This window comes from Ornithodoros turicata, chromosome 4 (assembly GCF_037126465.1).
Source record: "Ornithodoros turicata isolate Travis chromosome 4, ASM3712646v1, whole genome shotgun sequence".
NCBI classification, from domain to species: Eukaryota; Metazoa; Arthropoda; class Arachnida; order Ixodida; family Argasidae; genus Ornithodoros; species Ornithodoros turicata.
The window spans coordinates 19,604,578-19,809,101 of NC_088204.1; the positions used below are offsets into that span (position 1 = coordinate 19,604,578).

Below are 204,524 nucleotides of genomic sequence, written 5' to 3' on the forward strand. Positions count from 1 at the left end.
ACAGAAGGTTAAAGAAGTAATCAATTACTCAGTAATTGATTACCAAAAATTGTAATCGGATTACTTGGAAAATTACTTGCTCACAAAATTAATTGATTACGTTAAAAAATTACTGAAAAAAGTAATTGATTACTAGTAACGCGTTACGTACAACTCTGCGCGTAAGTACAAAAGCTGAACGTCATATCTTTTTTTTCGCGCACTGCTAACCGCGGGGAGTATCCTAGGACACAGCCGCAAGATACGCGGCAAAACTTTTGGCCCGGTGAGCAGTTTCTTTTTTTTTTTTTGTCTTTTCTTGTACTAGAATGTTCGGAGGAGATGACAGGAAATGTGCACTGTATCGCAATTTAGGACACCATGGATGGGCAGGCGGATCCAGCCCTATACGGCGACCTGGAGGATATAGCTGCGAACAAATCCCGATCCTGTTCCGGGATCCACAGCTAGGAATTCCGAAACCCCGGGATTGCAAAGACGGCTCGGGATTCTAGACCCTAGTCGTAGCCACTAGGCCATGGGAGCTGGTGTGGAGTATGGATCCGCGGATATAACCGCACCCGCGCACCCCTCGACCAACAAACGCGAAGAGCTGCAGACGCGCGTTTGCAGTGGTGCCATCTATCGGCCACCTACGGAGACTTCGTGTGAAAATATGCGGGGTTTCCGGCGAGGAAGTGTTTTTCTATTTTATTTAAGTGCGGACTAAATCTCTTGTTTTCGGAACCGAATTTATGTCATTCCTGTCTCACACTGTATTCTCCCAAACTTGTTTCTTGCTTCCTAGCCATTTTTTTTTCATTGTTTCTCTATGTGATGCGGAAGTATCATAAAATTAATTTCTAATTTGGTGACATCAAGGGGTGTCCAATCTACCAACATTGCTCCTCGAAGGTGGATTTCCATCCCTTCACTACAGCTGCTGGCAGTCTTCCGACGTGGAGCGGAGAGCGGAGACCGCGCGTGGTTGCTCGTCGCACAGCAGCACTTTCACTATAGTTTTTCGACTATTTCTATTGTTATACTGCGCATAGTTTTTGTTGGGTCTGCGGTTATCCGTGGAGGACTTCATATTTCTGTAAAAAGACAAAAAAAAAAAAAAACGTGAGGTTTACTTGGCAATTTTCAAAGTTCGACTGAAAAAAATAAATTTCCCTAAATTACAAATTGTCCAAAGCGTTCCTAAATGGCGGCAAAAGTTCCCAGAAAGTAATTGCCGAAAGTCCAACAGTCCTCCGGCAAGTACGTCGCCAGTTAGAATTTTTTATCACTTTAGGTGAAACACCCTGTGTAATATGTTTATAACATATTTATAATATGTGAATATATTTCTAAAAAAATGGCTAGGAAGCAAGCGAGCTGGTGAAGATGATGCATGATGTAAAAACCCCGAGACTAGGGAACACGAAGGGACAGACACAACACAAAGTCTCAATTTTACATTATGCATCATCTTCACCGGCTCGCTTGCTTCCTAGCCATTTTTTCATTGTCATATCCTCATGCAAGCTTCGTCCCTCATACTCAACATTGAGACTTCGTGTTGTGTCTGTCCCTTCGTGTTCCCTAGTCTCGGGGTTTTTACATTATGCATATTTCTAAAGTACATATAATATTTTTTTTTCTGCAATGGCACATTAAATCACGAACATCAGTGATGAATCCCGTTTATTTTGCATTGCTGCCAATGTAGCGACATATTTCATTCCATGAAGAAAAAAATGTTGCACTTTAGTGCCCCTTCAATCATCCATTCCATTCCCGGGGAAAAACGCCCCCACTATTATGAAGAAAACGATATTTCATTCTGATGTGATGGAAGCTGTTAGCTGCTCAATTATAGTCCACACTCTTAAAACGGAACCTTACCGCATAACGTGCTTCCAGCGAGGCCATAATCCCGAAAGACAACGTTATCTCCCCCGATTTCTTGAAAATCCGGAGACATACACACTCTTAAAAATGAGCTTCACCGCACAGCACGCTCCTAGTCAACCATCATCTCGGACGATATCGTTATCTGCCCTGATTTGTTGAAAACAGGAGGCGTACGCCTTTTTTGTGACACTTATGCTGTTCACAACTGTCACAAAAAAGGCATACGCCTCCCGTTTTCAACAAATCAGGGCAGATAACGACATCGTCCGAGATGATGGTTGACTAGGAGCGTGCTATGCGGTAAGTTCATTTTTAAGAGTGCACCTTTTTGTGAACTCTTATGCAGTTATGTTAATTGTCACAAACAGGCGTACGCCCCGCACTTTCCAAAAATCGGGAGTGACAACGGTACCATTCTGTGAAGTGATCGGCCTTCACCGTGTTCTGTGGTGAAGTTCTCGTGTACACGCTTAAAAATGAACTTCACCTCATAGCATGCTCCTAGCCAACCATAATCTCGAATGATATTGTTATCTGACCTGATTTGTTGAAAACGGGAGGCGTACACCTTTTTTGTGACAATTATGAACAGCATAAGTGTCACAAAAAGGCGTACGCCTCCCGTTTTCAACAAATCAGAGCAGATAATGATATCATTCGAGATGATGGTTGGCTAACAGCGTGCTATGCGGTGAAGTTCATTTTTAAGAGTGTACGGTTGTATACCTCTCCTTTTTGCCGTGACGCCAGCAACTATGACGTCTGCGCTGAAATGACCTATTCCGTCTGTGCAAACATCCATAGGCTAACGATACAGGTCGTCCCCGTTATAGCAAGCGATCAAAATAGATGGACTTCGCTTGTACTGACTTTTTTTCTTTTTGTCCGTACATGTAGACAAACACATAATATTGGAGTAAGTGTATCGAACGATCACAGCAGATCTGGCGAGAGCTGTGCAAGTTACTCAGATGAGGTAGCTAATTAATGTGGTAGTCACAAGAAAACTTACCAAAACCAAAATGCAATTCAGCTAGAATTACTCACCAAATGTAATTGAGTTACACACGAACTACTTCAGGTGGTGTCAGTTTAAACTAACCAGATATGCAACAAGTTCGTATAATCACACACACAATCAACCAGATTATACAAATATTTACTTGAACAACGAAACTTATATGCAGAAAACAGAACATCAGAAGCAAAAAAAAAAAAAAAAACAATCTTACATTGCTCGTCTATCCATCATTGGATATCTATCTACACGGCACCAAGCGTGGTACTCACAGGGGCGTAGTGAGCTCACCCCCCCCCCCCCCATACGAAATGTTGGCAAGTGAGCTCAACCCCCACCCCAGGAAATGTTGGCAACTGTGTATGGCGTCATTTCTTCCTGAGGCCATGCTTCTGAAGCCATGGGCGTCGGCAGGATTTTGTCTTGGGGGGTGTGGGGGGCAATGCAAGAAATGAGTGAAGAGGGAGAGGGTTTCGGAGAGGGAGCTTTGAGCGAGAAAATCCGGAAACAACAACTGAACGATTGCAGTTTCATGTACATGTTTAACAGCACCCCTAACTGTTACACAGCATCCCACACGGTACCGGCGATATTTACTTTAAAATAAGCTCTGACCTGTCTTTCAAACAAGACTGCATTTTACGGATCTCCATCTTTCCACTTGTAGCTTTGCATCAGCACTGCATGGACTTTGATGCTTACTGTTCATCAGACGATCGAAGGAGCATTAGTCGAGGTGTCTGCATCAAGCATGCAAGAAAACGAATTCTGCGAAATTGACGAGCGCTATTAAAAGTCGACAAATCGAATTATGCGCACAGTGGCTGGATGCTATTTATGAAAATGCCAGAGTTTCGTGCAAGCGGGCCAAGAACAAGAAGTAATACAGCAATATTTACCTTCAACAGTTGCAAACGGATACGCACGCTTGGACACCGTAACAAAGAAAATGCTTATTCTTTTCTGAGGCCCGCACTATAAGTGACAGAGACAGTAGGATACCAATGACAATTAACAACATTGACAAACGAGGATAACGGCTCCGCTGCTTTTCCAATGCCTCCTCGACAACTGCACCCATTGGCCAACTCTTCCCAAATGCACTACCAAAGATACAAGCTCGTGTGGACCCCCCCCCCCCCTCCCTGTTACGACTGCAGTACACGAATGTTCGAAGGCCACCAGTGCGGTATCATTTCTGGTCGTGCTTTCTCCCTCTTCTCTTCCTACTGTGAGAGTCCAAAAGGCAGCACAGATGTTTTATGGCCCTATTTTCTTTGTTCACCGAGTTCTTTCGCAGATCTCCTTCTTCTTTTTTAAGTGTTGAGAGAGGTCAGCCAATATATGTCTTGTTACTCTTAAAAAAATCACACACACACACACAAAAAAAAAAGAGTCACAGACACAGGGAAACGAAGATGCGCGGAAGCACACAGGTCCCGCACGGGTGTCAGGTCCCACAGGTCCCGTAGGTTTGCGACCTTGAGGAATTGTAGCAGGTAGCCTGGCCCCTGCGGCATTTGTAGTCTGTAGACCATGCACCCAGAATCTTTACAATGGTAAGTGGCCGGCTGTCCAGTGTGGAGAGATGCTTTTCGAGGATCTTTCTCTCGTCCTCATATTTCGTGCAGTGCAGTAGTCGATGAATGTCGTCTTCGCTTGTGTGGCATTGTCTACATGTAGGGTCGTCGGTCATGTTTAGCTTATACCTGCAAGCTCTTGTGAAAGCAGTACCAAGTCGGAGTCGATGAATGAGTGCTGCGAGTTCGGCTCATGTATCTACAGCCTGTGTACTTATATGGCCCATGTGGGGCGACAAGCCTGGGGTGTCGCCAGTGAAGATTGTCCAGGAGATTCTTCATCTCCACATCTGCTGTTCGCTTTGCTGCCCTTTTGATGTCGTCTTTGGTCTGATGTCAGGGAGATGGGCTTCTTTTGCAGCCTCGTTCCCCGGGATCTTGCAGTGGCTGTGGATCCACGGGTGTAGGAAAGAATGTCCCCGGAAAAAATGTCCCCGAAAGAAATGTCCCCGGAAAAAACGTCCCCGGAAAATATGTCCCCGGAAAAAATGTTCGCGAAAAAAATGTCAACGTTCCCAGCCCCTCAGGCAAGATTATAGCGCAAAACAATGCACCGACTTTTTGATCATACCAAAGAAAGTATTTAAAATTCAACTACATATACCTACAACTGCGGGTGCAATAGAGTAAGTTATGAGAGTGAATAAAGGATATTACAGTACTCTCAATATGCACGAAACAACGGTGAGGCGAGTAGAAGGAAATGCCGCACATTATGTTTCTTTATTTTTGTTCTGCAATTCTATATTTATTCATGTACTTCCTGATCCACATGTGTTCGGCTGACGTTAAAACCGTATCATCCGTCCAATGCCGCGAAGTAATTGCTAGAGGGGCCTTCTCTCCCGGTGTCTACTGCATACAAAGATTCGGGTGGCAGTCATAAGGCCGAAACTCACATGGCCGAATTATCAAAAGACCGAAACTCAAAAGGTCGAAAAATCAAAACATCGAACAATCATAAGGCCGAAAACCAGAAGGCCGAAAAATCAAAACACCGAAAAATCACAAGGCCGAAAAGTCACAAAACCGAATTATCGAAACGCCGACAAATGAGGAACCCAGGATACGAGAACTGGTATTCCAACTGCGATAAAAAAATTAGCTCTACAGATTATATAGAATAAACTCGTTGGGAATTAATACAGAAAAAAAAAATCGTTTCACCGAACATCGCATTAATAAAGTATTTTCGATAACTTAGGGGAAAACAAAAAGGAAAAGTAGAGATATGAACCACTGTGTCATTGTGTGTTTATTGTAGATCGTGGCAATCAGGTTCGGGTTACCAAATGTAGAGAAACACCATACCATACCAAGTCATTCACTGGCATTCACCTACCACACACTTTCTTTTTGTAGTAAACGTTATAGATTATTGCTAGATTAGGTTGGCAATACGAGGTTATAGTTTATTGCATTTTTTAAATGAAAAGAGCAATTCCCTTTCAGTGGTCATTCATAGGGATGCTTACATTAGGTCTTATGTTTCTTTGGCCGTTTTATTTCGATGTTCGGTTCGGTTTTCTGATCTTCTGCCTTTTGACTTTCGGCCTTCTCATTGCTCGGCATTATTATTTTTCGGCCTTTTGGCTTTCGGCTTTATGATAGTTCGGCGTCGGTATTCCTATTGCTTCTATAGATAAATTAAAGCAGACTTGTGTGAGCATCACCATGTAAATGCAACAGCAAATGAATCCTTAGACGGTAATTGTGAACAGGCTTACCTTCAACTTACTCCTTGGAACACGTTGGCCCTTACTTGTCAGCACAGAATAAGCATCAGCAATGACAGGACAATCAATAAATGTACGGCAACAAAATGCGGCCTAAATACCATGCGATCGTATCCTCAACACCCCGTTCTGTTCTGACGCCTGTTCTGTCTGTACCTTATGTCCACAAATATTGCAGTATGCTATCCCATCAACGAGCCCAACTTTCTGTACTTGTTAAACACCCCGATTTTGTTTTTTTGGGAAACTCCGAGTAACCTCTCAACAGGGGACAATCCTTCCGGTATGGGGCCATTACATCCAACGAGCTGTTACATCCATCGCGTCGTTCCATCCATCGATGGACGTAATGGCACGATGGATGTAACAGTTCGTTGGATGTAATAGCACGGTATGGATGTAGCGACGCGTTGGACGTAACAGCATGATGGATGTAATGACACGATGGATGTAACGACACGATGGACGTAACGGCCAAAAGATATGGGTCGCCATGGGGGCGATGGGAGGGCTCAAAAGGCGCAATTTATTTTCGGGTCTTATGAACATTTGGGCGTTCTGGTCACTTGGGCCTTATGCACACTCGGGCCAGAAGGTTATATCTCATATGGCCCGAGTGTGCATAAGGCCCAAGTGACCAGAACGCCCAAATGTTCATAAGACCCGAAAATAAATTGGGCCTTTTGAGCATTTGGGTCAAATGAGCAGGGCAGGATAAGGTGTCCAGAAGGCCCTAATGCCCAGAAGACCCAAATGATCATATGGCCCGAAAACCAGGAAGGCATCAGATGGACCTCTGAGGTCATGGAACCGCAAACAACAGAAGCGTATTTCCCCACGTTGGATGTAGTGGCACGGAATCACTTCTTCCGGGGACCTTCAGCTTATTGCTTGGAAATACGTTGACCTTCATTTCAAAGCACAACGTGCTGCAACAAACTGCCGTCTAATACCATGCGACCTTAACCTCAACACCCTTATTTTGTTTCTTTCGGGAGCTCCAGGTAGCCTTTCCGTAGGGGACATTTTTTCCGGGGACATTTTTTCCGGCTCCCGTGGATCCACTGGTCACTGGATGGATACCTGGTGTCCGTCTCGTCTGAGTTTACCGTATATGTATTCTAGTAATTGTATTTCGCATGGTGTCATTGGTGGTCTCCTTGTTTGAGGCTATAGTGTTTTTCATTTCATTTATTCTTTACATTGCATGTACAATGTGCGACATCCGGAACAAAAGCTGTCTTTCTTGTATCCAGTTGGGATGTGTTGCTGGAGGTTTCTGACCGCTGTGCCAAAGCCCGAGTTAGGTCGGGTGGTGAGCCCTGTGACGCGCTTGGTGGCGCAGGTGTACTTTGATGACCTCCTTCGTTTGGAGCACATGCAGCGTAGGTTGGCTTCCTCTAGTGCAGCAGCTTGCGGAGTACTCCTCAGGACGCCAAGTAAACTGCGCGGGCGTGAAGGCATTCCAGCTTGTTTATGTTAGTGTTGCAGATGTTGTGCAACAACAATTGTTGTTTTACAACAATCTGACACCTTCAGCAACCACCAAATGACAATCAAGCATTTTTCCAGTTCGACCCATAGTGTTGATAACGCTCGAGTTATCGTTCTTCGGACCGGCTTCAACAATTCCAAACGGGAACGTAAACGGGAAGAAAGCCACCTTATCTATCACGTCAACTCGATTATTCTTGTTTGTCGGCGCGTGCTGTAACACGCCGCCCACATTCCCCTCATTCCGTTCCTCTAGTCTGAATTCGCTCGAAACGTTACTCTTTTTTTTTTCATTGCTCCCCTCCTCGGTACACCAGTCCCCCCTTTTTTTCTGTCTTTCGTGAACGTAGTAACAATGATAGATAGTTTTTTTTTTCACCTTCTCCCCCCTCCCCCCAAGTAGAGGTCCCACGCGGCCAGTCCCGCCAGAAAAAGATTTCTGGCTGCACCCCTGTGCAGCATACCCAGGCAAAAATCTGGACTGGTTCCAGAATAATGGTTCCATTTGAATCTGGACTGGTTCCATTTGAATGTGGATGGTCCCGGAATGGTTCCAGTTGAATCTTGATGGTCCCAGCTGGATTCGCAAGTGGGGTGGCTGGGTCCACATTGGTGAAATCAGTGGTACCACTCTGGCATCAAATGGTTCCAGAACTTACAGTGGGAGCCTCACAGGTACCATTTTGTTCCCACAATGCTCAATTGAACCACTTGAGATTCCAATAAGCTGGGCAGCTTCCCCCTTTGAGATCCGTTAGGGGAAGAAGAGTCCACTCTTGCCATATACCCTTCTGTTTTTTTGTGTGTTTTTTTGTTTTTGGCTTTTTTTAGTCATTATTTTGATGTATTTTAGCACACGTATGATCTATATTTCTTGTTTTTTATCCGTTTACGTCTTCGAATTCGTGCTCGCATATTCTCATCTAAAGGCAAATGTCATAAAATGTACCAGCAAAATGTCAAAAGGCACAATCAAAAGATGACACACTCCGCCAAATAATTAGAAGAACTAACAACAAAGAGGTAATTGCACGGGTTGACCCAAAGCAGAAGCAATAATTATGTGGGCGCTCCGGTGCGGCGGGAGGCTTTCAATTCAAATTCTAACGGCGGGCCGCGAGAGGCGAGAGGGAGCAGAGAGAGCGCAGGGCGCAGGCGTCAGTTTGAACTTTGACGCGTCGTTGCGAGGTGTGGATAAATTCCATTGGTTCCACTTCAAGTGGCACCACCGTGAAACTGGTTCCACTTTTAACTGGTCCCAGCCAGAGAATGGTTCCACATTCCACAATCCACTTCGAAGTGGTCCCACTCTAGATTTTTGCCTGGGTAGACACCACCATAAAATACATTTTTGAAAGGAGAGGCTCAAAATCTACATAACTGACTGGGTCTGGGTCTTCAAGAACACAAAGGTGATCGTTTGTGACAACGGCCCTGCGTTCACAAGCAAACGCCTCGCCGCATGGGCTCAAGAGAAGGGCATCCAGCTGAAGTTCACAGCCCCGTACCACCCCGCGGCAAACGGCATGGCTGAACGCGCGATTCGGGACGTGAAGCAGTTCGTTCAGCTATATCCAGACTTCCCCGGAGGATGGAAGACCTGCCTGGAAGCGGCTACGCACCACCACAACCGCTCATACAACCAAGCAATCGGTTGCTCCCCACATTTTGCCATGTACGGTGTTTCACCTGTCCTACAGGCCGACCGACTGCTGGGCATCGCCGACAACGTCTCTCTGAACGAGAAACGCAGGACACCCTCACAGATTCATCGATACAGACAGGCTATGAAGGAGCACTTCGATCGCCGTCACAGTCACCGCGTTCCAGACATAGTCGTGGGCGACCTCGTCCTCATTCGTAAAGGCACACTGGACAGGGCGCCGCCACAGGGACCATTCGTGGTGGTCCAAACCGCCTCGAAGCAGGGGGTACTAAAGACTATTGGATACAGACTTCCGGAAGACGACCGATTGCACATTGCCTCTATCAGCAATATTCTGAAATACAATCCCAGGAGGGATTACTCCAGACCCCCGGGGCCTATGTAAGGTGCCAACGAGGAGGACGAGAGGGTGGGGTCACGAGGAGGAAAGAAGAGGACACAGTTTTGGACCATTGGGTTCATTCGAGAAGGAACGTTACAATATGCACCTTTGGGGGGAGGTAAGATCCACATTTGTGGGTATTTGCATCTGTAGCCGAGATGTATTGGGGACAATGTCGGAAATTTCAGGGGGTTGTTGCAAAGAGGGGTGTAGGCAGGGATTTTCCCAGTACCATTAATGCCCCCCCCCCCCAAATGCTTGCAGACGTCACAATCCCTCTACGGGAACCCTCCCCCCGAGATAAAAATCATGGTAATATCCCTGGGTGCAGGGAAATCCCTTGTCCACACGAACGGAACCTTGCGAATCGTGAGGACTTGACCCCCTTTTCCTTTGTTTTGTCTCCTCCATCCCTGATTGTGTTTACCGATCATTTGTTTGCTACGTAAATTAGTATTCAACGCTTCAAACATCAAGCTTCCATGAAAGATAATTAACGAACATCAGAACATCAGTTCTCTCTTTTTCAAGCTTTCCACGCTAGGGACATAGCCATAGCACCAGGCACATATATTATTTCACTATTTCATTCTTCGCTTGCGTGGCGTGGTGCACGTTCCTACCCAAGCAACTATGGGCACCCCGTGACCCCGTCTGCTTCTGTCAGCTGGTCAGCTGTTTCCTATTGTTTGATGACACCAATCTCGTTTCTTGATACCTATGTTTGATTACGTTCAAAATGGACTTTTTCACAAATCCCAATGTATTTTCCAAACAAAGCATGACGTTGTCAAGCATGATGAATCCATCGGATTAATGAATTACCTTCCTGACAGTATAATCCTCGAAATCTTTAATCATCTGAACGTACAGGACCTTGGCATCGCCGCTGGGTATTTACTCCATTCTTCGTAGTTTGAATAAAAACAATGTTCCTGTCGATTATGCAACCAAACTTCTGAAGCAGGCATTAGAGGTGTCCTGTCATTGAGCGCAAGATGGGATGCAAAGTGTCAGACTCCGCTAACCTTGACAATCCTTATCGGACTACAATGTCCTAGAATCAGATCAGGGCAATGCTTCCCTAATAGTTCACTGTGCAATAGCATTCTGTTTGTACTTTTATACAGTATACAGCCATACGTGTCCATCTCTCTTTCCCCAATATAGGGTTTGCCAGCGTTGGTACATCTTGGCTCATGACCCTATCCTCAGGCACGTACTGAATGTCACATTTGTTAGACTAACGGGACTCCAAATTTGGCGATTATTCCACTTACAGGTAAGGAACTGCAATATATAATTCCTTCTTTCATCGTTAAAATGTATTTATTTTACCCCTTTAACGAGGTGCAATATATTTATCTGCAACGTCTCCAATTTTTAATTTAAATTTGCATGTTTCCGAACCAGTCGGGTTGGGTCATCCTATTCTGACAAGTGAACAGAGCAGTTTTGAATTGAGTGTCTACTGGCGTAAAAGCAACTGCGCTGTGATTTGCCAAACAGGGGTTCGGAATTCTTGCAAAAAGATAAATGAACAAATGTGAGGAAAGTACAATGAGAGAATACCTCTGAAGAAAAAGGGCTCAATATGCAGCAAAGATTTCTGACAGGTGACCTACCTGCCATTTATTATAATTGAAAGAAAAAAAAAAAGAAAAGAGAAAAAGCATATCTCTGTTTTATAAAATTCTACCCATATATAGTCACAGTAGACACCCTGTCCATATACATGTCTGTCAAATCTTTACATGTTCATTCACACAACTGTTTTAGGCTGCTTCATGTGTACGGGAGGTCCATCTGCTGGGGCAATTTACATGCAGTGGCTACCACCATGGAAACTGCGTCACAGCGGGCCACAGCATTTCTCCGTCCTTGACCTCCTTCACATTACCTGAGCTCAGTGTACGGTGTCCCAATCTCCATTCCCTCTTCTTGTCTGACATGTGTCTCGCCTTCAACACCAACGGCTCAGTCGTCACCCTCAATGATTTTCCTCCCTCGTTGCGTCGTCTGGGGATCCGGAGCTCTCTCCTTCACATACAGAAATTCTTCACAGATGATCCTGAACAGGTGTGGTGGTTGGGATTTTCTACCCTACATGCTTTGAGGACAAAAAGTAATTACGTACATCTTACAAAATACCTGCCAAGTTGCTTGTTTCTTTGTCTTACATTTTATTTTACATATTTTTGCATTAAGCCAATTGGCTGAAGATTCTCCTAGTACCTAATTCGAAAACCGATGCATTTCTGCTGAAATCTACTTGCACATCTATTGAAAGAGTCTGTTACCTTTTGGGAACTAATCTTATGTGGAAGCAATTGAATCTTATGGCGAATTCGCTCGGTCGAAATGTGGCAAAACGGCTGAGCGCTCCAAAATTGCTAGCTGTTTGCCCGTGCTGGGTCACGTGACAGTTCCCACCCGAACATGAATGCCAGGAATCTAGCGGTTTTAGTCGCTTGGATCACGCTAGGGGCATCGCGGTCGCTAACCTTCAGGTTCCGTCGTCTGCTAACTCACGTGAACTTCGACGTGTGGGCCAATGCAGGCCCTCGCCACCTTCACAGTGCAGATGTGACGCCACTGGATATGCTTGGGCAATCCGCTGCCCGGTCGTATCGAGACTGGGCGAAAAAAGTGCTAGCTGGCAGATTCCGGCAGGTAAGATTGCTGCGCTTTGACCAAGCGAACATGACTGCTTGGGATCTGGCAAAAAAAAGTTGCCACGAAATGACTACCCGAATTCGCCATTAAAGAGGGCGTGACGCTTCACCCCAAGTTATGACGGATAAAAGTAAAAGACTGTGATTTACGTAAATGTAAACAACCTGCATTTCAAATGGTGTAGAAAAGTAATAATATTTTTCGATGCTCTGGTGTGCAGTACAGTGTGTCAATAATGTAAAGAAGCACACATATGAAAGCGTCACACCCCGGTTAGTAGCTTATGGTGCTGTCAGTCATGTAGTGCTACTCTTGCAGGTTCTTCCAGACCTAGTGTACCTCGACGTGGGTCTCTGCAATTTGATGAACACCAATGCTCTGGAACGTCTTTCGTCATGGGGCTCCTCTCTCCATGCTCTGGGGCTGGAACGGTGCACGCGGATCGGGGACGATTCTCTGGAACGTGTCCCAGAGCTCCTCCAGTCCCTCGTGGTCCTCGACCTAGAAGGAACGGGAGTATCGGAAGAAGGTTTCGGAAGGCTGCTTCGAACGGCTACTAACCTACAACAGCTGTATGTAGGACAGTCAAAGTTTGCCGGCCAATCGCTGCATCTCATGAAACTGGGAAGCTTGCCGAAATTGCGCAGAATTTGTTTGCGCGACACTGAGGTGAATGCAGACACCATTCTTCGTTTGGTCAAAGTTGCCCAGAATTTGGAAGTGATATACCTTTCAACAGGCGCACTTGTAGAGGGTTGTGCTCCTAATGCATGTTTCTCGTCGTGCAAGATTGTCGTGTCAGGAGTATTGGAGACAAAGACTTGTGGGCATTTTCTGAGCAGCGGCGTCAGGCAGGTCGGACTGTCGTCAGAACGGAGGAAGAGATCTGAAGGCCGACTAGAATCTAAAGATGAGCAAGCTGTCGTGCAGCTTGTTAGCAGTTATTAGGTTAGCACCACTATGACTTGCATGTTTTTTTTTTTGTGGACCTCAGTGAAGACAGCTGATAGCCTTCCCGCAAATAGTAATAGTACAATAATGGATACAGTAAATTATTTCCTCGTGCGAGTAGCCACACCTACATTGGATTCAATGTATTGCATGTATTAAACGCTGTGCCACCCACGTAAAATGGTCACAGTGAGCAATGAAAACAAGCCTCCCGCTGTGTCAAATGTGCTTTACCTGTTTTTCGAGTGTGACTGAGGTATTGTACCCAATTACGTTCACAGTTGTGAGCTACAAAGAGGCTGCAAAGGCCAACCTTCACTTGCACTCCTCAGAATTTGAAGTGCTGTCCTGTTGAATATGTGGGAGCGATTAATATACCGGAGCATCATTTTTATGTTATTTTTGAACTTGTGCGCAAAAGCATTCACGGATATCGCTATCATCATCATCCATGAAAGACAGCAGTTAACTGCACGTCTTACACCTGCACGTTGGAAGTGACGGTTAAACAAATGCCATTCAGCTAACTGTCACTTTCTTAACAGACATTTAGTGCGCTGTCTGACAGTGGTATAAGCGATGAGTCTTCGCTTGTTCAGAACCTTCGAAGCAAGGGCATTCCCAGAATATTTTTCAGGGCGGGGGGCAAAGAGGTTCCAACGGGGGCAAAAGTGTGCAGCCCCCTCACATCTTCTCCTCAAGAGGGACTCTGACGACTGTGCTGGTGTTCACAGGTTCGTATTATGATGAGTACAAATCCTAACAACCTGTGAGAAAAGAGCATGCAATTTCCACAGGTGACCTCGAAGCTCTGGGGGGGGAGGGGAGGCCGCAGCTCCCCTTGGTCCATCTCGTAATGCCTATGCTTGTACTGGTCATGTTGCCGGAGAAGGCCAACAGGAAGGCTTTGCACACAGCACTTCAGGGGCTCTTTCTGAGATGCGGCGGGCACATCTGTCCAGGTGTTCTGAAACTACCCTTCAAACCGCTATGCAGGACCGTAAAAACAAAAGCTTAAAAGTACTGTAATTTCATGCGTGTAAGCCACACTGCAGATAAGCCGCAGGACCTGTTTTTAGGAACAGTTTGAAAATTTTCCGGCAGATAAGCCACAGGCAATACGACGCAACTGATTTGTGCGGTAAACCAGTGATGCAGATACAAAATTAGTAGTGACTTTAATACAGTGAAAATAGAACACTTATTCGGTAGAAGACTGCGGGTCTTCCGATAAAGCAGACCCTAGAGAAGGCCATAAACCTGTGGTTCACATTCCGGGGTCGGCATGGTGTATAACAAATGAGGTCAGTTCTAGTGAGCATTGTGCCCTTGTTGCCTGTCTTTTGTGGATCGAGGGGTCAGTGGCCTTCCAGAAGACATGAATCACTGTCACCACTTTCGTTAAAGCTGTACCAGGTACCAGGAAAGTCAGTGTACTCAAATGTGGACGTGTCCCTGTTACGCGTATTGTTCGTGCATTGGCAGGGCGGTGCTGTTCAGGAAAACATGAGACACTGTTGGCCCTTTCGTTAGAACCGGGGTATGGGGAAAATTGATTGATTGATTTTATTTAAAGTGCCCACAAACAGCTGTGGATTTTAGCATAAAGCATTAGCATAAAATACTAGAGAAAAATAGCCATCAGGTAAGCCGCAGAGCGCCCGTGAAAAAAATAATCGCATATAAGCCGCGGCTAAATGATATTGCGTTGTGCTGTGCATAGCTTAGCACGTAGCAGCTCATTTTGTTGCATTGATGTTCTGCACTGCTGAAGATTTCCAAGTGATAAGAAGTGCAAGAGAGAAATTGTATTCTAGGTGCCTATCTTTCTGCACCTCCTCAGGGAAGGAAGATCCTGTGCCACCTGCCTCCCCATGTGTTTGTGTGTCCATGTCTTCAAAACTGTTTCACAGATCAATTTTTCACCTGGTATCACCACCAATATGGTGAAGCTGAACAACATGCACAAAACCCGACTGTAGTCCGTCTGTTAAGTCTAGATAAACTCCATTGGCTCTCAGGTACGTGTGCAAATGCCACTGGTGTTTATCTGTACACACCCTGTACATGTAAATATACATGCGTGCACATTTGTTTGTGAGAAAAATATAAATAGGGTTTGTGCCCACTTCTCAGAAGTTTGTTTGCTCCCCGCTCACATGTAGAAAAATGGGAAATGAAAAGAAAAACAAGGTTGGGGGAACTTTTGGAATTAATACAGAAAAGCAACACAGCAAAATATGTAATCACGAGGATTAGCGTCTTCTGCTACCTTTTAGTCTGTGTTCTGGGACGTTCCTGATCGTGCTTTTGCCTTTTGAAGCTTTTCAAAAAGTTCCGCGTCTAGGTCGTGACGTCATCAATTTCGTCACACTTGAAGTATGCGTTCTTATTTTCTATGTATTCCAATAATAATTCAATTTATCCCATATATATTGATCCCGGATAATTTTCTAAATAATCTTCATACACGTATGTGGTGGTTGTCTGTTTGTTGTATTGACGTCATACAATGGAAGCAGAATTTTTCTCAGGACGCTGACCGGACCGCTAGAAGCCTCGGGCGGGCGGCTTGTTGTTGTTCGTTCTCATTTTGTTTTCTTCAAAAGTATGTAGCATACTTGAGGAACATAGCGCTATGCTGCTAAGTACGTAACACATCGCGTTTTTTTTCCTGCTTAACTGCAAGAATACATTATTCGTCGTTGCTAAATACTTTAGACGGTAAGCATGCCACTTACATTGATGCTCTCTTTTTTGAGATGTCGAAGTGATAGGTGATCACATATAGTTAAACTTAACGTTGACAATATCCTTCGCTTCAAAAGAGGAAAGAGCACGAGGGGAGAGGTGCCCTTATTAGTTGTCTTAGTTATTTAGACACAAATAGAAAGTCGATAAAGCATGGCGCATTTCACTTGTCGAAGAACGCGCAATTAACAGGTGGCATACCTGGGTACAGTGTGTCGCCTCAGATCTTCTACAGTTGATTACTCATAATTGTTGTGAAGTCAGCCTAATTGTTCGCACCTATATTATTACAGGCCGTAACTAAAGCCAAGCATGATCACAAGAGAAGCGACTGGTGAGTGTCTGCTATAATTACTGACTTTACTATGTTCGTACTTTGTTTGTTTGTTTTGTAACTTTGAGGTAGTTTTGTCGAGTAGCGTAACCCGAGCAATATTGAAGGCAGCAGAAGATTGCCACATTGCTACTCAGTCTTTATGTTACACGCCAATGTAGGTCATCGCGTGTTGCAAAGACGATAAAGATGTTGTCCACCAGTCTAGAGTTTGAAGACAAGCCCCCTGAGCATTCGTTTACATATATGGCCATCCTACAGTTGGCAATACATAAGACAACACAATTGCCAAATTGATTTCTAACAAATCTTACCCAGAATTCGTATTCCCGATGAACACGTTGCCTGCATTTAGCTTGAACACTCCCTTCTCTTCATGGGTGTACACTGGGACCTATTTGCATAAGGGTTGTGTAGGAGCCTCAAGCATATTCTCAGTAGCTTTCGCAGCGCTTTTTGCGCAAACTGTGAGTGCAGTGCACTGTCAAGGCTATTGAGCATACTTCACTTTCATGCAAATAGGCCCAGGCCACTTAGTTGGTCTACTGCTGACGCTGGTGTCACCTTCCGTCTTCTCTACAGAACAGCCATAAACAGATCCGAGCTCCTTACCAACACTAAGGGGACCACATTGCATGTGGTTCATATCCCGAAATTAATCTTTGTGTTTGCAAATCATTTGCTACGTACACTCATGTTGTGGACACATCATATGAGATGACAGCAATGTACTCATGCCATAGTCAATCTTTTGGGTTTGCCTGCGCATGCTGCACCCATTCAAGCCGTGCAGCACTTTTGTAGTCATTTTTCCAGTGCCGCACACGTCGTGCACTTTCCTATTCTTATTGTAAACGTACACGCCTAGTTCTGGACGAGTTTACGCCTGGCCTGCTCTTGCTAGATAGGAAATGAACTACGTTGAGCAGACTATTATGTGGCTCCGCGTTGTCGACCCAGGAGAGGGCATCCTGTTCGCAGAACTTTTTGGGACAGTACATTAAATGACAGATGAGCATCTAAAAACGAAAGCCGCCGAAAACGAGCAGCAGAACTGTGCCGCCACCTCTGTACTTGCTCACTCATTGTGGAAGTGACCGCGGAGTGCCAGTGTCAAAGCTGCACATTCACGGATCCGTCACAGAGCTTTCCTGAACTTGTGCAGCAAGTGCAGACATGTTGAAGGTACCCGTTGTCCATTTGATTCTCTACAAACCATAAGTTGTTCTGCGAAGAGGACGATACCCGTCCTCTCAGGTATTGTCCTCTTCGCAGTCATGCACCAGCTAGTCAGCGCCCTTCTACTTCTGTCCTACTTCTGCTGGCACATCCTTCTCATTCTCGGCATCCCATTCCCATCAGTGATGCAAGCAGAGGCCGTCATGGCCCTGGAGCGGGTGCAGGCTCTCCTGACCTCCCCTGAAGCACGAGAAGAGGCCAGCATTCTCCTCAGCGTCCTCGGCGGAGACCCCGTGCTGGCGAGGGTGCTGGCGCTGCGCGACTCCCTCACCCAGCTGAGCCGGCACGTGCAACATCATCCGTCGCTGTTGCCCGGGGATTTTGATATTTGCCCAGAAACGGGAGCCCTTCATTTAGGGAGTGGCGCCCTTCCTCCCAAGGAGGATGACTGGGGAGCAAAAGACGAAGAAGAAGAGGAAAAGACAGATTCCTGCGAGCCTAGCTCGGACGCTGACGGCGTGGTGCACTACTCACCGGAGGTAGGTTGTCAGTTTTTATTATTTAATTGGATATACTATGAGCCCTCGTTGGAGTTTGATTGGGAGTGAGCTGCATCAATACGTAACGAAATTACTGCATAGGGACAATGTGTGTCTTACATCAAGTGGATGAACATCCTTGTGTCCTCACAAGGTACTGTTCAACATTTGGTATGATTTATGGGATAGCTTTCAGTTCAGTGTACAACATGAAATTGTGAGGGCACAAAATTATAACGAAGAAAGATTTATTAAAATTACGTTAATTATTTTCAAAACCACATTGGACGTACATAGGTTATTATTTTCTGCAGAGGCTGTGTTAGTCCAATATCCGTCTCCCTCGAGCCAATTTTGGTCCAAGTGAACCTGATTACCACTGAAATTACATACTGGCTGTAGCCACAATGCCTTCTGCAACATAGTGTGTCTAGCTGGTAGGTTTGCAGCAAATCCTACAGTCGCTGACGACGCAAAGGTTGTGAGACCCAACGTGTACACAAAAAGCATGTGTGTATAGCACAGGGAGGATAACTACACATTCTTTCTCCATCTGAATTTATTTGAAAGTGCCCACCAATAGAATGAAAGGCTGTCAGCGTGGGAGGCCCTAGACATACACTAAATTTAGTATTTCGAAAGGTGAGCCATAGCTTCAAGCTCCGATTTGTTGTATTAAATCTAGGAGACCACAAGTGAGCGTGCTTATTTTGACACCCAAATTAATAGTTATTTAATTTATTAATAAGTATGATGTCGCATCTATGGCATCTACATTGTACAGTCAAGCTCCTTTATAACGAACTTCAGGAGACCGCGGAAAATCTTCGTTGTAAAGGTAACTTCGTTGAAACGGATGTTTCAAATGAAAAACGCCTTAGTCTTCTTTCAACTTGTTTCTGATCAAAACGCACCTGAGGCATAATACCTAGAGTACACATGGAACCTTATCTCTGTTTTGACCTTTTTACCCCCTCGTTATTGCGGTATATTCGTTATAAACGAATTCGTTATAAATGTCCGAAGTATTCATTGAATCCTATGGGCGCCTGACTGGACCGCGAAAAACGTTCGTTATAACAGTCTTTTCGTTATAAAGGCGTTCGTTGTAAAGGAGTTTGACTGTAGTACAGAGGCCTATGCGAGCCTTTTGCTAGTGTGTAGCTGGAGATTATTTAAAAAGTTAAGTTTGAAACTTATTATTTAGAAGAGAGAACTTGATCATTTAGGCAATTATCCAGCCTGTGTTGCTTTCAAGCATGAAATCTTTGTTTCTGTAGATGTTTGCTGCCTTGTCAAGCTGCAGCGTAGTGTGGGTTCCCAGCGCCTGGGGTGAAATGAGCATCGCACCCCCAAACACGTGGCCCACGGTTCATTTCTGTAGTTTGCGCTCGAGCGGGCAGGGTAGTGCACGTCATTATAATACTTAAGCCAGCTACTTGAAGGCCCACACAATGCTCTTGCTCTTACTGTTGAAGTAAGAGGACAATAGCTCACACCGGACGTGCCGGGTCAATCATGACAGCATGGAAATATTGTTTGTGTTCGTTTTCAGACAGCCGAACAAGAATGCATCGGGTACTATAGCTCCCCCATCCAGTAGAAAGCGCTTCATGGACTTTGCGCTTCGGTTGCTTCACTTTGCGAATATGCACTGCTGTCTCAACGCACACAGTCTACTGCCGAAGCACACAGGATGTAATTTTACACCGGCGTGGTATATCGAACCTCGCTTTAATCGCCTCCGTCTTTGAGGTGCACAGGAGATCATTCCAACAGCGCCCAACGTTAAAAATTGAGATCTTTTGGAGCGATTAACAGTTTCACTGTTTTTATTTCGAACTTTTCTTTCTCTCTGTCAATACCGTGCGCCCAAAAAAACCTTGCACACTGCGCCACTGCTGTCAAGTCACGGTGCTGTGCAAGTTTGACTTTTACATGGAATTGTGGCTAGAAGTGCAGTGTCTTGTTTTCCGCAGCTGAGTGGCTCTTCGCTGCTGCACTGTGGAGGCTCGGTACAAACAGCCAGCTACCAGGAGGAGTTCGAGCGAGCAGTGGAAAGGAGTGCCGCGGGGAGACAAGTTTTGAGAGTCGATCTGGCACGGCCACCGGGAACGAGCCTGGGGTTTAGCGTGGTTGGACTGCGGTCACCTACACGAGGAGAGCTTGGCATTTTTGTTCAGGAGATACAACCCACGGGCATTGCACACAGGTACCTCTCCTTGCATGTTCTCTTTCGTTTAAACGTGACAAAATGTACTTACGAATAATATAGCCGTGCAAAGCAAAATTCATGAGTGGCACATTTTAAGTATCACGTAGAAAAATGTTTGTGCACCATGGTTGTGAAAAATGTGTAGAAATGTGAAGACCTGGCAAAACTGTTTGTGGACAGAAGCCAAGAGTGCTTTTCAGCAGTTGTGCTGATCTGCACACACAACGTGCGTGCGTGACACACTTCTGACAGCTGACCTTGTGTTTGGGTGGAAGGGCTATGTGAGGTTCCTCTTCTGAGGCCACTTGAAAATGACCCAGTTGACATGAAATACAGATTTTTACATGGAAGCATGGTGTGTTATTGCTGTCACCTTTTTAATCAATCATCTCGGGTATCCAACAACACCAGTAAACAACACAGCAACAGCTTCTGTTGCTGTGTTGTTTAATCCCTTCGGTGCCACATTATTGTTCAGAAAAATGACCTGAAAACGCCAAATTTTTTAATTGCATAGTTCGGTTCCCAGTACATTATAAAGCACTGTTTGCAAAGGTTTCTGCATGATATAACCAAAATTTAAAAAAAAATATATATATATACTGTAAAAGTGGATAATTTTGCGATCTTAATAATTCGTGAATTCGTGTAGAAGCGTAAGGAAGCGGAAATCGCGGGATCAGGGAGATCGGGGGTTCATGACACTGCTGACAGTAAACAACGAGAGTTAGCCGGCTTCTACACGCCAGCTGCTATATGCCGGCTAGCTTACATAGAAGCTTACCGTGAACTGCAGTCCCGTAACAATGACATACATGCTGGTTTTGTGAAAGCAGGTACAGTCAAACTCCTTTATAGCGAACACCTTTTTAACGAAAATACCACTACAGCGAAATTTTTTTGCGGTCCCGCTGGAGCCTATAGGTCCAATAATGGACATCCTTTTTAACGAAAATACCTTTACTGCGAACTTTTTTTGCTGTCCCCTGAGCTTCGTTGTAAAGGAGTTTGACTGTATCTGCAATGCCACGTGATACAGTACCCAAATAACTTACTGATGTTAAAGTGCCGTTTCAGTTATAGAAATGTTTGACAAGAACAAATTTGTGAGAATAAAGGTCGTCAAGTAAGTCGATTTGTCTTTGTGGAGCACATATCACTGCGAATTCCAGTGCCCATACTTTTTCGTCCCCGTTACCTATATTTCGCGAAACCTTAATTTCGCGAAAAAAGTTTGATGGCCGAAATTTCTACTTTTACAATGTATAACCAAACCAATAAAACCAAATTTGTGCATATATATGACCAAAACAATATATATAACCAAAAATGGCATACCAAAAATGATATAACCAAGAAAAATCGGTGCTAGCTAAAAACGGTCAGCGAGGCGGATGTGGCGGTGGATTATTTGTGGCAGACTATGGCATGTCGTTCCATCACCACCACAAGCACCACCACCAGAGCCAGCCCCCTCTTTTCTTCTTCACTTGTAGAGCTATGTTCCACCAGAAAGTCGTCATCTTCACTTGGCGAGCAAAATTCTGTTTCTTCAGAATCGCTAGAACTCGCGTGAGCCGCAGCCGCAGCAACAACGCCATTTTTAAATGTATGCCGCACAACCGAAATGCTTGGAGCAAACGCAGACCAGTGCTGCCATCTGTCCTCAAAGCGCAGAAGCAGTCAGACAAGCTGTACTCATCTGTGGCAGTGTAGTATACGACAAATACTCGTGGACGAGCTACGCTCGTCCTGAGCATTTTTAACCAGGAATCCGCCAACGAGCTGAGTTAGTCCATGGCACTTAAGGGGTTAATGGTGTTGTAGAAATATGGTGCAACCCCGTTAATTCAAACTCAAAGGGGACCGAAGGTTTGCCAGAATAAAGCGGATTTCGAGTGGAAGTTGCTCTGACTGAGCGCTTGATGCAGCTGCAGCGGATACTAGCTGCATCGGAGGCACATCGTGGCTCACTAGGCCTTGTTTGGGCAATTCCAGAAATATGAGGCTCATTCATGTTCCAAAATATTTATTTATAGGCAGGCATCAGTACATCTCTGGGCAGAAAATAATGTATGGTATTATAAGTGCTCGCATTCGTTTCTTCAGCCACAGCTCTGTCAACATCATTTGCGATGTTGAAGCCAATCCTATAGCAAAACCCACAAACGTGAATATTTCCAAACCCATTCGAAAAGATCCCGGCGTCATCCACTCCTTTTTGTTCGCTGAGTAGCTGACAGGAAGGGTCTTCCTGCACTTAAAGGGGCACTGAAGTGCAAAAATTTCACTTTGCCGTATGAAAGATCCCGTCACAATTACATTGGAAAAGGAGTGGGGTAGACCTGTTGCACCGTTTGTAAGTGAAATATGAAGAAATGTGCCACTTCTTTCCTTCCTCCTAATCTGTGAAAAACACCAAGAGTACGTCACCTCCAACGTGACCAATTGTTGAAGGAAGTATATTGCGGGAATGTCCACTTCCTGCATTTCTATGTCCCATCGGCGCCGTACGAGAGGAGCTCCCATTTGGCTGTGACGCGTAGATACAACTGGCCGAGACGCATACTCTGCAATAATGGCAGCCAGAGCTCCTAAACATTGCAAGCGGAGCAGTACAGGTCAGATTGATGATGCATGTGTATCAGGATCTAGAGCAGTGCTGTGATTGTTATAACAGTGCTGCTGTGTGGTTGTGAGGTCCATCTCTTGTATTGTATGTTTTACAATGCTCTTCCTGTCAAAAATACGATTTTAAGTGTAACAATTCTTGTTACAAATTCATACATCATCTTCATTGGCAGATGGGATATTTCGTCATCCTGATGTATTCATTCGCAATTTTGATATGAAGCTCCTCGTCCACGCTGCTCACGTAGGTGCACATTGCTAAAACGCGCATAACTGCGCTTCTTCCTGCATTGCAGTACGAGTGTATTCCAACTGATGAGCATTGAGTAAAGAATATACCTTGGGCCCCCCCCAATTCACATCATCGTCACTTAGGGAAAAAACCCGAAAGCTAACTTGGCTAAGTGCAGATTCAGCGGCCAATACTGGCACTAGAGGACGGTATTTTCTGCATCTGATGTTCATGTAAAATGTGAGGAGCTCTCCTTTTATTTTCCACCCAAAAATCTGTTTTTGCCTGATATTGGCCGATTTTATCCAGTTTTATGGCCCCTGAAAGAACACCCAATTTAAAAAAAAAAAAAATAAGACCTGAAAACACAGTGCCCTAAAGCTCTCAGTAGCCTAAGAGACCCACAGATACCGACCCCTTCAGAGCCCCTTTAAAACAGTGAGGCTTGCTTACTATTGCTGATCACGAGCAAGTAGCATTGTTTCGTGCAATATCTCATTCCTTTCGCATTTTACGCGTTTTACGTTGATCTGTTCCTTGCATCCCTGTCTTCTGGCACATGTATCACATTTATAAATCTTGTTATACCATTGTTTACCAATGTTTACCATCTTGTTTGTAATCAAAACATTTACGTAGTCGTGTGCTACCACAGTGTAGACGGTTCACGGTAATCCTGTGTACAGTAAAGTAGGCTGTATAGCACAGTTTATTTCTTGGGAGTGGCCATGTTCTTCTGAATACTCTGCATCTCTGTACGTGATGTAGTGAGTACCACTGAATACAGTTGAATTAAGTCAGTTTTGAGGGGAAGACCAGAGAGTCATTTGAAATATCCGATTTGATGCAACTTGACAACCCTGTACCACGTCACTATAGCATCGATCGAAAGGCAGAGCAAATTATAAACTAGAGATGGGACGAATCCAAAATTTTTCGTATCCGAATCGAAGGAACGTTCTAAGCATCCACGAATCTTTCGAATCCTTTCTTTAAAAAGAGTTTAAAAAGCCAGGGAAAAGAACACTTCTAGTGAAAAATGTTTTGAAGCGGAATATGAGACCTTCGTTTAACGAAAAACAAATTAAATAATGCTTCAGTTTCAGGAGAAAACATACCATGGTTCTTCTTAATTGTAATTTGCTTAACACGTTGTTCGTCGACTACAAGAAATGCATGAATTCTCGAGTCTGAATTATCTCCATAAAACTAAGCAACAATCCATAGCAAAACCAGGTTACTTTTAAACTTGTAATGTAACAGTTCCTGCCTGAACTCTTTCAGTCCAGAGCAATGTAAACAAACAAACAAGAGAACACCCGTCGGCCAATGAGACTTTCAGCGGACTCCGGAGTCGCCAATTTGAAAAAGAAACGAACAAACGTGTTTGGTGGATTCGAAAGATTCGATTTACCATTTTGGGCACAGGTATTCGGATTCGCGAATCATGAATCCCTTCCTAGGATTCGCGGATTCAGTTGGCACATCCCGATAAATACAAACCACAGTGTACTCCGTCCCTCGTACTCTGGTGCCTCTACTAAACAGCCTTTCAGAGCGCGATGCGCGCCATGGCAAAGTTTCGAGGCGGCTCATTGGTTTTCCGGCCTCCCCTTCCTCCATGTGTCACGGAGCAGGGGCAGCACTTATGCGCTCCGACCTGCAAGCTGGAGTGTGAGAGTTTTCATGAAGAGCGCCACGCTCCGGAGAAGGAGTGACACCGTTTACTAAAAAAAAGGAGCGCGCTCCCGGCTCTCTGGAGCTGCTGCTTAAAGGAGTATGGAAGTGACATTTAACGTGACTCGAAACCCTGCTTCATCTGTGAAGCTGTCCACAGGGAGTCACCATGCAAAATATTTTCGCTCCGCGACGTATTGTCACTGCCCAATAAAATACACAAAAGACATTCGGTAGAAGCAGTCGCGGACGAGAGACACAAGCCCTGCGTTGTTGTTAGAAGCTAAATACTGTATAAGTAGTAATTTTCGCGAGGACCTATTTTTCGCGAAATTCGCGAACGCCCTTTTTTTCGCGAATTTAAAGTCCCGCGAAATATTCTAACCAATGACAGAAAAGTATGTGAACGAAATATGTAGGAAATTTGACCCAGGACGCTGAGGCAAGTTATGTACACGGGGTTTCTTACGCTATTACACTACATTGCCTCGCAAAATGTTCAGTTCGCCGCTGCAGCTGGAGACAGTAGTTGGGCCTTCACGTACGAATCGGGTGCGGATGTAGACGTCCCGTGATTCCAGTTCCTTGTAAGTTGTAGGCCTGGATCATCCAGCAAGCGTGTATGCGCTCTGCCACGCGTATAGGCCTTTGTAAAAGTTGTCGCATCACTACCGAGTGCCAATCGCAACTGCTTGATGCGATGACAAGAATGACGGGAGACAGGGCAATTCGGCAATGGCACAGATACAAGCCGAGTAGGACCCCTTAATTGCTGCCCTTTCAGTCAGAAGTGCTCAATAGGAAGACTTATTGAACGAGTTACCCAGTTGTGATACCTGTTATTAACTTCTTCCAAGAAGTTCAAGGTGGATGGCCCCTAAGACGCAGGGTGGACGCAGCGCAGTACCGCGAATTTAAGGTTCCGCGAATAATTGCCTGGTCCTCGCTTTTCACAAATACGTGAATTATTGAGCCCGCGAATTTAACCACTTATACAGTAACCAGTTTCCTCTTTGTCACTGGAGGGATAAATAACAAAAAATAGCTACTGCACTAACTGCTTTGCTCAAGGTGTATTACCTTGCGACTAAAGTATGCCGCCTATGACATACCCTGAAGTCCCTCTGGCAAGAGGAATAATGGTGACTCCCTCGCCTGGGGATGCCTAGAGTCCCTTCATTGGGTAGAGTGGCTCGGGTGAGCTCCTCACCCGGGAACCGTCTGAAATTCCTCTTAGGACAGAGGATTACAGGCAATCGGGGACAAGTCCCGAAGCTCCAGGAACCTCTGAACTGACAGCAAATGTCTGAAAAGTGTGGCCGAACGATGCCATAGCATCAGCTGCATTGGGTTCTCCCAAATATCATCTCGTGCCTCGCTTTCAATGTAAAATACCTAACTCCCCAAATCCCTTACTGACCATGGGATGTAAAACGATGATCAAGCACACGGTGACATCCTATGCAGTGGTACTAAAATGGACAACGAAAATAACTGGACATGGGTGATGTCACTCTTTGGCCAATAGGTGCCCTTGTGCCATAGAAACAAACTAAAGTATATGTTACATTTACCACGCTACTCTGACTATGTCCAGCAGGAATGATAGTCTTTTGTGCATAAATTGTGACTGGGAGATTCTATTTTGAAACATATCCTGGTAGGCATTTATTTTAGTGTAATTACTGCACTGAAATCTTTTCTGGAGCATTGAACCAATATAGTTCTAATTAGGGTGTCGTACTTTATGGATGAAATTTAACAACATTTATCCAGCCATTACATGGATTATATTTGTCGACCTTCATAGTAAATTTGATGCTGGCAAGGTGTGTAACTAACGGGAGAATTCTAATAGCATTTGGGTTATACATTTTTAGCTTGTTTTCACGGTATACGTTTGTACATATCAGGCTGCCAAACAGCACACAGCTGTGTCCCACATATCTGCACCTGCATTGCTGTCCCTGTGGTGCTCTAAAATGAGGGCCTTGGAATTTCATTTCCTTTTACTCATAACTGCTTCCTGGTTGGAAACTAAAGTACTTCAGTAAATTGCCCATGCCAAAAAAGAAAAAGAGAGAGAAATGCTGCGCCACACTAGGAGCAGCGTGATATACCGAGATAATAAAAGTCGTTCGAAAGCTGCGAGTCCTGTACGCGTTAAAAAAGGAAAAAGAATTTACGCGCAGTATTTTGAGCAGCTTTTTTCTGTTCCTTGTTCTCCCTTTCTTTCGTTAGTTTCATTACTTTATTGGACCCCCATTTTTCTTTTCCCATTTCTAAATTGTGGGCGTCGGCTGCGAACGCGATGAGAAGATGATGGTCGCCCATAAAAATTACTCAACGAAAGCATCGAAAGGTATTTGCTGGCAGACGACGCACTGGGTCGCAATCGATCGTCTGCTAGCGCGCCTGTATTGCGCTCACCGAGCGCCGTTCGATACGGAGAGTAGCGACATTTCATTTTTTATTTTTATGTTTACTCATTCGGCCCTAATGATAAACCGCGCGATGTGCTTTCATACGAGCGAACCCATCTATTGTATGTGGTTTTCCTAAATATAGGTTTATCGCATCGGGAGCGTCCTTTGCGGTGCCAATTTTTCATGCAATTTTTCTAGTGAGGATCGTGTGACACGGTACGAACATGGCGGCTGTCAGCGGATTGACGTTGCTCTTCGTTGTTGGTGGAGCTTGTGGGGGCGGTGCAATCGCAGCGGCTCCTCTTGCGCGCGTCGGGCTCGCCGGAGGTCAGACCGAAAATTGTTTGTGAAACATCGCGTGCGTTATATATATATCTATACACATATCAAGAAAACAGAAAACGAATGAAGGACCGCGGCAACGTACAAAACGCCTCAGATGTGGAGGAGGGCCCGAGGAGACGTAAATAGCAACGCCGAATGCTGCCAAGAACGCCGTGCCGCCTTCGAGCCCTGCTGGTTTACGGGACCGGTGGCATTGAAAACCTCCGTTCGAATGAGTGTGTGTGATCTGGTATGCGACTTACGGCGGATACGGCAAGAACGACTCGGAATTCGGACCAAGGCTCGGAACTGACCAAGCGCGACTCGGGATGAAGCCCGCCACGACCGCGAGTCATCCGGCTGGTGGTACCTAGTCAGGCCCCGACGTCTGAAAACTTCGCTCATCGGGCGAAGTTGAGTTCGCAACGACGGCACAACTGAGCGTTCCGGGGGAACTTTTCAAAGTGTATCCGAAACAGGTAAACAGACGACAACGACGTGACCAATGAGCGTCGCTCTTTGAACGCGTCTGCTTGCAGAATTGTCGCACCTTTTGCGGGGATGCGACTGGCTCAGTGACGTGATACGAAATTACTGGTAGCGGCGATTTTGCGCTGAATGTCTTCGATTGTTCGTGTCTCCTTTGTTGTTCCGTTTTAGCTCGCGCTACAGGTAGCGGTTGGTGTGGCGTTCGCCACCAAAGATTTTTCTCGACTTGGTTATTTTTCGCGTGTGTTCTTGCATGCGAACACTGTGTTAGGTGCCCTGAAAGGAGCAGTTACTTTTCCCCTCCCCTCATCTCATCTCTCGCTTAAGAGGCCTGGCCTTGGCCAACAGCTGCTGCTTTGCATTAGATCTTTTGGCTGGCATTTAATCAGGAGTAGTTTCTTTTCTTTTTTTGGCTGCTATTTGTTTTGGTCGTATGCCAGGTAGCACTGGAAGCTCAGTAAATTAGCTGAGGGGCTACGGAGTATATCGGTTGTCATTGTTTTCTGGCCAAGGAGTGATGGCCGTGGAGATAGAGGCACTTTACAACGGTTTGCCATCACCGAGATTGTACCTCATCTGTTTGATGAGAGGGAATGCTGCAGTTGCAGATCATTGCATTTGTCTTGTGCATTCGTAGCTTAGAAGTTGTTTGTGGGATATGCAAAGGCAGGTTATGTTTTGTTTAGGGTAAACATGTAGTACAAGATACTTGAGCTACTGATGTATACAGAGTTAAATGGATACTGTTTTTCTCATTGCTAGTCATTGCTGAAGGAAACATAAATAGTAGGGTTTTCAGTTTCGATGAGATTCATGTTGATGTGGAACAGTACAAAGCTCTTGTTTGATGCATGCCTCCTGAAGGCTGCAACAGTATCAGCTTTCTGGTGGCTACCCCCTTCTAAAGTAACTTGATGGTGTTGCCACCTTATGTAAGGTCACGATGCACCGGGAATTTTACTGCTGTTTCTGCGTGTGGTGTTTTTTTTTGTTTTTTTTTTTGTGCTTCACAACTTGCCCTATAATATTCGTGGAAAATTCGTTTGGAGATATATTGATGGTACACCATGTTTCCCTCTCGGTAATTTACAGACAGGAACGTGTTGTAGTACCAGTAGGCTTGAGGCTGGAATAGGGCATCTAAGTGCTTGGCTTGACAAGCAAAGCTTGTAGGAACACCCTGAAGCTGGCATGAAATAGTATGCATCAGCATCTGTGCAATGTATGCCTTGCACTTGAATTATGCAGTAAGATTATTTACGTGAGCTTACATTCATTATATTTGGCAACTTGTGGTGGTTTGTGCAACACACTGGATCTAACATTAGAGAATATGTAAGCTAAGCTGAAGCTCGTTGGCTGCACTGAAGCAGAAATATTTGTTACCGAAAGACATTTGAGTGACATTCATTGCTGAAGTTAAGTTTGCATATTGAACTTTTAAAGTATTTTTTTTTAAGTTTCCATTTGTAATTCTTTACGTACTTTATTCAGCATAATGCTTAGAGTAAGTAAATTCAATGTATGAAGAGTCTGTGCATTGCCAAGGTTACAAGAACAGGTATAATTGTTCCTCGGAACATTTTGCCCAAAAGGCTGTATTCTGTACACTGGAAAGTTGTGAATCGTTTGGGAGATCTATAAAAGTATTGACTCGAAAGAATGCACTAGGTAGACTAGTCTTGCAATCATAAATACTTTACATTCTTGGGTATGCATATTTGTTAGGCCATATAGACAATGCTTACATATTGTGTTATAGCCTATGAAACCCAGGAAGTTCCTCTTGATTTATTCTCTTCATCTATGCATAAGGCCCCCGGGTTTTCCGCGATTCCGCGAAATATTGTGGATCCTTCGTTTGGCACGGGTTCTCGAATTCGAATCAAATATCAATCACTCGAAGCATTTCATTCGCGAATCGAATAGCCAATATTCGGATTTCCGAATATCCGACTATTCGTGGAATATGAATCATACATCCCGAAAGTGGGCTTCGCCTGACACTTCCCTGCATGAGGTGAAGCCTGCTGTACAAAATTGCCCATGCTGCAGGACCAACACAGACAGATTGTAGTCTAGCTTAAGATAACGTTAGCCCAAGTTTATTGTGCATACTCTGCCTTAGGAAGGGGCGGCGTCCCTCTCGTGTGCAGTTTAGCGGTGGCAGTGGCGGATTTTGATTTGATGTTTGGGAGTTTGCCTTTAAAGACTCTTAAATAATGCCTGTAAACAAACAGGGTGTCCTAAAGATGTAACTTCCACAGGGCATGTATTGTAAGCTCCTTCCTATAATCTTCCTATAAACTCAGAGATGCCGAAAGATCTTTCAGCAGTTATAAAATGATTGCAGGCGACAGACGGCATTCTTTGTCAGAGGAGAGCACAAGATATCATGTATGTAATGCTGAGCCACAACAGTGCTTTGAATCTGTAATTTTATAAAATGTTTTTTTTTTTCACATTACCCAAGAAAATAAAGTGTTTCCCATTTCAAGCAGCCATTGACTGCTTGCCCGGAAATTCACGGAATTTACAAGTCGGTGCCGTAGAATTTTGAATTTGCCACAGCAGAAAACCAGGGGCCTTATCTATACATATTGTGGACGAAATCTCTTTTGAGAGGCTTTGGAATAAATGTAAAGAGGTAGCAAGCTAATGGAACAACAGTATAACGCAGTATGATAGGAACAACACAACTGCAGCAAGAGTACCCATGAAACAAGAGAGATTAAAATAATGCTCTAGTTCATGCACAGTGTTTCCAGATTCAAAAGGTCAGCTTAGACGAAGTTGGCGAGCACCCATAGATACCTAAATAAATATGAATTCTGTTTGTTGTCAAATTGAGGTATTGTCTTTCAAAATTATTTTCTGTTTTTATAATCAGATAGACTAAAGAAATGAAACAGTCTTCAGAATTCTCCTGTGCTGCTGTTGTATCTCAAGAAATGACTAATAGCTTTGGGTACTAGTCCCCATCACTGCATTGCTGTGATGCAAGACTCGCGTGGGGTACTCGACTTTTTAACAGGCCTGTGATATGTTCCTGATAAACTCTGCAAAAAAAATGTTGCTGACCTTGAGCTATATATTCAAACGTCTATTAAGATCTCGTACATCTAACACCTGTACAATATTTATGATATAGTCTGCCTTGCATGTGTGAATTCACCGGTTGACGAAGCGAAATAACTGATAAGGAATTTCACCATGCATCCTTCTGCCTGGACAGGCATTGTATAGGAAAAAGGTTCCACAACAGACAGTACTGGAATATAGGTAGAAAATGCTGTGCGCATTTATTTTATTTTTAGCAGACCCAAGGAAAAGCTAAGGAAATATCACATACTTTCTTATGGTCCACAGAGATATCGTGCAAGATGAAATTTGTAGCTAATTATGTATAATTTAATTAGCAGAATAATAAATAAAATTTAAAAAATAATAAATAAGCAAATAATTTAATTTAATTTAATTTAATTTAATATCCAATGCCTTTGCTGCCGTGATGTCACCATGACTGGTTTCTGCAATCAAGCCAATGATTCGAGACAAACTTAGCTGATTACGTTTTACCATATCTCAAAACAGTCCTCAACAGCATTGTTATAAATTACTCAGAAGAGGTAATTATGATACAGTTACTTGAATCAAAGTTACAGGAAAACCAAAATTCAGTTATAGTTAGTTGCTGATCAAACGTAATTGACTTACTCTTGCATTACCTCAGGCGGTGTTCATTTATAGTGACCAGATATTGGATTTTCCATAACATACCTAAAAATAACGTTCATGGCATAAGTTCATAATTTGTGCTATGAACTAGATTATACAAATATTTATGCAAACAAAAAAACTGGACACCTGGATAGAAGCAAGCACGTCTGACATCCATGCTAATAGTCAATACTACATGACAGTAGACATGGTACTCACCGTTAAAGTGGTGCATCCGTACCACCAAGGTTATTGAATCTACATAATTGATTGGGTGTGATGAGTGTCCACGCACACAGTTAAAACCTTGTTTGATTATTTTATGTTTTAAATGCATGCTAAAACTTGAGACAGTATTACAAACAGTAACTTCCGACAGAATCGTTAAAGCACAACAGGAAGAAACTGAGAGTGCAGGTTGCAGGCAAAATGTAATTGAATTATAGTTATACTCAGTTTCGAAAGTATTTATGCAATTCATTACTCTAAAAGAAAGTAATTAATTGCAGTAACTTAATAACTTGTAGGTAATTACTTCACAGCTCTGGTCGTCAATGACCTTTATCTCGCTTCTTCACCAAAGCGCTGTTGCTAATGCCTACGTGACTTTGAAACTGAAACCAAGCGTGAATGTGCTACTCATTTTTATTACAGTAGCATCTCGATGATACGGTCACGGATGATACGAATTTCGGAATGATACGAATTCTTTTCCGGTCCCGGCCGGAATGCCTATTCTTCCCATGTATTCGAGTTCGGATGATACGAACGCGTTATCTTGCATTTACGGATGATACGAACGAGCCGAGGATGCGACAGAGGTCGTTCCCCCGTGACGCGAGAGCACGCGAGTCATGCTGGTCCTTCTTTCGAAAAGGGAGGGCGATTCTCACCACGGGCTCTCTTACATCGTGTTGCGCAATGCAAGCAATGACTTTCCCTTTGGTGGTGGTGGTAGAGGAGATAAGATCAAAGGGATTGCACTTCCCGGAACCTTACCACCTTATCTCTGTTTTGACCTTTTTACCCCCCTCGCAGCAATAAACCGCGAAGCTGTGTGACATCGCTCTGGCGGAAAACAGCGACCCAAAACACGTGGAGGGAACAATTCAGGACAACTTCTGCCAACATTACGCGTCCCCTTTCCGCAAGTCGGCTTCACCTAACGCCTGCGTGCTTTAGGAGAAGCTCGCTTTAGAACAGTGTCGCGCGACTCGCGGGTGGATGGAAAGCACGTGCTGGGTCTTTTGAATCATCTCGCGAATTTGGTCAGCATTGACCAGAAACGGAGACACAAGAGCGTTACGACCGACCTCTTTCACTGACAGTAACGGAAAATGAACAGTCACTGTCTATTTTCTTGCCTCAATTTTTATTTTTGTTTAATTCGTTTGATACGAATTTCGGATGATACGAATTTTTTCCGCTACCCCGTGAGATTCGTATCATCGAGATTCTACTGCATTAATCTCAAAAGCTATGACACTCCGCTGGATGAAATTTTGCATTTTGCATCTACATGTACCTCACAGTTGAATACAGCTCCAGTCTCGAAATCGTTTGACATTTCTGGACCATTCCTTTAAAGGGGCACTGAAGTGCAAAAATTCCTCCTCGCGGAATGAAAGATGCTGTTACCTTGGCATGAACACATAGGAACTGAATTCATCCGTTGCGTCGTTTGTTATTTGTGCACGAATGAAACTGCGCTCTATACTTTCCCTCTCCCTCTCAAGAAGACTGACAATGAGGAGCGGGCTCTCATTGGTTTCCTCAAACGATTTGTCCAGTCCAGGAGATCGTTTGAGGAGGAAAGTCAAAAGGATGAGTTTTTGTCAAGCTAGCAGCAGCTTTCATTTTGCGAGGAGAAAATTGTATTTTCACTTTAGTGCCCCTTTAATTGAAATTCCATCTGAAGTGAAGCGAACAAAAACAAAAAAGAGGGGAAAAAAACAACCTGCACATCACTTCCTAAGTATATGCTTGGACAGGGCTTGCACTCTCGTGCCTGTTTTACAGAGAGAGAGAGAGGGGAGGGAGGGGAATGTCTCTGGACATAGTTCCCCAGCATTGCCTCATTTATATGAGAGAAATTCTTTACGGATAACAAAACATGCATTCCGACGCAGCCTACTTTGAGGCGTCACCATTGAATGGAATATGGAGAGGAGCCATTGTGCGGTGCTGCCTTTATATAAGTTATTAACTTGAGGACCCTGATATTGAGAGAAAGCTTCCAGCTCATGAGCATCTAGCACCATCCTCTAGCTTGACGCTGACCTCACTTCAGTTCTTGACGTTATTGGACTTCCATGTTGTGTATTTTTTGTTTGCCGGTTGTCTGTTAATTCGTCAGCTGGTCAGAACGAAATATTTTGCGCCTTATAAGTTTTCTGTGTGACGCTTAAGGCCCCTGATTTTTTGCTGCAGCAAATTCAAAATTCTGTGGCACTGACTTGTAAATTCGTGGCAAGGAGTCAATGGCTGCTTGGAAGGGGAACACATCATTTTCTTGGATAATGTGGGAACAAAAAAATATTTTATAAGATTAGATTCAAAGCACTGTCGTGGCTCAGCATTACATACCTGATATCTTGTGTTCTCCTCTGATGCGATCTCTCGCCTGTGATCATTTTATACCTACTGAATGATCTTTCAGCATCTGCAGAGTTTATACGAACTTTATAGGAAGGAGTTTGCAGTACATGCCTGGGGAAGTTACATATTTAGGACACCCTTTTTAGTTCCTGGGCTGTAGACATTATTTAAGAGTGAACTTTTTTAGAGGCAGCATCCCAGACATCAAATCAAAATTCCCCCGTGCCACCGCTAAACTGCACATGGGAGTGACATCGCCCCTTCCTTAGGTGAAGTATGCACAATAAACTTGGTCTAATGTTATCTTCAGTTAAACTACAATCTGTCTGTGCTGGTCCTGCAGCATAGGCAATTCCGTAAAGCAGGATTCAATTTCATAAAGCAGGCTTCACCTCATGCAGGGAAGTGTCAGGTGAAGCCAGATTTCGGGAGGTGTCGTTCATATTCGGCGAATAGTCTAATATTCTGAAGCCCGAATATTGGGTATTGGATTCGCGAATACTTCGAGTGATTGATATTCGATTTGAATTCGAGAATTCTAGTATCTGCACGTCCCTAGAAATAAGGGATTCCGTGAAATTCTGTCCCAGACTAAGGATTCCGCGATGAATTCCGGATTCTGTGAAATTTCGCGGAATCGCCGGAAACCCGGCGCGTTAGTGATGCTACATGATGCTGTAGTTTGTATAGCAGGTGTGAATCCTCTTTGCTGGTGTGTAAGTTTGAAAACATTCTTTCTGATTGGTTAAACATTGCTTGTCTCTGATAATTTTTCACATAAGTAAGATGAGAATTAAATTTGGAATTTGCCGTAAAAATGTCGTATTCATAGACAGAATATTTCGTTGTGACCCGTTGATAAGTCCTTCCTCCCTCCACCTGTTGCAGCTTCTCGGTTGGACAGGAACCTGCAGTCAAAATGCTTCAGCTCTAAAGTCATCCAACTCTTCCTTCATATGTAGTCCTCCAGAAAAAAAAAAATTTCTGATTGAGCGTGAGCTATACTATACTATGCTATACTATACCAGTATGGGTTTGTTGCGAAGATAAAATGAATAGAAAATGGGTTGGATGCCAAACTGTATGTTGAAGAACTTATTATGAGCTAAAATTTTATGCAAGAATTTCTACTATAGCGCCTGCGAGGCCTTGTCTGTGTAAGTTTGCATAGTTTCGTAGCCATCTATCGTATGATTATGGGGAGGGAAAACATACTTCGTGGCTGGTTTCGCTCATAAAACATAAACGACGCGACAGATAAATCTGAACACAATGAATGAACATCACCAAAGTATATTCCACCTTCAAAACCTCGCGGGTCTCTCCAACGGAGGGAGTGCCCCTAAATGTTTTTCACCTTGTGTTTCCCTTAGTGCCTTTACTCTACATCTACACCCATATTTATACGCATTTGTCGCGTGTGTGTTCCAGGGATGGGCGCCTGGAGGAAGGGGACCAGATCCTGGCCATCGATGGCCAGCCGCTGGACAGCAACATCTCTCACCAGCAGGCTATAAGCATCCTCCAACAGGCCAGAGGCACCGTAGAGCTGGTTGTGGCCCGCGGAGCAGCACCCCCTTCCTCCACTGCCCACCCTACTTCGTCTTCTTCAGTCACTGCAGTGGAAGACGCAACAGCAGCAACAGCAGCAGCAGCAACAGAGTCCACAGGCATGGTGCTCAACACAGAGTGGGCCGAAGTAGAATCTGTCGAATTGGTCAACGACGGGTCCGGACTGGGATTCGGGATCATCGGGGGACGCAGCACGGGTGTTGTCGTCAAGACCATCTTACCAGGTGGCGTTGCCGACCGCGTAAGTTCGTTGTGTTAGTTACGACTCAAGAGTGATTTATTTTTATATTTACCCTCAAGCCCCATGAGCGTTACGGAGGGGAGTGGGTGTTGGTATAAAATGCAAATTAATGACAGGAAGGCAGCATGACCAGACAAAATGTACTGTATTTACTCGCATAATTTGCGCACTTTTTCTCTCAAAAGAGTTGGAAAAGTTGGGGGTGCGCAAATTACGCGGGGACGTTCGTTACGATATTCAAACGACGCAAAGTTTCAAAACTTTACTATGCTGGTCATATACCCGTGAAATGCATCGAGACGCTGCTGGAAGACGCCGCTAGTTGCACTTGACAACCGAAAGCACGCTATGTTTGCCAACTTTGTCATGTTGTGCTGTAAGGTTTGTCATAGCGTGTTTGTCCAGCATTTCTTTCCATGTTTTGTAGTTTGAGTGACACATGCGCAGAAAGTGTGCGCAGATTAAACAAAAGCACTGCAATAACTTCGGTAGCACTGATGGCGTTGCGAAAAGCAATCGCCACGGTCGCTGAGACGCGCGTGCCAGATATCCGCGCGCGAAAACGCAGATGCGCAAATTACGTGATTTTTTTGTTGTTGTCATTTTTAGTGCTAAACTAGGGATGCGCAAATTGTGTGATGGCGCAAAATATGTGAGTAAATACGGTAGGTATACGGGTTAAGATGTAGTTAGATAGAATTTTATATAATATGAATTATTGTAACATAGAATTGGAATAGTGAAGCTAAAGCAGCGTTAAATCGAGGGTGATCTTGTACAGTGTAGACCGCTTATGACGTATGTCGCGGGACCGCTGAAAATCTGCACTATAAGCGGTACCATACTATAACCAAATATCACATTTTTAGGCCAATACTTGCCCGAGATTGAGCACCCACCTTTCTGTTATACCTTGTTGTGAACCGGACTATGCAGCGCGGAGATTCCTTTCAGAGAAAACAATTTATTGAACATTCTCGGGGAGCCCGTAAAAATGCCTCGAGTCGCCTGCAAGTCGCCTCGAGTCGCCTGCAAAACGCCTGCAAGTCTGGCGTAGTTTCCTGACCGTGTCTTTCACAATCGCGTCCTTAACAACGGCGAGGCAACCGAAATGCCTCATTGCTTAGTTCATTCTGGGTACAGAAGACCCTCAGTTTGCGTATGCACTGTATCGCCCCATTGCTGGACACTTCTGATGCTGTAAAGTCCCGATCGTCATCACAGTCATTTTCAGGCACACCTCACGGCCCCAGATGGTCTGCACTAGAGTCACTAAATAAGCTACGCTTCAGAGTATCGACACTGAGTTCCAAGAGCGAGCATGCACCATCTTGTTTCCGCTCCATGCTACCCACGTGCACTGTGCACGTTAACGCACGATGCCATCTGTCGTACACGGGTGAAATGTTCCTTTCGTTTGCAAGCAGCAGTTAACTGCCTCGGGCTCACCTCGACATCCTCGGGACGCTCTGGTTGACAATACATGGATTAGCGCACAACAATCATACACGCTTCTCTGTCCCACGGGGAGCGTTATGTTAGCCGTCTTTGATCCTCAAACGGGGATGATACTGGTGTGGTGCGGAAACAAGATGGCGCTCCTGCTCTCCCTTGGACCTCAGTGTCAATACTCTGTAGCGAAGCTTATTTGGTGACTCTAGTCTGCACGATTGCCTCATTGGTAGCTGTTCGCTCGCAGACATCTGTGTCCTCACCTCCCACGTTAACAAAGTTTCATCAAAAGTGTCCGTTGAAGAAACAGAGTTGTTTGCTACAAGATCGTTCCACACGTCTTGTGCGTTGATCGTATCGCAGAATGCACCACAGAGACGGGTGATTTAATGCAAGGAGAAGTCGGAAGCTTTCCCGGGTGGCCAACCTCCTCGCACGACACCCTTGTCCGCCTCGTCACGAGGAGATAACAGAAGCGTTCTTCGCGGCGGGTGATTCACGCTTCGGAATTTGTTGACAAATGCGCTCGGTCCTTCACCTACTTCGACGAGGATGCCGGTGACCGCACCGGTATCCAGTGTCGGGATGGACCATTATAAGCAGTATTTCTATACATTGTGCTTTGTGGGAAGAATATTAAGGGTTGGAAAAAGCAGCACTATAAGCGGTTACATAACAAGGGGCCTCCACTGTATGTTAGTGATGGAACCACGAAAGATTGCCGGGTTCACACGCGTGTTTCTTGAAGCAGTGCCACATTGTCTTGGCAACGAAGCATCTGTGACCACATTTTGATAACTGCTTTGTGCTGCAGCTTTCGAGTCCGATTGTTCACTCAGTAGGAACTGTGGAAGTGCTGCTCGCTTCCACGTGCCGTGAATTGCACTCTCAACGTCACAGGAAGGGCCAAGCAGGAACTTCCTGCTCTTTTGTGGTGCTTAATGAAACTTTCATGTGAACCACACAAATCACGCACAATTTTACGAACAATGTGGTGATTTATTCTGCAGAAAACAGTCATTGTCATCTCCCACGTGTACTGAGACCTCGTCTTGAAAACATTGCCCTCACAGAAATTGGTGCTGTGTCACAATGAAGCGTGTACTCACTAGAAGGGAGGAAAGGAGGTGAACAATGCTGGCACCTTGTTTACGGTGGTTACCAAAGGAAGTGACTGTGGCAGCATAAGGTACAAACACGAGGAAAACGTGTTTTATAGTGGCAGTAAGCTCTGCCACCTTACACAGGAAGCAAGCAGTAGCTCTTGTCGTTTGGGGCTGGTGTCTACAGTATACTCCAGCCATTTCTCTTTTAAAAGCATCGTTATGACCACACAAGATTTCAAGAAGCTCTTATAAACAAAATAAAATGTCTCTGTGTTGCCGTAAACTTACTGATCCATGTAACACTGTCACGTTATGTCTCACTGAGATGAACTTATGACCCGTAATAATGCAACCAAATGAGACATGATGCTAGAGAGCAGTACCTTTATCCAATTAATTGACAGCAGTTCCAGTGCCACAGGCGATGTTTTCAGCGGTTACTGAGTTGTGTGTAAAACAAGCACATTGCGAGCATTACTTTAGTATCATTCCTCTAACAGGTCTACTGCATTGCGAGAAATACATTGTGTGCACTGGTAGCCGATTGAAATGAGCTCTCCTTGCTCGTATGCAGGACGGGCGCTTGCAAAGTGGCGACCATATCCTGCAGATTGGGGATGTCAACCTGCGAGGATTGGGCTCGGAACAAGTTGCCTCCGTGCTTCGCCAAGCGGGGGCACGGGTGCGACTTCTGGTTGCACGCCCCGTGGACAGCCCCTCGATCCCCGGTGTCTTGGGGGCCCCCCTGCGCCTGCCCACACGCATTCTGGCAGACCCCCAGGAGTTGGACAGGCAGATGGCGTTACATGAAGCCTCAGGGTCTGTCGTGGGAGCCCCAGCTTCGCCCCTGCTGTCCGACGTGAGTGATGCCGTTGTGCTTTCAAGTTTTTGACTCGCTTCATCGCACGCGCCTTCACTGTGTGCTGGCAAACGTTGTGTAACAGGCTGAAGAGAAATTACTAGAGCTGTGCGAATAGCAAAATTTCTGTTGCGAATCGAATCCGAATAATTTCTTCAGAAGACGAATTGAAGTCGAATAATCAGAAAAGGCCCAATTCGAATAATTTCAAATACCGGACGGTGAAATATTTTGTGGTGCTGTGCTCATTCGATGATGTTCTGCTTCAAAGTTGTGAGCCTTTTCATGCGGCATAACATATCGTGAGAGAAGGGTCCCTCTGTGTTGTGTATGGTAGACTGCATTGATAGCATAAGCCATTGATAATATTGATAAGATAACATTGAGCCAATACGATCCATGCAGCCCGCTTTATGTGCGTCTCCTCATTTCTATGTTTACATCGTGAATTTCCTGTACTTTTTTTTAGAAACTGCACATATTTCCATCTGTTACTGAATGTAAGTCTGAAAGTTGGGAGTACATTTACTGGAACATGCAGTGCCCATAGTACAGTGTTGACCATGAGGTCATAGAAGTTGTAGACTTCAGTGACAGAATACTGAAAGCAGTGTAAAGCAGGCTTCACCTAACACTCGAGTGTAATGATGTGAAGCCGACTTGTAGAACAGAGAAAAAAAAAAAACAATGCTGGTAACGTGAAGTGGCCTTCACCTAACTCTTGGATGCAATGAGGCGAAACCCACTTGCAGAATGGCAACAGCGATACCTCGCTCCAGTGCTGTTAGAAAAATATTCGAAAATTTGGATACTGAAAATAGGTTGCGAATAGCATTCGAATAGCATCAGTGATTCGATTCATACTGGAAATTTCGAATATTCGGACAGCTCTAGAAATTACAGAAATCACTTGCGCAACAGAGCATTTTGTGTGAAACATAGCGTAGAGCAAACATAGAACATCTTTTTATTGACATAGAGCAGGCTTTCTGAATCATATAACAAAAGCACCTTGAAACATGTGTATGGAAGGTAAGGTTTACACATTACAGTGGTGTTAAAAAATGTTCTTTTTAAACTATGCAAAGTTGGAAGTTGGACTTAAATGAACTAGCAATTCATTCCAAATCTGGCTTCTGTAGCAGGAGGTAGAAAAAGCTGACAGTTAGACAGGCAGGTGGGGTACTGAAGAGTTTTTTGCACGTGCCTCGGAAAATAAGATACAGTCGAGCCCGTTTATAACAATATTGACGGGAACGCGAAATGCAATCGTTATATCAGAGTACCGTTAAAAACTAGCTTTCGAGAAATTGCGGTCGGAATCGCATCAGTGAAGGAGAATGCCGCTGAAGATGTGCATGTTTGTTGTGAGAACACAAAAGCTTTTTATTTAGCTCTAAATTGACACAGCTTTGTGTCGAAAGCCTCTCAAAGAGCAACATGCCCGCCGATACCATGTGAGGCTCCGCACCTTTTGAGATGGATGACTTCGTCCATTGCTTGTCATGCAGTGACGTAATTGTCATCATTCTCACTATCGGAACTCCATTGTCCATCAGAACGCGCCTTGCCCTTGATTTGTGTGTTTGGGTGGCAACACGCAACTGTCTGCCAACAAACTGGTGTTTAGTTGTATGGGATCTGTTGTTAGTGTAAGTGATTTAAAGTCAAGGCTAGGGTGGGAAGACTTAACAAACTGAAGAAGGAAACTTAGATTGGAATTTTTAGGAAATATCGTAAATGATAAGACGGGCATAAGGAAGGAAACATATCTGAAACCCCCTCTGTATATTTCTCCATTATCCGATCACTACAAGAAAATCCAGCTATATAGGTGCAGAATAGATGTTTTTCTTTACTCGTTTTTCCCGAAAACGATAGGCGAGTGGAATCGTCGTGAGTGCTGACCGGAGAGGTCGGTTTGCTGTGTTCGCATAGTGTTGTACAGGTGTTTGTGCTTACCGATGTCAATATTGTTACTTTCTTGATTTGTTGGTTATTGTACCCCGCTACTTTAATGCCGTAAGGCGGTGTAGTGTATACGCATAAATAAAAACATTTTGGATGCCACGGTACCTCCAGTGACATTTTGCACTAGTACAAAATCCGTCATGCACGTGCACCTTCGCGTCTAGCCACGTGCCTTTCTTTGTCAAAACGCGTCTCGGAACGCAATGGTCAGCATGCAGCAAACCAGGAAAAAACTTGGTGTGAGAGAACGATGTGGAGAGGGAAACTACTCTTCCTCTACTTCTCGCAGGCCTTTTTGAAGTTGTGCGCCTGGTATCACGCGCATCTAATCCCGAAGGTCATGTGCAGATAAAGGCACTATGTTCTCAGTTTAATGTTCACGGGGGCTAAGGCTCTTGAAAATGTGACTGCAATTTGTTTTCTATGAAAAGTTGGAATCTTGCTTTTCGATTTTCACGAGTTTTATCAGCCGCTGGGAGAATTCGATCGCTACAAGCGAGCTAATGCTTTCGCGGCGATCGTTATGTTGATGTCTTGTTTACATGTAGTACTTCAGTAGGTGAGCTGACGGGAACAAGCGTTGTGATCGTAATATCGGAGTTATCGTTATATTGAAGATAGTAATAAATTGGCTTGACTGTATGACAGTATCCTATAAGTGGATTTGATGTCTAGCAAAGGTGCGTAAAAAAATTTTGCACATTCTGAGAAACCTTGTATTTAAAAAAATTATAGACATTATGAATACAAGAGAGAGGGAATGGGAACCCTTACTTCAGGGATTCCTGGGCTGGTTGTGAAATGCGTAACGCTATTGCAGGCACTGTCTCCACTGGAAACCTGCGTGCTGGAAGAACTGCCTGAAACGGAAACCTTCGAAGTGGAGCTAGTGAAAGACCAGCAGGGGCTGGGTATAACCATCGCGGGCTACGTCTGTGAGAAGGGGACTGATGGTACGACATCTCTTTATTGCTTTATTATCCTCATCCTGCTCTCGCGTAGCATCCATTTAAACTATCATGTCTTGTTTTGCAGACGAGATATCTGGAATATTTGTGAAAAGCGTGGCGAAGGGAAGTGCTGCTGATATGAGTGGCCGTATCCGTGTGAACGATCAGATCATTGAGGTATGAAACTTCTTGTTTTCTTTTTTCAAATGTAGCGTAGCTGCTGGGCTGTGGTGCAGATTGGCATGTACAGAAACGCTGAAGACAAAGTATGCATTTTTTCTTCCCCGTAGACAATATCGCATTAACAGCAGATGCCGGAAGTTTTGTCGATGCTGTACGAGTAGGGTTCTCCGTTTTCGGTTTTTATGATTTTTCAAATTCGGGGGGGGGGGGGGGGGGGGGGAGAGGGAATCAGGTGCTATATACACACTAGAATTCGTAGAGAAACCGGGTGCTACGATCTCTGTTTGATATGTCATCGGGAAATTTTCGGGTAAAACGAAAGGCGTACGAAACAAGCCGCTACTGTGACACTAGGACGAGAAACAAGAATCTTTATAGTATTTCCGCTCGGAACTGGGGCAGTGAATGACCGCAGTATTCAAACACTTGCCCGAGCTCCACAAAAGCTCGCCTTCGACTCCTGCATGAGGGGATTATAAAACGAGGACAAATAGGTTGTCACAAATAGCTCCCTTTGCTGATATTACGATTCACTTTTCCGACGGTTTACCTAGAAGGACAAGTTGTAGGACCGCAAGGATTTGGGGTAGATATCGGGTTTTACCCGAATTCTTGAAAACTTGTTTCATGGCGGGGGAACTATCGTGAAAAATCGGGTTTAACCCGAAAACTAAGAACCCTATGTATCAGGGTGTATACCAACCTGTAAACCCGGGAATTGTAAGGGAATTCTTGATGGGACTGGAATAGTCGGGGGATTGTCAGGGAATTTGCCAAAAAGCAGCTGAAGTCAGGGAAGATCACAGACAAGCTCAGAGGCAGAAAAGCAGGCCAGCCCCACTAATACTCAATAAATGATCCATTTTATGAGGGATCTGTATCGAAACGTAGCAGCAGGCACCAAGTTCCCCTTTTTTTTTGGTAAGGGAATTTGCTGAAACTAGTAAGTGGAAACCTGGAAAAGTCGGGGAATTTGAAGGCTGCAGTTTGGTCGACACTCTGTGTATGGAGTGCCTAAAGTCCTAGTGCCTAGTGCGCCTAGTGCCTAAAGTGCCTAGTATCAAGAATATTTAGCTTCCGGATTTGTTTCGGAAAAACCGCTCTTTCCAGTACATTGCAGTAACCTACCCCACCATTTCCTCGAGCTGCTGGCCGTCGGCCATGTCATAGAAATCAATTTGAGAATGCACACTAGAAGTGTAGGAACAGAAGTGCACGTTATGCTTCAAAATTGTAAAAGTGCAGCAAAATACACTGTAGCAAAGTCTATACTGCTTTGTGACCATGCAAACCCACATATACAGAAGGCTTAGTAGACAACGTAGGCCGTTGGAAACGCTAGGAGGGACCAAGTGGCAACTTTTGGCATATTGCTTAAGTATTTCTTTGCGGTTCTTTATGGTTCAAATGGCTCATTTCTTTAGGGTTCGTGTGGGGTGTTATGACAGTGAGGCCACGTCACAAAATTTGAAGTAGGAATGTCAAATGCTCATAATTTCAAAATTTTTCAAGATAACGCAGGGGGTGAGGTGGCATTGTATAGAGAACAGATAAAAGTTTCATGTGATAATGCACGCTTCAGTGGCAGTAATGCGGGAGACGGTATCTTGCACAATCGAGGGCACAGGTGGCGTTAGTCGCCCAACAGTCACCGAACATGTGTGCACTGAAGTGAATTTTTTGACAGTGTTGGCGCATATAGGACAAAAATAAAATCGGCATCAAAGAAAATGTGTCCTACAGGAAAGAGCACGCTATAAGGAAAGTAGAAAAGAGGCCGCTCACACTAACGTCGACATTACATCACCAAGTTCATCAACGTCGGGCATTCCAGCGACAAAACTGGTTAAAAGGAGTTCAACCATAACGGATGTCGTGTCCGTAGTTCTACTTCAAACTCCACTGGTGTCACTCCGAGCACAGCCACAATTTTTATGTAAAATTTTAGCATGTAACATGTCCTCCAACACATAATTTAACCCCCAAATTCTTTTTATTCATTTCACCTATGTTTGAAATCCTGTGCTCTATCTTGATTGACCCTGTTGCTGCACTGATGACATATTTTGATGACTCGATGCCGCTGCCTTCACTCACTGTGAACGTCTGTGAACGCAGGTGGACGGCCGCCCACTGCAGGGCTACACAAACCACCAGGCAGTGGAAGTGCTACGAGGAACCGGAAAATGTGTGAAGCTGCGGCTTGCCCGCTACCTCCGCGGTGTCAAATACGACCAGCTACAAGCAGCCGTGGCCCTCTCCGCTGCCTCCTCCACCTCTGTGGCTGAGGGGGTCGCTGTTCCTCCCACTGTGCCTCCTCCACCCGTCACGCCTCCTCCCCCACCGCTGGAAATGATGATGACGTTGTCACCGTTGACTACCATGAGTGCGAAGCCGCACAACGATGTGGACGAGACTGTGGACAGCAGTGTGTTGGCTCTGGATGAGAAAGCAGCGAAGAACGCAACGCTGAACGCAGTGACTCCTGAGATTGGTCCGTCCTCCTCTGTGCCTGAGGGAGATGGTGGGGAAGAATACGGTAAGCATGACGCTGATCACCATCATTATTGGTGGTGAGAGGAAATTCTGGAACAGCCTTAAAGTCTCGCTTACTGTATTGTGTTACGTTATCCACCCACCGTGCTATGGTAATAGACACTGACAAAGTCACTGACTGATATTTCGGACTCCAAAAATTCGGATCTCCCAATTTTTGGGACAAGGCTAGTGGCTTCATGAAAAGCCTGATAGAGCCAATGTATTTCCACTTCCAATATTTGGGACCATTTCTTAAAAGAACAGCTCAATTTTTTTATGCATTTCGCCGCTTGCCGGCTTAGTTTTTAGAACCTTCAACCTCCCGAAAACCAGAACCACTGCGAGAAGTCTGGTTCGGAGCCTGATATTTCGGACTGCTTTGCCAAGTGATTTGCCAACACATGCGAAGGCATAACTTCTGTGCATGCTCTCAGCTGCTTTGCTTCAGTCACGCTCCGAGAGTTGATTTTCGAATTTGCGTCAAGATACCTGGCGACGAAATCGTTTGCTAGTCATTTGCCAACAGAAGGCTCGAACAACGATTGTGGCAACAAGGATGCTGATGCCCTTTCGTCAAACGCGGCGATCTCTGCTACGGCCGCCAAAAGCGCGGTTATGATCTGTAGACTCCTAATAACTGTTACATCATTTAAGCAATCAGGCTTTCTATATCTATATATCTAGGTGGCTTGGCACCTATTGAATGACAGAAAAAAAATCTGTAATGTCTGTATTGTAAGCGAGGCTTGGCATAGCAGCCCTAGCGAAGATATAACCGAGTATGAACTCTGATGATTTGATTGTAACATGGTGGCGTCTGATATATAACAGCTGGAGAGCTTCATCCAAAAGAGGAAGCTGCCATAATGGCTCTGTGGAGCAACATCGTGGGGCCTGAATTTGAGATTGTGGTAAGTTCTTCCTTCCCCCTCTTTGTTATATTGTTCACGTGCGTGAGCTTACTATTTTGATTACTACTCTCTGCTTTTGTGTGGCAGTATAATTATATATTATGCATAAGCATAATTACTGTAATGCCACTGTAAGGGCCTTTGATGTATTCTAAATAAATAAATTAGGCCCTTCTGTATTCAAGATTTGTGCTTTTTGCAAAGAGGGATTTGGGTGCGAGGTGGGGTTGGGAAAAAATTTTTTTTATTACAGGAGCTGTAAAGTAGGAAAAAACCGGGCGGTATCACGTGGAAAAAAAGAAAAAGAACGCTTCTAGAATTTGACATGAGCACATGGTGCTGACTGGTTTTTCTGAGTGCATGCTGCGTTGCATTCTCCAGTGCCGCGTTTTTACTTGGCTTAACCCTAAAACACAAGACCCTAATCATAGTGCATCTCAACAGGTGGCGCAGCTGCGGAAGTTTGAGCCCCGGGGCGGTCTGGGAATATCTCTGGAGGGAACCGTGGACGTGGAAGACGGCCGGGAGGTTCGCCCTCACCACTACATCCGTTCGGTGCTACCAGACGGGCCTGTCGGGCTCAATGGACGGCTACGGCCAGGAGACGAACTGCTGCAAGTGAACGGGCGTCAGTTACTGGGGCTGCATCATCGTGAGGTGGTGGGGGCCTTGAAGGAGCTGCCCCTGCACGTGCGGCTGGTGTGTGCCCGAGCCCCCCTATCCGAGCCCCCCAGTGTGCCCCCACTGCCTTCCACCTTGCCCCCACCGCTGCCCCCACCCTCCAGGGACGAGGATGACTACGAGGAGGACTACGATGAGTCTCCAGGTGCGTCATGCTTGTATTTAAAGGAGCATAGAGGGCACCTCGATCAGATATTTTTTTAACACGTGACACGAACCTTCAGGCACTGTCAGGCAAAATATTTCTTTTGGGAAGTGACCATTTCCTGAACAAATTAGTTTCCTACAAGAATGTGCACAGCGGCGGCAATATCTCCCAGATCCTGCTTGTGTGTGGGCTCATCCGAACAATTTTGTTGGCCACCGAGAGTCGTTTGCAACAGGGTGATAAGCAAGGTGACTGAATGACTGCTCTGTGTCAGACGTGGGACGGGCATAGCCAAGAGTGACCACAAAGAGAGAGAGAAAAAAAGGGCATACCTCAGTACTAGTAGAGCCTGAAGTTTTCGGGAAATATTTTTTTCTAAATTCGGGGTGTAAAAATCGGGTAAATAAACATGTGCACTAAATTCATGTGAATTCGGGTGAAAAAAACTTCTAGTATGCTAAATTTGGGGTGAAATCGGGCTCAGTTACTCAACTAACTGTAGTGGTTCGGTACAAATGGTGATGTAACTGAATTTTTCTGCCAAACAAGTAAATTAATGCATTCCTACAGACATCCCAGTGAGGGCAATTTGCCAGGTAAAAATTGGGTTTCACCCTAAAGAGGCAACCTTCAATTCGGGGTGCAAATTCGGGGAAGAATCGGGTGAAACCCTAAAACTTCAGGCTCTAATTATTAGGGCCCGGATTTTTAGGCACTAAAAAGGCCCAAAATGGGCAGGCATAATTTAAGCCCCCAAAAGCACCAAAGTAGGCAGTAAAAAGAGAAAACAGGCACGTTCTCATGAGGGCGTAAGTTGTCTTTCTTCTAAAGCTTTCCACGATATACGATGCTGGTGCTTGCACCTGTTTAAATAATATGATACTACACAAGCTGGCACAAGAATTCTTGATCAAAGGGAGGAAGAGAGGAATACTTCTATGCGTGGGGTCGATCCCAGGATGACACCACCTCTTTTACACTGATCTTTGAGACGCTGATTGTTATAAAAGTACACCATAACAAATCATGTTTTTGCTATCTCGGCTAGCCTTGAGGGTTTGGAAACACCGAGAAAGGCATTATGTGTTGATCCCATCTTCTATCTGAATATCTCCTAGATAACCAAAGTACCGAACAAAATGAAGTGCCACTAACAACCACCGTAATGAAAGCAGCCCACGGCTGTGAATAAAAACGGAAATATATCATTGTGCACGACGCTTCCACCGTGCTCTACCGTGGTCATCGTAGGTGAAAGTCAGGCCTTGCTGCACGAGTAGCGTAGATCATGTCAGTTAGCACCCTCGTTCTTAGTTTGTGTGTGTAATTATTAGACCCTGGATTCCTAGGCAAATGCCTATTTTGTTCGTGTACCGTAATTTCGCCCGTGGCTTATGCGCAATTTTTTTTTTTCTCGCGGGCACTCTGCGGCTTATCTGATGACTTTTTTTCCTGGTATTTTCCCCATACGCCGGTTTTAACGAAAGGGCCGACAGTGTCTCTGGAACAGCACTGCCCTGCCGAGGCACAAACAGTGCGTAACAGGGACGGGTCCACATTCGAGTAGATTGATCCTCCTGGTGCATTCCCCCAAGCAGCTTTAACGAATGTGGTGATACTGATTCGAGTCTTCTGGAAGACCACTGACCCATCAATCCACAAAAAACGTCCAACAAGGGCACAATCCGATCTTGGTAGAACTCTAGAACTAACCTCCTTTGTTGTATATGATGCCTTCACAATGGTCTCCTTTGTCGCACAAATCAGTCGTCTCGTATTGCCCGCAGCTAATCTGCGAGTGTGGCTTATCTGCCAGAAAATTTTCAAAATGTTCCTAAAAACGCGTCCTGTGGCTTATCTGCGATGCGGCTTATACGCGTGAAATTATGGTGCTTCTAATAGTGCCTTTTCAATACAGGAGCACGAGCTGGGTGCTGGGCAACCTCCTGTACCAATTTGATAGTGCCTATAAACAGGTTGTCTAGCCGCAAAAAATACGGGTTTGGTTCGGGTTCAGGTCCACGTTGCTTGGATTTCGTTCCGGTTTGGCGGCACCAAAAATAGAACTGGTTTGTAAACTGGTTCGCAGCCCCGAAACGGTTTGTAAACCAGTTCAACGCTTCCATTTAATATCTCCCATAAAACTGCTTTTATCAGGAAGTGCGTGGCTAATAGCTTACTGCTGTTGTCTGGATTGACGTTTTAATGGCCATGTACATCCTTGAGCGAGAGAAAGGAGAACTGGATGAACACTAGCAAATAGCGCCCCCGCTGATGAAGCAGTGTAGTCCTGCTACTGTCTGCTCCCAAAATCTTACTTTTTTTTTTACAACGGTAGCTGTTAACGCGAAGTTCCCAGGGTATCGCTGTGGTTGTAACACAAAACCGTCCGCTTCTTCTCTCTTCTTCTGTTCTGTCTCCTTCTGTCTGTTGACTGTTGGTTTCGGTGATGCAAAACAAAGTAATCTAAAGCTAATAAAAGCAGTTTTGACATACCCAGAGATGGGTACGTTGTCCCGGAAAGTGTCCCGATTTTAGTAATATTTTTGTCCCGCTAATCCCAGCTCTACACATCTCCACTCGCTTCACAGATCACAAGGCAATACTCGTCACCCTAAGCATTTGTGCATATATCGGTATCATATATAAAAGTGTCAGCATTCACACACACAAACAGCTCCCGCTGAAATTCGCGTTACACAATCTTAACTGTCCTGTATTTTTTTTTTCGCATGCACAGTGCCAGCAAGATTAGATAGACAGCATTTTACATAGACAATGGTACTGAGCTGGCACACTGCCGTAAACTGAAACCGTACTGAAGCGTGTTGAAAATAAGTCTGCCAGGCTTGCTCTGTCCGAGCTCACAGCAGTGTAAGAGTTAATCCACAACACAAAAGCAATGTGTCACAACGTAATTGCACTACCAGTAAGCAGTACGCAGCACTACATTTATTTTTCAAACCTCGACCAATCATACAGGCATCATACTGCGTATGCTCCTTCTCCGCTTCTCATGTTTCTGACTTGTTTAATTTTTACTGCTCACGTGTAAAGGGAAATGTTGGGCACTTGCTTACTCACGTATTCGTCCGATAGAGCTACACAACTGCCCTACTCCATTCCTGTTTCATTCGGTAGACGATGGTTAGGCCACCCACCTTTCAGAAAATACAGCATTTGCTAGCAGAGGACTGCTGCGTCGTTTGCTTGGATACTCATCATTTGACAAGTGTCCGCGTGGCGCCTCCTCTCCTAAGAGCAGACCTCCGCGCATGCGTGAGTGGCTAGCCGCAGCGCTCACAAGCGCAGCTGCGCTTCAACGTGTTGAAAAAGACGCTGAAAGCATACTTACTATATGTCCTCGTTGAACTACTAGGTGAAAATTTGCGAAATTCATGATATGGAGACCAGTGTAGCCTCGTTCGGGGATTGAGAGGCACTTGAACTCTTATGCCGACTTCTTCTATGTCCGAACCGTTTCGTTGTGAACTGGTTGCCACTATTATTTTTTCCGGTTCTGTGCCGGTTCACGTTCAACAGTGTCATTAAAATTTCGGTTCGCATTCGGTTGCAGCAGAAATACCGTATTTACTCGCATAATTTGCGCACTTTTTTTACCGAAAAATGACGCGAAGGTTGGGGGTGCGCAAATTACGCGAGGCATTAACAAGCTGACTTGAAAAATGTGCAAAATCTGTTAAAAGATGGTCCTTTAGGTGAATAATACAATACAATCTCGGTGATAGGAATCTCACGGGGTAGCGGAACACATTCGTATCGTCCGAAATTCGTATAAAAAAAATACACCAAAATAAAAATTTAGGCAAGAAAATAGACAGTGACTGTTCATTTTCTATAACGGTCAGTGAAAGAAGTCGATCGTAAGGATTTTCTCTCTTCGTTTTTGGCCAATGCTGTAAAAATTTGCGAGATGATTCAAAAAGGGCCAGCACGTGCTTTCCACGCTTTTTCTAAAGCGAGCTTCTCCTAAAGCACGCATGCGTTAGGTGAAGCCCGCTTGCGGAATGCTGACGCGTATGTTGTCGCCAGAAGTTTTCCTGATATGTTCCCTCCACGTATTCTGGTCGTTCTTTCCTAAGCCAGCGCGATGTCACACAGCTTCCCGGTTTATTGTAGTGAGGGGATAAAAGGTCAAAACAGAGATAAGATACCATACCGGGTAATCCCTTTGATCTTATCTCCTCCACCAAGGGTGAGTCATTGCTTGCATTATACGCAACATGATGTAGGGAATTCGTTGTGAGGATCTCCCTCCTTTTTCGAAAGAAGGAGCAGCATGCGCCCCGCGACGCGAGAGCGTCAGAGGGGAACGACCTCTGTTGCGCACGAAAGTAGGGGTGCGCAAATTATGCGAGTTTTTATTTTCACAACTTTTTTAGTGAAAAAGTGGGGGTGCGCAAATTATGCGATGGCGCAAATTACGCGAGTAAATACGGTAACTGTTCGGGTTCGGTTTGACACCGTGCCTATAAATGCCTACTCCGGCATTGGTGCCTATTTTGGGGTAGATGCCTAAAACTCCGATTACACATAGAAACACGCCTATGATGACCCTAAAGTGGTGGCGAAACTTAGTTGTGCAGGCGAAATTGACATGAGTCACGTAGCACGTCCTTTTGAACCATTGATCGCTTGAAAGAAGCGAGCATCTCAAAGGTGCTGGAATGTAAGCTGCAAACTGAAAATCGGTTACTCAGTACAGTCGCTTACCCGTTCTTTCTCTCCCTTCCAACAATGTGTTGTTTCGGGAGTCATTACAGTAAACTTCCGTTAATTCGACCCTGACGGGAACGCGAAATTTGATCGAATTATCCGAAGGTCGAATTAAAGAATAGGCAGAAAAATTGTAGAGGTCAATGTCACCTTTGTGCATTCCTCTGCTGTCGCTCACGCTTGAAACTAGCATCTCGACACATTGCACATAGAGCGCTCTCGCGCGCGCTACAACATCGGTGCCAGGCGTGTCCTGCCCGCGCAAGATGGCGGAACTGTAGACGATTTTGCGGAAAGCTCGCAGTGTGCGTGCGTGCACGCACCCACCCACTGAATGCGCTCGGCGATATCGTCTTCGTTTCGCTTCCGCCATCTTGCCCGGGCAGGACACGTTTGACGACGACGATGTCCACTTCCACGAAGTCATCGAAATTCGAAACTCGTCGAGCGCACGTTGTGTATCGGACTCTTGTTGCACGAACAGTTTCCGAACGAAAGCCCGGTGAAACGTAGAACAATAAACGGAAAGCAAAAACGAGAAAGAGACGTTTCCTCCTCGCCAGGCACGAACCACCACCCACCACCACCACCAAATGAATTGAGTTTTAGTGCATCGTACGCCATTGGCTTTGCGTACGGAAGAGATGCGTGGTGGTGCTGCACAATGCGCGAAGCTCTATGTTTTGCGCGTGCGCAGAACCACAAACGCTATCGCTTACGTACGCAAATACGATAGCGTTCGGTGCACAAAAACTCGCGGTTATCGGAACGGATCGGTACTGTTCAATCGTCGTCTGCCGATCTGCCACCTGAACTTTAGGGCGAACTTTATCTTGTATGTGCAGTGCGGGCGACGCGGATGCCTGGTTCGCGGACGCATCGATCGAATTACACGATGTGCACTGATTTCACGTTCGAAATAACGAACTTTCTTATCAATAGAGGCATACGGGCATTTGACGGGACCTTCGAATACGATCGAATTAAGCGGAAAATCGAATTATCGGAAGTCGTATTAACGGAAGTCTACTGTATTATAAAATATAGGCACGTTCCATAACGGTTTTGTCGTAGTCTAAAACTCTCAGTGCTATTACCTGTTTGCATCTAGAAGAGCCCTCGAAGCTTTTTTTTTTTTCTTTTTCTTCCCTTTTTCTTTCATGTTTACAACGGATTTGACGCACGGTAAATAACAAAGGTAGATACAGGTCCAGTATAACCTTGAGGACCTGAGAGGACTAATAAATTTGTGTGTAAAAGCCTCCAAAGCTCAAAGACCATCTGGCGTATCTCCACTATGCAGCCCGCGACAAGTCCTTCTGAGAAGTATCGCGGAACCGGCGGCAATGACTAGGAACCTTGTGACCGTAGCAGCATGGATAAGTTTTCCATTTCGTGCAGTAAAAAGATTAGATAAACAGTCACAAATCCCATTTACGGTATTGTTCTTGCGGATGGAACTCATTTACAGTAGAACTCCTGCACAACGATATACCCCGTAGACTGATCGTTTTTACTTTTACCGTCAAAATATATATTGTCTCTACGGAGAATGAACCCGTGCATAACGATAAAGTACACTGTTGTGAGTACTCTTACAGCTATATCTGGCACCCTCACGCTCACTGACCAACTTTGGCAGCTCACTTTCTGGCGTTGCACCCTTTCGCAAATTGTAGGACACTGCGGGAACGGAACGTCAGGAGGACGTTCGATGTACCCTCGCACTTTTTCGGTACAGAAGTCCCGCGTGGGAATGCAAGGTTTCCTTCGGAGACGGTCAGTTGTGACCTGCTGTTCACAACATTTCTGCTCCGGCTTCCGGCTTTGATGCATTATCGATCCCTGTGTCAACGATGGCATCCCGGCCAAAGAAACGGAAGCGATAGACTCGAATGTTAAGTTAGCGATCATCGAGGATCATCACCGCGGAACAAGGGTGGCGTCCATCGTGCGAAAGTGTGCCCCATCGCAGTAGACAGCGCAGGTACGAAGCGCAAAACGATCCGAAAACGTGCGTGTGAAAAGGTTAGACGTGTGCATAAGCGCGCTTCATGCTGTCGATGTTCCCAAGAATTTTATCGGGGAGCGCGTGCTGCCTGCTCCTACTCCTGGCCCTACTCATTACGTTACGTACACATCATATTGGGTGGATGAGATGATGTTGCAAACTGGCAGTGGAAGAAATGGGCTTTTCTGACACTATCGTTTGAGATTGAAAGTGCTCTTGTGCACCAGGATTGCGTGCTGCATTCGTACCTCTCATGCGAATGTGTAGCTCATGGCTTGTAATCCTAATTTCTACTTGTCCTCACGTTTTTAAAGCCCTTCCATGCTTCTTGATACCCTTAAAAGAAGTCTTACGCTAGATGTTTGTCCGTTTCAGAAGCCGAATCACCCAGTCCGCCGCCGCCGCCAGAGCGCCTTGTCAAGGCAAAGTCTGATGGATCTCTGGCGCAGCCTGACTGGGAAGAAGGCACACTGGTAAAGCTGCGGTCTCGCTCACTGGAACCTCTTACGGGTCTGGCCATGTGGAGCAGTGAGCCACAGGTCATAGAGCTCGTCAAGGGAGACCGGGGACTCGGTTTCAGCATCCTAGACTACCAGGTGAGTCGGCCAGATTTTTCGACTGATGACACAACACAACACGCCCTTTCTGGGGTCCTATTCAGTACAAAAAACAAAAAAGAAGTTTCAGTAGGAAGTTTTTTTGCTAAAGTGCACATCAGTGTCCTGTTCCTACAGTTGAAATCTGGTCACAAGTGTGGCTTTTGTCCCTCGCTGTAGTCTATAGTACCAGATTAGTTTTGGCAGGGTACTTTGCATTGACTTATTGATAAGAGGACAGTAATCATGTGATGGTGAAGCCCCAGGACATTTAGAGGCTCGCGTTTTAAGGTTCAACCCGGTAAGGCCTGTTTTTTTACCCCAAGATTTGCATCATTGTCGCTTTGTGGATGACCCAGAAAACCCTAAAAAAGAACTCTCTACAGTGCGAATTCAGCCACCAATATGACACTGCACATTCAGCACATCCAACTTGGCATCTCTTGTTTATTGAGATGCAAAAAGTGCTTTAGCTTCAATTTTTCACCCGATATCGTCCAATTTTACCCTGTTTTGCAGCTCCTGAAGTAGAACCAGAGGTTAGGCCCCCCAATTTCCAAAACGCATAAAACCTGAAAACACGAGGGTTTTATAATACAGTGAAACCTCGTTACAAGGAAATGCGATACAGTCGCCGTCCGATTTTTGGGACTTTGCAAGGATCGCACAAAAGTCCGAATAATCGAGCAGTCCGAAAAAACGAATTTCACTTCAAAAGTCAACTTTATTAAGTACTAGTAGGCCTGAAAAAGTTGTCGATGCTTTCTTATTGGGCAGCCTTCCATATCTGCCTGATAACATTGGCTTCTACTTCCATCTACATCTACATTCTACAGCTGCTACTTCCCGAAGCGACATTGTATACGGGTGAAAGCGCCGCAATCGCCTTCATTAGTTCCGAGGGTGATGGATGCGCTGGGACACGGCAAGTCGTCGACATCCCGAACACGTGGAGGGAACATATCAGGACAACGCTGGCAACATTAAGCGTCACCATTCCGCAAGTCTGCTTCACCTAACGCCTGAGTGCTTTAGGTGAAGCTCGCTTTACTTCGCGGGTGGACAGCACGTGCTCGTCTTCGCAAAGCGCCACGACAAGACTTCTTATTGGAAAATGAACAGTCACTGCCTATTTTCTTGCCTCAATTTTTATAATTGGTTCCCTTGACCTTCGCATTGCATCATGCGCATGTGGTGAGCTGGCGACCGCTCAGGACGGTCGTGGGCTGGGCGTCGAAATATCGAGCGACGGAGCTGTACGGCATCCGAAATTTTGGACGTTGTTATACAGTGAAACCCGCGTATAACGATATTGACGGTAATCGCGAATTCCATCGTTATACGGGGTACATCGTTAAACGAGGGCTGACCTAAATAGTGCGTCCCCGAAAAGTCGCGCGCCACCCCGCGTGTAGCAAAAGAAAAAGAAACAGACCCTAAAAAAAAAAAAAAAAAAACGCGAAGCTGTGTGACATCGCAGTGGCTTGGGAAAACTGCGATCAGAACTCGTGGAGGGAACAAGACAACATAGCAGGACAACTTTTGGCAACGCTACATGTCACCATTCCACAAGTCGGCTTCACCTAACGCCTGCGTGCTCTAGGAGAAGCTTGCTTTAGAACACTGTCGCGCGACTCGCGGGTGGAAAGCACGTGCTAGGCCTTTTGAATCATCTCGCGAATTTAAGCAGCATTGGCGAAATACGGAGACATAAAATCGTTACCACCTACCTCTTTCACTGACAGTATTGGAAAATCAACAGTCGCTGTCTATTTTCTTGCCTCAATTTTTATTTTCGTTTAATTCTTTTGATGTGAATTTTGGATGATACGAATTTTTTCCGCTACCCCGTGAGATTCGTAGCATTGAGACTCTACTGTATTTTATCGCGTCGAAAATCGCCGCGTGACGGGACAGCATCCAACATCGTTATACAAATACTGGGAACTGCGGTCTCCATCGCTATACGCCGGTCGTTTCCCCATAGAAGCAATGTATATTTTGACGGTAAAATCATGAACCATCGTTTTACTAGGGATATCGTTATACGCGATATTGCTATCCGCGGGTTTTACTGTACATTAACTTTATCGGGCCCGTGGCCGTTCCTCGAATGCGTCCCAATAATCGAGCATGTCCGAAAAATCGGTTGGTGACTGTATAACGAAATTCGCGATAGAGCGAAATAATTTGGATTCCCCGGCAGAGTGCCATAGAGATCAATGTATTTTAACTCCCACTACAACAAAATGCTTTTTAGCCGCCGCCTCGATACAGCAAAGGAACGAGATAAGGTTTGTGACCCCAAAGCAGACTTTAGGGTCACGAAAACAAAGGGCGCAAGCAGCGTCTCGTTCCCGCGGCGAAAGATGGCACGCACGATTTGGGTCTTGAGGAATCTGGTGCCTACACAAGGAAGTCTGAGTCATTGGAAGGTTAGAAGCCTCCTTCTGAGGCTGCTCGTTTTTGCGCTGGTTTTGCACTGTCCGATTGTAGCCAAGTACAGGACGAAGGTAACAGCAAAGAGCACAGGATGCAAGGTGCCATCGCGTGCGTGTGGGGAAATGCTTCGTTCGCGTGGCGGCGTACATGACGAAATCAGCCTGATGATTTTCTTGACGGCGACAAACATGTCGTAGCAATGGAGAGCCTTACGGAAGATGCATTGCCATAGACGTACTTAGAGGGTTTGTGGGATCGCAACATGATATGGAGATATGGAGCTGCGGAGGCTTTGGCGCTGTACGAACAATGCGTGACACCGCGTCTTCTAGGCACGACGCAGACGCGAATAGCCGGATATTTCACGCATGAATAAAATGCCATAGCCCTTTGGCGCTGTATTTGTAATTGTTGTCATTTTTCACGAAAAACTTTTCCGCTTCGTAGCGGGAGTTATCGGCGCTTATGTACATCGCGCTCCCTCGTGAAGGTCGCGATTCGTGACCTTCAATTCAATACAACAAAAGAAATTGCAGTCCCCGTGACTTTCGTTATGTCGAGGTTCGACTATGTAGTGTTTGCTCCTTCTGAACCTGCAAACCTCAGTGCACACCCACATGACTTGCAGTGGGGTGCCACCCATCCTTCTCTTTTGTTGTCAACATTATATGAATGCTCTTTTTAGTCTTTCATTGAGGCAGCGCCCCGTTTGACTGACGTAATACTTGCCACACGACAACGGTATCTTATAGACTACATTTGTTCTACACTGTACTGGTGGGTTTCTATGCTTAATAGTACACACACCGACAATAGCATCATCGACTAGCTTCATCCCGGACAATTTTCTCAACTCCTCTGGAGCTGAAAAAATCACATCCACATCCCATCTCTCACATATATGCTTCAACCTATGGGATATATTATGAATGAAGGGGATCACTGCCTTCCTTCTTGGTACCCTTTCATTACTACTATGAGGGGGTTTCTTACTGTACATTTTATTACACATGCCCTCGGCCACCGATACCAAGATACTACTCGGGTACCCTCTGCCTCAACCAATCTTTTCACTTGGGATCTAAAACTTCCTTCCAGACGATGGTGGCAAGACTTACTCAACGCATTTTTCATACATAGACTCACTATTCCTCTTTTTACAAGCTTAGAATGGGACGAGGCATAAGACAATAACGGTTTCTTAGGCAAACATGTGTATCCTGGAACTCTAAACTCAGGTCCAAGAACCGAATACCATTTTCCACAGGGATCTCATGATGTAGCACTAACGGACTGAAACAGTAGACAGGATCAGTGACTGTTTCAGTCCGTTAGTGCTCACTCATGAGATCCCTGTGGAAAACAGTATTCGGTTCTTGGACCTGAGTTTAGAGTTCCAGGATACACATGTTTGTTGGGCTTACAGCCCTGTAATTTGTCCAGGTACCGCAGCTGTCTGAACTTTCGTCGGTGAGATATGGTGTGGCATATTTACTAGAACTGTAACGACAGACATTTGCGTTATCTTTGTAAAAATGCAGAAAAATAAATGGTGTAGTAGAGATTTCCCTGCTACGAAACCACATAAACCCCTCCGTACAGGCGAGGCTTAGCAGACTGTATGGGCCATTGGAAATGCTAAAAGAGCAATGAGGTGACATTCAATGTGGCTCGAAACTCCATTTCATTCATCTGGCTGTCCAGTAAGAGCCACCATGCAATATGTGTTCACTTTGTGACATATTGTCCCAATTACAGAAGGGAAGAGACGACCTGCCTTCAAACGTTTTTACTGACAACAAACCATCAAAGGGAATCACAGGGCACGCTAACATGGCGCGCAGTTAGTCCCCTCGTGCGACGTCGGCAGCTCCCTGTGCATTTTCTTCTTTGTTTCTTCTCAACTCGTGCACTTATACCCACTTCTACCGTGCCGGTGTACGCCACGAGTCATGTGATCAGCCCTGCCAGGGGTATAGCTGATGTCACAGTGTGCCCCCCCCCCCCTTCTTCCCTCATTCTTTTACACACTCTCTCAAAGAGTGGAGAATTTTGAAAGGTGTGCGAATCAGAGGCCCTTCCCTTGCGCGCCGCAGGTAATCTGCATTCATTGCTGTTTTGCTGGACCTCGGTTTATTTTTTGCAGAACACACTTCAGAAAAAGAAAAAAAAAATCTAAGATTATTCAGTACTCCTTTAGGAGGGCAACATTGTTTTTAAGTGGGCAAAGTGACAATCTTTATATGAATTCTTAACGTATATTTATGTCCTGCAACATATAGCGCAGTACCCAAGAACCATTTTCATTCACATTTGTTCAATTTTGAACATCATATTTCAACTTGGGAAGACCTGTACAGTTTTTTAGGGCAAAGCTTTTCCGTTTGGCGTTTACCATCATATGTGTTGGTTCACACACACACATCAAGCATCTCCTTTCTCAACAGGATCCAATGAACCCGAGCGAGACGGTGATTGTAATTCGGAGCTTGGTTCCGGGAGGAGTGGCCCAGCAGGACGGAAGGCTCATCCCAGGCGATCGCCTTCTCTTTGTTAACGATGTCCCCCTCCACAATGCGGGGCTGGATGCGGCAGTGCAGGCCCTCAAGGGGGCCCCCAGGGGCCTCGTGCGAATCGGGGTTGCCAAGCCCCTACCCCTGCCCCCTGACACCTCACAGGTAGGTGAGGCAGTCAACTCAACGCAGTATTCGCGAGGCCGCCCACCCCTGCTCAAGGCAGAGAGTTTCTGAGACTCAGCCCCTGGGCTGTTGATCTGTGCCTATGGGAGTCACCATGGCCCTTCTCACTCTGTTTTTGTTCAGGGGTACGGGAGTCACCCCTTTACTTGTTTCACTGCCTTTCGTGTGTGCGAGACAGTGCTCTTAGCCTCTTCTAATCATTTAGCGCCTACGACTCTGCTTTATTTTATATTTTGTTACATAGTATGACCGACAGGGCAGTATAATTGCTTTTCATAGGGAGAAACCATATCCATCCTTGCCATAAGATACTGAATTAGCTGAAACAGGAAAATCCTCTTCTGACATGCACCATTTCCTCAGTAGGTAACATGTTTACGGAAAACGTTGATACCTTCTAAATCGTGGCACATTTACCTGTCTCTCGGCGTTTTCACACGCATAACTCATCCAACATTTTACTGAAATAGGGCGTAGTGCTTTCGATGTATCTTTGTAGACCCAGTGCCAGCAGCCACCGTGTGTAGCAAGCACTTTTGCAAATGTGAAAGAAGTGGGTAGAAAGAAAGCAAGCAGGCAGAGACAACACAGGTGAAAGCAAGAGCAACAAAACATATTCCTTTTCATGTCTTGAAAACCCGAGACAAGGTAGAGGATGATAAAAGACAAATACAAACACGGTCTCAACCTGGTCTCACCTGGTCTCAACCACAGTCTCAACGGTCTCAACCTTTTGAGACCGTGTTTGTCTGTTAGCATCCTCTACCTTGTCTTGGGTTTTCAAGTCATGCATCGTCACCACCAGCTCGCTTGCTACCTAACTTTCCTTTCGTTATATTCCTTTTAACATCAACGATTCTGTAATGAGATGTATCGCTGCATACCACTTCTACCACTTGCATGCTACATTCTGCTTCACTGCAGCAACCAGAACAAAACTTCATTCAAATGAAATTACTGTGACTATATACCGTCACATGCGTTACTTGGCACGAGGGTGACAACTTCTCTCCCCCCCACGTTTTTATTACTTCTGGTTTCTCCTTAGAATTCAGGTAAAAGGCATTGAGGCCACATATCTGGAAGGGGGTTCCAGGTCACCCGCATCAGTTACCCAGCTATCTGTTTTTATCATTGGCTCATTTTCGGATCATACTGTGTTGGCTCCAAGCAAGATCACCATACATAGAGCCTGAAGTTTTCGGGAAATATTTTTTTCTAAATTTGGGGGTAAAAATTGGGTTAATGAACATTTGCTCGAAGTTCATGTGAATACGGGTGGGAAAACTTCCGGTATGCTAAATTTGGGGATAAATCGGGCACAGTTATTCAAAGTAACTGTACTGGTTTGTTAAAAACGGTGATGTAACTGCATTTGCTGCTAAACAAGTTAATGTGCATTCCTACAGATGTCTCGGTGAAGGCAATTTGCCTGGTAAAAATCTGGTTTCACCCGACAGTACAGTACGAATGTCTTTTTTTTTTTTTTTTTTTTTCGTTTTTTGTGACGTTGCACGTAAAAGTCCAGCAGCACAATTGTCAAATTGTTGGCCAAAGCGTCACACAGCACGCAGACTGTGAACCGCATGGTGCATGCGGTTTAGCTTGAGGTCTAGGATATGGCGGTTCACCCATGGGCACTGTGGATCAGGCCGAGGTCTCAGGGGCTAAGTTTGCAACGCAGTGGTGGGTGGCAGTGGTCAGAATCATTCCTTCTCATGGCACAAATCTCCCTTCTAACAGAAGTAGTCTTTCGCAGTGGTGTTACTTTGTTTTCATGGTAGAGAGCTTCAGAAGAGTTGTGTGCCATTTGTACAGCACTTTGATATGTTGCTGTAGTTTCGAGTCTTCACTGTGTAACAATCCTTCAGAATCCAAGTGCACCCTCACTTTTCGAAGTCTGCCGTAACTACGTTGTTTGTGTGTGGTATACCCCCCATCTTATGTGTGGCTTTCTGTACACAAGTAATCACTGCACTTCTGTGCTTTTGTGCTGCTTGAAGCACTTACGGTTTCTTTTCTAAGGGCACTTGATGGGCAGATGCTGTCATTATGTTCGTATCAGATTCATGTCCAGATTCTGAGCTGCTGCTGGTAAAGAACGAAATCTTGAAAAGTTGAGTCAGCATGGCCACTACAACATTTTTATGTGATTACGGTGTGGACGCTACCTCAGTCTAATGTTTTCTCGATCTGTCGGCGTTACCGACTCTGTCCCTTAATTTCCGCTCATATGGACCCGATCTCGGCATTGCTAGAGAACTTGCAACTTATGGAGCAGCTCAGAAGATGCCCATTTTGCTGTTGTAGCTGAAACATGCTAAGCTAGCATTGTCGTGAAGGTAACAGTTTTATATTATTCCTTATAAAGTGTGTTGTAACACTGCACTCTCCAACATGTCAGCCAAATCTTACTATATTTGTAGCAGCAGAGCTTTGTAGCTTGAAAGACTTAGTCTAGCTCGTACTAAAATGAAGTTCTCAATTTGGGCGATCTCGTGCGAGAGGCGGCTAGTGCACTACAGAGCACTTGAGATGCTGACCAGCTTGCACTATACCATGCCACCAATACTCCACCCATTTCCAATCCATCACAGAGCAGACTTGCAGCCACGCTGTTACTCACCATTCCCTCTTTCACATAGCTCTGCTGTTTTTTGGAATTCTTTTTACAGTGTGCACATCAAGTAGAGGAACACCTATAACGTTTCTCACGTCGTGTGTGTCGGTGCTTGTGTGTTGTATACATGTACGATGACGTGTTTCCCTTTTTTAATATAATTTTGTGTTCGGAACTTTTTGATATAACTTCATTTCCTATTTGTGGCATGTACTCTCTTCCCAGCGAGACTAGCGCACGCACGAGTAACCACGGCAACGCCATGCTTGTTGTCTTCCACAATTCCCCGGGCAGATGAGCCTGCCTCTCTGCTCGTCAGTTCCTTCTGTCCCCTTGAAGGCTATTTCACCCCGTTTTCCTCCTCTTTCTTCTCCTCCTCCTCCTCCTCTTTGGATCCCTCCCTCGCTTCTTGCATCCTTACCCAGAAATAACAATTAACGAGACGAACACTGAGAGATGAGCAGTTTATGGTTTTCGTCCTATCCGCTTTTAACGTTGTGCTCGATTGCATGCGGTAGTTAGAACAGGAGAGCCGAGCGCTGTCGGATTTGACCAAAATCGTCGCCGGGAGCCGGTGTGCATGCTACAAATGGGGGGTGAAAAGATGTACATTGGAAAAAAAAAAAAAAAAGGAAAGCTTTCTGGGGAGAAAGATGACCTCTTACTGTAAACCTAGTCGATGACAATAAAGAGAGACCTTCTCGTACACCGCAACGACAGAGTGTTTTTTTGCTTCTGGATGGGTTGACTGTTTCTTATTTTGGGGGTTATCCTGGCTACTCACGCCGCATGCTCTCGGCACAATGTTATTAGAAATAAATGAATGGGCTACATTTGACAGGTATGTCCCCTGAATTGGCTAGGAGGAAAACACTAGTACTGTTGTGACACAATGTGGCTAGTGAGTTTTTTTTTTCTTACAATGACAAACAAACAAACAAGTGTTCAGGGCAAATCTGGCCTAAGGCACTGTGGTTACTGGTTGCGAATGAGCAAACGTCGAAATTCGGTCTTACTTCATAGCCCCTTTAGAACGGAAGCACTATTTTTATGTTGTTGTACCATCACGATTGTTTGCATCAAGTTGCTGGTCCTTCTTGATGCTAGACTAACGCTGCCCTGCAATGGGTATTTCTAACATTAGCATTATGGCACTTTTCCTGCTAATATTAGTTCGAAGTAGGACCATACAACATACTAACAGTGTCTGTTAACAGTAGCGAACCTTCTGAAGTTAAATGTTTAATCTACAGGTTATGAAACAGCTTCAACGGGACAGCACCATCTGCTTAGACGTGGAGCTTGCTCTTGTTCTTATAGTTGGCATACACATACTTGTTTCACAAATGCAGTTGAGGCTACTGTAAAGTACAAGACGAGACAAAACACGGACAGGCTAGCAACTTAAGGGACTTAACACACATAAGGGAACTTTCCTACATATCTTCTTTCTGCTCAATGCACTTTCACATGCTCAGTTCCTTCTCTGCACTGGCAATCTGTCTGCTTGACTCTGTGCCGTGTTTTGGCTGTTTTCACTCACCCGGTTATGGCACAGCATATGTCACACTTTCTCCTGCCACGTACTGACGGATGCCACCAGTCTTTCCGAGATCTGTAGGTATGGGTGTTTGGGATTGATGTGTTTATGCGTTGGAAGTTTGGCTGTCACTACCATTGGTGCTAAGGTCTCTCTCTGCATAGTTGCCGTGGCTGCGTTCCCAAACAAACCCTTGAGTAGGAGTCGGTCACGTGACAGAGCTGTACCACGTGACCATAGCCTACCAGGGTAGGCTACCCTCGAGTTGGTCGTGGAACGGGCGCGAGTACAATTCTTGACATGACGACAGCAGACGACAGTGACATTTGGGTGCCGGGACATCGGAACCACTGGTCGCTGCTTGGCTTTGCTGTGACGGCGTTGATGGCGATGTGGGGTCATCTGTGTGAGTTCGTAAGGCATTCACGTCATGAATTGGGGTATTTACCACGCACTCCGAGAAACGGTAGCGCTGTTCTGGTCTGCAGCTAGCTCTAAAACGCATAGAAACAGCTTTCGGCCTTCACATGCAACGAACTGATATGTGCTGCATGTATGGTTCTGTGCATGCTGCTCTGAAAACATCGGCACAAAATCCACACTGGAGCTTCCCTGCTTCCTTTACAATGCAGCTCAGACAAGCAGCAGCACAAGCAGACGACCATAGATTTTTATGCAGATGACAGCTCTGACGTCAGTACTCCCGCTTCATTTTTTTTTTTTTTCATTTTCATTGTTATTTTATTTTATTTCCAAAAAGAAAGGAGAGCCAGCTACAAAAGGGATTAAGATCCCTGACGAGGAACCTGGTCCTCTACCAGCAGTCACAGCGATTTACCCTCTTAGATAGGGAGTAGCGTAAGTCGATCAACGCAAAGAGTAGCTACCCTCAACTCTCGGGTCGACCTGGGTGAGTTCTGGAACGCAGCCATAACACCTTCGCTTAAACAACCTACTTAACACTCCTTACCTAAAAATGGGGGGGGGGTAATTATGTGAAGAAAAGCAGTGCTTGCTGTTGGTTACTGTGTCATAGAGCTGGCTATGCTGCTAAGGTCGGCATAAGAAACGTGCAGGAGCAAATACGGGCATAATTCAGGCATCTAAGTTGCCGGTGTGTCAAGTAGAGTAAATCTGGTAATCATTGCCTCCGAGGCATTTTGGGTAAGTCTGCTTGTTCCTGCAGGTTTTTAAGTGACTTGCAAGCTGAACTGGCCAGTAAGTAAAGACGTTGACAATAGTAAGTAAAAATGTTGGCAATAGTAATGACCATCTGGATGATCTGTGAGGAGTCTACTATAAAGTAACCATATGTCCTAATCGTGCTGAACCACTAGCCTGCTTGTGGGACAGCGTGCTTCAGCTGCAACAAACCCTGAACAAGAAAAAGATGTGGCTAAGCAGCGGAGAACTAGCAACTTCCGTATGACCCTGTGACGGCTGCCATCTTTCCGCAATCTAGCCAATGGGAGCCTGCTTAACATTTTTCGCTATTGAACCATTCCCATGTCCCAGAGTGGCAGATGTGCTGGGGGAGCTTCTCAACCCTTGGACTCTCCTTCAAATTCTTGTCGAAAGCAAAGCTCACTCACGCACGATTTCCCGTCAAGCTGCTTTGGTGGAAGCATGGTCTTGGTGTAGTGATAAATCATTGTGGCGCTGAAGTGCAAGTTCAGCGAAAAGTTTGGTGTAGGACATTCCCTTCGTGTCTGCAGGCATCGAGACACCGAAGAGAACGCATTCTAGTCACAGTATTTGATGTGTGTGCCAGGTAGTACATACGTAAAATGCAAAATACAAGGGGTGGTCAAAAAGTAATGCCTCCATGTCAGTAAATTCCTATGCAGTAGTGTCTGGAAGGGTTCATGTACTCACACTTTTGCTTTTCAAATTGCATGATTGCAACCATGGATCAGACACTGAGACAAAAAGCCACCAATGAGTTTTTGGCAAGAGGGTTGTGCTCTCCAGGAAATCCGTAGAAGGGGTTTCAACGAGGAGAAAACCGAAATTGCGAATAAGCCGAGGAGTGACCGCCTATCAACATCAGCGACAGATGACAACCGTGTGACATCCAGGACACACACAGTGTTATTTTCGGTGATTTTCTGATGCACCTTAAAAACAGTCAATAGCAAAATCTACGTCAGTGCACTTTAGAAGCTGAAAGAGGCCATTAGGGAGAAATGCCCGCATAAAGATATCCATTCCGTACGGATTCACCACGACAGTGCGCGACCACACACTTCACTATTCACGGCCGCGATTGTCAAAATGGGGTGGTTTGTTGTGCCTCGTCCACAATACAACCCAGATTTTGCACCCTCAGGCTTCTTGCTTGGTCCGATGGAGGACACAGCCTACGTGGTCCACTGTTTCAAGAGTTGGATTACGTTAAATCCAGTGTAAAGTTGTGTGTCAGAAAGCAACCTCCAGATTTTTTTCCCAAGCTGGATTTGACGCTTGGGTTCGATGATGGTGTAAATGCGTTGAAAGTAACGCTGACTATGTTGAGCAGTAGCTTCACGTATAGGAGACATGAGGCTATAATTAGGGTTCCGAGTTTTTGGCATTTGCCAAAAAATGCTGAAAAACACCTGCCGAATATTCTTTTGTAAATTCGCCATATTGGGAAAAACTGTGAATCATACGCTTGCATATGGTGCAACATGCCGAAAATGCCAGTGCCTGATTGCATTTTCTCTCTCTCTCTCTCTGTGGCATCACATTTTCGTTTTTCCTTCACCTCGTTTCCATGTGGAATGCGGGGAATACTGGCATGTAGAGCCACTAGCCTCTAGTTCAGGGAAACACCTTCCCCTGTAACACTTCTATCAGTAGGTCAAGGGGGTTCAAGTACACGTGGAACCCTCCAACAAACGAAAGGAAATTCTTCATGTTCCACTACTGAACCGCCCTCCTTGTATGAATAATTATAGCTGCAGATTTTTTGGAATCTTTCTCTTTTTCTTTTTTTTTTCTTTTTTTTTTTTTGTGCAGATGTCTTAAAATGTGGAAGCTCTCAGAATCTGACAAAACATATAAATGCTAAAAAGCGCCGGCGGAATCTCCCCAGGAATAAATGCCGAAAATGTGGATCCACTAAAATTTGACCGGTTTTTAAGTAAAGTTGTTGTAAATTAGGAGGCATTATTTTTTTACTCCTCCTCTAGTAATAGTAACAACAGTGCAGGAAAAACGCAAACTAAAAAGAATGTGGTTTGTTGACCGGCAGCACCTCCCCCCCCCCCCCCCCCCCCCCCCCCCCCCACACACACACACACACACACACACAACCCTTTTACCCAATATGGTCCCACCTTGTTGTCAGAGGAATACGGTCACTTTAGCCTACTGTCCAAATGTCTGTCTGCAATTCTAACATGGACGTTTTACATGCTCATGCAAATACATACCTAACCCTGTGATGAACTGCCATTTCTGGCCTGTTTCATGTGGCTCCATGGAAGCGTGAATGCGTATGACCCCTGCCTCTAGCATTTAGTTTCCATTGATAACATTATGTTTTCTTGAACGGCGCATAGCTAAAGAACCTCATCTTCTGGTCCTTTGGCGTCCAGAAGGCCATGACCACAGAACTAGCCTCATCTAATCATAATTTATTCCTCTATTAACTTTTATGTGGCACACATGTCCCACTTTAGAGGAAAGTCTGTGCTTTGTTTGGGCCTGTTCTTACATACAGTACTTTGCTTTAGAGCACTGGAAAACGCATCTGGAAACCAAGCATTGTTTTCTACCATTGTGTTCTCACTTGCAAAGCAGAGCACACAACGCTTGGCCGGCTCGGCAGCTCAAGCCCTGCAAGACCTCATTGGCGACGTGATGCAGCTCCGTTTAGTCCAGTGTTGATTCTTGATTTCCATACGCTATGCGGACGCACTGGCTCGATTAGCTTGGCAAATGGGAAATTGGACGCCCACCATTTTTCAGTTCATCATGACACCAACACTGCACCAAAACCAGGAAAGAAAGCAGTATCATTGGGTACAACAGATTCCTGATTGGCCATCACAAACATGCGCTACAAATGAGTGCTGAAAAAGTTGGCTGGAGCTCAACTGTGACGCTCCAGTGTCTGAAAGTCCTGTACTAGATCTGCAGTGGCGAGCACTTTTGACATGGAATAGGAAGCCTATCATCAATATAAGAAGTCAGAATCAGAACCAAAAGCTACCATTAACCAGTTGCACTCCCCCTTGGGGCTGATAAGAGATTTAATATAATGTTCCATTTCAAAGCCCAAAGACGTATTGTACGTATGACGATTTTGTCAGATGTGGGCAAAACGAATGGACAACCTTTGAATAGACAAAGTAATATTTATGGACACTGTGAGCCTTCCACTTTTTTTTCTTCATTTTTCCTATTTTCCTTATTTTTTAACGTTTTCCGATTGTTGGTGTTTTCCAGTGATGGGGAGGCACTTGAGTTCTGCAGAACTCAGATATTACTCTGAGTACATTTCTACCCTAGAAATTTATTTCAAGTATATTTTAGATTGTGTACTTTGTGCAGTATCTTAACTACTTTTCGCTAGTACTTTCCTGTCAAGTGCTCATAGCTACCGGGCTTAATTGAAATACTTGCAGAAATGCCTGCTAAAGGCCAATCAAAACAATTATGTTCACACACTAAATTTGCTGTGTTTGTTAAGCAAGTTTGCCTAGTATCAAGTACTTCACTAAGTTCATTTGCTGTACGATACTTTGCATTGTACCTTAAGTACTCGTGATGCCAGGTGCATGGTACTGTACTTGTAGTAGAGGAGGAGCTAGAGACAGACTGGTCACTAATATGGTTATGCTTAATGCGACGAGGTTTGCAGGTGACAAATGAATGTTTGCAGTTACAAGTGGTTTATGAAACTATTTCTACTTGAAACCACTTTGAACCACTTTGTACGTAAGTGGTTTAAAGTGGAAATTGCTTCATAAACCGCTTGGGATTGCAGACATTTGTCACCTGGGTTCGGAAGTAGAATGAATCGTACAGCATCCGTGCTCTTAAGCAAAGCATGTATAATAATCCTAGGACCTGTATCTGCCCATCACTAGTATCAGTGGTGCATTCAGAATCGCAAACACAAGGGGTTGGTGCAAAAAAAACGGGGGGGGGGGAGATGTCATTATTACAGTTTCATTGTAACAGCTTCATATGTCATTTCGCTATGTTAGACTAAGGCTGAAATAACAAAGCCCCTTCCCCTCCTGTAGGGGGTGTACAGGAAAGAAAGCGATTGGTATGTTGCCAAAAATATTTTGAGGTGGCTGTCTGAATAAGTCACTGTCAGGCGTTCATCGTGGCAGCCATGATGGTCTTGGGTTTCTCTCTTCTGAAATGAGTCTCCCCTCTAGCGAGGTGCGTTTTATGTGCAGGGCTGTGATTCACCCAAGTGCATGCCATTGATCTAATGCGATACGATCACACTTTAAGTTGCTCATGTGAATAAGTTATTGTAAGAAATGTAAAAACAAACATAACGGAGTTGTCATCTTACTCCTAATCAAGAACACTACAAATCAATGTGCACTTGGATGCAATGTTTAAAGGGGTCGTCACGTAGGTAGATGTGGTCCATTACATTCATTGAATTAGTGGAGCAGCATGCCAGCATGCAGTACAGCATGCCAGAGCATTGATGAAGAAATAATCATTTTTCAACACACAGTAAGCGAGATGCAAACCCTTGCACACACCTCCGTGTCGAGCTCTGATGTCTGAGAGCGAGCACCTCTGCCGTACCTATTGGTTCCCATGAGCACATGACCTTTCCTGCAGCCAGCCAAACAATGGTGTTGCCAGAAGGGGGTGTTCATTAAAACTGGGTGAAATTCTTTTCCCCGTGTACAGTTCATGCAGAAACCCTCCCAAAGTATTTTTCCTTTCCTTTCAACTGCAGCCAGAAAAGTTTACGTATTTCCAGTGCTGAATTTCTGCATATCTATTTCTCCCTTTGCTTTAAAACTTGGAAATCAAGTTAACATAAGCATCAATAGCAAGCTTTCATATTTACCCTGCATAACTTGGGGCCACAACCTCCTTTAAAAACCTTGCTCTGTTATGTTCTGTTGTAATGGCTGCGCTGTTCAAGAATTAGCTTTCAATCATGGGGTAGACGAAGCCATCCTTGTATGCTTGATGCAGGTGTATTCAAGCCACTGAAATGCACACGTAACTTAGTGGATATGTCAGGTGATGCCTTCCTTCTGTTGCATTGGTTTATTGTTGTGGCATTGAAAGGTAAAGCATCCTAACCCCTGCACCATAACTCCCAGTTCAAGACAATCAGGTGAGGCTATAATGGAACTGATTGTGGCCATGCAATAAAAAGTCCTTCAAAACATCCAAGGAGCAATGCTAACATCTATGAAAAACTTCATATGTGCAGCTGTTCATGCAGTTCTTATGGGAGTACACAGCTGTGAGCTGGTTGTTCTCCTTTAACTTAAATTTTGAGTGTGAGAGTAAGTCTTCATATGCGGGATATGTGACATGTCCCACGCAGTAAAAAAATAAAGCTGCAGGAGGGTTACTTGTGTCCAGGGGTTTTCCCAAGTAACCCCCCCACCCCCCCCCCATATTAACCCCTCCCTCAAAGATCTTACAGCCCCTCGCTAACCAAATATTCTAATGCAACCACATTTTACATAAACATGTACAATAATAGCCGGCTGACAAGGGTGTCGCACGCACCCTTCACCCATTTCCTACACCCCTTTAAAGGAATAATGAGGTGACATTTAACATGGCTTGAACCCCTGTCAAGCTGTCCATCTCGTGTCGCCGCACAAAATATTTTTGTTTGTGGTGTATCATCACGGCGCAATAAAATTCACAAAAACTGTCGGAGAAAGCAGCCGTGGACAGCGGACACAATCCTTGCGTGACATCGAAAAGTCCCCGTACCTTTCTTCTTTCATCTTACCTCACGTGCTGCTTATACAGGGTGTGTGCAGAAAAACATGACCCGCATTTGGGCACATAGCTTGTTGCCTACCTAACGAACGAACTTCCGGTGGCGCACGATGGCGCATTTATGCGTGCGAAATCTGCAGAAAAATTGTGGAAGCCATACTCAGCTTAAAAAATAAACGGAACAACGAAAACGTCGGCTTCCTTGCATCAGAATAGGGCAACATGGTGGACAACAGGGTGTATGTGAAAGGGCAACACGGTGGACGTAGGAGAGTTGTGTTCAAGTACCGCTAGGGGAGCTATCAGGGCATAAAGCGAAACGATGTCCCACATGGATGCTCATCGGCAGTACCCCTAGCGGTGCCTGCACATAACTCTCCTGAGACCGAAATGCACTACCATGCACTGTCATGACCGCCCTATTCTAATGCATGGAAGCCCATGTTTTCGCGCTCTGTTTACTTTTTTACACTGAGTATGGCTTCCAGGATTTTTTTGTAGCTTTCGCACGCATAAATATGCCGTCGTGCGCCACCGGAAGTTCCTCGGCTAAGTAGACAACGAGTTACATGTAAAAATGCGGGTCATGTTTTTCTGCACACACCCTGTACTTGCTGGAGCTGCGCCGGTCTACATCATGACTCACGTGCCAGGGGACCGGACTATATCATGACGTTCCCATGTTCTCCTATATGCACTTTCCAAGAGTGGATTATTTCTTAAAGGTGTGCGGAACATTGGCTGCGCACGGTGCATGTCACCTGTGCCTGTCATTCTTTCGCAGGAGCACGTGTTATGTGTTGCACAGAACATGCCACAGCCAAAGACAAAGCCAAAATATTGGGTGTCACTTCAGTGCTCCTTTAAGATGAGAAATCTTGGGCCAATTCCTGTCTGCATCTCAACATGCAGTTTCTAGAAGATGTCTTTGGTATTTCATGGGGCAAAATCATTCCATACTCTGTGTGTATGTGTTAGCACGTTGCTCAGATTCCTGTGATGTTCTTCTGTCTAGTTTGAACCGAAAGAAAACAGCACAGCAGTTCTGGATCACACTCTGCAGTCTAGCGAAGAGCTCTGGAATGCCTCATCTGGGACCATTATTCTTCAGAACTCTGGAAAACCACTAGGTAATTCGAGCAGAGCCGCTTTAAAGATAACGAAGCCCAGGAAAATATGGAGGTTGACTGATTCCAAGTTTGTGAATGTGTGGCTCCCCCCAGGGTTATCGCTTAGCTGCGAGCACGGCGTCTGGACCGTGTCGAAAGTAGAACCAGACTCTATCGCCATGGAACATGGAGAGCTTAAACCTGGGGACGTTGTACTTTCTGTAAACGACCAACTTCTTTTGGAGAAGAAAAACGAAGAAGTTGAAGAAATACTTGCTCAAGCGCAAAGTCGCAACACCATTTTGTGAGCAGCAGCATTTTCCTTCACACTTTCTTTTTACTGAGTGGCTTTTGTGTAAGTTTTCCTTTTTTCCCTTCTTTCTTTCTTTTTTTCTTTGCTGGCAGTATCAGCTACCTGAGAGAAGTGAACAGCAAAACCCCCGACCAAGATATACGTGATGTACCCAATATCCCGGAAGTAACGACTGTTCCCGATGTAAATGCAGCCGAAGAAGAACCTGTCAGCATGTAAGTAGCACACTGCTCGCGAGTCTTACAAATTGCTAGCACTGAAGATCAGTACGGGAACACTGTTGTGCAAGTTGAGTTTCAACTTGAACGTGGCAGGAAACGTAATTGGCTTAGAAGCCTTCGAAGCTCAGATTCGATTGAGGGGGGATTTAAGGTCCAGCATGCAGAACCTGTCGTCCGAAATCGAACATAACCTTTACGTCATGTTTCGTGATCTGGAGTACCAAATGTTCCTCGGAGATCTTTCCTTTTTTATTTACTTTCCTACTTGGAGAATATTCCTGCCACTTGCTCATAGGATAACTGAATGAAATTCTCCTGCCAGCATGTTGTGAGGCTTCCATAATCAGATTATGTAGGAGGGAAAACAGGATTCTCATATTGGGTCATTCACGTTGCAGCATACCTTGCCTTGCCCAACCGTGCAGCACGGAAATGGCTGCTGTCGAAACTGTTCCCAAAAGACGGCAGTCAACGCTAGAGCTTCCACTGCAACGTCGACCATCAGCTGCGGACCATGCCACCACAAAGCTATTGGACCAGAATATACAACCACAGGTGCCTTCACGCTCAGATTCTAAAGGTGGGTTTGTTTGTTCTGCTTTCTCTCTTCATGAAGAGCTTGTGCAGGGTATGCACAATTCCCAAGCGTAGCAGGTGTGACAGGCTGAAAAAAAAGTTTTGAAAAAAAAAAAGTGCTTGTACCTTCATTGGTGCAGTACGTCAAACTCAACATGCCTTTCTAAGTAAATGGACAAATTCCAAATAAGAGCGCACAATTTATAAAATGTTTTGTTACTAAATTCGAGGTAACGCTCTTATTCACACAGATCTGTGCCTACCGAACAGCAGTCCTGCTAGAAGTCGCAGCTCTAGCCTAACTCCTTCGCCCCAGCCTCCACTATCTCCAGGGGGTCGTACCCCATCCCCATTGCTGTCCCCGTCAAAGGGATATGTGCCACTGCAGTTTGGGTCCCCACTTCAGCAATGGGGACCCGAAAGGAAAGCTGTGGTGCATAGGGAGCCCCACGAACGTAGCCTGGGCATCAGCATCGTTGGGGGGCACGTAGACTTGTTCAAGCACAGCGACCAGGGACTCCGTGGAGTGTCCGGTATCTTTGTTAAAAATGTGCTTCCTGACAGTCCGGCTGGAAGGCAGGGGACCATTAATCGAGGCGACCGTATTTTGAAGGTGAGGAATACGTTTGATGTACTCTAGCCAGGAGTTGTGCACTAGTAGTCAAGATCCTTGTGTTTGTAAGGCCACGGGAGCAGTTGAATTCACTATCGAATGAGAGCAGACTAATAATGCGCAAATTATTTCTCATTAATTCAATGTTAAATGTGAACGTAGTCTAGGAACCAAATAACGATTAGTGCTTTTAGCATCGGGTATGTTTGCTGGCATTGAGTGGTTGTGTCATACTGTTGTGTCATAGTTCAGTACATAACGCTGTGCAGTTTTGTTAGTGATAATGATATTTCATGGCTTTCCGGGTCTCGAGACATCTATGATCATGAGCGATGCCACAGCAGTCGGTGTGTGGATGAAATTTGCACACTTAAGGGTTCTTTGATGTGCAATTGTACCATGTTCACCTTGCTAATTTGACCACTACTTTTTTCTGCAGACATATTAACAAACAGACATCATAACCAAAAAATAATAAAACAAACAGCATATGATATGCACTAAAGAAAGCCCTGTCCGTCCTAGAAACAACCTAGAAACGCCCAAGAAATGTCCAAGAAACGCCGCAGAAATGTCCTAGCCACCCCATAGAATAGCTAGTCTTCAATACCAGTGGCAGTGCACAAAAACATAACTTAATAATCACTGTCCTCTGGGCTTGTGGACTATCAAATTATGAATGTAACCTAGTACAATAAGTAGGATCTAATGAAGGATGCAATGAGACTGATTTTCACAACAGATCAGGCAAGGAGGTCCCATTGACCTCCTGGATTTTCATTATATTTTTATATTTAAAAGCTCATCATATATGGTGATAAATAGTGGCAAAACGAATAATTTCTACTGAATAGTTTTTGTGCAAAAAAGTTGAGAGAATCCGTTCCTGAATTGTTTCAGTTTTTCCATTTTTGCACGCAGATATCTCCCGAGTTTTCAGAGATATTCTTGCAAATTTGTTAAATGCTTTAATATGCACCCAGGCCACCAGGCCAGGCACAAATGTTAGTGCGCAGGTGCAATGCTGTGTGATATAAAAAATGCAAACATGCCCCAGTGCACAATCTTGTTCCAACTGCAGTGTGTGGTGAAAGGGTTCCAACTTGGTGGAAGGGTACAAGTTGGTCAGACATGCCGTCTTCCGCAGGGACGTTAAGTGTAGTGTGTTGAGATTTTGGACCGGCCTTGGTGGCTCAGTTGGTAGCGTGTTCGCCTTCTGATCCCGAGATCGCGGGTTCGAACTCGGTCGAGGATGCCAGCAACTTGGTGGCAGGGTACAAGTTGCTTAGACACACCGTCTTCCGCGAGGGACTTTAAATACATGGTGCCGTGTGGTGAGCTTTCATCGCACATTAAAGAACCCTCAGGTGGGCAAAAGCTATTCACAGACTGACCGCTGTGGCATCGGTCATGATCTCAGTTGTTGCGCGACGTAAACCCCCAATTATTATTAAGTATTATTATGGGATTTTGGTGCGCGTTAAAGAACCCTCAGGTGGCCAAAATTAATCCACATACCCGATCACCGTGGCATCGCTCATGATCACAGTTGTCTCACGATGTTAAGCCTCAAATTATTATTATCATTATGAACCAAGTAGATCTTCTTATCTATAAGGAAGGTTCCATCTAAGCCCACTTTACGAGTTCATGATGAGTAGGAGGACTCTCATTAAATCGGATGCATATGTATCTGCTTCTTGGTTCTGGTGGTCAGGTCCAGGCATGGCCTATCCTGTATGACTGCAGCAGGTCAGCTTGACCAAGTGCACTGCTATTTTAAGTATGTAGTATTGGCAAGTGCCACAAAGAGCATTATCAGTGAATGAGTCACCCTGGAACCAGGGGCCCTATTCCCGTCAAAGTAATCGACCTCGATTACTTTGTGTCTCGCCTGTCGTTTGTCATCACGTGAAGAAGGCATGAAGAACACAGATGAATGTCACGCGCCCTTAACCAATAGTCAAGCATTTGATCCTGCACCCTTCATGCTTTATCTACTTTATTTACTTTATCACAAAGATTGCAGCATCAGGAGCTCGACTATCGGTTGAGGGCACGTGACATTCATTTGTGTTCTTCACGCCTTCTTAACGTAATGACCAATGACAGGCAAGACACAAAGTAATCAAAGCCAATTACTTTGACGAGAACAGGGCCCCTGGCGTGCAGCTTGAACACGCGCCATCTGGAACCACTGGGCACTTGTAGGTCAGGAGTATCGCTCGTTCAACCATTGCTGTAATGTGAGAATGTTGGATTTACGAGTGTCGTATTAAAGAGATTTGACTGTATTAGTATCATGCATGCCTCCCGAGAACTAACATATTCTTCTGTGTCGCTCTGTCAGGTTGACGGTGTTGACCTGAGGGATGCCACGCATGACAGAGCCGTGGAAGTGATACGAAACTCTGGGAATGTAGTTGAGTTTCACCTTCAAAGTCTTTTACCAATGGTAAGTGTTTAAAGTTGGCATTACTGCTGTGGCACTTGCAATTTTTATTTTTTCTCACATATTTTTGTTATGTCACATCATCTGGTACTTAATTTTCAGCCGAAGGACAGTATCGACGAACCAAGCCCAGAACCGGTTAGGATGCTTACACCGCAGGTACGATGCTTGACGTGCGTGTGTGTTCTTGTGTGTGTCACATTTTTTACCTAAAATGGAAGTGGAATGGAAGACACTTAACAAATTTCATGTGACATTTTTATTATTGAGTAATTTATAATTAGAGAATTTGACTAATTATGTCGATAGAAGTCACCAAACTAAATTCTACACCCAAAACCTTGTGGACCTCTCGAACGCAGAGAGCCCTACTATTTATTTATTTTTTCCATCATGATAGCAGTTTTCACTGTTGCTCACGACCACGTCGAACCGAACATTTTGAATTATTGTGCATGTCCCTGTTTCACTGTATGACTACCTTTCGCCTGTTTGTGTTTTAAGTCCTGTATTTCCTTTCTTATAGCCCTCATTGGAGGCTCGTAGTCCAAGCCCAAGTTTGCAAAGAAGTCCGCTACAGAAAGCTGCATCTCGAGAGTCTCGACTGAGCGTATGTTCTATTTTGAGTCGAACCACCAGTCAAGGAAGCCGAGAGGAAGATGACATCGAGCCCAAGAAGATCCTCACTTCACAAGGTGTAGAGGTAGGTTTCTTTGTGTTGGTCTCGTCACCTTTGTTGAGTGTGTGCTTTTGCTTACTTCACACCCCAACCTTCTAGATCCACCATATCATGATCTAAATCATCATATCCTATCTGATAGGACTGTGGAAATTGGAACATTCAAGGATAGCAGTGTTGGACAGTTTAGTTGCGAAGGCTGTGTTGTTTTTCCACACATTTAGCCGAGTCATTAGAGGATGTTAGGCCTTGTATTATAATTATAGGTTTATGAAGTGTCCATCTTTGCAACAATGTAGAACGTTACAATGCTGCCCTGGAGCAGTGCGGCTGCATGACTTTGAAGGTCCTGCTTCAATCTCGTGCAAACATTATCAATGTCGTGAGATATATAACACGAGTGAGTACAAAGTGTTGACACTGCTTCAAAAGATGACGTTGCTGCAACTGGTGGACAGGAACGATGTGACGCGTAAGCAAATTGCCAACAAATTTGCCATTTCACAAGCGACAGTTTCTGTTGTGGTGAAGAATAGGATCAGGATCGAATAAACTCTCTTTACTCTCTCTGACTCTCTTTAAACTACACCTGATATAGTAAATCTCCTGATACAGTAAAATTATCCACAAGTCCCAGCCAGTTTACTATAAAGTGGTTCTACTGTATGTATATTTTCTTCCCTATCTCTCTTACCATTTACCAGCTTGCCATTGCTCTTTTGCCATTATCAGTGTTCCCTTCAACTCATGGTTGCTAAAATGCAATGCAGATTGATCAAGATAGTGCTGGAACATTACAAAGAGATGGCGACTCGGACGCAGAGGAGGAGGATTCTTTCGGCTACACAACAAGTGAGTCCTTCTTGGTCTTGTGCACTTTATTCGTCTTCCACACGTCACTTTATGTGGCAGCTCTTCACCCGACTGCCGCAGTTCAGTATAGAAGTGCCGCCCTTTGTTTATTTTATTTATTTCAAATACTGTCCCCTTCTGGGGCTTCCGGAGAAGCAGGAGCTTACTTACGCTATACAAAATTTAACGCAACATACTGAACGAACCTGGCAAAAAAATACAGCATTCGAAGCTGTCTCAGCCAGGCATCGGAGCCGAACCGGAACCAAAAAACTGCTGAAAACCATTATTTTTTACTAAGCCGGAACTGAACAGAACCAAAATTATTTATTTTACTGTTTGTTTCAGCAAGCCAGTCTCACAGTTTTTCTCTTACAAACCTTGTAACCAGTGGTTCCATTACATTTTGAAAGTCTTATTTTGAGAAAAATCAAGCACATTCATTCAATAAATTCACTAGCCGAAAGGTGCGTGAACGAGGGTTCGATGTGGTAATGATTTTCTGTCAGTGTGTCAAGTTTCCTGACGCGGCAGGGTAGAGATGACAGTTTATTGTGGTTTTTGCTTCTTGGGACACCTTGTGTGAAGATCTTGCACTTCACCACCCAAAATATGAATCTAGTACCGCGAAATCTGTGTATAACGATATCTGCGATTATTGCAAATTTAATCGTTATGCGAGGGATATCGCTACAGGAGGGCTGACCTAGGTCAGAGCCACCCCATGGAAGTCTCGCGTTATCCCGTGAGCGCCGCTAGTGATGGGCGCTACGAAAGAGGGTAGAAATACCAATATTTTATTGCAATAGCTTGTTTGCTTTGATTGCTTTTGGTTGCCGTTGCAGATACGCACAACGTCACATTCAACTGCGCCGAGGTACGCGACGTAATGAGCAGGCAGCACGCGCTCCACGATAATGTTCTTGAGAACGTCGACAGCATGAAGCGGGCTTACGCATTCGTCTTCAACTTTTTCGTACGCACACTTTCGGATCATTTTGCGCTTTGTACCTGCGCTGTTGACTACGATAGGCCATATTTTCGCATGATGGATGTCACCCTTGTTCCGCGGTGATGATCCCTGATGATCTCTAACTTAACATCCGAGTCTATCACTTTCCGTTTCTTTGGCTGGGACGCCATCGTTGACAGAGGTATCGATAATGCGTCGAAGCAGGAAGCGGGGGCAGAGATGTTGTAAACAGCATGTCACCAGAGTACGACTGACCGTCTCCGAAGGGAATCTTGAATTCCCGTGCGGGACTTCCGTACCGAAAAGGCGCGAGGGTACATCGTACATCCTCCTGCCGTTCCGTTCCCGCATTGTCCTACAATTCGTGGAAGGGTGTAACACCGGATAGCATGCTGCCAATGTTAGTCTGCGAGCGTGAGGGCATCAGATATCGCTGTACGGGTACTCAGAACAGCAAACTTTATCATTATGCATGGGTCCATTCTTCATAGAGACAATGTATAATTTGACGGTAAAAGTAAAAACGATCGTTGTACGGGGTACTATATCGCTGCGCAAGGGATCTTTGTGCGCGGGTTTTACTGTACAAAGTATTGTTTCGTTCGGGACCTGAGATCATTCGTAGCAGTCTGTAATTCCTCAGAAAGTTAACAAAGAAACAAATAGCAACTATCTTGATTAACAAATTGCTTGATTGACAAATAGCAACTTGCTTGAAATTCATTCTGAATTCATTCCGGTAGGAGGCCGAAGAAGGAATATGCATTAATGTATTGCCTTAGCATAGGGCATACAGTAAACCCTCGTTATATCGAAGTCGACGGGACCGCAAAAAAATTCGATATAAGCGGTATTTCGATAAAAGCGGAGACACTTCAAAAACAGTAAATCCAGACCCAGGAAAACGTGAAAATGCGATGTCATCGCGACAATGTTTTATTGACGTGCAAAAAACGCAGTCACCTGGGTTTGGCGCGTAGCCCCACTGCCGGCGAGGAGATGTTCTTCGAGTTTCCGCAGGCACATCATCAGTTCATTATCACCGCCGCTGCATTCTACCCTGCTGCGAATCAGACGCAAAATATTCCATGTTTCCGCCGCCGTAGGTATTTCACGGGGTTCTTCTGACTCGTCGTCCGAAGTTACATCGTCGACGTCCCGACGACTGATGATAATATCCACAATTTTGGCGTTCGTCACAGGTCTGACAACAGGAACATTTGCGTCCACCCGCGCGAAGGTATCAAAATTATCTTCCACTTCTTGTCCTACAAGATCATGCACTCTTCTGTACAGGCTCTCAGATTCCTCATCGTCTTGAAATTCAACTTCTTCAGCTGACTGAGCCACAACACGTGCACAACAAAAACCTTTTTAAACACTTCCGCAGAGCCATCGTGCGTAAAAGACCAACACGTAGCAAATGAACCACGCAAAACAAAACCATCCACGGAAGAACGGTGAATCATCTCACGTGCTAGGGCCACATGACCGGTCCCTCTCTCTCCCCTTTCTCCCACCCATATCAACGAACCGCCCTCGTGCGTCCTACTTTCCCACTGTTCGCTGTACGGAAGGAAAAGAGGTTGCATGAGTGATTGTGTTTGGAGAAAATAAAGAAAAAAGGGGAATGCGGCTTTCGGGAATGTTTTGGGTGGCGACCAGCAGTCTACCGTCGGGCGTGCGCTTCGTAATATGCGGAGTTAGCTCTCCTCACAGTTCGAATAATCTGGTTGTAAATACATGTAAATGCACGGGGATTTCACTGTACTTCGAATAAAGCGATAATTCGAATAAAGCGACTTCGATATAACGAGGGTTTACTGTACATGCTTATGTGCGCATGTACAGTAAAATTATTTTGACAGGGAAACAATGTGCTGTTCTCATGAGGCAAGCTGAAAACCGTTAAAAAAAAAGCTTTCACTTCAAAACTCTTTCATGAACAGTGAACACCTGTGTTGGCATCAGGGCCGGCGAGAGGGTGGGGCAGCCAGGGATGGCACCCCGAGGCCCGGGCCACTTCAGGGGCTTGCGGGACCAATGTCCTGTCATAATCATATAAAGAATAAATACCTGAACTGTATTATCGAGACGTGAGGAGGGGGCGAGGGCATTACCCATCCCCGGGGCCTGTAATTTCTCTGGCCGGCACTGGTTGGCATTGTAAGTGCTGGTGAAACAGACAGAGTGGAAGTAATAAGGGCAATGACATGTTCAGAATGCGGGATGGTTTAGTGATGAGCATATTTCAGAAGGAAAATAAAGATGGCAAGTGCTCTCTTAAATAAAGTTAAAATCCGGGCAGGTTGGTGATGCATATTAAAAGCCATAAAAAAACCCCAGTGCGAGGGGACAACAAAAAGGATGAAGGACAGACAAACACAGCACTGTGTGCTGTGTTTGTTGCTGTGCTGTGCTCTGTTTGTCTGTCCTTCGTCCTTTTTGTTGTCCCCTCGCACTGGGGTTTTTTTTATTGCTTTTAAAGTGTGTGCTTTGTGTGCAGCCGCCATTTTAAAGTCCGCCCAAGCCAAACGCGAAACCGCGGTACGCTAATTCATGCATCGTCTGCACAGTTACGGCTTTAGTGGATTGCCAATGAACTCTGAAAATTCGTGTTTGGCCTGCAGTTCGGTGAAATTCCGGTTACATATGGAAATGAGAGAACTGGACCAGTAACCTAGAAGATGTGGGTTCGAGTCCTACAGCTGGCTAACCTTTTCAGTGACTTCCATCTTTCAACGTATGGAAATGTTGTTGGGGTTGAGCTGAACACCGCTGTTCACAGTGCCACTGCATGCACAGCCGAAACCAGCGTCTCGAACACGTTTTTTCGGTTTCGATTTGTGGTAGTCAACGATATATAATAATCATGGTCGCGTGCGATGACGGCGATAATTGAGGAGTGAGATGTGATGATATTTCGACATAGGACGACAATAACGCTGCAAGGTCACTTAAACTGCATGATAGCAAAATGCATGTAACCTTAAGCCTGACCCACATGGAGCAATTTTGCTCGCGACTCGCGAGCTTTTTTTAGGTGCTCACGCCGATTTTTGCTGTGAAATGAGAGAAGGGCTAAACACAAACGTGTGCGGAAACAATCACGTGTGATGAGTACAACCATATAACATCGTCAAGCGTGTGAGAGCAGAGTGAAACCGTGCAGCTTCTCGCATACACGACAAATGCGGAAGGCATTGTCAGTGCAAGAAGAAAGCACTTGCCACCCTCATTTTCCTTCTGAGATGTGCTCATCGCTCAACATTCTGAACATGTGTCATTGCCCTTTATTTCCATTCTGTCTGTTTCACCAACACTTACAATGCCAACACAGGTGTTCACTGTTCGTGAAAGATTTTTGAAGTGCAAGCTGTTTTTACGGTTTTCAGCTTGCCTCATGAGAACAGAACATTGTTTCATTGTAAAATTTTGATTAAAATTTTAATTAAAAATTTAATTTTACTGTACATGTGCATATAGGCATGTATGCCCTATGCCAAGCCAATACATTAATACGTACGTATTCTTTATTAGCACTTGGGGCATTTTGCTAATGATCAGCAGAACACAAGTGACCATGCTTGTGCTTGTTTTCCGGGCTTTATTGTGACTCTTGGAAGCCTTTATCCTATGAAGTGATATTCGATATTCGAAGGACAATTTTGCAGATACATTGTATTCTATTCATAGTCGAAAATTTCAATATTCGCACACCTCTATAATGCATAGTTCGGAACACCCTCATTCATTAGCGCAGTAAAACTGCGAACCTCGACGATGTTGTATCGCTGTGCTTATCACGCGTGATTGTTTCCGCGACATTCGTCTAAGTCCTTCTTTCATTTCACGGCAAAAATCGGTGTGTGGGCCTCAAAAGTTTGTCACGTCGACGCACGTGAGTCGCGAGCAAAATCGCTCCATGCAGGTTGGGCTTAAGGCTATATGCGTCTTGCTATCATCTGTAACAATAGTTAACCACAGTCAGTGCAGTTTCAAATGACTTTGCAGCATTATTGTTGTCCATGTTGGCACTTTTTAAGGCCCAACCGCGTGAGGCATTTTGCGAGCGCCGCCCTTTTCTCAGCGGCAAGTGACGCTGGTGAAAAATGCCCAAAGCTAACTGCATGCATCGTTTCTACCACGGCGGATGGACAGCGTCCCATGCGAATGTTTCCGCAGTCTCTCAAGGAAAAAAACTCTATATAACTTGATAAACACTTTTACTCACAATTGAAACAATCTCAAACAGAGGTGCTTTTGAGTGATAACATGTTAGTATAACGAACAAGATGCTGCAGCAGTGCGCACTCTTGAAGCCATTTGTTGTGAAGGCCGGTCCTGCTATTCACAAGGAACCCAAATACACGGAGCGAACGCAGCATTCCGGTTGACATCTTCATCAAGCTTCTCTTTGTGTTTTGTATGTTGCACACTCACACAAGACTTCCGTTTTTAACACCAGCAACAATTTTCTGTTCTTCTGCCGAACTCGATCCACCCGAACAGTCTAAGCGATTCCGCATGCCGCCACCTATGGGTGCTCCCGAAAACTGGCGAGACCAGATGAACCGTACCCGAGGCAACGCTGAATATCTATTCGCTTCGGACTTTGAGGGGAGCGTCGCGTTTCAATTGTTCGCCAAATGCTGCGGCGGGACGCTGGATAAAACGCTGGAGAAATGCCTGATGCGGTTGGGCCTTTAACATACGCAGTCGCACAGTGCTGGAATTGGAGAAACTATGTCGAAATATCATCATGTAAAACCGAAAAAACGTTCGAGACGGTTCAGTACGATGGCATGTAATGCTACGGTGAAAAGCAGTGTTCAGCTCAACATCAACACAATTTCATTATATAACCAGAATTTCACTGAATTGTAGGCCTCATACGAATGTTCAGAGGTTATTGACAATCCCCTAAAGCCGCGACTGTGCTGACTATGCATAAACCACGGTTTCGCGTTTGGCTGGGGCGGACTTCAAAATGGCAGTTGCACGCAGCTGTGTACCAGTTTCAGTTTTGGCTACCAAACGTGTTGCGATGCATTCGCAGATGAGTGTCCCTCGGAGGCTCTGTGCGTCGTTTTGCAGCTGTTGCACTACACATGTTCGTCGCTATTACCGCAGCGTACAAATCTCGGCATGCAGTTCGCAACAGCTCTGTTTTGCCTGCTGTGGTCACAGCCGCCATTGATCTGTTCTTTCAGCACGAGTGCTTCGTGATTATCTTAGCCCTGCGATAACGAAAGTGATTTTGGTCTAAATTAAATTTCAATTTCAATTGTTTTATTTCCAAAAAACGGAAATGGAACTCAGAGTAAAAAGCCGGATTGCTTGACGAGACTCTGGTCCCAAATTCACCGTACATCACCAGTCAACTCAATACACTAATGAAACTTTCGACGTTTCAAACATAAATCAATATTCATGGTTAATACGAGCTACTACAAGCTATCAAACTCTAAAAAATTGACATAGTTTTTGTTTCGACAGTAACAGTGGGTCTGGTTGAATTTCTGCATACTGATTGAAAGGACAAGCCGACATAAACGTCAAGGATTGCTGACCGTAATTCGTCCTGCACCTAGGCACATGAAACTGCTGACTGCGAAGCTGATATGTCGACGTGCGTCCTCCGATATTGCAGAAATTCAAAAATAACTCCTGATTATTTCAAACACATATAGAGTACATCAATATCAATTCATAATTTAAAAACTTTGTTATAGGAATAATTCTGTACCGCTTAAACAAATCTGCAGTTTCTGCCCAACGGCAAGCACCAGCGACCACTTTTAAGGCCCGTTTTTGTAAAACGAATACTTGTTTTATGTTTCCAATAGTTTTCGTACCCCATACCAAGAAACAGTAGCTATATTTCGAAGCAAACAACGAATTGTAAATTTGCAATTTTACTTTTGTGGGCAACAAATAACGGTCGACAAATCACGGGAACGGTAATCAAAACAAATAACTGTAACAAATAAACAAATCTAAGGTGACTTAGTCTTCAAAATACAGTGCAAAATGACGATGGTTTCTTTTTTGCTGTCTTGTTCGATGAATTGCTCAAAGGGGCCAAAGGAATGCGTTAACGCACAATGCGCAATGGATGCTGTGCTTCAGTCATGTGCTGAACTGTCTGATGACAAGATCATTCGTCAAATGCTTGATTCACGAGGTAGCGGGACTGCCTTTGAGAATGACGTGCTGGATGTGATGCAGCCGTCAAGCTCTAAACTGATGGACGTTGTGGTGGTACTTTAGTGACTGTGGCAGTGGCAAAATGTCCGTTGGTGAATTATAAGGGGACATGATCGCATGGAATAGCGTTTATCAGTGAAACATTGACCAGTTTTTCTTACCACTGAGTTGAATAAAGTAGACTGTTTTACCATGTTAGTTTTCTGGACTGCTTGTCTATTGAGACTTTTGCATGATTCCTTGAGAGTCCGAAAAATTGGTCGTCAACTGTATAACCATTCTTCAGTTTGTCTGCGAATTATTAAGTGCACAAATTTTAAGTGTTCCTTTAAACTTAGAAGTAGAGCTGTGGGAATAGCAAAATTTTCATGTCAAATTGAATACGGATATCTCACATACTGCATACTGAATTTGAAATATTTCTTTCATTTTCTAATCGAATTTGAATACTAACAGGAAACCAAATTCGAATATCTCAAAATATTTCACATTGGAAAATCTCATTACTTTGTGCCCATAAGGAGAACTGCTGACCCTAATGGGCCTAATGTGAAAATATCATAAGAAAAGATATTGGAATGCACATAACATCACTGGGATAAACTGGACTGCATCCTCTAGTTTATTTGTTTGCGTGGTAAACTTTCCGTACTTTTCGTACGAATACTGCAAATAGTATCCTCTCTCTTACCTAATAGAACCCTGGAAGTTGTAAGCACAATTGTTGAGACTCATATTGACTGATAATGTTTGAACAGAAAACCTTCAATAACTTGTGTGAGTATGCTTCGTGTGGTCCAGTATAGGAATATAGTGTGAGCACAACTACAAGTTCTGGTGCAGAAAGGCAGGCTATGCATGTTTTGGGCTGAATGAAGTTCTCCACGACCTAACAGTATTTCCATACATAGAGAAGAGGCGCTCACTTGACACTGTAGGTAGTAAATGTCCGATGCGAAAGAGATGCTTCCCATGCCATATTCAAAAGCTTCGGTCTATAGCCTGAGGAAGAGCTGTTCTTGAAGGTAGAGTGTAATCCGGGAAAGCTTCATCCATTAGTTCATGAAATCTGCAATCTTCGACCACAGAGAACAGCTGGAGATCGACAGCAGTAATTTTTTGCAACTTTAGGGTCCAGCGGAACAACCTTTCTTCGTATCTCTGCGTATCTCTGCGCTTCACAGTTTCGGTGATTTTCAGCTGAGTTTGCTCTCCCCTGGTAATATTTAATTTTAAATCGTTTAATACATTGTAACGAATGTTCCCACGCAATTTGCACTGCCAACTTTTCTGACTTTTTTTGGGAGAAAAAATGCGCAAATTATGTGAGTAAATACGGTATGTTGCTTAAAAAGGTTAACGAGAGCCGTCGTTGTACCTGCTAGTGTCCGCAGCATTGTGCAACATGTCTTGCAGCTGCCTCGATATACAACATTTCTCCCATTCGATGACTACATATCCTTTACCGACACCACAATCTGTTGTTTCTGAATAGTGGTGATGACACCATTTCTTTCCAAATATATGTTCCTTCAAAACTGTGGACGGTTATATGTGAGCCAGAAATACCGGTTGTCAAAAGGTAGTGAGAAGAAATTTAAGTAGGTTCTGTAATTATAGAGAAAAACGTGCGATTTTTAAGCAAAGTAATTAGTTACTGAAGCAGGAGAATTGGTTGGGGAGTGTCACTACTTCAGCTACTAGTTACTTTCTGAGTAACTAGTTACTTGTAACCAAGTTACTTCCCAACAACTGTGTGCTTGCACAATTTACTTCTATGCAGCTGCCCCTCGAACGCGAACTACAGATGTAATGACATGCCACAGCTCTTTGCCACTCTTTTGCTTTCCAGCAGCGGCCTGTGCCACAAGTTCCTTGTGAGATATTTTGTGCCTGCTTTGAGCAATCCATGCCAATTCTGCACTTAGCTTTGGAAACAGAAAACTTTGATCAGGGGCCTCAAACTGATATCGAGTCGCAGGCCGCGTTGACCTTGAGCTACATCTTGGAGGGCTACACAGAAGAGAAATGGCCGTAATAACCATAAAATACTTATTAAAAAACATACGAGTGGTGGTGTTATTGTGGAGTTGGACGATGCGAATATAATTCACAAAATATAAAGGATCCAATGTACATAGCACGAGAAAATGAAATGTGCACGTATCTCAAATGGAGCACTGAAATGGCATGAAAAGTTATTTCAAGAAGAATATGTCCCGTAGTGCAATGTCAGTGCTCAAAAATACTGAAATCACCTCTTAATTAGCGGTCTTGCCTGGAAAAATAAAATAAAATAAAAGAGGCAATGGGGGGGGGGAAGAAGAAGAAGAAAGAAGCAAAGAAAGGGAGAGAGTAGAAAGAAGACCAGACTAATTTTGTTGATACCGGATGGTCTCAAGCTTGCTACGTTTATATCAGATATAAAAAAATTAAGCACAATGGCTCCTTTCTAAATTCATGCTAAATAACAGCTGGAAGGACTTCTCCAACCATGTCAGGCCCTGTTTCAGTTTGTTCACCTGGTCATTCATAGTTGTGTTCGAAGATGGACATCAGATGGCTGTGACAGGACTGTGACTGACGCAGCCAACAGTAGCCACAGAAAGTATATGTTTGGAATCATCTATGGCGGGCTAGAAGGACTGGTGTGCCAAGCGCCTAATCTAATGCATGGGGAGCGCGTGGTCACGGCCGTGGACAAGATGGCGGCGAATTGCACGAGCTTTTGCGCTGTCGCTCGCAGCGCGCCACGCGGAAAGGCACATTTTTGTGGGGCTCACAAACGCTCTTCTGTTGCGAGCCGACCACGTGCCGTTCCTGCAGCACAGATTCGCGCCGGCTGAAAAGTTGTACAGCCCATCTGCGCCAAAAGTCGCGAGCCCTCGCGCGAGGTCTTCTCTCTGGTTGTTTATTTAGTTTTCATGTGCAAATATAGCTCGTTCGGGACGTTGAACGATTGCTGCGTAAGGCATTCTGTGAGTTGGCAATACAAAAAGGCATTCTGTGAGATGAGACACACTAAAGCAAATATTCCCTTGCCGCAGTAACAACACTGTGAAACGTAAAATTTTTGGGAACGCCCAATATGGGTCGGCTACCTACCAATGCATACACCCATAGACATTGATTAATAAACATCCCCTGGCATGGGCACCGCTAGGATTTTCTCCAGGGGGGGGGGGGGGCAAACTAATGCCGACCGAGGTGGTGGTGGTGGTGGTGGTGGTGGGGGGGTCATTATGGGTGCCGCGAGTGCAGGGCGGGTGTGGTGGCGTTCGGGCTGGTGCTCAAGGTACGGGATATTCCTCTAGTTATGGGTGTCTATTCGCAACTATATTGCTTTGGCTCAGTAACCCTATGCTTCGGAATTTTTACGTTTTGCCATTTCTCGGCAACGCAATCCCTTGTCCGTGCAAAGGCTCGCTCCTGATTTTCTGTTTCATACTACGTTTGCCGTCGCCACTCCTGCTGCCCTTTCCGTCAGCGATTATCTCATTTCTGTTGATTTCGCAAAAACGAGAACACACGGTGAAACAGCCGTGTCTACTTGTGACAAGTTGACAATATCAAGTGGTGGCTTATTTTCAGCAGATATGGACATCAGTATCAGTATAGACGACAATTCTCTACCCTCACTCCCTATGTCCCTCACTCTTTAGACAGAAACTGTAGGCGCCTTTGCTTTTCTCGCGCAAAAGAGTTGATAGCTTTTTCCACAAATGTGTTATCGCCACCCACTTTTTCGCGATGAACAGTTCATCATACACAGCGCGTTTAGCCGGTCCTCAGTCATTGTGGAACGAAGCCAGGTTCTTACCCTCCGCAGGGTGCTGAAAAACTGAACGCCGAACTATCATAAGGCCGAAAGTCAAAAGGCCGAAAAATCAGAACGCCGAACTATCATAAGGCCGAAAGCCAAAAGGCCGAAAAATCATAACGCCAAAGGTGTCAGAAGGCCGAAAGCCAAAAGGCCGAAAAATAATAAAGCCGAGCAATGAGAAGGCTGAAAGTCAAAAGGCCGAAAATCAGAACACCGAACCGAACACCGAAATAAAACGGCCAGAGAAGCAGAAAACCTAGTGTAAGCATCCCTGTGAATGACCACTGAAAGAGAATTGCTCTTTTCACTTTAAAAAAAAAAGCAATAAACCATAACCTCGTTATCCAGTAACCAGTCACTTTTTTCGGTAACGAAGTAACGACCTAGTTACTTTTCTAAAAAATGTAACTAATAACGTGTTCAGTTATAAAAATCGGTAACTCGTTCCTTTCCTTCGTTCGCGCTCGGGTTTAACATGGACGGCATGGTCAGTTAGATAGTATGTGGAAATTCCCGAAATCTCGTACGCTTCTAACACAAGGTGACCTGACCTGGATGTTCAGCTCCTGGGAGCCTCTGGTCGGCAGTCATTCTTTTGTTGAGTCCTAAGGTAACCCGCATGACGAATGCCGCAACACTTCCCGGTCGTGTCATTGACCATGAAAGCATTCTTGGAAAAATACCCTAGATTTGTTTGTGGGTGTGGGTGTTATCTCCCAGCAGTTGCCAATGGATATACTAGAATAACTAAGCTCGCCGAAACTTGGATTCTGGGATGGCATTGTCATTCTCTGCTGATTCGCCGTGTTGTTGTAAAGTGGGTCCACCCAACGTGGGCCACGAAATCCCGGGTTCATTATATGCAGCTCGCCCGTGTCATTGGTCTAACCGCGTATTCCGGGAAGAAACCTTAGTCCCTGTATTTTCGCTCCCACCTCCACACTTGTGGGCTCCAGTGAGGATCACTCGAGGATCACTCGAGTCACTGAGGATCACTCGACATTGGATTATACGATGGTACAGATGATGATCACGTGAGTGTTGCCTGGGTTGGACGAGACGTTCAGGGTGAAGGCGGCAAAAGGTGACAGGAATGTAGTATTTTAGTGTCTTCTTTGCCTTCCCAAACTAAAATGACCGAGTGCATCCCACTCGTCGCATTCGAATTTGGAGAAGCGTGCTGAGGTAAGCGTCTTCAATATTTTAGTTAGCTGTAGCAGTTACCGTATCGAGGATTATACGTTAAAGGCACTGCTTTCCACGAATGAATCGAATACCTCGTGGAGCCAATGTCGTGTTGTGAGGAGGTAGCCCGAGAACCTTGGCTGCTTTGATGGTTTACAACGGGGGTTGGGGGGTGGGCGGTTATGTTTAGTAAAAGGAAGGAAAGGTTAGCCATGCAAAGAGCCAGTTTATACAACGGCTTGTAGACGTTGTTGTATAGCATTTATCAGTTTACGTAAACGCACAATATCGCGCTGACGTCGTGTAGCCTCCTAACAGTGGTGCCAAAACAAGGGAATAAAAGCAGCTGCTGATCTTGAATTCACAGAACAGAAAAAGAAAGAAAGTCAGCCTCGCTACTAATTAGGCGCATCCAACACATGCATCAAACAAAGGTGGCTGTATTTGATGCAACCATGCCTTTCCACAGCAATTTTTCAGTCTTGCCACAGGGGCTCTCTCGAGCAAATGCACCAAAAATGACCGATGCCCATTTCGAGCACCAACTATTCTTCAAAGCGAATTCCATGGAATAGTCGGACCAAATGAAGCACGTGCCAATTTAGACATGGTAGCGGCTCTGTAATAACGTGGTAACGTAAAAGTAACTGGTTACTATCGAGTAACGGGAACGCGTTCCTTTTGTTACTTTGGTAATGGGTAACGTATTTAGTTCATTTTTTTCATGGTAACGAGTACCGGTATTTAGTTCCTTTTTTTCGGTAACGTGTACAGGTCTGCTCCGAACCCCCCTCAGAGGTCGATTACTGGGAAAACTGCTACGGCGCGCGTAATGCACAGCGTTTGAGATGCAAACGTTATGCCCGCTAAGTTGTGCTTTTGCTCTTGCACAGCTCCGAAGTTCCTGTGGGAGCACATGAAAACTATGCTTTGCGACTGTGGGGCTCCTGCACTCAAAGCTATGCCGAGGGTCACGCTTGCGCATACACATCCGAGCCTGTGTGATAAAATGTGGGTGAACCTAGCCGTTCAGATCCGAAGCCACCTTAACGGCCTCACGCTGTACAAGCCTCGCATCCCCCGAAGCAAGAGTTCGTCAAGCTCATGCTCACCATTACCTGGAATCACCATCACCATGAAATGTGTCCTATGCAGTACATCTCAAAGCGTACGAAAGGAAACGGTTCGTTTCCTTTCGTACGCTTTGAGATGTACTGCATAGGACACATTTCATCATCCAGTAGTTTGACATCTCGCGTTGGTTTCGTCATCCACCAATATGCTCTACCAAAACTGTGTTCGAAACAGGCAACAATATGCCTCATGATGACTTTTTATTTGGGACACGCATCTTTGCCTCAGCTGCAAATGCAAGACCGCCCATCACAGTACACATCGATCGAATTAACTAACTCACTTAATTGATACGCCGCATAATTTTTATGTGTAAAAAGCCGTGCGGCAGTCTAAAGTTTCTATTTGTGTGCTTCACCAGTCGTGCAAATGATGTTCGCACATTACCGTTTCTGTTTATGTTTGCCATATACATGTTGAAGGAAACGCGATTTGTCTTTGAGAGTGCATTTGTTGCAGCTGCCGAGACCGGCAGCACGTGCGTATACGACAGCTATGAGCACGCGCACGCTTCGCTTTTATTTATTTTGTATTTTCGGTAGATTCCATCTATTTTTCTCATGCGCTGCACTCCGGAGCGCGCTCAGATGCTGTTCACATACCCTATCACGTGAGGTAGAGGGCGCCGGAAACGACAGCGCAAGCAGCCCGTGGTAGCCACCTGTCGGCAGGCCCGTCGTCCCGACCCAACTTCATCCTTCGCTCAGCACACCATTCATTCTAGCCCGCCATAAATCATCCGCCACAATTGGCTATGGTCCCGACCTTATGTATCCACGTGCGAATGAGTGAGAGGAAGTATTAAGTAGGCCTACTGGCATCTATGTGGCGTTGGATTGACTGACTGATTATGTCAGTTACACGATGAGACTTTACTTACTCAAGGCGGTGTTCCTCAAGCGCGCCAGTTGTTCCTTTGCCAATGCACGACTTCGTAATCCATAAGATTAAGCTATCCCATTGTAACACCACTTCCTTTCTGAAATCATTCTTTCCTAACACAATTAGCGATTGGAATCTCTTGCCTGAACATGTTGCTTGTACACACGACCCTGCTGGTTTTAAGGCTGCCCTCCTCCAATCGAGGGCTTCAGGTTCATCATGCTCTTCCCATGGTACACATGGTCTTCTTCCCTTATCAACTTGATATTTCATTTTTCACTTTTTGTAATACTTTTGTTATGCGTTTCTATTGTCCTTTTCCTATGTGCTTTTCTTATGTGCTTCTCTCTACTCCGTTATGTAATAACCCCTGGGGGTCTTTAACGTACTTAAATAAATAAATAAATAAATTACGAGGAGTCCTGAGGAATGCAGGAACTTTTTTTTATTGACCACATTCCATGAGCACCAGTATACATTGGACATTCCAGAAAGGTGGCGTGCACGTGACGTCACACCATAGCTTTACGTGTGCTTTTTTCCTCTTTCTGGAGAGCCGGCGCTCGACCGCGCACCCCACCGACGTCACGAGAAGACCGGTTCGAGGTTATATTTTGCTGTGGTGGGCAAGAAGCGGGAAAAACGCGTCGACTGATAGGCTGATACTGCCCACCAGTATGTTTTGCGCGGCATCGTTACGTAATCAGTGACGTAGGGGCTCAGGTCTTCTATATAATAGCATCCGCAACCTCAAGTCCGTCATGCGATTTAGGTGCCCGTGCGGATGCGTACACGGCATCCCCACCAGCCAATTTATCGGGCGTCTGAGCAGGCGCGGATCTGGGGGGGGGGGGGGGACCCTTCCCCCCCCTCAATTCCAGACTTGAACATAGGGTTCAGTGAACCAATCCCAGCATGCGCCTGGCACTTGTCCATAGCGGAACCCCCCTCGGAAAAATCCTAGATCCGCCCCTGCGTCTGAGACATGTCGGCGGACACGTGAGCGTGAAAAGAGCAACGCCAGAGTTAGGTGTGTCGTTGTGTGCACGTATTCCCAGCGCCTAGGGAATATTCTGTCCGCTCGCTGCCCGTCGTCTGCTAGGAGCATCGCTTTAGCGCCCTCGTCCGCGTTCCATCGTTTCTTCCTTACTCTTGGCATTTCTTCCGCGATCTTCTTCTCGTATGCTTTCCTCCGCGCTCTCCTCCGATATTTCACCTGGTAAATTCGCTCGTGTGGATAACTCGTTACTCCAGCCACGTCATTTGTGGAACTGAAGCGTGCCGCGTCATTTGTGGAACTAAATCTTGCCGCGTCATTTGTGGAACTAAATCGTGCTCGTTTTAATTGATATTGAAGTAAAATGCAGCTACTGGGAACGCGCCTGAATTGAGTATGATAAACAACAACGCTTATTTTGATCGTGATGGGTGGGACCACGCTAAAGACCTGGACTACTACTACTATGAAGTGTGCGCTGTACGAAAGTGAAACCCTTTGTTCTTAGTGCGTAGGCATAACCTCAGCATTCTTTCTCCATGCGGAGTGGAAGCTTGCCAGAGGTCTGGCAATATCAGTGCTGTTGAATATGCTGGCTGTGTGCCAACAGCGTTGTTGCGCGTTTGTGTGTGCCTGCGATCGGCATTTTTTCAGCACCACGAGATCCGGCGTCTGTACATCAACACTTCTTTGCGTCGAGACAGCGATGTGCAGTGGCGAATGTAGCTTGTGTGTTCATTTCGGAGGCCAAATTTAATGTTGGCTCCTTTAAAAAGGGGTGGTGAGACATTTATATACGTTTTGTAATTCGTGCGTGCATATTGTACTGTACACGAGAGTGTTAAAAACCAAAAAAGTTGGCGGGATAAATACCTTTGAACAAAATTATAGGGGCACTAAAATGCCAAAACAACTTGCTCTCAAATGAAAGTTCGTGTTTCAGTTCGTGTAATTCAAACAAAATTAGTTCACACAATGCTACCGTTCAGAAGAAAAACGCTATGAAAACAGCCGTCTTTCGTGGCAACAAATGGGATCTCTAGGAGGCAAAGATTTGCAGCATCCAATGAGACAGCAGGAGAAGCGCGCGCATACCAATTGTGGGCGTGTGGATTTGGAACGGGTCCGATCGTAGGGTTCCGTATATGTGTGGCATGATGCGCACTGCTGCTTTTTGGAATACCAATTCACTGAATTGTTGCCCACGACGGTTCTCGAGAATGTTCCACTGACAACATTTATCTTCACGTCCTTCGGACAGCGACGCCGGTCCGCTTCGCAACGCGGGCTGTTTTTCACCGGGTCTGCTGCATGGCGTGGCACGCGCGAGCACGTGCAGCATAGACTAAAAACACCGATGCACGAGCTGAAGCGTCGTTCACTGCTTGGCGCTGAAGCAAGTAAGAGTCCGGTATAATTTTGATTGTAGCTTCGTGCCGAAATCGGAGTTTTGAATCATGATAACAAGTACGAAATTAACATAACGTGTAGCGTAATTTAAAGTGAACTTGTTTTTGAATTTTGCATGAGAGCAGCACTTGGAGTATACCGTGTATTCACACGGCCAACATCCCCAAGGAATATTCTAGTGGGGGGGGAAATGCTGAAAATTGCGCACAGGGCGAAAGTTCCGCCGCGTCTTCTGTTGAGCATTCACGCGGCGCTTGATTACCGGGAGAGGCGTACGTAGCAGACGACACCGCAGGCACTGTCGTCTGCTACCGAATATCTTGTGGCTGAGCCGCAAGGTATTTCTTGGAAGAGCACGAAAAGACATTTCATTGCGTGGAGGAAGGAAAGGGAGGAGGAGCCCTATTGCTCTGAGAAGTGAAGCCGAGATTGGGGGCCACTCCAGTGACATCACAGCTCGCTTTCCGGTTTCGGTTAGATGCTTTTCTATGGGATCCCCCAACGCATAGTTTCGGAATACTTGGAGTGGTGTGGTGTTAGCGCGCCGAAGTGGCCCCCACAGTGGCGTGTGCAAAACGACCTCATTGGTCTATTCAGGTAGCGTAACCCCCGCGTGGCTCTAAAGAAGCTACCGCTCATCTCCTATCCTCATGTCACTTACCCCACGCTTCTCTCTTCTGAGGAAGAGTCGTTGGGGCGCCTCCTTTTCTTCTTTCCTCCATGTCGCATTGCATGACGCGGTAGCAGAAAGCTGCGACCTTTTGTGCATATTCTGCTGGAGTATTCTCGGGAATGTCACTCGCTCGTGTGAATACACGGATAGGTTCATATCGATGAAAAGTGTAGCGACCCCTTTAAACGTGAACACTCTTCGTTACTCAGAAAATAGCCAGAGCAGTTCGTGCAATGTGCTTCGCGCAACGTGATGAACGAAAGCAGTGGGTTTTTCACTGTCGTTGTCGGGTTTGTGCTGTTGGTGAACCGTGGTAGTAACTGTATTAACTCCATCGCTGATCGCACTGATCGGTCAACGCTCGCATATTGCAGAACAGTAATCCACGTCTGCTCAACTGGTCAGAGAATTACATTAGAGAACGTACCTCTGCAAGCGGCCTCTCAGCCGAGCAATTTAGACCGGTAACTTCCACTTCGAATAAGTGAAGGCAGTTCCGCGAAATCTTCTTCCGGATCCAGCAGCTGAAGGCAAATAGCAAGGACTGCGTGTAATCCGTTTTGTGGTTCTTATACGGATGACTGCTATCTAGGATCCTTGTTCAGTCGATAGGAGGTTACAGTCAACCCTGTATTTATGAACCCTCGATTTACGAATTCCCTCGCTCCATAAACGGTGGCCTCTGGGACAAGACACATCACGATTTATGAATATATAGGAGTTTTCTAGAACCGGCATAATGTAGCGTTTTATTACACAACAATAACGAAATGATGTTTCGTGTTTGGAAAAGCGAAAAAAGAAAGAGCGCTAAGCAATCTGATAACTTCGAAAGCAGTCGAAAATATGAGCGTCGAACACCAGGATATGTATTGGCCTATCATCCCATCAGCGTAACAGACGACAGCACAAAAATGTGGTTGCGCGACATTCTTTTTATAACCGGGGATTATTAGTCACTGTTAGATGTGTAGGTACTGTTGCAGGAAACTTCGAGTTCTTATTCTCGGCTAACAGTCCCAAATGCTGAAATGAGACTGCGTTCTAGTTAATCACTTGTTCGGGAACAACGTATTAGCAACGGCAAAGAGTCGAGTTGATGAGTATATGTCGGCACGATCGAAGTTTTTCGCCGTATATCTGAATCTATGTAAATTTTACCGCAGTTTTCGAATTCTTATTGGTGTTGGCGCTGCACCCTTCGAAGCGTGCTTTACCACACGGTGAGCTCAGTTGAGGTGAAGCTAACTTTACAGCTAAGCGTCTCCGCCGCGTATTGGTCCACATTGACTTTTTCTCACAGAGCGCGAAAAGCTTTCACGAGACGTGGCCTATAAGCCCCGCTTCATATTCATTCGATGTGATGGCATTCCTTTTTAGTTTACTACCACGGAATATACCGCGTACTATTGAGCATTCTAATTTTACCTTGCTGTGTACCTTTTTAATAATGACTTTTGCCAATTCGTACCTTTTACGTGCGATCCTTGTCTGAAACTTTCGTTTAACTGAACTAGAGAGGAGAAATTACGTAACTGATAGGTTGTTTAGGAGAGAAATTTATGAGAACGTCACTCCTAATAAAACGTGTACTCTGTTTGAAATGTAACTTTGCTGCCGCTGGAAGAGCTGCACTGTGTGAAGCTTTGTTCCCAGCCAACAGAACGGAATGTCGGCTCGTCCTTCGATTGTTTTCTTGTGACACTGACTGACGCCCATCAAATTGATCATGCGGAGCTAAGTGGCAACCTCGCGCCTCTGCCTGAACAGCCAGTCACGCGTAGTACGGAGCACAAAATATAAGCTTTCTTTTCTTCGCGGTCGAATATAAAACCGTTCGATTCGCGTCCACACGCAGCTTCGACGAGGTACAGAAGTAGAGTCTGAAATGGAAGCTTATATCAAGTCCAGTTTCACCAATAACCCGGCTTGGCGGGCGGGTGGCGCGGCGTCAACGCTCGTCTGCATTTGTAGTACAGTGGCGCCCCCTGCCGCGGCGGCCGCCTCTCTCTGTGAGGGCAGTGGGACACGGCAGTGGCCCTTCCGTTTTCATTTTTCCGTTTCGTTTTCATTTGTTTCTTTTTTCCGTCGCCGTACGATCTTGGTTCGCGGCACCATGTCGGCCACGACACGGCCCGTTAGACACGCAGTCGTAGCGTTTGTGATCGCTGCTCCTGTGGCCATCGAGAGATTGGGATGTCCATTGGTGCCGTGCTGAAACTCGCCCATGGAGACGGAGAAACCCGTTGATCCTACCCTAGGTGAGTCGCCTCACTCCCCATTAACTATTAAGAATGACCAACGGGTGTGCGTTGCATGACTGCAGGCTATCAGCTCTCGTTCGTTGGCGCCCGTTGCAAAAGAGGGAAGCGCCGCGTAGACAGAAAGGAAAAAAAGAACGGTTTGGGCGTCCCCCGTCAAAGCCCGCACCCCTCGACCATTTTGCGGGCTCGTTTTATTGAGTGCTTGCAGCATGTGTTCACGAGAAACTTTCGTGCCGTCTTGTAAATTACGCCCGGTTTCTGTCGTTCATTTTCCTCGGGAACCCCGCTACCCGCTCTACGCGCATCCTCGGAACAAAATGACGGGTGCGCGGTAGCGGAAATGCCCGTTTCATTTTGTTGGTTTTTGGCAGGTGGAAGGAAAAGGACAGGGGAAAAGAGAGAGGGGCACGGATCTTGGCGAGATTGTTCGTGTGTAGTGTTTTATGGGAAGCTGTAGAACTTCTCGGTTTTGGTTTCCTCCGGAATATTACTGTAATTGGGGCAATTCCCATCGCAGACGACAGTTGCTCTAGCTCCGTGTCGTCTGCGAGATGTTCGGATGGCCGGTGGTAAAAACGACATTTGCTTTTCCATGTTCCAGGTCACTTGAGGCACCCCACTTAGTGGCCGTCGCGTGAGTTCGGAATATTGATTACGGATTAAGGCAAAAGGTCAAGGAACACTCGCTGTCGCTGGTGTTTAGTAACACGTTGAAACTGCCGTAGCAAGAAATGGAAATTCTTCTTTTTGGCTTTCGACTGTCTTCAGAATTGCTTCGTCTTGCGCAAAGAATAGGCTGACACATTTTGTAGTACATAGCGTACTGCAATCATCGATAGCTTTTATTCCGGACACGCTTTAAAAAAAAGAAACAAAAAAATATCCGGTGTGGCGATGGAGCGTTCGTGTTGGAGCATGTGATTACACCATCAGGACTGCTGTTTTTATTATCTCACTACTTACTTTCTTTATGGAGTTATCGCTCGCCGTGGCGTCGGAACTTATTATCTACGTTCAAGGAATATTGATGCTGTCCCGCTCGGCGATTTATACGCAGGGAACGCTGCATTTGAGCAAGGTACGAGAACCGCTATTGATGTCTGCTCACTGATACAACAGCGAGACAGTAATCATTCATCCTGTCCGCCAGCACAAGTGACAATTCCATCTACTACAGAGAACGCTGTATTCCCGGAACAAAAGGCGTCATTTACTTCTAATAAGTCCCCGTTTTCGTGCACTCTTGTCCTCAGAACACCATCGCGACCTTATTCCTTTTTAGTAGCAGATCGATTTTTGGTTTCTCAGTGTCGTCTGCTTGTTGATTATGCTGCGCGGTGTGTACGACGTTTGTAATAATGCTCGTGCATATTGCCAGCGCGCGCTGTTCGCTGGTGCGAAAAAGCTGCGGACGTCGGATATCGAATTCGCGGAATATCGTATTACGCGTAGCGGGTGAAGCAGTTGGTTACATCGTTGGCGAAGGGAAGGTTTTTGTTTTCGCACTGTGTCGATGTACGGGGGAAATGGTTCTTGTTGTTCTTTTTGTCCTTGACATCGTTCTTACTGTTCCTTTCACTGCCTTTTGTTTTTCATACTTTTTCATACTTTTTTATTTAACATTTTGTTGGTTGACTGATATTTGTGTTCCGAGGAAGTACGAAGGTATTTTTCGGTCCTCTCCTGAACGATCTGTTGTGCGTGATTTAATAATCCTGATTTTTCAGGGTGGGTCGACATGCAGGGCATACATTAGAGGGACAAAGCAATGTCATGAAAGCGTGTTTGAGGAGGGCAGGGTAGGGGAACGAAGGATGATTAAGCCAAGCCCTTGTACTATAGTGGGGTATCGAAAGGGGTAAGCTAAGAAAAAGAAGTAAGAAAAAAGTAACCGGATAACACCCAGTTGTATCAATAGCACCCGATTTTTCCCTCCCGAATCCGGGAAATACGTCTAACACGAAAAACTCAGACCCTAATTATAAATGATTAATTTAACAAGCTAAGCATGGACACACTGTTCTCTCGTCATAGGTACCACTACTTCACTTTCCTATGTAGCAGAATTCACTCTGTGTTTGATCATCCTGGTCTTCTGAATCTATTTCCTTCAATATACTAAGATACTTCCCCATCATGATGTAGGAAAACGGAGAGGCATGGACAAAAAAAAGGGAACACATGCACACACACATCACTGAGGATATGTGTGTGTGTATGTGTGTTCCTTTTTTGTCTGTGCCTCTCAGTTTTCCTACATCATGATGAAGAACCAGCTTGCCTGTACCCTATCTCTACTCTCACTTGTATCTCCTTTTTATCTTATCTCACTTGTATCTCTTTTTTTTATGTGGGCACTCTTGGCAATCAAAGTCTGATAACGTACTTGTCTGACTCTAATGATGTTCGCAGGCAACATAATACTAATGCTCTTGCAAGTCATGGATTCTTCTCATTTGTCATTAAGGTCATATCACAGTCATGCCCTTGTCTGTTGCATGTGGATATTGTTTTTTTTTTTTTGTCATTTGGTGTTTTGCACCAGTACCCAGACCATCTCGATTGTTTCTGGGCGCCATAAAAATAAAAGTATAATCCAATCGAATTGCTCCACATGGCGTTGCCATAGTAGCCCATTCATTCACTTTAAACCTCCAACTCATCACCATGTTTTGAAGAGGGCACTGGGAAAGGGGCTTTGGTTTGTGCACGAGACCAGCCACCTGTGTGACAGATGCTCCCAGCTGCAGTACCTTTGTTTACGGTTCTTAATTCTGTGAACTCCGCTTCTGATGCCCCTTCCGACGCATGCGCTGTATGCTGCCAGTACAGGTATTCCTCTGATGTGTCATAACAGTATCATCAGCAGGAATCGTCAGTAACCTTTGTTCTCACTGCAGTAATAAGTTTAGACAATAGCATGATAACAGCAGGTACAGTAGGCAAATGTTGCACAGGCTTTGAATACGCAGAACGCACATGTACCATGCTTGTGTTTGCATTCCTGTAATCTGTGGAAGAATGGGTAGCCAAATAGAGGGGAAATTATCGAGGAATGTGGCCTCATTTTTATTCGTGCGAGTTTGTGGAAAGTACGTAGGAAATTGCATTTTCTGGTACTACGGATTTTGTTATTCACAGTGGAGTGCCGAAAAAAAAAATATTTTGCCTTTTCCTGCTGGCATGTGTGCAAATGAAGGACACAAGCAATTTTTAAAAAGCATGCTTTTATTTTCATTCTCATAGGTGTTCACCTTGATTATAGTCTCTAGTACAGGATCTACGGGCATTGTGCCATACGAAAAATGGACAAAGTGTGCTGTATATCCTGCCTCGGCAATAGTTTCCCATTTTTGGCTTGGCATTTTGAAATTCTGAGTTACTGTCAAAGTAGAAATTTTTGTGAGGACTTAATTTTCGCGAATTTCACTACCAAACTTTTTCCGCGAAGTATAGGTGTAGCAGGGAAGAAAAAGTATGAGAACTGGAATTCATGACGATATGAGCTCCACAAAAGATAAATCAACTTACTCACCTTTGTTTACCTTTATTCTCACACTTTGTTCTTGTCAAACATTTCTATAATTGAAACGCCACTTCAATAGTGTATCACTTGACATTGCACATACCTGCTTTCACAAAACCAGCACGTGATCTGGAGTTGCCGGCTCTCGTAATGAGTGCCTCTTTCTCCATTTTTTTCTTCTCTCTTTCAACTCTGCACGTATGTCATTGTTACGGGATTTGAGGTCACGGTAAGCCTCTATATGCCTGCCGGCATGTATAGAGGTCGGCTAATTCTCGTTGTTTACTGTTGGCATTGTCATGATCCCCCAATCTCCCTGATTCCGCGATTTCTGCTTCAACGTTACTTTGCAAAATTAAGGTTCCACAAAATATTCCCGAAACGCATCCCCCACACGAATGCGCAAACTATTAAGACCCCAGATTTAACCACCTTTACAGTTTCTTTGTTGTAAAACTTTGTTGTAAACTTTTTCTCTTCCAAATTTTACTCCTCTCCGTTCTCAACATGACTCCTTTCTGTTCCGAACTTTATTCCTCTTTGTTCTGAACTTTGCTCTGGCAACCTGTACTTACCTTTGCGCATGCTCTGAGATGTGGTTCTTTCATGTTTGCAGAAAAGATCCAGCGCAAGTACCAAGATGTGAAAGGGGGTGGGGAGCTGCTGGTGGTGGAGTTGAAGAAAGGGGGCTCAGGGGGCCTGGGCCTCTCTCTGGCCGGCAACAAGAACCGCACCCGCATGAGCGTCTTCGTTTGTGGCATCCACCCCCAGGGGCAGGCGGCCAAGGACGCCCGCATCCACATCGCGGACGAGGTCCTCGAAGTGAACGGGGTCGTCATGTATGGCCGCTGTCACTTAAACGCATCTGCCATCATCAAGAGCCTTCCTGGCCCAGCGTACAAGTTCATCCTACTCCGGTAGCAATCTTTAAAAAAACACAGTTTTGAAAGCATGCTAAAAGGCAAAAATTTGTCCTCGGAATGTGAGGTGCCATTACCTTGACAGGAGCACAAAAGGAACAGTGTTCATCCGTTGCATCATTCGTTATTTAAGTGCGAAGGAAGTTTCCCTCTTCTTTTCCTCTCAAGAGGCGCAGGTGCCTCCCGTTGGTATCCATGAACAATTTCCTGCAATAATCTAATCTATAGGACGACAAAGGATTTGGGTGATCAAAACTGCATGGATGTTCTTTTCAGATCCCTTCTTTTACCTGTTTTAGAATTCAGATCACTTACGTGGAATTGTATTGAGCAAACTAATGCTGTGCATTTGGATTCTGTTCTCAAGCGTTATTTGACGATCTGTGTGCGAAGGTTTCTATTTGAAAATGGGCAAAGGATGTCTATGTCCTTCTTGCGAAGATTGGGTCATGACTTCTTTCTATATATACATAAGTGTATTCAAAGCATCATAGACGCGAAAACTCTTACCATCGCACCATCTCTTACATCTAAATAACGTAGTTGTCCGTCAGTCTCCGTCCCGACGAATACAAGCGTCTTTTCACGTTTTTCCTAATCACACTGACTTGGTTTATCCACGTTTTCATTATTTTAGACGGGGATCTCCCAAACCTCAACTTATCATGATGGATGTGCACTACTGTGTAGGCACCTTTGAAATAAATTATTATTATAATCGGGCAAATGGGAAGCGCCTGTGCCTATCAAGTAGTTGAGAAGAGGGAAAGTGCAAATTTTGACTTCCTTGACACTTAAACCACAAAAATGCAGCGGATGAATCCCGTTGCTTTCGTGTCACTGTTAATGTAACAACACCTTTCATTCCGCGAGGAGAAATTTTTGGGATTTAGTGCCCCCTTTAAAGGAGCAAGAAAATAACATTTTGCATTTGCTCGCAATCCTGCTTCATTCGTAGAGCAGCCTATCAGGAGCCACCTCGCAGAGTACTTTTTCTGTACAGTGTCTTTTTCACTGTGCAATTAAATTTACAAACACGCTTCGGAAAAGTAGCAGAGACAGCGTTACCTCGAAGGCCTGGCACGTTATCCCGGCGTGGACTATCCTTGCGTTTGCTGACCAAGAGCGAGGAAGGCTCCGCCTCCTGGATGTGGGCCAATAGGAGGACGCAGGAGGGCAGGCACTTCCCCAGCCTTTGCTCTCACCTAAGAGATGACGCAGCATTACCGTTGTTTCACGTGTCGGAAGGCTTCTGCCATGGCGCACCAATCTAACCAACTGGTTTGCCGTCCGTTAACCAGTAACTGCCGCTGTTTTGCCTGCCGCAAGGCTTCTCACACGGCGCGCCATTCTAACCCGTGGCTTCTCCGTCCGTTAAGTGGCGTATGCGCGACTCCCGCTTGGCCTTGTTCCCATGATGATGGACGGAGAAGCTGTTGGTTAGATTGGTGCACCATGGCTGAAGCCTTGCGACACGATAAACAACGGTAACGCTGTGTCATCTCTTAGGCGAAAGCAGTGGCTTGGGAAGTGCCTGCCCTTCGCGTCCTCCTATTGGCCGGCATACAGGAGGTGGAGCCTCCCTCGGTCTTGGTCAGCAAACACAGGGATAGTCATGTGTCTGCTTCGGACAAGTGGACCGTGCGGCGTATTCTAGAAATCACGGCTTGATGCCTATGTCACTCATTCATTTAAGGGCTCCCTGTAGGAGGGGAGGGCAGATCAAAGAACCCTCTCACACTTACAGTTTAGTTTACAATTTAGTAAACTAATTTAGTGCATATTAACTAACTACAATTTAGTGCATATTACTTGTTACGCGATACGACGCGGCCAAAAACGAGACATTTATGGAGGGGGCTTTCACTGTGCCATTAACAGCACTGTGGAGTTCAACTGTGTTCTTAGAGTAATTCAGAGACTTGGCAACTGATGTGTGCTGTAACAGTTACAGAGCTAATGAGGTATAATGCATGCTATGTTTGACCAAACACTGAAACTTGAAAGCATGGTTCTTCTGTTGCTAAGTTTGTTCGGAATCGTGCATAAATTTGTGTGTTCCTAAGAAGTTTGTAACAATGCTCAAATGCAGGAGGGAAGATGCACTCGAAGAGATGGCAGTTAAGCCCCTAACGCAGTATCCGGTGCAGGTTGAAGAGGTGAGGATTATGGGAATTTTATACCCGCTACGTAAACATTGTTCCCCTCCACGTTGCAGCTATATTACAGTGTCGAATGTCTCTTTTTTAAAATGCATATGCTTGCTGTGTTGTTCAGGAACTATTCTGACTCTTTTTTTTTTAACTTTTCTGGTTCAGGTAACACCAGATGAGAGGTATTCCAACTTCCGGGGGGTAAAGACAGTGACTGTAAAAAAGGTAAGTGTCTTTATTGTCATCTTTGCTCTGTCTCATATGCTGTCAGATACGTGCTTTAAAAACACAAACGTTGCCACGATGCTATCACAAATTCCTTTGCTACTTGTAGGGACCTCATGGGCTGGGCATTATGATCATCGAAGGCCGTCATGCTGAGGCGGGCCAGGGTATTTTCATCTCTGACATCCAGGAATCTAGTGCTGCTTATCAGGTTATCGTCCTGCCTTTTTTAAAGCTTCCTTTATTGCGGAATCATAATTATCTTCAATTTCTTTGCATGAACTACCGGGTCACTCATGCACTCTTTGCAGCATAACAAACCTTCATTGTGTGCTAATGCAGTTTAATTTAGAGAACCTGATTGGTGATTCACAATTTGCATACGTGCCTCCTATGGCCTTGGTTTTACTTCTACAATAAAAGTCCTTTCTCCCTCCCTCTCTCTCTCTCTCTCAACAGGCTGGTCTTGAAGTTGGCGACATGATCCTCTCCGTGAACCAGACAGACTTGGTTGGGGCTGACTATGATTCGGTACAGTGTGACACCTACGCATTTCACGTGGAAGCTTGAATGTTGTGTAAAACCTTTACTGTTTTACGAATTTTGAGGGCACATGAAAATTTCGACCAAGAAAAATGTCCTTCGCTATTGCCATTCGAAAACGTACTTTTGTACTTCCATCTTCCAGGCTGCTCAGCTACTTAAACAGACAGAAGGCACCATCACCATGGTGGTGGCAAAGCCCGTAGGAGGTCTGGTGCCGCTCCTAAAAAAGAAATCTGCCTCCATAGAAACGCAAGAGCCGTCACGTACACTGGCGTCCAATCGTAAGAGTGAGTACGGCTCCCTTACTCTGCACCTTTCACTCATCTGAGGCTGGGAGGCGAAGGAACGGGCCTTGCATGTGCCGTCTTGTCGCCACCCAGCAGTGCGGGGTGGGAGGCGGGTTGTGCTTGCTGGGGCATGTGTTTGCATAATAGAGGTGCTTCTATCGGCTTCTTGAATCGTGTTTGTCCGAAAGTGTTTTACTCAAAGGTTGGAGTGGCGTCTAGTGTCATTGTGAGGCTCCTGTCGAGAGAAAGGTTAGAATGTTGGTTAGGGGACACAAAGGTGCCTTGAATGGTGTTGCAGGGATAAAAAGTGTCTGATGGTAATACTATAAGGTTTTGTTTGGTCAACAAAGTTCGAAAACGTTCGGTGGTCGAAAACGTGGAATGGACTCAAAGGGGAAATGAGAGTTGAACCTCCTTGCCTTATGGCCTTAACAGCTGCAACTGTGCATTTGCAATCTATTAATACTGGTGAAGTCTCATTGGTGAGGACGTATGTTGTTATGCGGCTCAGATAGTGTGTCGGAGAAACTCTATCTAGTCAACTCTGAATAATGAAAAATACACTCTTATAATTCAACCTAATTGCACAGCACTTTACTTAACAGATGCTCTTCCTTTTCTTGCTTATTTTTCTTCCTTCTCTTTTTTCCACAAAAATTGCGTTGTCCAATATTATGCATGAAATAAGGCTTTTCTGGGCATGCACTGTTCAAAAGTGAGAATTATCTGTCAGTCATTACACTGCAGCAGCAGTCAAGGTGTCCTGCTGCCACAAAGGTCACAGTGCCATATGTGAGCGCAGCCTTAGTAGTGTCGTCATTGTGGAGCGACACATGTGCCGTTGTCGTAGTTGCCATCCACATGCATCCGTAAATTGCTACTGAAAGCTGCAGTGGCTTGTAAATTCACGAGAACTACCACATTAATGATTTTCACATCAGTCCTTAGAATTACCTGCGTTCTAGGCATCGCAGTGTAGTCAGTGTAGCCTGGCACGTGCATACTTATGTCGAAGTGAACAGTTGCATTTTGATGTCTACTCTGCCATAAGCTCATACACTTCGGGACTGTACCGCAAAGCGATGCCAAACGGTATTTTCTCTCATGCTTATCCATCAGTGGTTATGGTTAGATAATGTCTGTGCTTGGTTAGTGAGTAGTACAGAGTGTACTCTAAGCCATTTAGATCACTTTGTCCAGTCTCTCGGTAACTAACTTTCACTTGGTAACTCAGCACCTCAAGGAGGAGAATCTAGAAGGGGGATATGTTTAATGATGATAAAAAAAAAAGAAGAAAAGGTTGTTCTACTTAGGTTATGTTTCAATACAAATCATGAGAACATGAAAGCACAAAATTTTTCTGCCGCTGTGACTTACGCCTTCCTAGTGCTTATCAAACAGATTTATCAGTAATTTTATAAGAAGATAACACAAGGCTACAAACATACAAGAAGTGGCAGTTTAACACCACAAGACCAAGTTAAATCCAGAAAGCACGTGGGCAAGCGCGTTGTCATTACACTACAAGTTTTTGTGAAGGTAGAGGATGTTGTCGACAGGCTCCTTCCAGTCCCTATGCTCCTCTCACCAAGCTTTGCGAACGTGATTGTGAAAGACGTGAGGAGTCAGGAGTAATGTGAAGTGTCTTTGAGAAGGTTCTAGAGAGTTGAACCATAAGCATAGTGCAGTGTCCTTTGCTTGTTTTGTAAATATGTGCACAGGAACTACGCAAGCACGTGATCATGTGAATGAAACAGTCCTGCATTCTGTGGAATTAGCTGCGTGACCTGGCCAAGTCAGGCTCTTGGAAACACGTTTGTGAGACCAGTAGAACATGTAAACTTTCTTGCAGAAAGATGTAGAATTTACACAAGTACGAAATTTGAATATTTTTGCCGTGGGAAGCTAGGATCCCTGATTGTAATGCTCCTTCTGAGAGTTGTCATCTGCTTCTTAGTCTCTAGAGCTCTTTCTCGTGTTTCTCCAAAGTGACGATTTGTATTGAAACATGTTGTAGCTTGTGGCATGTATGTAAAAATTGTCAGTAAGTGCTTTTCTTCACCTCCTGCAGAACAAAACACGTTGAAAGTAAGTTTGTGCACTGTGCATCGTTACGGTACATCCCAAACAAAATGCACATTAACCGCTGTCTTAGCCTCAAATCACTCTGGTTCATAGCATGTTATGGCCACAACAAGTCATTTGATTAGGTAGAAGTTTCACAATAACATTTCAAAATGCATTTTAGAGCAAAAATAGCATGTGCTAGCCATCAGTATATACATAAACGACAAATTTTTGTACAAAATAATGGACATCCTATAGTAAACACTATGTTCATGTCCGCTTCTCTTGGGGAACTCATAAATGCTTTTACTAGCTTCTGAACACTTTTGTTGTTAACTACATAGAAGTTTGAATAATTCCAATGCATAAGCTGTCTAAGCACATGTGGCTCCTCTGTAGAGCTTGGAACAATGCGCTGGCTTCACAACCTTCTTCACTGGAAGTCGTCCGATGATGGGCCAGCGTACTTTTAGCCACGAGACTGACACCGTTCACACTGCTCCTCTGCTCACATACAGCATTGTCATTCCCTATGAAATACACACACACACACAGAAGAGAGCTCTACACAGAGTGTTAATTTCTTGTGGCTGCAACAAAAGCAACCCATTTGAAAGTGAAGGCACCGTGGCACCGTTATGTGATACACTTAGTGCTGTTACTAGTATGAAGCATGTGCTACAAAGAATTTGATGAGGAAGATACGTTTAGGTTTTTGGGGGATTATTGTGGCTTTGGAGGAGAAATGGTTTCATATACATGCTGGCATAGGCATGGAGTGTGTCTGAATATCACTAAAGACAACGTTGTATGGTCATTAGTAGAGGTGAGCACGGATAAGTTCGACAATGTCCGCACATGCACATCCACGACTGCACCTGCAACAGTGCTATAGTCATGTTCAACTTGAGAAGGGAAAGAATTCTAGTCCGTCAACTACATACGCCATTGGAGATAAGGAGGCGCAATAGCGCAGCAGGAGAAATACTGCAGCGCCACCATGCGCCATCAGTAGGGGAGCACACTTTCTGCTGCAGCGTATAATTTCATGCGGCTAGTCTTAACAGCCAATACGGAAGCAGACTGAGTATGATGGATTACATTATCTCGCGCAAGGAGAGAGCGTGACCTCTCTGCATCCGGCTATCCTATCTGCGGCGCAATAATATTTTGAGAGCTGACTGACTAGATTTCTTTTCCTTCTTAAGTTGAACACGACTATAGTTGACATAGGTGTACCCGCATCCATGCGGATATTGAGTATGTCCACGCATCCGCGGTCATTGCATTTGTAGGAAAAGATTACACTACGAAAATGTTACGTTCCAAAAATTTTTACTTTTCAGTATACTTTCTCAGGAATGTTATGTCATTCACAGTTAGAGGTGCGACAATGCAACGGATGACTTCAACATCATTTTGGATTCACTGTGTGCTCTCGATTATGGCTCCACCTAGGGGACATCGGCAGAGATGCTATTTGCGGATAAAATGCTGATATCCACACGCACCACAGAGATGTGCGGTTTCATCCACATTTTATCTGCGCAGATTTCAAGATGTCTTATTTCTGGCCACAAGCCGAGACGTCGTGCAGATCCGCGGATAAAACCGTACCCGTGCGCACCTCTAGTCGTTAGCAAAGTATGACTATGCATACTTGGCTGTTGTTCCTAACACATTTGAACATATGGCAAGTATGATTGACAGTGAGATAGCTCCCCCTGTGCTGGTTGCACAACTTGTATAGTACTCTTAAGGTGAACAGCATGGCATAATGTTACCATCTGTACGCCTTCCTCCATCAACTTGACACCGCTGCCAGAGAGTGCACTGTCTTCCCTTTCAACATATTCAGACATGCCTCGTGTTATGAAGAAGCGAAAATGCACGTTGCCACAAAACTGTGCCTTGTCCTCAATGAGTATTCACGATGCATTCTTTCGTGTACATGTGCCTGAGGACACTCAGTACTGTGCGGGGCTATGTACGAACACAATTCTTGTTGTGATTGCATTGTGTGTCCGGGGGGCAGCTTCTATAAAGAGGAAGCTGTTGGCAGTCTCTAAAGTGGCGCTTCACTCATAATACCATAATTTCACGCGTATAACCCGCATCGCAGATAAGCCGCATGACCCGTTTTTAGGGACGTTTTGAAAATTTTCTGGCAGATAAGCCGCGGTCAGTACGCCGCGACTGATTTGTGTGACAAAGGAGAACATAGCGAAGGCCATAAACCCTGTGGTCCATACTCCGAGGTCGGCATGATGGTGTACAACAAAGGAGGTCAGTTGTGGTGTTCTACCAAGATCGGATTGTGCCCTTGTTGCGTGTTTTTCATGGATCGACGGGTCAGTGGTTTCCCAGAAGACCTGAATCACTGTCACCACTTTCGTTGAAGGATGAAGGCACCAGGAAGATGAATCTACTCGAATGTGGACGCGCCCCTGTTACGCACTGTTCGTGCATCGGCAGATCAGTGCTGTTCCAGGGACACTTTATGGCCCTTTCGTTAAAACTGGTGTATGGGGAAAATACCAGGGGAAAATAGTCATCAGATAAGCCGCACCAGTGGATAAGCCGCAGAGCACCCATGAGAAAAAAAAAATTGCGCATAAGCCGCGGCTAATACGCGTGAAATTACGGTAGTACTCATCATTTTTCCGTTGCAAAATTGTAATTCACTGTGGTACTTATCTCCAGAGTGTCAGACGAATTTGCCTAACAAAAGTGAAATTCGTGCCGTACGTGCCACATTAAAGACCTCGCACTCCTAGATAATCCACCAAGGAATTCTGAGAGGAAGGCTGTTTATGCCGTACGCTTTTCATATGAAATCTACTGCGCAGTCTCGTGACGTAAACCCCCAATTATTCTTAATTATTAAATCTACTGCACAGCGTGCGTGATGCTAAAAAAACAAATGGAACTCCACTTTAAACAACTTACTCGTTAAATTTGCCTGATTGTTCATCGCAGACACCACATAGAGTAAATAACACCTGATCACTTAAACGCAAGATAGTCATTAAAGTGGGACTCCGCAACAAACTCGCCACAAAGGTTGTGATATACCCGTAACGTTTGGGATGTCAGGAACATGTGTACAAAATATCTCGTTACAAAACTGTGCAGATTTTATTCAAACAAATTTATTACGAAGCGAGCGCTTTGCCTTTATGAAGCAAGAGTACACTGAAAGCAACACACTGCTGTCATCATCCGGCATCCGGCAAGGGAGAATGGAGGTTGCGAAGCAGACGACAGTGCTGGGTGACATCACGGTATAGCATGGAGCTCTGTTTTCTGCTCTTTGCATTTCGGTTTCGGTTTGCTATTGTCGTCATTTACGAATTAATTACTTGCGCATAATGAATGCTAATGTTGTATTTGGTATCGAGGGGTTGGTTCGTGTTCGGTATGATGCTCACCTAATTTTTTTCGAAACCTTGCGAAGTCTCCCTTTAAGGGTCCACCAATCATGCCGTGCTTTTGGTGGCCGTAGCTATGGAGACAAAAGCTGCCATCAGGCACATGGGTAGCCACTCGTGGCCATAAAAAGCCTCTGCTTTCAATCGTCTGCGGCGATTAGCTGTAGCAGATGACATCGTGACTCTCCATATCCATGTGTGAGTGCATTAAAGTAGCACAGAAGTCATTTTCAACACCCTGTTTTCTTCCTATAACACTGTTAAGTAGGCCAGTAAGATGCACCATGCGAAGTAATTCACACCACAGAGTCATAATTATCGCAGAAATTGAATTTAAAGTACGCCGCTAAAAGCGACCGTGCGTAATGGTGGTGGAGAGCAGTACCAGCCTGTGATCTGCCTGGAACCTCGCGCTGACGCTACAAGGAGAACGCTCGCTGATTGGTCCAGAGAAATGTTGTCTTCTACTACTCCGCTGTCGTCCGCTACTCCGCTGTTCGGGGTTCTGAAGAAACATTGCTATTGGCTCGGTCATGATTCGGCCGCTCCTTCTATCCCCAATAGACCGTATGCAAAACCTAGCGCCATCTCGTAGCACTCCCGGGAACCTACAGACATTCCGCCATGTATGAGGCGTCCCACCCGGCCGAAGCAATGCAAACGACTGTCATACAACAGTTCTCTCGCGTGTCATGCTTCTCACATATGCTGTTTCAATATCTTATTTATGTGATGAGACGCGGGTTTCAAAGGGGAATGTAAACCAGGTAAGAAAACCTCAAATGTGATGCTTATGTGAATTTTTTTCTGGGAAACAAATTGCACACATCAAAACCTTTCGCACTATACTCTAAAATGACACACACACACTTTCACCAGACGTCTTAACCTGAAATTTTTTTGGATGACCCTCTGTACTCCTTTAAAGGGAGACTTCACAAGCATTCGAAAAAAAATAGGTGAGCATCATACCGAACACGAACCGCTCTCTTGATATCGAAAACAACATTCGCATTCATTTTGTGCGAGTGATTAATTCGTAAATGATGAGAATACCAAACCGAAACCAAAATGCAAAGCGCACAGCAGTTCGCCCGGAGGAAGATACTGTGACTTGACCCAGCATTGTCGTCTGCTACGAAGCTTGCATTCCTCAATGCCGGATGACGTCAGCAGTGTTGCTTTCAGCGCCCTCTTGCTTCACAGAGGCGAAGCGCTGACTTCGTAATAATTTGTTCGAATAAAATCTGCGCACTTTGGGAACGCGATATTTCGTATGTATGTTCCTGACGCCCCTAACGCTCCTAACGCCAAGGGTTACTGCTATGTCACAATCTTTGTGGTGATTTTGTTGCGGAGTCCCACTTCAAGCAGACTTTCTGTATCTAGGTGGCATACCTGTATCTACCTTCCATTGTGCGCAGATTTACGTCACAAAAAATTGGGCACAAAACGAATCGTCATGAATGCATGGCGATGACTACGTATTGACAGTAAAAATGGTGACTAACAACTTCCTCTTTATACTACGCGTGCCTCGCACGACCCTCCACCCCGGTTAGTTGGCGTGGGGGCAGGCAGCATCTTTACACCTTTTGGAGGAGATTACGGAAGAGGTGTGTTCGAAGTTGCCTTGATACTGTCTGACGTGGAGACCACTGTTGTTTGTCTGTTTCTGCCGCTTTGGAACGGCTGCTGCATGGATGGCTTGCCCCGCATGTCCTGGCTGCTTCTTCCATCGCCATCGCATGCCTCTGTCTCTCTCTGTCTCTTCTCTGTCTCTCTATAATAATACTGTGAGTATCTATGAGAGCTCTTTGTAATTAATTATACGTACCTCTAGAGGCGTAATGTGTGGGAGCCTCGTTACCATAGAGTGCTTCGTGCGTACTTGGGAATCTGCAAGCTGATGACGTAGCAAGTATAGAAAAATTTCTGGTGGCTTTAATGAATAGATAATTTGCCTGCCTGATAGTTGCATTTTCACTTCACCTTTCTTTTAAGTGCTGCAATTAACGAGTGTGTGATAAAAATGCCTCTGTGAAGTACAGCGCATCAATGGGTACGAAATTTCAGACTTATCTGCTCTGGAAAGTTAACCTGCGTTGTAATATAAGCAATGTGCGAAAACAGTGTCGTTGGAGAGCATTGCAATGACGTGTGTTGGGAGCTTTGAAATTTATAGTGACAGTCTACTCAGGACCCAAACCAAAGCTATACAGATGCTGTTACATGCTTAGTCATGATTAGGGTTCCACATTTTTGGCATTTACTTCTGGGGAGATTCGGCGGGTGTTTTGTCAAATTAGGATATTTTTGGCATTTTAAAACGTTTGCGTCAAGAATAGATGCCGAAAAATCGGCAAATATAGTCACTAAGGAGAAGGGCTATATGGAGTGAGAGCAGCTTTGTAGAAAGACATTGAGAACGCAAAGAATTTCCTTTCCTTTGTTGGAGGGTTCCACGTGTACTTGAACTCCTTTGACCCACTGATCAAAGTGATACAGAGGAAGGTTTTCCCTGAATGTTATACAGGGCGGTATTCACTGCATTCCACCTGGAAATGAGTTGAAGGACAAACGAGAATGTGATGGCCTGAAGGAAGAATAGTGCAACGAAGTAGAGTGGAACCTCTCTATTACGGACACCCACGGGACCAGTGTTCTTGTCCGCTGAAGGGAGGTGTCCGTACACGCTTGAGGTGTTACAGGTGGTGTCCGCGAGGAATCCGGAATTCTAACGTCAACGTGATGTCCACTTGGAGATTCCTTCCAAGAAGAAAACACACAAAAAAAAAGTGTCGCAAAATTCGTTCGTGTTTCTTCATAAAACATAAAAAATATCGAATTCGAAACCACCTGCCACCTTCCGGTTGAAACGGCCCCTCCCTGCTTTGCCTCTTCCGGTGACGTAATTGGCGTTGCCGGCGAGATTCCCTATCGCTCAGCTGACGGCGTCGCCAGGCTGGTTGCAATCCGATGCCACCGAAAGCATGAACGGGGATGTTTCTAGCGGCAGCAGATTGTGAGTCGGAAGACTGCATTTTCTGACGGACGGCCTGCCTTCATAACCGACTCCAGTGGCGGCGGTCCGCACACAGTTGCCTTAATTCTGCTTGGAGCGCGCAGCCGGCTTCAAAATCCGAGTAAATTCATTTTCTAGTGTTTCCGAAAACGAACTGTTTCAAAACGAAATATTCCAGTTGCATGTACTTCAGGCACCCACTATTCCGATCGCACCTTCAGTTCAACCGCGTTTTTTGTCCGGACACTACCGTATAAGTAAGAGCTTTAATGTTTGGCAGAGGAATCCATGCTGTCCGCTGTAGGGGAGTGCCAACCTAGGAGATGTGTTTGTAAATGGATAGTACCAGTAGTTTCGGCATGTAGCACCATATGCAAAAGTGTAGTTCCGAATTTTTGGGAACACGCCCAATTTCCAAAATGATTCGGTGGGAATTTTTTTGCTAATGCCGCGAAAGTGGAACCCTAGTCATGAAACTCAGAGTGAGCACCAGATCAACATGTTTTCAATTGATTGATTACTGCAATTTTATTTATTTCAATTAAAATTGTGTCCAATTATTTATAGCTCAATTTTATAGCCAGCGCTTTTGCTGGTGTGACATCGCAGTGACATCGCTTTCAGCCTGTGTCCTGCCAAGCAATCAGGCCACCGATTCGATACAAAACTTGTGGATGAGGTTTTATCATATCCGAAAACGGTGCTCTATCATCCTTATCTCAGTCCCACACCCTTGTGACATCTGACAAGGTGTGGTACCCATTGCTTACGCCGTAGTGGAACTGAAACTGGATGTTAACATGCGGTTTGTTTTCCTTGTTCATTTCAAAAACTACAATGTTCTGGCCTATGAAATTTTGTATTGGTCATCTACACTTAACATACAGTGGAATCAAACTCGAATCTCAAAATCATTCAATGGCTCCAGACTGTCCTTTCAAAGTACAAAGCAATTCTGAGCAAGGAGTCACTTTAAACGTCCCCACATTCCAGAGGAAGCATTTGCATAATGTTCTCGCACAACTGAACGAGACAACCCTTGTTATGAGAACAAACAAGATAAATCGCTTTCGGAGACAATTGTATCACATGTCGCGGCTTATCTGAAACTCAACTCGTTGTGACAAGTAGGAATGCAGCTAACGCAGCAGAAATATATTGGACTTCATTTCTGTAGCATGGGCATCACAGTCACCTCAGTAGTACTCAGTAGTGTTTGACCAGTTGATTGTACAACTTGAACAATTAATGTTGATGACTGCCTTTTGGCACTGTTAAAAAGATGTCACGAATGTGAGCAACGTATCCTGCCGCGTTATCTGACCTGATAACCTTATCCTAGGCACTGGCACAACATTGTCGCACTGCTCCACAAAATCTGTCCCACTCCCTCGGCGCTCCTCCCCCAACGGCCGACCCCTGCCATCCCCTCCAGCACCTCGGGGTGACATGACACATCACCATCTAGACCAGCAGCAACATGGGGTGCATGACTCCACTGCGGGCTCTCCCGTGTCTGAGGTGATAAAGCCAGGCAAGGAGACTACCATAGAGATCACCAAAGAAAAGCTGGGACTGGGCCTCAGCATCGTCGGCGGTTCAGACACTCCACTGGTGAGTGGAACAAGGGGAAAAATGTTGATCATCATATTGATCAATGTTCGTGTGTTCTCGTGGTAGCGTGTGTATGGAGGAGCAAGTATATTTGGTTGCAGATTTTCAAACGTAGTTTCCTGTTCCATCCCCTTTTCCTTTTTTTTTGCTTGGTAATTGCAGACCTCTCAGTGATTGTGTGTGGTATAGAGCAGTGGTGCTCATCTGGGGTTCTGTAAACCTTGTCCTAACATTTCGTGAACTTCAGTACCTCCAGGTCCTACTCGTGAAACTTGCCACGTACCACTGCACCTACCATGTGGCAGGGATGGGCATCAATACACTTTTGCTGTGTTGAAATATAAATACAAAATGCTTTCAATATATATTTAAATACTTGGAATAAATACTTTGCAATCGTATTATGTAAATACAGAATATAAATACAGTATTTAAATACTTTCATGAGTACATTGAATGAGCAAATAATTAAGGTCAATACAGACTGAACAACTGTTTATATGAGCATTCAAGCAGACCATTACGAAGTAACAGCGTTCCTTCAACGTGGTGATTTTAATGATTAAATTATTTAATTAGACAACTTTATCACCCACGCAGCTCCTGTTTGATCAGACGATGTTGGTTCATGAAATAAATTAGCGTCACCACAGGAGTTAAAGAACAATATGCATATCCAGAAAGTCCTGTAGCATCTAGACATTGGTCCTGGAGTCCTTGTGAGGTTTCTGAGCCAAAGCCTCATATATGGTATTGAGTGCAGTGTTGGTAGAAATGAGTAACGTTGATGACATTCAATTGCTGACACAAGTACAGTGTCGACATATGCTCGAAAGAAACTCCTAAAAGTGTACTATTGCTTCAAGACTTCAGGCGAGGTGAATAACCTCTAGCCTCTAAACAAGGCCCCAGTCATGACAGTACATGCAGCTGCGAAATTTGGAAATATGCGCATTTGATGGATATACATGTATTTACAAAGTATTCATGCAAATGGATACTCAAACAGTATTTGTATTGAAATACAAATATAAATACATTTTCCAGACTGTATTTACGTACAAGATATAAATAGATGTATTTATATTTTAAATAGTATTTCAAATGCAATGTATTTAAATACTGCCCATCACTGCCACCACATATGTAACAAGACTTGCCTTCAGTATCCCGCCGTGTTCGACATCTAATCGTTGGCATCGGGACTGGCACCGAGATTGCCTGATATCGCATGTGGCTCTTGTCATAGAGAGTGTTGCCAGCAGCTGTTGTCATCGTTGGTTGGCCCAACCGACAATCCAATCTCAAAATAGAGAATCAAATAATATAATAATAAATAAATCAAAATCAATAGTTCTCTACTTGTACGAGATCTAGCTCGCATGACACATTTCTTAAAGTTGTGTCTACGATTGTGTAGTAGAAGGTTCCCTGAAGCCTTGCTGGTACGATCACTTACAAGCAATGAACAGGGCCTAAAAAAGGCACCTGGCCGGACACCCCACAGTAAAACTATACATTACAAAACTACATTCAAACATCACAAAACAAAACCACATTACAAAACTATCTGGTGTTAATTTACAACTTGAGAGGAACATCCTAATCACCAAAGGCTAATATTTGCTTGAGAGTGATGCAAGGACCATATTTGAGGACAAATGCATGGCACATGTGAGTGATTAGCATATTAATAACCTAGTGAGTGTGATTGTTTGCCTTTTTTCTGCAACCAAATTATTTCCTGTGCTTCAGGGTGCTGTAATCATCCACGAGGTCTATCCAGATGGAGCAGCTGCAATGGATGGACGCCTTCGACCTGGAGACCAGATCCTCGAGGTGACAGGAAGCTACCTTTCTACGTTTACTTCAATAACTTCCACACCAAAGCTGTACCTGTCCTTTTTAGTTCACCATTATATTCTCACCAAATCCGCTCCTGCACCGGTGTAGTGAATCAGTTGTCATTATGAAACGTCTGTTACATGATCACGAAAATAAAGTGTTGCTCATTGTTGATACCATTCTCAACACAAAGAGCCCCAAACCTTCTACCGGCAGGTAAACACAGAGGACCTGCGAGAAGCCTGTCACGAGGCAGCCATCGGGGCACTCAGACAAACATCTTCGGTTGTGCGCATGGTCGTATTCAGAGAAGAAGAGCCACATCAGGATGTCTTCACCGTGGACCTCCACAAAAAGGCCGGACGGGGCCTCGGACTGAGTATAGTAGGGCGACACAACGCTCCAGGGGTTTTCATCTCTGAGGTAGGCGGACAGCATATTCCCTCTAAACTTTTCTACCATGAAGTGAATGGTGCAATCGCAGGTAGTTCGTGGCGGGGTAGCACAACTAGACGGCCGCCTGTGTCAGGGGGACCAGATCCTGGAAGTAAACGGCCACGACTTAACGTCTGCCAGTCAGGAACATGCTGCAGCTCTCCTCAAAACAACGCTGGGAAGGATCAACCTCAAGGTGTCGAGGTTACGGAGAGCTGCCTCTCAACGATCCACTATTGCAGTGTCCAAGTCTGACTCGTGAGAACTCTTTGATTGCTCGATTACCCTGTCGAATCATAATTATTGTGCTACCTTGGGGAGCTAGCTCACATGTTTCTTCATTTTTCCTCATGCGTACGGCTCAGGAACCTCAAGGTGAGCTTTCCGTGAGGAGCCAAAATAATGTTGCATAACCCAGTTTTATTGCTGTTCACTACTGAGTATGCGGTAGTTATAGACCACAGCATCCTGTTCCTTACGCATCCTTTAGAACAAATGCCACATTAGAAGGTCCTGGTCTGATTTTGAAATATGGCTCTCATGGCATTGTGTCGTTATATATCTTTCAACCCCTAAGCATCTGATGCAAAAAGCCAATCTGATCCTTGTGTTTGCCCTAGAAAACACCTTTCAGTAAGTTTTGGATTTTCTCCCATTATGCTTAATGACTGGCCTTAGTCAACTAAATTCCCCTGAAAATCCCTAGCAAATGAATGGCATTTCAAGATTTCTTTTGCCTCTTGTGAAAAGCAGTACATGAATTGTGTTGCATTCCAGGGCTGATGGTAGAGATAAGGCACATACCTCTAGGTAGAGGTTAGAGAACTTAGCCTGTACCTCACTTTGAGCCCATATCGAATTATCTCTAACCTTTACTGCATGTGGTTCACAATTCATATGTTTTGCATTGTATACAGGGTGTATTATTATTCGACACAGTATTTTTTTCTATATCCGTGACAGCAGCGCTGGTGATATCTTGGCAGGCAGGTTATGCAGCCAGACAGACATCTTGTAGGACAGTGTATGCAACTACTGGGCAACTAATTAGCTAAAATTAATTCATTATCTAATTAATTGGATGTTTTCTTTGAAATACGAGAAGGAAGGAAGGAATGGAGCAAATTATTATTGAAATTCATCGTCCTTATTAAACACCCTGAGAACCGAATGTACCTTGAGATATAAATTGCCAGATTTCACTATGCAAATGAGCCAAAAGCAGAACTACGCTCTTTTCGAGCATGGGAACGACGCAACTTTTGCCTTATATTGGTCGGTGGGCGGTCTATCTGGCCAACAGATTAGCGCCTATTTCAATCAGCCCCATCGGTCCAAAGCACATGGCCCTGTAGCATATGGGTTGGTTATCTCTCGCTCTTTCTACACTCGAGTAGTGCATAGTTCTGGTTTCGGCTCATTAGCATTGCAGTTTATATCTCAAGGTTCGCTTCTCAGGGTGTTTAATAAGGATGATGGACTCGAACAATAACAGACTCCAATTCTGCTATCTCACATTTTCCAGAAAACATCTCATTAATAAGTTAAAATTACTTAATGTACACTAAATAGTCATCCAGTAGTTGCATACACTGTCCTACAGGACGTCCACCTGGCCACATAACCTGCCTGCCAAGATATCAGTGCTGATCTCGCAGCGTTTTTATTAAAAAATCTGTAGAATAAAAAAAAAAGGACACCCTGTATATTTGGTACGGTTTCAGGTCCTAAATGTCTTTTGTGCCCCCATTTATACATGAATATTACTAAACTGACACGTCTTCTTGTTCAACACAGCGCTGCTAACGGGACTATGCTGGTCACCCTGGAGCGTGGCGTAGAAGGCTTGGGCTTCAGCATCGTGGGTGGAGCAGGCTCTCCTCACGGTGACCTGCCTATTTACGTGAAGACAGTCTTCGACTCGGGTGCTGCGGCACGTGACGGTCGTCTCCGCCGTGGAGACACCCTCCTTGCTGTCAATGGACATTCTCTTGAGGGCCTTACCCACCAGGAAGCCGTCGAACTGCTCCGCGATGCTCGCGGCATGGTGGTGCTTACCGTGCTGCCCGCTTCCGACTCGGCATCCTGATACGTGGATCATGACAGTGTGGCAAGACAGTTTTTCCCATCGCCTGTCACGAGGTGTAGAGATTAAGGTACAAGGCATAATTATCCTAGTGCAAGTTGTAATCGTCGCTGTGGTCAGAATAATTTGAGGCGTTTGTGTGTGGGAGCTACCTTACTGTGGCTGAACTTTTAAGTCCCCATATTGTGATCATGCTTTATACATAGCTGTAGGAAAAAAAATTTCACAAGCCCACAATAATTGTCGATTACGGTCGAACCTTGAAATGACAAAATTTGGAGGGATCGTGATTTCCCTCATTTCGTCGAAATTTGAAAGGATTTTTATGCCACAAAGAGGCTAGCATCATAAATGTGCCCATACTTCTAGAATCTCAACGGTACGGTCATGGAAGTATTCTAAGTCCTGGTAGGAGCACCTTATGTGTAACATGTTATGTTCCGGGATAGCACAATCACTTTTCCTGGTCCCTGTGGATGATGCGAACAGGCGAGCCACCGTGTGTATCACTCGTACTTCCACCAGAAACGGTATTTTACGTCTCTCTGGGGGTAGCGTACACTGTCGCCAGCACGCGCTTGTGCCTTTTGCTGGTTTCCCTGACCTTGGGGGGCAGGTGCTAAGGACGGATTAAATGCTCTTCAGAATTTTTCTTTCACTGTATTGAGGTGCCTGCTTAACATTTTTTTTTTTTTGTTCTAGCAGGGGTTAAAATGTATTGTTTCTCATTGTCACCTTATGGGGAATATCAAGTATTTTGTTGTATCTCATTTCACTGTAATGAGGTTAGACCGCATTTGTAGTCTTGCTCTGTTGTGAGACTTGCAACTGGGAACGGTTGAGTTGGACAATAGAGTCAGGTAGTCTTTTTAAAAGAAGGTAGAGATAGTCATAATCTTATGACTCACGGTGAGGTAGTCTTGAGAGACCGTGACATTGCTACGTTGATTAACAACGTAATTACTTTCTTAGTCAGGAGGTACTACTTCAATCTGATGGTGCACACCTTGTAATATTTAAAAAAATACTTTTCCCCTACATTTCTACTTACAATATGAAGTGGAGTGCTTGAGAGACGTATATTTTATGACGGAGAACGAATTATACTTGTACAATATGCCTTTGTTTTACTGGGCACTTGAAACTTTCAGTTGCAGTGCGGTAGCCTCCCAACACAATTCCTAGGTGCATTCCAAAAACAGAAAAGGTGGCTGACGAAGTGGTGGCGATAAAACGGTGCTTTCATTCTGCACGTCCACGCAAAAGGGAACTTAATCAAAGGACTGGCTCAGCCTCAGAACTTTTTACATAGAGTGCCGGACGTTAGTTTTCAACTGGAGCTGCCATTTGAGCAGCCATTGTATATGCATACAAGACTTTTAACGCTCACAATGCCATATCCGAGGGTTTTAAAGGTATCTGTGTGCACTTGTGGAGCGCTTGCTCGAAAGGCGTGTTTGAAGACAAAACAGCCGGCACTGCGTCGTCCCCGCGGCATGGACGACCACGGACATCGATACTGTGTCCCTGTCTCGAGGTGGTCGTCTGCATTTGAGTCTCAAGGAAGTTGAACAGCACTACCAATGGCTTCAAAGAAGTTGACTGCCTGCCTGCCTTCCCACGGGTTGACCGACTGCATCGGTTGCAACAGCTAGAACAACAACAAGAAAATTTTATTCTGTCACAAATGTGGTGGTGGGAATGTTACTTGAGGTACTTCTAGAGGTTACACGAGAGTACTATATTATACTAACTTTGAGCTTTTTCTTGACGTAATTTTTTTAAAAGAGCGATTTGCTGTCAGCGTTGTTGAGCTGTTTTTTAGACCATTCGTTTTTCTTTCCTCATCTATACCCAAGAAACGTGTTGAAAAGACTGCGATCTGTGAAGTTGAACTTTTGTGCTTGAGCCTCGTTGTAGTAAGGCATTTGAAGTATCGAGGTAGTATTATATATAGTGGTTAGTGGAAAATGTCTCGCATCCAGGTAATAATTGCACGTGGAACGTCACCGGTCTGCAGCCTGCAGCTTTGAAGGGACAGAGATGCCTCTATTTCCTTGCATTTCAGTAAATTGATAGCCGCGGTTCTGACGTTTGACGTGACGGTTTCACGTTCTCCGTCAAGTGCGTGCGTTTCTGCATAATATCCGAGCTCTGTGCATAGATATAATGTCTGCTGCAACGAAGTTCAACCACAACATGAGAACGAGATGCCCCCCCACCCTGCCGCATACGGGACGGATGGCCCCGTGCCACCCTACCTCACGGGACCAAAAATGTGACGGTATCATCTCTCCCGAATTACCGAGCTGCTAACTGGCGACGACGCCACAGAAATATTTCTAATTTCACCGGGGTGGTGCGAGGCGTCCGGGCGGCTGAGACGAGGAGTGTGTGCATGTGTGTGCAGATGCAAATTGAGCAATATAGGTTACATTCAGCTGCCAGGAACGTAAAACGTGTCTCGTTATGCCAGAGGTCCGTAAACGCCTCTATTTTTTAAAGGATGTAGCGTCAGCTTTTTCCCCCCGATTTCTGAAAAAAAGAAAAGACGCAGAAAAAAAACCCAGACCACAAAGAAAGCTTTTTCATCAGTCAATTTTTTGGAAGCACAAGAGACGTGAGGAGGAAGCGGATTCGAATATAAAGATGGTCCACCATCAGATTTTTGACGTGCCATTGTTAAAATAGAACACCTGGTTAGTCGAGAGTCTTGTAGCTGGTATTCGCATTAAAGTCAGACTATTTTTATCTGCTGTAGTATAAACCCTGTAACGATGTGTCACTTTTGCCAACCTAGTTCTGAAATAAGAAGAGCAAATGATAATGGATGGGCTTGTTAGCAGTTTAGATATGACATCCTTTTGAGCTGAGCAATCCAAATTGTGTTAAAAAAAACTTGCTCTGGCATCTCAAAAATTTGAGTGTGGCCCATTTTGACACTATACTTAATAACTTCTAGCCCACGCACGGAATCTATGCCCTCTCTCCGCACCGAAACATTACTACTCTTGCAACGCGATCCCCCAACGCCGGACCAAGTCTACTGCGCATATCGTCGACTCCTTCGAAGGCGTATTCAAGGAAGTAGGTAGCATTAGAAGAGACAAACCGTATATCGCTCGTTTTTACTCTTTGATCGTTTCTTGCGCTGCATGTTAAAAAAAAAATGCTACAACCACATTGTAAACTATAACTACGCATTTCTCAACACTCAGTCTGGGTCTGGTGCCAGGGATTTACTAGATTTCAGCAACGGTTGCTCGTGGTCTCTTTTTTTTTTTCTGTGATACCCGTTTTCGCATTTTTCTCTTTCATACACATCAGGGCGCACTTGCGTTGAGGACATTCCTCAGTGCCGTCCCTGGTAGTTTTGCCAGTGCTCTACGCACGTGCAGCGTCGAGGACAGTAGTGCATGCCCGAATCTCTTCAACATTCATGCAAGTGGGCCCAGGTTCATCAAGATACTGCAGGACAACACAGAAATTGCACAACTGTTTCCTCCACTTTCAATTGAAGTTTTTTTAAGCAACATGCATGGGAGACACAATGTGTGACACAAAAGTGTGGCACATTCCATTCCAGGAAAGAATTAATGATTCATCAAATAGGAGCAAGATTCTGGAATGCACTTATGAACTGTTATATTGTATCTCTGGAGTTTTCAGGTTGCTTTTCCTTAGGACGTGGTGCTAGAAGGACCTAATTTACATGAGAAGCAGCATTGTTGAACAACTTCTACTCTTTGATTCATTAGTAGTTCTATTAACATTTTTTCCTTCAAAAAGTCAACCCCGAAGCTACAAATGAGTATCGTGAGCGAAGAGCCTGTTTGTACTTAGTCATGCTAGGTACCATTTTGAGAACTTGCAAGCATTGTACCATGTTCACTGTCATGTTCCTTGCGGGGAATTTTGTGTTCACCATGCAATCAACTACTTCCAGGCTATCATGTAAATTATGGCGGCTCGAAAGGGCTTGTTGATGACAATTCATGTCAGGCGACAGACTGAGCGTCGGGAACGTGTTGTGGCTGTGCAGTAGCAAAGACGATAATGCAGTTAGTGGTTGCACTGGCAACCTCTTCTCTTAGCAGGTGCATTACGCAAGCCATGTACATATGCAGTTCTATTTACATACAAGACCTTTCCCCTTTTTCACAAGTGAAGTTACGGAGTGGTTCTACTTAAAATCACCTCCTTCCCTGCGGTGTGTTGTTGAGGCGGAAGATACCCTGCTTTAGGAGGTTTTTGAGCAAGTCACATTGTTTATAAAAATTGTTGAAGAAAAATAAAGAAGGAAATATATGACACAAGGAGGCTGTGTGTGCACTTTGTGGTTCATTGCGTAAACAAGGACTTCCAGCTAGCTCCTTGTTCAGTTATTGTTTATTGTTTACTCCTGTCGCACATATAGTATGGATTTCTCTGCCTTGTGCTTAAAGTTCTTCAGGTCCAGGAATGACATAATGTATGTATGTATGATAATGGGAACTCCTATCCAGAATTCTTTTTTTACTTGTTTGTTATGATGGCTTACAGCGTGTTGCTTATAATATGTAGGTGTCATTTTTTGTGACAACCTGCTGTGCTGCTGCCAAACTCATTTCGAAGTGAAAACTGCCATATGGGTTGACATACAGAAGACACAGAGCTTTGTGGTAAGAGATTAAAAAGATGTTTGAAACCGCTAATCTTCCTGGAGCCCGATCTTCGACTTGTCGTTATCCTAAAACGGGTTAAATGCATCACTGTGGCCCGTGATTGGCCACGAGCTCTTGCGAGCTTTGGAGCGCGCGAACTTTAAATATTACAATAGCGATCGATATGTGAAAGTTCAAGATTGGGGCCCTGGTAACTTCAGCTCTGCTAAAATTATCAACAGGTAAAGCATATAATATAAACACCAGAAGCTATATATTAGCCAGAAAGTATAACTAACACCCAACAGCAATATCCACAAGTTCGTCCATTAGCTGTGGATGTTTTCTCGCTGTGCAACTGGAAACAACTTTCGTGGTCTGGCGTTTTGTGTGTAGAGTGCAAAGTTTTTTTTATTTCTCTACGAATTGCGGAATTTTTTGTGAATGACATGCTATGCAGTAAGCATTTCCAAAAGCTAGTCCAGTCTAGGCCGAGGGATAACGTAAATGTATGGCACGAGATGGCGCTGGCTTGCGTTTTGCCTTCTCGTCTTCCTTCACTACCTTCTCGCACAATTTTTTACCCTTGTGGACGCGAAAAAGTGTTGGCGGTTGACGCACACCTGTACAGGGATATTTCTTGGTGTAAGAATCGGATATCTTTTAATGTAAGTATTTTACGTGATTTTCTGGTAGTCATTAGGCTGCGGGAAGCTTTGCAGAAACCGCTGCTTGCGACGCAGGCATACTGTCGTCTGCTATTAAATGTGAAAATAGACGGAACGGAGAAGTAACAGGTAGTGCGATATACGCACTCCTTGTTGCAGTGGGCGACAGCTCTCAACACACGAACACGCGCGTAAATTATATGCATTGCAGACGACAACAGACTCTTTAGTATCTAAGGTCCAGACTGTGAAGAAAGACGTGAGTGCAGACAACTAAGACAGTGGAAATGAGCGAGATATATTCAACAATTATTGAGTGATTGGATAGGTTTTGCTACGCACAAATGAGAATCGTTGTAATGATGATCATTTCGAATGATGTAAGGTTCAGATCATGCCTGTATTCGTGGGCGACTCATTTCAGACATGTCTCTGCTCTGCTTTTTCCTCTGGTGTGTACAGAGCAATGACAATTGTAGTGTTGCTCACGTTGAAAAGCGCCGCAATCCAGCTTTGTCCACAAGTGATGAAGAGTGCGCGGGAGGTGCTCTTTGACGTGAAATTAGAGGACACTGTGCTTCACCAACCCCAGCGATACAAGCATGAGAAGAGAGGGTGACCTCCTCTCCCACTTCGAAATCATCAGATATATATTCCCAGTGTCCCAGTGTCATATACTAAAGTCACCTTCACTTTCAATAATTCGCCCCAGTAGAAAAAAATATTTAAGCAACTTAAGATTATTATAATGAACAATTAGATTTGCGAATAATGGCTTGTAATAAATAACTCAAAATCTCCTTTGCGTATTCTTCTGTACCCCCTTCTCTTTTTTCTTTTCTTTTTTATCGCTGCACATCAAGTAGCTGTGGTGACAGCGCGACTCTAAATATTTTGCTGAAGAGATCGATGATTTTACGTGATTCGTGATTGAATGGAGTGCTGGAGATGACGTCATTGGATTAGCGAGTAGACCCAGTTACAGCTCTGAATTACAGCAATTCTGCCACAATCCACTCCATTTCAATTGGTTGTCGGAGGTTTGTTTACGTTCGGACTCAAATTCATTTTCGTGTCGTATAAGATGTGCTGTAAAGCTTTTTGAAGTGATTTTCTTCGTGTGGGAACATTTACGTGGTACAGTTCCCGAGGAAGATAATGCATGCCGTTATCGAAAGTGCTTTCTTTCAACGCGAGTTTTATCATCAGTATCACACACCTTGTACACAGGATTGTGGCGCAAAATGGGGTGCGGTTATGCAAAGCAACCGCCTTAGGACCCGGTGTTTCAAACGCCTTAGACTTTTATTTTATTACGGCAGCACGCAAACATTCACCGTGTCGCGTAAGTTTGATAATCGGATATCCTCCAGAACGGGAATAATTATAGACAATTCTGCGCTCACTTTTTAAGATATAAATTGAAGAGAGAGAGAGAGAGAAACAAAGACGAGCATTACTGAGGGCCACGCTACCGGTGAAGTTGTCGAAAGGCCCCGCACCTCCCTACAATCTTAAAACAAAACTTCGCCGAATAACATGCTCCCAGGCAACCGCAATCCCTTCTCTCCTCTAATTTGCTGAAAACGGGAGCTGTACGCCTTATTGTGACGCTTGTGTGGAAAGGCGTAGGCTTCGTGTTTTCAACAAATTCTGAGAGGCGACGTCGTTTGTGATTATGGTTGGCTACACTGTTGAAACAGAACTTCACTGCATAGCACGCTCCTAGCCAACCATCATTCCAAATGATGTAGTAATTATGCGTCCTGTTGATTTGTTGAAAATGGGAGGAGGCTTCCTATACCGGGGACACATTATGCATGTCCCAGGTAGGCGCCTTCCCTTGTTTTGAACATACCATTATATGATAACATTCGGAATGGTGGTAGGCTAGGATAGTGTTATGTGGTGAAGTTCTGTTTTACCAGCACCACCACCACCTGTTTTAAAAGTGTAGGAGCCTATACGTCGTGGATGACTGAACTGTTCGTTGCTGTCCCCGGGTATCAAGAAAGAAGAAGAAGAGAGAGAGAGAAAAAAAGGAAACGATACTTACGCACATACCTGTTTGAGCTCAAATCGAAAGTAACAACAGTTGATGTTCATGAATTGGTCTCACGCACACAGGGCGCGCTGGGATCGGGTGACGGTCGACTGGAGGTCAAACCATATTCTTCATTTTGTTCGGAGTTTTGCTGCACGATCCCTTGCGAGGTGTGACAATTTCGGAACATCCGTCCGAAAGAAATAGCGATTCCCCGTTCAGCTGCGATTCGGTATCGTCGAATGATTCGGTATAGGGTTGCCGCACGAAGGCCAGTTTTACGTGGCAGGTCATTGAACAAAATGTGTCCTTATATATTTTCAGATCCAGAAAATTACTTAATAGCAAACCCCCTAATTACATCGCCTCATATCCAACCAGAATTATATTTCTTATTTGCTCGTGCAATCCTACGATCAATCCCAAACAAGTTGGGGGGGGGGGGGGGGTAGTTATATCTATCTTTATTATCCTAAGTCTACTTTTTAGAACCCTATCAAAATTTAAATCAATATCCATAAACCCAATTTAGCAAAAATCTCATTTTGAATTTTTATTAATACATTCATCCTATTAACTTTCATTCGTGCTTGCCCGGTAGAACCTCATTTATTAATATTAATAATTATTATAAATTTATCTTTTTTTTAATCATCCCATTCCTAAAATAGAAATTTTAGCTAAACCCAAGTATATACCTTGAAATTGTAAAATAGGATAAATCTTAAATATCTTCTACTTTTGACACAAATAAAGTTTATTAAAAAGATATATATAATAAAAATTCGAATTGGTAAAATCACGCTGTCATCGTCAATAAATCATAATGCAACCAAACCAAAGTCTCACGACCAATAAATATAAATATATCAACAAACCAATACATATAGTCGCGGAAGATCGTCTGAGGATACCTATACGAAAGGCCGCTAGCATTGCCGCACTGTTTCATTATGGCGTCAAACACCGAAAAGTTTGCAGTGTGAAGATGGGGCTGCCGAAGCGAAGCAACACTTGCTGTGCTCGCTGTTGCTCTCAACGGATGAGCAGCAATAGAGTTGCTTTTTCATCCCCCCCCCCCCCGCATTTTGCCGACCCTGTGTCTCTCCTTCACGGCAGACATATCGGTAGAGTGCACCTGTCAGCTATTGGCACAAATGTCCCATCGCGCGCCGTGCACGAAAAATCAATTATTTCATATTTTAGTCTTTTATAAAAACTCAGGGAGCATACCAAAACTGTGTTCACAACAAAAGAACCGAACGTGAACATATCTGCTTATGTCACGCTCTCGTCCGACAGATGCACAAAAGCATTGGACGAGTTGTTTGTTGACACATCACTCGACAGCGATGCCGCTACGTAATGCGCGATGTGATTTGTTTGCAAGATTCATGAACCGTCGAAAAATGCAGGTTCCGGTCCCTGCGGTTGAAGCCACGTTATATTCCTCCCTGCGTGTTTCTTTTACTAACTTTTACTTGGCGCCAGTTTTCTCGCTGCTTTGGGGCGAGCTTGGGCACCCACGCTATTTTCGAAAAATATTATTGGGTTTTGGGTCAACACAGAGTCGTCGTCACCGTGAGTGCGCATTGCGCAAAACACTGTTTCGATTCGGGGCGTGCGCAGCGACATCCCCTTACATCTTTGGGTCCCCGAAGCGCTTGGGTTAAGACTATACCTTTTCGCGTGCGCACCCAAAGCGGAAAGCGCAGTTTGTGTACAGTGCATGCGTAGGGTTGACTACGCTATTTCTCTGCGTACCCAAACTGCTTATCGGATCTCGTATGCTAAAACTCGCTATATAGTGTTCGACCAGTTTGAAAAGTCTGAAGTGGTTACACCTTCACCTCGAAATAATGTCCATCTTCGGACGGCCCTCGATTGGGATGAACCACTTTACATCCAGTCTGGATTTCGTGAAAATGGGTCCTCCTCTCACTTGGCAGGCAGCATCGCGTTGCATCATCAGAGAGCCGCAAATAATATCGATGTCGAACGGACGTAACACCGTTGCCGTTCTAGGTCTTCCGCATGAGCGCGTGATTGTCCTAAATCTTCTTTCGTTACAGCCCCCCTCTTTTTCAGCCCGAACTTGACCCGTCTATCTCACTCCAAGTGCGTCCCGAAAGGCAGATGGCTCTGAGCATATATTTGCATATCCTCGACAAGAGCCGTTCTTTTGTGCCTTTCAGCCCTTCACTCGGAAGAGTTATGACTGCTATAGAGGTAGACGACTGAGACGAAGTCAATGTGATATGTATAGGGGTTTTTTTTTCATGAAGTGGGAAGGCAGACATGTACGAGATACTAGGTCTAATATCTCGTATGTCTGCCTTCAGTACCTGTACTGAAGCCAGAAATAGTTGGAAAGGAAAGTTTTTTTGAAAAGTATTGAAGGTGCATTGAAGATGGCACTTGGGTATTGGTCATCAAAGATTTATTATTATTATTATTTGATCCTATAACGCATTATTGGCTCGTGTATGCGCTGCATTCCAAAATAGTCGTTAGTCAAAAATAAAAAGACAAACAAAAAGTAATTAAGGTATTGAGTAAAAAATGCTGAAAACGTCTTTGAAATAGGTTAAAAATACCTTTAGGAAAAAGTATGCGAGTCAGATACTAAAATGCAAACAAAAATTTAAAATCGAGGATTTTGAGTACGTTACTCAAGATATACGTACAGGTGTTTCTTTTCTTTCTTTCTTTTTTCTTTTTTTTTTTGGGGGGGGGGGGTACATTGTGGACCGCGGGTGTCCTGCAGGTTTTCCAAGCTATATTAATTAATCTATATTGAATGATTAAAAAATTATGTCGTATGCAAAACGTTGAGACGTTTGCAAGAGCGACGTTCACACGCGGGTTTTGTCATAGTTTTGTTTCGCAATTTTCGCTGAAAATGTTTCTTTTTTTTTTTCTGCTGAACCTTGAATATCTAAATGTAATGCCATCCTTGCAGGTAGTTTTTAGATTTGCTCGAAGTACGGAAGACGGGCAGTGTATTCTCTATATAATCATGTTCAGTGTAAAAACAGCATGGTGGGTTGTCTCCACCAGAAGATAACATGTTGTTTCAAATGTTCTATATATGTATAATTTATTATTGTCATACTAACGTAAAAACAAAAGGTGTAAAAACAACCTCAAGTTGCCGACAAGACCAGGCATCGGAATCGAAACTGAGCCCGAACAGAAAACCGCTAAAACCCATATTTTTCACTGAATCGGAGCTGAACCGAAACATTTTTTTCTCGGGTTGAACTGAACCGAAATAAATTTAAGCGGTTACCGGTTCGCGAAACGGTTCAGATGTAATGTGCCTTGTAAGAGATCGGAACTACGATGTACACAGCGGACTGAGCCGCGCTGCCAGCCAAATACGAAACCGAAACTGAAGAAAACTTGAGTAGCTAAACAAGCTGGGCTTCAGAGTATCGACACTGAGGCAAAAGGGCGAGTTGGTGACTCTAGTTACGTTTTCCTTCCGTCACCACCACCACCACCACCTTGTACGCGAATTTAGTCGACCAGCAACTTGGAAATAACGGCCAGTCCCCGAGCTGCATTGTTGTAACGGGGTACGTGTATACGATGAGTGAACATAGAGAGTACAGTGTGCCACCGTAACGTTGCACCTGAAATGCAGATCTGTAACATAGTGTTGAGGTGAACCACTGCTGTGTCGGCAGCAACAACAACAAAATCATATTTGTGTTATTTGAGAATCGTAAGGATGTGCTTGCTTTTAAGTTGCCCATCAATCAGCTCAAAATTAACTTTCCTGAACCGGACCAATATGCCTGAACCTGAACCCGAACCGAAGCGAAAAAAACTAACGGTTCCGATCCCTCACAAGACGGTGATTGAAAGGTGAAAAAAAAAAAAAAAAGACGCCCAGGAGGCATCTACCTATTTATTCGTGGCAAGTCTATTGTAATTAATAAATATAGGTATATGCTTCTGGCCGTCTTTCTTTTTTGCTGTTTTGGCTGTTTGAATTAAATATAACAAGAATAGAAAGTTCTCCTTCAGCAACCGAGATGCCGTACTTCGGTTAAACCCGACTGTAGTCTGATTTGCATACTGGTAACATGTGTCATGTATTTCTCTCTTTTTTCTTTTCTTCGTGTCTGGCAGACAAGCTGCATCCGCCTACTCGCCTAAGTGGCCTATATGTAAGGGTCTGACGAATTGTGGCCATATTTATTTTCTTCTCTCTCTCTCTCACTCTCTGTATCTCTTTTTTTTTTTTTTTTTTTTTGTAAGTATTCGAGTCCCTCTTTGTGGGCGGGGAGGGGGATAGTTGTCAGAGGTGTGCCGTGGGGTAACGCCTACGTTTTAGTGTGAGTGGCTGCAATGGATGTCGGGTAAATCCGGAGAGACTGGTTCGTCCAAGGAAACTCTTTGGGATCAACTTCTTTGTGTAGAACTAGTTTAATTGGGTTCGTTATGAGCGAGGAGGGGGGATTCTTTCGAAATAACTGCGATGAAAGAGAGGGCGATAGAGAAGAAGTGTGTCCTTTCGCGCGGATTGTGCTGGCAAATGGTTTTCGAATCAGTTCAGTTTCATTTTATTTAGTGTCCCTTTTACTTGTCTTTCATACATAAAATATATAATTTTTATTTTCGTATATGAGAGAGAATTACGACAGCTTGTCCCGTTGCATCCAATGTCGAGAACGACTGGTAAAAAAAAAAAAAAAAAAAAAGAAACAAAAAGAAAAGAAAGTATAAAAGAAACGGAGCTGATAATTTGTCGATAAATTTTCATCACGTGCCTGGCACCGAGCGTGTTGTCGACCTTTCCCACACCTTTTCTCTCAAGTTAGCCCCCTTCTCCTGACCGCTAAACCTATCCGTCATCCCCCCAGACAATAATCTATGCTGATCAAGTGCCTCATTCAAGTTGTTTCTGCATTTTACCCGCCCCCTATACTTTCGTGCTATATAATGCCACGTACGTCAACACCTGCTAGAGTTTTCATTCGAAACAACGCCGCCGCCGTACACTTAGGCCGGCCGGCGATATTTACATTGAGCGGCCTGACCTTAATGCCCTCTTGTGTTGATGGAGTCGCCCCTTGCGCAAAACCTGACGTCGAGGTCACGTGCCAGTCACGGACGTTTATAGGTTGCGGTATATACAGTTTTTTTTTATTGTTATTATTATTTATTCTTTGCAGATTTAAAACAAAGCTATGACAGCAGCACATAGAAGCCGTTTTCGCATGTGGGTAAAACAGCTAGTCAGACATTCTCTCGAAGAAAATATGTAACTACTGCATGAATAATTCAGGGATCGGAACCGGTATTTTTTTCGGTCCGGTTCGTGTTCGGGTTCAGGCATATTGGTTCGGTTCAGGATTAGCTCCGCTGAACCGAAATGATCAGCTCGAACCGATTAAGGTATATCGGTTCGGTTCGGGTTCGGCTCGGGCTCGGTTCGGACTCGGCTCAAAAAAAGAAAGAAAAGCGGTCCGCGGTCGGGACATTTGCAGGGATTGGAACCGTTACTTTTTTCGGTCCTGGTTTAACCGGTTCATCGGCAGCAATTTTGCTACATGCATGCGAGCTTACCCTCAATCGTACACGGTTGTAAGAAAGGCGTGAGATAACTGTTTCAGGTATTAAAAAAAAAAAACATTTCATGAGCGCAGGTGAAAACACAAGACAAGTAATAAACACATTTAATATGTACCTGATATTTTACCGTATTGCACTCGCGTGGCCGTCTGTTGAAAACGAAAAGCGAAGTGCTGGATCAGGGCTCTCTTTTGCTCCGGCAAAAAACTCGCGCTAGAGTCACAAACTTTTACTCGCATCTGGCATCGTACAAAAAATAAATGAATAAACAAAAAAGGTCGTTCGGTAGTACAATTGTTTCACCTCTGAACCGATTCCGGAACCGGTAACTGTATCAATTTTTTTCGTGTCAGTTCCGGTTCGGTTCAGGACAAGCAAAAAAATTGATCGGGTTCGGGTTCAGTTCCGGTTCCGATCCTTGGAATAATTACCGGGCAAAAGTGAGGTAGCGGAATGGGAGACAGTCCTTGTCGAAAGCATTTTTATTCTTAGAAAAAAATCTGGAACGAACACGTGCGTTGAAATATCGATCGCTGAAGTTTTGTTGTTGAAATGAGCAGAAACCGCGCCCATCACAAGCGCAGGTAGGACAGCGCTCATTCCACGTCAGAGGTCCACGTGTTTTGGAGCGATGAAGATGATTGAATTAGGTGCTGCTCTGCTGACGAAATCAACCTCTTTGCGGCCCAGATAAGCTGATGGCATTCCACGCCGCGACTGGGAAGTGACCCGGGCTCGAATCCGGGCGCCGTCTGTGCTGTCACAGTGTGTTTTCCCTGGGCTTTCCTCAGACGCTTTAAGATAAATGTCGGCACAGTTCCCTATGAAGTCGGCCCAGGACGCACGGTCTCCACTGCGACAGTCGTGACGTTGCCCAATGAGGCGCGCGGTTTTGGTTTCGGCTACACTCTTAGAAATGAACTTCACCGCATAGCACGCTCCTAGCCAATCATCATTTGGAATGATATCGTTATCTGCCCCGATTTGTTGAAAACTGGAGGCGTACGGCTTTTTTGTGACACTTATGCTCTTCATAATTGTCACAAAAAAAGGCGTACGCCCCCAGTTTTCAACAAATCAGGGCATATAACGATATAATTCGAGATGATGGTAGGGCTAAGAGCGTGCTATGCGGTGAAGTTCATTTTTAAGAGTGTAGGGATGGGCCAACCGAATCCTCGAATCCTAGGCGGGGATTCGAGATTCGGGAATCCGAATCCCAGTGCCAAAAAAACGGCGAATCGAATCTTTCGAATCCACCAACCAAGTTTATTTGTTTCTTTTTCAAACGAGATCAATGCCTACTTGTCAGAACCGCTGCTTCCGTCCTCTGCGGACATCTTCAAGTACTGGAAGAACAGTAAAAAATATCCGTATTCGAGGAAACTGTCGAAGACGTTCTTGATCACACCCCCATCGACAGTAATGTCAGAAAGACACTTCAGCACATCGGGTGTCATAGCTCATAAGAAACGCAGTGGGCTAGAGCCTGAGCGGATGAGAATGCTGAGGTTTTTGAACAAAAATCGGCATTAATTTAAAACGTTCAGTTGTGTTTTCTTGTTTGCTTGTTTACATTGCTATGGACTGAAAAGTGTTCAAGCAGGAACACCTACATTACAAGTTTAAAACTAACATGGTTTCGCATTTGATTGTTTCTTAGTTTTATGGAAAGAATTCAGACTCGAGAGTTTATGTATTTCCTGTAGCCGGTGAACAACATGTTTAATAATTTACATTTAAGAACTATGTTGGTATGTTTTCTCCTGAAAGTGAACTATTATTTAACTTCTTTTTGATCAAACAAAGACATTAAATTCTGCTTCAAAACTCTTTTCTAAAGAATTGTTTTCCTTGGCTTTCTAAACTCTTTTTTAAAGAAAGGATTCGAAAGATTCGGTGATTCGGAGAGCCTTCCTTGGATTCGGATTCGGAAAATTCTGGATTCGTCCCATCTCTAGTTTCGGCTCATTTGCATATAGCAATATTCGGCGCTGGATATTTCAAGGCACGAGCTCATTTCAAGATATTGAAAAAAAAAAAAAAAAAAGGAAATGGTTGCAACGAGGATTTTCTCCCCTTCTGCTGTCTCACTTTTGTCCAAAAGCCCCAGATTAAATAGTTATGTAATGTATTTTAGGTAATTAATCGTCTATGGTTACATACTGTCCTCGAGAAGATGTCCACCTGGACTCGTAACTGAACTGCAAAAACGGTATACCAACATTTGCAGTAGTGGTATATATATGCTCGGAAATTATTAGGCTGCGGACTAGGCCTCTGCAATTGGGGGTCTTGTCGATATTTTAAGTTAGGTAGCGTAAATGTTCAATTAAGCAGTTATTTCGAACCTCAGATATCCACGGGATCTGTTTCTGCGGGCCAGGTGGCAAGAATGAGCACCAGCGTCAGCGCCCCAAAATATGCAATGCGCGGTAATTTAGCAGACGACAGCGGCACTTTCAAATATATGGTCTCGAGTTCTTCGCACTTGGCACGATGCACCGCCTTTTCTGTGGACTTTCCTTGAGCCATACCGCTTGAAACACCATGCAGAACCCGCTGATGAAGCTATCTACATGTTGATCCGTGGCCGCTTGGGCCCGAAATGGCGCTGCGCTCGACTTTGCAAACTTCGCTGCAACAGCCGGCTGTTGCAGCGACGTTTGCCAAGTCTAGCGGCTACGATGACAATCTCAGCGAATAGCAATCTTTTGGTCTCTAGGGCACTCTTTATATACCCGATATGTGACAACCCAGTTATCCCACACGCGATACGTCGCAGTAATAGCCACCCTTGACCTGGGGCGGATCCAGGATTTTTCTGAGGGGGGTCCTGACTTGGCCATAATCGTACTACGCTACCTAAGGTCAATTGAAAATCTATGTAACGACGGAAATTGAGGGGGGATATCCCTCTAGAACCGACCCTGCCCTTGACACTGAATATCCACGTACTACTTGGAAGTCAATAGGCTTACAAAATAGATGATACATCATAATCGCCATACGTGTTTGAGCAAGTTTTGAAACGGTACAAAAACGCGTTTGATGGTTATATTTGGTGGGGTGTTCTAATTCGTAACTGTTGTAGCACGGTTGCCAGTGCCAACCACTGCAAAGAATGGTACTGCTATAACTCCTGATTTGTGGCAAGTGTGCGGGATGCACACCTTTTTGTGACAATTAACATAACTGCATAAGCGTTACAAAGAGGCGTACGCCTGGTATGCGGTGAAGTTCTGTTTTTACAGTCTATGGTACACTCTTAGAAAGGAATTTCACCGCATAGCATGCTCCTAGCCAACCATCATCTCGCATGATATCGTTATCTGCCCTGATTTGTTGAAAATGGGAGCCGTGCGCGTTTTTTGTGACAATTATGAACAACATAAGTGTCACAAAAAGGCGGACGCCTCCCGTTTTCAACAAATCAGGGCAGATAACGATATCATTCGAGATGATTGACTAGTTGGCTAGTCAATCATCTAGGTTGGCTAGTAGCGTGCTATGCGGTGAAGTTAATTTTTAAGAGTGTATGCAGTGAAATTCTATGTGTACAGGGTGTGCGCAGATAAGCTCAAGGGACATTTGCGCACGTAACTCGTTGTCTATTTGCCTGACGAAGTTCCGGTGGCGCACGATGGCGCATTTATGCGTGCGAAAGCAACATAAAAATCGTTTGAGCCATACTTAGCGTAAGAAAATAAACGGAGCGACGAAAACATCGACTTCCTTGCATCAAAATAGGGAAATATGGCGGTCTCAGGAGAATTGTATCCGGGTACCGCAAGGGGAGCTATCGGTGCAGAAACCGAAACGATGTCCCATATGGATGCTCATCGGCAGTGCCCCTAACGGTACCTGCACACAACTCCTGAGACCGCCATGCTGGCCTATTCTGATACGAGGAAGCTGATGTTTTCGTCGCCTTGTTTATTTTCTACGCTGAGTATGGCTTATATGATTTTCCTGTAACTTTTGAAATTGGCATACTCCAAAAACGCTTAGGAACTGAAGTTTCAGTTCCTATACTGAGCCACTTGCACTAAAAGTGGAGTTCAACTTCGGAAGAGCGTATGTCGTAGCAGACGACGATTTGGTCGGTTCCGCACCAACACTGTACTCGTGAAAATAATATTCGTATCACTGTTTTTGTATCTGCTGTATATCACCACATCACCAGCAAAGAGCTTCCCACAAAACGATGAAGAAGAAAGAAAAGTAGCGCTATCATAAATAGTGTTTTTAAGACTGATATCGCAAAGCAGAAGTCCAGCTGGCAGAAGAAGCAGACGGTGACGGCTATCGCGGTTGCCCATCTCGAACGCGATTCGATGAGAACTTAAGCCGTCTGGAATAAAAAGAAGGGCCAACTACGTGACGCTCGTGCAAGTGCCCACCGCCTTGTAGCGCCACATTATACGGCGAAACCGCTTATTGCATACCGCAAACGCGAGGAAAATGTTGTCCGTTCGTATAACCGCTATTTTAAATGGAGATAAACGGTAGGAAGCGTTATGCATGCACGAAGCATTTTTTGAAAGCGATTTTGACTCCGAAACGAGTGAACGCTCTGGCGGGTGACTTTTCGCAGATCACAAGGAAGTAGAAAGTTTCACGCTTTTATTTTGTTTTCTTTTTAAAGGTCAGCGTAAATATGCGGAACAGCTAGAGCGTTTTTGCTTTGCGTGAATAGAATGCGTGTAATCACGCGGCAAATATGTGACTTGTCAGTCGAGCTGTTGGATCGGTGCTACCTTTCCTGCCTATGCTGTAATTGAATCCATAGGGACCGAAGGCCTATTTTTGCGCCTGCAGGGTGCACAATACGCCTCCCTTCATTTGTTTTTTTTTTATCTTCTCTCCTGTTTCACCATTTTCTCTGTTTTCACAACGGTGTCTTGCTGTCGTGTTTTTCTAACTTTCGGCCGACTTCACAGGGAAATGTGCCGACGTTTCAGTACATAATTGTCACAAAAAAAGGCGTACGCCTCTCATTTTCAACAAATCAGGGGAGAGAAAGGTGTTATTCGAGATGATGGTTGGCTAGCATCGTGCTATACACTCTACAAACAGAGCTTCACGGCATAACGCGCTCCTAGCCGACCATCATCCCGAGTGACAACGTTCTCTTCCTTGATTTGATGAAAATCGTAGGCCTTTTTGTGACAATTATTAATTGCATATTGCCATAAAAATGGCTACCTCCCCCCTCCCCCGTTTTCAGCAAATCTGGAGAAGGAACAATGTCACTCGGGCTATCACGTTGTCACACGGGCTGTCGCGATGTCACCGTTGGCCAGAAGCGTGCTATGCGGCGAAGTTCATTTTTATGAGTGTATGTATGCTACATTCTAAAAACAGATTATGGTGGTGGTGGTGGTGGTGGTGGTGGTGGTGGTGGTAGTGCTGAAAGCTCGCCTTGTCGGCCTCACAGAATTGGGCAACGTCACGACTGACGTCCTGAGGGAATGTGCGTCCTGGGCCGACTTCTCAGGGAACTGTGCCGACATATGTCTGAAAGCGTCTAAAGACGGAACTTCACCACATAGCACGCACTGAACCAATCACCATATCCCGAATGACATCGTTCTGCCCCCTGATTGGTTATAAACGGGAGGCGTACGCTTTTTTGGACCCCATATGCAGTCCCCCCCCCCAAAAAAAAAAAACGTACGCACCGCGCTTTCCACAAATCGGGAGTGGTAAAAGTATCATCTTGTGCATGGGGTTGGCCTTCGCCGTGCTATGGGGTGAAGTCCTGTTTTTAGCCCTTTCACCAGCACCACCACCACCTGTTTTTAGAGTGTACTACAATAATGAGAATACGGTTAGGGGCAACTTTTATTAAAAAACGTCACTTCATCTGGTTACAGAGAGGTCATACACACAGGACGTAACAGTAGAAATGGAGGGAAAGAATATTTCCCTCTTTCTATTTTTACCTTTTCATCTTTTCAGTTTTCTCTCTCCTTTCATTCATTTCATTTCGTTTGTGGGAGTAGCAGAATTCGTCAGTGACGAATTCAATATCTTCCGGGGTTTTTTTTTTTTTTTTTTCTATAATCAAACTGAAACTCAACTCCCTCTTTCCCTTCCTTTCTACTTGCGTACGTCCTGTGTGTATGGCCACTGTGTAACCTGATGATCGAAGTGCAGGCTCTGCACGAAAGTCTTCGGTTTTAAGGTTTTTAATAAACGACCGTCTTCTCATTATTGCAATGGTTGCACAGCGTGCTATGCAGTGAAGTTCTGCTTAAGCATAAACAGTAGGGAAAATATGTGCAGTGGATCAGTTGTCAGTACCGGAAACAAATAAAAAAGCGCAACATTTTCTCCGCGCAAAAATACTTTGCACGCCCTGATGTCTCTAACAAACGACGTCGGTGCACACTGCCTAAGCAATAATAATAATAATAATAAAATCTTTATTAACGGCCCAAGAACAACCAAAGCCTTGGCTGGGAATAATAATAATAATTTATTTTTGATAAGGTGCCCATAAAGAACCCGAAGGTCTGGGCAATAAGGGCTTAATGAAAAAGGGAAAGAAAGAAAGATAGAGAAGAAAACCAGTACCGCGAGCTATGGCTGGAGGCGACTACCAACGAGACTGGTATCACACACACGATGTTCTATATGTCCTCGACTACGTTTGACGCTGCCGAGAAATTACCGGTGTTGAAACAAGCTAGCCAGTTTCACTTTATTGCGTGTTTATTTTTATTCTTACGATTTTAATACTCGTTAACGGCCTCATATGACGCTTCAGTACCGTTTGGTTTCATTTTACATTTAGTTCCCCTTCGTCTCCCTATACTCCGAGCAGTGCTGATTGTGCGAAAGACATTCTGCACCTCTTTTTGGGTTCTCTTAATTGGACATCACCGCTAGCCCGACGTGGAACATTGCACTAATTGGGAAGACCTTGTAATGCACGTTCTTAAAAATGAATGGTACGTAGTTAACTGAGCATGAAGGCCAAGGAGACCATTAGAATGAATGCCGTTGACTTTGAGCGAACTCGTGCGACGGGGCCACATTTCGCGAATGTGAGGTCAATGGGCAACGGCAACAATGCTTTTGTTAAGGTAACATAATATTCGCGAGGTAGCAAAGCAGCGTGCGTATATATAGACGCTGACGGCAAACCATTGCACAGAATGATACCTTTATCGCTGCCGATTTGTGGAAAAGCTGGGCGCGTACGCCCTTTTTGTGACAACGTTGCTTCGCGGCGCTGACACGAACTAAGAGCGTTACCGACAAACATTAAAAAATGTAATATTTGCGAGTCGAAAGGAAGACGAAGTCAGCGCGACTCCACAGATGAACGTATTTAAAAAAAGTAAGCAAATAAACAAATAGTGCGCGCAATTTGTCTTCCACCGACGTAACTGCATAAGTGTCCGAAAAAGACGTACGCCACCCGTTTTCAGCACATCATGCAACGATCGTGTTATACCCTAGTCAGACGGCAACCTAAAGCCGTTAGCGGAACGGCCGTTACTTCACCTGTAGTCCAATCATTATTTCGAATCACATCGTTCTCAGCCCTGATTTGTTGAAAATGGGAGGCGTAAACCGTTTTTGTGACAGTTGTGCAGTTCATAATTGCCGCAAAAGAGGCGTATGCCCCTGTTTTGAACAAATCAGGGCAGAGAACGTTGTCATTCGAAATGATGGTTGGACTACAGGTGAAGTAACGGCCGTTCCGCTAATTAGCGCCCTTGGGTTTTCCTTCTGACTAGTGTATTAATCGAACGATACCTAGAGTCAGAGTGTATGTGGGGTCTGCTTTTTTCGTGTTGAATGACTTTCCCGAATTCGGGAGAAAAAAAACCGGGTGCTATTTTGAAATCTGAAATTCGGGGTGAAATCGGGTGCTAATGATACAATTGGGTGTTATCGGGTTACGTTTTTCTGCCTGCCCAGCAAACAGCCCGTACACTCCTAGAAATGAACTTCACCGCATAGCACGCTCCTAGCCAACCATAATCTCGAATGCTATCGTTATCTGCCATGATTTGTTGAAAACAGGAGGCGTACGCCTTTTTGTGACACTTATGCTGTGATGATTATGCTGCTTATGTGAAGTTCATTTCTAAGAGATCAAGGCACAATGGGTATAGAATGAGATGTGTCCCGGTGATGAGGTGATGAACGATGCTAAATAGGGGTCGATAGTCAGTGAAGTCAGTGAGACATCATCAGGACGGTAGGCAAAAATGCAGCACACAGGTACGCAGGCACATCATAGGGCAGAGAGGAGACCAGTGTCCCGGAGAAAAATCTTGAAGTACTCAAGAGCTTGGCGATGGTCGATCTGGTTACACCAAGGGCCGAGGATGGTTGCCAATGTGAATGGTGCGGCCGCGATTGGTTGCAGGCGACACTGTAGAGCTGCTCTTTGGGAGGTGTAAAGATGGCAGTCCAGGAGCAGAGCAGAGTCGGAGCGGCCGATCAGGTGCTTGAAATGGGGGGTGAATGCAACCCCGAGACGAAGCCTGTGTATCAGCGATGCAAAATGGCAAGGCACACGAGAAGGCATGGTGAAGCCAAATCAGTGTCCACTTCACGCATCAGAACTCTTGATGGAACGTCATGGGACCATTGCGCATGTGCGAGAGGCCTCACCACATCATTGATGAAGGTTCGCCTGTCGCCTTTGGGGAGGGTAATCCGCACGCTTGATCGGGAATGATACGCAGCTGCTGCAGCCTCGTCAGCCTCTTCATTGCCGCGGATGCCGCAGTGTGCAGGAACCCACTGGAAGTGGATAGAGTGCCCGCTCATTTCAAGACGGCTTAGTTCCTCCAGTATTTCCACAGCTATACTGGCGCAAGTGATCCACGAATGCCCATGTTCGCTATACACTGGAGAGCTGCCTTGGAGTCGCAGTATATCACCCAGCTGCTGATAGTGGCGGATAGAATGTGTTTGTAGAAAAACAAAATGGCATGCAACTCTGCAGACATGGATGAGGTGCGGTGCGAGAGACGGTACGCGTGGCACGACGACATAGTCGGAATTGTAAAGGCACCAGTGGAGCCGTGTAAGTTGGACGGCCCATCTGTAACTACTGCAGTGTGCGAAGGGTAACGGCACTGCATCACGTCGAGCGCAAGTTGTTTCAACACGGGTGCTGCAACGTGATCCCTCTTGCTCTTGAGCCCAGGAATGGTAGTAGAGATTGATGAAGGTGTCGAAAACACCCACAGAGGGAACCTGGGGACGACTGATCTCCCAGCAAAAGCTGGTAGCAACTGTTTTACAGCGGCGATGCAGCGAGAAATGTTGCTCTGCCTCCGCCTTTTGAGCTTCGAAACCAAGGGGTGACGGCGGTGTTCCGCGACGAGGCGTAGATGATGGCGCACAGTTTCTCTGAGACGTCAGACCTCTATTGGCAGCTCTCGGGCCCCTGCCACCACCATGCGCGTTTCAGCGGCGCGGGGTACACCGAGGCAGATCCTCAAGCTTCTGGCCAACATGCTCCGAAGCCTCTCTTCAGGAGTTCTTGAGATGCCGTGTAAGACCGGGAGGCTCTAGAGGATGGTTCCCCGAACCAATGCCCCACGAATCAATAGGAGCGATTCCTGATCAATCCCCCATGCAGCGCCAGCCAATTGAGAAATGACATTGGTCCAGCGTTGAACTTTAGCTTCCAGGGACCTGATACGGGCTCTCCACGAGAGATTGGCATCCAAGATAACACCCACTCAAATAATATTTTCACTATAGACGTGCGCACAGATTACTACTAAATCGTGTACGTGATACGTGATGCAACGCACTACGTAATTAGAATTCGGGGAGAAATCGGGGGGGGGGGGAGAATATGTTTAATGCAAAGTAACAAATAAGGGAAGGGAAAGGTTAGCCACGGTGTAGGCTTGCTATTCCCAAAAGCTATCAAGCAAACAAAAGAAGATTCAAGCAGCTGAGACACAGAAGGGAGAAATCGGGTTTAACCCACATTGGTCAGAAACTGATTCGGGAGGGAAAACTCGGCGGAATCGGGTTTAACCCGAAAAAGTCAGACCCTATAAGTGTATGCATACCAGCGACACGGGTTATCTGAGAACTCCAGTTACCTTCTTCGCTGAAAACTTCTCTGCCGAAAACGGCGCAATCCATAACTCATTCAGAGTCTGGGTCAAAAGTGATGATAGCATCTTTCAGGACAGCCGCATAGAATCTGATAAGAAACCGCTACCATAATTCGCCTTTTAGCTCGTCCGCTACGAGCTACAATTTTATGACGGTTCCGTCAAATAGACGAATGGCCCCACGCGGCAGGAAACTTCTTGTTTATTGGGTACGCTCCGAACAACAGACGAACCTTTTTCTTCGATCCATATAAAAATTAGGTGACAGCGGAGCTGTGATCCTGCAGATCTAAAGGCGGAAAGAGCGTGCTCTCTCCATTTTAGGCCCACTATCGTTTCAGGACATCTTAAACTGCGAAACCAACTTTGGGGACGCATCTGTTTGTGTATCGTGCGCGACATACGTGACGAGCGAGTTGGCCTTTATGCCGCTCTAACCTCACATGTTTTTTCCGTCAGGGGGCAGCACCTTTCGTTTTGTTCTTCTTTTCGCCCAATTCCACCCCCCACTCCCCGAAAGGTTTTTTTTTTTTTTTTTTTTCTTTGCAGGAAAACGAAACGAGAATTGACATCGTTTCCTTTGCGCACCCGAAAGCGGCGTGAGAGTGCGAGGGAAATTGAATCTCCGCACGGACGAGCTTGACTCGGCAGACGAGAATTCTGCATCGTCGGTAGCAGACGACAGGATAAACAAAGGCAGACGGCGCAGTGGTTGTGGTGGTGCGGTGGCTCGCATTTCAAAATTTTCATGGGACCTACGGTGTTGAGTGGTGTGCTACCGAATATTCGAGTGAGTTTCAAGGGGAAGTCGTAAGATGATGCTATACGAAGGCTGTTTCTTCGAAACAGGTGAGAGCCCAGTTATCACGAATTTATCCATTGACTTCCGCGTTCCGCATCGGAAAAGTTCCGCAGTGACAGTCCGAACTATAGTCAGATAATTCACTCAGACGTTCTGAATGTGTCTGCTATAAGACAACAGCTTCGCCACCGTTATCCGAGTGAAGCGTTTGCTATACTGGTACTCCATACTAGCACGTCACACCATCAGTATCATCATTAACTCCGCGCTCGTTCCAAGGACAGGGAACTGTTCCTCGATATGAAAACAAACAAAAGTTTCCCTATGAAGCATAGAGATGACGTAAGCCATCCAGCAGTCAAAACAAGTTGTTGTTGCAAACCAACTATCTTTTCCGGCTTTGCTTTTGAGGGCAGGAATTCCTTGTTGCGAGCATTGCTGAAAGTATTGTATTTGAAGAGACGTCTTTTCCCATAGGAGCTGATGTAGCTGCGGATGAAATACAGTATGGGTACGCGCATGTAATATAGTAACTACTTGACTTTCGAAAATATGTAATCAGTCGTTTATTTTTGTAACAAAAATTGGTACGTGGTGATTGTGTTTGTGTGTGTGTTTTACCTACGAGTTCACCACTCATGTCAGACTCCAAGGCCTGAACCGTCACTGACGTCACCGTAGGTAGCACATGTTCGGCGCAACTAAAAAGTGTCGTACGGGTGCTTTTTTCTTTTCACTATTTACATATTTTCTATACAAGCTATGAGAGCAGCATACGGATGACGTTTTTTGCAGTTGAGATTACACGGCCCGGCGGAAGAGAATATGTACTAGATGGCAAACCTCGAGACAAGTCAACTCCTGCAGGTCAGCTCCACCCACAGATATAAGGACGGCCGTGATTGGTGCGAGCGTGCGCATGACGCCTTCGAGTCAGAAAGTAGTGCGCCCGTTTGCTCCAAACTGTTGCTTTTATACTCATCATGTTACGAAAACGTACATCGGAGACGACGCACTCAGAGCACGTATTTATCTGCAGCTCTTGAGTTGTCTCGGAGTATATTTACCTCAAATTAATTAATTAACTCTTTAATTAGGGGCTTCCGAGCAAAAGGAGAAAGCAGCACGGGAGACAGTCCTCATTGAAAGCCATTCTGTTTTTTTAAAAACCCTGAAAGGCGCACGTGCGTTTAAATATCCGTAGCCGAATATTGCTATGCAGATGAGACGAAACCAAAACCGCGCGCCTCAGGAGCGCATATTCGCTTTGGCCGTATAAACCACCTGTAAAACGGTATCTATGCTGCTCCCATAGCTTTTTTATTTAAAAAATCTGTAATTCATAAAAAGTACCCTCTTTAATGTTAGGTCAATAACAAAGCCCTCTCGCCTCTCTCTCGTTCCTTTTTCTTTCTTTCTTTTTTTTTTTTTACTTCAGCTTCGTGTAATGTTACACTAATATAACAAGAACTCGTTCCTTTGAGATTTTAGCAATGAGTAAAATATGTTGTTCACCTTTTCTTTTCCAGTTCTTCGTCTGTCTCCCACTTTTTGCTCTTTTCTTTCTTTCTTTTTTTTTTTTTTTTGTCGTTGCGTGTGCAAGTTTAGCCGGCTAGTTACAAAGCCGACTCTCACGTTAGTTTCTGGTGCGCTCGATAAAATACTGCAGCGTGTGCACGTTATCTTTTACACTCACGAATAATCATCTCGCGCATTAAACCAACACCTCCTAGATAGCATTAGGCCTGCGCCCCACGTGACACAGCGTCACACACAAAGGCCTGCTGTGGATGCTGCTATGACGTCAATGAAAGAGCGAACAAGAGAAAAGTTCGAAGCAGCTCGCAAAGCTCACGCAGGCCTCCGTGAGTTGGGCAGTGCGCTGGCCTTCTACTATCTCGGAGGTGTTGATTAAACGTAGTCGAGCTTCACCGCGTACTTTATTACCCGTTAATGCCAACCGATCAAGAACTCGATCGCGAAAGGGAAAACCTACACAGCAAAAGAAGATAAGCGATGCGTTTACTAATCCCTTTCCAAGGTTATCATAAACACTCCTTCACGTTTCTGACGGCCCAACCTTCGTGCAGGAACTCTACCATTACCGTGTCTAGACACTGTGTAAACATCTACGCACTACAATGTCTAGATCGGCACGGCAATGGAGGGGGAAAAAAAAAACTCCGCAGCCAATGGACGTATTTGCCAGACAGGGGAAAGCATGTCTTCGAGGACGCTTTTTCTCATCTAAACTTCCCTCCTTTGACATCCCCAGTTCGGCTTCACACCAAAGCAAAACAAACGTGGTCACACACGTTGTCAGTTTCTTATGATGCTCACAGTGATGGTGCACAATATCCACATGGTGCCGTGACGTCAGTGTCACTATAGCTCCAGGTTGCTGTCCTTCCACCCAATCGAAGCCACGTATTCGAGACAAAACTTGCTGATTACGTTTAGCCGTATCTTCACATCGCATCCGTCTCAATCACATTCACCTTGGTCGTACACCCACGTGACATCCACCGAGGTGCGTTAGTTCATGCTGACCTCACCGTGAAACCGAAACCGAAAGTGAAGTGAACATGGCGTTCGTTTCACTTTCGGCGTTGTTGTCCTCCATTGTTGTAACTACCCTCAAGCGGGCGTTTTCTTGCAAAACCGCCATCTTGTCGTGGTCACACGTCATAGGCAACATCATTTTGAGGTCATATGACTTTGTTTACATATCGTTTTAGCACTTGACGACATATTCCCGTCGGCAGTCAAGAGATGAACGTATGTTGCCAGCGTGAACTATACGGTGCTTCTTCCGCGGCATGGTATCCCATTTCACCTTCACATCGGCTCAGTGTGTGTTAACGCGGGTTAGATAGACAAGATAAGATAAATTTAACTGGGGTGTTGTGACGCGGGTTCGTCGTCACATCTTTGGAAGTGGTCAGCAGTGCGAGCCCTCAATGTACAAAACTGTGCGTTTTACTGCGAGACTATATCGGATAAAACCATTTACCGGGATCGCAAAACGTCCAAAGCGGCGCATAGAAAGAGCCACGGCCTGAAAGAGCAAACGCGTTGTTTACAAACGGTTTGGCCGCCGATCACGGGCGCGGCCATCTTTAAGGTCACGTGTGCGGTGACGTTGGCTATGACGTGTGACCGTGACCTGTCCAGAATGCATTGCGTTCGCCAAGCACGCCTTCTTCGATGGTGCATTACATTGGATGGCACCCCTAGCTGTGAATACAAACCCAATCGAAAAAACAGTCGAAAACTCACTTCTTCGAGCAACATGTTAAGTGACGATGTCTCTAGCCGCAAGTCCCCAAAACTCTTTACTTTTCTTCCTCCGTCCATCCACACTTGCATGACGTCTCTCTGTTCTCCTTTTGCACGTGGACAAGATCTGTCTGTTTTTAAAGTTATTTTTGTGTCACGAAGCCAGCATCTTGTATCTCTACTAGTGACTCTCTTTCGTGGTTTTCCTCTCTGAACATGATACGCTATAATTTGTTGCTTCGCCGGGAACCAGAAAATGTCTTTCGTCGCGTAAATTGCGCGTGAGCGAGTCTGGGCGTCTCGATGCCAGAGTTCTGCAACGATGGCCATGCTGTGAAATTTTTCGACTATTTCAGCGCCTTGTGCCTTGTATAGTATAATTATAATAATAATAATAATAATATAATAATAATGGTGACGTTATGTTACACGTAAGGTTTGTCCGCCTATATATATTGACTACCAATGACGGGACACTTGAGGGACACATTTTTACCAATCAGACAGGAAATGGAAATTGAGACGTTAGTTCCATAAAAATCCTGATCGAAGTCGTTTTGTCATAAGGTACGTCGTCCTGAAACGGCAATGTGTGCAGCATTTCCTTATCTAGATACTTCTGTCCGGGTAATAAACTGTACTGAAAATGTCAAGGCGTCCCTGCAGTCACTAAGGGCTGACAGTATAGAAAGGTCTAAGTCAGCATCAGCTATATGATCCCGTTCACATACGTCTGTGTGCATACTCAATAAGTGTGGACAGTGTCACGGAATGTGGACACGTTGTATGCAAGTGTCTGTTCGTGGGAAATGTTCAAAAATCCATGCATAGCCGCATCCAGGAGATACCATATTCGCTTCTATATTGTAGCTTCTCCATACAACCACGACCGTTTTTGTCTTTCGCTGGTCCAGTTATGTATATCCCAATACCAGGTCGCGACATAAAGCCACGAATTATGATTATTACAATACTAGATATGGCCTTCGGCAGTTTGGACGTGTCGACTCAGTGGAATTGACGGAAGCGCCCTCTATGTTGACGCCTCCTATATATTCTATAGGACACTATACGAAGGATTATTTCTGCATCTCCTGCATGCACATTACAAATTTCTATAATAGAATACCAATTACAGAGAATAATGTTTCATATATGAGTAGCCTAGTACCTATACCGGCAACATACTTTGCAGTACCCCATTTATTTGACCAAGTGGCTATCATTCGTGGCACATTTGCACATCGCTGCAGGAGCGAAACGTTCTCCCCCCGTTTGAAAAGCATCCTCGTCGACTAAGGGAAGCTGGTTATCGTGGCTTTAATAAGCATTCCCGCGTATGCTATAAGGAAACGAAACCGCGTTTTGCTGCTATATAATTTGTTTGATTTATGCCGGCCATTGTAACGATTATGCCGTCTTATAGGAACCCGGGGTAGAATGTGTAACTGCGGTGCTCTTTTTTATACGTGTATTTTGGGTGCTTATTGCCATCACTATATTTATCGTCTGAGCGCGGTATCCTTACAAACAGATCTCCAGAGCATAGTGTTCGTGATATAAGTGTACTGTTTCGTGCACGAAATAAAATCGGATGGGTTGGAAAAAAGACAAAAAAAAAAAAAAAGAAGACAGGTGGCAACAAAACAGGGGTGGCCAGATACTAAGTTCCTAACGATAGTTTGCTCATTAACTATACAGGCCGGGTGACGTCAAATGTTCTTTCAAGCCGTGATGGTTCTAACGTTCTAACCTGTCCACCTGTCTGTCCCCGTCTCTATATATAGTTTCACAGCAGGCTTGGGGGGGGGGGGGGTATAGTGAAAGGGCTCGCAGTTGTCGGCCTCATAGAGGTGGGCAACGTCACGACTGACGCCCTGGGGGAATGTGCGTCCTGGGCCGACTTCTAAGGGAACTGTGCCAACATATGACTGAAAACGTCTGAGGAAAACCCGCACACTCTAAAAACAGAACTTCACCGCATAGCACGCTGTGCGCCAACCATTGCCACGAATGATAGGGTTATCGCTTCTGATTCGAAGAGAGAGGGGGCCGTACGCCCCCCCCCCCCCCCCCCCCCCTGTTCGAATCAGAAGCGGTAACCCTATATCATTCGTGGCAATGGTTGGCGCACAGCGAGCTATGCGGTGAAGTTCTGTTTTTAGAGTGCACTCTTAAAAATGGTGGTGGTGGTGTTGGTGAAAGGGCTTGCCGTTGTCGGCCTCACGTATATGGGCAACGTCACGACTGACGCCCTGGGGAAATGTGCGTCCTGGGCCGACCTCTAGGGGAACTGTGCCGACATATGTCTGAAAGCGTCTGAGGAAAACCCAGGAAAAACCCCAGACAGCACAGCCGGCACCGGGATTCGAACCCGGGTACCTCCCAGTCTCTTAAAAATGAACTTCACCGCATAGCACGCTCCTAGCCAACCATCATCTCGAATGACAACGTTCTCTCCCATGATTTGATGAAAATGAAAGGCGTACTCGTTTTTTTTTTCTCTTTTTTTTTTGTACCAATTGTGACGTACATAATGGTACAAAATAGGCTCCGCCTCCCGTTTTCAACAAATCAGTGGCGAGAACGTTGTCATTCGGGATGATGGTTGGCTAGGAGCGTGCTATGTGGTGAAGTTCATTTTTAAGAGTGCCGGAGAAACCCCAGACAGCACAGCCGGCACCGGGATTCGAACCCGGGTACCTCCCAGTCTCGGGGAAACGTTGCCACCTACTGTTATGCCACCGACGATTCCAACCACTAGGCACTACCGGCACTACCGGCCACTTCGTAATTTCATCTTCGTCGGTATTGATGTGTCGAAAGACTTCTCACTAGTACGTGCGTAAGGTGCAGAAAACATCGGAGTTTTGAGTATCAGTATTTTTATATCATCGATTGGGAAACATATCGTTAATATTAGTACAAATATTGATATCGTTCCATGCTTGATAAGGTCGCTACTTTTGAGTTTTTGATCTATTAGTGATGTTTTCTTTATTTTCTTTTTAAGATTGCGCGTCGGAGTCTAACAAACAAGAAAAAGCAACAATAATTGAGAGCATATTTAGACGTATAAGGTGAATCTGCTCACAATTGTGTGGTTACATGCTGCACGGGCCGCACGGTATAACCGCGGTATAATGCGGTGTTAGTAGACGGTATAACCGTGGATAATTTCTTTTTTGGTGCGCCGAAAGAAAAAGTAGTCTCGGATGATCGTGTCAGCTGTATAACCAATTAGCGCTTCAGTATACATGGTCGATTGCAGCACTGCATAAATCTTCCACGTTAATTTTATACCTCATATAAAGCAACTCCTTACAGTTGTACCAGCTGTCGGCATCGAACCAAACGTGCGTTAGATATATTTGAAAGCGTATCCATCTGGATAAATAGCAAAAATGAAAAAAAAAAAAAGTCAGATCAAAAGATTTGCGGGGGATCTATTGATAGAGTGCCAAACGGGCCAACAGCCAAGGAGTTTCACGGTTTCCAGGAAAGCGTGTGGTCATATCGAAGATTGCTGCGTCATGCCGTGTGCCCCAGATAAACCGATATGCCGCGTTTTCCCCATTGTCTACAGTTTGAGGCTTACATTGTCATTGCATTCTAAAACGAGTCACCAATAGCGCCTGGATACATTTATGTCCACATGTAAATTCTTCGAAGCGAAAACTAAAACAAACAATACAAATCCAATCCAATCCAATCCAATCCAAAAAATGTAACCGCTATTTATTTATTTAGCCGCAAAGCCGGTGCAATATAAATAGGTAAACAGAAGGTGAACACTATAAACCAGTTATAAGACAACATTATACAGAAAAATGATTTTTATATCTCAATAAATCACAGAAAAATTAAATAGGGAAGGCACAATATTACAACATTTGCACAGAGACACATAGCTGAAATGTTGACGAATGTTGAACTGATGAACATATACAAGTAAGGGATAAGTAACACATCGTAAAACCCACAAAAAAAAAAAAAAGAAACGGAACAAGAAAAACAGCTGAGACCATGGAGATACTCGAGGAAACTAAATCTCGACTAACAACACAAAGTGCACAACACACGCGAGTAACGCAAAGCGACCACCAGTAAACGTCACGATACATTCGAGGAAAGTCTTATATACTTTATGTATACCGTGCACCTTTCGCCTTCCGAAGTAGATTACCGAAAACCGTATGGTATATATGTTACGCACGTATAGAGCACCGTTTCCTTCGCCCCAAGGCCCGCCCGGGAACTCATCTAACCCACCTCACGGATGAGGAAAAGTAAAGAGCAGCTTAAACGGTCGAGGAAACGTAATGTCTCAGCATCTCAATCTCCAAAACGGGTCCTCTATTCGACCACTAAAGCCGTCTCTGGACCAGTTAGTTTCTCTCCTTTTGTATCGATACAGTGCAAATGATAAGGAACCAGAAAAAAAGAAAAAAAAACGGAAAAAAGAAGGAAAAAACAAAAACAGCCAGAACTAAATATTTCGCCGCGATGGGAGCTTTAAGATTCAGTTGGCGTCACCTTATACCCTATCGGCGAAGAACATCACCATCTTACTTTTTCCGCGACGTCGCTATCGCCGATTCGGTTGGAAAAAAAAAAAAGAGAGAAAAAAAAAGCGCGTGTTGTCTTAACCGGAGTAGTTTGCTACTATATTTCGACCGTGTTGGGTTGTTGCACTTGTAGGGACGCGTTGAAGTGGCTCGTTTAAGTGGCGTAGCCTAGATTCCTGCTGTGAAATACGTACTGCAGTGTATATACGTGGGCAGGAGGAAGAAGAGGCTGGACTGACTGGTTGAACGATTTTCGAGTGGATATACTCAATAAAGTGTGTGACGTCACCGATGTGGAGGATGTACGCGTCTTATAGTGTGTGTACCTCTTCGAAACGTAGTGTCGCGTTTGATGGCAGGCAGGGTTGTTAAAGACATCTTCAAAAAGTGTTACGGGTGAATGGGTTCAAAAGTATTTACGATTGCACATTCCCTCTGGGAAAACTACCCTGATACAATTATGGTTGCTTCCGAGAAAGTACGCTCCTTTTGCAGTTGCTTTCCTCCATCTTACCCAAAAGTTAATGAAACGGAAAGCATATTCTCGGATCACCTGGTGTGTTGAATAATGCGTTTCTTATTTTTGTACGAATTTTGTAAATATTCTACACGCATCTCAGTATCAAATTATGACAATATATCTTTCGATAAAAGAATTATTCGATAAATGAATAAACACCAAAATAGACAATGACGCACAAACCACACCAGCATCCCTTACATGCCTTTCACCCACGAACTTCAGCTGCCATCCTACCCCATTTCCAATTGGTTAGCTACAGTGGACATAGGCGTCCAGTCTTTGTGCCCCTATCATTAGTGTCCGCAACTTCCGTATGACCGTCACCTGTTGATTTGTCGGTGATCGTTGTTTTTGTAAGTATCTAAAAAATATTCGAAAAGAGGATACGACTTACTGAAAAAACTGTTACAGATACTACAAAAAAAAAAAAAAAAAAGAGAAACGCATACGAAGATGCATCTAATATGTTCCTCGAGATACAAAAAGGTTCATCTCGATACAGGCACGCAGGTACTTTTACTGAGCCAGGCTGAACAATCCTGGTGGTAGGCACAGAAAATATATGGGCAAGGGAACCGTAAGCTAACCAACAGCTCCAATTAAAGAATGAAGGTTGACGAAAATGCCACCAAAATAGTGGGACACGAACAGGCACATCCCAGGTTCTGGTGTTAGAGATGTTACCACCATGTTAATGGACCTTTTCCAGGTACGTGTCGCCCCTGGTGTCAAAATGCAAAACGTCATATTTTAACCCTACACTCTTAGAAATGAACTTCACCGCATAGCACGCTCCTAGCCAACCATAATCTCGAATGATATCGTTATCTTCCCTGATTTGTTGAAAACGGTAGGCTACGTCTTATTTGTGACAATTATGAACCGCATAAGTGTCACAAAAAAAGGCGTACGACTCCCGTTTTCAACAAATCAGGGGAGATAACGATATCATTCGAGATGATGGTTGGCTAGGAGCATGCTATACAGTGAAGTTCATTTTTATGGGTGTAAATGAGTGATGGGCACTTTTCGGACTGACGCGACCCATGGGAAAGTAGCGAGAGCAGATTGCAAAAAGAATGCGGAAAGAGTGAAAGCGTATTGTACTGATTACGAGTACAAAGCGTCGTCAAGTGTCGGCCGCGAACGTTTGCCCAACCTTGACACCGATCACCTACCCCGAGAAATGGCAACCATGGCTGAGCATGCGCATATGCTTACTCGGAAAACGGGTCCACTAAAAGAGGTGGTGGTGGGTGTGGTGGTGGTGGATGGTGGTTGTGGTTGTGGTGATAGAACTGCTTGCCGTATAGTCGGTCACGCTCAGGCGGGCAACGCCACGACTATCGCAGGGATCTGTGCCGACATTTGTCCTTTAGTGTCTGAGGAAAACCAAGGGAAAGCATCCAGACAGCACAGCCGGCGCCAGGATTCGAACCCGTGCCATAGTTGAAGCCAGTGGAATAGAGACGACGGACGAAACATAACATTTAGCAACGGGGCGCAGTGAGACTCGAAGGGGTCGTTACATTTTGATAGATGCAGTTCAGTAACACCATGTGCGCATTGTACTACACGCCACACTATTGAGTAGAAAAGAATGATTTTTCTACCTGTCATAGTTGCCATTATGCAAACTCTCGTCAACGGAGCGGGCGGAGCGAGAACCTCGGCAATTCCCATTGGTTCTTCGAAAGCACGTGACCTCTCTCGTTGCCGCCGCACTGGCGTAACATGCTTCCGTTCTGTGGTGTCAAAGCCGGAGGGGTTTCGGCATTCGCGGCGCCGATGAACCCCTGATACATGAAAACTTGGAATGCGTTTATAATTCTACTATATCTTATATATATTTTCGCTAGGTGCGTGTTACTGAACGGAAATTACGGTATGTCAGCTCTCAAAACTAGAGATGGGACGAATCCAAAATTTTTCGAATCCGAATCCGAATCCAAGGAAGGTTCTACGAATCATCTTTCGAATCCTTTCTTTAAAAAGAGTTTAAACAGTCAAGAAAAGAAAAACACTCCTAGTGAAAAAGTGTTTTGAAGCAGAATATGATACCTTTGTTTAACGAAAAACAAATTAAATAATGCTTCAGTTTCAGGAGAAAATATACCCATATAGTTCTTCTTAAACGTAATTTATTTAACATGTTCTTCATCGACTGCAAGAAATGCATAAATTCTCGAGTCTGAATTATTTCCATAAAACTAAGCAACAATCACAAGCAAAACCAGGTTACTTTTAAACTTATAATGTAACAGCTCCTACCTGAACTCTTTCAGTCCAGAGCAATGTAAACAAACAAACAAGAAAACACCAGTCAGCCAATGAGGCTTTCGGCGGACTCCGGAGGCACCAATTTGAAAAAGAAACAAAAAAACGTGGTTGGTGGATTCGAAAGATACGATTTGCCATTTTGGGCACTGGGATTCAGATTCGCGAATCTCGAATCCCTGCCTAGGATTCGAGGATTCCAGGATTCGGTTGGCACATCCCTACTCAAAACCCAGTTAGTGTATCAAAATCGCCTCTGTGTTTGACTTCCTACCGCAACACAAAAAGCTTTCGGGTCTACTTTCATACATTAGGCAACCCCCGTTGCTTATAGCACCAGCAGACGGAGTGCCCGACTTTTACCCGGCGTGTAACTGGCCTTCGTGACGTCATAGCGGGCCAATCTCCCACGAGCAGTGGTTGTGCAAGTCGAGGCAACGTTTTCGCACAGCTACCCTACCTGTGGGAAGATCACATGAAGGGAGTCGTTGACTCGTGCAGTGTCCTCCGGAAACCAGTTTCCCGGCCACCGCTATATACTCGACTCCTCCTAGGAAAGCGAGTTGAGCGAGCCTTTTCATATACATTGCTCCGACCGCTTTGATTGTGTTCGATTTTATGGGTTTATATCTTGCTTCTTGTTGTCTGTCGTGTGGAGGCGATGTGCTGGGAAGGTAGAACAGTTACACTAATGGCGTCTGTCTTACTATCCCCCAGGAGGTTCGGCGGCTCTTGAAGGAATAACGTGCGAAATGCCTGTGGCGTCATCATGGTCTCCCTATCGTTTCTGAGTACTCTCTCTCTCTCTCATCCATAATTCACAAATGAAATAATGAGCGAAACCTTCAGCACACCGGAGTAATAATAATAATAATAAAAAGAACTATTTCTCACCGTGTCATGGTTAGAAATATGCAAATCCTTGAGCAAACTTCGGACGTCAGAGTCGACGTCAGCGCCTCGACCATTCTTATTGGTTCTCCCTCAGCTCGTGACCTCTAGTGAGTCTTACTTCTGACACCGTTTTAGCGTGACACCGTTTCAGCGTGGTTAGCGTGCTGGCCATGTCACGTCGAGACTGGGAGGTACCCGGGTTCGAATTCCGGTGCCGGCTGTGCTGTCTGGGGTTTTTCCTGGGCTTTCCTCAGACGCTGTCAGACATATGTCGGCACAGTTCCCTTAGAAGGCGGTCCAGGACGCACATTCCCCCACAATCTTAGAAATGAACTTCACCGCATAGCACGCTCCTAGGCAACCATCATCTCGAATGATATCGTTATCTGCCCTGTTTTGTTGAAAACGGGAGGCGTACGCCTTTTTGTGACAATTATGAACAGCATAAGTGTCACAGAAAAGGCGTACACCTCCCGTTTTCAACAAATCAGGGCAGATAAAGATATCACTCGAGATGATGGTTGCCTAGGAGCGTGCTATGCGGTGAAGTTCATTTTTAAGAGTGTGTGCGCCAACCATTGCCACGAACGATAGGGTTGTCGCGTTTGATTCGATGAGAGAAGGGGGCGTGCGCCTTTTTGTGGCAATTTGGGTATACGGTAATTGCCACAAAAAGACGTACGCCTCCCTCTCTCCTCGAATCAAAAGCGATAACCCTATCGTTCGCGGCAGTGATTGGGGCACTCCGTGCTATGCGGTGAAGTTCTGTTTTTAGAGTGTACACAAATAGTTGTCGCATACACTCTTAGAAATGAGGTGGTGGTGGTGCTGGTGAAAGGGCTCGCCGTTGTTGGCCTCACAGAGGTGGGCAACGTCACGACTGACGCCCTGGAGGAATGTGCGTCCTGGGCCGACTTCTAGGGGAACCGTGCCGACATACTTCTGAAATGAACTTCACCGCATAGCACGCTCTTAGCCAACCATCATCTCTAATGATATCGTTATCTACTCTGATTTGTTGAAAACGGGAAGCGTACGCCTTTTTTTGTGACAATTATGAACAACATAAATGTCACAAAAAGGGAGTACGCCTCTCGTTTTCAACAAATCAGGGCAGATAACGATATCATTAGAGATGATGGTTGGCTAAGAGCGTGCTATGCGGTGAAGTTCATTTTTAAGAGTGTGTGTTGTGCCTAAAAGGTTGCAAAGTTCTACCTGCTGGCTCACTCTCAAAACCGAACTTCACCGCATAGCACATTGTCCGCCAACCATTGCCACGAATGATAGGATTACGTACCTGCTTCGGATTCGGTGAGCGAGTGGGGCGTACGCCTTTTTGTAGCTATTTGGATATATGATAATTGCTTTTACCAACCTTTTACACCTTTTATCAGACGCTATGTTGACCTACACTCTTAAAAATGAACTTCACCGCATGACACGCTCTTAGCCAACCATCATCTCGAATCATATCGTTATCTGCCCTGATTTGATGGAAACGGGAGGCGTACGCCTTTTTTGTGACACTTATGCTGGTCATAATTGTCACAGAAAAGGCGTACGCCTCCCGTTTTCGACAAATCAGGGGAGATAACGATATCATTCGAGATGATGGTTGGCTATCAGCGTGCTATAAGTTGAAGTTCATTTTTAAGAGTGTAGGTGGTAACTGTAGAAGTTGTTTCCTTTTCACACCTTTTCTTTTTTTTTGTTAGAGTGTAGCGGCGCTGCTAATGAGAATCTCAAGCTTATCAACGATCTGCGTAATGAAGACCGTATATTCTATGAGCCGTGTTCGTGTAGAGGCCGCTCCGTGTATCATTGCGCTTGCGTTTTGAGTCCTCTATTTTCACTCACGCTATTCGAAAACTATCTAATGTTAACACCTGTCTTTACATTGCAGAGCAACTATGAGCATTGGCAACCTCATCGATCCGTTGGTTCATTTTGTCCACCCTTCTTTGTCCCGGTATTGACGCGGGCGACATTCTCCATAATACTCCAGCGGAAGATGCGCAAAATGTCATAACTTTCTACTGTCACGTGAGCGCGAGCGCTCAACGTAATGTATTTTCGTGTTCTTCTAACCATGAGTAATACCCTGCGGCCACGACCTACTAGATTATAGCGACCATATCATTTGCACCCCTTCCCAGTGCCGCATTTGGAGGCTAGCGGTGGCGCTGCTCATCGGCCCGTTTATTGCCTTCTCAATTTGTACAATACCTTGTACTTCAGCTTAAATTAGGATTTTTGTACAAGCGATGTACGTCCCACGGGAGATGCGTCCTTGCTAAAGTTGTAATTAATTATCATCATCATTCTACGAGTTTTCGTGGGAACTGTTGTTGTCGTCTGCTACGGTTGTAAATGTCCGCTTCTGCAGGTTTGAAATTCAAATTTTCATTATCCAATCATGATGAAGATCTTGCGGTCCGATGCGTAGCACCCCTAGCAGATAGTGCTGACGGGACAAAGGAGTTGTCGATTATGACATGGTCGTAGTAGGTCGTGCCTGCGGCTCAGCGATAAGATATTCCGTAGCAGACGACAGGGCCGATGGTGTCGTCTGCTATGGGCGCAGTAAGCCAATCCCGATATTCCGGCGCCGTGCGAACGCTCAACATAAAGACGCGGCGGAACAGTGTTTGCCCGTGAGCAGTGTTTCGCTTTTTCTTCCACTAGGATATTCCGCGGGGATGTTGTTCGTGTAAATGCACGGTAGCGTACCGAGGACGGCAGACATTAAAGCAGGAGGATACAGGTCGGGTTCTATTCGAAAAAAGTCCATCATACATGTTCCTCACCCATCTGAGATTCTCGGATGCAGTCCGCTCACCAGAATCGCCAGAATCCATCATCGAACGCAGTTCGCTACTGATAGAGACATTATAACGCACACCGCTACAATACTCATTGAAAACGCAGTAAACTTGCCCACGCCCTTTATTATACGACCACATAAAGAAAATGGTTCCATATTTTTCTTCACCACATTCACTAAAAAGGATACACGAATAAGGAACTGTTCGTGGCTGCCGAAAATATGAAACTGTGCTTCACGATAAGTAAGAATGCTTCATTTCTGTTTTTGTTTATGACTATCTCTCTACCATCCTGTACCATTGTGCATTGTGTTCGGGAAAAGGATGACCGCTTCCATGTGGTGACCACATTCCCTCTCTCATTCTTCTTGTTTCGGTTTTTGTTTCAGTCTGAAAGAAAGTAGGCCATGCATATAAGCGATGCCACATTGCCTGGGCCTCATTGTGATTAACTAATGCCCACAGGAACGTATTTATATCTCCTTATCTGTCATACTAGATCGATCTCGTGGGCTGCTTTGATTTAGCTGTTGTTTCATTAATTATCCTTGCCATGGAGTGTCCTTCATAGTTATGAACGCTGCGTGGTTTGTTTTGTTTTTCTTTTGTTTTCATCTGATATAAAAAGCTGGGTGGTTGTGAGTTCCTCTTTTATTTCTTTTTTCTGGGCTAAGCTAAAGAAGAGCAGTAGTCGATCGGCTGCTAAACTAGAAGATAATCATGATGATGATAACAATAATAGTGATGATGATAGGAACAAGCAAACAATATTAACGTTGTATAAGGGCAAAGAAAATTAGCAAGAGCTCTTTGGCTGCACGTGTAGCATATGTTTGTAAGTCAAACGTCGCCATGCCAGTACTGGACAGCTGTTTCGACCTTGTTGGGCCATCATCAGCAGTACGCAGGCAGGCAACGTTTGAGCAAAATATGACCAAAATGTTGCACTAATTGCTTACGACGTGTATCACAATCGGATTCAAACCTGCAGGCGGTCAGGACAACTGATCTATCATGGCAAGAGTGAAGTTTTGCTCACAAAACCCGAGGTGGTGACGTCACAGGGGTCACAAGAGCGTCTCATTGACCCCACCCCAACAATCACGCATGGCTGATCGACGAATGCGTCACGCTTTGGACGGAATGAACCGCAAAGCATCTCTGGTTTTATTTCTTCTTTCTTACTCATCCCCTGGAACAATGGACACAATAGCTGTCCTTAGGCGTTTCCACTCAAATCAGTTGGGAGGGCCAAGTCTCCTCAGCCGGGAGACTGAGTGGTGTGAAAATGTCTGTCGTTTCTGTGACCGTATAGGAAAAGAAAGCACCGTACTTAGTCGATTTGAAGCGAAGCTTTAGACCGGTCTGTGACGTCAGAGCGTTGCCGACGAATCAACGCCTTCTGTTCCTTTGAGTGCGGTGCCTCTTGCGGATGCATGCCTTCATTTATGGGGAACACTAACAAGGACTGTGATACTACCCAACGATACCTCTCCTGGAGTGGTTGCCCCTCTTGTCTTTGACGTCCGTCGAGCAGCCAGGAAAACGTTCGTGCTTCAAAGTAATGATATATATGATAGCGCTGTAAGCGGTTTTGTGAACCACAATATCGGTGTTCGTTCATATCGTACCAAATTATGACGCGCGGGGTTGCCTGCTGGGCTGCGGTTGTTGTTACGCGCTATATACCACATTGGTCCTGTCTTCTTCTATCTTTCAGGTTCTCAGGCAGCTAGTGGCTTTTGTTGTGGTCGTCTGTACTTGTGTTCCAGCCTCAAAGCAGTTGCTTTCCACTACACTGGTTGGAACTTGGATTTAATTTTGCACACCTGAGGCAATCGAATCCGCAACCTTGAGGGCCCTCCGTGCAGACGAACGTAACGGTACCGCGATATGGAGCAGACGACGCGAGGGGGCGTTAGACAATAGGGTGAGAGGATGGAAAAGGCCTTTGTGCCGTTTTTAGGAAGCCAACAGACCGCTGACCAAGAGAAGAACAATGGGCGCATGGCTACTGTACGAGGACTGTCTTGCAGATCACACCGGGTGTGGAAGAAATGGGCGTGGTGACGTTATTTTGGGTGGAGTAGGGATTCTGAAGGTGCCGCCTATTCAGCTTCATAAATAATGGCGCGAGAGAAGCCTGGGAGCACTAGGGCTGCTTTCGAATAGACGTCATATAGTAGACTTCTTTCGGATCGATATGAACACGTGACAATAATCTTTATAAACGGACCAACGAGATACCATCGCTTGCACAGCATCAAAAGCTGCGGATCACCGTTTTCATAGCTTTTGTCAGCTAATGGTTTAGCTGGAATCACAATGTTACCGTCAATACGGAAGCCATGTGTCAGCATCATGGGCAAGATTCGTAACTTCCCTAAGGGGCACTCGAACGACGGTCTGTGCTTTGTGTCAAGGATGCAGGGGTCACATCTGCTACACTCTAATAACAGAACTTCACCGCTTAGCACGTAGAGCGCCAATCATTGCCGCGAATGATAGGTTGTCCCTTTTGATTCGAGGAGAGACGGAGCCGTACGTCTTTTTTTGTGGCAATTACCATATATCTAAATTGCCACAAAAAGGCGCACGCCCCCCTCTCTCCTCGAATCAAAAGCGATTACCCTATCATTCGGGGCTATGGTTGGCGCAGTGAAGCTCTGTTTTTAGAGTGTACACTCTAAAAAGAGAACTTCACCGCATACACTCTTAAAAATGAAGTTCACCGCATAGCACGCCCCTAGCCAACCATAATCTCGAATGATATCGTTATCTGCCCTAATTTGTTGAAAACGGGAGGCGTACGCCTTTTTTGTCACACTTATGCTGTTCATAATTGTCACAAAAAGACGTACGCCTCCCGTTTTCAACAAATCAGGGCAGATAACGATATCATTCGAGATGATGGTTGGCTAGGAGTGTGCTATGCGGTGAAGTTCATTTTTAAGAGTGTAGCACGGTTTGCGCCAACCGATGTCACGAAAGATAGGGTTTTTGTCAGCTCTGATTCGAAGAGAGAGAGGGTCTCGTACTCAGCGTCATACTCACATTTCAACACGTCTCCTTCAGCGAACTACCTTAGCGTTTTAGGTTAGGTTCACGCGTTAGGCGTTAGGTTCACAGTTCATGCACACATAGAAGACCCCACGCGTGGCAGAAAATTGCCGAGGTGCTACAACACGTGCCGCTTCTCATTGAAGATCAGAATGCAATGCTATAAGGGAGCCAAAGTATGCTAATCTGTGGCTCCGGCCATCCACCATCCTTTTGCTCATGTCCTTTGAAAACTGCCGCTTACGAAAATACATTACGAAAGGTCACACGCAGTTGGGAGTGGGGATGTCTACTTCACGCCTATTACGAGTGTATACAAATTTCCTGCACTCCCACCACGACCTGAATCAGGGGGACAAAAGCCTGAAGCCCATGGACGTCACCCGCTCCATCAGGGCAGATTCGAAGCACTTATGCCAATGTCGAGGCGTGAGGAGACACCAATCTACCACCCAAGAAGGGCCATCTGTATGTAGGACACCACGCTACGGTATTTGCATCACTCAAGGCAGTTAGGGCTATAATTCCTGGAGCGTCGCAACTGCCCGATGTCCGAACACTTTGGCAGGTTCTCTTTGTAACGTGGAAGCGCTGTGTCGAAATGCCATATCGACGCAGTGGAATCCTCGAAGCCTTCGTATGTAGCAAGCTCTACCACAGTATATACAAGTTCCCTTTGGTGGCATTATGCGGACATATGGAATGGGTGCTTCAGATCATGTTAGTATGTATAGGATAGGTACATAAAGTGTGTCGATCTATATCTATCATGCGGGAATGGAACAGCTCAATACACAGTAACAGCAACAACTTTATTTTGATTAAGATAGCTGGGGTGTTCATCGCCAGAAGCGATACCCTATGCTCTTAAAAATGAGATTCGCCGCACAGCACGCTCCTGGCCAACTATAATCTCGAATGATAACGTTATCTGCCCAGACTTGTTAAAAACGGGAGGCGTACACCGTTTTTTTTGTGACACTTATGCTGTTCATAATTGTCACAAAAAAGGCGTAGCGCCTCCCTTTTTCAACAAATCAAGGCAGATAACGATATCATTCAAGATGATGGTTCGTTAGGAGCGTGCCATGCGGTGAAGTTCATTTCTAAGAGTGTATACCACAGCAGCCACAGGCTCTGCTCGGTATGTACCTGCGTCCTGAAGTATATATACCATGGAATACCTGAAGTACCTGGGTCCCTTGGAGACAAATAGAAGCGTGATGATGAACATAATGGAGAACCGTCGGCTATCCCCCACATCACTGGATGCATTGGCAATATTCCGTTGTGCATTTCGTATTGCAATGTGTACCGGCACTTTGCGTGCATTATGGATATCGACCCCAGGAGCAGTGACTATTTTCCTTCATATATCTTGCACGTCAGGCTGAGCAAACCGCCCTCTACCGGAGTAATTTCATTCACGAACTGCATGGAGCGTTTTCGTGAGAAGGCCTCAGAACATATGGACAGCACCAGACGCTGTGCAGATGTAACACGCTGAAGGTCAACCATTGCATTGAATGATATCGTTATCACTCCTGATGTACGTGCGAAAAGTACAGGACGTACGCCTTTTTGTGAGAAATAACATACCCTGCATATAAGTGTCACAAAAGGGCGATGTCATTCGGCACGATGGTTGGATATTTATAGGGCCATGATATGTAATCGATCTGGGACAGTATATAAAAGTTTCCCACAGTCCACAACTCAGTGTTCTGTTTCAGAGCAAGTCGTCAACAAGAACAAACTATACCCGCGGAGTGTCTATATACGGTGAGGTATAGATGGTGCTCCAGGCAGGGGGAATACAGCAAGCTACAAATTCTGATATCTGTCCGTGGTATAGTTAATGGATGTGGCTTTTTTCACGATTGATGGCAGCGGTATACCTATTAGACGTGGCCTGGTTCGTCTTGTACTGTTTATCACAATAAAAAAAAAGCATCACTAATCGTGCCGCTATCGATGGTGATCAATCGTGGATGGATGGATGCAACGGTTTACGTTTAAAATCCCCCGGGACGAAGATCGTCCACGGGTTTTATAAACGTTTTATTCTCTGTCGTGTTTTATTCTGTGCGTGCAATGGCGAGCGGTATTGTTGGGGAAAATTTTGCGGTTGGCAAAAGGATGGATATCGCGAAAGAGGATGTTTATAGTACATCCTTACGGAAGGAAATGAGTGAGGCCATCAAGTTTTGAGGAACAATTAATACATACGTCCCTCAAAGCAGAAGCACTGGTCTTTCTTCGGCGGTGGAACGTTTCTCAGACCTAATGGTTGTTAATGGCCATAGTAGCAACAATACAGAATAGCAAAAGTTTCCTGTGAAGTCAGTCCAGTACGTATGATTCCCAATGTGTCTAACACAATGTGCTAGACATGCATGCATGCATTGCTCCGCATTAGACGGAGAGGTTCCAGTGTTATCACCCGTACTTGTGGATAACGTCGTTCATCTGCACTCTAAAAACAGAACTTCACCGCATAGCACGTTGTGTGCCAACCATTGCTACGAATGACAGGGTTATCGTTGGTGATTCTAAGAGAGAAGGGGGCGTACGCCTTTTTGTGGAAATTTGGATATATGAAAATTACCACAAAAAGGCGCACCCCCTCTCTCTCTCTCTCTCTTCGAATGAGAAGCGATAACCCTATCATTCGTGGCAATGGTTGGCACAGCGTACTATGCGGTGAAGTTCTGCTTTTAGAGTGCGCTACATTCATACCGGGGGGGGGGGGGGGGGGGGGGGGGGGAGGCGGAAAGGGGACGCCTTTTTGTGTCAATTATCAGTTATCCAAAGTGACACAAAAATGCGTACGCCCCCTTGTCGCTTCGGATCAGAAGCGATAACCCTATACATTCGTGGCTGCCCGCGGCGAAGTGCAAGAGGAAGTAATTCATTGGTGTAAGGGCGTAATTAATTGGTGGACATGGGAGTGGAAGAGCGTCCTGTTGCGTTTCACCGCGACCAGCCGCGACAAAAATATGTAAACCGAAACCAATTAATTACTGCAACAAATGACCAGCTTCGGTGGCGGATTTTTCTCTAAGAGGTGTCCACTGAAAGTCCCAAAAGGGGTAGTACCCATTTTAATGGCGACGGCGCCCTGCTTTAGAAGTAATGCTTTTTCACGAAACTCATTTGAATTTTTATTTAAATAATGAGCACCTTCCACTCATTCACACGGTGCGCAGGTTGTAGGCAGTACCGGACAGATACTGATAAAAAAGATAAAAAGAAAGCTTTTCGATTGGTGCACCAGTTCGCGAATTATTTAGCCCGGGGATTTAACTGGGACACCCGGTATATGTTCACGACGCCAGACAGACATATGTCGGCACAGTTCCCTTAGAAGTCGGCCCAGGACGCACATTCCCCCAGAGCATTAGCCGTGACGTTTCCCACCTCCGTGAGACCGACAATGGCGAGCTCTTTCACCGCCACCTGTCGTGAGGGAGGAAGAGGAGGTATTATGCAGGTTTCCTTTATCTAGGTGGCTGTGATGAGATGAGACCTCGCGAATCCTTCCCGCGCAGATGTTACGCCACAGGGACCTGACTACGTCACGTCAGGAGATGGGACCATGCCTCTCCAAGCGCACTGCTCGTGGCTGCTTTTTCCACGGCGTTTTTGTAATCCTATAGTAATCACGCTATGATAAGACAACATACAACGAAAACATTGTGCATGCTGGCTCCTTATAGATTGCTTCGTGAATAAAGCAGGACTTGGGTCAATGCTAATATGTCACTCCTTTACTTCCTTAAAGGGAGACTCCGGCAGAAATCGAAACTATCGTAGTAACTGTGCATATGAGTCCGGAATATTCTTTAGAAATTAGAAACAAAGTTGGTTTGGCGGTCTCGGCGGTTTGGTCTTCACGCGACAGAGTTTCTCATCCGTATTAACCCACACAAGTCAATAGGGTTATTCAGCTATACGGTAAACCCCCATTGAAACGAAATCGCTTTATTCGATGTTTTGCGTAGACTCGGCCGAAATGCTTTCGTTTCGACCAGGTTTATTCGACCCGATACTGCTAGCTGACTCCGCTTATTGCGAAGGGTGAGCTGACAGGAGCCCGTATGGCAAAACCAGCCAAGGTCTTTCTCTTTCTTGCACCTAAATTAAAGGTTGCCAGAGCGGTCTTCGCCAATATTTCGTTGCTTGCTTGAACGCATTCTCTCCTGCTGTTTCCGTGCACTTCCGCGACTAGTTTCGCTGTTTTTGTGGGACATTCGCTTGTGGCGAACTGCAGCTGAAATTCTGAAATCGATTCTTTTTTTTTTTTTTTGTCGATCCCGTTTACTTCGTTATAACGATGCTTTATTGATCCGTTATTTTTTATTTTTTTTATGTTTTACCAGCTCCCGTGGCATTGGTTAGGATGGTTGCTTTCCACGCTGAGACTGGGGGGGGGGGGTGATGCGGGTTCGAATCCCCCCACCGGCTGTGCTGTCCGAGGTTCTCACTGGGTTTTCCGGCAGACTTTCCAGACGAATGTTGGTAGAGTTCCCCCTGAAGTCGGCCCAGGACGCATACTACGTAATCCTCTGTCCCCAACTCCTTCCTGCTCTCTCCACCTGTCCATGTATGTACGCCGCTCATAGCCACAGTTGCCTCGCGTTAAAATCTGTTTTATAACGGATTCATATATGTCCATACCGTGAAACTCAGTGCACGTCCCCTTCCTGTTTGTTTCTTTCCGGACCAGACATCCCATCCAAGTATAGGGGTCGGTGAGAAAACAGGCACGCGGACGCCAAAAAGGCAGCGTCACGAATGCATGTTACTGACTGACGGGAAAGCGGTCCATTGCATCATATTCTCTCTCTCTCTCTCTCTCTCTCTACAGGAGAAAAATCTGTGTCGTATGCAATAAAGATCTGTTCACCTTTCTTTCTCTCTCTCTCTCTTTTTTTTTTCTTTTTTTCTTTTGCGATGTGGAGTCATATGAAGTGAAAATTGTGGGAAGCCGAAGCCGCATTCGGAAAACTGTTACACGCTGTCTACAAGATCCCTGAAGAGTCATACTCTCATGCCAAGATGCTCCTAACCTGATACTGCGCCGCAAGCGAACGGTGCTGCCCACAAGTATATTGTTATAGCATCTTCGCCCTACTATTACTTATTGCACGAACCGAATTCGTGATCGCGTTCCTTCTTAGCTTTCCTTTGTGTAACTCTTATCCTCTTACATCGTGATCGCACCGTTTCCTGCCCGTTATGTATACATGTGTACACACTTCCAGCTGAATTGCTGAGCAGACGGGAGCTACCTGACCGCACACCTGCTTGGAAACGACGCATACACACCGCCTTTATGCGTCCGACCTACCGTCAAAATTCAGTTGCACGAACCTTGAACATGTTGCCCTTCAGCACGGTCTTCTTCTTTGCTTTCCCGTCGTTTCAGGTTTTCCCACCGCAAGAAACGTGTCACTGTTTTTAGCAGGGACGTGTCCGTGCGTTAGTGCGTGTGTGGGCTTGTCGTGGTTTGGCAGGAAGATCCGGGACAGATCAGGTTAGGACGATGACGTATACGTATATTGCGTGCTCATCATTGTGCAGCTTTTCATGAGCTGTATGCAAAAGGTTGTTATGAAGTTTGTTTTGGTGTCTGTAATGCTGTGGGTATCCAGAACGCAGACACGCAGTCATGCATGATGTAGTATACGATGCGGTACAGTGATTAAACGCTACTGATCGGGAAATGTAATGAATAAGATAACGAACACCGTGACTGAGAGTGACAGTTTTTTTTTTTTTTTTGCGATGTCTGCTTTTATTTTCGTTCCAATAACTTTGATGCTAATGAGAATTCGCGGCTTAACGTCGACAGACAACTAGCCAAGAACTTTTATAACATAACAGTGTCATATCAAAGATATATGTACGCTGAGTAAGATGGCCTCCTGGCCATCGGAATATGTCGTCCTTCAATTCAATGGTGCGTAGAGCGTTTCGGTGTTCCTGGACGTGCCTCAGCTGATGGTACAGGGTTTCACGTGCTCACTATACATGCGAAAGGGGCCCCGCTGGATGTTATCCGTACCGAAAGGCGGGGCGTTGCTTTTTAACAGAATCACCCGTAGTTTTCCAACTAATCTGAAGAGTTAACACACTTCACACTCAGCACTATACCAGCCGCCATGCGGGTGTCCCTTCTATAGTTAATCGCGCTTTACGCAAACTGTGACTGGTCCTCAGCTGATCGTACGTGCCATGCTCTACAAGGTCATATGCGGACCTACCACCTGTGAGAAACGTGGACCCGCCCAACGTACGGTACACGTATAGTTTCATGCCGCAATCCCCATGAAACGAGTACAGATATTCTGGCTTTGGAGGGACTTCCCTTCAACAGACAAGACCGCCGATTAGAACCTGTGCACTTGAACATTCCTGGACATAAGACATGCCCAGTGTGCATGTAGTCAAATGTTTCGTAGACAAATTAACTTTCACGCCTGTGCCATCCGATGTGATTAACCTCCGCTTAATGTAGAGTGCTGTTTTATCAGCTGCGATATCTCACTGGGGATACTCATGCCACCTACGTATTATTCTTGAAGAATGCGCAAGTGGCGTGCCGGTCACATATGGGCTGGCGAAGGAAGGAGATACCGTCACGTTGCAGCGGCCGAACCTAGCGAGAGTATACCACATTTCTGAATTCTGGTCATTTTACACGGTAGTGTGGCTTTCAATGAAAGCCTTCTGCATTGTCTGCCCCCTTTCTGTCCTCTTTATATATTTTCGCTCTCTTTTTATTGTACTGGCACGCGAGCCATACTTCCGGATATTTCCAGAGCTAAAAATCCTCTCGGTATGGCTGGACATTTTACTCATACCAGTTTGCCTGGAGAGCGCTACACTTGCGTTTGCCGTGGGCGATAGCCGCTATCGGTGCGTTGCTGGCGAAAATTGGCTGCAAAATGGAAAGCAATATGTGAATGGCCCGTAACCTGTTACACCGTAAGCGTTGGCGCGACGAAAAAGAAGGACACTGACACAGGACACGGTGAACGGCTCGCTTAGGTTGAACGACAGAACAGGTAATGTCACGACACACATGGGGGGAGGGGGGAGACGCAAAAAAGAAGAAACAAAAGTATCAAAAACAACGGGATACTGCTGGTAACGGCACATAGTTAAACGAGTAAACCAAACTGCAATGGGTCACCGGTAATTTCGTGCGGAAATGACAGCGTCCTCGCTTCCGTGTCAAGCGTTCCGATAGGCAAGGTGCTTTGTGATCGCTGCGTGTTTAAAATTGGTTTCCCAGTCGATTCAGAAGCAGTATGGGTGGCTGTTGTGAAGGGCTGGCTATTCCCTTCAGGACTACAATGCCAGGCATCGCCACAGCGACGGTAATGCTGCGTACTTCTCCTACATATGAATGCATGGAAGAACATGAAATCCACAACATCAATAACGAATTTTTGACATCTTGATTTTGACACTTTTTCTTTTCTTTTTTTTTTTCAACAGCAGCTGAAAATCGCTGTTTACACACGTGACGCACGCTTGAAGTTTGCTTGCGTAGTTTATGTACACACAGAAGAACACAGTCTATTAGCCAGGTTCACACAGTCGCGCTTTACCGCTTTCCAAAGATGTTTCTACACTCTTAAAAAGGAACTTCACCGCATAGCACGCTCCTAGCCAACCATAATCTCGAATGATATCGTTATCTGCCCTGATTTGTTGAGAACGGCAGGCGTACGCCTTTTCTGTGACAATTATGAACAGCATAAGTGTCACAAAAAAGGCGTACGCCTCCCGTTTTCAACAAATCAGGGCAGATAACGATATCATTCGAGATTATGGTTGGCTAGGAGCGTGCTATGCGGTGAAGTTCATTTTTAAGAGTGTAGAGCCAGGCACATCCACCTCAGCACCCATAGCGTGCGTCGTCTGCTAGCGTACACACAGAGGTCAACCCTTTTCCCATGATTCTTAGAAAGTGCAGAGACTGATGGGGTTGGAACGCGCGCCGGCGCTCACCCACATTTAACAAAAACCTAAATTAAAAATCTTAATCGTATCCTGTTCCTATACATATAATACCGTGACAAGAAGTGTGAAGTTTTTCGCACGAATATACACATTCACATTACACTCTTAGAAAAAAGGGCGGAGCAGTTGTACCTTTTAGGAGGTACTAGTAATCGCATATGTTGTGCCTAAAAGGTTGCAAAGTTCTACCTGCTACCTATACGAATGATAGGGTTACCGGTGAGCGAGGGGGGCGTACGCCTTTTTGTAGCAATTTGGATATATAATAATTGCTTTTATCACCCCTTTTACACCCTTTATCAGACGCTTATGTTGAACTAGGTGGTAATTATAGATGTTATCACCTTTTCACACCCTTTTCTTTCTTGGAGTGTAATTTCGTTTATGCAATACGTCGGTTTGCTTTTCATCTCCACACCCTTCCGTTGGTATAAGATGTGCTATTTTCATTGCATACGGGTGGCGCGTCTTCAGTATAGGGCGTTGTTTAACTTCGCTATCAGCACTGTTGTTCACAGACGCACGCGAGAAGGAGGAAATGTCCGCGTATTAAAAATAAATAAAATCTAGTTGAGTGACGCCCATCAGAGGTCTTCTGCTCCACTTGTTGGAGGCGAGTCTCGGTGACGCAAAAATAAAATAGAAGGTGGACAGACAGAACGGAGCAAGCCTACACACGAATACGTAGAAAATTCTGGAACGTGGGGCGACGCACCCATGTGCTGAGGTGATGATTTCATTCAGTTTCTTGTTGATAGTAACGCGTGCTCAGTGCCGGAAATACACTTTCACAAACTCTACTTCGACTACTCCTTGCGCCGTTTTCATGGAGTACCGACGCCGGTTCGATTTCACTATCCATCCTTGCGTCCCATCGCGCATGCGCGATGCACGTCCTGGTACACTGCAAAGCACGTACAATACAATACGTGCATGTAAATACTTCCACCGAGCCTTTCTCTCTCCCTCTCTCTGGAATTTTCCCTGTCTATATCACCTTACGGCTACTCGCGCGGTTCCAGTATTGTCTACCCCGGTTTTATCGCTCCACATGAAATCTGTAGCGGATGTGCTCCTCTTTGCTTTCTTTCTTTTTTTCTTTTCTTTTTTTGCTGTCGGTAGTCAGTTGTCGGCGAGTATCAAGGTGAGAAACTTGCCAGTTCATTTTACCTTCTACAAACTTCCAGAGCACAATGGGAACAGATACACTTATCCCCGATTTTGTATTAGTTTGTACTACACTGCTTAGTGTGCTGCTTCGACGTAACTGTCTGCCTCGCATCTGCGCACTGTCTGCCTGACGCTAATTTGCATCACGTGAGTGTTTCCGGGAGAGTAGATGAACATGAATCGTTCTTCTTTTTATATATATATATATATATACTAAACATATAATCATCAAGTGATCCAGTTCCAAGCTCTGCATGCTCTCTATTTGTTATTATCACAGGCATCTTTTGACTAACATTTGCGTATTACACTTTAGCAATTTCATGTAAGGTTTCGGCGTTGCGGTTTGGTGTAGGTAGAATTAATATAATGTAATGTATTTAATATAATTTTAATTAGTCATTAGTCAAATAGTTTTCTTGTCTGTCAGTGTCCCTGTCTGTCTTGTCGGTAGTAAATTCTACGGTCAAAACCTGGTGGCTCTCCAACGGAGAGAGGTTTTACGTGATACAGTTGCTCAAGTGTGTTATTCGCTTATGACTCAATTATTATTAACTAAAACTTAAATATTATTATATTATTATCTGACCATGAGCGCTTTATGCGACATCAAGGACAAGCGTGTAGTTTTACATCTCATATTAGCCAATCTGTGCATTCACACGTGCGGGATTTCCCAGAATACTCCAGCGGGAGATGTTTTTCGCATCTTCCGCTGGACTACGCCTTGGGACGGCTGTCAGAGCAAGTGGCGAAAAGTAGCGGCGGCGCTGCTATCGCCAACTGGCAACTACAGTGCGCGGCGTGCGGGCATGCTTCGCAGAGCGTGTCGTCTGTGTCTCAACAATTTTACGAACTGATATTTTCATTCTCTTGTATTCTTTTGAGAACGATTAATTGTAATTAGTTGTAATTCTATTCTTGTTCTGCGTCTCCACATAGTTGTCGATTGCAGCGCTGCCGGTGGCTGTTGACGCAGTGATAGTTCACCATATGGTGATAGTTACGCGAAGAGCGCGGTCGTTCCACTGTCCTCTTCTAGTTGCGATAAAACCCCAGTGCAGGGGACACGGAGAGACGAAACACAGACGAGGCACTGACGTCTCGTCTCTCCGTGTCCCCTGCGCTGGGGTTTTATCGCTTGTACCACCAAACAGCAGGATTTTTATCGCTTTTTAACCTACTCTTCTAGTTCACTGTAGTCGTAGTATTCTGGGGAATGTGGCTCGCGTGAATACGCGGTTACTTTCACACCAACACAAAAGGAACGGGATTCATCCGTTGCGTCGTTCGTGATTGATGATCGATAGAAAAAAAAAACGCAATGTACGATTTCCCTCTTCTTGTCAAGAAGCGCGGTAATGCGGAGAGATCTCTGATTGGTCCTCCTCAAACGACCTTCCGTGATGATCGGACGAATCGGTTGAGGAGACCAATGAGAGCACGCTAGGAGCTTCCGGCTGGAATTTATCCTTATAATTACCAAATCTGCCTTTGTGGTTTGAACTCTACGTGATACACAGTATAAGAAGAAGAAAAATAATGATTTTACTCCTTTTGGGGGACCAAAGGCATTGCCTCAAACATTAGTCTCCTCTCCTTAGAGACTGAATGCAGTAACGTTTGTGTGAAGTTTAAGAGGTAGTTGGCAGTGCAGGGAGTAAAACAATAAAATCAGGAGTAATTGCAATCTGGCTTAGACCGTGTAAGTACCCCCCCCCCCCCCCAATGGACTCCTTTTTAGAGTGTAAGTGTATCTTTTTCCCGTAAAAATGGCAGCGCGCCCGTGGTTTGCCCCTTTTTGGCGGGTAAAAAAAAAAGAAGGAAAAATAACTCCTACTTTGCTAGCTGAGAGAAGTCAAGTCGTCTTGCATAAACCGAGGGTAATTTTTTTTTTTTTTTCTATTCGTTGACAAACGTACGTTCCTATTTCACTGTTTAGTTTAATAGAGCGGTTCTCGAGGAAAAAATAAGAAATACCTTCTAAGAACCACTTCATTTAACCGTATAACGTTCGTCAGTCAGTCATTAAACGTGCATTGTGTGTGCTTTGATGGGTGCCCGTCGTCGAAACACAAACGAGGCCAGGTGACTGGAGTCACTGACGCGTGTCACACGCGTCGCTGAGCAGAGCACGTAATAGCCGCCTGTCTTGTATGGCAACGAGAGGCAGACGACACGTGCTGTAATTTCCACGTACGACACCGCGCGTTCGAATACGGGACCACCTGTTGGCCCCTTGCCACCAGGCAATGCCTAGCATGCGGAAAGCACTGTCCAGTCCCACCTGTGGTTGTTATTGGGCTTTCCAGTGGGAAAATAAACGACCTCTGCCCGAGAAACGTCATCATGACGTTGGTAGACAGACTGAAACCGAAACAAATCGGAAGGGGAGGGCTTGGTTCGACGAATGGACACTTGTTCGCTGCCTCCTATTGAAAGAAAAGTAGGACCGAAGGTCGCGTCCCTTTCAGAGACCATCGTTATCCCCTCAAGACCGTAGCTTTCGGGCGCGACGTTGTTCGCCCCCCCCCCAGCTTCGAGCGTAGTTCAACTCTACCAAATTGGTGGCGCTGTCGAACACTATGACGTCATTTGTCTACAAACAAGGACAGGTCTATTTACTGGAGAGCCACTCTAAACTCAATAGCAACTTAACTACTTTTGACGAGTAACTGTAACTAAATTATGTTTTAGTTTCAGTAACTTAGTTACTTTCAGAGTCATGTGTAACTAAGTAACGTTTTTTTTTGAGTAATTTAGGCGGCTTTGGTCGCCAACCATAATTGCGGATGGAAGTGCAAGTGCTAGTTATCGAGGTCTTTGATTCCTAGAGGGTAACTGTAAAGTAACTATACTTCGCTTCAATTCAGCAACTATATAGCCGGAAGTAATACCTCAACGGCACGAGCACGAAAATGCCACTACGTGCTTCGTAAGTTGTGATGTCATTCGTGCGGTACCGCACGGGCGGTTATAATGACATTTGCCTTTATGCCATTTTCTGCTGAATTCGCCGCAACCATTCGCTCATGAAATGCCTACTCTCGCTCCCATTGTCAGCGCACAGAACCAATTTTAGTTTGTACAAAACCACTTTCTACTGTACGACACAATGTGATTTGATAAGTTTGAGCTTTCTCAAACATCGTTAGACGAAAGAAGGCCCAAGTTTACTTACTTATTACCCAAAAATTACTTGAGGTGCCGCCATATTGCTAGTTTTGGATTCATCACCGGTGTGCAAATACGTAAACTGACAATGTTATTCAAATATACATTAGAACTGCTTCACATGAAGATCCATTGACATTATTTTATTTCAGAACACTACATGCATTTTCAACATGTTTAATTAACTAAGTTTCTTTTTATAAAGTAGCATAGCTTATAGTAGTAGCATATCTTACTTAGTAAATGCCGCATCGACGTCATGGCGTTTAATGTCATTAGAAAATGACGTGTGGCATGAGCTTCGCAATGTCATTGCATCAGACCGTGATTTCATTTTCCCTTGAAAAAGTAAATAAGACATAACAACAAAATTCAATATATAACGTAATATAATATATAACAACAAAATGTAAAAAAAATTACTGCACCCAGCAGCAAACACACATTTTTATACTCTGATTTTTAGTTCGATAGAAATGGGGGCGAGCGCGTACGCAAGCCCCCACTACCAAAAATTGCATGTCCCAGCTACCCCGATTTGGGGAAGTGGCGGGTTTCAACCAAAGCGCAGTGCAATGCCTTAGCCTCCTCCCGGGGAGCCTGCCTCAGTGATCACAGGCTACCCGACACCAGGTAAGTATGCCCTTCTTTGCGTCTCGAGCCACCCCTAAGAGAGCACTGCATACAAAGCGAGAGGTGTTGGCTGTAGCAACAGGGGCGAAAGCATCTACTTATAATGCCTGCCTTTTAATAGTTTCTGCATTAGATGATTTGCCCTGTCGTAGTTGTACTGTTTCTTGTTTAAATTTGTGGATTTTCAGGGGTGGTAATAACTGTAACTGACATTATGACAGCCTTGATGGCAGACGACAGCCCGCGGTCGTCATCATCTCCGTGCAAATAGACGAGTTCAGAAAATCCCAGTGCTCTTTGCGCACGCATTGCATCCTGGGCGTTTGCTGAGCGGGGGAACGAAGAATAATCCTTCACATTTCGCTTTCGCTGACCTTGACACGTCGTGGACAATGGACCGGTAGGAAAGAAATCGGAACAGTTTGGAGACCACCCGTTTCTTTCGTATTAGTAAACTCCCGCAGTTCAAAGCGACGCTAAGCACTCTGGGATTTTCTGAACTCGTCTATTGTGTGCATCGGCTTTGGTATGCTGTAAACGTATTTTTATTCGCGATGGATTAATTTTCGCGAATTTCGCGACCGCTAAAAGATCGCGAAAAACTGTACTCGCGAACACAGCTTGAAGATTATCCCGCGAAATGCAGCAGCCCTGAAAATTAAATACTCGGGAATAACTTCGAAAATTACTGAATGCGCGATTCGCGAAAATTAATTCATCGCAAATAAAAATACGTTTACACTATTTACGATGTTCACATCTAACTCTTTGACGCGAGGTTGGTTTATAGTACGGACCAATATAAATATAAATATATATTTGTTTAGTCCACAGAGGTACTTTAAGTACCTTACTCATGATTGCCGATATAACGACTTGCCACCGCGTTTTCACCATCAGTTGAACGATGTTCCGGTACCCGTTCCTTCGGTATTCATTTTAACGATCTTTTGAAAGCAACGTGCCCACTGCGACGGCTCGTCACTCACCACATCATCGTTTTCCTACGGAGCCCATCATTCTGATGCTAGGATATCGTGTCGGCGCAATAAATTTCGCGGCCTCGCAACACGCGCCGCACGAGAACGAAAATGAAGGCTTATAAAACGTCCACGAATATAATGATGAAAATACGGTTAGTGACCTTGGCGGTGCATTTCATAGGGTTTCCTCGGCGGCGTGCGAGAAACCCTCAAATTGCGTGCGTGCCACCCGCCGTCCGTCGTCTGCTCGGGAAAGGTCGTCTGCGAACAATAGAGGGCGACACTTAAAAAAAAATTTTTTTTCTTCTTCTTACGTTGTTGTGCTCGTGTTGTGGCGGTCACAGTGAGAATAATATTAACGACATCGTCATTCTGTGTCGTTACAGGAAAGTTTCTTTTCTGGCCAATGTAAGTCGCTTGACACGGATCGCATTAATTTGTGAAGGGCCAAGTTTAGAACTGCGTTTAACGTGCGTGGAAGGGTACTGCACCCTAGCGGTGAAACACCCCATGTCATCGTCTTCGTAGATTTGTCCCTTCACACAATCAGTTCATTTTTCTCTCTCTCTGCCTTCTCTGACTTTTTCTTGGGTGAGAGCCTCGAGCACGTTTTGTTTGCGTCCACGGATTTCGTGCAGCGACTTTTCTCTCTCTTTCTCTCTTTCTGTTATGTCTTCTTGTTTAATCTTTCTGAGGCGATGCTCGTATAGGAAAGTGAAAAAACACACACACACGCACTGCAATTGGTAATTATGTGTCCACGTTTACTTTGTATTTTGCAAGACGAGCCTTGTTTCTTGTGAGTATACCTGTCTTGATTGAAAACGATACATTTTGAAGAATTAGTAACGTTACGAAACTCCAGACGAGTGGTGTAGCCAGATGGGGGTTGGGGGTTCAAACCAGGGTGTCGAACCACAAAAAATACGGGTTCGGTTCGGGTTCGCGTTGCTTGGATTTCGTTCCGGTTCGGCGGCGCCAAAAATCGAACCGGTTCAACGCTTCCGTGTTATATCTCCCATAAAACTGCTTTTATCAGGAAATGCGTGGGTAATAGGTTACTGCTGTTGTCTGCATTGACGTTTTTAGTGGCCAGGTACTCCCTTTAGCGAGAGAAAGGAGAAATGGATGAACACTTGCAAATAGCGTCCACGCTGACGTCCAAGCATGTAGTCCTGCTACTGCATGTTCCCAAAATCTTTTTTTTTCACATGCGCAAGTGCCAGCACGATACACTTAAAGGAAGCCAAATAAGATAGACAGCATTTTACATAGACTACGTTACTGATCCGGCACACTGCATTCGCAGTGTGAATCTGAAACCCTACTGAAGCATGTCGACAATAAGTCTGCCAACCTTGCTCTGTCCCAGCTCAGAGCAGTGTACCAGTTAGTCCACAACATAAAAGCAATATGTCACGACACAATTGCACTACTAGAAAGCAGGACTACATTTATTTTTCAAACCACCATCAATCATACAGGCACCGTTCTGCGTATGCTCCTTCTCCACTTCTCATGTTTCTGACTTCTTTAATTTTATTGCTCACGTGTGAAGGGAAGTGTTGGGTGCTTGCTTAATTCGTCCTATTGAGCTACACAACTGGCCTACTTCATTCCTGCTTCATTCGGTGGCAGGCCACTCACCTTTCAGAAAATACAGAAGTTGCTGACAGAGGACGGTCGCGTCTTCTGCTTGGAAAACCCAGCGGTTGACAAGCATCCGCCTGGCGTGGCGCCTCCTCTCTGAAGAGAAGACACCGCAGCGCGTGCGTTGAGCGCTAGCAGCGGCGCTCACGTGGACGACTGCGCTTTAGCGCGTTAAAAAAGACGCTGAAAGCATACTTACTATACGTCCTCGTTTGACTGCTAGGTGAAAATTTGCGAAATCCGTAATATGGAGACCAGTGTGTCCTCGTTCGTGGATTGAGAGGCACTTGAACTCTTAGTCTTAGGGGGCGTTCACACGGGCCGATTTTTAGCACCAGCTCAGACCAACTCGAAGCAACGTCTTTGGACCAACTTCAAGACGGTACCGTCTCCACGTTCACACGTACTAACTCGTTAGCTCCGCCCACAACCAACCTTACGGCAATCGGGGTGTATGGGTTCAACTCCAACCACTGGTGACTTTTTTTTTAACTGTCATTAATCAAAGCGAAGTCATTTTATTTCGCCAGAAGATCACCAGTATCTCCAAAAAATGCCTACTGATACGTTTATATGGCGCTAGTAAAAAAAAAAGAAAAAAGAAAAAAAAGAAAAAAGAAACATTCTCAAGTACCTCTGTAGGATTTGGACCCATGCCAGGCAGTACGACAGGAACGAAATCGCTTGACGCCCTCGAGGGTCACTAGGCAATGCTCCTCAGGTTGATTGGTTAGACCACCACCAACACTCCGAAGTTTTCGCTCGGCGACCGATTCCCAGCAACTCGAGTTGGTCATAGTTGGTGATGTCGGCCGTCTGCCACCAACTCCAAAGTTGGTCAGAGTTGGTGCAGAAAGTTGGCCCATGTGAACGCCAGCTTATGCTGACTTCTTTTATGTCCGAACCGTTTCGTTGCGAACCGGTTACCGCTGTTCTTTTTTCCGGTTCTGCGCCGGTTCGGGTTCAATACTGTCATGAAAATTTTCGGTTTGTGTTCGATTCCGGCAAAAAACGGTTCGGGTTCGGTTCGACACGCTGGTACAAACCTCCCCGAAGCCCTACCTTTAGCAGTGCATTTAGGAGAAGGAAAACGAGAATGAAATCCTCTCCCCCGTATAGAACGGCAGGAACCAAGAAACGGTTCTATCAGGCGTTTGAACAAGGCCTAACACGTTGAGCCCTCCAGACGAACCCGGAGTGATGACATCACAGTGCGCCAGTCACGATCGTTCCCAGTTTCCCAGTGGGTCTCCGAAGCACGACCTTTCGTAGCGCCACAATATACCCACAAACAACTAGGAGCTTGAGATAACGCCTCGTATTCTCTCTATGCCCTCCTCTCACTCTTGCGCTACGTGGACATCACGACGTATACTAGATCGTAACGACCATGACATTTGCACTCCTCCTGAGGCTAGCAATGGCGCTGGTCATCGGCCTGTTTATTGCTTCTTCGATCGCTATAATGTATGACTTGTATTCGCGCTTGCGTTGGGATTTTCGTACAAGCAGTGCATGTCCCACGGGATATGTGTCCTTGCGAAAACTGTAGATTGGCGATCGTCATTCGTTCTATGCAGGGACGTCGGAACAGGGGGGTGGGGGTGGGGTGGGGGCTGCCCCATCACAGAACTGGCTGGGGGGCAAAGCACCAGTTTTGCCCCCACCACCAGTTTTGCCTCCCCCCCCCCCCCCCACACACACACCACCACCAATCTCTGTAATCACGTACACTTTGCAACTTCGCAAAATTGTCGACGGCACGGCGACTCATCGAAGTGGTCGTTACGCATAGCATACTTCTGTGCGCATCAAGGAAACAACGATGAACAGACCCGACGAAACTATACGACAGGTAGATGGCGAATTCCGAACTTGCTCGCCTCACTGCGTAGAAATATCACCGCTTAGCATTTATTGTCATGATTCTATTATTACTAGTCATAGCTCGCTTTATTATCTTCCTTACGAGAGGACACACCAGGTATGTTTAACAACCCCCGAACGACCCCCCCCCCCCCCCCCATACTTGAAAACTGATTCTATGCTTTTGATGTGTGCTGTATGCGCATGCCCATGCTGTCGCCTGCAACGACTGTGTGTCCGCTTCTGCCAGTTAAAAAAGCAAAAAAAAAAAAAAAAAAAACTGCAACTGTACAACCACGATGGATATCCCTCGGGTCGATACGTTGTGCCTCTACTGTAACTGATAAAACAGCATAAACGCAGGCGAGTTGGTGGAGGAACTTCATACTGCAAAAAAGCCTTAGTTTGGGCAGGACGACACGGAAGGACTCAAATCATTTCAAATGACTCAAGTCCTTCTGTGTCGTCCGTCCCTTTTTGTGTGCCCAAACTGAGGCTTTTTTGCAGTATGGAGTGCCTCATGCGGACAGTGTTATAGGAGTTGCTGGTCAAGACATGGTCGACACAGTTGCTGTGGCTCGTGGTGAATACATGAAATTGTGCTATTGCAACCCACGTGTCCCACATTGTATTTCTCTATGCTACGCGGAAGTATCATAAAAATGACTTCTGGTTTTGAGAAGTATATGTTGTCGTAAGGGTGCGTAGTCTGCACCGAGTCTGGCAACATTGCTCCTCGAAAGTCGATTACCGTCTCCTACTTGAAACACAGCTGTTGGCGATCTTTCAACGTGAGGAGGAGGGCAGAGACCCGGAACAACAACGCCACAAAGCCCGATCGCCCGAGCGACGTGACGTAACAATTAGGAGGCCGCCAATCACGACGTTACTTTCACCGAGCGTAGCTATGGAAACGAGCCACCATCAGCCGCATGAACAGCCAGTAGGCAGCCACAGAAAGCCGTGTTTCAAAATCGTATGTGGCGATTGGCTGACATTTTTGCTGGCTGCTACGATTGGCGGACGTTATTGCGTTGCCCGGAAGGCGCCCGCGGTGACATCACTTATTGCTGGAGAATCCGAAACAATGAAATTTTGTGAGTTATTTCGAAACTTCGTGGAAGTCTTTAATGTTTAGTAACGGCATTTATGTTTTGCGTCTTTGAGTGTGGTTCATTTAATCATACGAAATCACTCACTCACGAACGAAAATAAATATTAGTTTCTTTTTTTTTTTTTAAATATGTAATCCGCACTGACACTTTAAACGCAAAACGCATCTGGCTTCAAGTGGCTTCCCGTGCGGCTCGCCCTCGTGGTTTCGCTGAAGGCATGGCCGTGATTGGCGGATTCTTCGTTTGGGCGTGGCACCTACGTCACCCCGCAAAGCGACCTAGCCTTGTTTACTATATAGATGGCATCGTATCGAGTCGTTGTGTTCGTGTTGACAGCGTCACTTTCAATCAGGGGCGTAGCCAACAAGTGGGGGGGGGGGGTTCAAACCCCCGGAATCGTACTTTTGGTAGTGCATTTGGGAGAGCGAAACAAGGGGGAAATCCTCATCCCCCATGTAAAGTCCCCATACAACCGCTCCAGAAATATTTTTCTGGCTACGAGACCACCTTCAATTATTCATTTCATGACAGTATTTTTTTCCGTCTCCACACACCGGGCAGTGCACACAACAGTAACGCCCCAACTGGAAGCATGATAAAGTGCCCCGTTTATAACCGTGCGCCGTGCATTCATATTTCAAGAGTAAAACGTGTTACACAATCGGTCTGGGCCGTGCACAGGTGTACCTCTCGCACGGATAGCTACAAGGCCACTACTCCACTGAGTGGGGCTAATTCTGAAGGTCTGAGAAAATAGAGCCCGTTAGCAATCAGGTTGTCGGTGCAACGTTTTATTTTTCTTTAATACCGCTGGCCCCCGAAACAATTTGTATTCTGCGTATAGGTTTGTTGGACGATATCGCGCAAGTTTCTTCGGACGAGTTGCACTTGGTTTCTCTAATGGCCATCCAATGTTTCAGTGGCTATCCACATACATGACAGTGTCACAGTTACTTCGATAGCTTGTTTTGTTCTTTGTTGGGAAAGGAGGTGAGCTAAAGCGCGGCCCGTAATGCTAGGCCATCTTGAGAGAGAAAACAACAACAACAAATAAGTAATGTAGTGGGATGTTTCGCCGCTGAAGCGACACCCTATCCCATTGCTTGAGGGGGAGGAGATGGTGAATGATGAGGAATGTTCAGAGTTCACGCAGGAGCCCTGTTGCTGCTAAGAAGATGATGACACACTTTTACTTTCACCAAACGCAGAAATAACTTTCTAACGTGTATTACCTGTCTCTATACCAAAATATTATGTACGTTTCAGCTTTTGTTGCGTTGTTGTTCCGTTGTTTGAGACAGTAGTGATCATTAGTTTTAGGTTTGTTATTTCTCTTTCTGAAATTGTTCTGACCTGTAGCGGTTATATCTCGAAGTAAAGCGCAAACATTCGAGTCTTCATCGGCAAACAAGATCCGTCATATAAATACGCTGCGAGGGGCATAAATATAAAGTGGGATGTGTCGAAGTGTCAGTCGCCTAATACTGAGAAGCAGTGAGATTGACAAACGTAGACCGAGAGAGAGAGAGAGAGAGAGAGAGAGAGAGGGGAAGCACATGATGTCCAAGAAAAAAAAAGTGATGTATAGCAGTTTCTATAAGTGATATTGAGCTCCGCGACCTTTGACGCTCACTAGCAAGAATACACCGGAGAAAAACAACAAAAAAACAAACAAAAAAAAAACATATTTTATTAGGCGGGTCGGAATCGGATGCAGCGGTATGCTTAACGCGACCACTGTCCACTACGTGGCGCCGCATATGAGAGGCCCACCGATGCATGAAGCGTTTCTCAACTAGGCCATGTGGTCTGGCCGCCCCCACTTTCACCACAGGCCTCCTTAACCACACAATGGACGCCGAACTGCTATTGTTTTGCCTTTTGCTTCTTAATTTTTATCTTGGCTCCTCGTCCAGTCCACTAGCGATATGTGCCCCCGTGCGGACGCAGCCTTTATTATTTTTTTTTTCCCTTGCTCTTTGTGTATGCGAGGTCCGATTGTGAAAAGAAGATGGACTTCCTTTCAGGCGCGTCTTCTCCAGTCGGAAGTTGACCTACGGTGGTACTTCCTGCACGCGAAATTGGATTGGTAAGACAGGAACTGTTATTTTAGCTGCGCGATACCGTAAGGTTTCGGAGTATCCGGGAAAGTATATGATACAGGTTCCGGATGCGTCGAAGATTAATGTAATCAGTATATCTCGTGCGGCGGCGCGGCGTGAAATTGGTAGTGAGCAACTTGTTCGAACACGCTTTGCTATGTTGTTCTTATGCTGGATGATACCGGAGTGAAAGGACGATGCCTGAGTACAACAAGATAAACCAGGACGTTGAGGGAAGCAGCTGGTGATAAAATGCACACTGCAGTGTTAAAATAGAACTTCACCACATAGCACGCTCCTAGCTAACCACCATTCCGAATGATACCATTCTGTGTCATGATTCGTTCAAAACAGGGGGAGGAGCCTATCTGGGACAAGCATAATGTGTCCCAGATAGGCGCCTCCTCCCATTTTCAGCAAATAAGGACACAGAATGATGTCATTCAGAATGATGGTTGGCTAGAAGCGTGCTATGTGGTGAAGTTCTGTTTTAACAGTGTGGTGCAGCTGCTTATGACGATAACAAAATACTATACGGGGTTTGACACCAAAGAGGATCACCTTGGAACAACAGCGGTTGGAATACGTCACTAAAACAGAACTTCGTCACTCAGAATGGCATCGCTCTGTCTTCTGATTGGTCAAGAGGGGTACGCCCCTTGTTTTCAGCAAATCATGTGACAGAGCGATATCATTCTGAACGTTGATCGGCCTTGAACATGTTACGCAGTGAAGTTCCGTTTTAGAATGCACACTCACTGATAATTACAAAGCGAAAGTACAGCCGAAATAATGTCTGACGTAAAACTCTCTCTGTGTTGTCTGCTTTTTTGCCAGGGTCACGTTTTGTCACACTTTCCTCCTTGCCTACATCCTTTCCCGTTTTGCTGTGATTGCCCCCTACAAGCCACCCCGCATCTTATCTATTGATAAACCGCGAGCGCGCTCTCTCCCTTGTGAACACGTGTGTTGCTCGTCATCAAGGGTGAGTAGGGAGAGCGACCCTTCGACTCTGGATCTGCGATGCTCGTTTTTCGTTTCAGAAAAGCGAATTCGTAGCGCTTGGTTTCTACCCAGCACACTTGCATGTGCAACAATAATTGGCGACTTCAATTGTTCTTACATACATATTAGGTGTTCATCACGTGCACGCTAGACATTTCCATTGCAAGCTGCCGTCAAACATTCCACACGTAATGGGAACAACTTTTTTGTCAACTTTCTCACAGAAAATCTCCCATCTCTCTGTCATCACCATTGAACATGTTCTGCGGCGCCTGCACATGAGAAGGAACCCGCAGAGACCTACTCAAATATAGGTTTACAAGAACTGTTATGTTTGTCTAAACGCTCGCTGGAACCCCCCCCCCCCCCCCAACGCTTCCCCAACACACGTTTTGCACCACGATGAAGCAAATAATGCGTTCGTCAGTACCTAATGTACATTCCGTCCCAGTGTTCTTTATTGAGGAGGATGACGTGAAAACATTGCGCGCACTTTCGCCACACCTCGATGCGTGTTTCTAACGCACGTACCCGTATAGCGAACACGCAACGGTATAACAAATTGCGAAAGACGCTCATAAAAACCCCTATCCTCCGCACCTGAGTACTTTCTGTCATCACTAAATGCTATCACATTGCCGCACTGAAACGCTTGCATCATGAACCGTACATAAACTCGGGCAGGCATAAATAAACATGCGTCAACACAAGCTTACGCGAAGAGGAGAGAGAAGGAGTAGTCTTTTTGGTCCGTTCTGAATTATGCCAAGGAGCCACTATTGTGGCGCCACGTATCGGTTGGTAAAAGCACCTCTTCCATGTGGAGCCCCTGGAGCCATAAGGAACGGGGCAGTGACGTCAGAAGTGACGTTTCATTACGTCAAAAGGCGCGTGGATTTGAAACATTGTGGCAGGAACGAATGTGTGCTGACCAGAGATGGAGGCACTCAGTTACTCAGAAAAGGTAATTGCGGAACAGTTACACAGATCAGAAAGTAATTTAGTTATACGAAAAGTTACCGGAACAAGTACGTAATGCTGTTACAATCAATCGTCAAATCTAATTGGGTTGCTCTGCGTTATTTCATGGAGGCGGCATAGCCTGATGGGGGTTTTCTGGGTCCAATCCGAATCCCCCTCCACGGAAATTGTACCTTTGGTAGTGCATTTGGGAGAAGGAAAACGGGGTGTAATCCTATTCCCCGTGTAAAGTTCAAGTAAAAACCCACCCGAAATGTTTTGCTGGCTACGCTGCTGCTTCGTTCGGTGTCCACATATTACAAAGCCTCCGTCAACATAATAATCTTGCTCATGCCAGAACTTTATAATTTATAATGATAACAAATATTTGTGTGAACAACGAATCTCGTATGCAGAAAACAGATCACCTAACAGTATCGAGAAAGCACATCTAACGTCGATGTTAAATTAGTCGCTATATGGTACTAGACGTGATGCTCATAATTAATGTGGTGTGTACATACCACCGTAAAACGTATTTATGAAAGATCGAAAGCTACATACATAATTGATTGGGCGTGATGAGTGGGTGTGACGAACAGTAAAACATTGTTTGAGTATAGTATGTGTGTTACATGAATGCTAAAACATGTGCACAGCAGAGCCGTAGCGACGAGGTGGGTGGGGGGGGGGGGGGGCGAGAGGTGCAGCCGCCCCGGGAACCGTCGCGAGAGAGGGCGCCGAACGCCAGGCCCTGGCACGTTGGTTGGACAGGATAAAGCGGGAAGGAAGAAAATTTGAATTTACGATCTCGGTAGTGCAAATAAGCGTTTTCATTTCTCTGTTTACGGGGCTTCTGACGGCAGTGGGTGAGGGGGGGGGGGGCGCTTCAGATTTACTCTACCCTGGGCGCAAACTTGCCTCGCTACGGCTCTGGTGCACAACCATGAGAAAAATAAGAAACTTGATCGTATCACAAAATACTTAGCCTTTGCAAGGAGACAATATACCGCTGGCACAGGAGCTTCAAAGGTACAAGCAACAGGGTACAGGTTACAAGCAAAATGTAATTAAATTTCGGTTACAGTCGCTCATTTTTCGAAGAATACTCGAAATACTCATTTACTCGTGATGAATTGTTTCACAGCTCTGGTTTTGAAGCTGGAGAAACTTTCTGTACAAAGTCCGTGCTTTTGTTGTATGGCTAGCATTTTTTGGGTCTTTGGTCTTAAAAAGTTTTTCGCCTTCTGCGTTCCAACGTGAGTCAGTCAGAAATGTTACCAAATGGGACAACACCGTGCAGCATATCAAGACAGAGTTGAGCTATTCAAACAACTTAGGGAAAAAAGGTGCTGACGCCCAGGAATCGAACCTCAGAAAACCAATTCTTTGCGATTCGATTCCTTGCGATTTGATCCCTTGCTCGAATCCTTGCGATTCGATTCCTTGCGTCAGCATCTCTTTTCTCTGAGTTGTTTAAATTATTGGGCGTTTGGGGCTTAAGTGTCTGTGTCGTCCCTAATTATGGTCTGCTTCGGCCATTTGTTTACGAGTTGAGAGTTGGTGCTGAAAAAAGAACACAAAGCCCTTCCTCGGTCTCTGTTCCGTTAGAGCCTCGTTGACGGTCATAGCTACAGCTGCTTCGCGGCGCTAACACGCAATGCTAAAACAGGTCTATTATTTTCTTCCATAAACCTTCATTTTTTTGCTCTGTCTGTCTGCACAATGTCACTTCTAATGCGCATTTTTTTCTTCTTTTTTATCCCTTCCACATCCATTCCCTTCTGCACTACCCCAGGAACCAATGAACTGATGACCATGGACCGGCGGATCCCACACGTCCGCGACGTCTTCAGCGACCTCCGCCAGTACGAACAGTCTCCAAGGGCCAGGCGCAAAGATGGCTCCCAATCGATCCCACCACCGAGGGCACCCTCAACGCCACCTCCGCAACACAACCGCGAGGCATCCAACAACCGCCAAAATCGCCCAAACCAGCCAGGCCCGAACAACACCCAGCAGCCTCTTACAGAGCGCGACTTTAGGCACCTAGAGCGCCACCTGTCCATGAAGAAGACCATTCGCAAACAGATCAGCCGCAACCTGGCCCAAGCCTTTGTGGAAGATCCGAAGGTGCTTGGCAATAATAATCAGAACCAGACTAACCAGAATCGGCAGGCGTCCAATCCACAAGTGATCACGTTGACTAGGGCCAAGATATCAAAATCTGAGCAGAACTTCTTGGACATGCTCAAGACCGGTGAAGACGCCAAGCCTAAAGAACAAGAGCAGTCCAACAGAGATGGTATTGAGCAGCCAACGCAGAATTCCTTCTGGAAGTTTCTGGGAATTCGAAGCAAGAGCAAGAGGTGAACGACGTTCACGCTGAGTCTAAGATGAACTGTGGTAGGAAAATGTGCCGTGTTGCAAAGTGACTGCAGTCTCCACCGCAAGGTGTGTCTGCTGTGTCTTACTGGTTGGTACGCCTCAGTGTTGGTGGTGACAGGGATGCCTTTCTTGGACAATCGAATGCAGTAATCCCAATCAAGATGCCAATTGCGAACAGTTGGGGAGGAGGGGGGGGGGGTCGCTTTTGTATTACACCAGTATAGCGATGAAATACGAAGCCATATACATTTTGGGAGGAGGAAAGCTCCTCTTCTACCGATCAGCCACAGTGATTGAGAGCCCATATGGCAGGGCGTAGTAGCAACGAGTTGGTGCTTTTTATTTGTTTGCTTTTTTATGTGGAAGATGCTTAGAGTACTCCCAGTGAGTATGATGTGTATTTATTGTAGAGATGTTCGAGATTTCGTTTTCTTGCTTTTTTTGTTTCATTAACACCCGGCGTATTTGATTAATTAGGGTCCCAGTTTCACCAACCCCCATTTGAACCGAGATCAGCGGTCCCTCAACGTGAATTTAACCCTCAACTCTGTTTCACCAAGGGTATTTCTTGTCACTGAAACATTCATCGTGTCACTAACTAACACTGCAAAAAAAAAATTTGAGTGTTCACTTCAAGTTTTAGCGACCCTCGATCTCGGTTCAATGTTAACCAGCGTTAGTAAATCTGGGCCTAAGAAGTCTGTTAAGAAATGTGAGGTTGAAATGCATGGAGGTATGATCAGCTACTGTGTACAAATTCGAAGTGTTCCTATCTAGGAGCCTACGAGCTCGAGGTATGTGAAACGTGTCTACAATACGCGTACTGGTCACGATAAGGCTTTCAGGTTCACAAATGTAATGCATTTCTCTAAAAAGTGCTGGCGTATCTAGATATGTTCGTCGTGTCTGCTTGAGGACACAAAATCCAGACCAGGGGCGGATCTAGCCCCTCACTGGGGGAGGGGGGTAACCTAAGGAGTTGGGAGGGGCATCGCCCCCCACCCCCACCCCCCCACCCGAATCCGCTACTGATAGAAACTACTTTTGTGTGAAAGAAGTTTTGTAAAAATTTAGATCGGTGGTGGGCTTTACAATTGTTGTTTTCCTTGTTTTTTTTTAAGAAATCGCAGGGACTACATAGAGCATATACATGTATTGCATTTTGCTGGCTGACAGCTGTGCTGACTCGAGAAAAAAAAAAAACGTTTTGGTTAACACATACAAAAAAAAAAAAGTTAACGCGAGCACGTCATCCATTTTTCTTTTGTAGGGTGTAAATGTATATTTGGAGAGAACGTTTGTGTTGAGGACGGAGCGTTTCTCTGTACATAAGAACGAATGCTGGGCTTTTCGAATAAACACGATTGTTCCTTACTGGTTCTTATCGTCGGGAAAAAGAAAAATGTCCTCCACCCGAAGCAAAAAGTTGATTTCCGCATCACAGCTTTTCAAAAACGTAATTTCTAAACGTCTGAGGCAAACCCATGGAAAACATCCAGACAGCACAGCCGGCTCCCGGTTTCGAGCCCAGGTCACCACCCAGGTGACATCTCGGCGTGAACAGCCATCCCCGTAACCACTAGGCCACGGGAGCTGGTAGACTCCTTCGCAGTATAGATGTGAGGATGTGAGCCGATCGCAACAGGCGATTTTAAACGCTGGCTTCCTCTGGCTACCAGTGGCTGATGGCGGCTCCACTTACGGCCGCCAAGAGTAAGAGAGTTTTTTTTTTTTTTTTTTTGCAAAACTGCTGTCATTCGCCACCAGCGGAATCGAATCTCACTGCCGATTATTGAAAGGTATTTCCTGGGTTTTCAGACAGATTTTGCAGGCAAATGTCCCGTTTCAGCACCTGCTTCCTCTCACACTCCTTCAGCAGTACTCTCTCCACCACACTCTAAGAAAAAAAAGAAGGAGTACTTCTACTCCTTTTGGGGAGTAATTGCATTGCCACAAAAAATAGTCCCTTTCGGGAGTAAATGCACGGGAGTAAATGAATGTCACAGAGTGAAGACCGCATTTCACACGCTGTTGTAAGAGTCCCAGGTACATAATTGGTGCGCATGCATGAAAATACTTTGAAGCAAACCGTCAACGGTGGTATATCGAGTTATATAAAATCTTGCGCCATACTAGGGCACAATTTGCGAAGAAAGATGCGCTAACTGTTTCTTACTCTGTGTGGCTGGAAAATTGCTACGTTGTCTGAGTTATACAGCCTTATGCTGTTCAAATTGACCAGCGGCACATATTTACGTAGACTGTTACATTCAGGAGACCACTCGCGAAGTTTAGTGACAAGTTGCGGTCCTGGGGAGTAAATGTCGGGACTAAATGTTGGGTTAGAGGACTAAAATGTGGAGTAATTGCTCAATTGCTGACTAGGGGAGTAGAAGCTGCAATTACTCCAGGGGTGGATTTAAGGATCTGTCATTGGGGGGGGGGGGGGGGTTCTTAAGGAAATTTCGTGCTTTGCGGCGCATCATCATCCAGGAGATAGGGTTTTTACATAGGGAACACGGCCGTATGGGGGGGGGCGGTCCCCCTCCACCCCCTGCTGTCCACCTTGCCCCGCTCACAGCCAAAATTGCTTCCCAACAACACTACACTACACTACACTGCAATAAAGCCCACTACAACACTACACTACACTGCAATAAAGCCCACTACAACACTACACTATACTACACTGCAATAAAACCCAACAGATTCATTTCAAATCAACTATAGTTCACTCTTAATTGATTACAGTTTCGCATCGCAGCGCAACGTTTCGGTCGCGAGCAATAGTCCATCGTGATCAGCAATATCAAACAACACAGCGCAACATAAAGCAGGTTCCCAGTTCGGGTGACAGCGATCAGAAAATGCCGCCTGCCACCTTGTACTGGTAACGCTATCACTCCTGACGCTACCAGATTTCCGGTGATCGCGTATGAAGATCCAGGTAGCCCTACGCCGCATTGGCTTGCTCCGAGCGCAAGCAGCAGGTTTCCGAAGCACGCCTCGTTGTCCCCCTTGGCACTGCCGAGTGTGACAACGCCAGTAAGAGTAGTAATGCAGCCTAGAAGCTGGATGAATCGCCAACAGCCGCGAGAACCAGCCAGAGTACGCGTGAAGACGAGCCCGCCCACATACAAGGCCTGTTGGGTAAGACAGTCGGAGCATAAGCAACAGGCAACTACCGTTACTGCCTTGGAGCGTCGAGATCGCATTATTCTTCGCTGTCCGCGTTACGGACACTTTCAGGACAAACGAGATTCCAGTATGGAAAGCTGCCTTAGCCTATGTCTGGAGCTTTGCTGGCCTCGGTGGCCTCGTGTCCGCCTACTGATCCTCAGGTTGCGGGGCAGATTTCGGCCAAGGACGCTAGCAACTTGGTGGTCGGATACAAGTTGCTTTGACAGGGGGACGTTAACAAGGATGTGCTGAGCTTTCGGCGCTCGTTGAAGAAAAGAACTCACAGGTGGGCAAAATTAATCCACAGATCGACAACCATGGCGTCACTCATGATTACTGTGTCGCAACGTAAAACAATGCGACTATCCTTGCGTTTGTTGACCAAGAGCGTGGGAGGCCTCCTTCTCCTGGATGCGGGCCAACAGGACGACGAGGAGGGCAGGCACTTCACAAGCCTGTGCTCTTGCCTAAGCGATGGCGCACCGTTACCGTTGTTTCGCGTGCTTCTGCGTTCTGCCATGGCGCTTCGCCGTCCGTTAACCGGCGTACGCGCAACTCCCGCTTGGCCTCGTTCCCATGTTGACTGGCTGACATGTAATCAACATGTCAGCCAGTGCGCCATGGCAGAAACTTTGCGACACACGAAACAGCGGTAACGCTGCGCCATCTCTTAGGCAAGAGCAGACGATTGGGAAGTGCCTGCCCTCCGCGTCCTCCTATTGGCCGGCATCCAGGAAGTGGAGCCTCCCTTGCTCTTGGTCAGCATACTGCAGAGCCATTTATAGGGCGAGTTTGGCCATTCTCTGATCTTTTGCCGCCTCATGGGTGGAGCCTATTTTGACGTCAGAGACGTCGTTGCGCAGCCCAAAAAGCCTGAATCCAAGCAGAATCCGCTTATCAGCCATCAGGTGCGCGCCATTTTGATGCTGTCCTCCAGCTGGTGGACAGCTTTGCTGTCGCACTGAATGCAATCTACATGACCCACAGCCGCCTGTGGGGGCTTTGTTGTCAAACTGGAAGAGTTCAAGGACGGAGGGCTTTCAAAGGACGATGTACGCACGTGTCTTCCCTCCTTGCATCGTAAACAACGATCGGCGTCAATATGGCGTCGGCGACCGGTTGACGACGGGACAACAATAGAGCACGGAGAGGGAGGTCGCTTAGCCGTGACGTCGTATAACGCGATTCAAATTTGGCTCCTCCTAATGGCCAAACTCTCCCTATAAACGGCTCTGGCAAACTGGGACCATGAGCGACGCGACAGTGGTCGGGTTTGTGGATTAATTTTGCCAGGGTTCTTTAACGTGCTCCGAAATCAAGACTCACAGCACACCACGTCCCTCGCGGAAGATGGCGTGTCTGAGCAACGTGTAGTACCCTTCCACCAAGTTGCCACCGTCCTCGACCGGGTTCGAACCCGCGATCTTGGGATCAGCATGCGGACACGCTACAGACCGAGCCACCGAGGGCGGCATCACACTGTACTGTTAGCGCCTTGTGGGAAAATGTAATGCCAAAGTAAATTCATCACATGAAGATGGTCACTCAGGCATAAAGAGATCATGAGTAATTGTAATACGTTAAAAATGCATCTGGTTAGAGTATTGCCTTCACGATGGAACACCTACGGGGAGTTTTCTGACTTACCGTCCGGAGCACAAGCAGCATGCCCACAGATGGCGTAATGCTCGAGCATGGTCGCCGCGCAAGCATAGGATAAACTGCTAATGCAACTGCAGAAGACGCTTCTATGCACGTCCGGCTAATGAATATCAGAGACAAATTCCAGTGCTCCAGGTGGGCAAGAATGGACTGCGTCAACCTCTCCACCTTTCTTGATATTGATTGATGCTGGATGAAGTTGTCGTCATCGAGCAATAAGTAGGACACGACAGCTCCACAAAGAAAACCGTAGCAAGCCACGAAGTAGACTGCTTCCGGGCTCAGGTGCAGGGTGTCCACCACGACGCTGGCGAGGGCCCATGACATCATTGACACAGTTGGCTTGAAAAGAATGCGGCATTCCCGTAAGAACTCTCGAGAATTTATTTATTGGAGTCACTGAGATCGCCATAAGGAATATCCAAGTTCATTACTGCACTCTTAAAAATAAACTTCACCACATAGCACGCTCTTAGCCAACCATAATCTCGAATGATATCGTTATCTGCCCTGATTTGATGAGAACGGAAGGCGTACGCCTTTTTTGTGACACTTATGCTGAACAAAATTGTCACAATAAAGGCGTACGCCTCCCGTTTTCAACAAATAACGTCAGATAATGATATCATTCGAGATGATAGTTGGCTAGGAGCGTACTATGAGGTGAAGTTCATTTTTAAGAGTGAGGATTATTATTATCGCAACGCGTACCTGATAAAAGGACACCTGCTTTGCAGCGTGCTTCAGATCGAGTACAGCCGCGGTCGTTCCAATCGCGATTCCTTGAATTATGGCAGCTGGACTGAAGATATGGTTCAGCTTTAGCAGGCAGCTGCTGAAGCCCATGATCTGGCAGGCAATAATCAGAACCCTTCGAGATCCCCATGGGCAGGGAAACATGTACGCCACGAGGGAAGAGATTTGCTGCATTGCAACTACAAGTCCTATGTCACGTTGGTTCAATCGGTCGTGCATATAGACGCTATAATCGTACGGCCATTGGATGACGTACGCTGCCTGGACTACAGTAAAGACCACCATCGCCCTGTCCAACCTGTAGCGAAAACGAGATATGGTGGTAAGAGTGTGTCCCCGATGGAGACATTCATTCGGTGACTTTCTATGCGGTTGCTTGTGATGAGGTTTTGATGCAGTCCAGGGACACTCAAGAAGTTGAAAGTGGGTGCAGTGGCATAAAAGGGGGGCAAAACTTACGAGCAGCTTCTTTGAATTTTTTTATCTTCCATGGCTACTCCTGTCCTGCTGTTATTGTCGTTATCGTCGACGTATTCTTTCTTCTTCTTCTTCTCCCCAAGAAGATGGCCGCGATCCGCAAGGGGGATTGGCCAGGGCTAATTCAGTATGATACTAAGGGCTAGAACCGGTTGGAGCCGGCAACGAATGAAATGAGATTATCTGCGATGACAGGATTCCATTTTCCGGTATGGGACGCACCGAACGAGAGTAATGCGCATAATGAGAGGGGCACGCTGAACCTTAGCAGTGGAAGGGTGAGGGACTGTAGGCGAAGGCGGCGGTAGGTACTACAGTCGAGAACAAAATGTTGGAGGGTTATTCTTTGTCTGCCTTACACTTTCTCGTGCTGCACGCTAGAATGTTCTTCTTCATCCTGCTAATATGTCATAGTACACCATTCTGCGCGCACTGCTACGTCTTCTTCTGCTTCTATATACAGTGTGGCACACAGCCAAATGCCACGGATCAATGGGTGAGTACAAGATAGGATGAAGGGATGAGACAAAAGATTAAAAACGGTTATGATGACGAAATGAACGATACGACTGCATGGAAGACGGCTGATGGAGCGGAAGAGGCTAAGGAGAGAATACGAATAAGGGAATGGAAAAGATTTGGAAGGGGATGATGAAAAATTTGAGGCGTATTGTCGAATAAAAGGGGCAGCGGGGAAAGAAGTGGTCCATTGTCTCATCACACGGACAATGCGGACAGTTACAAGACGGCTGCGTGCATGCACGAAAAATCATTTTGTGAGCCTTGTTTCAATGTTCAACGTCCTGGGATCCATGATATGATAAGTACGAGATATTTTTTTTTATTTTTTACTTTCGTATTAGCGACGAAACAAAAACTGTGGCTAGAGCGTCGTACAGACGTGGACAGATGGAGAGACGACAGCAGAAAGGACAGGGGGTTAGTATGCGTCCTGAACCGACCTCAGGGGGAACTGGGCCGGACGCAGAAATTGTTTTCGACCACAAGCTGTGAAATGCGGGATAAAGTAACGCGCTCCACGATCTCAGCAAAGAGAGACGCAAGCACAATAGAACGGAGGTTGCTCCTTCGTCTTCTTCTTCCGCCCTCTTCCTCCCTCACTTATTCTTTGTCTGACTTTCAGCCATCTTCTTCTTCAAACTGCGTTGACGTTACCACGTTTAGTAGAAGCGGGGCCCACCATGGCCTTTTTTTCTTAATAAACATATCCCCCCCCCCCACCATGGGAGTGAATCAGAAAAAAAAAAAAAAGAGACGGGGCAGAGCACACATGGAACAACTGCTAGCTCGTAACCACAATTTATTGGGGATAGCCACTACCCTACACTCTAAATACTGAACTTCACCGCATAGCACGCTCTGCGCCAACCATTGCCACGAATGATAGGGTTATCGCTTCTGATTCGAAGAGAGAGGGAGGCGTACGCCTTTTTGTGTCAATTTGGATATATGATAATTGACACAAAAAGGCGTACGCCTCTCTCTCTCCTCGAATCAGAAGCGATAACCCAATCATGCGTGGCAATGGTTGTCGCAGAGCGTGCTATGCGGTGAAGTTCAGTTTTTAGAGTGTATCTGTCTACGCTTACCCACATTATGAAGGCAAGTAAGCACAGTGTGGTGGCAGCGGTAGTGTAGTTAGTTTTCGAGCTTGTAGGTGGTATATCATGCTAGTAGTTGCAATAGTTAAGCTAGCAGTAGCACGCCGTAGCAATCATGGGTAAGAAGTAACAGTAACAGTTATAGCCATGCAAAAATAGTAATTGAGCTACAGTTTGACTTATTTTGACATGCAACTATATATAGTTCCATCTACAATTACCGCGCTAAAGTAATTTACGGTTATTACGGTTACGGTTACTCAAAAACTTTGTTTTAGCATGTAGTCATATCGTGTTATCTAAACAGATTATTACCCATGTGCCCTGTACCTAACAGCACGGCGGGAGTAAACCAGCGGCAGCCATCCTATCTGCGTATTAGAGGACAAAATTCGTACAATTCCTGTGCTCTTAAAAATGAACCAACCATCATCTTGAATAATATCGTTATCTGCCCTGATTTGTTGAAAACGGGAGGCGTACGCCTTTTTTGTGACACTTATGCTGTTCATAATTGTCACAAAAAAGGCGTACGCCACCGGTAGGGTATTTAAAGCCTCCACAAAACGACGCAAGGGAACTGAGATGCGTGGAAAATATTGCAGCACCTGGGTAACTCGTGTTACATTTCACAGTCACTTTAACCAAAAGCGGTAGCTACAGCTAGTAACTATACAAGTTACTGCTATGGGAAAGTAACTGTGCTACACTCTTAAAAATGAACTTCACCGCATAGCACGCTCCTAGCCAACCATCATCTCAAATGATACCGTTATCTAACGTACCGTAGGCGTACGCCTTTTTGTGACACTTATGCTGTTCATAATTGTCACAAAAAAGGCGTACGCCTCCCGTTTTCAACAAATCAGGACAGATAACGATATCATTTCAGATGATGGTTGGCTAGGAGCGTGCTATGTGGTGAAGTTCATTTTTAAGAGTGTACTTAGTTACTTCCCAAATACACGAGACTGCGCGGTAGTGTACAAGACATCGAGATCGGGGACGTCACCAGAAAATGGTGAGCTCAAAAAGCATCTACTGGGGGAAGTAGTCATCCTGTAGCGACGTTACTGGCACTGCCGGCGAAAAGGAATTTGCTTAGGAATGAAGCCACCGTAAATCGAACCAAAAAATGTGGAAAGAAAGCCTCACCAACACCCAAGCAATGATCTGAACGACGGCAGTTGATGTTGTAGAGGTGCAGGTTCGACACCGCTCGCTTTTCGTGAACTGCCATCTTCCTGAAGCTACCGGGATCGTCGGATGTTTTGCGTGGCAGCCACAAAGCAAGCAAGCAGAAGGGAAAATACGAGGGGTGTTCAAGCCAAACCGGGACTTTTCATTTTTCGCAAAAGTAAAGTGAACTTACAGGCGAGAAATTAGTTTTATTTTTCAACGTAATCTCCAGCTGCACTAATGCACTTGTCCCAGCGTTTCACGAGGGCTTGGATGCCAGCAGCGTAGAAATCCTTACCGGCGCGTAGCAGTGGTCGGACCGCATTCTTGACCTCGTCGTCGCAGCTGAAGTGGCGGCCTCCAAGGAACGCCTTCAGTGGCCCGAAGAGATGGAAATCATGGAGGGCGAGGTCTGGACTGTAAGGGGGATGTGGCAGCAACTCCCAGCCAAGGTCCTGTAAGGTGCGTGTCGTAAGATGCGTGGTATGCGGGCGTGTATTGTCCTGTAAGAGGAGGACTACTTTGGTGATGAGGCCCGACCGCTTTTGCTTCAGCGTCTTATGCACATCCCTGACAACCTTGCAGTAATATGCACTATTGATGCTGGTACCACTGGGCAGAAAATCAACATGAACAACGCCAGCCTTGTCCTAGAAAACCGTGGAAAAACGTTGGATGTTCTCAGGAACACTGGGCTCTGAGCCGCCCCGGCCGGGATCGTCCTGCACTGATGTACGGCCACCTCGGAACCGTTTGCACAACTCAAGCGCTTGCTGCGGCTAAGTGTGTTGTGGCCATACTGAGCCTGAAGTCTTCTGTGAATTTCAGATGGCTTTGAGTCTTCATTCACGAAAAACTTCATGACAATTCGCTGTTCGATGTGCGCGCTCACCTCGTTGTCGGCCATCTTGTCCAGCACGTGTCTTCTGTTTTGCACAAACTTTGGACCACCACGTGGTGGTGGTCCTCCGCGCCCGTGAAAATGACGAAAAAGAAGTAGCGCGAGCCATTTGTACACTCAGGAGACAGAAAGTCCCGGTTTGACTTGAACGCCCCTCGTATGTTACGGCTTCAAGCAAATGCCAAATTGTGTATGGCTGAATTTGACCCAGCCCACCGCCTGCATATCACTGCCCAGTTTTGCACTCATTGCAGCGCCCTGGAGCGTTGGTCTCATGTTCCCATACTTCCGAGGTCAGAGAGACTCTATACGGGACGTATATTGACGTGTTTTTTACTCTGCACTCAGCAAACCAGTACATAGTACGGTGAAGATCGAACTATTGAGATTTGTATCCAACAGAGTACGATACTCCTAAACACAGCATTGTTTCGCCATTGGTCAACTACTTGCAACCGAAGCCAAAGGGACACCTCCATCTTGACCAACACGACGACCACATGATCAGTGCGCACACCATGGCTGAGGTGCCCAAGCAGATCAACATGGATGCTCGTCTAATGACTTCCTGAAAGTAGTGACCATCTTCCGATGTTGGGAAAACTAAGAGACCGGCTCCGAGGAGGTTTCCAGCAACACCCGGCCAAGTCGCGAGCCTGCCTGCGCCACTTTGGCCGCTTCCGAAAGCCAGAAGCAGATGAGCCCAGCAGACTTGTATGGGGATATGAAAGTTATTGAGGGCGGTTATGCCAATTATCGAAGTAATGCAACCGCCAACTTCTGCCATGAGTCGCCAATACCAGGAGACAGACAGGAAACGGCCGAAACTGCAACCGGCTATCTGAAAGACCTGTGAAAAGGAAATTAATTTCACGGGTTATTTTGCATGTTAAAATGGGGTATTTCGTTATGAGTGTAATAGGTGTAATACTGTTTTTCTACGCTTCGTAATTCTATACATGACATTCTCGGGTAAATATAAAGCCCATGCACAAGTCATGCATAATGCCTTACATCAATGGATACATAATAGGCTCCGCCTCCCGTTATCAACAAATACAGGAGCGAGAGTGCTTGTCACTGGGGATAGTGGTTGGCTAGCTGCTTGCCATATGTGGTGAAGATACGGACCTACCAGATTCATCTATCCAAAACGTGTCACAGCCAACAAGTTAAAATCGGTAAAAAACAGGTACCTTTCAGGCCCGAGACAAATACAGACGACAACACGACTTATTGTCGCCGACTGTGCTGTGTTTCATACTCGCAAGATCGCGTGGTTCTACCACATTGATTGCATCCTCGATTCTGGTTGCACATGTATGCAATGGGGTTAGTCAGCTGGGAGTGTCACCACTGGAACTATATATCACTGCAATATGTATCACGTGGTATACACGTGGTACACCTGTGCGCATCACGCATACACAACCACAAAGACTTGTAAGAACTCTTCGGGCAAAGAAGTAGCTCTCTGGCAGGAGTTAGCGCCAGATCAAAAACAGGGGGCAAACGAGAAAATCACATTGCTAAGTATACTTACAAGCCGAAGTACCATGAGGATACCCATAGATCCGGAAAAGTGAAAGCACATGTCCCGTGCCACGATTGGAAATACCATCAGGGCAACCGCTGCTGTGGCCTCGATGCATGTCCTGCCGAGGAACAGTATGGAGAACTTCTTGCTCTCGAGGTGCCACAAAAGACACCGCATCCACGTTTCTATCTGCTCGGACAGGGCCTCGGGTTGCCCGACGAAGACGTCATTATCGCCAAGGAAGAAGTGGGAACCGAGGGCGGTGCACAGAAAGATATACCCAGCCACAACGTATACGGTATCGATAGGTACAGTGAGGAATTCCACTAGGAAGCTGGATAGGGTCCAGGATAACATCGACACGTGGTTCTGAAAGGTAATGGGAAGACCAAAATGAAGCACATCATGTACATACATGTATCGTTCATGTTTCGCATGTATGACGACGAAATAGGCACAAGGAAAACAATGCGTCCCAGGATGGCATTTGTACTTCCCGATGACCGAGTGTATTCTCCCAGGGCAGGGTGCAAAGGGGCTTTGTCCGGTCAACTAGACCACTGAGATAAAGGTGGAGCTCCGTGCCCCAGGATGGCATTTGTACTTCTCCATGACCAGGGGCATGCAAGGTGCAAAGGGACATTGTCGTCTTCGTCCCTTGTTTCCTGTTCCTGTATCTTTCTCCAGCGCTTCGACATCCTTCTAACAAATGGATGTCAAAGATCCGACGGAGTATAATCGGCGATCTGGAGTCTTCAGATGAATTCTCGAAAAAAATTATTTTTTTTTTTGGGGGGGGGGGGGCGAAATAATAGGGAGACAGAGGATATCCTGGATCACGTCCTGGACACAGATCATGTCCACGTACCATATAGTGAGATGCCCGCTGGACAGACTGTTTCAGGTCGGTTACGGCCATGGTGGTTCCAACAGCTACCCCTTGAATTACAGCAGCTGTCTGGAACATATGATTCATCTTGAGAACGCAGCTGAAAGCAGCACTAATCTGACAGACGATGATCACACATCTTCGAGAACACCAAGGCCAAGGAAACATGAAGGCAACAACGGAGGCCACTTGTTGCATGGCGATTATGAGCGCTATTTGTCTGCGGTTGAAGCTCTGGTTCGTGTAGACGATGCAGTCGTAAGGCCATTGCATCACATACGCCGCTTCGACAGACAAGAAGACAACCAAGGCTGGATTGATGAAGCGCGTGTCGCACCTGCCAAGAAAACGGACACTTACAATCGGGAACGCGACACATGTTATGGTTCTCACAGAAGATGAACTAATCCGTACTAAAGTCCCAATAACACGCTACCGTCCAAGTAATATACACTAGATATCCATACGTGGATATTATGATAAGTATCCCATGCATATTCCTTTTGATCAGATTTCACGCTTTCACAAATTTTTAAAAGTCAGTGGTCCCGGTAACGAACTGCACTTCTAAGACATGGCCATACCCGCAATTTTACCCATGTTCGAATACTTAGACCGACTTTTGTAGGACTTTTTTCGCACACCTCCCCGCAAGAATTATACCAATCAGCTACAGTTCCACTGGATGTTTGCTAAACGAAGACTCGATAACAGCCAAGTCGCAGTGGAAGTCTCTACTGAACGTGTAAGTTAATGCGATCACCTGTCTTGATGACAGATGAGTGGCTTCAAGCCAGGTGTTCGCTGTTGCTGGTTGTTGGAAAGGCCCATTATCCCCATAACTTTTGCGGAACCTGAATCTGCCAATTTCGTTTTCCGTTACCTTTATCGTGCGGACAGTATTGCATAAGGGGCATTTTCTCGTCGTCGGCACAAGTCCGTGTGCGTGCAGCCACTCGAGGGAGCTCTCTTTGGTTTGGAGTAAAAGCTTTATCATGTTTGCCGTGTTGCGTCTACGTCGTCTGCGTGCTTTCGCACGTTCGCGCTATTTTTTCATGTCATGTGATATTTCGAAACACTGTACTAAAGAGGGCGCTGTCGCACTCCTGGAATGACAGTGTGGCGGAGCGAGGCAAGGGACTACCGAGAGACACAAGATCCAGACCAGGGTTGTGGAATGGGATCACCCATTCCATTCCAATTCCATTCCGAGGAATGGAGATTTGTGATAATTCCATTCCTTTAATTCCACCAATAAAAGAAATATAGGACCGGTAACCGTACTAGCTAGCCGTGCTATAGAGGAGATTGGCATTACCGAGCACGGAAAAAGCACAAAGACAACGTTATTTCGCCTTCCTCCCCTCCTCCTCCTCCTCTTCATTGGGATCATAATTACAGGGGTTTTCCACCAAAGTAACCGGTGAAAGTGATGTGGAGTTGCGTGCCTCACACTATAGTGAAGCCAAAATCTCGATTCTATTTTTTTCTTAAAACCAAACCAAACCATCGCCTTGACCGTGTGGCACCCAGACCATTCCATTCCAATTCCATTCCGCCTGCGAAAATTAAAAAAAAAAACCCTAATTCCATTCTCGTTCCATTCCTAGGACAGTTTCCGCCATTCCATTCCGATTCCATTCCGGGCTCTGATAAATGTGGAATCATTCCGGAATCATTCCAACCCCGGAGTGGCAACTCCGCAACCCTGATCCAGACTAAGACTGATTTATTGCTCACGCACCGTGAGCGAGCTAAGCACGGATCCTGATCATGTGGAGGCTGCTACACAGTCCCTCCCGCTGGAGAGACTATATGTCTCCAAGTAACGGTCTTGACTGGAGGGTGCGGTGGGGGCTGCGGCTCACGGTGGTGGTGGGGACTGCGGTGGGATAAAACGCCTGCAGAAGTTAATGAGCCCAAGGAATCTACGGAGTTGGCGGACGGAATCGGGGCGTGCGAAGTCCAGAATGGCTGAACCTTGGTTGGAAGGGGTCGGATGCCGCTGGCGTCGAGATGGTGACCAAGGAACTCAAGGGAGGTGCTGCCGAATTCGCACTTCTCTACGTTCACGACGATCCCGTGTTCGGCGAGTCTGTCGAAGAGGAGGCGGAGGTGTTGGAGGTGTTCTTCCTTGGACGAGTTGGCAACCAGAATATCATGGACATAAGCGAAAACGAATGGTAAGCCTCTGGTCACGGTGTCAATAAACCTTTGAAAGGTTTGTGCGGCATTGCGGAGTCCAAAGGGCATCATGAGGATCGCAAAGAGGCCGAAAGGTGTTGGGATGGCGGTTTTCGGTACGTCCTCAGGAGCCATCTGGTGGTAAGCTTTCCGTAGGTCGATCTTGGAAAAGAGAGTAGCGCCGTGTATGGCTCGCCGTGAAGTCGTGGATGTTAGGAAGCGGATAACGGTCGGGAATGGTCTGGTTGAGCGTCTCTACCGCACCCTGAAAGCTGCCATTATGTGTCATGCGGGAACACCTCGGAGTAGGTTTCCGCCTTGCCCGTTGTGCTCCTCGGCCTTCGCACAGCTGTGCACTCCTCACTGAATTGCTCGACGGCTGAGCTGGTGTACGGAACCACGCTTCGTCTGCCCTCCGAGTTCTACGTTTCCCAGCAGTCGGCGGACCCGCAAGGCCCTTCCGCCTACCTCGCACGGTTACAACAGGCTTTCCTCCACCTTCGCCCTTCACCTACACGAACGCACCACAGCCATTCTCCCTTCGTCAGCCCGGACTGCTCCACCTCGTCCCACATCTTCCTCCGGACTGATGCTGTTCGCAAGTCCCTGCAACCGCCGTACTCAGGTCCTCACCTTGTCGTCTCTCGCATCGCGAAGACCTCCGTGATCAAGATCAACGGAAGGGACGAGACTGTTTCAAATGATAGACTGAAGCCAGCTCATCTCCCGAACCCAAACGTCTCGCCTGCGGCCTCCTTAGCTTTTCTGGATCCAGAGCCGCAGCCCCCACCGCGTCCTCCAGTCAAGACCCTTACTTGGAGACCTATAGTCTCTTCCAGCGGGGGGGACTGTGTAGCAGCATCGACATGATCAGGAACCGAGCTTAGCTCGCTCACGGTGCGTGAGCAATAAAGCAGTCTTAGTCTGGCTCTTGTGTCTCTCGGTTGTCCCTTGCCTCGCTCCGCCACACGCGTGAAAGTACGGTAATATTATTAATGAATTGCATGAAAACCTTACAATGTGAAACGCTATATTTAAACGAGGCTTTCTCGTGGCTTATTGATTTTTTGCTATAGTAATTTCAGTCTACCGAGTCGGTGGCGCTGTTGTACCATCTGACGTCATTTGTTTGTAAGGGAGAGGTCTATTGAAAGAAAAGTAGGACCGAAGGTCGCGTTCCTTTCAGGGACCATCGTAATCCCCTCAAGACCGTGTCTTTCGGGCGCGACCTTGTTCTCTCTAGCTTCGAGCGTAGTTCAACTCTACCAAATTGGTGGCGCTGCCAAACACTATGACGTCATTTGTTTACAAACAGGGAGAGGTCTATTCTTGCTGTATTTGGTTTTTTATTTTCGCTTGTTTTAGGAAGTTTGTTTTTGCTTCTATCGTTTTTTCTTTAAAACAGAACGAGTGGTCCCGGTAACGAACTACATCCCCATAAATTTTTGCAAAGGAATATGCAGCATTTCTTTTCAAAGCAAGCTCAACAGACAGGCACAGACAGACAGACAGACGCACACACACACGCGCGCGCGCGCGCACGGTCAGCGCATTAACAACAAAGCGGTTGCTGTTGTGCACTAATCGTGTGTGTTTGTCTATTGAGCGGTACTTAATCTGCAGTAGGTACCAACAAGCCCAGTCAGATGTTTTGAGTAATCTGATTTCTTTCCAAACCGAAAACGCAAGTGCGGGAGTCCCGCTGACGTCTGAGTCAAAATGAAGCGTGAGGTATTTAATTCTACTACGTATCCAAACGACACTGAAGTCAGGAATTGCTTGAGGTATTAGCTCGCCATCAAGATAACATCTGTGTTTCTTACTGTTTTCGGTTTGAGATATTGAGTAGCTCCCTCAAAAGTCAACTTACGCGGTGTTCTATCATCCCGTATTTCTCTGGCTTTCCAAAAAACATCCATGTGAAGTCCCGTCAAGGACCTAATTCTGACACACACGTCCATTTATGAATCTCCCAGAGATGTCCAGAGGACATCAATTTCCGGATAAGTACATTAGGATCTATCTTGTACGTCCTGCAGACGGTGAGTGTTGTTGGGGTTAAATTGCAGAGACGAGAAGTGTCCAGAGCAAGCTGGTTTCTGTCTTCTAATAATTTAACACTGCCTCTGGCATGAAACATCTCTGTGCCCAGAAAACCGCAGCGTGGCACTCATTAGACAAACAAAGACATCTCGCAAGATCATTCCATTGCTCAGTTTTTTTTATGACTGTTTCGAACGTTGCATATAAGACAGATAACCTACTTGTTTGTAGCCTCTTCGTCAACTTTCTTCTGCTGTAGAGATCCCATTGTACGTTGCGGAACGATCGCTTTGGAACAGCTTCTTCTTCTTCCTCTCAAAGGATGGCCGTGAGCCACTAAGGGAGATTGGCCAGAGGACGATTGGGTGTGCTTGCGCCCTCTTCCCCGAAGGTTCTTGTGCGGATCGACTTTCAAAAACTCGCGGCCTCGTGCGCTTTCTTCAAGAAACGGGCCTAGCGTAAAGACCACTCCAGTGCACCTCTCACCTACATTGTGCTTCCGTCCCATCAGTATCGGTCATCCTGCCTCTGCATCACTTTGAAGTCCTCAACTCCCCTCTCCCACTTTCGTTTTTTTGGCTATAGTCGTGACGATGCCCACTTGAGTGCGGCCAACAACGGCAAGCTACCTCGACACCCCCACCCCCCACCCCCTCTACGTGGCCGTTGCGAGCCCTTTCGCCAGCACGACCACCACAGAGTTCAACCCCCCACGCCTTTGATAGTGTGCTTGGGTGTGGGCAAACGAATTCGCATTGGAGCGCCTGCCAAAGGGAGTACGCAGAAAAATTATAATGACCTTGTATGGTGGGTTATCTCTGGGAAATATACATACGGGAAGATGGCTTTCCGCCATCCTCATTGTTTTCCTTCTCTGAAATACACTATAGTAAACGTACGAGTGTAGGAGTAGTTTGAATCCCTGACCCCCCACCCCAAAGAGAAGTATTTTATTGAATCTCTCTGCTACTGACAGTAGTTTAACAAAAGCGATAAAAAACGAGGCCCTATAATGATTTACCATAGCCTCAACAGTGAGCACAGTTCACGTCGATGTTCTTGGCTGCAACACGTCTCTCAGCTCGTCGCAAAAGGACAAACGCCGCAGCTTTCGGGAGCAGGAATACTTAACCGCTGTTCACTGTACGAGAATGCATCTTCCCGCGACCGGAGCACATGCTGCTGCCTCCTACTTCGAACAACAACAACAGCCGCAAGCACGTTGCAAAAATCACTCATATGTTTCCAGTATCCCATGGCAGCGGCGTAGCCAGAAAAATAGTTCGGGAGGGTGACCTTACATGGTAGAGGAATATTCCCCGTTTCCCTCTCCCAAATGCGCTACGAAAGGTACCATTTCGGGGTTGAACACCCAGAACCCCCCACCCCACCCCACCCCACCCCACCCCACCCCACCCCACCTCTGGCTATGCCAGTGTCCCATGGTGCAACACTTGCGATGTGATAAGACTTGACGATCGTCACGACCATACCGCATGGTACGGGAGATGAGCCGCGGTGGGCGGTGTTTAGTTACGTTTCAGTGACGCTCACTGACGACAACGAACGGTATGTTCACTTCAGCATCGAGCCCCAGGACATTTTCTACGGTGGGAAGTCCTGTCCTCTGATAACTAACGCAAGGTTGCCACAGCGATGTAGCAGGATATTCGGCATATCGTCCTCGGCAAACTGACATCGATGTCCACGGGCTCTTTCAACACCACCTAGATAGAGAAAGCCTGCTTACTCGTCGACGTGACGTAACAAGTAAGAGTCAGCCAATCAGAATCGTGTTTTCAACGGCCATAGACAATCACGAACGAGCTTTCAGCGGTCGTAGCCATGGAGATGAGTCACCGTCAGCCGGATGAGCGGCCACTGTCGTCTGCGAGTAGTGAACGCCCCCGCGTACTAACCCGTACTAAATGTAAAAACAAAGCGCAAAACGGTCTCGCTGACGGACTGATTTTCTGGTAATGTGTTGCACTTTTAGTTTACGGGTTCGAATTTGCGAAGGTAGTTGCAATCATTTGCAAGTTCTTCAATTCGCAGAACCGCGAATTGCGGTAGCAGACGAATTCTGACTCTATGTGTCCACGTAACGAACGAGGGAGAGGGGGCATTAAGCAGGCCTGTATCTAGGTGGCGTTGGCGCTTCGCAAACGCGACCCAATGTAAGCTACTCAGTCGCAACAGCGAGAGAACACATCAGCAAACGTACAGTGAAGGACGAAGAGGAACGGTATAGTGGAGCAGTTTTGTTATATGACTTCGGAAGAACAGCGCCTCTGTCAGTCAGCTAATTCAGATGGCGGTGCGCAAGACCTACCGTTCATGCAGTGCGCTGACGTCTCCTCCATCTTCCCGAAGTCCCAACGTGTCGCTAGGCACGGTTTGGCCAGTTTATAAACCTGTTCCCTCTTATGCAGACTAATTAGTGAAAAATCAGCGGGGTTGTCGGGTGAACACAGCATTCGTCCGTCCGTTCAAGGTTATGGCAAAGACC

At 45.4% G+C, this 204,524-nt stretch overlaps 5 protein-coding genes, 1 long non-coding RNA gene and 1 other non-coding gene across 15 annotated transcripts; 3 read left to right on the forward strand and 4 right to left on the reverse strand.

The window, feature by feature from the left end:
- Positions 1–10,346: 10,346 nt before the first annotated feature.
- LOC135392770 (F-box/LRR-repeat protein 12-like) lies at positions 10,347–13,587 on the forward strand. Of its 2 annotated transcripts, XM_064623488.1 has the most exons (5): positions 10,347–10,424; positions 10,533–10,647; positions 10,925–11,036; positions 11,534–11,833; positions 12,749–13,587. In XM_064623488.1, the coding sequence occupies exons 2-5, from the start codon at positions 10,571–10,573 to the stop codon at positions 13,376–13,378; spliced, it is 1,119 nt and encodes a 372-aa protein (XP_064479558.1). In that variant the 5' UTR covers positions 10,347–10,424; positions 10,533–10,570; the 3' UTR covers positions 13,379–13,587. The 2 variants fall into 2 exon arrangements, with proteins under 2 accessions (XP_064479558.1, XP_064479557.1); XM_064623487.1 differs by lacking the exon at positions 10,347–10,424 and having other exon boundaries at positions 10,431–10,647.
- Positions 13,588–15,900: 2,313 nt separating this feature from the next.
- Positions 15,901–123,538, forward strand: LOC135391272 (multiple PDZ domain protein-like). 4 transcript variants are annotated; one of them, XR_010421899.1, is made up of 34 exons: positions 15,901–16,105; positions 16,426–16,466; positions 17,829–18,184; positions 20,164–20,396; positions 35,928–36,309; positions 39,442–39,726; positions 42,518–42,650; positions 42,733–42,824; positions 44,949–45,369; positions 46,200–46,279; positions 46,724–47,105; positions 54,232–54,452; positions 59,342–59,572; positions 71,708–71,822; positions 71,916–72,105; positions 72,207–72,329; positions 72,734–72,915; positions 73,163–73,524; positions 75,875–75,979; positions 76,079–76,135; positions 76,503–76,679; positions 77,426–77,507; positions 101,201–101,501; positions 103,597–103,663; positions 103,823–103,882; positions 103,992–104,093; positions 104,342–104,413; positions 104,571–104,715; positions 114,581–114,852; positions 116,608–116,691; positions 116,914–117,120; positions 117,182–117,390; positions 118,930–119,288; positions 120,370–123,538. XR_010421899.1 is itself a non-coding variant. In XM_064621458.1 (33 exons), exons 2-33 carry the CDS (start codon positions 16,445–16,447, stop codon positions 119,219–119,221), a joined length of 6,042 nt encoding a protein of 2,013 aa, XP_064477528.1. In that variant the 5' UTR covers positions 15,901–16,105; positions 16,426–16,444; the 3' UTR covers positions 119,222–123,538. The 4 variants fall into 4 exon arrangements, 3 of the variants coding, with proteins under 3 accessions (XP_064477528.1, XP_064477530.1, XP_064477529.1); XM_064621458.1 differs by having other exon boundaries at positions 118,930–123,538; XM_064621460.1 differs by having other exon boundaries at positions 114,674–114,852; positions 118,930–123,538.
- LOC135391273 (uncharacterized) lies at positions 111,660–116,013 on the reverse strand. The gene is made up of 3 exons (XR_010421900.1): positions 115,992–116,013; positions 112,051–112,112; positions 111,660–111,996 (listed from the first exon to the last, which is right to left on the reverse strand). It is a non-coding gene; the product is annotated as an uncharacterized LOC135391273 (long non-coding RNA).
- A 906-nt stretch (positions 123,539–124,444) lies between the features above and the next one.
- On the forward strand, positions 124,445–186,959 carry LOC135392771 (uncharacterized). 5 transcript variants are annotated; one of them, XM_064623491.1, is made up of 2 exons: positions 124,445–124,529; positions 184,996–186,959. In XM_064623491.1, the coding sequence occupies exon 2, from the start codon at positions 185,010–185,012 to the stop codon at positions 185,568–185,570; it is 561 nt and encodes a 186-aa protein (XP_064479561.1). In that variant the 5' UTR covers positions 124,445–124,529; positions 184,996–185,009; the 3' UTR covers positions 185,571–186,959. The 5 variants fall into 5 exon arrangements, with proteins under 5 accessions (XP_064479561.1, XP_064479560.1, XP_064479559.1 ...); XM_064623490.1 differs by lacking the exon at positions 124,445–124,529 and adding an exon at positions 142,879–143,120; XM_064623489.1 differs by lacking the exon at positions 124,445–124,529 and adding an exon at positions 165,951–166,041.
- Positions 173,361–173,524, reverse strand: LOC135393588 (U1 spliceosomal RNA). Its single transcript, XR_010422688.1, has one exon. It is a non-coding gene; the product is annotated as a U1 spliceosomal RNA (small nuclear RNA).
- Positions 186,960–188,304: 1,345 nt separating the features above from the next.
- Positions 188,305–191,794, reverse strand: LOC135392772 (uncharacterized). The gene is made up of 4 exons (XM_064623494.1): positions 191,643–191,794; positions 191,139–191,481; positions 190,413–190,769; positions 188,305–188,728 (listed from the first exon to the last, which is right to left on the reverse strand). The coding sequence occupies exons 1-4, from the start codon at positions 191,672–191,674 to the stop codon at positions 188,306–188,308; spliced, it is 1,155 nt and encodes a 384-aa protein (XP_064479564.1). The 5' UTR covers positions 191,675–191,794; the 3' UTR covers position 188,305.
- Positions 191,795–195,685: 3,891 nt separating this feature from the next.
- On the reverse strand, positions 195,686–202,313 carry LOC135392773 (uncharacterized). Its single transcript, XM_064623495.1, has 4 exons — positions 202,237–202,313; positions 197,768–198,125; positions 196,906–197,268; positions 195,686–196,212 (listed from the first exon to the last, which is right to left on the reverse strand). Exons 1-4 carry the CDS (start codon positions 202,281–202,283, stop codon positions 195,808–195,810), a joined length of 1,173 nt encoding a protein of 390 aa, XP_064479565.1. The 5' UTR covers positions 202,284–202,313; the 3' UTR covers positions 195,686–195,807.
- Positions 202,314–204,524: the final 2,211 nt, after the last annotated feature.

What these genes read in the sequence shown, in the direction of transcription:
- LOC135392770 (XM_064623487.1), top strand. Translation starts at nt 10,475, where the DNA reads ATGTTTGATTACGTTCAAAATGGACTTTTTCACAAATCCCAATGTATT. An exon ending in GGCGATTATTCCACTTACAG is followed by an intron (nt 11,037 to 11,533) that starts GTAAGGAACTGC and finishes CAACTGTTTTAG; the next exon opens with GCTGCTTCATGTGTACGGGA. An exon ending in TCACAGATGATCCTGAACAG is followed by an intron (nt 11,834 to 12,748) that starts GTGTGGTGGTTG and finishes CTACTCTTGCAG; the next exon opens with GTTCTTCCAGACCTAGTGTA.
- LOC135391272 (XM_064621458.1), top strand. Translation starts at nt 16,445, where the DNA reads ATGATCACAAGAGAAGCGACTG. An exon ending in TACAAGTTCATCCTACTCCG is followed by an intron (nt 101,502 to 103,596) that starts GTAGCAATCTTT and finishes GCTCAAATGCAG; the next exon opens with GAGGGAAGATGCACTCGAAG. An exon ending in CTGGAGACCAGATCCTCGAG is followed by an intron (nt 116,692 to 116,913) that starts GTGACAGGAAGC and finishes TTCTACCGGCAG; the next exon opens with GTAAACACAGAGGACCTGCG.
- LOC135392771 (XM_064623490.1), top strand. Translation starts at nt 143,087, where the DNA reads ATGATGCTATACGAAGGCTGTTTCTTCGAAACAG. An exon ending in AGGCTGTTTCTTCGAAACAG is followed by an intron (nt 143,121 to 184,995) that starts GTGAGAGCCCAG and finishes GCACTACCCCAG; the next exon opens with GAACCAATGAACTGATGACC.
- LOC135392772 (XM_064623494.1), bottom strand. Translation starts at nt 191,674, where the DNA reads ATGGAAGATAAAAAAATTCAAAGAAGCTGCTC. An exon ending in AAAATTCAAAGAAGCTGCTC is followed by an intron (nt 191,482 to 191,642) that starts GTAAGTTTTGCC and finishes TTTTCGCTACAG; the next exon opens with GTTGGACAGGGCGATGGTGG. An exon ending in AGCAGGTGTCCTTTTATCAG is followed by an intron (nt 190,770 to 191,138) that starts GTACGCGTTGCG and finishes ATTCTTTTCAAG; the next exon opens with CCAACTGTGTCAATGATGTC.
- LOC135392773 (XM_064623495.1), bottom strand. Translation starts at nt 202,283, where the DNA reads ATGGGATCTCTACAGCAGAAGAAAGTTGACGAAGAGGCTACAAACAA. An exon ending in GACGAAGAGGCTACAAACAA is followed by an intron (nt 198,126 to 202,236) that starts GTAGGTTATCTG and finishes TTTTCTTGGCAG; the next exon opens with GTGCGACACGCGCTTCATCA. An exon ending in AGCGGGCATCTCACTATATG is followed by an intron (nt 197,269 to 197,767) that starts GTACGTGGACAT and finishes ATTACCTTTCAG; the next exon opens with AACCACGTGTCGATGTTATC.